This window comes from Erythrolamprus reginae, chromosome 2, assembly GCF_031021105.1.
Source record: "Erythrolamprus reginae isolate rEryReg1 chromosome 2, rEryReg1.hap1, whole genome shotgun sequence".
NCBI lineage: Eukaryota > Metazoa > Chordata > Lepidosauria > Squamata > Dipsadidae > Erythrolamprus > Erythrolamprus reginae.
The window spans coordinates 122,138,984-122,348,351 of NC_091951.1; the positions used below are offsets into that span (position 1 = coordinate 122,138,984).

General features: G+C 40.0%; 2 protein-coding genes and 1 long non-coding RNA gene across 4 annotated transcripts; 2 read left to right on the forward strand and 1 right to left on the reverse strand.

Moving 5' to 3' along the window:
* Window positions 1-6,385: 6,385 nt before the first annotated feature.
* STK32A (serine/threonine kinase 32A) lies at window positions 6,386-99,524 on the forward strand. The gene is made up of 13 exons (XM_070735874.1): window positions 6,386-6,772; window positions 17,342-17,507; window positions 42,629-42,684; window positions 46,416-46,567; window positions 60,390-60,563; window positions 79,327-79,364; window positions 87,354-87,443; window positions 89,899-89,996; window positions 93,038-93,154; window positions 93,783-93,908; window positions 94,633-94,761; window positions 96,051-96,115; window positions 97,916-99,524. Exons 2-13 carry the CDS (start codon window positions 17,456-17,458, stop codon window positions 98,178-98,180), a joined length of 1,362 nt encoding a protein of 453 aa, XP_070591975.1. The 5' UTR covers window positions 6,386-6,772; window positions 17,342-17,455; the 3' UTR covers window positions 98,181-99,524.
* A 2,669-nt stretch (window positions 99,525-102,193) lies between these two features.
* Window positions 102,194-172,358, reverse strand: DPYSL3 (dihydropyrimidinase like 3). Of its 2 annotated transcripts, none has more exons than XM_070739390.1 (14): window positions 171,636-172,358; window positions 140,962-141,050; window positions 133,668-133,852; window positions 127,014-127,178; window positions 126,177-126,238; window positions 125,965-126,045; window positions 124,575-124,643; window positions 120,269-120,389; window positions 119,467-119,623; window positions 107,788-107,929; window positions 106,953-107,123; window positions 105,933-106,112; window positions 103,422-103,584; window positions 102,194-102,948 (listed from the first exon to the last, which is right to left on the reverse strand). In XM_070739390.1, exons 1-14 carry the CDS (start codon window positions 171,990-171,992, stop codon window positions 102,860-102,862), a joined length of 2,031 nt encoding a protein of 676 aa, XP_070595491.1. In that variant the 5' UTR covers window positions 171,993-172,358; the 3' UTR covers window positions 102,194-102,859. The 2 variants fall into 2 exon arrangements, with proteins under 2 accessions (XP_070595491.1, XP_070595492.1); XM_070739391.1 differs by lacking the exon at window positions 171,636-172,358 and adding an exon at window positions 154,761-155,086.
* LOC139160916 (uncharacterized) lies at window positions 171,448-180,639 on the forward strand. The gene is made up of 5 exons (XR_011558035.1): window positions 171,448-172,009; window positions 172,605-172,692; window positions 174,939-174,979; window positions 175,889-175,929; window positions 180,318-180,639. It is a non-coding gene; the product is annotated as an uncharacterized lncRNA (long non-coding RNA).
* The last annotated feature ends 28,729 nt before the right edge of the window (window positions 180,640-209,368 follow it).

A 209,368-nucleotide genomic window follows, 5' to 3' on the forward strand; every position in this document is an offset into this window, starting at 1 on the left:
GCCCAGGCTTACCAACAGTTAACCGTCGATGAACAAACAGCAAAAGCGCAAACGATTGTAACCCACAGGGGTGCCTTTAAATGTACCAGACTACAGTTTGGAGTGAGCATAGCCCCAGGGATATTTCAAAGTATAATGGAACGCCTATTAGCAGGGATAAAAGGGGCCATTTCCTATTTTGATGACATTTTAATTGCAGGAGAAAACCAAGAACAGCTAAACAAAAGGATAAGGGAAGTACTTAAGAGACTGCAGGACAAAGGGCTAAGAATTAAACCAGACAAATGTGTGTGGGGGACAAACAGTGTAGAATTCCTAGGATATAAAATTGATGGAGAAGGTATCCACCCCACAACTGAGAAACTGAGAGCCATCAGAGAAGCCCCAGAGCCACAAAATAAGACAGAATTGCAAGCTTTCCTAGGCCTTCTTAACTTCTATTCCGTTTTCTTAAAACAGAAGGCAACAGTAGCAGAGCCTCTACACCGTTTGCTCCAGAAAGAAGCCCTTTGGACATGGGGGAAAACTGAACACGAAGCCTTTATTCAAATAAAACAGCTGTTGACTTCTAAGAGTGTGGTAGTCCAGTATAGCACCTCACTACCCATCAGGCTTACGTGCGACGCCTCCCCGTACGGCGTGGGAGGGGTGTTGGCTCACATCTTGCCAAATAATACAGAGGCTCCAATTGCTTTCTTCTCCAAAACAATGACGGATACCGAAAGGAACTATAGCCAGCTAGATAAGGAGGCTCTAGCTTTAGTGGCAGGGGTGAAGAAATTTCATAACTACCTTTTTGGGAGGAGTTTTGAACTGGTTACAGATCACAAGCCCTTACTGGGACTTTTAGCCCCCGACAAGCCTACCCCCCCATCTTTGTCCCCAAGACTAATAAGGTGGGCCCTTTTCCTCTCAGGATACCAATACGAGCTCATCCATAAAGGGGGTAAAACCATCAACCACGCAGATGGTCTCAGTAGGTGCCCTATGGCAGAGTTAGTAGTAGACCCTGCCCCATCTGCGGATGTCTTAATGATAGAACTCGATGACAAACCGCTAGTCACTGCAAAGGAGGTGGCTACACACTCACAGCAAGACCCCCTCCTAAAACAAGTGGTAAATTGTGTACTTAAAGGTTGGCAAAATGACTCGGTGAAACCTGAATTGTGTGACTTCAAGACTAAACGTTTAGAATTGTCATATGTAAAAGGGTGTCTGTTGTGGGGGGATAGAGTGATCATCCCTAAAACCCTAAGGGTAAAGGTACTCAAAATGTTACATGTGGGCCATCCTGGGATTGTCAGGATGAAAGGCCTAGCCAGAGGACATTTATGGTGGCCAGGGTTAGATGCAGATATTGAGAACTGGGTGGCCAAATGTGACCCATGCCAAGAGTCACGGCCAAACCCCCCCAAGACAACCCCAGCAGAGTGGGAGCAACCTGCAGGGCCATGGTCCAGGATCCATATCGACTTTGCAGGGCCAGTGGGGTCACAATACTTCTTAATAGTAGTCGATGCATTTTCAAAATGGGTAGAAATCATTGCAATGAACAACATAACCACGTGTGCCACCATCAAGGTATTGAGCAGACTGTTTGCTACCCATGGTTGCCCAGATATCCTAGTGTCTGACAATGGGCCACAACTAATGGCCAGACAGTTTGAATTGTTCTTAGACAACCTAGGAGTCAGACATGCACTCATCTCAGTTTACTCACCCTGGGCTAATGGATTGGCAGAACGCTACGTTCGAGTGGCTAAGGAAGCCTTACGCAGGTCAGGCCCTGGAGATGTACAACAAAATCTGGACCAATTTCTGCTAACCCAACACATCACCCCAAACTCTCACGCGCACATAAGCCCTGCTGAGTTGCTAATGGGGAGGAAACTAAGGTCACCACTAGATAGGTTTTGTGAAAATAACCAAATGTATGTAAACCCTGAAAGAGAAATGTATTTGGGACAAAATGTATTTGTTAAAAATTTTGATGGGGGTGTAAACTGGAAAAAGGGAATTATTGTTAAACAAACTGCTCCAAAGACATATTTTGTAAAAATGGAGGATGGTCGAATGTGGAAGCGGCACATTGACCACATACGTAAGCGCGCAGAGAATTCTCTACAACAAACCGCTAACACGGCCTCTCCCAACTCAACAGACTGTAACACGCTACCCGAATTAAATAACACGCAATTGGACTTATCGGGACGAGGGGAGTCCTCCAGCGACGCCGAGCCATCGTCCTCCTCCGAAATCAGCAGTCAGCAGGCCGGAGCACAAGCGAGGCCCCAGCCGCGCCGGGAGAGCAACAGCGAGCCAACATCCACCGTCGAGAGTGAGGACATAACTGAACTGCGCAGGTCCGAGCGATCCTCGCGAAGACCAAGCAGATTGGACGATTTTGTCACATGGCTTTCCTAATGGATGTATCCAAACTAAGGAGGGAGGGGTGTTGTGTCCGTAATGGCTACCTTGTTTCAATTGTAAATAGTTTCTTCCTGTTTAAAGCGCTGTCTGAGCCTGATTCAGGAAGTCGCTCCTGATTGGCTCAGACGCGGCTGCTCCTTGCTTTGGCGGGAACCGCAAAAGTATAAAAGAAGCGGTTTCTCCCAGGCAAAGCAGATCGGTACTCGCTAAAGTCACTTGCCTTGCTGAGCTGTCACTTCTCTCTCTCTGAGCTGAATAAAAGTACCGTTCTGAGTTACCTGTGTCTGGATTCACTTCACTTATCTTGCTTTCCTTGCTGCTAGCCTAAGAAAAGTGCAACATTATATATCATGAGGTGGGCTGATGGGGCACTTCTATCGCTCTTGCTTTCTTTTTCTCATGAATCAGCACTTTGAAATGTAGCACAAGTTGTGTCATTTTTATTGGCTATATTTTGTACGCTTAATACGTTATAAGTTTGAATTGATGTAACAGACCCATGTGAAATGTAGCATCATAGAAGCCTGCCTTTCTTTGTTTGCTTTCAATAAAAGGGTCATCCTGGATTTAATCTAGGTTGCCTCACCAAAGAGAAAATCCAGGTTGCCTCACCAAAGAGAAAAAAGTTGTTTTCAAGTTTCTTGTCTGAGGTTTTTTCTCTCAATTGGATTTGTGAGTAACCCGCAGTCAGTTGCCAGCTGCGAGCTTCCATAACATGTAATCTATCAATGAGGACAGAGAGCTATCCATCTCTGAAAGTTTACAAGTGGCTGGGCAGCCACTTCTTCTAGGTCTTAGGATAGGGTACTTGCGGAGTCCTGTAGGTGATGCTTTTGTTACAAGAGGTTGATTTGTCCAAACACACAGGATTTTCTTTGTATTTTCCACTGTTTTTAAAAAAAATCTTATTTATTTAACAATATTGAGTCCCTCAAGATTGGGCAGCATAGCAGTTGAATAAATAAATAAATAAATATATTTATGACTGCCTGGCCCATGTGACTTTCTTATTAAAGAGATGAGGAATGACAGCTTTTCAGAATATGTAAGATTATACACATACATAGAAATAGACAGTCTTTCCTTAGAAGTTTTTTTTTCACTCAAATCTTAAGAGTTGTCAAGGATTACATGGTTTTCTCTACTTCGATCAATATAGAGCTCAGAAGGGTTATGAGCATCTTGACAGCTCAGCCTTTCAGCTATAAGAACTGGATGTGCTGAAGAGAAGAATGAAATGCCCAAAATCTGTCATTTCAGCAGGTCAAGCATGGATGCCTAAACACAATCAATCCTGGTTCATAATTATATAGTAAAACTTTTTTGCAATGAACTACAGTGACAAAAATCATAGCCCAAAGAATGACTAGAATTTGATAACGTATCGTTTTAAATTCTTGGATTTCTTTCTTTCTTGGCAGCCATTCCCTCATGGTCGGAGAGGTTGGTGATATCAATTACTGAATAAAAATGAATCCAAATACAGTGGTACCTCGGTTCTCGAACGCTTTGGTTTTCGTACATTTCGGATACCGTATCCGAACAAAAATTCGGATACTGAACAGAAAATGTTGTTTACTGTCCGAAATGTAAGATCTGAGAGGACAGGATGAGCGACAATGGGAGTCGGAATCTCGACACGCCCCTCTTGGCCACCCTCTTAACAGTCTCTACCTTGTAACTGCTCCAAGCTGCAGGAAGGGTAGGGCTGGCTGCAATACCGGCAGCTTCGGGGGGCTCCTTTCCACAGCGGTTCAGTTCGTTACCTCCAGGCAGCTGCACCAACTTTTTCTTTCCCGGCTCCGGCGGCTCCGGCGGCTTCCCTTCATTGCGTGACGTTCCTGACGCTGCTGCTGCTCCTCAAAGGGAAGCCGCCAGAACCACCGATTCTGTGGGCATGGCTTGGTGGGCGTGGTGTGGCTTGATGGGCGTGGTATGGCTTGGTGGGCATGGCTTGGTGGGTGTGGCAAGGGAAGGATATTACAAAATCTCCATTCCCACTCCACCCTGGGGCCAGCCAGAGGTGGTATTTGCTGGTTCTCTGAACTACTCAAAATTTCCACTATTGGTTCTCCAGAACCTGTTGGAACCTCCTGGATTTCACCTCTGATTGAAATCTTAATTCCAGTTCTTTTTTGGAGTTCATGAAGAAGAAAAAAAGTGAGCTAACCAAACCACATGCTGGGCTTATAACTGAGTGGCACACATATAGTACAAGACATATTGACATTGTATTTCTGTGATTAAGAACTATCAATTTTTCTGACAAGTAGTTCTTAACATCAGAGGTTATTGGAACATTCTGAACTGCAGTTCTAGTCCACTCACTAATACTTAGTCCACAATTCTTCCCTTCCAACTTTTAAAATATCAGGACTGGACTGATTGCCAAGACTGGAATGAGCCAAAATGCATCTGGTTCAAGTGGGTGGTTTTTGTCTTGCATCTCAGAAAAAATAGGAAGGGTAAATAGCATACAAAGTTCTCACATAGTAATCCCCACTTCTCACAGTGTCTATGTTACTATGAGGGTCGCCCAGAAAACAATGCAGCACTTTTTTTTTTCTTAGCCTACAGTAATGGTACAAATGCAAAACTTTAGATATACATTATTTGAATTGTCAGGAGTGCATGTGTAAATTTTGCATTTCTTCAGATAGCGTAGCTGCAGCAGAATTCAGAGTCCTCGGAGAGGGGCGGCATACAAATCTAATTTATTATTATTATTATTATTATTATTATTATTATTATTATTTATTGTTATTTCGAAATGGCATCTGTAAATGATGTACAAGTAACATTTCATCATTGAATTTCTCACTTTGGAGAAAGAAACTGGGAACATTCACAAACATTCGCTTGTGAACAGTTTATGGAGAATCTGCAGTTGACAGAAGTACGGTTAGTCGCTGGGCAGAGGGTGAGGCCATTAGAAGACAGTTCAGTGCAGAAAGGGCTTCTTGACTAGAACAAGGAGTGGCACTGACAAGGCATACACGCCCTTGTGTCTCGTTGGGGGAAGGCCATAGAATGGGATGGAAATGGAAAAATAGGGAATGTAGAAGAAACAGCATGCTTTCTTGTGTGTAAGTTTCATTGTGTTCAATAAACAATTGTTGAAAAAAAAATGTGGTGCATTACTTTCTGGGCGACCTTCGTAGATTAACCTTCCCCATCTTTTATGTCCTTCAAATGTGCAGGATATTGTCATACTACTCAGACAGGATAACCTTTGCTCATGCTAGCTGGGAATTTGGGGGAAGGATACCCGGGTAAGAAAGGCTTTTCCAGACACACTTATTTAAATCGGTATTTCTGAGCAGTGGCATCTTTAAGATGTGGGGACTTCAACTCCCAGAATTCCCCATAAAGAATTCTGAAAGTTGAAGTTCGCACCTCTTGAAAAAGTTGCCAAGGTTGAAAAAAACACTGATTTGAAAACATGGGAGAGCGTTTCCTGAAACAGCTGAAATCCCACCAGAAGGTTGAAATGCCTTTTGCTGGATTCGGGCCAAAGAATTGAGCGGAACTCCTTCCCCGGATCAGAGTCACCGAAGAGGGGAACAAATCAGCGCTGCACGGTACCGTCCACCCACATCGTTTTAATGCAGATAATCTGGGCATGGAGGACGGAGGATCCTCGTTCCAATCTCTGGACTCTATGCAGCATCATTTGCATTTGTTTCAGACTATTACAATGTGGGAAGGAGGGGGACACCCGGTCCAGTGTATAAATAATAATAATAATAATTTTAAAAAAAAAACCGGACTGAAGGCGCCAGTCCTGGTTCAGGGCGCGAGAAGCAACTTCTGAGGGGATTTCTGAAAAGTGCTGATCTGCATAAAGCGCTGAGGCGACGCGACGTTTAAGTGGCAGCCAGCGCGCTTCTGATTCGTCCGCAGAAAAGTTGCCGCTCCGACCGGCGTTAATCCCAATTGCGGGGGGCTCCTCGCTGCTTTTCGCTCGTCTTCTTCTCTTCTTCCCTCTTCTTTACGACTTGCCCGTCTTGTCCTCTGCGCGCGGGGCCCCTACGCCTTCTCGCTGCCGTTTTCTGTTTGGCGTCTTTCACCCCCTAGTGACTGCTGCAAGGCTCCTCCTGCGCTCTGCAAAAGGAAAAAAAAAAGGGAGACCTTCCCTGCAATCGAGGCTCTGCTCCCCAGCGTCCTTGCCGGCAACCGGGAATTCAGCAAAAAGGGAAACCTTGGCCGAGAGTCAAACCACACGAGGTGAGCGACGTCTCTCTTTCTCCTCCGCCTCTCCTGCCAGTACCTGCAGCTTCGGGTTATCGAGGTTGATGCGGGTCCGTGGCTCCGTCCAGCGCTGGGGCTGATTTCAAATAAGGTAAGAAAAGGCGCTTCTCTCTCTTTCCTTCTCCCTCCCTTTCTCTCTCTCTCTCTCCCTCTCCCCCTCCCTCCATCTCTCTCTCTCTCTCTCTTTTTCTCTCCCTTTCACCCTGAAAGAGGTTTTCCACCACTTAAGCAAGCGCCTTCTGTCTCAGGACGATCCGCTGGTGACTTTAGAAAAACTCTCTTGGAGCTTCACTTAAAAAAAACAACAAACGAACAAACACACACACACCTCCCGGTTTGCAACTTTGCAGGCTATCTCTGGTGGCAGCAGAATGGATCGAACCAAGAGGATAGTTACAAAATGCTTTTGCAGGCTCTTAGAAGCACTGGTTCCGGCTCCAGTTGGGGTCAGATCCAAGAGATTAGGCTGCCCTGAGCAGTGTTTTTAGAAGAGCGAAAGCCTTAACCTTTAAAATTGTGTTTTTGCAACTTTTTAATAGTTGTGCTTCCCGAGCTAAATGACTTCGGTATAACTTATAAAACAAAACCACATTTTTTGCACCAATCTGTTTATAGATTCTATTCAAGATTCTTGACTTTTCTCTTTATTAAGACAATAAATGGCTTAATTTTTTAAAACAACAACAAGTCTACGGAGAGGGGCGGCATACAAATCTAATAAATAATAATAATAATAATAATAATAATAACAACAACAACAACAACAATCACCCCGCCTTGAGTTCTGTTGGATCTTTTGACATGCCTGTGGCCTGAAACTGGCACTTTCTTTAAAATATATGATCTTGAAATCAACTACTTTTTATGTACTGTATTCCCTTTTCTTCATTCCAGCTTTTTCCTCCAATTATTAATCCATTCACAGCTTTGTTATTGGTTATTGCAATCAATAAAAGATTACATCACATCATTCATAAAGAAAGGACTATTGAATGAGTAATACAGATCAACAATGTATAAAATGTAATAAAGACCTTCATAATAAAGCTTCAAGGTTTGGTGCTTCCTGCTTTTCATTTATCTAAACCATCTAGAGATATATTTTTATATACATATGAAATAATATGTTGTTTAAAGTTATTTGTCACATTTATCTATTTTGAGGTTAAATAATGAATGATTTCTTGTCAAGTTAGGACTGGATAGAACTTTACATTAAGGAACAAACTAATGTTGTAAGAGATGTGCCAATTATTTAAGGTACTTTCTATTTTCCTGGGAGCAACTCATATTGTGTAAACATATTGAGAATGAACCTTTAAATAACTATGAATAGGAAGAAGGTGAGTAAACATACCTAAAAGTAGGATAATTCAGGTTTTAACTACAGATTTGTAATAGGTTGAACAGTATTCTTGAAATTCACTAAACCTGGCAACACCAAACTTCATATGCAATTGTAAAATATAAAAAATTTAAAACATAACAAGACAATGATTTGCATCCCATTCAGTGATCTTTCCGTTCCAATTCTTAGATATCCTTATGTAACAAGTTCATATAAAAAGAAATAGGAACTAACTTCACATGTTCCCACTTGTGGTGGGATAAAGATTTGGCATCTTAAATGTCATCACTATATCAGGTTATGGTCTTTCGATTTTCACTACAAGTCAACTGAACAAAAGAAATAAGAAGGCTTTTGTATTTCCTACTGTCTACATTTTTTTGTTCTTAGAAAGTGTTTTTCTCTCCAGATTTTCTTTTCCAGTGAACTTTTTAACAAATGTAAAAGTGTGTGCTTTCAGTTAGACTTAAAAATTAAACAGTGGTTTCTATTTACTGACTCTGGTGAAACCAGTTTTCTATTAATCACCCCAGAGATGTATTCACATAAAAAGTTATATTATGCTATTCCAACATATTCAGATAGGTGTTTGTTTTTTTTTAAAAAAACCCTTGTAACTTTCTATTGAAAGAAAAAAAAATGTACTGAAATTTTCCAACAAGAACTGAGCAGGAGAAGTTGCTTGATTTGAGTTTTGCTATTCAGAGCAAACATGGGAGGAAATATTACTCTTTACTTTTTAACTCATCCTTTGACTTGAAGATAATTCAGAGCTGAATCTGAGTCCATTGATACTATATGTACCATTAGAGTTGTTGGGGATTCTTCATTTTTTGATACCTTTAGTGAAAACCCAAGCCTTACACTTTCCAGTACAAATAATTTTAAATTGTGATTGTGGAATCATTTTATTATTAGATAAATAGAGAGCAAAATCTCCAATAGTCTCTATTCCAACAAAGTTATATTTATAAATATGGTTTAATGCAATATTTTCACAGCCTGTTTCATTCCCAGTACATATGTTTATCGACACATGAGTAGTTCCAGTTTTCTTAATTTATATGTGCAAACTTGGGAATATATAATTTACTAGAACTAACTAATAGGAATAAGACAGGTGGGATAAAAGAAATATAATTGAAGGTTAATAACTTTGAGTCTGATAACTGTGATTGTTCAGTGAATTATGGCAAAGCTTACAATGGGGAAAAGTTTAATTCTAATTTCACCAAGAACACACACACACACACACACGTGTGTGTATTTGTGAATAGAATATTTTCTTCTGTGAACTCTACCAAGATTTTGACTTAGATGTATTTCTGCCTAACTTCCTTCTACTAGAGAGAATACATTGTAAAAAGCTTTGCACTGAATCAAACTTTTATTAGTTCATCAGATTTACTTTTATCTACTTAAACTGGAAATTGCACTCCGAAATTTCAACCCAAGATTTTCCCCAACCCTCCTCCAGGATGCCATTTCAGAGTGCAGAGAGATGCTATGTCTGTTATTTCCTTTCTCATTATGTCCCAGCTTTTTACTAGATACCCAGTCTCCATCTATCCTTCTTCTAGCTTTCATTTATCTATCTATCTATCTATCTATCTATCTATCTATCTATCTATCTATCTATCTATCTATCTATCTATTTGATTTTTATTCCGCCCTTCTCCTTAGACTCAGGGCGGCTTACAACATGTTAGCAATAGCACTTTTTAACAGAGCTAGGCTATTGCCCCCACAATCTGGGTCCTCATTTTACCCACCTCGGAAGGATGGAAGCCTGAGTCATTGCTATGCCTTGTGAAGACAAGTCTGTTGGAAGGCATCTCCTATTAGGAAAAGCACGCTAGACAGATTGTTATCCTTTCCAGCCTTTACAAAATATCAACTTATTCTACAGTGATTCATATAGAGCGTTTCCCCCCAAATAAGACCCTGTCTTATATTTTTTTTGAACCCTGAAATAAGCGCTTGGCCTTACTGTCATGCACTCAAAAGCCTGATTGGGCTTATTTTCAGGGGATATCTTAGTTTGGGTGAAAACAGGGTGCTTATTGCTGAAGTATAACTGTGCACTTGTGATTTATTGAGCCAAGTAGAATTACATATTTAAGAATATATTCTTGAACTTGGTTCAGAGCTCAAGATACTCTGCAGCTGAAGATGAGATTGTGTCTGTACAGAATGGGACTGAACCTGTAGATGAATTTCGCTTCAGTGCTGGAGATCTGTCAGTATCTTCCATTGTGTAGCCCAGGGCAGTATTCTAGTTTAGAGTGTGTATGATGACAGAGTTCCCACTTTGAACTTTGAACAAAAGGAGAAAGGCTCAGCATGTACAGAGTAAGACTATTGTCTGAGGAACTTGCCTCCTTCTGTGGATAGGTAGTCCTTAACCTAGGACTATAATTGAGCCCCAGATATATGTTGTTAAGTGAAAAATGTATTGAAATGAATTTGTACACATTTTACAAACTTTTCTTTTTTGGGGTGGTGGTGGTGGTGGTAAATTTTTTTATTTTTCTCCATACAAACTTCTTCAATACATTTTAAAATATTTTCATGTTATAATAAAAACTGTATCAAGTTAGTACATTATTTATAATTAATCTTCCAAAAATTATTAGTTCCAAATTAATTACTTCCGGTGTCTCCTCTAAAAAAATATGAGTTTTTTTAGATGAGAAAACTAAAAGAAAGAAGAGTTTTGCCTCATTTTACAACTTTGCTTGCCACCTTTGTTAAGTGAATCGTTGCAGTTGTTAAATTAGTAACATGGTTAAGTGAATCTGGGTTCTCAATTGACTTTGCTTGTCAGAATGACTCCTGAACATCAAAACCATCATAAATATGAGTCAGTTGTCAAGCATCCGGCCATGTACATCACGTGACCATTGGGATGCTGCAGTGATCATAAGTGTGAAAAATGGTCATAAGTTACCATTTTCAGTGCTGCTGTATTTTCGAACTGTCAGTAAATGAACTGTTGTAAGTCAAGGATTCCCTGTACTTGTTGGAAGGCCAGCTTTGTATGGTTTGATATAGCAGCGCTTTTCAATGCATAATGCAACTTTGATGAATTAAAGTTGAAAGAGTTTGGAAAAGGAAAATGAATTAAAGCATACTGAGAATAAGTGGAATATGGTGACTATAGATGGACGAGAAAAGAATAAACTCTTTTTGGCAGAATTTATTACTTATCAGTTTATACTTCAGTTAAAAATAGTTTAACTAAGTTGATCAGATAATTAAATCATATAAAATAAAGCACTATGTAAGATCAAGACAGAAGCTACAACTCAAAAAGATCCCGAAAACCCCAAATTTTTAAAATGTTTAAAAAGCCAACTGAACAGCTGTCCATTTGCTTTCATTAAATGAGAAAATAAATCTGAAAATTTGATCAAAAATAAAAACCACTTTTGATACAGCTGGATGGCTAGGAACCTTCATCAATGTTTAAATCTGAGAACAGTAAATAAAGAATTGGGTATCTTTTGACATTTCTATTATTCAAACATACTTTGTTTGTTTGTAAATACATAACTTATATAGTTTTGTAAGTACTTTATCCAGATATGCAATTCAACATGATTTCTTCAGGCTGGCATATAAATTGTGTATATTTTAAATGACTTAGCTGAAGCAGATCCATGTTTAAGTTGAAGGCTGCCATGGAATATCTTCATTTTTTGCCCACCAAAATATGTTTGCTTACCAGTGAGTTCTGTAATCACAACAAGGATGTATTGTAATTCATGTTATATGAAATATATGTGTAAAGTTCATGCACAGAAATGGTCATGGAGTTGCGTGATTGATTAATAAAAGTTTGTACCACTTGCTGGTGGATTTATCTGTCGTTGGACAAATATATATATATATATATGTATATATATGTGTGTGTGTGTATATATATATATAGATCTATCCTGGTCTCCCTTAATTTTAAAATTCCAGCTATAAACATTTAACACATATATATATATATATATATATATATATATATATATATGAGAGATTTTTTATCGCTGGTGACAGCCAAAAAAAGAACAAGAGCTGCTACTATCATTTCTATATCATTTATTATTTATTAAATACATTTCTACCACACCACAATCAAAATGACTGTTGGCAGTATACACAGAATATAAATAGGACAATTTAAAACATTGATGGTCAATTTAAAACTATTCAGGAACTTTCCCTCTGGCACACAGGAGGTAGATTATATACCGTATATATATGAATATGCATATACACATACATATACTTGTGTGTGTTTGTGTGTGTAGGTATACACACACATACACACATTTTCAGGTTTTCTACAATATTAAACAACTTAGGTTTCCCTTTTAGCAACAATTGGTGGATATACACATTCTGCATTGGTTTTCTGATCACTGATAAGATAATTTTTATACAATTTACAGTACTGTATTTGCAAAGTTTTATTACTTAAAGTAGCATCAAGGCTTTGGAGGGGAGCCTGTCAAAAGGATTTCAGAGGGATTGCATGTGGATACTTATTTTTGTTCCTTTTTTTGCTTATCACCAGTGATAACATCTTTTGTCCCAAAAATGTATACCCAAAAGCAGAAAAACTCAAATAAGCAGATTGTGCAAATGTTGACTCTTTGTCTCCTCTCCCTTCTTTTTATCTCTTTCATTTGCTGGCTAAAGGCCATAAAATTGATCTAAATTGGAAACTGAACAAATTACAGCTATAATAAGAGCAATCAGCCCAAGGGAACACTAAAAAGTGATATAAATTAAAGATGGCATCATAATATATAAGCCAGGGGAAAGACCCCTGAAACATTTTCTATTAGCGCCAATTTCCAGTAGTAGAAGCAATTTCCGAAATATGGATTATTAGTAGAAGACAATTCAAGTTCTACCTGACTTATCACATCGCAGTCCATGACTGTGTCTTCATACATCACTAAACTATGATGTTCTTAATGAAGATATACTGGAAAAGTCACAGTTATGTACGTTCAACTAAGATATTTAGTCAGAAATCATGATTTTCACAATTAATCACAGTACATGTTAATATGATGCATGAAATAGCGATTTGTAAATACAATTTGTGGTTTAGCAGATTGTCTGAAGCAAGTGCATGCTTCTTGCATCACCACAGTAATTCTCCTTTCTATGAGAGAAGGTCATGTCTGGCAACAGAATAACAAAACTGCCAATTGCCAAATGAGGCTCGAAGTTTATATAATCTAAGTTTTTCATTTGAAGATAGCACTACATACCGGTATATAATTCAGGTTACAACATACTATAGAAGCCAAGAGCCAATATAAAAATATTAGGAGTGCAGAAGGTAGTTTTACACCTGACTAGTCATCCATCTTGTTTTTTGCAATGTGTCTGGCAATATCTTCCCAGAACTTGGGACAGAAGGTTGGTTTTATTTATTTTTGTTTTTACATTTACTACCTAAACTTTTTGAATAAAACCTTGTACTGTAGTATAGAGCAGTGTTTCCCAACCTTGGCAACTTGAAGATATTTGGACTTCAACTCCCAGAATTCCCCAGCCAGCGAATGCTGGCTGGGGAATTCTGGGAGTTGAAGTCCAAATATCTTCAAGTTGCCAAGGTTGGGAAACACTGGTATAGAGTGTATAAAGTCACTCTGCTTCACGGCTCAATTATTAAAAGAAGATTCAAATAATCGAGTTTCAGGCATCTAACTTTCTTCCAAGTTCCATTTCTAAGATCACATTTAAGTCTTTAATGCCTTTTCTTCATACTATGAATAATAAAATTTTCATGTTTATGTGTAGGTGTTACCTTTAATTCTTTAACGTAGGTGTCATTCAAAGTCACAGGGCTCCACATTACAATACTAGTAGAATAAGGCAATCTTTGTCTCCATCAGTAAATAAAAGCTCCTTTTTATTTAAGTAAATGTATGGATAGAAGGAACTTTTCCCCTCTTGAGCAAACAATTTATCATCTGCCATCATGTGCAAAGCTGAGACCATATTAAATTATATTTATACATAAAGTGCCCTAAAGTTCCAGTATTGCTTCCAAGTGCTGCAATAGACATTTCCACAGCCAAGATACTGTAGAAAGGACAATGAATCAAAACGTCATAGTGAAAAGCGTTTAGCTTGATTATGAAAAGATACCTCATGAAATAGGTACTGGCTTTTGAATAAGAAAAACAGGAGGCAAATATGAAATCTCTTTCCATTGTACCTTCTTATATCTGAGTTTTGTATTCTAACTTCATGTATTCCAGGAAGGTATCTATTTAGTGTACTTTCTTTTGAAAGTACAAATACATAATAAATAGGAAAGTTATTTATTTATTCATTCATTTATTCATTTATTTAGTCAAGTACGTATTTGTAATATTCATAGATATAACCTTGTTTATATACATAAGATAGGTACTGATAAGAGGGAACAATTGGACAGAGATGGCAGGCACGCTGGTGCACTTATGCACGCCCCTTACTGACCTCTTAGGAATCAGGTGAGGTCAACAGTGGACACTCTAAGGGTAAGGTTTTGAGGGTTTGATGCTGAAATCACAGTACCAGGTAGTGAGTTCCAGGCATTAACCACTCTGTTGCTAAAGTCGTATTTTCTACAGTCAAGTTTAGGCTGGTTCACTTTGAGTTTGTATCTGTTCTGTGCTCATGTATTGTTGTGGTTAAAGCTGACATAGTCATTGACAGGTAGGACGTTGTAGCAGATAATTTTATGGGCTATGCTTAGGTCACACCAAAGGTGACGTAGTTCTAAGCTCAGGATTTCAAATCTGGCTGCATAAGGTATTCTGTTGCAAGTAGAGGAGTGGAGGGATCTTCTAGTAAAGCATCTCTGGACACTTTCTAATGTATTATGTCCGATATGTGGTGTGGGTTCCAGACAGATCAACTGTATTCAGGGTTTGGTCTGGCAAATGTTTTGTATGTTCTGGTTAGTAGTGTGATAGAAGTAAGATTAGGTTAGCAATATTGAAGCCTTTTTGGCATTGCTTACATTGAAGCAATGCAGTTGCAGTGGGCTTTGGCACTTAGGTCATTTGATATGAGTATTCCAAGGTTTTTTACAGGGTGAGGGTCATCTTCAAGGTCTTGTTTACTCAGCTTGTATTGGGTGTTCTGATTCTTTTTGCCAATGTGCAGGACAGAGCATTTGTTGGTTGAGATTTGGTGTTGCCAGATGTTTGACCATTTTGACACAGAGTCAATATCTATTTGGAGGGTAGCTGTGTTATCTGTGGTGTCAAAGAGTTTTACAGCATTGGCAAAGAGAACACAGTTTCTTGTAATGTGATCATAAAGGTCATTTATATAGAGTATAAAGATGGTTGTTCCTAGTATGCTGACTTGGGGTACACCACTGTTAACAGGAATGGGATTAGATAGGGGACTCTCTATTTTGACCACTTGTTGTTTGTTTGACAGGAACGCAGTTATCCAATGTAGGAGGAGTCCAGAGATGCCGTAGAATTTCAGTTTTAGAAGTAGTTTCTCATGAACCACAGTCGAAGGCTTTATAGAAGTCTATATAAATTGCATCCATTGTTTTGCCCTGGTCATGTTTTGAAGTCCACATGTTTTTGCAGTGTAGTAGTTGTAGATTGCAAGTATAATTTTTTTCCTGAATTTTTTCCAGAGTAGTAGTTGTAGATTGCAAGTATAATTTTTTCTTGAAACCGAATTGTTTGTTTGAAAATAGATTGTTAGTTTCTAGGTGGAGGGTAATGGATTGGTTTATGATTGGTTATATGACTTTGCATGTGACGCAGCATAGAGAAATTGGTCTGTACTTTTCTACTTAGATTGGGATCTTCCTTTTTGAAGATGGGGATGATCATGACTAGTGACCATAGGATTGGTAGGGAACTGGTCCTGTAGGATTTTTCAAAGATTATGCTTAGTGGTTCAGGTATGGCTGTGGGAAGCTTTTGTTAGGAAGTATGCATATAGTCCATTAGGTCCAATTTACAGGGAAGGTTTTAGTCCATGTAATGCTTTTTCAACATTGTCTTAAGTGAAGTCTATTTCTATTAAATCATTGTGAGTATTGGTGGCATGATTAGGGAATTTGGGGTATGAGCCGTTGCTGTTTACAAAGACTGAGCCAAATAATGTGTTGAAGAGGTTAGCTTTGATTGTTTCATCATAGCATTTTTTGTTATTGGATCATTTTAGTGGTGGGAGGGGTCTCTAATCCTTGAGTTTGTTATTTATGAAGTTGTAGAAAACGTGGTCGGATTTTGTGCAAAAAAGGTTTTTCTCTTGTTTGCTGTGATAGTTGGAGCATTCCGTCTTTATTTGGTGGCATATATTCTTGTAGCGGTTTTTGAAATTAGCTACATAGCCTGCTTTGTTTTTTCATCAGAGGGATTTTTTTGGGGGGGGGTTTGTAGTTTCTTTATTGATATGGGTAGTTTTTTATTCAGTTCAGTTCTAGATAAAGCAGGTAATATTTATTTCAGTACTTATTTTTAGAATAGAATAGAAAAACAGAGTTGGAAGGTAACTTGGAGGTCTTCTAGTCCAACCCCTTGCTTAGACAGGAAACCCTACACCACTTCACACAAATGGTGTGAAAATCTTCTTTAAAACTTCCAGTGTTGGAGCATTCATAATTTCTGAAGGCAGGTTGTTCCATTGATTAATTGTTCTAACTGTCAGGAAATTTCTCCTTAGTTCTAAGTTGCTTCTCTCCTTGTTTAGGTTCCAACCATTGCTTCTTGTTCTACTCCCAGGTGCTTTGGAGAATAGTTTGACTCTCTCTTCTTTCTGGCAATCCCTGAGATATTGGAACACTGCTACCATGTCTCCCCTGGTCCTTCTTTCCATTAAACTAGACATACCCAGTTTCTGCAAACGTTCTTCATATGTTTTAGCCTCCAGTCTCATCATCTTTATTTATCTTCTCTGCACTCTTTCTAGAGTCTCAACATCTTTTGAAGTTGCACCTGCTAACTTTATCTCTAATGCTATAAAGCTATTCAAATGAAATAGAAAGGAATAATATTTAGTAGCTGAAATCCATTAGGATAGCTGTTTTGTCAATGGCAGAAGCATGTCAAGGGTTTCAGTCAAATGAATTCAGTTAAATAAATATGGTTAATATAAGAAAAAAAATGTTCATAGGAGTAAATCTGTGTTAGCTGTTCCCTTCTATCTTATTTAATAATGTCTCCTTCATTCATTTATATTATATTAATGATTATCAAGGTTAGTGTCAAATTTGTGATTTTCAAAAGCTAATTTCTGATAGCTATACTGTTATTCTTTTTTCTTTTCCAGGAACCACTGGACGCATGTTTACAGATCTGCCAAGTTTGAAGGAAGAAACAGCTGTGTTCTTACTCCATTCTTCTAAAGAATGATGTAAATGCAGAACTTGTAGCCAAGTACAAGATGGGCTCTAACATCTCTAGCAAGTCACCAATATATGATGAGAATGAAGATGGTAAGTTGAAGATTGCTGTGTCCACAGCCCATTGCCAACCTGTTATATAGGTTTATAGTAGGTGTCTGTGTCAGCCACTATAGCCTGTTGTAGGAGGTTAATGGAATCTATCCTCTAATATAAATGGCATCAGATTGAAAAAATATACATTTAGCTTTATGGAATTCTTTACTACAATTGCCATTGAGATAGTTATGGAGCAAAACCAGGTGTTTTGGTTTCATTGGGCTTACTCTTCTGTTTCTTTGTTGTTGCTAATTCCCTGTGTGTGGCAATCAGTTAAGGATTTGGGAAAGATCTCAAAGTGATAATTTGGTTTGCTATCTGATACATCACAACTACAGATTGGAATTGAATCTCTGGTGAACTGTTGTAGGGTCTTGGGATCAAAATTTTCTCACTTTATATATGAGAACTATTTTATTGTTAATGAATTGTGAATATAATCAATTATAAATTAATGCTATGTCTTCAATTTCTGCTTTTGAAATTTATGGACGTTCCTTTTTTTGCAAATGTTTTCAGAAACAGGGTAACAAAGTCATGGCTGACCATTTTTAAAATATTTCTTTCTTTCTTTCTTTCTTTCTTTCTTTCTTTCTTTCTTTCTTTCTTTCTTTCTTTCTTTCTTTCTTTATTTATTTATTTATTTATTTATTAAATATATAATATCACAGTTAAAAGATACAGTATATTGAGAAAGTTCTTGGAAGCAGTTTTGTCGGCCTCCCTCCCAACAATACTATTAGTTTATGACTGCTTCCTACAGAGCTTGATTACATTAGATAACATACTATAGGCATCTGACACAGGTAGCAGTTGTCATTATTATTCCTGCAATGAATGATCCAAAGACATCAAAGCTTTTGCCATTTTGGAATAATATTGGAAACACGCAACAGTGAACTGGAAATTTTAATTGCACATTTTATATAAAAACAGCATCCTAATATTTATTCATCATTCTGATTTATAGTGTACTGATATTCCTTATGGGTTACATCCAGATATCTCCTTATTTAGAGGAATTGCATGGAAATAAATTCAATTAAAGACCTCTGATTTCAGTGGACCTACTTGAGCTATGATTACATCTGGTTACATGTTAATATCTTCCTAGCCCATAGCCACTATGAAAAACAGCCAGACTTTATGAAATAATGCCAAGGATTTTCACATCACTCTGGGGCATTTCATAGGCACTGCTGTGCTGTGAAGTCCTTAGGGATATTAACAGGTGCCAATGTTAGTTTTTTCTAGTTACCAGCTGGTGACATTTTGTAACTGTAGTTTTTACATTTTTACATTTTACTTACCCTGGGCTTTTCTTTTAATCTTCTGCTTAATCAAAATGGTTTTTGATTAAGTTCTGTGAAATGTCATGTTTTGGGGTGTAGTGTAATGACATCAGTCATGGATGGAATAATTTGTTATTGTTATTGATTTGAGGATAAAAACTTTGATAGATTATTCACTTGGGAATAAACTAATGAGATATTAATTAGGGTGGGTGAGCAATAAAATTGGATTGAAGCAAAGGTAGGTAAGGCATCCAGTTCCTCTCTTTTGAAAAATCTTTTTTCTTTTAATAAAAGTATATTTTTCTTTGTTATCCATTCCCCTTTGGCTTGGCCCTCCTACCTATGCATATACAGTATATCCAGTGAAGGGCTACCAAAATTTTTACTACCACACTGTGGCCGTGGCCAGGGCCGCCATCAGGAATTTTGGGGCCCCATACAGCCTAAGTGTCCGGGGCCCACCCAGCCATTTTAAAACTACTGCCCCCCAAATCCCGTGCCATGCCACCATGGCCACACACCCTAGGCAAGCCCTCCCCCGGCCCTCTGAGGTCACACACAGCCCTGATGTGGCCCTCAATGAAATTGAGTTTGACACCCCTGGCCTAGAGGCTAAATCCTATGACCAAGAGCTAAGAGAATGAGTATGTTTAGCTCAATAAATAGAAAACTGAGGGGGAATATAATAGTAGTTTCCCAATCCTTAAAGGGCTGCCACAGAGTAGATGGCATCTATTTATTCTCCATGCCACCTGAAGGTAGTACAAGAAGCAATGGGCGGGACCTCACCAAGAAGAAATGCAATCTGGAAATAAGGAAAAACACGGGACTGGGCGGCATAGAAATAAATAAATAAATAAATAAAAATAAATACCTTCTTTTTTATTAAAAGAAATTAATAGAAACATAGAAGACTGATGGCAGAAAAAGACCTCATGGTCCATCTAGTCTGCCCTTATACTATTTCCTGTATTTTATCTTAGGATGGATATATGTTTATCCCAGGCATGTTTAAATTCAGTTACTGTGGATTTACCAACCACGTCTGCTGGAAGTTTGTTCCAAGGATCTACTACTCTTTCAGTGAAATAATGTTTTCCCAGGTTGCTTTTGATCTTTCCCCCAACTAACTTCAGATTGTGTCCCCTTGTTCTTGTGTTCACTTTCCTATTAAAAACACTTCCCTCCTGAACCCTATTTAACCCTTTAACATATTTAAATTTTTCGATCATGTCCCCCCTTTTCCTTCTGTCCTCCAGATTATACAGATTGAGTTCATGAAGTCTTTCCTGATACGTTTTATGCTTAAGACCTTCCACCATTCTTGTAGCCCGTCTTTGGACCCATTCAATTTTGTCAATAATAATTTAAAAAAACCAAAATCCATTACTATTAAAACTAAAACAACCAGCAAAACTATTAATAAAAACAGGTGAGGGCTGGGTTTTTTCTCTGTTATTATTTAAGTGCTTTTACCATATGCTTTGAATCAAGAATCACTTCTCTCTCTGTTTCTCTCTCTTTTCTGTCATTCTCTGCCTCAATCATTTTCTCATTTCTCTTTTTTTCTCCCCTTTTTTCTATCATTTCTCTCTCTCTTCCTTCCACTCTTCTCTCTCTCTCTTTCTTCCTCTCTTTCACTCTCTTCCTTCCTCTCTCATCTCTTTCTTTCTTTCTTTCTCTTTCTCTCTCTTGCTTTCTTTCTCTTTCTCTCACTCTCTTCCTTACTCTCTCATCTCTTTCTTTCTTTCTTTCTTTCTCTATCTTGCTTTCTTCCTCTCTCTTCCTCTCTTCCTCCCTCTCTCATCTCTTTCTTTCTTTCTCTTTCTCTCTCTTGCTTTCTTTCTCTTTCTCTCACTCTCTTCCTTCCACTCTCATCTCTTTCTTTCTCTTTCTCTCTCTTGCTTTCTTTCTCTTTCTCTCACTCTCTTCCTTCCTCTCTCATCTCTTTCTTTCCTTCTCTTTCTCTCTCTTGCTTTCTTTCTCTTTCTCTCACTCTTCCTTCCTCTCTCATCTCTTTCTTTCTTTCCTTCTCTCTCTCTCTCTTTCTCTATCTTGCTTTCTTCCTCTCTCTCACTCTTCCTTCCTCTCTCATCTCTCTGTTTTCTTTCTCTCTCTTTCTCTATCTCTCCCCCTCTTTCTCTCTTTTTCTCACTTTCCCTGTCTTGTTTTCTCTCTCTCTCTCTTGCTTTCTCTCTCACACTCTCTCTCTCTCGTTCTATTTCTCTTGCTATCTCTTTCTCTCCCCCTATTTCTCTCTCTCTCTCTCTCTCACTTTCTCTCTATCTTGTTCTGTCGTCGCTCTCACTCTCTCTCATTCTCCGGAGGCTGGCGAAAGTGAAAAAACTTCGCTCTTACTTTGAATGTTCGGGCGGGCTGGCAGGGAGATGGAGAGAGCGCGCGTCAGCCCGCACACCTGACATTCAAAATTGCCTTCGCCGGCCGGTGGCCCCCACTGTGAGAATGCCTGCCCCCTGCCCACCACCCCCAGCTACGTGCTCCTCGTTCTGCTCAGCGCCATCGAGCGCCCGAGAGAGTTCCCAAAGGGCGTCCGAGCCTGCCGGCCGGCCGACTTCTTCCTCCGCCTGCCAGGGGATTCAGGCACCACCCCCTAACCCGCGGGGGAACGCTGCCGGGAAGCGCCCGGTTTTCCGGCCTCCCCCGTCCAGCCCTCCCCCATCGAGCAGCTCCTTCGTGCCACCGGAGCCCCCCTGCACTGCCCCCCTTCCTCTCCTCCTCCTCCTCGGGGCTCCCCGCTCCGCCCTACCTGCGCCCCGAGCCCGCTCCGTCCCTCGCAGCTGGATCCGCCGAGTGCACCACCTAGGAGCGCCCGCCACGTGCGCGGGAGTGGAGAGCCGGGCAGGGGGGGGGGCGGCGGGTGAAACAAATCCGGGACTGAATTAGGCAGCCGCGGTGTGTGTGCAGGACTGCCGCCTCCCCCTCGCCCCAGGATCTTGCGCTTGCAGCTTCGGGCAGGGGGCTTGCGGGGGGGGGGGCGGCAAACGGTTGCTTGGAAGCGGAACCTCGGAGCAACTCAACCGCCTTGCTTCCGCCGGAGAAATACCAAAGTGAGAGCTGGCAAGCGGGGGGGGGAACGGGGGCTGCGGGCCCCGGGCCCCCCCAATTTTCCAATTTGCCCGGGCCCGGGACAGCAGTCCCAGTAATACCCGTCTATCGGCGGCCCTGGCTGTGGCTTATGCAGGACACCCTGCATTTTCTTTCAACATCTTTCAGTGCAAATTTGGTGCTCTGGGGTGGAGCTCCAGAGACTATACTAGATTGAGACTATACCAAATCAGGCTGAGAGTTGACAGACAATAATTTGCCTTGAGCAAGTTGAGTAGCTATTTGAAAAGGAGCTGGTTCTGTTTAACAATCCCCTCCTCGTTGGTTATAGGGGTTAAGTCAAATATGATAAATGGAAGTGTTTAAGATCTTCTCAGGGGAAAAAATGGCTGAACTAATATTTTTCTAAGATAGTCAAAGAATATAGGATGTATCTTTGCCATCCCCATGAAGTTCAGAAAAAAATATGCTGTAGGATTGAAATTGAGAAGTGGAACCAAAATCCTTGTAAGGATAATCTGCCTTTGACACACTCATCTCACCTTGTAAACTAGCTCTATAGGTTTTCTCTCCACTCCTAAGGTGGTTTAATTACATTTTGCTAATATTACAGTAGTTTTTTTAAAAAAAAATTAAAATTATTTTCAAAAGCAAGACAAAACATACATACATAGAAAAACGACAAAACATATAACAAAAAGGAGGAGCTCTACTCGCTCCGCTCTTGATGGAAGTTTCTGATGAGAACCTTTTGTTAATCAGATCATATCAAAGGAAAAAGAACATATCTCATATCTCTATTATATACAATTTTAAAATAATATACAGTATTATATAATCTTAAATTAATAACATGTAATAGTAGTTATGATGGTAGGTACTTTGATATTCATTTCTAAGCCCGTCTTCCAAATACTAGATATAAACAGATTAGAACATTGAAGCCCATAATGATGAACGTGCTTTTATACACCTGCAATAACCAAATCGACTCACAGACAAGTATATCTGATTAAAGATGGAGATAGGCACCAATTTTGTTAGATACAAACCAGGGCTATCACTAGACAAATCCCAGGATAAAATAGGGTTAGGATTAATACTTTATGCTCTTGGAATGTCTTCTGTTCACATAATTTTTCTACAGGGAATATTTTTCTATATAAATTATTGAGAATAGTTTATTTTACTTAGAAAAGTATTGATTTTGTATGAGATAGTTACAGAACTCCAACCTTTAACTAATGTTTAATCCTTTTGTTCATATTATGAACTCTCTGCTTATGGAACTTTTCCTCTCTTCCCTCTTTCTCAGGAGTTTTCCATATAACTTTCAAAAATAATCATTTAAAATTTTTCTGTTGAGCAGTTTTAATCTCAGTACAAGTTCTGGCTCAGCAGGATCCTCCTTTCTGCCAATAATGATGCAACCATAGACCTAACCAATCTTCACACCTGCACTGCAGCTTTGCCCTTTTTATCTTTTAAAAGGAATAATGCTTAGGGAAAGGCCACAAAGCTGTGTTTACTTGTGAGCTGGAACATAATTTTGTGGTAGCAGCACAGGGAGTCTGAGGGTTGACGTGTATGAATGTTATTGGAACAGTCTTTGTTACAACTCTCTTTTTCTAAACTTACTTGTTCTGTTCTTTCCAGCTTATACTCTGCTGTCATGTGTTTTAATTATTGCATGTCCTTCATGATACCCATATCAGAGGTTCTTTCTTGGTTCCTTAATATCCTCTTTTGCTGCATAATTAAGCTGTATTCTTATCAAAACATGGATCAAATTGAAGCACACAAGTATAAGATATCTCACAGCTTAGATTCTTTTCAAATGTCAGGATTTAATTTGCAATGCATCTATTCCAGTTTTCATAAAGATGTTTCAACCTTCTATGGTAATAATTGGATTGTTCCCAAAATATTATTAACTGAAACCTGGGACTTGGGGGAGGAAGTTGTTAGCGTGTTATTAGAAAATTAAAATGGTTTCAAGTTTTGAGTCAGGTTTACGTTTTAACCACTTCTATCAAATTAATTGTGGCATGGGAACACTTAATCTAAGTCAATGCATGCACTTTGCATTCTCAGTTCAAGAAAAAAGATAGATGATTTCATTTCATGCCATTACCAGTGCTGAGTTGGGTTTGACAATTAGCTATAATGGAATTTCTCTGTTGGCAAGGAGTTGATAAGATGACCTCTAAAATTCAATGATTCAAGCTGTGAGGGATTTGAGGAAAATTATTCTGCCAGAAATCTGAGGGTTATTACATGTATGATGAATATCCTTTCTTGATTTGATTCAAGTATAACATCAGCGATATACTTATACAAGCTAATGATCAAAACCCCTCACTGGTGATTAAATCTCACTAAATATCTGGAAGACCAAATATACATAGCCAAATGTGTAGAAGTATTTACTATTTTGAAAGTAATAGCTATGGATAAAACCTGCCACACAATCTAGGAATATTAATCCAAGAAAGTCTTACTCGTGGAGTTGCCTATGGGAATAGGATGAAGCTACTGAATTATCTCAATCTTCCAATTATGGACTATTTATTTATTTATGCAACTTCTATGCCGCCCAATCCCAAAGAACTCAGGACTATGGCCAGGGATGTGTTGCTACTGGTGCGGTAGATGACTACGCACCGGTAGCAGCAGCCAGATTGCACAATTTGCACGCGACCACTCCGGCGCCAATCCTTTGGGTGCTGCCATCTTTTTCTTTAACTTTTTGTATTTTTTGCTTCCTACACATGCGCAGAAGCAAAATCTCATGAGAGGACAATCATGCGCATGCAATTTTAGTGATTTTTTTGCTTCCGCACATGTGTGGAAGCAAAAAAATCACCAAAGTCTCATGCATGAACACACTGCAAAAACACACTGAAATTTCATGTGTTTTTACTTCCTGCACATGGGTGGAAGCAAAAAGGGACCGGGGACATGCGCGTGCATGCGAGATTCCTCATGCTGCGCGTGCAGTGCACCAGTAGCAGGAAGTAGGAACAATCCACCTTTGACTATGGCACATCAATTGTCATTTCTACATCACCTTTGAAATCAATCTTAGTTCATTGCAATAGTTCAACCTTCAGGTGATAAAACATACATTTTCATAATTAAGTCCTCCAAGTCCAACACGACCACAGCTGGCGAATGGACTATCTTAACCAAAATGGAGTGATAACTTGACTTCTACTTCTCATTGCCTCTACCTGCTAATCAAACAATAGTAATGAGTCCAGTTTGGACTGTCAAAAGAAGAGAAATAATTCATTCAACAGCTTCTCCCTAGCACAACTGGACATAAACTTTTAAAGGAAGGAAGAAACAGTAAAGCCTACCCCCAGCAGATATGAGTGATAGACAAATATCTTATGGATTGTCATGGTATTAAACGCTGCTAAAAGTTCCAGCAAAACCAGAAAGTCTGAATTCCTTGGATTCACAACCTGATGTAAGTAATCTGATACTGTGACCCATGTAATTTCCATCTCATGCCCAGGCCTAAATTTTAAATGAAAGGGATCCATAATATTTTGTTTGAATGTTCAATAATATGCACTACATTCTTTAATTTCATTCATAATCCAGTTTGAGACCTACCAATTGCCATCTCTTGAATCTAGCGCCAATTTCCTTACATTTGATGATGCTTTGATCCTTGTTTCAGGGGGTATACCTGCTGGCACACATTCTTTGATGATTAGGTTGTTTGTGTACTTAGTAGATTTATAGTGATGCCCTTTGAATGTCACCATTTCCGTTATTGCACATCATGGCACTAAACCCTGTAATAAATGCTGAGCAAGTGCATGGATAACAATTACTCCATATTTGGCTAGAATAACTATTGGCTACATTTCAAAATTAATAATGCTATTGTTTAGAAGATTTTTTTTGTGTGTGTCTGCATTTAAGTAATTGAAAAATATAATGGGGCAAAGCTACCATGAAATTTTCCTGGTTACTAACAAATTATACTCTTATAGATACAATCCTTTCACATTGACATCACCTATAAATAATCTCTGATGGTGTGTCACCAGTACAGAATTTGGAATACTTTTTTCTCAGTGGAGAATTTGAGGAGGAAACTCTGCAATTTCTGGTGTATCATCTGCTGCCTCAGTCATCTGTTAAAGCAGTGGTTCTCATCCTTTCTAATGTCGTGGCCCCTTAATACAGTTCCTCATTTTGTGGTGACCCCAACAATAAGTCTAGCACCAATTCTCCAACAGAGCTTTAAGCTGATTGGCAGGAAGGTCAGAGGGACATCCCCACCGTAAACGCCTGATTGGTCAGATTGTAAAAATATGTTCCATGGCGCCAGAATAGAAGCTTTAGTTCCTAACACCATGGGAAATTTGTCTTAGGTAACCTCTGTGAAACGGTTGTTCGACCCCCAAAGGGGTCCCGACCCCCAGGTTGAGAACCACTGTGCTAAAGGAAATTGAAATTGGTAATCACCAATCTGATGCATGATTTATGGGAATTAAATTCCCAACTTCTTTGGATAGTGCTCGGTTGGGGAAAGCTAATTTAAAAATCTGTTTTGTACATAAACACTGGAGAAATAACCATCCCCATGGAGAAAACAAAACACCTGCAATAAACAGCTGGATATATTCAAAATATTTAAAACAACAACTGAAAGGTAATTGAAAGCCCAAATGATTCTCTTGGCAAACGGTTATTTCTTTTAACTTGCTGACCCAATAGACATTAGTAGTTTTTGAAATAATACAATTCTTTTCCCCATCAAAACTATATAAGAGAATTTATATAATTTATTTATACTGTATCTTTATTCTATTTATAAATAACTTCAAGGTAACACACCTTCCTCTTCCTGTTTCCTCAAAACAGTGCTATGAGTTGGTTGGGCTGGGACAGAGTGCCTAGCTCAAGGTCACCCAGCTGGCCTTTCATGGCTCATGGTCTCCTGGTTTCTAATGTTGTGCCTTATCCACTAGACCAAACTGGTTCTAGACTTGCATAGAGGTTGAGCATGATGATCAGTAATGGGTTCCTACCGGTACGCCTAATTGTGTGCAGCTCTGTGGGTTTGGCATGTGAGCACGTGTTTGAGAAAATGTTTGCTTCCTGCACCTGTGCAGGTAGCAAAATCTCACATGGGGATACACGTTTGTGTGTGTTTTGGTGAGTTTTTTGCTTCTGTGCATGCTTCCACACAAAAGAAATTCGCCAAAACACAGGTGCAGGAAGCAAAATTGCACTCAAACATGCACTCGCGCCAGAGCCATAGAGCTGTGTGCAATAAGGCGTACTGGTAGGAACCCACTATTGACGATGATGATGATGTTCGTCCATCACTTTCATTATTGCTCTTTCAGAACCTCTTTGGAAAACATTTTGGTCCATTTCAAAAGACTGATAGATTAATTTCAGCGTAGTCAGATAGGAGGATACAATCTTATTGCATGCGGAACTGAACCTGATGAAGGAGATTAGAATCAGCTGAATTCTATCTGGCTGCTTAATTTGATGGCTTGTCACCTGATCACCACAGAGCTGAAAGCTCTATTTAGTCAACCTAAGTATTAGCTGCCACTGCACAACACTTCAGATCTGAAGGCGAAAAGGAACCAAGAACATAGCCTCCATTTGCAACTCCTGAAAGCAAATGTGCCTTTTCTGGAATGGTGGGTATAGCTGTAGGCTCCAAAGTATCTTTGAACCCCAACCATTGCACAACCTTCCAATAATGTGGATAGAAGGCCAACAGGTGCTTTTGTCTGAAACTACTATGATGTTGCAGGAACTAAGATGTTCTGACCAAGAAGTTTCCATGGAGTGGTTTGATCAAGAAGTTTCCATGGACTCTTTGAGTGAAAAAAGAAACACAATCTCTTCAGATGTGTGCAAGGCTTCTAAGTCTCTTCAGGCTTGTGGAATCATTTTAACATGAGAAAAATGTTACCATAAGATAAATCCATATGGTTGGATGCAGTAGTAATGAAGAGGAAAAAGAACAGTTTAAATGTTTCATATGTAACCAACACTTATCTGTTACCCTCTAGAACAACAATATTCAAGAATAACCTCCTGTTTATAACAGAACAGACCTTTTCCAATGGAAATAGCCAACTTTTAAAAATAGATGAAGGTTCTTCCTAAGAACAGATCCACTGTTAACAGTTCTGCTGATAAGTAGCACTCTTATGATGCTGGCAAGTGATTGTTTACTGATCAGTGAAGCAGGTGTTGGGTACTTAACTATGGAAAAAAGTGGAGAAATAGTTGCCAGTTGTGGTTTCACAAATTCCAAGCCCTAAGACCGTGATGGCGAACCTATGGCATGTGCCAAAAGTCGTGTACAGTGTCCTCTCCGATGGCATGCGAGCAGTCACCCCAGTTCAGGTCTGATGTGCATGCACGTGTACCTACTGCCAGCCAACTGTTCTTCGGGTCTCTGCCATGCATGCATGGAGGCAGGGGGCATGCGGAGTGCTGCATGTACATGCATGGGGCAAGGTACTTGCAGGGTGCGCACACATACACAGGTGGGATGCATGCGTGGGTACGTGCATACATTGCATTTAGGGGGTTGGGCGCATGTGCATATGTATTCTTTGGGCACTCGGTCCTGAAAAGGTTAGCCATCACTGCCCTAAGACATTCTTGATTCTTAACCCTGCTCTTCACTTTTCAGAATTCTTGGTACAGATTATTTTACAACAGTCATTCTTTCTTAATTTGATAGATCTTGCCTCACATTTGTATTCAGTTCAGTCTTTCCTGTTTTTAAAAATCGATATCATGATCCCTTGTAACCTCTGCAAATTTCCCTCATTGGATCATCTGCCTGAGCGTGACTGCTGTTCTGGTTTCTGGTAGAACTTTAGCTATTACAAATAACTCTTACTAAATGCAGTATTTTATAAACAAAGAAACTCCATCTTTATTTCTCTTCCCTTCCATCTTCAAAATACAGTTCATACTAGCACATTCCTCTTCCTCCCTTTATCTTTTTTAATTGCATTCCTCATACATTCCTCCAAGTCTTCTCCGTTTAACAAGATTTATGTACTCACAGCATGATTCAAAAACAGCAGAAATGACTGTAAAATAACACAGAATGCATTTTCTTGCTTGGGAGCTGAACAGAATACCTTTTCATTTTAGCCCTACAACATTGGAACTCTACCCTTCTTCCCCACTGGCCCCCTGACGTACCAAATACATCACTCCAGTATTTAACCCATTCCTCCCCTTAATATCTTCTTCCAAACACCTGTTTCTTACGTTCTTGGACCCTTCTGAATTTAGGATTGACGCAGCGAATGTCTGATTCTTCCTCGCTAGATTCTGGATTCATAGCCACATCCTGTGGCTGGCCTCCCACCTGTAACCCCGGGCCCACCACTAATTCATAAACACTATCTGTATCAGAGTCCTCAATTTCTTCATCATCCTCCAACTTACCAGGAGTATGTACAACAACTGTTAGTCCAGAGATTGGTGGCATAGTCTTCATTCATTTAACTTATGGAATTCTGGCCTTTTCCAAAAATGGCTCATAATAGGTAGCTAGCCACCATGATTGTCGAGCATCATTAATTTATTATGCAATGTTTCTTTTCAAAAAGCAAGCAACTGAACCCAATTGTAATGTGTAAAGGTGATCTCGGGTGAATTTGATAATACTGGACCTTGCCACCTACAGAAAATTCCTAATGTTATTTATTACTCAAAGGAATAGGTTGCAGAATTCCTCTTTTTGAATGCTATAGAATTTTTCATTGATGGCAAGTAATGTGCAAATTCTTTAAAAGAAAGAGACGCTTCATACATGTCCTTGTTCATCACAAATTAGCTACTTGGAAAGCTTGCATAGCCACCATAGCTTGATTCTCTTATAAGTACAATCTAAATAAAAAAATATTGCCGAGCCCCAATAATCAGATGCACACAAATTGTCTAACAAATAAAAGGATTTAATATTTGCAAAATCCCAGTAATGTAAGAGTCTTTTAAAAGACTTTTCAAAGGGAGAAGCAAATCTAGCAAAGTCTTATCAGTTGGCCAAAATCCCAGAGCGAAGATAAACATGGCAATAATTACCAGCTGCAGCAAGAGTTCCAAGGTGTAGTTCTCAGAAAGTAACCAGAAGATCGAAGGTCATTAGCAAAGCTAAAAATGTGCTCTTCTGAAACACAAACTGAATTCAAGAGTCAAGACGAGATGATTCCAAAATAAATGACATTGTTTTCTGCAACAAGACAGTGCAGGCCTCACCCTTAAATAGTGTGAGGGCATGACCCAATAGCCAGCAACACTACTCGTGGGTCAATCTCCTCTTAGCCAACCATTCATGTCTCCTAATTGCCCTCCGAACTGTGGCATCCAGAAAAGAGGCTCCTCCTCTCCCCCTCTTCACTCAGTACAGGAAATGCTATATCATTCCTGAGATGAAGTGCTGACTCAGTCATGTCAGGAAGTGCAGAAGGCCCTGGTTGTTCTGACCCTGACCGCTCATCAATTTCACTGTCATTCTCAGGTGCCGGGAATACAGGACACCTTCCTCACCCCTCCACAATCTCTACGTCCTCTGAGTCCATAATTATTTGCACAGGATGCAAGCAAACCATTACATCTTCTTTTTGCCATAAGTCTACAATAAGAAATGTGTCCATTGCTGAGCCTTAGGCAGAGAGCACCAAATGAGAAGGCAAGTACAAATATCTCACCTCTAGATGAGATGGACAGCACATAAAATAAACAAATAACTCACATTCATTTCCTTAAGACCTGTAGCTTTTGCCCCAAACAGCTTCAGACTTGATTCATGCTAGGATGATCATCTAATTTGGTCATTTTACTTAGGAAATCCCTTTTTTGGTTAGTAATATTGATAGCAATATGTGGCTCTCCCCCGCCCCCCCCGTCCTTTTAAAACATATTCTTTTTGTCCTCGTTTATGCAGCAGTTAGAAAACCGGAAAACCTTCTTTATATATAATATTGACAAGCCCTGCTTCTTTTCATTACTATTAGTTCAACCAATGTACACTTTGTCAGCCTCTAGTAGCCAAAAATATAGTAATTATGGATGTTTATGTTCAAGTTTCCTATGGGATTTTTCCAACACCTTTCTTCAGTGTTTTGGCATTGCAAGTGTCTTTCAGAAAGCATTTATCCTTTATGTCATTCCTGGTAATAAGGTTACAGCATTAAGAGATCCATTATTTATGTCACGTAGAGCAGTGTTATCAGAGGTACATCTTTTCTGGAGACGCAAACTGACAAAAGAAAAGCTTACTCAGAGATTCTAGAATTTAATGATGGAACTTTGTGAGCTATAACTTTATGTTTTGGTTCTACGGTAACCTACTTTAACAGCTTTTCAGGAATATGCTTGCCTCTATGCTAGGAGATATCTGAAGTTATTTTGCCAAGTCTTGGAGGCAGTGTTCAATTATGAGCTCATTAAGCAATTTAGATTCATCCCCATCATAATTGTTATACCAAACAAAATAATGTGTTTGTCTTATAATCACTCAAATGGCATGTAAGACACCATTTTAAAAATTATTTATTTATTTATTTATTTATTTATTCATTCATTCATCCATCCATTCATTATTTATTTATTTATTCATTCATTCATTCATTCATTCATTTATTTATTAGATTTGTATGTCACCCCTCTCTGTAGCCTCGGGGCGGCTAACAACAGTAAAAAGACAATATGAACAAATCTAATATTAAAAGTAATGTAAAAACCCCAATTTAAGAAACCAATCATACATACTGACATACCATGCATAAATTTTATAAGCCTAGGGGGAAGGGAATATCTCAATTCCCCCATGCGTGACGACAGAGGTGGGTTTTAAGGAGCTTACGAAAGGCAAGGAGGGTGGGGGCAACTCTGATATCTGGGAGGAGCTGGTTCCAGAGGGTTGGGGCTGCCACAGAGAAGGCTCTTCCCCTGGGTCCCGCCAAACAACATTGTTTAGTTGACGGGACCCAGAGAAGGCCAACTCTGTGGGACCTAACTGGTCGCTGGGATTCGTGCGGCAGAAGACAGTCCCGGAGATATTCTGGTCCGATGCCATGCAATTTATTTCGACAGCTTACGTTCTTCTTCTTCACTTTAATTTTTATAAATTGGGAGAATAAATGGTTATCTGAAGACCATTCAAAAATGGATTGCCCAAGATGGATTGAGAATAGTCACTCCAGGTATCTACTGAAGACATTTAGTTTCAATGTCCCACTAAGTGAAGTTCACTGATGGGTTCAGTTGAATTGCTTTCTACCGGTTTTTACACAGAACAAATGGAATGCTGCCATGGGCTCTCAATTCTAAACTTTTAGACAAAGTGTGAGTGATCATGCAGTGATTGAATATTACTTTTTCAACCTTGCCAATTTCTCAAGGAGAAGTGAAAAGTGTTCTGGGTATCCTCCAAAAAAGTAGACTTCCGCTTTCAATGAGCTTCTGGCTTCACATTTGGGAAGTTGAAATCACTGTATTTGCAGGATTTCTAGCTTTTAGGAAAGATACTCACAATTTTTGGAGGTAAACTGATACATATATCAAGATTATTTTTGAGAACGTAATGGAAAGCTCTAAAAAAATTGCTGGAAAAGAGAATTTGTTGTCATTCTTAAATCTAAATAACGAGGAAAAATTGATTAAAAGTAAATGGTTTTAGGTCATCTCTATACTAATGAAATAAGAAATACTTAATGGATTAAATTATTTCCACGCCAGCTGCTTTTCTCTAAGTATTTCTGCACAGTTTCAGCACAGCATAAAGAGATAGGTGGAATGACCTACTGGCAAGATGGGGGATATAATATACTGTAGTTGATATTCAGTTTTAGAGGTCTGGACTGTTCCACCTTATCAGGAGCCCTCAAAGTACTTCAGATTTTTGTCTCCATGGTTAATAGTGATTATACACTGCGCTCATATTGCCAATTTTTACAAGGCTAAAAGTGGTAAAATATTATTTGGAATGTGGCACACATTCCATTCATTGGCCTTTTTAATCACGGAATGGCAATTAAGATGGAAGTCTGTGAATTGTCAAAAGTGATTTATTTCAATATTGGCAAGTCAAGCTCCACCCCCAGTGTAAATATTTTTGTTTTCTTCTTAATTGAACTCAGTAGCAATTAGAGTGATGATATACTTAAGAAATTACCTGATTCCAAGATTAATTCAATTTTCACTTCAGTAAAACATTGAACATTTTCTTTACCAGAGTTATTTTCACCATCTGCATAGCATTTTGGAATATGGTAAGAGGTTGAGGCTGGGTTACAGTTGCGCCTGAAAAATCAATTCTGTTCTGGATCTAAGATCTAGGTTTTGGATCTAGGAACAAACAGGTTCTAGATCTAGGAACAAACAGCTGTTGAGATAAAGTGAGCTCTGGACTGTATAGAATGAGGGTATCTAGGGGTCTAAAATAGAAGGAAGAATAAATTAGGGCACCAGATAAAGGGAAAGAATATGCTTCTGTATGTTTCAAGCCTCTGAATTAGGGACTGTCATGGGATAAGTGAACCAGTGATGGCTTCTGGTTTTAATCGCTGCCAGTTTTCTCAGTGGGTCTTTGCATGACTGCGTGTGTGCATTTTGTGTGCTTCCCACCTTCACAGTACAGTACTAAAACAAAATTCTGCGCACATGCAGAAGCAAAAAACAAGATGGTGGAGCCTATGGCACTGCTGAGAGAGCCTGTTCGGGGGGGTGGCAGGCCTGAGTTGTTCCTAACTGCATGGCCGAGAGCGGAAAAGAGCTGAGTTCCGTGACTTCTCCTTCCTAACTGCATCTCTTCCCTCCCACCCGGTCTGTGTGGAAGCCAGGCTGAGGGGAAACACCACTGGCAACAGAGCTTGGTGCGGGACCAGAGCTCGGAGCGTTCCTGACCCGTGTCAGTCACTAGAAGGACGCCTGTGGGGCAGGGTGGGAAGAACCGGGTGGAGGAGGAGGAGGGTGCCTCTTCCTGGTCTCAGCTGCCAGCATTCATTCTGCCCCCTTCTTCTCCCTCTGAAGCCAAGGGAGGGAAAGAGATGCAGTTAGGAAGGGGGGGTCGCGGAACCCGGCTCTTTCCGCTCTCGGCCATGCAGTTAGGAAGGGGATGTTGCACTGAAGAATTGGGTCTGGAGGACAGTGCCGTGGTCTCAGCTGCCAGCGTTCATTCTGCCTCCTTCTTCTTCCCGCCCTTGTGCAAGCACCCTCATTCCCGGCAGCTTCGCTCCCTCTCGCTGATCAAGAAGCTTTTTCACTTTTTTTGGCCTCTTGTTTGTTCCGTGCGGAGCAGGATCAATAGGAGAAGGAGGAGGAGGGCATGCGTCTCTCCTCCTCACTTCTGCTTCTCCTTCCACTGCTCCTTCCAATTAAAACAGTTTGTGAGCCTGCGGGGGGAGTGAGGAGTTAAAGCCAGTTGCTTTGGGCACCTTGAAGGGACTCCCCTGGAGGAAGCGGTTGCCAGGGATGGAGTGAGAGCCAGGTAGCCTTGTCTGAGGCCGAAGCGCCGGTCCTTGCCACTGCCGGAATTCCCCTTTGCCTGCCGCTGCTACCGAGATTCCCCGCCTCCAGACTGCCAACGCCGACTGTTGCCAGTGGAAGTGCCTGTCTGCTGGCAGCGGCAAGCAAAGGGGAATCCCGGCGGCGGCAGCAGGCAAAGAGGAATCCCGGTGGTGGCAGTCACGAGGCAGGGAAATCCCTGTGGCAATAAGCGAGCGCACACACCCAGGCTTGGGTTCGTAAGTGGAAAATGATTCAAAAGAGACAAAAAAATCTTGAACACCTGGTTCGTATCTCGAAAAGTTCATTAGTAAAGGCGTTTGTAAGTAGAGGTACCACTGTATAATTATATTCTCCATTCATGAGTAGCCACACAAATCCTTAATGCTGGTCACCTTGAAATCTTCGTTCTTGGATGATTTAGAAATTTGAGACAGTGTTCGATGGTGATATTGAGGTTATGCTACATTGCTTCATATGGTTTTTGGCAAACCACTAATTATATTTTTCCCCATTTATAATTCACTTCCCCCACGTTCAGATATCTGGCAAAAAATTCTGAGCAACTGGAAAAACAAAGGATTCAAGGCCAAAGGGAAGAGGGTTGAGAAAAGATGCTGGAGATTTTCCAATCTTGATAGAGTGACTTGTAATTAGATGCACAGTTGGAGCCAGAATAGTTATTCCTGTATTTTAGATAAGATTGAAAGAGTTTATGAAAGATCACCAAAGGTTTGTGGATGATATGTTTATAACCTTGTATTTCACCTTATTAAAAAATTCATTTGTGTGTTTGTGTGTGTGTGGGGGGGCGTTATTTCCCTCTTCTCTTGTTTTGTGCAACCTCCTAGATGAAGGGTTTTTTACATAGGTTTTTATTTATTTATTTTATTAACTTACTGTATTAGCAGTGTTGTTATATGAAATATGTGCTGGAAAATCCTGCATGTTAGTATTCACATTTAAATAAAATATTACATTTCAGGAACTTTGCTCAAAACCTATTTGATTTGTAATAATATTCCAATTGTCATAACAATAAAGGCTACCAAAACATTAAATCTATATCCTATGGGTCAAACTTATTATATTCCTTTCCAGCTTAGGTTTTCACAAAACTGAGAAGCAGCATGTTTTGTTCAGAAAGGATGTAATGATAATTAGATTCAAATTTGAATTGCATACTTCCCTCCTCTCCGTATATATTTTTCAAGAAGGCCAAACACCCTACAGCTGGCATGGAATTTATTTATTGTATTAATGAGTTGAGCCTATAAGGAAACCTAAGTAAAATATTTCCCAAAGTACAAATTTTATATACAAACAAATATTCCCAAAGAAATATTTAGGATGATTGTATATGAAGGCTGTGCAGATCACTTTATTTCTCCATACATGAAAATGTGAAACTGAAATTGGCCAGAAATTTCTAATGACTTTTCTCTGAACAAGCAGAATCCCTAACCTGGAGCACAAAGTTATGGTGTATCTATGCCCTTCCAGACTCCATTATCCGTTTGACTATTTTGTTGTGTGACTGACAGTGCTACCATGACTACACTAGGAAAGGCAACTACTTACTACCTAGTAGTCATATTATTCATGAAATTCCAAAATGTGCCTGCTTTTCAAAAAGATGTAAAAGAGTTAGCAAATCTCTTGATCAATCTTCTCCTCGAAATACCTGGATTTCAAAATGTAATTTTTTAATATACATTTCCTTCTGTTCCTCAATCTCAGAGGTTTGGAGTTTGAGGATTCTGGCACAGTATCTTAGCTGTTCCTGGCACTGTATTCTTCTGGATTGCTCTGATATTGTTCCTGGGATCTATTGGGCCATTCTCCTGGCTAAAGAGTTACAGTCCTAAGTGCTCCTACCATCACTGGGACCACTTTGGCCTTTAGTTTCTCCATCCTCTCTAGTTCCTCCTTCAGGACCTGGTACTTCTCCATTTTTTCATACTACATCTTTCTGATGTTGCTACCACTTGGTACTGCTATGTCTCTTACCATCTATCTTCTGGTCCTTGTCTACTACCAAAACGTCTGGTTGATTGGCCAATACCTGCCTGTCAGTGTGGATCTGGAAAATCCCACAGGATCTTAGCCCTTTTATTCTCTCTAGATGGGAGACTCTTCTGTGGAGTCTCCCATCTAGACTTGAGAAAGTCTAGCTTTTGCACAGCTACAAGCACATATGCTGTACAAATGTTCTTGTACATATACCATGCCAGCTACTTTGTTGTGCCAGTCAGTGTACTCTGTTCCTGCTTGAATCCTACAAACTATCCTTATCTGTTGGATCGTCTCTGAGGACTTCTGTCTAATGTAGTAGAATGCTCTACTCTCTCTCTCTTTCTTTTAATGTATAAGAGCATTGCTATTTATCTAGAAATTTGTGTCTTTCTTCCTATAGTAAACCTCGAGCTTAATGTATAGTTTGTATTCCAGAATATACAATGCCGCCCACAACTCTTGAAAATGACAATTGTTTTCCTTGAAACAGTCTCTAGAGATTTTGTGTACAGTTAGGAAAACAATGATGGCATTATTTTTTTCACAGTATCGACTCAGAGAAAGCACAGCTGCTGATTATGGAAAGTTTCAAAACAAAAGTTGTTTGCTGGAACATACTATCGTAGTTACATCCCCTAATTATGCAAGGTTCTCTTTTACCCAGGTCTTTTCTTGATGGAATTTGTTAGAATTGCTACAAAATATAATATGTTATATAATCCTCTGGGGGGATGGGGAGGGTGTTTTTACCCTCCCCCAGTTCCAAGGAAGTCTTTGGAGCCTGGGGGGGGGGGACACAAACCTACTGGACCCATGAGAAGTTGGGAAACAGGCCGTTTCTGGCCTCCAGAGGCCGGGGGAAGCCGTTTTCGCCCTCCCCAGGTATTGAAATATGGGAGTGGGCACTCATGCATGCGCGCTCACACTCTTTCGGCACCTGAGAAAAAAAGGTTCGCCATCAGATTGCTCTGGCCTCCAGAGGCCGGGGGAAGCCGTTTTCGCCCTCCCCAGGTATTGAAATATGGGAGTGGGCACTCATGCATGCGCGCTCACACTCTTTCGGCACCTGAGAAAAAAAGGTTCGCCATCAGATTGGTCTAACACCTGGCAACTTCAAATATCAACCAACAAATGCTCTACCCTCCACATCGGCAAAAAGAATCCAAACCTCGCATATGAACTGAATAAACAAATTCTCGCAGCCAACCCACACTCAGTAAAAGACCTTGGAATACTAATATCAAACGACCTAAGTGCTAAAGCCCACTGCAACAATATCGCCAAAAAGGCTTCCAGAGTTGTTAACCTGATCCTACGTAGCTTCTGCTCTGGCAATCTCACACTACTGACTAGAGCCTACAAAACCTATGCCAGACCCATTCTCGAATACAGCTCATCTGTCTGGAACCCACACCACATTTCAGACATCAACACTATCGAAAACGTCCAAAGATATTTCACCAGAAGAGCCCTTCACTCCTCCACTCGAAACAGAATACCCTACGAAAATAGACTATCTATCCTGGGTCTTGAAAGCTTAGAACTGTGGCGCCTAAAACACGACTTAAGTATTGCCCACAAGATCATATGCTGCAACGTCCTTCCGGTCAACGACTACTTCAGCTTCAACCACAACAACACAAGAGCACACAACAGATTCAAACTTAATATTAACCGCTCCAAACTTGACTGTAAAAAATATGACTTTAACAATCGAGTTGTCGAAGCGTGGAACTCATTACCGGACTCAATAGTGTCAACTCCCAACCCCCAACATTTCTCCCTTAGACTCTCCACGATTGACCTCTCCAGGTTCCTAAGAGGCCAGTAAGGGGCGTATATAAGTGCACTGATGTGCCTATCGTCCCCTGTCCAATTGTCTTTCCTTATCTCATATATCATATATATTCTCTCCTTATCTCTTATATCATATATATTCTCTCCCTCCCATCTACTTCTTTTTACTTTCTATCGTTATATATATTACTTAATGTCTATTCTCTTCCATATATATTGTATATTGGACAAAGAATAAATAAATAAAATAAAAATCACTGGTATAGTCTAAGGACCAGTATTTCAAAGGATAGCTAGTCTGACAGGCTATTCATCAGAACTAGGTTCCCTTGATTTATAGTTTCTGATTCCTTGAAGATGAAGGATCTGCCTTTCTCTCCATGCCAGAATCCTGGTTATTTGGCTCTGTTTGAGGCATTGAGACCACAGAGAAAGAAACGGAGGGGGGGGGGGGTTTCTCCACATTGTTAAGTTGATTTTTGTTTGTAGTGTGGAATGGTTGCAAGACATCAGTGTCTTTGAATTAGAGTTCTCTTACGACTTGCAACTTGCTTCTCAAAACCTATTTCCCAGTTTTACCCAACCCACAGGTGGTTTTATTCACCCACATGTGGTGTGACTACAGTTTCCAGAATAGTCAGCCAGCATGGCAGTTTGCAATTCTGGGAAGATTGCTCTGTACAAATCGTAATTGATTTTGTACAATTCCCCTGCAGTCATCTTGTTTATGATCTGATAAAGACTTTAAACTGCATTGTACAATTGGCATTATTATGCCACGTTCAGTGTTACTTTAACCCTTAGCTCGCTGTCATTTTGGGAGCTGTTTACAGACCTCTTCACAATTTTTCCTGTTGCCATCCTAGGAAAAAAACAGGTTAGATGCATGAGCTTCTTAATTGGTGGGATGAATGGGACGTGAAGTGCTGCATTTTCAGGCTGTCACTTGGGCAATGCCTGACAATTCTGAGGTCATGTTAATTAAGGCCAGCATGTTGATTTAGTCTTTTTAATCAGCCTGAAATTTAAATGCTGTTTAGTATATGCCTACTATGAGGAGTGGTCTGCTTTTCTTTCTTTCTTTCTTTCTTTCTTTCTTTCTTTCTTTCTTTCTTTCTTTCTTTCTTTCCTCCCTCCCTCCCTCCCTTCCTTCCTTCTCTCCTCCCTCCCCTCCCCTCCCCTCTCCTCCCCTGAGACAGGAGGAGAACCTGTGGCCTAGAGTTAAAGCTATTGTCCTACAGGCAGACTGCCCAGGTTCAAATCCTTGAAATAGATCTAGTCTCCCTTCATTTACATTATCAGCAAAAATGTGTTATACATATAGAATATAGTTTGTCGGTTATAAAAATTAACCGCCTTTGATGGCCCCAAAAGGGGCCAAGAGGCAAAAGGGAAGCAGTTTGCTCCCTCTCATATTTGGGTGTACCAGGGTGATTCGACAGAAAAAAACCCCATAACTCTTCCCTGGTACAAGCTGAGACAGAAGGAGAACCTGTGGCCCCAGGGGTTAAAGCTACTGCCTTATCCAAGCAGACTGCCCAGGTTAAAATCCCGGTAAGCGTATGGCTAGCTAGCTAATGAGAGTTAAATAGTTTGAAATAGATCTATACTAGTAGACTAATATTCATTTTCATTATCAGCAAAAATATATTACACACATACACACACACACACTAAATACCCGTGCTCCACTACGGAACTATATGATCGGGCTTGATAAATTGACATTTAGAGTTTGAAAATTAATGAGTAGTTACGATTGGCCTCTCTTTTCCCCTTCTCTCCTCAGCCTTTCCCCACAGAGGCCTCTCCTATGCTATCCCATTCTCTGCAGTTATTTTCAGTTTGGGAGGGGAGTAGAATGTCTAACTAATTAGCATCAGAGCATGTTAATAATACTTTTTTACAGTCTGTCTGCTGACTTGGGGATGAGTTTGATGATACTTGTGTGCAACTTCCCTTACTTATGTTTTCCTGATTGCATGACCTACAGATCTTTACAAAAGAGCTGTAAATGTTTTTCTCCACTTTTTGCCTCTTTTCCTTTTAACTGGGGTTAGGGTAGAAGGAATAGATTCGTCTGAACTGAGGAGAAAAATAAGGGTGGGGAAATCTGTCTCTGCCTATCAGCATCCATTGGTATTCATCTGGCTAGTGTCCTGTTAATGTGTGAGAGAGTTGTGGGGTGTTCGGAACCTCAAGCAGTATTTGCTGTGTGAGCAAGAAGGAGACAGGAAGGAGTCTGTGTGTGGCTTAGCTCAACTGTTCTATAGTAAATCTGCTTGCTGCTGTGAAAACAAAAGCAAAACTGAAATCCCTTTGCTTGTGTTTTGCATTTGGATCAGATTTCTTTTCAGGTTGAGAGGGGGAGTAGAACTGCTTGGCATCAGAGCTTGTTAATAATAATATAAGAAATACTCATACTCTGATGGTCATTTTGAAAAATCCTTTCTTAGTGAGCATCTAAAAGCCAAGAGGAACATACGTGGCAAATTTCAAGTTTGTAGATAGTGTTGGGCGAATCTGTTGAAGTTCAGGTTCGGCAGGTTCAGCTGAACTTGCCGTTGGAGTTCAGGTTCAGGCCTTGAACCCGAATCCCAACACCTCTGGCCTGGCGGGAGGTGAAGTTCTGGGGGGGAGGTCAGGCTCCAGGTCTGGAGTCACCCCTCCTGCCCCGCCCCCAAGTCAAATCGGTGGCTTGAGCCTCAGAGCCCTCCCATTTCCCATTTCCCATTTGCTCCCCCTCCCACCTCCCACCCGCTTGAAGCTGCCGACTGGGATCCTGAATAGCCGGCCGGCAGAACCTGCCTCCCCACCCCTCTGGCCCAGCGTGAGGCAAAGCGTTGGGGGGGAGGTCAGGCTCCGATCCCCAGGAGCTCAGTGGGGAGAAAGGTCTACCTGTCCCACACCTCCCTGTCTTTGCAGCTGGCAGGAGAGCCACGGTGGAACAAGCGAGAGGCTTCTAAGCGGGCTCCAGGGTCATGCGTGGCTCTTCCCCCCCTTGTGGGGGGGCAAGCAAATGGGAAATGGGATTCCCTGCCTCCTTTTGCTTACACCCCCCCTGTCTGTGGGAAATCCATGCCTCCCCTCCCTCTTTGTGCTCCAAAGGTCTGGATTCCCTCTGCCCTTTTAAAGCCCTTCAGGGGCGGAGCCCTCCCCATCTCTCCCTCCTGCCCACTGCCCACTTGAAGCTGCCGGCCGGGATCCTGAATAGCCGGCATATGCAGAGCGCCTCACACACACACATACACGCTGCTTCAATAGTATTGCGGTGTTCGATCAAATGCCGAACCTGAACACGGACTTCTAAAAAAAATCCGGGATCGGGTTTGGTATACTGAACACGGCCAAATTCGGCACAGATCCAAACTATGCAAGTTCAGTTCGCTCAACACTATTTGTAGACTTTATGGTTCTGGAGATTTTGTGATTAATAAGTGAGTTCTTTTATATATATAAACTTTCTCCAGAAGTTGTAAGTGCTCCAACACTGGAAATTTTTAAGAAGAGGCTGGATAACAATTTATCTGAAGTGGTGTAGTGCATCCTACCTAAGCAGGAGGTTGGACTAGAAGACCTCCAAGGTCTCTTTCAATATTCTATGCCACAGGTGGCACGCAGAGCCATATCTGCTGGCACGCGAGTCATTGCTCTAGCTCAGCTCCAACATGCATATGTGTGCTGGCCAGATCATTTTTGGCTCACACAGAGGCTCAGGCAGGGTGATTTTGGCTTCCAGAGAACCTCTGGATGATAGAGGAGGGCGTTTTTACCCTCTCACAGCCCCAGGGAAACCTTTGGATCCTGGGGAGGACAAAACGTGAGCCTACTGATCCCACCAGAAGTTGGGAAACAGGACATTTCTGGCCTCCAGAGGGCCTCTGTAAGGGGGGGGGGAGCTATTTTTGCCCTCCTCAGGTATTGAATTATGGGTGTGGACACTCTCGCATGTGCAATAGCACCTGCCCACACTTTTTCGGCAGCCGAGAAAAAAAAAGGTTCACCATCACTGGTCTATTCTTTGCATAATTTCATCTTATTAAGCCTAGTTTCAGAGAAAATAAAAAAGATGTATCTGCTTAATATCTCATACTTTTTGAGGTGGATGGAAAAAGTTAAACATAAGAAACGTTTTTATTATTAATAGGGCCATAATTTAACTATTAATGAGAAAAGATTAAATGAGCACTTCACGATAAAGCTATTATTATGAAACAACATAGGGAAACAATATTGTTTCCAGCAAATTATAGGAGCAAATAGTTAAGTTTTAACCATGATGATCCATAAGTGTATCTATGTTTCTATGATCCATAAGTGTATCTTCGAAATAATAATTTGAAAGTTATTGATTTTAATGTTAAATTACTGAGCTTTTATTTATTATTAATATTTTATTCCTTTTTATAGTTACCTTTGATCATTTTGAAATTCTCAGAGCCATTGGAAAAGGCAGCTTTGGAAAGGTATGTTTTTGCAAACTGTATGCTTTGTTAATTACCTAAAGAAATACAGAAGGTAGTTCCTTCTTACCAAATAAGAATAAAATATTGTCTAGAGCTACATGCTAAATCTTATTTTCTTGCAACCGGAGCCTTGTTCCTTGTATGCATAAAATCTTCAAATAATATTACAAAATATCAAATTGTTCATATTGATAACTTCAAGCTTCTGAGTGTGTGTGTGTGTGTAGTTCTAGTAAATGCAAACCTTCTCATAGAGCAAATTTGGGCATGCTGCATTTTGCTTCATTTTCCTCTTCCAATTCCCATCATGTTGTTTTCGTAGAGGATTTATAAGAAAAATTATTTTCACTCTAAGTTTGTTTTTAGACATTGTATTAGAGGTTAGCATTCATGAATTTCTTGGTCTGTATTGTTTTGAGAGAATGTATCAGATACTATCTGCAGGACACATCTAACTCAGTAATGTGACCTCCTGTGGATTCCATCACAGAATGGATCCCTTATCATATCTCCTACATAGTCCCAGGTTGCAAAACAAAGAAAGAAGATGAATACATATCAGTGTTGCTAAAGGCATCAGAAATTCAACAGTTTATTTTTCCTCCATGGGAAAAGGAAGCCTTATTCTAGCCTGCAAGCCAAGGGTTGTTGTGACAACTAACAAAAAACATTGTCCAGCCCTTCTCTATAGTTTTACCAGAGCATAACTTGTTTATTTATTTTAACAAATTTATATACGGTAATCAAGTCACAATTAATAATTCACAACTTAACCTCTCCTCCAACCCACTCTGTAGCGGCAACAAAAGAATCATACAAATATTTAATGGGCTCTAAATGGGAACCCTAAGCCCGCCGACAAAACTATGTCTTCAAAATTTTGCAGAAAAACAAGAAGATGGAACCAATCATACCTCTGGGGGAATGATATTCCAAAGGAAAGGAGTCTTCTAGGTCCCATCAAATATACTTTCTTGATAGTTGGGGCTTGCAACATGCCCCAACATCTGGTGGGCTGTGTAGATATAATCAGAGAGAGACAGTCTATAGTCCTGTGTTTTCATTTATTTATTTGCTCTCCATTTCATGTCAGAATTGACTCACGAAAAATGATAGCGATCTTGCCCCCAGTAATAAAAAGCACTGTATGTCACCTCAAAACAAAAAAAAACAATAGCAGTAGCATTTAGACATATATACTGCTTCATAGTGTTTTTACACTCTCTAAGCGGTTTACAGAATCAGCATATTGCCCCCAACAATCTGGGTCCTCCTTGTACCCACCTCGGAAGGATGGAAGGTTGAGTCAACCTTGAGCTGGTGGTGAGATTTGAACTGCTGAACTACAGTTTACAGTTAGCTAAAGTAGCCTGCAGTTCTGCACTCTAACCACCTGGCCACCCTGGCTCTAGTGGTGAGGCCTAAAAAATAGAGGCTCTGACTCCTCTGGGTTAATGAAAGGGACATCTTTTAAACAATTGAATATTTTCACCTTATTCCTATGCATCATATTTCAAAATACGAAGTTTGCTATTGGCAGTTTAGCAGTCTTGGTGGAAATATTAATGTAGGAAAACATAAGGTAAAGGTTCCTCTCGCACATACGTGCTAGTGGTACCCAATTCTAGGAGGTGGTACTCATCTCCGTTTCTAAGCAAAGAGTCTTATGACGATTCCGTAGTCATGTGGTTGGCATAACTAAATTTCAAAGGCGCAAAGAACGCTGTTACCTTCCCGCCAAAGGTGCTCCTTATTTTTCTACTTGCATGCTTTCGAACTGCTAGGTTGGCAGAAGCTGGAGCAAGTAACAACAGCTCACTCGGTTATGCGGTGCTAGGGATTCAAACCATTGAACTGCCATCCTTTCTGATTGACAAGCTCAGTGTTTTAGCCACTGAGCCACTGCATCCCCCTTCCCCCCCAAATAAGATTAGCCCCATCCCAAAAGCCCCCTGTGTTATCACAGGGGAACTGGAGGTGTGCTCAGATGGCTCCTTTGTTGAGGTGACTATTTTTATCCTCTCTTTACCTAGGGATTTGTATATTTCTTTTTTATACTGTTTATTTCTTAATATAGACATGTTACATATGCCATTTTTAAAAAATTGATTGTTGTGTACCTTCCAGAGTCACTGTGGTGAGATGGCTCCTCATATTTGATCAATAAATAAAGAATAAATCAGCAGTGCCCTGCTGGATTGAACCTCTGATCCATCTAGTCCAGCCTTCCAGTTCTCACGATGGCCAACCAGCTGCATAAGAAAGCCTACTAATTTCACTGAAGATAGTGTTCATAGGCAAATCATATGTCTTACACCTAAGAATGTAAACTAGGGAAACAGAATAGAATAGAATTCTTTATTGCCCAAGTGTGATTGGACACACAACGAATTTGTCTTTCGTTCATATTTTTATTTTTATTTTATTTATTTTTTATTTATTCATTTGTCCAATACAGAAATACATAGGAAGAAAAATAGACATGTATGTCTCTCAGTGTACATTAAAAAAAAAGACAAGATATATTTATTTATTTATTTATTTGTTTGTTTGTTTGTTTGTTTATTTATTTTGTCCAATGCAAATTGAAAGTTAAAGAGAATAAAAACATGTAGTAGTAAATATTAAGGAAAGGATAGAAGAAAAGATATGAGAATAGAATACGTCAATTAAGAGTAGAGGAAAGGATGTATGAATGGGAGAAAAGATATATATGGGAGAAAAGATATATATTTGGACCGGGAGTCAGTACTCACAGTCACTCATGCCCTCATCACCTCGAGGCTTGACTACTGTAACGCTCTCTACATGGGGCTACCTCTGAAAAGTGTTCGGAAACTTCAGATCGTGCAGAATGCAGCTGCGAGAGCAATCATGGGCTTTCCTAAGTATGCCCATGTTACATCAACACTCCACAGTCTGCATTGGTTGCCGATCAGTTTCCGGTCACAATTCAAAGTGTTAGTTATGACCTATAAAGCCCTTCATGGCATCGAACCAGAATATCTCCGGGACTGCCTTCTGCCGCACGAATCCCAGTGACCAGTTAGGTCCCACAGAGTTGGCCTTCTCTGGGTCCCGTCGACTAAACAATGTCATTTGGCGGGACCCAGGGGAAGAGCCTTCTCTGTGGCGGCCCTGACCAACTCTCCCCAGAGATCAGAATTGCCCCCACCCTCCTCGCCTTTCGTAAGCTCCTTAAAACCCATCTCTGTCGTCAGGGGGAATTGAGATATTCCTTCCCCCTAGGCCTCTACAATTTATGCATGGAATGTTTGTGTGTATGTTTGGTTTATTAAATTAGGGTTTTTAAAATTATTTTAAATATTAGATTTGTTATATGTTGTTTCACTATTGTTGTTAGCCGCCCCGAGTCTACGGAGAGGGGCGGCATACAAATCTAATAAATAAATAAATAAATAATAAATATAAAATATAGGAGAGACAATTGGACAGGGGATGGAAGGCACACTAGTGCACTTATGCTCGCCCCTTATTTATCAAGAATCGTAAGGTACAACATTTAATGATAGTCATAGGGTACAAATAAGCTATCAGAAAACAATAAATATTGATATGAATCATAAAGATACAAGTCATTTTGTAAGGAAGTGAAGTTGCAGCATTGAAATGTTAGCTTTTACTGGAGACGGGTTATAGAAGAATCTGCATTTCTGCTACATTTGTTCTATACATTTTATGGAACACGATCCTTTGCCTTATTCCTTTAGGTATGCATTGTTCAGAAGAAAGATACCAAGAAAATGTATGCAATGAAATACATGAATAAACTAAAATGTGTGGAACGGAATGAAGTTCGAAATGTCTTCAAAGAGTTACAGATCATGCAGGGACTGGAACATCCTTTCCTTGTGAACTTATGGTAAGTAACACACATTCCTTATGAGCATCTACCTATCAGAGTACTGAAGCTTCCATTATTTTTCTGGGATTATGTTGCCTTGGCTTCTCTGTAAAGTGGTTTTGTTTGTTTTTTTCTAACTCCATGGCTATTATTCATCCCTGCTGTTCTTCAGTGTTTATTGGTTTCCTCTTTTTTTTGTTGTTGTTGTTGTTGTTAAAATAATCCAGTTTTCTGAGCAGGCTCTGAGAGCAACAAAAGATTCTTTCCAAAGCTACCTGTGGTTCAAACTAATACTTTAAACAGGACCTTGATAAAAGAGCCCCCTCCTCCCCCCCCTGCTTTCATCTACTTCTATTATTAAGTTATTGCTAACCTCAGGGTGCAAAATGCTGTATGTTTGATTTGTTGTTCTTCTTATTGTTCAAAAGAATGAATTGTAATGTTTTCTTCAATTTTACTGTATCTAGCAAAGGATCTTTTTGGACAGATTAATGTTGTAAAAGGCGGCTGTGATTAGGCAAATAAATGATATTGAAATTTAGCCAAAATTCACATATTTCAGCAGAAGGCTGAATTAGAATCTTAGTTCAGCTCGTTGGTTTTCTATGCTGATATGGGTAGACTAGCAAGCTAACATTTTTATGAACTAATATATTGTCACAGAGACTTACAATGATATTGAACTTATTAATAATTCAATATAGGTAATGATTATCCGGATTGTTATCAATACCTTCAAATCAATTTATGATTAATACTGGATATTCTATGCAAGCAGGATAATATTTGGCATATTTTGTTCCTTGGAGGACTCCAGGCTTCAAAGTAACAGAAATGTTTAAAATTAAATTAACAAAACACTTTAAAAGACATTAACTGTTTTAATATTTTCAAATATGGACCTTGCAATTCTTTAAAATTTAAAATAGAAAGAAGAAGAAGAAAAATCACTCTGTTGAATATTGCAGAAAATAAGTCATGATGTTAATCAGTTGTAGGCTTCTTTCCTTCTCTGGCCAACTGTCCATCTTTTGTGATTGGACCCAGCATCCTTGTTTCAGATCCTTCGAAGTCACTTCTAGAGAATGTCACAGGGAAAACCATTGTCTGCACAATTCTGATCTTTGTAGATACAGACAAATCCTGCCATATGGATATTTTATTCCAAAGTTTTCATTGCTGCTCTATCAAATGGTTGGCAATGTATTTTTACTACTTCAGTATCTTCATTGTCAATTCTAAGACTGGTCACTGTAACTGTTAGTATTAGTTTTGCCTCTTTAATTTTAATCACATTTTTTTCACTCTGTGCTTGGCCTTCATTTGAATTTTCAACTGAGGATAGAAACTATGTGTATCTACCCCAAAATATCCGCACATTGAATACCTCTCTCTCATACGTCAAAACCTTTTTTATTGAACTCCAGCTCCAAGAAGCCCATGAAGTGGTTGCATTTGAAGAACCAATTACGGCATTGGCATTATCTTTGAAGAAGAAAAAAATCTTTGTTAGCACAGAGTGTACATTAAATCAATTGTGCTTTGCCAGGAAAAATAGAAATAGAAGAAAATTGGTTGGCTAGAACACCAGACTCTACCAGTACCATCTAAACACACAGTCTATTCTTGCAATTGGTGGAGGATTTTCTTTTGATTCGCAGCATTTGAATCTCATTGTTGATCAGTGCATTAAAGGATCAGGAAGAAGTATGCAGACAACAGCTATACATTCCAAATGGCCATTAAGAATATTTTGTAGGAATAGCATAGTTTATGCCAGCATGGTTTATCCTAGCTTCAGGAATTCATGGAAAACTGGACGTATAGATCAACCCTTAGAAAGTTCTTCATTATTCAACCACCACCCTCTCTCTTCATTTGTTCTTTAAGTCCCTATCCTATATTGTGTCTGAAATCCTTTAGGACAAAGCATGCATTGAGATCAGCCTCACATTCTATTTACTTTCAGTGGGGCGATCAGAACACTAATAATACATCTTAGAATATATTAGTGTTCTTTGGCTCTAGGAGTCCTGAAACATAAATAATGAGCAATGACATTGCTGGCAAAGTATTGATAAATTAGATGTCACAAAACCTTTTAGATGGGGGGGGGATGATAGTGAAACATATTTCAGTGAATTTCAGCAAAGGTTTTGTATCCAAACTGACACGTGAAACGAGAAAGCAAAAGTTAAAGAATCAGATATTTTTAAAAAGCATGCTTGCTTTGTTTTAACACATGTGCACATATCATTTGTCTTTTTGAATGCAACATTTTTTCTGACTATTGGGAAGGCTGTTTAAGTTTGTACAGTCATATTCTGTAAGCTTCTCTTTGGGGAGTTGAGTGATCTTAACAGTTCTAATCATTTAGGCTAGTTAACTAATATGCTGCATAACAAGAATAAAGCCCTTGATTAAAAAGAGCAAGAACCATAGCATTTTACAATGAAATGTGATGGAAAGCATCATTAGGAGTCACTGAGTTTGGTTTGAATCCTGGTGACAACATGGCTTCAGCAATAACTTGTAGCCCTTCTAAGGGCACTCCTTCATTTCTTTAATCTTGTCTATCCATCTTATACATTGTTTTCTCTGTCTTCTACTTTTCTCTGCCTTGCCAGGCATAATATTTTCTTCTGGCCACATTAAAATTATTTCTTCTGATCCTTGAAGGTGAAGAAATGTAGCCAGGATACTTTGCTCTGTTTTGCCGGGATGTTGTTGTCTTTATTGCTTTAATGTGGGTTACATTAAAGGAAAAGGTATTGGTGATTTCCTCTGGTTTCATTTACCTTCTCAACACCACCAGCTGATAGAAAAAAACCTCCTGACAAATGATCTCCTTATCATGAGCAGGGATGGAGGGGGAAAGTTTTGGATTGATGTCTGGATTAGTGGGTTTAGCAATGTCTCAAACTTTACTTAATTTTGTGCAATCATTTGGGTGCTTACATTCAAAAGGCATAATATCATATTGCAGCTATGGAATGGTATTAAGGTTATGTCCAAAAGGAATTGTCAGGTGTTTTTTTTACTGCAACAATGCAAAAGCTTTGGGCCTTTTGTTCAGATGGCTTAAATTGTGTTAGTCTCTGCAAGAGGATCACAAATAAATTTCCTGTGTTCTGCACAGGAAAAGTTCCTTTTCGAAACTGGCGGTGACAAAAGGATCAGAGTCACTCTGTAGAGCCTGAGAACATTAAAGTCCAAATGAATTCAATGATCCATAAGAGCCTCCGTGATGCAGTGGTTAGAGTGCAGCACTGCAAGCTACTTCTGCTGACCACCGGCTGCCAGCAGTTTGGCGAATCTCAGTAAGCTCAAGGTTGACTCAGCCTTCCATCTCTTCAAAGTTGGTAAAATGAGGAGCCAGATTGTTGGGGGCAATATGCTTCTCTCTGTAAACTGCTTACAGAGGGCTGTAAAGCATTGTGAAGCGGTATATAAGTCTAAATGCTATTGCTACTATTGCTATCCTGCTTCCCGGAAGGGACAAAAATCTTGCTCCAATTGAGCATCCTTATAGCTACTGATAATAAATTGCTTTGCTATAATTACAAAAGCAATAGTCAGCAATCACAGCAGGCTTGCTTGGCCCCAATACTACTATCCAAATAAATGTTATAGTTGGGAGTGTGATTGTTTGAAATCTGGGGAGACTGGGCTTTGGAAATAGCTGCTATATTTCACTATGGACAACCAAATGCTATTTAACATAGGAATCTAGCAGCCCTTTGGACACCTACTCAGGAATAAACTGGAGTTTTAATCTCAGTTATGCTCTTCTGAGGCTGTTCTGAAGATAGCATTAAAATGCTCTAAATAAGTAAGAACGACAACTTGGTACTTTTATATTTTTGGTTAAAGCTTTAGCTGAGAGCCATTTCATACAATGTGCCAGTCAAATCTTAGACAACCTCAGGAATGTCTTCATTTTTTGTTTTTAATCTGAATTAAAAGCAGAGAGGAATGATGGAATATTGACTATTCTGATTTAGAACCCAATTCTCTTATCTCCCATTTGCTTTGGAAAAAAGTTTTCCATCCACTCCCCCAAAGGAAGAAGGCAAACAGCATCTCTGGAAGGTTCATCCAAAGTGGGGAGGGGAATTAATGCCTATAATAGTTGTTTACATTTTAAAAGGCATACACATATTTACTCATTAAACCCAACTGAGTTTGTTTCTATTTGACATTAGGAATAGGTAACCTAAAACAAAACTGTAACATCAAAGAGTCCAAAATACATTGCAAATCTCAAAATTTAGCAACCAAACCAGTGTGTCAAATCTGGGTTGCTGCCTAGTTCATATTTAAAACATGGAAGTGGTTAATTTAAATCTTTTCCCTACCTTTGATCTTTCCTCCCACCCTCCATCTTTAAACTTGTTTTTCCTTAGTACATACAGAAAATTGAGATGGGTGAGCCCTAAGGAGCTCTTCCCTGTCAGTTTTTCTGCTGTTGAATTGCCCACATGCACTGCTTGAGAAGAAATTGGTACATGGTAAATGATGCTATCATTTCATTTAGTTTGATTCCCCAGGTGCCTCTGTTCCTTTTCATGAGTCTTCCCGGCAAGTAAAAGATTTCAACTATTTGTCTCCTCTGGTATTAATTTTCTTAGTGCTTATTTTTCTGTTTATCCCATCTAGTCTGTATAAAGTAGAAAGCAGTAGCCTGTCACTAGAGAGACCCTGTCTACAAGCCCTCATGGAATGCTCAGTGAAGAAAACAGACAGCATGATAAATGAGGGCATCTTATGATGCTCTTTTAGCTGGAGCAATAAATAACACCTGCCATCTTCTCTGAGCTGTTGGCCATTGACTATAAATAATATGTTTTTGGCAGTTAATACCAAAAAGAAGGTAAATTAATTTCCCTGAGAAGGTAGCTTCAAACACATGGATGTTGAATGGATACTGTGGCACAGATCACCTTAAAACACAAGCAATCTTAGTCATTGATGTGTTAGAATTTAAACCGGGATTCAGTGTTCCCTCTAATTTTTTGGGGGGGTGGGCGGAAAAGTACAGTGTCTGAGCGGCAGTCCCTTCGGGACTGGGCGGCACAGAAATAATAAATAAACAAACAAACAAATAAACAAAAAACCCACCCTGTTTTGCCTCAGAGAATTTCAAAATAAAATACTGTACTGTGTGTCTATAACAGTGAGCTCATAATAGGGCAACTCTATCAATATCAAAATGCCACTTAAATAGTTGAGCTAGTTTCAAACTAGATTTTGATTTTCTTTCTCTCTTCCTTACTCCCATTCTTTTTCTTTCTCTTTTCCTTCCTCTCTTTTTTCTATCTGTTTCTCTCTCTTCCTCTCTTCCTCTCTCTCTCCTTCCCTCTCACTCTTTCCCTCTTGGCTTCTGGGCAGGTTTGGAAAACTCTGAGTTGATGATGATTTTTAAGTGAGCGATTGCTCACTGCTCAGCTTACAGGGAACTATGCCGGGATTTTCTCTCATTATGGCTAGGCCAGCCTCTTTAAGCAGAAGTTACACAGTTAAACTTTTATTCAAACTGGATTGTCTTTTGTCATAGATGTGAAAAATATTGAATCATGGATCTTCTTAGGTCTATGCTTTTATGTCTGCCTTGGTGAGAATTTATTGTCTTTCCCTTTAGGCCGGAGTTACTTAACTAGCAGGTCAAGGCTGTAAATCCATCAGACTGTGGCACTGTTGTAAATGCACTCTGAATTCAAAAGGAATTGGGTTCCTGTGGGTAGCAAACGCTGTTTTCATTGAGCAAGTCAGGGTTCATTGTCAGAGTCAAGTAAGGATTGATATTTCTAAGAAACCATCACAGTGAGAGCCAGTTACAAAAGATACTCAGCTTAAAGCAACATACCAAAACTGCAAAGTTGGGTCATAGAGAAATTATTCCAGGAGAACTGCAGTTGGTGGAACTTTATGAAGAAGGGAGTTTTAGTCTCTCCCGCAAGCAGCTAGCACTGATGAATCTGGATTGCCATCTCTCAGTTGCTTCTATACAGGCTTGCCAATTGCATCCCTGAATAGGTGAATACTTTTGCACTCTTCCTGATTCTTCGCATAGAAGTGGTGTGGGAAGATGAGAGAATAGAAGGGGAATTTATCAAATTTGCAGATGATAGTAAGTTGGCAGGAATAGCTAACACTCTTAAATGATAGGCTCAAGATGGATCTTGACAGACTTGAACATTGGGCCCTATCTAATAAAATGAAATTCGACATAGAGAAAAGTAAAGTCTTACACTTAGGCAAGAAAAAACAAAAGTACAGATATGAATTTATTTATTTATTGATTGATTGATTGATTGATTGATTGAGTTGAAAGGGACCATGAAGGCCATCGAGTTCAACCCCCTGCCCAAGCAGGAATCCTATAATACACCAAGTGGCAGTTCAATCTTCTCTTAAAAATGTCCAGAGTGTTGGAGTTCACAACGTCCACTGGTAGGTTGTTCCATTGGTTGATCGCTCTGATCGTCAGGAGGTTCCTCCTTATCTCCATGTTGAATCTCTCCTTGGTCAGCTTCCAGTCGTTGTTCCTCGTCCGGCCCTCTGGTGCCCTGAAAAATAAAGTGATCCCTTCCTCTCTGTGACATTCTCATGCCCAGTTCCCTCAGTCTCTCTTCGTAAGTCTTGGTTTCCAATCCCTTAATCATCTTGGTTGCTCTTTTTTGCACCTTCTCCAGAGTTTCAATGTCTCTTTTGAAGTGTGGTGACCAGAACTGAATACAGTACTCCAGGTGAGGTCGGAACAGGGCGTAGTAGAGTGGTATTAAGACTTCCCTGGTCTTCGAGTGTATTGCCCGGTTGATGCAGCTTAGGATTGTGTTGGCTTTTTTAGCTGCTGCTGCACATTGTTGGCTCATGTTTAGTTGGTTGTCCACCAAGACTCCGAGGTCTCTTTCACAGTCGCTACTGCTAAGAGGGGTTTCTCCCAGGTTGTATGTGTGTCCAGGGTTTTTTCTGCCTAGGTGAAGGACTTTGCTCTTGTCAATGTTAAACATCATCTTGTTGGTGTGGGCCCACTGTGTTAGTCTGTCTAGGTCTTTCTGTAATTTGAGCCTGTCTTCTAGGTCAGTGTTTCCCAACCTTGGCAACTTGAAGATATTTGGACTTCAACTTCCAGAATTCCCTAGCCAGTGAACGCAGATAACACAGATAAAATCACTCAGATTCAGACGGACCTGGACTCCAATTGGGCAATTCAGACAGAGGTGACTGGGGCAGGTCTCAGTTCTGTTGTCTGGGAGGAGTTTGACCTAGTGACTCCTGATGAAGTGGACAAGGCCATGGGAGCTGTGAGTTCCTCCACCTATTTGCCGGACCCGTGCCACACCTGGCTGGTTTTGGCCAGCAGAGAAATGTCACGTGGCTGGATCCAGGTGTTGATTAATACTTCCTTGAGTGAGGGATCCTTTCCTGAAAGAAGCGATTGTGAGACCCCTCCTCAAGAAACCGTCCTTGGATCCAGCTGAGTTGAAGAACTTTAGGCAAGTCTCCAACCTGCCCTGCTTGGCTAAGGTTGTTGATAAGGTGGTGGTGCACCAGCTCCTGCGGCCCTTGGATTATCTAGACCCTTTTCAGTCTGGTTTCAGGCCCAGTTAGAGCATAGAAACTGCTTTGGTCACACTGATGGATGGTCTTTGGTGGTCAAGTGCTTCTTGATCTCTCAAAGGCCTTTGATACCATTGACCATGGTATTCTTCTGTGGTGGCTGAAGGGTTTGGGAGTGGGACGCACCATTTTACAGTGGTTCTCCTCCTACCTCTCCGGTTGTTCGCAGCCAGTGTTAATGGAGGGACAGAAGTCCACTCCTAAGCACCTACTTTGTGTGGTGCCACAAGATTCAGTCCTCTCCCTCCTACTATTTAACATTTACATGAAGCCACTGGATGAGATCATCCACCGACATGTGGTGATACCCAGTTGTCAACCCCGACGAGACCGAGTGGCTATCTGTCCATCCATTGTTATGGAGGGGGGGGACCTTAACCCCTCAGATAGGGTCTGTAATCTGGGTGTCCTCCTGGATCCACAGTTGAAGCTTGATCCTCTCTTGGCTGGGGCCAAGAGGACCTTTGCCCAGGTTCGCCTGGTTTACCAGTTACGACCCTATCTGGATCAGGAGACTCTACTCAAGGTCATTCATGCTCTCATCACCTCACGTCTCAATTATTGCAATGTGCTCTACATGGGGTTACCCTTGAAGAGTGTTCGGAGACCACAACTAATCCAGAATGCAGCTGTGCGAACTGTTGTGGATGTACACCCACATAACACCAATATTCCGCGTGCTGCATTGGTAACCAATTGGTTTCCGGTCACAATTCAAGATATTGGTTATCACCTATAAAGCCCTACATGGCTTAGAACCTGACAATTTACGGGGCTATTTCCTGCCACATGCCTCCCAGAGACCAATTATATCCCACAGAGTTGGCCTTCTCTGAGTCCCATTGATTAAGCAATGATAGTTGGCAGGCCCGTGGGGGGAGCCTCCTCTGTGACAGCCCCGGCTCTTTGGAACCAACTCCCTCCCCCCCCGAGGTCCGTACTTGAAGACCTGGCTCTACCGATAGGTCTGTGGGCCGTGAGAATTAACTTCTAGCCAATACATCTTTTGACTAATATGTGTGATGGTATGATTGTATTGTCTGGCTTAGGGGTTTTTACTATTATTAATTATTAGGGGTTTTTATTGTTTATAGTGGAGTTATATTAATGGGATTTTTGCTGTTTTAACATTTGAATTTGACTTTTTTATTGCACTGTTTCATTGTTGTGAGCCGCCCTAAGTCTCGTATTGTTATCAATATTGTTATTGCTATTGGTGCTGTTGTTAAATCTTCCAAGAAAATTTAAAGTATCACATGGGTTATATTTATAAGAACACACATGTTTTTTTTTTCTTAGACAATAGTATATTGATAACTTGTACAACTGTTGACTGTCTACATAAGCTGATCACAAAGTATAAAAGAACTCTATTTTCCAGAATAAAGCCACATAAATATGCCACAGACTTGTTTTGCTCTCGGAGTGAGATGCGTGGCATATATATTTATTAAACAAACAAACAAACAAATAAATAAATTAGATATTCAGGAAGTTACTTTTATCTGTGTGATATTGATGAATATAAAGAGACAACCTGGGGAGAAACCATCTACTGTGATTATGCACTAGTAAAATATCTGATTTTCTGGCCTTAGAACATTTGATGCTCAGCAGTCTTTCACTCCTGCATGTAATGGAAAGAATTATTTTGGAGTTGGCAGTCTGCACTTTAAAGAATTGTTTGGTCTTTCTCTCTTTCCTGTTTTAAAAGACAAACAACCTAAAACTTCTAGGTTGATGGAGATTCCCGTAGAGAACATTATGACCATGTAACAACTCAATTGAGCCCCAGATTGATTTCTTATACCCTTCTCTGTTGAACAGGATATTAAAACCACACTACCAATCTACCGTAATACCAATTCCAAGGGTTGGAATAATGCCCCACCAGTTGTTTGGAAACACTTATATTGTAGCATTACCACCCAAATAGTTCATTCAGATGTTTAATCTTGACACAGCAAAGCAAAAATACAAAATCCCTAATACTTTTTTGAGACAGTTTTTATAACAACTCTCTCGATCTAAGAAGTAAGCAAATATGTTTCTTTGTTTTTACTTTCACAGTCTAGGTTTTCTACAGTGGAAAACTGTACAGTGGAACCATATTTATTTACAAAACAAGTACAATGAGCTATGCTTTGAAAAGGTTCCCACACATTGCAATCCTATACTCACTGCCGATACAGTCGGGAAATACTTTAATGTTTCTCATACCTTTTGCCATGAATCTAGAAGTTCATTGAGTTGCAAATATTTTTTAATGTAAACATGTACTTCAACTATGTGTGATTACTGTTTTGCTATTGAAAGTTGCTTTACTCTGAGCCCAACATCTGGTTGATCTATTTCTAGGGATGCAGAAAAAAAAGTATATGTTGTGATTTGCAGTGAGAATGAATTAATTTGATCCACTAGAACTGATCTTGTCATGGAGTAGAAGGGCAGCAATGACTGGAATTTACTAATATCTGTTCTGTTATAAAATTACATAATGCATTATATGGGAAGGATGTCTAAGAAACAACATGTAGGAATGGGATAAATTTTTAAAAAGGATCTATTGATGTTTTTTAAAATTCATTTGTGTTTTCAGAAACCATATATTTCAAGAAATTATGTACATCATCATAAGCAGATTTTCCAGTAGCAAGTTGCAGAAAATTGACAATATCTATAACATTAACACTAAAATATACCAGATATAGACTGATCAGCTTATCACAATCTAGAGATAAGTTAAAATTGCTCCATGTTTTACAATTCTTCCAGCCAGGGCTGAATCTGATATTATCTGATATCACATATAAAACATGTGATACATACATACATATACATACATATATGCTGAATTTGAAAATTAAGGGAGATTAGGATAGATCTATTTTGGCTTTATTTTGGCCTCATCAGCTAGCCATACCCACTGGGACTTGAACCTGCAACCTTTGCCTTGTAAGGCAGAGAATTATCCTCTAGGCTATAGTATCCAATCCCTTCAGCTCTGCACCAGGGAAGGGTTACATATTTTTGTGTCGAATCACCCGAGTGTATTGAAGGAACATCACAGCTCCTTATTTATTTATTTATTTATTATTTATTATTTGGATTTGTATGCCAACCCAGGGCCATTTCCAAGGCAATTAATTTTATTGATAGCTGACAATTCTATCTGTATGTGTCACTTTTTTTTTTTTGGCTGAATTTGAAAATTAAGGGAGACTAGGATAGATCTATTTCGGCCTTATTTTGGCCTCATCAGCTAGCCATACCCAATGGGACTTGAACTTGCAACCTTTGCCTTGTAAGGCAGAGAATTATCCTCTAGGCTACAGTATCCAATCCCTTCAGCTCTGCACCAGGGAAGGGTTACATATTTTTGTGTCGAATCACCCGAGTGTATTGAAGGAACATCACAGCTCCTTATTTGCCTCTCGGCCCAACCCAGTGCCATTTCCAAGGCAATTAATTTTATTGATAGCTGACAATTCTATCTGTATGTGTCACTTTTTTTTTTTGCTGAATTTGAAAATTAAGGGAGACTAGGATAGATCTATTTCAGCCTTATTTTGGCCTCATCAGCTAGCCATACCCAGTGGGACTTGAACTTGCAACCTTTGCCTTGTAAGGCAGAGAATTATCCTCTAGGCTACAGTATCCAATCCCTTCAGCTCTGCACCAGGGAAGGGTTACATATTTTTGTGTCGAATCACCCGAGTATATTGAAGGAACATCACAGCTCCTTATTTGCCTCTCGGCCCAACCCAGGGCCATTTCTAAGGCAATTAATTTTATTGATAGCTGACAATTCTATCTGTATGTGTCACTTTTCTTTCTTTTTGCTGAATTTGAAAATTAAGGGAGACTAGGATAGATCTATTTCGGCCTTATTTTGGCCTCATCAGCTAGCCATACCCAATGGGACTTAAACCTGCAACCTTTGCCTTGTAAGGCAGAGAATTATCCTCTAGGCTACAGTATCCAATCCCTTCAGCTCTGCACCAGGGAAGGGTTACATATTTTTGTGTCGAATCATATATATATTTTATATATATAATAATTTATATATATAAATTATATATATATATTATATATTATAATTTATATATATAAATTATTGAGTTGCAGTTTTTGAAATTGTGGATCATGACTCTGTGAGGGTTATGAGCAATGTGTAAGAGTGGAGGTTATGGGTTTTGTTAAAATACACTAAAGATGTGTGCAGCCAGACTAAAAGCGATTTTAAGATTCATTCCCAGCTTTGCTGCTTGCTTTGTCTGTATAAGCTGGCCATTGGCTTGCTCAGAAAACAAGATTAAATTTTGACAGCATTGTTACTTTGCCTCCAGAAATAACCACCGTGTGACTTTGGTCCTGCAAAGCTTGAGAAACATGATATACTTTAATTATTAAAATTATTTATCATATTTATTTCTAGCCCAACCTTAACTTCAATGAGCTGATCAGTTTTATTCATAGGAGGAGATATATAAACCCGTTTATCATTTCGCGGTGTTCTGAAAATTTTGAAACTCTGTTCTGAAGGAGCAATATAAGTCCAACATACTAGGCTAGTTTTTGTGTACTTTCTGATTCTGAAAAGGTGATTTTCTAGAGCAGTTCTTCACCATCTTCTGCTAACAGGATGTTTTGGATGACTATGCCCAGAGTTTTCAGATAGCATGCCAAATCCACTGTAGCATAGACTTTTGCTTTGCTTTTTATTCTCTTGCTTCATTCATTGACTTAGAGATGATGTAGTTACCTTGTATTTAATTATGTGGCTCCTTAGGGAATCTCTTGGCTTGGCAGCAGCTAACTTTCCCCCTCTGTGTTCAAAAACAGTGACTGTTCCAAGACTAAATGTATTGATTCTTTTTTTTTAGCACATGTAATTTGCTGGCTTGTATATCTTGAGAGGAAGTTTTGGGAGAATATATAAAAAGGACTATGAGAAATTAGCAGCAGGACTGAATTTATATAACAAGACTCAGTTCTACAATCTTTCTGTCTAGTGACAAAGCTTACTATGGAAATATACAAAATATGTACTCTTATGTGGCACTAATTTTCCCCTCCTATGTTATCACAAAAACTTAGTTATCAAATAAGGCAAAACTATTTCCAACAACAATTCATAATAGCCTTCAAAATGAGAAATGCCATACTAATTATTAGTCAGGACATAGCAACACATCTTTTTACAAAAGTATCATTTCAAAAAACATTAAGAGCCAGATGAATCCTAACAATATAATGTGAGGTCATACTATCTTTCAGCTGTTTCGAGGAGGGCATTTGCCCAGGTTCGCCTGGTGCAGCAGTTGCGGCCCTATTTGGACAGGGAGTCTCTGCTCACAGTCACTCATGCTCTCGTCACCTCGAGGTTCGACTACTGCAATGCTCTCTACATGGGGCTACCTTTGAAAAGTGTTCGGAAACTTCAGATCATGCAGAATGTGGCCGCGAGAGCAATTGTGGGGCTTCCTAGATTCGCCCACATCTCGTCAACACTCCGCGTCCTGCACTGGCTGCCGATCAGTTTCCGGTTACAATTCAAAGTGTTGGCAATGACGTATAAATCCCTACATGACATCGGACCAGAATACCTCCGGGACTGTCTTCTGCCGCACAAATCCCAGTGGCCGATTAGGTCCCACAGAGTTGGCCTTCTCCGGGTCCCATTGACTAAGCAATGTCGTCTGGCGGGGCCCAGGGGAAGAGCCTTCTCTGTGGCAGCTCCGGCCCTCTGGAACCAACTCCCCCCGGAGATGAGAACCGCCCCTGCCCTCCTTGCCTTTCGTAAGTTGTTGAAAACTCACTTGTGCCGCCAGGCATGGGGAAATTGACACCTCCCCTAACTACTTGGTTTATGTATGGTTTGATTGGGTTGGGTGATTATTTTATTATAAGGGTTTTTAATTTGTGTTTTAAACATTGGATTTGTACATTGTTTATGATTGTTGTGAGCTGCCCCGAGTTTTCGGAGAGGGGCGGCATACAAATCTAATAAATTAAATTAAATTAAATTATTTTAGATTACAGATTCCTGTCTGCTCTTCTTTGCCTTTTTTGCTTTGAAACTGTTCCTTTTCTTATGATTTATTATGCTGTGCATCCGCAAAGTAATGTCCTGAAGCAGAATCCTGGGAATCCAACATCCCAACCAATGGACTGTTTTAGGAGTTTCTCTTACGTATTGTGTATCCTTTTCCAGGTACTCATTCCAGGATGAAGAAGACATGTTTATGGTGGTGGATCTGCTTCTTGGAGGAGATTTACGTTACCACCTGCAGCAAGATGTCCGTTTTGAAGAGGCAACTGTGAAAATATTCATTTGTGAGCTAGCACTGGCATTGGATTATCTCCAAAGCAAGAACATCATCCACAGGTGAGTCTTTGGCTGGGAGTTACATGAATGTTTTCAATGAATATCAGACTATGGCTTCTCGGGCCATTGAAACTGAGATAAGATTGAATTTCACTAGTAAGATGCAAGCCTATATGTCTCCCCTTTAGGTAATATTTGTGACTGTGTAGTATTCACAGTACCCTCTGAAACAAACAGATTTGAACCAACAATATACACCGCTCAAAAAATAAAGGGAACACTTAAACAACACAACATAACTCCAAGTAAATCAAACTTCTGTGAAATCCATTTTGGAAGCAACACTGATTAACAATCAATTTCACATGCTGTTGTGCACATTCAACTTTGTACAGAACAAAGTATTCAATGAGAATATTTCATTCATTCAGATCTAGGATATGTTATTGAGTCCATATTTTAAAAGAAATATTCATATTTTTCAAATTGAATACCTTAATACAGTACAATACTTAATTTCTTCTTTTACTGACCATCCTATTCTGCAATATATACACAAATCTTACATAAACTACCTGTCCTGTAAACCAGCGTTTCCCAACCGGTGTGCCGCAGCTCCTGCCCGATGCCGCGGTTTCTGGCGCTCTCCTGCTGGGCCCCAAAGAAGGAAGGCAGGAAGAAGGAGAGCTTCATTCTTCGCACCTTTTTCCCGCCTTCCTTCTTTGGGGCCCAGCAGGAGAGCGCCAGAAACCGCGGCATCGAGCAGGAACCGGGAGGTCGGAGGCACCGGCACGGTAGTGCCCCGCCCAGCTGGAGTTTCCCTGTCGTCATTGGCACACCTGGCCGTGTCGGCGGCGGCAAGTGTCCTTTGGGGCCCGGCGGGAGGCACTAGCGGTGGGAGTGGGGGGGGCTCTGCAGCGGTGCAGGCAGTCGCGGGGAGATGGCGGGGGGCGGGGGGGGCGGCTGCAGCGGCCCTGGGCACCGTTCCCTGTAGGCTTTTCCAGGGGCGCGCAGGGAGCCGCGGCCACCCGCCCGCCTGCCAGATTTTCCTCCGCGCGGCTGGGGAGGTGGATTCGCCGCCCCCGCCAGCCCGATCTCCCTCCAGTGGCTGGTGATGCAGATCTACCGCCCTCGCCAGCCTGATCTCCCTCCGTGGGGGGATGGGGGGCGACGAACTGACAACCGGGGGCTGTCCGTCCGTGTTGGGTGGTGCAGGGCAGGCACAGGCAGCCCCAGGGGAGAACAAGGGAGGGAGAGAAAGGAAAGAGAGAGAAAGGGAGGGAGAGAAAATTGAATGAAGGAGGGAGAGAAAGAAAGAGTAAGAAGTGGAAAGGATAGAGAAAAAGGAAGAGAAAGGGAGGGAGAGAAAGGAAAGAGAGAGAAAGGGAGGGAGAGAAAATTGAATGAAGGAGGGAGAGAAAGAAAGAGTAAGAAGTAGAAAGGATAGAGAAAAAGGAAGAGAAAGGGAGGGGGAGAAAGGAAAGAGAAAGGAAGGGGGGAGAGAAAGAAGATATGAAGGAGGGAGAAAAAGAAAGAGAGATAGGAAGGAAAGAGGGAGAGAAAGGAATGAGAGAGAAAGGGAGGGAGAGAAAGGGAATGAAAGAGGGAGAAGGGTGAGAGATAGAAAGAATAGACAGAAAGGGAGAGAAAGGAAAGAGAGAAAGGGAGGGAGGGGAAGGAAAGAGATGAGAGAGGAAGGAGGAGACAGAAAGAGAGGAAGGAAGGAAGAGAGAAAGAAATAGGGATGGAGAGAGAAAGGAAGGAAGAGAGAGAAAGAGGGAGGGAGAGAGAAATAGAGCGAAAGGGAGGAAGAGAGATTTTTTTTGTCCAAACTTTTTTTAGCGCCCCCCCCTCCATGTTCCCCAGGATTTTGAAAATATGAAAAATGTGCCGCGGCTCCAAAAAGGTTGGGAAACACTGCTGTAAACTGATGGTAGATAAACATACAGAGTATTTCTTTTTCTAAGGATTTTGAAAGACAAACTGATAAATATTATAAAAGTGGATATATTCATGTATAAGCTCTTCTGCTAACTTGGCTGGTGTGTGTGTACTATGTTTATGATGTGTGTGTGTGTATTTATATTTTATACATATTAAAACTATGAGAAACTATGTGATTGAGAATGAATAGTGTAGCCTGGCTTTAAGAGCTTTCTATGAATCTCTGTATACCAACCATGTTATCCCTAAATTTGGAATACTTTGTTCAAGTGATTTAGAGATACAAATTCATTAAAATCAACGTATTTAAGCCTGCTACTCCATATACACCCGGGTAAAAATGTACACATATCAATCTTGTCTAACATGTAAGTAAAATAGTAAAGGAATTTTAACATGAGAAATGTGGTGAAAAAGGCTAACTTTTTTTTAGTCTTTTAGTTGGAACTCCTGCCCTGTGAGCTTTTCCTTCTTTTGATTTTTTCAATTTTAAATAACAAGATTTAAGGTATAAATTGAATGATTAACATTTATTTTAAATGTCATGTAAATGTATTTTTCCTTTATTTAAAATATTTAAACAAATTTGTTTGCACATAAATCTTTTCCTTTCCTGTGTTATAAAGGAATATGAAAATGTAACTTGTTGAGTTGAGATACTGTTTTTAAAAGAATTTTGGAGAAAATAAATGAGTTTAATCTATTGGGCATGGATTAATTGAATAATTCCTGAATTTAGGGATTAAAGAAAGAGTGTTAAAAACTATTGAGATGATTTTGTTTGTACATCAGAAGGATCATCAATTGACCCATGATCAGTTCCAATTATTTGAACTTTGCTGTGTACTAAATTCTCATATATATTGTTCTAATGTGGAATGTATTTCATATTTAATTCAACATTTCAGTTAAATTTGCCTAGCACCTATTAGCGTTCCAGAAGTTCTAACTATTTCCAGATAAAATTATGCATTTTTATTTGAAATTATATTTCTTCAGTGAAGCTTTATATGTAAGCATGCAAACATAATATGTTTAGCTTATTTCCTAGCTATAGGAGAAGGTACAATTTTGTATGCATAGCCTTCTGTCCTATATTTTGCCAGTCTTCAACACTGACTAACTGGGATTAGCGTCAAACAAACCCCAGGAAGATACCCCAAATCTTTTTATGCAACCCCAGAATTCAGTGAATTCTAATAGCAAGGCAATATAAAATGGAGAAATCAAATGCAAACATACATATAATACATATATACAAATTACTTACTAACGTAATTTGTTCTGTGACCAGGTTCTTAAGTAGAAAGGTTTGTAAGAAGAAGCAATTTTTCCCATCGGAATCAAAGTAAAAGCAAATAATGTGTGTGATTGGGGAGACCACAGGGAGGGTGGAGGCCCTGTTTCCTCCCAGGAGATTCCTAGAGAGGCCCCACTTGCTTTTTCCAGCTCTGTTTCCTTCCAGGAGATTCCTAGAGAGGCCCCACAGAGGCTTCTCCCTGCCTTTTCCGGTTACAGTTTCGGAGGGTCGGTTTTGAGAAGAGGCAAAAAAATCTTGAACACCTGGTTCTTATCTAGAAAAGTTTGTAAGTAGAGGCGTTCTTAGGTAGAGGTACCAAAAGACAACCCAGAAATATTGTCCATTTGGATGACTTCACCATCATTGTTCTCTCTGCCTTAGTTCCTTAAACATGGTACAGAAATATATCCCTTTGAATATAGTAATAAATTGCTGATCAATATTGTCATGATATTCAGTATAATCTGCAAGTAGAATGCATAGAGTGATATTGAATCCAGGTTAATTCTCCATGCTGTGCATTTGTACATTGTTCTCCAAATTGTGATCCCCTAGATACATTCAATCACCATTCTCATCCTCCTCCCAAAGGATGGACATGCTGGTTGGGAAGAATGAAGAGAATCCTCAATGTCTGAACATCACCATTTTGAGAAATTTTCTAGACTGATGCAAGTGGTTAGAATGTTTGAAAGGCTTACATGAATTATCTATTTTTAGACAAAAGTTTTCTATGTACTTGTTTTTCCTTAATGTTGAGCATCTTCCGTTAAAGTAAGATGGGCATTGAAATTGTCCAAATAATTCAAATTGGTTTTACCAAAACTAGTGGTTTTAAGATGAAATACAGAAATGAAATATTTTATTAAAGGTTTGCTGAGAGTGTGTGGCCTCTCTTTATTGGGCAGGACTTGAACAACAAAAATCAAAAAGATTGTGTGTATTATTTAAAAGAGGTGTAACATTTCATATATGATCTTTCAAAATATATCATATTTACTCAAAGGAATTAGAAAGTGATCAGGTTCAACAGACAGTTTTAAGTTAATAGAATTTTAAAAATATAACCTATAAAGCATTCAAAGTGATGTCTTTGCAGCTTCCATACTGAAATGTCTTTCAGGTTTCCGGGCAGCTTAGAATTGTCTTGCTGCAATTTCTCAGGAGTTTTGTCTGTAGTTACACATTTTAAAACCAACACAGTTGAGTTTCATTCTGTGTTTAACAGTTGTACCTGGACAAATCCAATTGCTTGTGTGGTACCTTCAAAGTCAGAGGTGCTTCAAAGCCAAGTGGGCTGGTAATGAAGGTATAAGATTAAGTTTTTCTGCTGTGCACCTGTTCACCCCAGCCAACAAATAATAAATGAGGATAAATTACACTTGGCGAGACAGAAAGATTCCTGTTATTTAGCACAGGGTTTGAAATTGGAAACTAGCCAAAAGATGGATGGTTTCATTTAAAATACAAACAAGCTCGATAAATAAATAAATAATTCAGTTTGTGGCTTGCCTGTTTTTACTTTATTGTTATTAGCAAGAAGTGTCCTAGATTCAAAATGATGTTGATAGAAGAAAGATTTTTTTAAAAAAACATCTTTTACCATTTTGGTTTCCAGACCAATTAAGTTATCAGCAAGATGCTATGCTGAGGGGTTATGTGTTATAGTTCACTTGATAAGTTTGCTAGATGGTATTATCCAATGTGATGGAGAATATCAGATGATAAGGAGACAGAATTTGGTGCTAGACATATGCCGTCTTTTTTCATAAGGAATTACTGCACCATTTGCTTTATTTTAGGTTTTAGATTTTTCCTGACTGATAGGAATCTGATACCCCTATTTTGGCTATCATAAGCAAACTTCTGTATTTCATAAAAATGAAAATTGCCTGCAAATATATTGCACAGTAGTTTGTGTCATTTTAACACTGTAGCAACTGTTAAATCAATTTAACAATAAAATACTGCTTTGGAAAGAAAGACTCCACAGGCTGAAATAAGACTGGATTCTAACTAAATGAAAGGCTGTCAAGTGCATGTGACTGATTGCACAAATATTTTGCAATAAGTTGGAGTTTCATTGCTTCTGAATTACAAAAGGTACTGAATTCTCCTTTCAGGACATGCTCGTTATTCGGGATATGCTCGTTATTATTGTACAATCCAGGGTTTTTCTCTGTATCTCACGTACACACATACACTCATGCACACTTTATTCCCAGAGGACTAGACTCTTAATTTACTTAAAATAAATGCAGGGTTTTACTTTTCAGGATCCACTGAAATATTACAAAGTGAAGATCAAATTTCAAACACTTCTGACTTGTTGTCGGACTGAATATTATCCAATTTTTTTTAAAAAAATAAGATGGTTAGGGGGATGTTGTGAAATGTGATTGAGTATCTTTTCACTTTAGATTCAGTTTCTATGTGCACTCAAGAATTTAGGTGTTGTGGTTGGATCTAAGCCAGGTCCTTTGATAACAGACTTGGAGCCAGATGAACTGGGTCTGTCTGGGTCGGACTATGTGGCTGTCAGAGGAGTTGGCTAGAGTGTGAGGGTCCTACAGAGAAGAACCACCAACTGGTGCTTTGCCTGGACCTGATGAGGAGGAGATGAGGGACCCTATTCTGGACACAAGAATTAGAAGGATGCAGGGGAGGCAAGAGCATTTTGAGTACAGCTGTGCGCAGTCTATAATGTATCCCAGTGGCCGGTGAGGTCCCACAGAGTTGGCCTTCTCCAGGTCCTATCGGCCAGACAGTGTCGACTGGCAGGGCCTAGGGGAAGAGCCTTCTCTGTGGCAGTCCCGAATCTCTGGAACAAACTCCCTCCAGAGATACGTACCACCCCCTCCCTCCTGGTCTTTCGCAAATCTTTAAAAAGCTATCTTTGCTGGCAGGCATGGGGGCCGTGAGTGATGAGACTGTCTCCGGCCGATATGAGATATGATTGGATTGGATGAATGTATGCAAGTGTTTATGGCATCTTTTAAATGTTTTTTAGTAAATTTTTATATTGTAGAGATATTGGATTTCTTATATATTATATATATTGTTATATTAATGTTGTATGCCGCCTTGAGTCACCTCGAGAAGGGCAGCATAGAAATCAATCAAACAAACAAACAAACAAACAAACAAACAAACAATCCCAGAGTGTACAAAAGGGGAGGAGATTGGGCCGTTCCCTTTGCAGAAAATCAACATTTGACCCTTTGAAGGAAAAGAACACATTAAGGGTTTTTGCCTTTCATACAAACATATCTTTCTGCATTTCTGAACAATATAGTGTTAAGAAGTCTGTGAGTAATTTTGCTTTGGAAACTTTGTTTTGAAATCTTGCTGATCAGCTCCTCCATTCCCTTGAATTTTGGTAGCCGAAGGACATTCCTTTGTTCTAATTTGTGTTTTCAGTAAACCTGATTGTAGAATAGACCATTTCATTTCAAAACCCTGTGCCTGAGCCTTATTGGAAGTTAATTGCTGCTTGTTTGCCATATTAGACAGAACAATAGGAAAAGAGGGAAGAAGGGTTTGAAAATATAAGGCCAGAAGATAGTTGAAGGTAAAGATAACACAAACCTCAGACTGCTTGACATTTGAGAACAATCAGGGTTTGGGTTGGGTGCAACACAAGAGCAGCCACCTTCTCCTTCCCCCCATTTATTGTGGGATCAGGTCTTTTTATGCTTTTGGCCCTGCAAAACATTTCCATGGAAATATTTTAGAGCTGTGCTAGGAAACACCCAGTGAGTGCCACCACTACTGTTGTGTTGATCCAAGTACTCTGTAGACCCACCATGCTTTGAAGGAAACAGGCCAGGCTTGGTATCCTAAAGGAGCACTACAGCCTTGTCACATCAGCCGATGTTTGCTAATGTTTTTACCTCAGCGGTGAAAACAATAGTCATACTTCTTGATGTGCTGAGGCAGCTTTCCGTTTGCTCCGTATGTGATCTTTGCTAGACTTGATAAAATACTTCTGCTTTTGCTGATTTCCCCCCCCCCTCTTTTAGCTATTTTATTTGTTTCTCTTTTTTTGAGAATGTTTGATTAATATTGTAGAATACAAATACAGTGGTACCTCGACATATGAGTTTAATTCGTTCCAGACCCGAGCTCGTACGTCGATCAACTCGCATCTCGAAGGAATGCCTTTAGACTTTGTTTTTCGCGCCGAGATAACTAGAAGCAAGGAGATTCTTGCGCCACCTAGTGGAAGCTCGGCTCGTATCCCGAATTTGAGCTCGGGTGTCGAACAGAAATTTTGCTCGTGTCGCGGCTCGTAACTTGGAATACTCGCATGTGGAGCAGCTCATATCTAGAGGTACTACTGTAATAGCCACGTACAATGGTATTTATACAATAGGAAGTAGAAACTATGAAAGTATAATGATGAAAGTAAATTAAACCTTACAAAATGGAAAATTTATAACAATGCTAAATATGATTTCTGAGATGTTTCCTTTATGAAGATAGGATGTTACTAAAATGCTCTATTCAAATGCATAAAAGATGATTTATGGGGATTTATTTACATTATCATCAAGGTATTATTTCTTGAATGCCTTGAGGAAGGAAACATATTTTTTAATTAATTTAATGCACAGTTTTTATGTTGCATGGTATTTTATTTTAGGTCTGCTTGTTTAGGTATAAGTAGGCTATTTTATTTTCAAAGGTAGTTTATATAACAGTATTTCCTTTTCCTTCCTTTTCAAGTAGGTCAATAGTAAGTGGTGGATAAACTTTACTTATCCTTAACTTATCTGTAGTGTTGGGTGAACCGAACTTGTATAGTTCGGGTCCGTACAGAACTTTGCAGTGTTCAGCATACTGAACCCGAACCCGGACTTTTAAAAAAGTCTGGTTTCAGGTTTGGCGTTCGCTTGAACACCACGGTGGGTAGGAGTGGGAGGTGGGGAGGGCTCTGACTCAGTGAAGCTGGCTGAGGAAATCTGGGAGTTGAAGTCCACAAAGTCTTAAAGTGGCCAAGGTTGGCTGGCTGAGGAATTCTGGAAGTTGTAGTCCACAAGTCTTAAAACACAGAACCCGCCCCCTCCCCTTTCCAAAGAGTGCCGGGGTGAGCTAAGGCTGCCCTGGGCAATGGGTGCAACAGAGGGGGAGAGTCACGCCGCCTCCAAGCCCAAAATACCCGCCCCAGTGCACGCAACAGCTCCACCAGCTTGGATGCCCTCCGCTTGGACTTTGTTTCCCGACCTCCCGGCAAGAAGATGGGCTGCCCGGGGTTGATGGGATTTCCCCGCCTCAGGAGACCAGGAATCCCATTTGCTTGCCGCCCACGCTGGGATTCCCGGGGCAGGGTTTTGATGTCACAGAAACTTCTTCCTCGCTGGTGCCAAAACGGGGGAGTTGAGGAAATAAAGCCACAGGCAGATGGGGACAGCAGCCGGGCTGAGGTCACATGGAGGGGGCAATGGCGGAAGCATCATGGCCGTCTTGTGCGCTGAAGGGATAACCGGCCGGCCAGAGGCCTCCCCGCCTCCCCCTCCCAGCCGTGGCCTGATTGAAGCTGCCGGCCGGGATCCTGAAGTGCTGTGCCGTCAAAGCCCCGCCGCTGGAATCCCAGCGTGGGCGGCAAGCAAATGGGATTTCCCAAGCGGAGGGCATCCAAGGCGGGGGAGCTGCTGCGTGCATTGGGGCAGGTATTTTGGGCTCAGAGGTGGCGGCTGTCCCCCCCTGTTGTGCCCATTTCCCAGGGCAGCTTTAGCTCACCGTGGCGTTCTTTGGAAAGGGGAGGGGGCAGGTTCTGTGTTGACATAGGCCCCGCCCTCCCGTCTTCCGCCAAAGCAGCCCATGGCCGCCTGTCTCCTTTTATTTCTTATGGAAAAGGCTCAGCCACCACGGTCATTGGCCACCATGGTGGTGTGTTGCTTTAGCTGCTCCAGCGCCGACTCCATCTTCTGCTTTTTCACAGGGGAAACTGACATGATCGTGCGCGCTGTGGCGAAAGAAATTAAAGGAGGAAACGTGGCTGCAGCGTCCAAGCCTTTTCCGTAAGAAATAAAAGGAGAAAGGCAGCCGTGGGCTGCTTTGGCAGAAGATGGGAGGGCAGGGCTGGAAGTGTTCGGGTTTGGCGAACTTACCCGAACTCCCCCGCCAAGTTCGACCAAACCCGCCGAACCCCAACTTCGGTGGGTTTGCCCAACACTACTTACCTGCTAATAGTTTTGCAAATTAGATCACCAAATTGCCTTTTAAAGTTGAACTTGTCTGCCAGTTTCATTGATGATTGGTGACAGCAAATGACTTGAGTCTTTTTTCCCCTCCACATTTGTTGCTACCCTGTTTCCCCGATAGTAAGACACCCCCGATTGTAAGACATATCGGAGGTTTCAGGGGGGTCGGCTAATATAAGCCGTACCCCGAAAGTAAGACATATGTCTTACTTTCGGGGAAACACGGGGGTATTGCCGGGGGGGGGAGCCCGATGACATCGCTTCCAAGCTCCCCGCGCGTCCCTCACCTTTGCCTCGCCGCGGCGCCACCGCCTCTTCCCTGGCTTGGCAAAGCAAGGGATGGCGCTGGTCCGAAGCGAGCCGAGTGGGCGGCGGCTTGCAGCGAAGGCGCTCGTCCCAGCAACCGAGTCCTGCCGAGGCTCGGCTGCAAGCGGCCAGCGAGGCCGACCAGCTCCGAGGCGAGCGGCCGGAGCTGCGCCCTCCTTCGCCCGCCTCCTTTCCGGCAGGCAGGTGGGGCTGCCCAACTGCGCAGAGCGGCTCCTCCCCTCGAGACACACTCTTCCCCGACACGCGTCTGTGGCTCCACGCGTGCACGCTGCTTGGAGCCCTGAGGTTGAACTTGGAAAAGGGCTCACGAGGCTCCTGTCCCGCGGCTGTCCTTCTGGACTCTGGGGAGATGCCTTCGGGAACGCGACCCTTTCAATTTTTTTCCAATGTAAGACATACCCCGAAAGTAAGACGTAGTGGGGCTTTTGGGGGTAAAAAGAAAGTAAGACACTGTCTTACATTTGGGGAAACACGGTATTGTGATGTTCTATTTACTTTGTGTTTGCAAGAAGTGGTTGAGAAATTAAACATTGACAGCATTTTTGTGAAAGGTAAAGTTTAAATGTTTAAAGGATCGATTGTTTCGTGTGACTTCCAAGTAGGAAGTTTTTATTTCCTCTTTTCTTCCCTTCTCCGTGTTACCTTTTTCTTTCTTGTCTCAGGGGATTTGTTTTCCCTGTGGGTTGTGTGTGGGTGTACAAGTGCTTCCCTGCAGCTTAGTGTGTATTCAGTCACCCTGTTTGTTTAATGTTATGGCCTTTTGAGCATGCAGTTGTTATTGCAGTATATCTGTTATTTGGAGGACACCTGCTCCATTGCAAAAGATAATTTCCATTGTGCTAAATGTCATTTGAAGGCAGAATTTTCCCCTTATATCTGTAGATCGTTGCTACATTCAGATGCAACGACAAGGAAAATGATTAAGATCTATTTTCCTGGGCCACATAAACACATAAACCCGTATCTAGATTTAATTTAAATTCAAGGATAATATACCTGATCATAAGGAATAACAGTGAAACAGCTTACCAATGGAGGCTATGGGTTCTCATTCTAGAGTTGTTGTTTTTTCCTTTTTAGTAGCTGAGATTGGGTAGCAACCTGGTTTAATTGGTTTTCCTGGATAGTGCAGAAGATTGAACTAGTTTACCCTTGTTGCCATTTCCAATTCCAATAAAGATGATTAGGGGACTGGAGGTTGAAACATATAAAGAATGGTTTTGGGACTTTGGTATGTACAGTTTAATGGGAAAAAGGGACTGGAAGTGACATTGGTAGCCGTGTTCAAATATCTAAGAGGTTGTCACAAAGAAGAGTTATTCTCCAAAAACAGAACAAAGGCAGAACGAGAAGCAGTGGATGGAAACTAATCAAGGAAAGAATCAACCTAGAACTAAGGGGAAATATCCTGATAGTTAGAACAATTAATCAATAGGACAGCTTGCCTTCAGAAGTTGTAGATGCTCCAATACTGAAAATTTTAAGAAAAAACTACACAACCAATTGTCTAAAATGGTATGGGTATAGTGTTTCCTGCAGGAGGTTGGACTAGAAGACCTCCAATGTCTTTCTCAACTCTATTATTCTGTTAATTCTACATTTATGTGATTCTTTGATAGTCTTGGGCAGATAGCATATTCCCTGCATATGTTTCAAAACTTAGATCTAGTATAAAGTTTCCTGAATTCCATGATACTTTTATGATATTTTCCATCTGCTAGTTAAAATTATTCTTAATTGGTAGTGCCCATACCATAAAGGGGATTCAAAAGAGCCCCGAGGCAGCTTGTTGAAACTTTATTTAAGTTCTTAAAAGGTACTTTATATGATAAACAAGAGGACAAAATACCAGTAAACATTGGAAAAAGTAAACATTTTGTTCCTGTAATGCTGGATTTCAGGTTTGATGCCAGAATAATTGTTGGGAAATTTACAGAAGTTGTGAACTGCTTGAATATATTGTGTTTTATTTGGACAAGTCACAACCATTTGATAAGTCACATTTTTTTCTAATTATATATTTAACCAGTGGGATTAAAGCTATTACAAGAAGGCTAGTCAGCAGTCTCTGAGAATTCTCACTCTAGAACAATTTATTTGTCCCAATTCTACCTGTAGAATACTTGGGTGTTGATTAATGTTAAAAGCAATAAATATAAACATTCAAATTAATTATTCAATTCCCAATGCATGTATGTTACAGGATAGTAAATTATATCCCTGTCATTTAAGCCCCCTGCCTCCAATCATTTTGTAAATAGTATGTTGGCGTTTTAAGTGCACCAACGTGCCTTCCGTCCCCTGTCCTTAATGTTCTTCATTTTTACTAGTTGCATGTATTTGAATATTATTATTTCTATTACATTTTTTCAATTTTTTGACTTTTACTATCTTAATATTATCATATTTTCACTTGACAAAACAAATTAAATAAATAAAAATAATGAGATGGCTATTTGGATTGGCAAGCAATATGTCTCATGTCTTCAAGACACAAATGAATTCCGAATTTAAGCCTCTTGGATTCAAATTAACTCTTGGGCACCTGGTCAAAATGATGAAGTACAAAAGGGTTTGACAAACGTGAGAGGAAATGACAAGCCTTTTGAAAACTTTAACACAGTGTGGAAAACAGGTTATATAAATGAGATAAATGCAACATGATGAAATAGTTTTGGCCATCTGGAAGATTTTGCTAGTCATGTAATTAACCTTATTCCCAAACGAGGTGGCATTAAATTGATAAAAGAACCTCTTTTCTGTAGAATACAACATCTGTCTTTGAAATCCTCAAGAGATGGGTAGGTCAGTGTTTACTCTGCCTGTGGGGACTGCTGTAAGTCAGTCCATGTTTTTAAATTATCAAAGACCTGGTGAGGGGAAGATTGGGAGACAATAGCTAAATAAGCCGGAGTCATGATACAGACTTTTATTTAGCTGGCAAACATGCCTTGGTGAGAGAGAAACTAGCAGACTCCCTTTTTTCTCAGTGAAAGGAAATTTACCTGTTTGCATGTTCTCTGTATGGTGTGTATTAAATTACAAAGTGCTCGGCTAACTCCCATGGCAGGCGCTTGGAAGCAATGTAATTAGCCTATTAAGCTCAGGTAATTTCTTGTAAAGTCAATCAAGTGCACAGAGCAGACAGATCAGTTGTCACGTTAGTCCAGCAAAAAAAGGATGTTTGTCTTCCTCTACAATTTTGGAAATTATTCTTTCTCCCCTAGTTATAGGGAAGAAAATGGGGTCCTGGTTTAGAGATCACAAAACACCTGGAAAATGTCAGGTTTGGTTGATCTGGAGAATATTTTTGTGGCTTGACAAATATGTATCCCAGAGATACCAATGAACAATTTGGCTAGAACATTGGGGAGGGAGGAGCCTTGAAAACAAGCGCATGTTTTTTTAATGCTTGTAAGTGACTGGGTTTCGGTAAATAGACAGAGGCAAGAATTGACTAGGACAGCAGAAGAGGATGCTTGTGGAAAGAGAAGAAGTTGGTCACTGATGGTGAACCTTTTCGGCACTGAGTGCCCAAACTGGAATGTGCATGCGTACACAGAGCAGCTGGCTGGTTTGCATGTGCGTGATGGCTAGCTGGTCTTTGGGTTTTTTGCGCAGGCCAGCTGGTCTTTGCGCAGGCCAGAGCACCAGAAACCTGAAGACCAGCTGGTTGGTACGTGGATGCCTGGTTTTTTGCCTGTTTTTCTGGCCAGTTTTGGGGCCATTTTCTGTGCTGCAGCACCTGTGAAGACCAGCTGGAGATGGTGTGCAGAGAGGGTTCTGTGTGCCACAGAGAGGGTTCTGTGTGCCACCTCTGGCACACGTACCATAGGTTTGGGATCACGGATCTAGATAGTAAAATGCTCTCATGTGCTATATCTGGATGCTGCCTTTCTCTCTGCTGTAGGAAAAGCAGTGAGTCGATCTACATATGATAACACATGTGCAAACATATGTTCTCTTAAGCATTTTTTAAAAGGAAGCAGATGTAACAGAGACAGTGTTTTAGTAGAATGTGTTTGCTCATCATGGACTCTGAAACTCAAAACTGCTATTTGCATTTGGAGGGGATCTTCAAAACATGAAAGATGATTAGATTTTCATATAAAATATTTGTTTTAGGCATTCTTTCAGAGGGGGAAAAATCAGGAAAGTCCAGGATCACTTTAATTTACAAGTACAGTGATACCTCGTCTTACGAACCCCTCGTCATACGAACTTTTCGAGATACGAACCTGGGGTTTAAGATTTTTTTGCCTCTTCTTCAACTATTTTCACCTTACGAACCCACCGCCGCCGTTGGGATGCCCCGCCTCCGGACTTCCATTGCCAGGCAAAGGCTCCCCTCGTTGGGAAACCCCACCTCTGCACCTTCTGTTGCCAGCAAAGTGCCCGTTTTTGCACTGCTGGGATTCTCCTCAGGCTCCCCTCCATGGGAAACATCACTCCCGGACTTCCGCGTATTTGCGATGCTGCAAGGGAATCCCAGCATCATAAAAATGGGTGCTTTGCTGGCAACGGAAGTACGGAGGGGGGGTTTCCCAGCGAGGGGAGCCTCAGTGAAATTGCAGCATCGCAAAAACACTGAGGTCCAGAGGTGGGGTTTCAAGGACTTCGGTGTTTTGGCGATGCTGTGATTTTGCTGAGGCACCCTTAAGATTTTTATTAATATTGATTGTTTCTTCATTGCTTATTTGACCCCTATGACAATCATTAAGTGTTGTACCTCATGATTCTTTACAAATGTGTAATGTGTACACTGAAGGCATATGCACCAAAGACAAATTCCTTGTGTGTCCAATCTGACTAGGCCAATAAAGAATTATCTTCTATTCTGTTCTATTCTATTCTATTTTATTCTATTCTATTCTTTTCTATCTATTGGAACAAAAATAAAAGGCAAACAACCAAGTTATAGTGTATTTTTATTATTTAATTATATTCCACCTTTATTGTTTTGATAAATAATGCACTGGCATACATAATATTCTTTTGTCCTCCTATTTTCCCCATAATATCCCTGTGAGGTGGGTTGGGGCTGAGTGAGCATGACCGGCCCAAAGTCAACCACCTTTCATGCTTAAGGTGAGATTTGAAGTGATCATTTCCTGGTTTCTAGATTGGTGCCTTAACCACTAGATATTCTAGGTTTCATAGCAAAAATGAGTTCTGAAATAAACTAAGCTTTTTTGTAATTATTGTGTTTTCAGAGCTGGCCATTTTCTCCTCTAGTCAAAGTACCTGCTTCACTACATATGCCTTGGTTTTAAAGGGAAAAAAATAGCTTAAAAGCCCAACCCAGTAGAAAACCTATTTATCCAAATTTTAAACAAAATCAGTCCAGCTAAATTACAAATTTAACTATATACATGGATTCAGAGACACATATAAATATACACAAACACATAAAAGGGATTGGATACTGTAGCCTAGAGGATAATTCTCTGCCTTACAAGGCAAAGGTTGCAGGTTCAAGTCCCAGTGGGTATGGCTAGCTGATGAGGCCAAAATAAGGCTGAAATAGATCTATCCTAGTCTCCCTTAATTTTCAAATTCAGCAAAAAAAAAAAGTGACAAACACATAAAAACATACACTCATGCACAAGCAATCTATATGCAATAATTTAAGAACAATAATTTTTATACATCTGGAAGGATCCTAGCAACGCCATTCAAACTGCAGTCTGAGTTTCCTCTCTGACAGATTGTTGTGTGTGTTTTATGTGCATGGTTAGAAAGAGTTCATATAAAAACAGAACATCTTACCTGAAGCCATTTCCTCCACAGTAATTGCATCATGTAATTGGTGTCATTGATTTTTTTTTTTCTGGGAATGTTCTCACTTCTATCTTGAAAACTGGAAAAAATATCTAGGCACCAAACACAACTTACTAAATGTCCTTTCACAGATATAGTTTTCAGATATGATATATGAAATCAGAGAAAGCCCAAATACACTATTTTTCAATTCAGTCTGAAAACATCCTTAACTTTTCTTTAAAAATCTAAAGCTAATTCATGACACTTATGATTAGAGTTTCACTCTCATCTTCCCGTTAACATTTTAGTTGCAATTAGATCTGAAATAGTAAATACCTTAAATATTCCTAATACCATGTTAAAGAATATGGCAAAAAAAAAATTATTTCTTTACATTTGAAGTTTGCTGTATCTGAGAGAGAACTGAAAGCAAACTTTTTTCCAAAAGAAAAGGCAAAGAGATGTAATCTCAAATTTTAAATTTTTCTAAGTCTTTTCTTTAGTAAAAATATAGCTACAGAAAAATTCAGTGACATATTGTTTCAGTTTATTCATTTATTATTAACTAGTAGCTGGATACCCATGTTTCACTACGAAACATGGGTGCATTGCTTAAGACAATTACAAGTGTAGGTAGTTGCTTAATAATCGCAACTGATTACAGTAATCCCTCGCTACTTCGTGGTTCATCTTTCACGGATTCGCTACTTCACGGGTTTTTTCAAAGGGGGTTTAAATCCATTAAATCCATTAAAAGTTTTAAATCCATTAAAAATTCATAAAATTATTCTATAATACTGTACTCTATTAAAGAAACTGGTAGGATATCACATGTAGTTCCAGCTGAGAAACATTATAGAATGACTGTTTAATGCAAAGTATTAGTCCAAATACTCGTTAAAATATATAAAAAGTTATCTTTCCTCTACTTCATGAAAATTCGTTTGTCACAGGTGGTCTTGGAACACATCCCCTGCGAAAAACGAGGGATCACTGTATTGTCTTCTTGTAAAAATTAAGCTTTTTCCCCTCATCTTCCTCTGGATAAAGAGCATGTCACTGTCTATTTTGGTAATCAAGAATATAATATATGTGATAGTTTTATGATTAAATATATGTATGTATATGTATGGATGTATACATACATATCTATGAAATATTTTATTTAAAAACATTTTTTAATTTTTTCTTCCTCTTTCCTCCTCCTCCCTCCTCCGTTTTCCTGAAATATTTGTGTTATGCAATATCTGTTTGTATGATTAATATAACTAAACTTTCAATTGAATTTTCTGCTTATATTTACCTCAAAAATAAATGAAAATTTCTATCTTGCTCCTTTTATCACTCAGAATATAAAATTGAATTTTAATGTTGTTGGCATTTGTTTTCCTATTATAATCCTATAATAATTATTTTTGTATTTATATTTCACTTTTATGTTTTTACAACTCCAGATAGTATTGCCACAATACTTATATCCATGTAAATCCCATCTTGATAATATCTAATCGAAACAGAGAGGTTTGTTATATTTGTATATTTGTTTGTACCAAATGAATCGATTCATTTGTCTTAGTTCAGTATAATTTTTAGTGTCAGCCAATATTGAAATCTTCTATATTATTGATCTTACTTACTTAGGAAATAAAGATTTTTTTACTGAGGCTGTTGAGTGGAAGAGTTTTGCAATAGCTTTCTCATATAGCATTTTAGTTTCCCCGTTATAACCTGGATTTTGTTTTTTGCACAATTTTATATGGATTCTCTGAATTATCTCATAATTTTTGTTTAATATGATGAAATGTTGATGTCATACCTCTGAAAAATAGATAATCAGAATTAATGCTTTTGGTTTGTATATTTAAATCACATGTCCCAAAAGATTCATTTGGGAATTCATGAAGTATTTTTAAAAATGTATACTTGCAACTAAAATCTAACAGTGCATAATTCAGTAGACAAAATAATGGCTATAGCCAAAGTTTTATAACTTGTGATCCCCTGTAACGTTCGGGGTTTATTACAGATGTACTGTACTTTTCAGCCTACAGAATACTTTTTTCAAAAGCCAAATTAAATGTTTCATCAGATATTCAGTATAGTCGGGTTTTTTAAAGCAATCTGTCAAAGTTTTACCCTGTATTGGTATTGTTTCTTGAATGGTGACTCATATTTTATTGTATTGTAAATTTGATAAGAGTCTTCAGCAGGTTGTTATACGGCATATTTTAAAATCAAAACCAGAAATAAACCTAAAATAGTTCTGAATATATTACAATTTTATTTGCAGGTGAAAATCCTAAAATTATAGAGGTAACAACCAGTTGTTTAACTATGAATGTAAAAACATGGTACTTAGTGTAACATTAATTTAATTAAAGGATTTGATGTATTTTATGTAATATTTCAGAAATATTCTATTAGTTAAATTGTTTGCTCTAATACAAACTTTATACAGTATTTGTAACTTGCTGTTGGGGCTTTTTGTCTATAATAAATTGAAACTGAAACTAATTATGGATTCTCTCCTCACTCCTCCTCCTTCATATATTTTATTCTTACAATATCCATGACCCGAATCAAGCTGCCAGATTTTGACTGAGGATTTAGTAAACTAATGATCAAATGGCTTAAACTGAGCACTCCAACAAATGTAAAATATGATTGCAAAAAACAAAACTGATTTCAAGGGGGTCTGTATAAGTATGGAATTATTTTATATTAATTAACAGTAACGCTTTAAAAAATACCAGTTTTTTTTAATTTTGGGAGTACCTCCTTGTTTTAAAAACAGGCTTACAGTTTGTGAAATTTCATCAGTTATGTGGAATCAATTAGTAATAAAAGGAAGCACAATATATTTTAAAACAATACAACAATAAAACTGTGTTAACCTTACTAAAGAGAGAATTAGGCATAGGTTTCTTTTATGTAACAGCACTATAATCAGAACTGATGATTGTGGCAAGAGAAGACGAGAGGCAAGGAGAAAAAATATTGCTGCCAGAGTATGATAGAAAATCATTAAACATGGAAAGTATAAGAAATACAGTGCCTACAAATCAATGAAAGCCAAAACCAAAATTATGTTTCTAGTTTTAATTAACACTCATGATCCTAATAATTACTTAACTATTTACAACTGCATGTAGAATTGATAGCATTTGAAGAACACAGAGCAATTGGGGGATTCTTTATGAAGCTCTTATATCCTACCCTAGATTTTTATTGTCATAATTTTTGTTTTATTGATGTATTTTCTCTTTTAAAATTTCTGTCTTAGAGACATAAAGCCTGACAACGTGTTGCTGGATGAGCAGGGTAAGTGACAATTATATCTGGCTGTAGGAACATGTATATGCTTGCAACTGTACAGCAAAATATAATGTTTTCTGTAGGATCATGACAGAATTTATGAAGCCATCTTCTAGTGAGATGGATAACAAGTTGAGGCAAACCTTTACCCTAGCTCTGTTGTTTTTGCTGACTAAAGATACAAACGACAAATTTATACAGATTTCTTAGTGTATCATAGGTTTTATTTTTTTAAAAAAAAGATCAAATAAAGCTTTTGATCCAATTAAGAGAGCTATGCAATGTTCTATTATTATTTTTGTGAGGCATGCTGAGTCATATTTTAAATCAAAGGCAATGTAATATTATGCAATGAGAAATAGACATTATGTATTTTGCCTTTTGTTACTCTGTTTTTAGCTCCCACCGATGCTTAGAGGTTTAATAAGGCGAATCCAATATATATTTCTTAGTAATTTAATAAATTCAGTGGAACGTAGTTCCAGGTAAATATGTATTGGATGATGCACTTAATTCTACATACTATGGTGATTAAATTTGAAATTATTTTTCGTTTGAAAAATAATAACAACAACAGAGTTGGAAGGAACCTAAATATTTAGGTTCTTCTGAAAAAGTTTCAAAAATTGTTTTGTTTCATATCTTAGCATTATTTTCTTGCCATGAAATATAATGATATGCAGGAATAGTCTACTTTGTGGCAATTAGTATTTACATGAATGGTAAACTAGTGTTTATAACCAGTCAAAGAATAGGAACCAACAATTCCACTGAGATTTGCATGTCCCAATATTTTAAACAGTGCTATAGTGACAATATTGTGACCAGGGGTAGGCTGCTACAGGTTTGGCTGGACCCACACCTAACATTATGGCCGGTTTGGTGAACCACAAATCCTACCCTGGATGGCCCTGCCCCCCCCCCACTCCTCCCCGGAGTCTCCATGTGGCCCATTTGGATGTGAGGTAAGTGCAGGGCCCGTGAGGAGGCTCAAGGAAGGGAAAAAATGGTCCTTCTGAGGCCCGGGGGATGTAGTTTTTGACATCCCTGAGGCTTGAGAAAAGCCTCCAGAGCCTAGCCAAGGTGAAAAATGAGCTCCTGGAAGTTCTGGAAGTCCAAAAAAGGGGCCATTTCCAGCCTCCAGAAAGCCTCTGGTCCAGGGGAGGCAGTTTTCCCCCTCCCAGATGCTCAAGGAATACCTCTAGAATCTGGGCAAGGTGAAAATGCCCTCTCCCGTCATGGTGCAGAACGCCGACTAGGCCAGAGGTAGGCAAATTTGACTCTTCTATGGCAAGTGGACTTTAACTCCCAGAATTCCTGAGCTAGCATGATTGCCTCAGGAATTCTGGGAGGTGAAGTCCACAAGTCATAGGGGAACCAACCTTGTCTACCCCTGAACCAGGCCACGCCCACGCCCACCTAAAAACTGGTCAGAGAACCCTTTACTGAAATTTTTGAAGCCCATTCCTGGTTGTGACCAAGGCATGGATTTAAAGGGGACCATTGAAATCAGTATTTTTGCAAAGGCTTTCAATTTAATGCATTTTATTTGGTTATTTTAGAATATATTTGGAATTGTATTTTCTCCATTTGTCCTTGAAACTGAGGTCATTCTAACTATTTCCTCTTTGCAATTTCTCTGTGTTTCACCAACCATGGCAAGAGAGGTGTGTAATTCCATTCATGTGTGCAAGAAGCCTTTTACCTATTGTTCAATCCCCCCCCCCCGACATTGTTTTTGCAGCCTATGTACCTATATTTAGACTGTTAAAACTGCTTGTTTTCCAGTGGCTTTCCTTCCTTGGAGGATCATATTTCAAGTTCCAGCCCAATCTTCTGTAGTGCTGCTAAATTTCTCACTACCAAAGTCTTATTAGCTACAAAATTCAAGCATGTTGAGATTAAAATAAAACCATCATATTGCTATTTAAGATGTTTAAAAGAAAGTTAACATTTCAATTATGTTACGCACATTAGGCTGATTTAAAAAACTGTGCTCTTCTCAAAAGCCTGTGCACAGTGCAGCCTCAATAGTCCATTGAGAAGCCTCATCAGGAAGAAAACTTTAGGCCTCAGTTGCTATCAGAGATAGATATCCCCAAATAATTTGTTGTTGTTGTTTTAAAAAAAAATATAATTTATTAGTTTTATAAAAGGGAAGGGGGAGAAGGGAGTACAAAATCAAAAGGGGGGAGGGAAAAGGAGAGGACAAGTATAATGAGTTTAAAGGTAAAATTTACAGAGAGTTACAGAGGTCTATTATATTCCTTAATATACATATTGTTATTATGTATTAACTAATATTATTACAATAGTTCTATTCATATTTCGTTCTTAGTTTACATTCCAGTGACCATATTTATTATCTTTACCATATGCAGTGGTACCTCAAGATACGAACCCCTCGTCTTACGAACAACCCGAGATACGAACCCGGGGTTCAGAAAAATTTTGCCTCTTCTTACGAACTTTTTTCGTGTTACGAACGGCAAACCTGAACTTCCGGGTTTGGCGGTTCGGGAGGCTGCTGGGAAGCCCCGCAGCCCGGCTGTCACCTTTTAAAACAGCCAGGGGGCTTCCCAGTTGCCTCCCGGAGCCAAACCCGGAAGTTCGGGTTTGGCGTTCGGCTTGGAGAGGCTGCTGGGAAGCCACCCGGTTGTTTTAAAATGTGACAGCCGGGCTGCGGGGCTTCTCGGCGGCAGCGGCAGGTACATAAGACGAAAACGTTCAGGAGGCCGCTTTGGGTTTTTGGCTGGGAGGGAGGGCAGGAGGTCCGACGCTGGGGGAGGGAGTCAGGAAGGTCCTCTTGCTCCCACCCTCAGCGAAAAACACAAAGACGGTCTGCCATCGCATGACAGGCAGGGCGGAGCAGCGTGGAGCAAAGGGAGTCTGAAACCGCCAGCAGCTTCAGTTTCCCATTGCTCCGCGGGCGGCGGCAGACCGCCTTTGTATTTTTGGCTGGGGGGGAAAGCAGGAGGCGCAGGATCAGGCCGGCGGCGGGCACGGGAGAGGCAGCAGGTCTGCATCCTGGGCGGGTGGGCGGGCCGCGGGCGAGGAGGCGCAACCGAGCGGGCCGGCTCAGGCTCTGGCTAGGACGGGGCGGGCAGCGGCTGGGCGCGGCAGCGAGGGTGCGTCTGACTCGGGGCTGGCGGCGCCTGACGCAGCGGGGAACAACAGCGTGGGAGGCAGGAGAGGACCAGGCAACCGGAGCAGCGTTGCCGCTGCTCCCGGCTTGGCTTCCCTGGCCGCCTTGGCTTCCCTGGCCGCCTGGCGCTGCGATCTTCCAATCTTCCCTTGGCGATCTTCTGATCTTCCCTGGCTTCCCTGGCCGCCAGGGAAGCGGCCAGGGAAGCCAAGGGAACATCGGAAGATCGCAGCGCTAGGCGGCCAGGGAAGCCAAGGGAAGATCGCCAAGGAAAATGCCCAGCCCAGCCGCCCCCCCCCCCCAGGCGTTTTCCTGGAAAGAATGCCATCCACCACCGAGCTTTTCGTAATCTGTTTAAATTTCCTTCACTCCCCCCCCCAACATTCCCCGCCTTGCCTCGCTTGACTGGCCAGAGGACATGACATTCACCGCCTCCCGTGCCTCCTTTGGCTTTGCGATTGGACGCGCCTCCCGCCGCTCTGCCCAATCGCAAAGCCAAAGGAGGCACGGGAGGCGGTGAATGTCATGTCCTCTGGCCAGTCACAGGAGGCAAGGCGGGGAATGTTGGGGGAGTGAAGGAAATTTAAACAGATTACGAAAAGCTCGGTGGTGGTGATTGCACTCCTTTTAGAAAAACGCCTCCACGGGGGCTGGGCTGGGCATTTTCCTGGAAGGAATGCCATCCACCACCGAGCTTTTCGTAATCTGTTTAAATTTCCTTCACTCCCCCCCCCAACATTCCCCGCCTTGCCTCGCTTGACTGGCCAGAGGACATGACATTCATCGCCTCCCGTGCCTCCTTTGGCTTTGCGATTGGACGCGCCTCCCGCTGCTCTGCCCAATCGCAAAGCCAAAGGAGGCACGGGAGGCGGTGAATGTCATGTCCTCTGGCCAGTCACGGGAGGCAAGGCGGGGAATGTTGGGGGAGTGAAGGAAATTTAAACAGATTACGAAAAGCTCGGTGGTGGTGATTGCACTCCTTTTAGAAAAACGCCTCCACGGGGGCTGGGCTGGGCATTTTCCTGGAAGGAATGCCATCCACCACCGAGCTTTTCGTAATCTGTTTAAATTTCCTTCACTCCCCCAACATTCCCCGCCTTGCCTCCCGTGACTGGCCAGAGGACATGACATTCACCGCCTCCCGTGCCTCCTTTGGCTTTGCGATTGGACGCGCCTCCCGCCGCTCTGCCCAATCGCAAAGCCAAAGGAGGCACGGGAGGCGGTGAATGTCATGTCCTCTGGCCAGTCACGGGAGGCAAGGCGGGGAATGTTGGGGGAGTGAAGGAAATTTAAACAGATTACGAAAAGCTCGGTGGTGGTGATTGCACTCCTTTTAGAAAAACGCCTCCACGGGGGCTGGGCTGGGCATTTTCCTGGAAGGAATGCCATCCACCACCGAGCTTTTCGTAATCTGTTTAAATTTCCTTCACTCCCCCAACATTCCCCGCCTTGCCTCCCGTGACTGGCCAGAGGACATGACATTCACCGCCTCCCGTGCCTCCTTTGGCTTTGCGATTGGACGCGCCTCCCGCCGCTCTGCCCAATCGCAAAGCCAAAGGAGGCACGGGAGGCGGTGAATGTCATGTCCTCTGGCCAGTCACGGGAGGCAAGGCGGGGAATGTTGGGGGAGTGAAGGAAATTTAAACAGATTACGAAAAGCTCGGTGGTGGTGATTGCACTCCTTTTAGAAAAACGCCTCCACGGGGGCTGGGCTGGGCATTTTCCTGGAAGGAATGCCATCCACCACCGAGCTTTTCGTAATCTGTTTAAATTTCCTTCACTCCCCCCCCCCAACATTCCCCGCCTTGCCTCGCTTGACTGGCCAGAGGACATGACATTCATCGCCTCCCGTGCCTCCTTTGGCTTTGCGATTGGACGCGCCTCCCGCCGCTCTGCCCAATCGCAAAGCCAAAGGAGGCACGGGAGGCGGTGAATGTCATGTCCTCTGGCCAGTCACGGGAGGCAAGGCGGGGAATGTTGGGGGAGTGAAGGAAATTTAAACAGATTACGAAAAGCTCGGTGGTGGTGATTGCACTCCTTTTAGAAAAACGCCTCCACGGGGGCTGGGCTGGGCATTTTCCTGGAAGGAATGCCATCCACCACCGAGCTTTTCGTAATCTGTTTAAATTTCCTTCACTCCCCCAACATTCCCCGCCTTGCCTCCCGTGACTGGCCAGAGGACATGACATTCACCGCCTCCCGTGCCTCCTTTGGCTTTGCGATTGGGCAGAGCGGCGGGAGGCGCGTCCATAGGCTTGGTTGGGTCGCCGCAGCACCCTCCCTTCGCCAACCCTTTGGCGGTCACCGGTGGGCTTAGGGTGCCTCGGCACCGACTTCGCTGCCCCTTCCCGAGCCCAGCCCCGTGGCATTCGCTTTCCTCCCGCCCGCAGTTGACTGATCGTGGGCTCCTTCGCAACCTCGGAGAGCTTCCTGGTTTTCGTGAGCTTTCATGCCCTGGAAGCTCTCCGAAGTTGCGAAGGAGCCCACGATCAGTCGGCTGTGGGTGGGAGGAAGGCGAATCCCCCGTGGGCTCCGTTACATCTTCCGCTGCCAGCCAGGCCATGCTGGCGGCAGCGGAACAATCGCCTTCCTCCCGCCCGCAGCCGACTGACCGTGGGCTCCTTCCCGAGCTCCCTTCCTGAGCCTCCCGTTCTCTCTCCCCCCCCCCTCGCCCCTTCGCCTCCCTGTGTTCCTAGGAGAAGTGCTGGGGATTGAGGCAAGACAGACCTTCTGCTCCTCACCAGCACTTCTCCTAGGAACACAGGGGGGCGAAGGGGCGAGGGGGCGGAGAGAGAACGGGAAGCTCAGCATTCCGTCAGCCGCAGCGCTGGCTGTCAACTTTTCTTTTTAAAACTGGGCAGGAGCTGAGTTGCCTCCCCATTGCTAAAAAGAAAAGTTGACAGCCAGCGCTGCGACTGACGGAATGCTGAGCCTCCCGTTCTCCCCCCCCCCACCTTGCCCCTTCCGGTTTCGGCGTTCGGGAGACCGCTGGGTTCCCAGCTGTCTCCGAACGCCAAACACCAAAGCCGAACTTCCGCCTTCAGGAGACAGCTGGGAAGCGGCGCGGCTCTTTTAAAAGATGACAGCCGGCCTGGGGGGCTTCCCAGCACCCCCGAACCCTGTGCTGGCAAGCCCCCCAGGCCGGCTGTCACCTTTTAAAAGAGCCGCGCCGCTTCCCAGCAGTCGCGGAAAGCCGTTTTTTTGCGGGGGGTTTTTGGTTGCACGGATTAATTGACTTTACATTGTTTCCTATGGGAAACAATGTTTCGTCTTACGAACCTTTCGTCTTACGAACCTCCCCCCGGCACCAATTAAGTTCGTATCTTAAGGTACCACTGTATAACTTAACAAATCTAAGGAGTAGGTGGGGTAGGAAAGGGGTTATCTGCTTTGACAGCAGACATTGAATTTAATGACTTGACGTTCTTATTAAGCAGTGAGAATAGGAAATGAGAATAGTAAAGTATGTGAGAATTAGAGTTAAGATAGAGTTAGTTTTTTCCAATGATTGTATGGATATATCAGTAGGTTTGAACTCAGACAGCTTTTGGATTACTTCGTATAAATAATTTGAATAGTGGGAATTCTGCAGCTATAATATGAGATTTGATTGGGCTTAGTCCATCAGGCAAGTAGAAACAGTAGCAATGTTTTCCATCATATAAGGGCAGCCCTACTTGGAACACGTTACCAAAAAAATCAAGTATTTCATTAACAAATGGATGCCTGCTGTTACTTATGAAGAAAAGATGCTTTTGGCATACCAATTGAAATGAATTAGAAAGCGGTTTGGCCACAGACTTCACCCGAGATATTAACTACAGACCCATATTAAAAATAATTCTCATCAGGCAGGGGTTCCACTTACTGGCCGCTACCGGTAGGCTCGCTGGGATTGTTGTGGGGGCACATGCACCCGGGGGACGTGTGTAAATCTATCGATGCAATATTTGATTTCTGCGCATGCGTAGCAAGCGAAATCTCATGCCAGGATGCTATTGTGCGTGAGATTTTGCCGATTTGCATGCGCTTGCTCATGCGCAGAAGCAACCCCCCCCAAAATTGGCAAAATCTCACACATGGGAGCATCCTCGTGCGAGATTTTCCTTGCTGTGCAGAAGCCAAATCTCATGCGTGCACACACGTGCATGCATCCGGGGCGCAGAGATGTGTGCGTATCTCAATTTCCGCCACTGGAGCCCTGATCCCAGCCTTGCCGCCTGCGACCCATTATTGATTATTGAGCCAAGCAGAACAGATTCCCATGCTTTATAGCTTTCCTGACACTCTTTTTCATCATGCTCTTTTTATGTAAAACATATACTTAATGAATAAACTTTATGCTGAGGTTTAGATAGGAGCAGATAAATAGCTTCAAACTGTTCCATGTCGTTGTCAAAAATATGGCTTGGAATTATGATTAGATTAGATTAGATTTATTGGATTTATATGCCGCCCCTCTCCGCAGAGTTGGGGCGGGTCACAACAATGGTAAACAATACATAGTAAGAAACCTAATATTTAGAAATCTAAATTACAGTTTTAAGTTAAAAAATGCAAAAGAAACCCCAATATATAAAAAACAAGCACACAGTCGAATCATACACAGAAACTAAATAATTAATCATGACAGATAAGTATGAGTGTTGTGGTTGGATGAGGATTTCCTATGTCTATTTTTTTCTTAGATTTTCTCTAACGGTTTATTTTGTATATGCCAAATTTTGCATTATGGTTCCGTAATATTTTATGAACATTTTTTTAAAGAATGAAAAGGCAACACATTCATTGTATATGTGTGTGTGTGTGAAACTTTTGATAAACAATTTATCTTTTTATATCATTTTTAGGGCATGTTCATGTAACAGATTTCAATATTGCTACAGTGGTAACTAAAGATACACAGGTTGCCAACATTGCTGGCACGAAACCATATATGGGTGAGTAGTCAATGCATCCAAGCTATTTGCAAGGCGTTGTTTGATTTTTAATGGACATTTTCAGCTTCCTTTTTAGTAAATATTTTAAACAGTTTTAAGAAATAGAGCCTGATTCAGAAAATACTTCAAGGCTGACCTGGCCTTATATGTGCTAGATTTAGGGATGATTTCAGTTCTGCTAACCTTAAAGGTCCTTGCATGGATGCCTGAGCTGACCTCAGTTTACCTACATGAAATTGTACAAATCTAATCTAAAGCTACAGATAGAGTTCTTGGTTTGTCTTTGTCAGTCATAATTGGATCTCCCATCCTATATTGATGTTAAGATAGACAAGGGACCAAAATATTACTTTTGACAGGTTATAGTTATACCAAATTATACTAACATGACATTATAGTGACTTTAATTGGATTTATTGATGCTTCCTCTCTAACCACAGTTATTTTTCTATTCTGAAGATTATAACCAATTCACCACATATTCTTGGAATCAAAAAAGTATTAATTGTAGCTATTTCCTGCTTGATAAACTTGCCAGCAGTGTGGCTGGATGTGTTGGAATATTTCAGTGGGCTAGTAGAGGGTAGAGCTAGTATTTTCCTCAAAGTAATAATCATTTTAAAATATAAAGGAACATTTCAGATAACTTAAATTATGTTCAGGCTTCATCTTACAATGCGTGTACCTATTAAGTGCTCTTTTTCAGCAACCACAACATCATAGTAAAAGTGGCCATTTTCATGCTTTGTTTCTATATCAAATAGCTAATGAGTTAGTCAAAATGTAACCTTGAGGTTGTGAGAAAGGGGTGTGAAAAGCTTTATGCGAGAGTAAAAGCAGAGAGTTGAAAAGCACAAAGTACAGTACATTGTGCAGTGACCTTCTGAACAACTACGTTTTTTGAAGAACTTGGGAAAGTCTATTGGTTCTCAATGTTATTTTTCTAAAGTTTAATAATTTCCTCTTTTAATTAATGGGAGATGCAATTTTGCTCTAAGTCTGTCTGCCATTATTAGAATAGCATGATTCTGATTAAGGAGTTAGCGGTATGATGGTCCAGATTAAAATCAGCTGAAAAAAAGAGGCAAGTTGTTTCTCCTTACTTTCTAATACAGTGGTACCTCTTCTTACGAACTTAATTCGTTCCTTGACCAGGTTCGTAAGTAGAAACTTTTGTAACAAGTAGCAATTTTTCCCATAGGAATCAATTTAAAAGCGAATAATGCATGCAATCAGAAAACTCCCCCCTTTTACCTTATTACCACCGGCATTTGGATCTTTGTTCGGGGGCGGATGGAGAAGGGGGGGGAAGACAGTGGAAATTGCCTAGAGCGAGCCTTGTGGGTGGATTGACACGCGTGGGAAGCTGCCTGGCGGCTTGTCAGCCGGTGGGGCTTCCACCCTCCTTGAAAGTTTTCGGCGACAGTGGCAAATAAGAATCCTGGCATTTTGGCTTCACGCAAGGCCGGTTGAACTGCAACTGCTGCCCGCCAGGACCCTCCAAAGCCAGCCTGGCCGCACCTGCATCGCCCCCTTTTGCCCGGCGGGCGACAAAGTGCTTGGGGAGGATGTCCGGCTTGGGGTCCGGAGTCCCCTCCCCTCGGCGTCCCCAAGCCGAGTCGGCAGCTCCCCGCTTATCTGAACCTCCCCTTAGAAATCCCGAAGCCAGGATGCCGCCGCCGTAGCTCCATTCCCGGCCCGTAACTTCACCTCACAAATGCCTCACAAACTCTCCCTCTCCCGTGCCTGCAGGTGAGTGGAGATGTGCATCTCCCATTCTGTCTGTCATGCTACTCCCGGGTCCTCCTCACCATTCCATTCTCTAGCAAGCTCCGTTCTCTGGCAAGCTCTGTTCTCTAGCAAGCCTCTAGATCAATGTTTCTGAACCTTGGTAGTTGGAAGATGTGTGGACTTCAACTCCCAGAATAGAGGGATAGATGATTGATAGATGGATAGATGGATAGATGATTGATAGATGGATAGAGGGATAGATGGATAGAGTGATAGATGGATAGTTGGATAGATGGTAGATAGATAGATAGATAGATAGATAGATAGATAGATAGATAGATAGATAGATGATGGATGGTTGGATGGATGGATGGATGGAAGATTGATAGAGATATCTATCTATCTATCTATCTATCTATCTATCTATCTATCTATCTATCTATCTATCCATTTATCAATATACTATCCCTGTATCCATCTATCAATCATCTATCCCTCTAACCCTGTATCTATCTATCCCTCTATCCATCTATCCACCCAACCCACCCACCCAGTGCCCAGGATCCACTTTGATAGCAGGCAGATGGGTAATTTAACTACTAGTTGGCCTGAACCAGAACGAAACGGCTGAATCCCACCACTGATTAGACTACAGAAAGAAAAATCTGTCATCTTGTGGAATGTTCCATCCTAAGGCAAACCTCAAATTTCTCTCTTTTTGCAGCACCCGAGATGTTTACTGCTACAAAAACTGCAGGTTATTCCTATGCTGTTGATTGGTGGTCATTAGGAATTACAGCCTATGAACTCCTCAGAGGCCGGGTATGGTACACGAATATGTATCCATTTATCTCTCTATTCATGATTTCACCACATTTAGACTATTCAGAAACAATTACTTTCCAGATCTGCATCCACTGTATACAAATAGTGCTTGACTTATGACCACAATTGAAACTCAATATTTCTGTTGCTAAGGAAGACATTTGCTAAGTGAGTTTTGCCCCATTGTACAATCTTTCTTGCCACTGTTGCTAACCTAAATCACTGCACTTGTTAAGTTAAACAAAGTGGCTGTTGAATGAATCTGGCTTCCCGAATTACTTTGTGTGTCAGAACATCGCAAAAGGAATCACATGTCCCAGAACACTGCACCCGTCATAAATGTGAGTCGGTTGCCAAGCATCTGAATTTTGATTACATGGCCTAGGGGGATGCCACAATGATTATATGTGTGGAAAATGGTTTGAAGTCACTTTTTCTGGTGCTGTTGTAACTTTGAACGGTCACTAGATGAACTGTTGTAAATCAAGGACTGCCCGTAGTAGGATCATTAAAATTCTAAAGAGAAGCTGTTCTGCTTAAAGAGATTAATTTATTGATAAATATCAATGTGTGCTGTAAAGTTTATCATAAAATTCAAAAGCTATAAAGAAAAAAAAATGGAACTATACTTCAAAAGACCTTTCATAATTATGGATCACGGATACAATCTGAAGAAGTATACTGCTGTGTGTGAATTAGTAATCCAACACATTTCATGCTGCGACATGCCTTACTGCTTCGTTACATCATAACATATTTTAGAACTGTGCAGTGGATAGTATAGAAAGCAGTAGTAGGCATGTTATGAAACATATGACTAAAATAGGAAATTTATTATTTATTATTTAGATTTGTATGCCGTCCCTCTCCGCAGACTCGGGGCGGCTATTATAGTATAAATATGCAAGTTCTTATTTGTTCTGTTATTTATCCTAGGGATAGTATGTTATCACATTTATAACTTCTTATTCAAGGGTATTTGTGCCATTTAAAAAAATTTATCTAGGCATATATGATCCCATTATAAGCTATCTGAGAATGGGTGTAGGATGACTTTCTTGTGGGACAATTCCAAGTTAGTAATGTGTTGATTGTTTGAATATTGGAGATACACTGTAGTTCAAATTTTGAAAGCATAACATGTTTGTTTCCTTTTATTTTATGGTAATGCTTGTTTAAAAGGAATATTTATCAATTAATGCCAGTTACATCTTATGCAGAGGAGAAAAAAAATTCTTTTATAATCACTTCTTAAATCATTGGTTTTTCAAAAATGAAACTGAATAATTATGAATCAATCAAAAGGTTATATTGTTAAAAGAAAAGCTGTAAAAGCAAATGGTTTTCTCGAATACATGATGCCTTGTATTTTCTGTATTCTTTGCTGTTGTTCTGTGTACATGCAATGTGAATTACACCAAACTTCAGATAACAGTTGTTGTCTGAAATGTAAAATCTTGATTATTGTAAGAAAAATGCTATCAAAAAGCTTGCATATTTCAGGGACACAAATTCTAGGGGCACAAATTCCAACGTAGTCAGATGATTGAAGTGAGAACAATATTAATACCATATTAAAATTTAGAGAAAAGAGATTTTATTAATGTTTGCATTGAGGTTATGTAACTTTTTATAGTAAGATGGAAAAGAAGAATTTTTATTTAGACTTTGAAGAATTGAGAATGTTGTATAAAATTAATAGAAATTTTAAGATGAGGAGAGATAAGAGCCTCCATTGAGTGAGTTCAGAAGTTTATATATGATTGATTTTAAGCATTAAGTTGTTGTTTTATTTTATGCTGGAGAAAATAAAATTTTTTACACTCACAAAGATGATTGAACTGCTCCATAAAAAGACGATGTCAAACTGCATCCTGGAAATGTAGGGAGTGGAAGTTGCTAATGATTCTGAAATAATAACATATCTATTTCCCCCTACGTGCCTATGACACGTTTTCTTTCAGTCTGACTTGTCATTCTGCTTTACTGGTGGTAGCAGACAGCAAATTCAGACTAGAACTTGACAGGGTTGCTCTTTATAAAAGCTAAAGGTTTTGCTTTTCATTTCAGAGGTAGGCATAGGCAAAATGCCAGGTGAGCTTGCATCTCTCAGTATTGCAGTCTGTTCTGCAATTTTTGCAGAAATTCTAATGGCTGGCACCATTTGTGCTGCTCTTTAGTTCAATAGCATTAGCATTTAGACTTATATACTGCTTCACAGTGCTTTACAGCCCTCTCTCAGCAGTTTAAAGAGAGTAAGCCTATTGCCCGCAACAATCTGGGTCCTCATTTTACCCACGAGTAAATCTTGAACTTATGAGATTCAATCTTCCAAACTGCTGGCAGCCGGTGATCAGCAGAAGTAGTTTGCAGTACTGCACTATAACCATTGCGCCACCAAGTCTCTTCAATGCAAGAACACGCTGGAAATGCTCTTCTGTTGTTTAATTTTCTTTTCAAAGTTGAATGGATTAACCCCACTACTGCAGGCATGCTGGGAAAATACGCTCCTTAATTTAATTGATTGCATTTATGTCCTGAAGATTTATTACAAAACATTTTGAGAGCATGTTTAAAACTGTGTCATTTTGATTCTGTTTTGTCTTGTTTCAAAACAGAATATAATTCAGGAAAAAAATAACACAAATTTTTAAGTATTTCTAGGAATAACTCACACCTACCACTAAAATGATTTTCCTGGAACTCAATATGCATTGAGTGAAACATCAATTATGCAGTCTTTGATGTCTTGCTGTTGCTTACATGTTGCTTTTGAAGTGTAATTTTTCTGTTGTCCTCCTTTCCTGTGTTGATCTGTTCAAAAAATTACCCAGTGTCACAATGTCTCAAGTAAGAACATTAGTGGATTCTGAGGAAGGAGGATAGAAAGTGAAGTCTCTTGCAGAAGTTGTCAGCCCATCACAGTCTAGTGATACTTTTTTTCTTCTAAAAATGTATCTAACTTAAAAGAGAGAATTCGTTCATCTGTTGGATGATGAACTGGGTTTCAGTGTCCTTGCCTTTTTTTCTCCTTGCAGAGACCATATCACATTCGCTCGAGTAATTCTGCCAATGAAATTTTGCATATCTACAAGACAGCCAACATCATGTATCCTGCTGCTTGGTCACAGGACATGATCTCATTGATTAAAAAGGTGAGTGATCTTTTAGGGATCCAGTGTTGGTTAAGATGCTAAGCCTTTCAAGCCTTTTGACTCATTCTACCAGGAGTAGAACATTACTGGAAATTCAGAACTGCAGCTAAATATGGAAGCTGCGAGTCATCCTACATCCCCCCCCCCAATGGAATGTATTTTAACACCTAGTGTGATGTTAATTTAAAACATCAAACAGTTCCATGCACCCAGAGCACTTGATTGGCTCTGATTTTAGGAATGCAGGAAAGCCTAAAATGCAGGATCATTTTAGGAACATAGGAAATTGTTTTACTCTACATTGCGTTGGACATTTCTTACTTGATCCTCCTTCAGTTAGTTTATTGATAGGCATATTCCTGCTGAAACAACAATACTGGTGCTATAATCTTTTAAAGAGTTTTGAAGTGCTAGATAGGATCTTTGAGAAAAAGTCAGAGCGGGATATTCACAATAACTTATGGGCTGAATGGAAATTCTTGCATTGTAAACATTCATGGGCTAGAGGTTCCCTATTATGTCTGAGACAGATAAAGAGGCATGTATCATCCTCTTCTGTATTCAGTCTGCAATTGTGCTTGATTCTATTCTGATATACTTAATAAACTGTTTTAATTCTTATCTCTAGTTAGTGGAAATAAATGCAGAGGAAAGATTTTTTCAACTGAGTCATGTCCAAGAGTATCCATACTTGGCTGATATCAACTGGGATGCTGTTTTACAGAAGACAGTACCGACTGGCTTTCTTCCTAATGTAAGAATTTTAGTTTGAATATTTTTTTAATTTAGAAACTAGAGTAATGATGGTGATACTATGGCATGTTTCTTAACGTATAAAGCAATAAACTATCACTGTGCAGATTTCACACCTAAACATAAATTTCTTAAAATCAAAAATCAATAGTTTAATTTTTGAATTAAATTAAGTGGCACAACGATCAATCAATCAATCAATCAATGAATCAATCACATTTCTAGGGCTGCCCAAAACTCAGCAACAAGAACCTTCCCAAAGCAACACAATAGATTAAAAGACAACTAAAACAATAAAATGGCAACTACATTAAAATATCTAACAACTCTATCAATTGGGATTCCAAGCCTGCATGGGCCAGTCATATATTTGGGAGGGGGGAAACACTGATATTTTTTTTAAAAAAATCAAAAGATATGTCCCTGGGGGCCCATTAGGTGCTGTGGCTTGATGTGAGGACTTGAAGTGTGCTCTCTTTACTGCAACCTGAAGGACTTTTGTGTTTATGGAGTTAAAGGCTTTTATACTCTTACAATTATTGATCCTAGCTGTCCAATCCAATTCTCCTCCATATTATATTTCAAGTTTGAAATGTCAGAGAGTCCTAATAGTTTTAATTGGTGAATCTGTTTTGGTTCACCTTTATGGTGTTCAATCCCACCATAGAATGTCCATGCAAATGGGAAGGACAACAATTTCTCTCTGTATGTGTTTTCCTCCCTAGAAAGGGAAGTTAAACTGTGACCCAACCTTTGAACTTGAAGAAATGATCCTGGAGTCAAAGCCACTTCATAAAAAGAAAAAGCGCTTGGCTAAGAAGGAGAAGGAAAGCAACAAAGATGAATCCCCAGAGGTAAGGCACAGAGAGTGGGATGCCTGAATTGCCCCAAAAATATTTGGCTGATGCAAAGATGCCTGCATTTTAATGTCTTCCACTTTCATTGGGTATATTGATCTAAAAGACAGAGGTCTCAGATCTAAATCACACTGACTTTAATGGCAATGCCCCAAATGAGTAGGACAGCAGCCAAAATATGGAGTCTATAACCCTCTGTGCTTTTTTATTCTTGACATTTAAATGATGAATTGGTGTTACAGTATATTTATAATACTTTTTAAAATATAAGAGCATATTTGGAAACCTTTGCAAAATTGAGGAAAGGCCCATAGATATACCACTTTTAGATTTTTGGATTATTTTAAATTCTATGAGCAATATTTTACATCAGATTATGACAGCAAAGAATAAAAAGAAAAGCAAGAATAGAAGGATAGGATAGGATAGAACAGGACAGGATACCATAGGATAGCATAAAATAGCATAACATAACATAGCATAGAATAGAATAAAATAGAATAACAGGATAGAATATAAATTTCTATTATGTTTTTTTTTAACTACCTTTAGGTCTGGTGAGGGGAATAGAAAGAAAAGAAAACCCTGGGAAAGGCAGGGATAAGAAGAATAAGTGTACAGTGATCTTGGCAAAAAAAAAAATTGGTTCATTAGCTTTGGGCTGAAAAAATGTAGCAAAGCAAGTAAAACACATTATCCTTTTTTGTGAAAATGAAAGAAATCAAGAAATAAAGCTTTCTTGTTTCAAATTTGTATCTCATTTCTCCCCCTCTCTACGCCAATACTGGATACAAAGTCAGAAAATAATAGATATTAAGGAGAGAAAGAATAGAATCAGTGTCGATAGGTTGCGACAATAGCTACTCCCAAGATTAGCTTCATTATCGCTGCTACTAAGTCAATTACTTTCACAAAGCAAGATACATTGAGGAAGGGCATTGTATTTAGTCTGTTACAGAGGAAGGACATTATCCTTAGCCTACTACTACTACTAGAGCCTCTGTTCAGATAAACCAAGATCTAAAAAGACCAGGATGGATGCTAAAAATTGGACTGAAGAAAATAACCTACAAATAATACTTGATCAAATTTGATGCATTTGATCCAGGTTCTTAGATGAATTTAGTTTCTGTTAAGAAACAACAGAGCCAGCTAATAATTTAGTGCAGGGATCAATCATTTGAATTGCTCTGAAATGTCTTTCTTGATAAGTTTAGTGGCTTCTTGCATCAAATACTACAATGATGAATTATAATTAACTTCTCTTTTTTCTTTCTTAATATAAGGCCTGCCAGCTGCAGAAAAACCTGGAGTCAATACAAAGGGACTTTATGATTTTCAACAGAGAAAAGTAAGCATTGACCTAGAAATATAAATTTTAGCTTAGCACGTCAATAAGATTACTTAGAACTAAGGAAATCTGATTACTGTTCCTCAGATAATTAGGTAGCAATTTTGACACAAAATCCATAGAAAAGCACTGGAAGTCTGGCATTGCTATATACTCTCATATGGCTGTTGCTCAAACTATTTCACTAAACCCCACTAAATTTACATTTTTAATATCTTTCTGACAAAAATGTAGGATGACTGAAATGGCTTTATTTTACTTTTTTCTGCCTTGTTCTCCTTCCAGAAATAGAATAAAATAAAATAGAATTCTTTATTGGCCAAGTGTGATTGGACACACAAGGAATTTGTCTTTGGTGCATATGCACTCAGTGTACATAAAAGAAAAAGATACATTTGTTAAGAATCATGAGGTACAACACTTAATGGTTGTCATAGGGGTCAAATAAGCAATGAGGAAACAGTCAATATTAATAAAAATCTTAAGGATACAAGCAGCAACAAGTTTCAGTGGGAAGAAATGATGAGGAAATGATGAGGAAAAAACTAGTAGTAATAGTAGTGCAGACTTAGTAAATAGTTTGACAGTATTGAGGGAATTATTTGTTTAGCAGAGTGATGGCGTTTGGGGAAAAAACTGTTCTTGTGTTTTGTTGTCCTGGTATGTAGTGCTCTGTAGTGATGTTTTGAAGGTAGGCGTGGAAACACTTTATGTCCAGGATGATCTGATAAAATTAGAACTGACTATATCTTGGCTAATGCAGAAGGTGAGAACAAGATTGGTATCCTGGTTAAGTGTTCTGCCGGTGTGTCCCAACTGCCCGTAATTACAGGGTAATTGGTCCAGAAAGACACACACCACATGATAGAAGGAAAACCAAAAGTCTTTATCAACAGAAAAGCAGATAAATTTCCCTTTTTAAATGTCAAAGGGATTTTCTGGTACACACAAGGCACAGGTTAAATCCAATTTCTCACCCAGTAACTGGGAAATTGAGTCCAATTCCACAAGTCCAGAAAGTCCACACACAATCTTGAACAGGGAAACAGCAAAACCACGATATTGGCAAAACTATGAATCAGATAAACTTCCACAAGGCTAAATCAGCACGCTGCTTTTTATCTGTAGCACTAATTACAGCAGCCCCACCCAACCACAGGTGGCCTCACTTATCTCCTCTAATAATCCTTCAGTTGTTCTCTTCTGTGCATCACTCTCCGCATGCGTGGGTCTGTCATAAGTTCTTGTTTTGTTCAGAATCCAGGAATGATAAGGAAGATTGATCTCCTGGGCTGTCTGCCAAACTCCCCTCTTCCCTGTCACTCACGCTTCCTTGGTCAGAGGAAACTTCGTCGCCAGATTCTATTGGGAGCAAAACAGGCCTGTGGCATGTGGATGTTTCCCCCACATCCACATTCCTTGGGGCAGGAGTTGGGCCAGAGCTAACCACAACAATTACACTCTTAGTTTCCTCAGTAAACTTTCCATTTACTTCTCGTTGTATTGCTTTTGGGGGGGGGGGGGAGCACAATTCTGTATTTAGAAGTCTAACAGCAGTTAAGATACCAGGCTAGAAACCAGGAGACTGTAAATTCTAGTCCTGCCTTAGGCCTAAAGCCAGCCTGGGATTAGTAGGAAGGAGGCAAGGGCAAATCGTTTCTGAAGTTTTGCCAAGAAGCTGAAGGGGCTGTCCAGAGTAACTCAAGGCACCCCCTCTCCCAATGCAGATGGTAAGATTTTTGAGAAATGCTGGACTTGCTATCTGATCATGAACTTCTGTTTCTCTTCAATACATTTTAGGGCACGACAAGAACATAACAAAATGCAAGATAACTTGACAGTGACACAAACCGAAGACAACAAAGAAGATGAGAACTTAACGGTGACAGAAACCGAAGACAACAAAGAAGATGAGAACTTAACGGTGACACAAACCAAAGACAACGAAGAAGAAGATGAGAACTTAACAGTAACACAAACCAAAGACAATGAAGAAGATGAGAACTTAACGGTGACACAAACCAAAGACAATGAAGAAGATGATGACCAAAATAATAATCTTTGAGATCAATGTAATTTTTCCTCAGGTGCTGCTACTGAAAAGGGCAGGCTTTTACTTTAGCTCATGGAGCTTAGCAAATAAAATTGCACACTGCTTTCCAGACAAGGCAGATATATCTTGCTAAGGAACCTTGAGAGTAGATGCTGAGTCTCTCTTCCCACCCTAAGGACTTGTGGCTTACAATCCTACAGAACTCCTTAAGGCACAAATTACTGTCTTTATGCCTGGTTTTTTAAAAGCCACTTGATCATTAAAAGGGAAGAGTATGCTCCTTAAGTACAGTGCAAAAGGAACTCCAAATAGGGAAAGGTTAAGTTCACTTTATAGGTATAATTTCTGTTGGTAAATGTTAACGTTGCCGATAATTGGGTTAAATCCACTGCCTATGGGGAAATAGGTCTTTGCAGGGCTGCTAGAGAGGGTAACTCCACATTTTCTTAGAAGTTTAAAAGAAAAAATAGAGCTGAATTATAACTCTGCCTTAGAGTGCAATAGACTTCAAAATGAAAATCATTTTTAAAATACTTGTAACTGACTATATATAATATGTCAGACACAGAATAAGAGGAAATAATATTTTTGCTGTGCGGTTTTTTCCACTTATTGGTACTTTTAAATAAAGTAGTTCTTAAGAATCTAACCAGTATATCTTCAAATTGGGAGGTCTGTGTACACTGTGAATCAGGAAATGGAATTGATCAGGGCTATTTTATAAATAGAATTCATTAGTAAGTGCAAGGGGTCATTCCATTTCTTGCAAGGGAGGGATGGCAATAATTAAAAATGTTTAACTATCATAAAGAAATTAGCTATGATGATCATTTGGTAAACGGCTATTGATGACTTAGGATCAATAGATGTTTGGTACAGTTAATGACAAACTATTAACTTTGTACCCTGAAGCACCCTTTGTTATTATATGTAGTTGGGAAGAGATAGCAAAAATACAGGTTGTTGGAAATTGGCAAGAAAAGAGTACACCAATGTTATATGTACCCCAGGTTAAGCATAATTCTTTATGGGAAGCAATTTTATGTTTTGACTTAATTTTGCTCTGCGTTGCTTTATGGCTGTAGTCCTTAGTCCTCCTTTCCCTGTTTTTCCTTCCCCGGACACAACTTTGTTAGACAAAAGCGTGGCTAATACAATGGAAGTAGGAAATTTATTGACAATTATTGTACATTGTCAAGCTGAAATCTTTTTCTAAGCCTGTTTGTAGTTTGAGTCGAAATACCACTGTGAGGTCACTTGCTATCTAGTGACTTTCAATTCTGTGTTGCGTTCTCTGTATGTACAAAATGTAAAAGCGCTCTCAACCAATACAGTCTCTTTGATTTCCAAAGAAAAGTGAATGGATTATGTCCAACCGGTGTGCATTGTCATTAAGAAAACATAGATTGATTCTATGTCTACTGGGATGGCCCAATAGGCAATTGGATGAGTGGATACTTTCTACATTCTTCTAATCCTAAAAGTTCAAAGAAATTTTCCTCTATAACAAAGTAGTTTATCTGATTGCAAAGGGTACCAAAAGGTGATCGAAGACCCTCTTTTCTCCGGATTGCTTAAAACAGGTAAACATGCTACCCTGCAAATGCGGGGTGGGAGTGTTCAGTAGTTCATTTAGGTTTTTAATTTAATAAGCCCAATAACTAAATTCTTACTGCATTTGTAGCTTTTCTCATCCCATATGGACAGGATAGCTAAGTTACGATTCTCAGGTTCCATCTTGCCACTATCATTTTGTTTGGCCTGCTGAACCAAACTGATAGCTGCTTACTTCAGATACCCCTTCCTTCCTGAAACAGATGGGTAGTTATGGCTCCAGAATATCTAGCCTGGGATTGGGCAAATGAAATGGAATGAAATTTTAATGAAAATCAATGGAGTTCTCACCATTAAGTGGCACAAAACACCAAAACTTTAGTGCACACCCTAAAATTGATGCAACAACATTTTTGTTGGGTGAGTCAAACAAAAAATCTTGACCCTTCCTATGTACATGTTGTGGTTCCATCTATTTCACACAATTGTTCTGCCCATTGTGGTTCCGTGTCCTCCCCAGATGTAAAAGGTAATCTTCAATCACCCAAAGTTTATCTTTATTTCATCTGGTCCCCTCACTCAGCCATAGAAAAGACTCAAGGGCAGATTTAGAGAGCGTTTTATTGGAAACTTTTTATAACTTTCATTATAAATGTTTTGTTTCATAAAAGAAATATAGCTTGCATGTTAAGCCTCATCATGTATTTTGAATAGTAGCTTCCACTAAAAACATGAGCATTATTTATGTTGTGCAATTTTCCTTAGTAAAACATTCTTTTCAGTAAAAATTCATTGCTGGGCACAGAAAACAATATCTCTTCCAGATAACAGAAAAGCAATTTATCTTTGTCATATAATTGCTCCAAACGCACAGCTGTTTGAGATGAGAAAATCCGGTATTTGCTATCGGAATTTCAAAGAATATAAATACATATTTTCACCTTAGTTGTACCTATCCCCATATTTTAGCTTTTTGGTTGCTTTTATTTGTTGTTTGGCACCACCATGTGGCAATTTGAAAAATACACAAAAACATTCCTAAATGATACAGAAACAAAAATAGAAATCTGAATAATCTTAAAATTGTAATTTTCTCTGAAAGAAATGCATCTTTCTATTGAAAAAATAACATTTACATTAAGTGCATTTATGATTCTACAATACTTAAGATAACGAAAGGCTTATATCAGTGATGGCGAACCTTTTTTGGTTTGTGTGCCAAAAAGGTGGGTGCATGTGCTAGCGCATGCCCACACCCATTTTCTCCCCCCGCACATGTGCACACATACACACACCCTGCACTGCCCCCTGCGCATGCACACAACTGAAGCAGAGAATGCGCACTGGATCTAACAGGGCAACATGTCACACGCCTTCCTATATGGCCACATGTGGCACGTGTGCCATAGATTCACCATCATGTGCTTATATTATTATCTGTAAAAACAAAACAAAATTGGAAATTTGCTAGCATTAACTTTACAGAATTGCAATTTTAATTGTATACAAGTGTCCTGCAACTAATTAGATTGAGTGGCAATTAAACATTTTTAACTCTTTTGTTGAACATTATTTCTAAAACAATCCACAAGAGTAATATACCTGTATACCATTCACAATATAGGTATCAAAAGGAAAAAAGTTCTCTTGCTGTGAAAGTAGTGGTAATTGATTATAAAGTTACCTTGCAGAAATAGCAAGAATGAAACAGGCAAGATTGGGAACACAAGCTTTTCTGTTTTGACATCTGACCTTTGTATATAGGTCAGATATATTAAAAAGATTTTGAAGAGAGGTATTTGATAATATATAGGACAATATCCAGGTGTAAACAGTCCTAAGTGATAGAGTGTTTTATTGTAATAGCATGCTTTCAAGCTTTTGAAGGGAACTCTTCCCTTCAAAGTGTTACTCTGCTAATGGCAGAAAGAAATGGCGAGAAACTGGAAAGATTAGTAAAGTTGTTTTCACTTTGTTTGGTACTTGCTTACTTAAATGAAAGCAAGCGCTTTCCAAAATAAACACAATCTCTCAGAGAAAATTAAAGTGTGTATTCCATTACTACCAAAATGATTATCAACAATTGATGGACAATGAAGTTATACAAAGGAGGAAGGTAAGACTTGTTCCGCATCAGACAATCTTTTCAAACTTCAAAACTGGAGTGGTAATTCTACTAAGAGCTGTGCAAAATCAGACACCCAGGTTTTTAACTCTTCCACAGTTGGAAGGAGAAATGAAAATACTGACAATATCGCCATCAAATCCTGAGGAAAGAAGATGCTACTACTTCCTTGGCGAGTCACTAATAACTTCATGTGATGTGAAAATATAAAACATGAATGGGCATTAAGTTAATATGAATATCAATCCTAAATTAATTGGATGTCTTTTCCTGCAATCCAGAATCGCATCCTTTCCCCCCATCTGCTTTGTCTCAAAGGAACGGAAATGAAAAAGACACACATTACTTTGTTGAAGCAAGTCAATTAGAAAGAAAATGTCTTTCAATTTTTTATTCAATAAAATGTACAAAGTAATAAAATTTCTAACAGGAAAATGTGATATAACAGAGCCATTACAAAGATGATTTGAGTTTTCAAACAGCCTCATAATTGCTTTGAGGCATCTTTGTCTCTTCAGCACTGAGTAGAAACAGAAGAACATGGACACAATACAAAGATCTACTGCCCTCCCTCCCCCAATCCACCCCCTACTACCTTGGCCCACCGTCTTCTTCCCCCCTCCCCATACTAAACTCCTGGGTTGATTCTGGCTAAAGAGCTCGCTCATGCCATTCCCTCTTTTCTCCAGCCCCTTTCTTATGAGTTCCTTGCACAAGCACTCACTGTGTACAATTACATATTTTTAACTTAATCACCTGTCAGGTTTGCATGCATGTAAAAAAAAATGGGGAAAATATTAAGGCTATGAATAAACAAAAAAGGAAACCCGCAATATTTTTTTAAAGCTAGGTAGCGAGTAGCATTTTATGAAACATAAGGCTTGAGGCTTATTGATTCTTCAAAATCTGAATTCTCCATTGCTCTTTTTTTCTCTTAAATATCAAGGTACCATTGCTCTGTTCCCCTAAATGATGGTTTTCCATTTTCTTTCTTTTCCCAATGACTGGAAGTTTAACTTAGAGATGTTATATTGGAACGTCCCCCAGGAGGGGCTACTATGCGCTTGCTGGCCGAGCGAATACCTTCATCAATTTGAGTACCTGTGGAGCATATATAACGGAGAGAGGGGGAAAATATGCAGGTTAGAAGATTATTAATATACTGCTGTTCCATTTTGAAAATCTTCCTGAGAAATAATCCTTAGTTTATTAATATGCATTCAAGCAAACTTTCTGGTCAGGTTTGGATAATCTGATCACCATGTAGAAAGAACCAGAGATGGATTACACATGTAGAAGTGAGTCACCTCCTGCTGTTGTTATGAATTGGCTTTCCCACATATCATTTATTATGTAGGAATGAAATAGAAGGGATGTGATCTGTGAGTAGTCTTCACAATATGCTCCAGAAAGCCATAGCATGCATATACTCCTCTTTTGCCAGTGTAACATTTGAAGCTACCAACATAGCAATGAGGCAAAGATTTTGAAGTAACTAGGGGAAAATATACTAAATATTACTGGGACTTCTCTTCCTGATTGGGTTGCAATCAGTGCAGTCTTGTCTTACTTACCTGATAAACTAAATCCAGACTGGTGAAGATTCCTTACTGGTGCTGTCTGCCTAGTAGGAGAACCCCGAGTAGAGCCTGCAGGGGTACCTCCTTTAGGTGTGGTAGTCAAATCAAACACAGGGCCATCATACATGCCCCTTGGCACAGCATGCATTTCAGCCATCTGTCAGAAGGAATGAAAGAAAGCAAATTTTGCAATTGTATAATGATCCCGGACTTCCTCTTATGAGCAACAGAAGATGTTCAACATCCTGGATAGATTTTTCATACAAAAACCTCTTATCATCTTATACCAGTAACATGTTTGGAAATGGTAGAAAATAATATGTATGCAATTAAATATGCACAAGACTATTTGATGTGCTTAGATGCCTACGTTGTTGTGATACCAACATGTGATTAAGGGGGGGGGGGGAAGAGCAGGCTTATTGACACAGCTTGCTTGAGGAGTTTCATCCTTATTTATTAAAACAGATAATATAATCCAGAAGCTGATGGACTTCTAAATACAGAATTGTGCTCTCCCCCCCCCCCCCAAAAGCAATACAACGAGAAGAAGTACAGTGGTACTCGGTTCTCGAACGCCTTGGTTTTCGTACATTTCGGATACCGAACAAAATTTTCGGCAAAAATATGCTTTGGTATCCGAACAAAAATTCGGATACCGAACAGCCACAGAAAATTTTGTTTATTATCAGAAATGGCCGATGTCTATGCCTCCTGCATGTTACACGCCCTCTCTGCAACATAGGGTGGGGGCTGAGTCCAATGAGTCCCAGGGCGACTTGGCAAAGCAGCTGCCACAAGATCTGAATGGACAGGATGAGACGGAATGGGAGTCAGAATCCGACACGCCCATTCTGGCCGCCCGCTTAACAGCCTCCCAGTCTCTTTAGTCTAACCGTTCCAAGCTGCAGGAAGGGTGCGGGTGGATGCAATACTGGCAGCTTCAGGGGGCTCCTTTCCTCAGTGCTTCGTCTTCTTACCTGCAGGCAGCTGCACCAACTTTCTCCTTCCCGGCGGCAGCAGCGGCGACGGCTTCCCTTCAAGGAGCAGCAGTGCTGGGAACGTCACGTGATGAAGGGAAACCGCTGGAGCCATCTCAGCAGTTGCCGCCGCTCCAGAGGCTTCCCTTCATTATGTGACGTTCCCAGCGCTGCTGCTCCTCGAAGGGAAGCCGCTGCCACTGCCGCCGGGAAGGAGAAAGTTGGTGCAGCTGCCCACAGGTAACAAGACCAAGCACTGAGGAAAGGAACCCCCCGAAGCTGCCGGTATTGCAGCCATCCCCACCTTTCCTACAGCTTGGAGCGGTAGAGCTCCTCAGATTTTTATCCCATAGGAAATAAAGAAAATAGATTTAATTGGTTCCCAGCGAGTCAACAGGGGCTGGGAACCAATTAAATCCATTTCCATTATTTCCTATGGGGTACTCGACCAAATCGGTTCTCGACCACACTTCTGGAACGAATTGTGGTCGAGAACCGAGGTACCACTGTATATGGAAAGTTTACTGAGGAAACTAAGAGTGTAATTGTTGTGGTTAGCTCTGGCCCAGCTCCTGCCCCAAGGAATGTGGAAGTTGATGTGGGGGAACATCCACATGCCACAGGCCTGTTTTGCTCCCGACAGAATTTGCCAGCGAATTATCCTCTGACAAAGGAAGTATGAGTGACATGGAAGAGGCGGGTTTGGCAGACAACTCAGGAGATCAATCATCTTTATCTTCGCTGGATTCAGATCAGGAATGTATGACAGACCCACGCATGCGTAGAGTTATGCATAGGAGAGAACAACTTAAGAAATATTACAGGAGATAAGAGAGGCCACCTGTGTTTGGGTGGGGCTCCAGTAATTAGAGCTGCTGATAAAAGAGCAACGTGCTGGTTTGGCCGTTGTGGGAGATTATCTGATCGTAGTTTCGTCAAAACCGTGAATTGTTGTTTCCTGTTTGTATTCAAGACTGTGTGTGGAATTCCTGGACTCTGGATTATACTTCATTGTGAGTGTTTATCACTGTTTGGAGAACATTAGTGGACTCAATTTCCCAGTTACTGGGTTAGAAATTGGATTGCATTTAAATTGTGCCTTGTTTGTACAAGAAATCCCTTTGAAGTTTAAAAGGAAGTTTTTTCTTCTCTTCTGATGATAAATAATATTTATTTTGCATTCAATTGTGTGTGTGTCTGCTTGGACTAATTATCCTGTAATTAAGGGTGGTTGGCACACGCCGGCAGAACAGTAATTAGCTTACGTCTTTCACTAATGATTTTTTTCTTCTCTTCCATTCAAACGGGTCTAATGATAAGATTTTTTTGAAGTGAGTCATGCAAAAAACAACTTAAAAGTAATCAAATAGGGATTTATTAGTGGAGTCCCACTGCAATTTAGGGATTTCCCAAATGCTTTCATATGAAATGATGAAATACTGCAATGGTCTGAATATTTTTCTTGTCCCTTTCCTTAACATTTTTTCAGGCAGTAATTTCATATTACAATCCAGGTTTGTCTTACCTTCCTCCTTGCTTTGATGCGCTTGTAGACATAATCTGAAAATGGGATGCCAGGAATGAATCGTCCTGTCCCTTGTGTTATATGAAGATTGCCATCTTCAAGCATGATCTTTCCCTGACATATGACAACCAGCGGGGCTCCACGGAGCTCCATTCCTTCAAATATGTTGTATTCAGCTGCCTACAAAATACAACCGTCAGTATCGTTATTATGCAGTTTATGAAAATCAGTGCCCAATCTTAATTTTATATTTAGGTAAGATGAAAATCTAAATAGATGGAGTAAAAAAGATGGACTTTATTAGGAATTTAAAAAATAATATTTAATAAATAAATAATAATAATAATAATAATAATAATAATAATAATAATAATATTTAAATAATATCACATCAAACTTTTGGGGAAAAAATCTAAGAAGGACTTTGCTTCTAAGAATTAAGAACACAAAGATTCAAGATCTTATTCTATCAGGTGAAGGGCATTTTGTCCCCATGAATTAAGCAAATGAGTCATACAAAAAAACTCAAATTAAAAGTAATCAAATTGTAAAATCAATGCAGATTTGAAACAGTAATTGTTTCCCAAACTGTAAACTTTTACCACTAACTTCACCCCCCAAGAGAACCCATGTGAAACAGATGTTCATTTACTCACAAATGTTTACTATTTAGCCCCTGAGTTGTTAACTGAAATTTATTTATTCATTTGTCCAATACACAAATACATAGGAAGAAAAATAGACATGTGATAATATAAAAGAGGGTGAAAGTGAACTTAGAGGAGAGGATATATGAAAGGAAGAGAATATATAAGATAGATGGAAGAAAGGAAAGATAATTGGACAGGGGACGAAAGGCACACCAGTGCACTTATTTACGCCCCTTACTGGCCTCTTAGGAACCTGGAGAGGTCAATCGTGGACAGTCTAAGGGAGAAGTGTTGGGTAATGAATTCATTACTTGTGGTAATGAATTAACTGATTTGACCATTTAGACAATTACTGTACAAAACAACTTACTGATTGGTGGCTTTTAGCAGATACAATTTTAACTGCATCAGGATCCCAAATGACGAGGTCACTGTCTGACCCAACAGCAATCCTGCCCTTCCTTGGATACATGTTGAAGATCTTAGCAGCATTGGTGCTTGTCACAGCCACAAATTGGTTTTCATCCATTTTCCCTGTAGCCTGTGAAAAATGACCCATAGAAAACAGATTGAAGCAGGCATATGTCAGGAAAGGGACAGAACTGAAGTTACATCCATCCAATGTTTCTCCTATTCACATAAAGCTCTACACACTAGTTCTCGCTTCTTTTATTTAATTCCTATTTTATGCGAGCGAGTCTCAGTGGTCCACAATTAAAATAATAACAACCAAAAATAATCAAAGCAATGAATAAACAGAACCATTAGCATGTAATTAAATATTCTTCCTTTTATTGATGTTTCTTCTCTTTTCTCTTAGTAATCTCTCTCCAACAATGAAAAATTATTTTAGTACAATTACACATAAGAAGTGGTGGAAGGGGATTAACATGGAAGACCCTGCTATAATAATGGAAGGGGGAATCAAGGCAAGGATTATAATGGCACAGGCACAAAAGCTATACTAGGTGCATCCATTCCTATATAAAGAAACCCTATCATAATTAAATATTTCAATTTTAAAGGAAGGGGGGGGGGAAGAAAACCCAGACAAATGCTCGCTGTTGTTGTATACAGCAGCTTCTTTTATTGTATCTTAATTTTTCATAGCTGAATTAGTCTGAGCCAGTTATCACAATTCACCTTTATTATGAAGGTCTCATGGGAATTTCCTGTGACATCATCCCATAGCTTTTTTTACTTACCACTGCTTTGTCCCATATAACAGACATCCGTTCTTCAATGCCATTGGTACCCTCTGGAATGACGGTGAAGTTGTCTTTCCCAATCGCTTTCTGTGCTGTACTGAATGTACAATGCGCACTTCCAGAGACTTGGAGGTCCCCACTGGCTCAGAGACAAACCAAAAGGTTACATATGCCCTTGATCGATTCAGGGTTTTTACTTTGCTCTACAATTATTTGTAACAAATCCAATAAATAAATAAATAAATAAATAAACCTGTTAAAAACTTTTAATAACCACAAACAGGAGAGGCAATAGATAGGGAGAACATATAATTAATGCTTTTTTTAAAAAAACAGATATTATTCCTTGTTACAAAATAATTACTATATTGAAATTTTACTGTTCATATAGCCACTTTGTGAAAGATATCCAATTAACTTACAAGGGTCACAATCAGGCAAGGGCAAACAAAAGCAAGAGATTCCTAGAAAAGTATCAAGGAAATAACATTGCTTTTTAAAAAGGAAAACAGTAGTAGTAATTTCTTTCTTATTTTAACACTCAAAAAGGTTAAAAAATTGCTACCGAACATCCCAGTGTCTGAAATGTTACAATATATTTTCTACTCATGGCACAATTCTTTTAAGGAAGTTTTTCTGATGTTTCATGAAATAAATCCTAATAGGTGGATTTAAAGCTTATTTTTGTTTGGATTTAATGACAAGAAATGTTAAGTTGTGTGAAGTTGGAAACAACCCTGTGCGCCCCCCCCCCCCGAACCCAGAATAAGTCCCTGCATTGTAAGGAAAAGGCAGAACTGAAATATTTTTGGTTGTTGTGTGTGAAAGAAAATCAGGGTACAGTGAACAGGGCCAGCTTGGTACATGCTGCCCACTCCCTCACCAGGTTCCAGGGAAACTTACTGTACCAAGTCACCACCCTCCCAACAATCTTCCCCTGCTTCCCTCACTGCGGCCAGAAGGCCAGGAACACACACACACACACACACACACACACCGGCTATTCTATTTTCCCAGGGCCTTCTCTACCTCCCCACAAGTGTTGCTCCTACTAATATCCCAGCACTGTATATTACACTATTTCACTCTTGACCTTCCTAATGCCTTCCCTTCCTTTCCCTCTACTAGTAATGCCTCTTCATCCTGCTACTTCCCTAACCATAACAATTGCTGCCCAAAATAGCGCATTTAGATCTGTGCTCAGCACAAGCCGCTGCATTTTATTTACAGATCAAAGATAAAAAACAGAGACTCGCTAAACTAGCTCTTCTAACCCAGAAGTGTTTCTCCACGCAACATGTTGCATAGCCTTAAGTCAAAAAGCTGCATTTAATTTGTCCTTTAGAGTAAATTTACTCTAATCACATGAGCAACATAACATGAAGTATTTGTGTTTCCATGAAAACAAACAGAAAATGATGGTTTTCATATTTAAAAAATAGGAGCTACAGTAGTTCTTTGTTAAACTAGTCCTGTATGTTGACTATGCTCAAGAGCAAATGCACTCATATTGAAACATTGGAGATCCTAAGATTTTGACTGTATCACACAGGTAGTTTGTAAGATGTATTTTATTCTCTTGAAAAGGAGTGAAGCTGTACTTCAAAGAGCTAATAAGCAGAACGTTACACCGACGTTTTACTGTTTTTGCCTTGACTTCAGAATGTTGTGAACTTTGTTTGAATCATAATCAAAAGCCTGATTGAGCTTATTATCAGGGCGGCATACAAATCTAATAAATATAAAAATATATATAATATATTTATGTAACATACATACATGTATTTTGCTGATAATGAAAAGGTAGGGAGACTAGTATAGATAATGAAAAGTAATATAATAATATATATCCTAAAATCTAGATGGTTGTTAAAAAATGCAACCACCAGAATTGCTTCAATGTTAACAAAAGCAGTGGTCAGTTCTAGAGATGATGCAGATTGAAAGCAAAACTTTCACAAACTTTTCAAACCATAAGTTCTTTCTTCTGCTTCTCAGTGAAGGACAGACACCACGTGCAGAAATCAATTTTGAGCAGTCAGTGTTGAAAAACCGCAAAGGAAGCCAAAACAAAGTACTCAAAAGGCTTAAGGCATAATGAATTCTAACAAGCTGCACATCACATGACCATAAATATATAAGGCAAGGAACTAATCCTAACATCCATGACCCAGTTCAAGACGCCAGATGAACCTGTAAGGCAAATTGATTTAATATATTTGCTCTTCACTCGCAGGAGCCAACCTGAATGAAGATCTAATAGAAGCAATCCCCAGGGAATTATTTTCTAAATCCCAGCGAGAGATGCTCTTGATATCTTATAGTGCAGCAGGATAGTGAATAATCCCTGCATGATCCTTTTCACAAAAGGTTTGCAAAAGTTTCTCACAGGAAATATGATCAAGTGGGAAGCAGAGCTGACATGACAAATACCATTCAATGCAGGCTATCCTACCTGCAAAGGACAACCATGATGGTTTCCTCATTTGATCTCTGCCAATTAGAATTGTGCTTAACCACTTGTGTCCCTATAAAGTGTGATATATAATATAAGTATAATAGCTTTCGCTATTAACTTGCAGGTAAAGAACCAGAGGCTTTTCTAATTTTATCTCTCCTACAATTCTCTATGTTGATTATTATCCCAAGCAATGACAAGTAAGATCTATTTGGAACCTGTTTATCAGAGTTGCTATTTAAGTCCCCAGTGGCAAAAGAATTTTTTTGTCTATTATTTGTGTGTTCCCTTTATTTTCCGACAGAAAAAAACATATAGCCCCTCCCTGGTACAAAGCTGGAGGGATCAGATCCTGTGGGCTAGAGGTTAATTCTCTGCCTTACAAGGCAGAAGCTGCAGGATCAAATCCCAGTAAGGGTATGGCTAGCTGATGAGGGCAGAACAAGGCTGAAATAGTGCTATCTTAGTCTCTCTTAATTTTAAAAATTCTTCTTTTATTTATTTATTTGTCAAACAAGTATAGTATTATAGTACATATTAACATAACATAACATAAGTAGAACGTAGTAATAGAAAGGATAATAAGACAGCAGGACAGGGACATTAGGCACAAAAGTGCACTTATGCACGCCTCTTACAGACCTCTTAGAAAAGGGGAGAGGTCAATTGTAGATACTGTAAGGTTGAAGATTTTGAGGTTGAGGGAAGCAACAACAGAGTCAGGTAATGAGTTCCAGGGGGTGACCACTCTATTGCTGAAATCGTATTTTCTGCAGTCAGCTTGGAGTGATTTACATTCAGTTTGTATCTATTATGTGCTCTTGTGTTGTTGTTGTTGTTAAAGGTGAAGTAGTCACTGACAGGGAGTACATTATGATGTATGATTTTATGAACAACAGTTAAATCAGTTCAGAGACGTAGTTGTAAATTTAGTATTTGAAGTCTGGAGGAGTAGGGTAATTTGTTAAGTGAGGAGGAGTGAAGGACTCTTCTTGTGAAGTATTTCTGGATTCCTTCAATTGTATTAATATCTGATATGCAGTGAGGATTCCACACAGGTGAGCTATATTCTAGAATAGGTCTGATGAATGTTTTGTATGCTCTGGTTAATAAATCAGTGTTTCTAGAGAAGAAGCTACGTAAGATTAGGTTTACAATTTTTAATGCTTTTTTGGCAATGCTGTTACAGTGGGCTTTGGCAACTAGGTCATTGGAAATGAGTACTCCAAGGTCTTTGACTGAGTGCAGGTCCTCTGTTAGTTCAGTTTTACCAAGTATGTATTTAATATTCGGATTCTTTTTACCAATGTGTAGGACAGAGCATTTGTTGGTAGAGATTTGGAAGTTGCCAGTTGTTAGACCATTCAGTTACATGGTCAAGGTCCTTTTGAAGGGTAGAAGTATTGTCAGTGGTATTTAAATAGTTTAACATCATCAGCAAAGAGAACACAATTGCTTGTCATGTTGTCACAGAGATCGTTTATGTAGAGTATAAAGAAAGTAGGTCCTAAAACACTGCCTTGTGGGACACCACTGTTAATTGGAGCAGGATTAGATATGGCATTACCTATTTTGACCACTTGTTGTCTGTTGGACAGGAACGCTGAAATCCAATCATGCAGAGATCCAGAGATGCCATACGATTTTAGTTTCAGAAGAAGTTTGTCATGAACTACTGAGTCAAAGGCTTTGCAAAAGTCTATATAGATTGCATCTATTGATCTACCCTGATCAAGTTGGGTTGTCCATATGTTTTTACAGTGTAAGAGTTGTAGATTGCAGGATAATTTTTTCCTGAAACCAAATTGTTTGTTGGAAAGTAGGTTATTAGTTTCAAGATGAAGTGTAATGGATTGGTTTATGATTGATTCCATGACTTTGCAAGTGACACAAGTCAGGGAGATTGGTCTGTAGTTTTCAACATTGCTTGGATCACCTTTTTTGAAGATAGGGATGACTGTGGCTATAGACCAGAGTTTAGGTAGGGAGCTAGTTGTAGAAAATATTTTGAAAATTATGCTTGGGGGTTCAGCCAGGGTTGAGGAGAGCTTTTTAAAGAACTATGTGCATAGTCTGTCTGGTCTGATAGAAAGGGAAGATTTTAGATTGTGTAATGATTTTTTAACATTTTCCTCTGTAAATTCAATTTGTGTTAGATCACTGAAGTTAGTTGAGTTATGACTAGGAAATGCTGGGATTGAGCCGTTGCTGTTAACAAAGACAGAGCTGAAGAAGGTGTTAAAGAGGTTGACTTTAATTGTTTCATCGTTATACTCTTTATCATTAGGTCCTTTAAGAGGTGGGATGGATCTAGAGCAGTGGTTCTCAACCTTTCTAATGCCGCGACCCCTTAATACAATTCCTAATGTTGTGGTGACCCCCAACCATAAGCCTAGCGCCAATTCTCCCAACAGAGTTTTAAGCTGATTGGCAGGAAGGTCAGAGGGACCCCCCCCCCCCACTGTAAACGCCTGATTGGTCGGATTGTAAAAATGTGTACCAAGGCACCAGAATAGAAGCTTCAGTTCCTAATACCATGGAGAATTTGTCTTTTCCCTTGGTCTTAGGTGACCCCTGTGAAATGATCATTTGACCCCCAAAGGGGTCCCGACCCCCAGGTTGAGAACCACTGATCTAGAGTATTTGAGTTTATTGTTTACAAAGTTATAGAAGGCACAAGTTGATTTTGTACGCAGGAGGTTTTCTTCTTGATTAATGTGATAGTTGGTACATTCAGTCTTTATTTGATGACATAAATTTTTATAGTGGTTTTTAAAGTTTGCAACATGGCCTGTTTTATTTTTAAGCCAGAGTAATCTTTTTTTGGATTGTAGCTTTCTTATTTTTATGGGTAATTTATTTTTCTTGGTTTTGGTGAATATTAGAGGTACAAATAATTTTATGACTCTTTGGATCTTGAGCAAAAATATATTGTAATAGTCATCTACAGTGATACAGCCAGAGAATATTGTGGTCCAGTCAAGAGATGAGAGATAAGATTCTATGTTTTCATAGTTGGCCTTTTTAAAGTTGAAATTGGTTGTCTTGTTCTTGGGGTTGTTTATTTGAGGAAGTACATTGAGGCAAAAGTCGATTCTTCTTCATTTTTTCTTAATCCTCCTCCCTGTTTCGGTTGCAACTTATCCGGTTGTGGAGTATGGTGGCTGTAATTGGGTCGTCTGACGATCCTTGTTGCAGCAGGGGACAGAAGAGGCCCAGTTCTCCTGCTGCCTGGCTTTCTGTATCCACACTGCAATGCCTTGCTGAATGGCCTGCTATTAAAGCCCTCATGTCATCAGGCAGCATGTAGTGTGTCTCCTGCACAGACTGGAAGTTGGGTGCATTATCTCTGGGGGGGTCCTTCAATTTGTATGTTGCGCTTTAGAGCTGGGCGCTGTCTCCTTCGCTAAGGGTAAAGAAATCTGCCTCACAAATCTGTGAATCAGATTTGGGAACAATAGATTTGTGAGGCAGCACTATCTGAGGCCTCTGATCTGGTAGGGGAGGCTGTGTGCTTGTGTTTGGCTGCTGCCTTTTTGCAGATTTTATCAAGTGCCTAGTGGCATCGTTTCTTAGATGCTTTCATTGAATTGGTAGTCTTGGCATTGAGCTTTCTGGAAGAAGTCTTGCGGGCTTGGTCAACCTGAGCTGAATTGCCTTTTTCGGAGTTACTGGGATTCTCCGTTTCATGTGTGAGAAGGGAGCCAGCTGATTCCATGGTTAAAATTGATATCAAGAGCTATCTGGCGGGAGCCACGGAGTTAGCCGTTCCAGGGGAACGAGGGATCGCTGTCTAATAACTATTCCTTGTTCCGGCTCCGTGAGCTCAACCCAGGGCACTGGTGATGAGTGTAACTCTGGCCCTGGGCTCAGGTTGCTGCTGCTTAATGCCAGGTCGGTGGTAAATAAAGCTCTCCTCATCCGGGATTTAATCCTGGATGAGGAGGCCGACCTGGCATGTGTAACTGAAACCTGGCTGGGCCCGGAGGGAGGAGTTCCTCTCTCGGAAATCTGCCCAGCTGGGTTTCAGATATGGCATCAACCTCGACCCCAGGGAAGGGGGGGAGGAGTGGCTATTATAGCCAGGGAGAGCCTTTGCCTGCGTGGGCTCGTTGCTCCGGAGATTGCGGGTTGCGAGTCCCTCCTTGTGAAGTTGGACTTAGGGGTTCAGGTGGGCTTGTTTCTCACATACCTGCCTCCCAGCTGCGTGTCAAAAGCCCTGCCTGTGCTGCTCGAGGAGGTAGCCGGGCTGGCGGTGGAGTTCCCCGGACTTATTGTCCTGGGGGACTTCAACCTGCCGTTGCTCGGCGAAACCTCTGGGTTGGCACAGGAGTTCATGGCCACCATGACAGCCATGGACCTGACTCAAGTAGTACAGAGTCCGACTCACGAGGGAGGGCACGCACCTGACATGGTATTCCTTTCCGAGCAACTGAGTAATTGTCTGAGACTAAGGGGCTTAGAAGCATTGCCTTTGTCATGGTCAGACCATTTCCTACTACGGCTTGACTTCCTGGCTCCAATCCTTCCCCGCAGGGAGGCGGAACCAATTAAGATGTTCCGCCCCAGACGCCTGATGGACCCAGAGGGCTTTCAGACGGCGCTTGGGGTTATTCCAGAGGCACTCGTCCACAGTTCGGCGGAGTCTCTTGCAGAGGCCTGGAACAAGGCTGCAGCGGAGGCTCTTGACCGGATTGCGCCTTTGCGACCTCTCCGTGGCGCTAGACCCCGTAGAGCTCCATGGTTCAACGAGGAGCTCCAGGAGTTGAAACGCCAGAAGAGACGTCTAGAGAAGCGATGGAGGAAGAGTAGGTCTGAATCTGATCGAACACTTGTAAGAGCTTTTATTAAGACTTACAAAGTGGCGCTCAAGGCGGCAAGATGCGCGTACCATGCCGCCTTGATTGCATCAGCGGAATCCCGCCCGGCCGCTCTGTTTAGGGTGATCCGCTCCCTTCTTAATCAGGGGGGAGTTGGGGAGCCCTTGCAGAGCAGTGCCGAGGATTTTAACACGTTTTTCGCTGATAAAATCGCTCAGATCCGGGCCGATCTCGACTCCAATTGGGAAACAGAGTCAACTGACAACGAGTCAGTCGAGGTGACTGGGGCACGTACTTGTCCACCTGTCTGGGAAGAGTTTGATCTGGTGACACCTGATGAAGTGGACAAGGCCATTGGATCTGTGAGTTCCGCCACCTGTTTACTGGATCCGTGTCCCTCCTGGTTGGTCTCGGCCAGCAGGGAGGTGACACGGAGCTGGGTCCAGGAGATTACCAACGCTTCCTTGGGGAGGGGAGTTTTTCCAACTCTCTATAAAGAGGCGCTCGTGCGCCCCCTCCTCAAGAAGCCCTCCCTGGACCCAGCCGTACTTAATAACTATCGCCCAATCTCCAACCTTCCCTTTATGGGGAAGGTTGTTGAGAAGGTGGTGGCGCTCCAGCTCCAACGGTCCTTGGAAGAAGCCGATTATGTAGGTCCCCAGCAGTCAGGCTTCAGACCTGGTTACAGCACGGAAACTGCTTTGGTCGCGTTGATGGATGATCTCTGGCGGGCCCGGGACGGGTTTATCTTCTGTCCTGGTGCTCCTTGACCTCTCAGCGGCTTTCGATACCATTGACCATGGTATCCTTCTGTGTCGGCTGGAGGGGTTGGGAGTGGGGGGCACTGTTCTTCAGTGGTTCTCCTCCTACCTCTCCGGCCGGTTGCAGTCGGTGTTAGTGGGGGATCAGAGGTCGACTCCGAGGTCTCTCCCTTGTGGGGTGCCTCAGGGGTCGGTCCTCGCCCCCCTGCTATTTAATATCTACATGAAACCGCTGGGTGAGATCATCCGAGGGCATGGGGTGAGGTATCATCAGTACGCTGATGATACCCAGCTTTACATCTCCACCCCATGTCCAGTCAACGAAGCAGTGGAAGTGATGTGCCGGTGTCTGGAGGCTGTTGGGGCCTGGATGGGTGTCAACAGACTCAAACTCAACCCGGATAAGACGGAGTGGCTGTGGGTCCTGCCTCCCAAGGACAATTCCATCTGTCCGTCCATTACCCGGGGGGGGGGGGGGAATTATTGACCCCCTCGGAGAGGGTCCGCAACTTGGGCGTCCTCCTCAATCCACAGCTCACATTAGAAAACCATCTCTCAGCTGTGGCGAGGCGGGCGTTTGCCCAGGTTCGCCTGGTGCATCAGTTGCGGCCCTATCTGGACCGGGACTCATTGCTCACAGTCACTCATGCCCTCATCACCTCGAGGTTCGACTACTGTAACGCTCTCTACATGGGGCTACCTTTGAAAAGTGTTCGGAAAGTTCAGATCGTGCAGAATGCAGCTGCGAGAGCAGTCATGGGCTTACCTAGGTATGCCCATGTTTCGCCATCACTCCACAGTCTGCATTGGTTGCCGATCAATTTCCGGTCACAATTCAAAGTGTTGGTTATGACCTTTAAAGCCCTTCATGGCATTGGACCAGAATACCTCCGAGACCGCCTTCTGCCGCACAAATCCCAGCGACCCATTAGGTCCCACAGAGTGGGCCTTCTCCGGGTCCCGTCAACTAAACAATGTCGGTTGGCGGGCCCCAGGGGAAGAGCCTTCTCTGTGGCGGCCCCGACTCTCTGGAACCAACTCCCCCCCCGGAGATTAGAACTGCCCCTACCCTCCCTGCCTTCCGTAAAGTTCTAAAAACCCACCTTTGCCGTCAGGCATGGGGGAACTGAAACATCCCCCCCGGGCATGTACAATTTATGTATGGTATATTTGTGTGTGTGCTTGTAGTATATTGGGGTTCTTTTTAAACTTTTTAAATATTTAAATTTATTTGAATCTATTTGGATTTGTACGATTTGTTTATGCCTTGTTGTGAGCCGCCCCGAGTTCGCGGAGAGGGGCGGCATACAAATCTAAATAATAAATAAATAAATAAATAAATAAATATGCTGTGCCCTAGGGCCGTGGCTGATTTGCAGCCCTGGAGGTTTTGGCTCTGAAGGGGTTTCACTCTAGTTATTGTTCCCTAGGGGCATGGCTCTGTGAATTGTAATTGCTGTGCCACCCTAGGAACGTGAAATTGGGGTGGGTAGCAACTCATTCCAGGACTTATTATTATGCCCATAATTGATAAGGTTGACCTTTTGGTGCTTTTTAGAGAGCTTTAATATAGTTTGAGGCATGATTCCTGTATGACACGGATATTTTGTGATAAGTGCGATGTGGAATATTTTATGCTGAGGTCCTATGTCTTTTCTAGTGAGACGAGATCGATGAAGGACCTTGTGGGCCAATCAGAAAGAAAATGGTTGCCGGAGCCTCGTGGCTGATTGAGTTGGAGGGACGATGGACAGAGGAGGGTGATTTATGTCTTAGACAGTGAACATCCATCGAATTTGGGCTTTCTGTGCTAGCTAGAGTCAAAATTAAGGTGGCAGAATTGAAATGGTGGGCGTGATACCGCTTGCCAGCTGATACAACAAAGTGATGCTGGCGCTTTGCACCACCCGAGCAGCTGCCCATGTCTTGAATGCCTCTCCAGCTAGTTAAGCTGAAACAAACTCACATTAGCAATAACTTCTCACTTTACTATAAAAGCTAATAAATCTCTCATCTAGGAAGAGTTGTAGCACAATAATCCAAGCTGAACGACTGAAGAAATGAATTGGAGAAGGGAGGAGCAACAACACTAGAAGCTTTGGCAAGGCTCACTCAAATCACCGAGCAGACATGATTAACCCATGCATGGCTGCTATATCCATCATGGGGGAGAACTTCCTGTTTCCTGACATCTGTTAGCTGCCAGAGAATCAAGAACTGAAAGGATGTACTATAATTAAGAAAGGGAAAAAATCCTCAAAGTCTTGTCTAATCAACAGGAAAATATAGAAAATTTTTGGCTTCCAGATGGATTGTTTCTTATTTTTCTGAATCAAAAGGATGATTGAGTCTAAACTCTAAACCAAAATACTAACCCAACAATAAGCTTAATCTTCTCTTAATAATTTGGCACCAAATACATTTTCCTGCACAGAGAAATCTATGTCAGTTAGACTATTTTAGTAAATATAAACAAAAGCAAAGATTTCTGTCAGACAAACCTCCCGAGGGCTGTACCAAAACAGAGAACAACAGAGCACTTATCAGAAACAGATGTAGTTACTTCATATGCATTATCTAGATAAAATGTATTAGCAAAATTATGCATAGAACTCATCCACACACAGTATTACATAAAGTCCCACGGTTCCCAAGTAACCATGGCCAAGGTTCTATATGTAATTCCTATTAACAAAATGGCTATTTTTACTATGATAGTCAGTTTTAGCTCTGTTCAAAGAATGCAACATATTTTAGTTGCCCATTTAATCCTGTGCCAGAAAGCATTTCAGTTAAATATTATTCTTTCTAACTATTGGTTTATTTTACTTTTTGGTGATGTAGTGTTGGTAAGGTGTTGGACTGCAACTGGGGGAACACAGGATCAAATCCATTTTCAACAAAGGAACCTCACTGGATGACTTTGGGTTAGTCACTCTGTCTCAGTATAACATACATTACATAATAATTGTCAATGAGGTTGTTGCAAAGGAAAAATTGCTATCAATTCTTAATGACAGAATCTAAAATAATTCTTTCCGTTAATGGACCATTGTGGAGCTCACCACTGTCCTCCATTTTAGATGTATTATATTACACTTTCATATCCAAATATACAGCTTTGTAATCAGGGACTTCTGTGTATGCCAGTGATAGTGAATCTATGGCACGGGTGCCACAGGTGGCACACGGTGCCATATCTGCTGCCACGCGAACCGTTGTCCAATGTGCATGTGTGTGCTAGCCAGCTGATTTTTGGCTCGCACATAGCCTCTGGGAAAGTTTTTGGCTTTCAGAGAGCCTCCAGTGGGATGGGGGGGGGATTTTTACCCACCTCCGGCTCCAGGAAAGCCTTTGGAGGCTGGGGAGAGCGATACAAGGACGTTTCCAGCCTTCAGAGGGCCTCCGGGGGCCAGAGGAAGCTGTTTTCCCCCTCTCCAGGCATTGAATTATGGGTGTGGGCCCTCGGGCATGCATGATGGTGCACGCACATGCTCTTTCAGCACCCGAATAAAAAAAGGTTCACCATCACTGGTGTATGCTATTGTCAAACTCTAGGCAGCAATACTTTTTATTTTAATTTTTTTTAAAGAAAGGTAGCAAAAGGAGGACTTTCCCTTTCCTTGCCATTACCAACCTGGCCAATAAGGAGTTGATGTAATCTGGGGTTGTTGGATCTGGACTCAGAGGTGGGGAGGTCACAAATGCAGCAGCCTTTGCCCAGTTCTTACTCCAGTAATGGGTTCCATCTGTTCCAAGACTGGCTGTGATTGGCTCACCAAACACAACATTGCCTGGTGATTGTCATGGGGGAAAGGGGAAAAAAAGGACAAAGAAATGCATTAGAGAAGGGAGCAGGAAAGCAGATAACATATCTTTTTTTAAAGGCAATCACTTATTTCTAATGGCTTCTTTGATTCTGTTTATCCAAATCATGACAACCAGATTTCAAAGACAAAACATCTGGGCTTAAAAATTGATATGTCTTCCAGTTTGCTTTTAAACCCAGATCAGATAAACTTTCGCCTTTAAAGAGAATGAGTTACAGACTGCTTTAAAGTAAAAGGGAATACTCTTAGCATGAGACCTGCTAAGTCTGTATTAGGTAACCAGATACATCTGGGAACTTTACAAATAAAAATGTAACTGGAACTAAGACCTACAAAAGTGACTCTACCGTATTCTTTCTTACCCAACTTAATACTCCTCCAAATACACAATTTTTTCTGTTATTCTTATCAACCTTACTGCTTGGCAGCTTTTAAGATTATGAAAAGGTTTTGCATCCTTCAAACAATTTCTGAGATGTTCTTTCTCCCTTAGCTATTCTTTTGTTCTATAAAATTGGCAGGGTGCATTTTGGGCTATTAGGTTGAGTGCAAGTTCTGATGAGACAGAAAATAAGATATAGTTGAAGATACAAAGCTGAACCAACATACCTTTTTTCCGGGCTTGTGATATCAGATCTGCGGCACTCTTGCTCATCACTTTAGTCACATACAATGGGCAGTTGGTCTGGCTGGCAATGGTGATGGCACGGAAGACAGCTTCAGCCTCCAACTGAAAAAGAGGATAACGAGTTCATACACATTCATATAGGATAAATAATCTCATAAGACCCGATGAATTCATTTTACTGCATAAGGTTTTGTTTTCAAGAATATAAAAAAGACCTCCAAAATTACCCATAATGTATATAAAGCAGACATGATAAACACAGTTCCAAAGTTTTTCTAACACAATATCAATCTGTGTTTCGTTTTCTCCATAAATCTGGCACTATCTTGGATCTTGCTATATGGATCTTGAATGTGTTACGGAGTAATTAAATGAGTTTGTTGGAGAAAGCATGGGTCCATATCTGGGCAAGCAGTGAAATATTTATGAAGGTGAAAAAGTTTATTATGTTTAGAGAAATTGCACTAATAAAGCAAATGGGCCTGAATTATGGAACGATTTGTATAAATATGAAGTTGAAGGTTAGCTACTGTACGCAACAGAACAATCCACAATGGAAGCAAAGCACGGCTGAGAATAAATGTAATATTCAGTATATAGTTTTATACTGGGCAAGAAGCTTGGCAAGACAAATTAACTTCCTTGTGATTGTTTTGCAATTATATGGCAAAATATATCAGAATAAGGTTTTTTAACAAAGTGTTGTTAAGAGATATAAACATTTGAACCCTTCTGCAGAAAATGTCATGTCATCTATAAACCAACATTAATTGTTGTGTATTTTAGGCTGACTGTACGACATAACAACGAGAAAGTATTTAAACCTTACAATTATCACTAAAAATGGAGTACAACTTGTACATAAATTATGTATATTGGTGTGTAGACAAGGGGAAACATGGATGGAAATGTACAGACAAGTATAGTTAGTGAGGTTGGTGGATTTAGATTTCTCTTTCATATCCTCTTAACTTCTGCTTTTTAATTTATTTTGCTAAATAACCCCCCCCCCCCACAGCATTCTCCGTAAGGTTACTTATCTTTCAGAGATTAAATGATGGACATGAGTTTATATATGGAAAACAGTATGAAGAATAAAAGAAGCATCATAACTGTAAACCTTGACCAATTGGAATAATATTAATTAATCTTTAATGTAACAGAACAAATGGATGGTTGCTTTTCTTTTGGACATCTTTTTACTATGTTAATACTACCCTACTGGGCATACATTTCAATCTAACAAGTAATTATTTTTAAACAGCCTTTGCCAAGATGATGAAGACCAAAGTGCTAAACTCCCACTGCTATAATTGCTAATCTGGAAAAATCTGGATTAAAACACTTCTGCACTAATACATTATGTATCTTGATTATTGATCTGTCAGAGACCGGTGTAATATTTGCACCTGGATATTTATATCTATTGTGACTGTAAGGGTTTTTCTACCCTTCCTGTGAGCCTGTTGGCCACTTTGGCTTTCCATGACAGAGTTGGCCTGTACTACTAGAACTTTCAACACTTCATCAAGTAAGCTAACTTTGGAACATTACATCACTGACTAGTCAGCCTGACTTCAATGGAAATTGCCTTCTGGCTGTCCAAGTATTTAGCAGAATGGGCCAAATACTGTTACACGGGAAAGGGAAAAACAAACAAAGAGTATCCTGAAAGGACACTGTCCTAAATACACAAATTATTCAAGGCTTTATTATTAAAAGGTTTAGCTTATAGCTTAGGCAGCTGTATATGAAGACTATGTTTTTCTGTCTTGCAGTATGAACTCCAAAACTTGGTTTCCTTCCCTAACACAATCCATGTATCCAAGAAATATTTCAGATTGAATGTAAAAGGTTTTATTGAGAAAATCCTATTTATGTGTCCTATTTTGATTCTGAGTATATTGCACCTTGAAACTAAGAAACTGTGAATTCAGCATCTGTCTGTTTAGAAGTATTGGAAAATGCATTGCATAAACTCTTCAAAAGAATGGAGTTCCATTGATGAAGGCAACTTGAACATGCTGCTTAGTCAAGGATGGAATTTTATGATACATAGTATGTTTTTTCTGAATACTTTTATTGTAATTTATCACAACAACGTTAATTTCAACTTTAATATGTTTATATTGTGTATGTGTACATCAATGAGTTTCTGCATGTCATCTTCAAGCCAGTGTTGACTTCTGGCAATTGTCTGGACTAGTCTGTGAAGCTTTCTTGTCGATATTTCAGAAGTGGTTTGTCATTGTCTATTTCCTAGGCTAAGAAAGGTCTGGCCTCAAGGTCACTCAACTGGCTCTGTGCCTAAGGCACCAGTAGAACTCACAGTCTCCCAATTTCTAGCCTGATATCTTAGCCATTACATCCAACTGGCCTTTTCATTTTAAGTGGCCACATAGAAATGGGGGGAAATCATAAGCCCGAAAAAGTGGTCGAAAATGAGCAAGCAAAACTACTGTGGGACTTCCGACTTCAGACTGACCGAATCAGTGGACATTTGAAAACCATCAGTACTGACAAAATCTCCACCTGTCAATTGCAAAAGGCCGCTTTACTGGGATCGGCAAACATAATTCGCCTCTACATCACACAGTCCTAGATGCTTGGGAAGCGCCCGACTGGTGATGAAATACGAAATCCAGCATAGTGATCTCGTTTGCTGAGTTGTATTGATATAATAATAATAATAATAATAGAATGCTACAACTGCAATTGTTTTATTAAACATGTAGACCACATGTGTTAAACTTGCGGCGTCACATTGTCTTCACGTGATGTTTCGTGATGTTTTTTCTATTCGCAGGGCTGGGGCGGGCGTGGCCTGCACATGACACATCTGGCCCACAGGCCACCGTTTGACACTTCCTAATGTAGACATATTCATACACAACATGCACAGAAGTAAGCTGTGACATCACAATGTGGCTAGTTATTTAAATCAGTGAGATGTTTGTTAAAGAACTTGAGAACATATACAGTATTTAAATAAATATATCTATAAAAGTGACTGATGTCCTAATTAAGACCCTCAAGCCAAGCTTCAAAAGAAATCCACTTATTTATTATGAGCTTCATGTTGGCATGATCCAAGTGAAGCCATCTCTGACCTCAGCAAGTCAGGAATGCTTCGTGAGTTGACATGTTACAAAGCACTTGTGTTGAAATTTTTCTACCTTATGTTCTTTGTTTCCTTTCCTACTCTATGTTCTTTGTGTTTTAGTTAATATAGGAATCAGATGAAATGTTGAACTCTACTTTCCATTATTTATTACAATGTGTGATAGTCTTTCACCTAAAATCCTACAGTAACATTTTGTTTAGCATTTCTCACAAGTAAAAATGTGTATCTTCTACCTGACTGTTATTAGATGATGACTGAATTTCAAAACCACATCTCATATACTCTCAGTCTCTTTACTAACAAATACATTTGCTAACCAATATAATTATTTCACAGATAAGATCAGGCATAGTTAAACTAGTAAAGAGATTCAGCATCCCTAATATGGCAACATTACCACATAAACCTGGGGTGACTGGTATCTGAGCAAATAATATAAATTTCCATTCTTCCCCTTTCCTCTAAATCTTCAACGCTAGCTACAAATGTTTAATAAGAAGAGAAAATATATAACACTATACCAAGACAATTGGAGTAAAATTTATTTTAAGATCAATAGTAAAAGTATGGTATCATTTAACATACTAGATAAAACTATTGTTATGCATTGTTTATTGTTATACATTATTTCTTAGTGAAGCAGAATCAAGTGGCCAGCATAATAAAACAACATTAAGAGTATTAACTCAATTAAAAAAACACAGTATTGCCACAAAATAATGGTTACCCATAAATTAAAATGTACAGGAATTTACATACCAAAGAATAGTATATTAATAATAATTAATCTAATTGATACTTTTATTTCTGCTGCATTAATTTTGATTTAAATGATTTATGGATCTTAAACTGATTTGAGAATTTAGCAAATTTCTATCAACTGTTTTTGCAAATGTGCCCATGGAGGTTTTAAAAAAATAATTATCTTAATTTTTAATGCCTACTTCTCAAAACTAAGCTTTTTACTGCTCAGAAGTAAATGTAAAAAGTTAAAAGCTCTATGTGTAAATTATTTTGGATACTATTCTTATTATGTCTTTAATAGGAATTTGCACCATCTAGTTCTTCATATAATTGTAAATTTGCTTAAAAATTGATATATAGAGAGTTATAATTCCAACAATGTATAAATGATGCTTTTTCATTTATCAGTAATATATTACCTCTTCTGGTCTACTTAGCACATGACCTTCTGGGCCAGTTATTCCCATCTCCAACATCCTAGCTTGCTCCTAAAGAATAGAACATTGAGCACTGAATCAGAAACAAGTTTCATTATTTCTTGATTTAACTGTTAACTGCTAAATGTATTGTGAATAATTTAGAACAAATGTTTTACACCTACCTTTCTTTTTCTTAGTATTAGTTTTAATCATTTAAATAAGTAATTTGAAAACATGATTTACATGTATACATATAATTAAACTTGCAGTATCCCTCTGGTTATATGATCAAAATTTGGTACTTGGCAACTGGTTCGTAAGTGTGAAAAACGGTCATAAGTCATCTTTTTCAATCCATTGTAACTTTAAACAGTCACTAAATGAACTGGAAAGGATTACCTCTATTTGAAAAATCTGAAGATTATCAAGTTTATGTCTCTAGGAAGTGGACAGGCTTACAACATTAACTCAGAGACTGCTGCAGCTCTACTAGCTATTGGCAGTGAGAAAGCCCATATTTAAACAAGGATATTTGAAGCTGAATTGATACAAAATTAAGGCTAAGCATAATGTACAACTCAAGCATTCAGACGGCCCTCGATTTCTGATCACAATTTGCACTGCTAAGCAAGGTGGCTGTTAAGTGAGTTGCACCTGATTTTACAGCCTTGTTTGACATGGCGATTAAGTGAATCACTGCGGTTATTATTAAGTATAGCAATGCAGTCCGTTAAGCAAATCCGGCTTCCCTCTTTGACTCTGCCTTTTGGAAGCCTGCTGAGAAGATCACAAATAACAATCAAAGGGTTTCAGGATGCTATAACCACCATAAATACATGTCGGTTGCTAAGGGCCTGAATTTTTTTCATTTTATTTATTTATTGGATTGGTATGCCGCCCCTCTCCGTAGACTCATGTGACTGAGGGAAAGCTATGGTGATCGTTAAGTGTGAGGATTGGTCGTAAGTCACTTTTTCCAATGTTATAACTTTGAACGGTCACTAAACAAACAGTTAATTTGAGGGCTACCTATGAGATGTGTCTTAAGGGTATTCTTTTCACATAGTACTATATTTCCATATACAATGGTACCTCTATCTAAGAACGCCTTTACTTAATCACACACATTATTTGCTTTTACATTGATTCCTATGGGAAAAATTGCTTCTTCTTACAAACTTTTCTACTTAAGAACCTGGTCACGGAACGAATTAAGTTCGTAAGTAGAGGTACCACTATATATAGTTATAGTGTTGCTTGTATGTTTATTTATTTCATATGGTATAGCAAAATGTAGCATTACTGCATAAAATTCATAGAAACCACATACAATATCAATTGTGTACATGCTTAGTAGCTGTTATTTGGTCAAGAAAAGGCAGAACTTTACCTGTGCAATTATGTCCCCATTTTCAGCATGAACCTGAGCTACGGCACCAAGTTCTCCTAAGAAACTGAATATCTCATACAGCTGAAAAATAGAATGCAATAAGAAAAGTAGCATTAAGAGACTGAATATTTAACTCTGTACGGTAATGTCTCAAATGAACATATTTTGTCAAAATTAATTTTGTATGCATAGTACAATAATCCATTTCTTACCTCTGTGTTTGACATCTGGTACAAATCCTTATAGGCCATGTAAACCAGGAAAGAGTTAACTCCTAAAATAAGGAAATATTATGCAACACAAGTATTGGCAAAGAAGTAATACAAACATATTCTGTATAAAGAATGGAATGAATTTTTTTTGCAAAAATATCTTAAATGTAATGAAATATATTGCCCACACTCTGGAAAACAAAGAGGATGTTGTTGAATCTACTGGGCCTTAGTTTATTATTTCTCATAAGATTACAGAAATAATCCCCACATGATGAGGGATTTATGAAAAGATGATTTTATGTTTATGCAAAGGATCTGTTCCTTTGAGAAGTTTATAATGCTGGGAAAGGGGAAGAAAAGAGAAAAATCGACGATGATGGGTGTATTATTGGTAAAGAACCAGATTGGTGAAAGGACTATTAAGAGCCTCTTCTAACTCGATGGCAATAATTTAGCTTATTAAAAGTCCTCGGAGAGGGGTGGCATATAAATCCAACGAATTAATAAATTTACAAAGTTGCTTATGAAATGATACAGTAATTTGGAAGAAAGAATGACAAAAGTGATGGGGGGTGCATTTGCAGCACTAAACAATTGATATTATTCTTTGTAAATAATTTTTTACACTTCATATACCATGAAGCTAACTTTATGATGAAAAATAGCTGAAGAAATTACATTAGTGCAATTCAGATTTAATTGCAACTAAATCTGAATTGCAAACTTTTGGTCCCTAAGTGACACATCCTGAACAGTTTTTTAACTCTTCTTACAATGAACTGATGATATTTGAAGAATGCGAAAAGCCAAGAAGAGATCTTGGAATTAACAGACCTTTCTCTTTGATGAGTGTATGCACTTCCTGCTTGACGCTGTCATTCCAGTGGGTAATGTCCACATGCAAGGAGTAGTCACAGCAAGCCTTCCCATCACCCCATTCTCTCCATTTCTCATAAGCTTCTACCAGGCTTGATTCAGTTTCAGGTACAACATGGTCAACTGTGAAAAAGAGTAAGCTCTAGCAGAGAATCAAGAACAGAAGTCCTTCCCTCCTGAGTTTGTCTGCTAAACTATGTCCTCAATATCCTAAATAAAATGTACATTAATTGTGAAACATCATAACTCATAATGATTAAAATATTCTGTATAGCTGAAGGGTTAAAAAAACCCAAATACTTCAGAGATCAGCTAATTAAATTATTATGGCTTCAGTTTCTTATTTAGAATATTGCTTTTGGAGTCTGAAGAACAGAAGAACCGGTCTTCTCGATGCATGGAGAGTCCATATGTGGGTAATTCTTCAGCCTTATTGGCAGGGACTGAATTAAAAATTAACATATTTATTAGGTCTCGTCCATTAGTTGCCCTATTAGGTCAGTCAATAAAAACAAAGGAGTGTAAAGTATAAATCAACCAAACTTTATTAACCGTAAACAGAAACTAACAACAAGAAATGTGAAGTGCGCCCCTGGCCAAAAAGGTTTGGACTCTCCTTGCAGTGCATCGAGAAGACCGTTCGGGTAAGTTTAACCATTCTTCTCCACTGCACTGCCAAGGAGAGTCCAATGTGCGATATACCCAAGCACACTGAATCAGGGCGGGACAGGCTGGACCAGGGGCGCCAGAACACACACACCTGCCAAGGCATAGGAGTCCAAATGATAGTGTTGCGACCAAGTCGCAGCCCGGCAAATGTCTTCAATTGGAGCCTGTGTAGTCCAAACGGCCGTAGTAGCCGCGCTCCTGGTAGAATGAGCCGTCACCCTGTCCGGCAAAGGAGTCGATCTTACCTTATATGCCTCCATGATATAGGAGCAGATCCACCTGCTGATTGTCTTGGAAGATACCCTGGCTCCCATAGATGATGGGAGGAAGGATACGAATAAGGACTCAGTCTTTCTAAAGGGCTTAGTCCGGCAGACATAGATTTTCAAGGCCCTGCGGACATCCACCTTGTGCCACTGCAACTCAAACGGATGTGATCCATGTGTAAGAAGTCGGGAAGAACGATGTCTTGAGGTCGATGAAATCTTGAATTGACCTTGGTTAAGAAACAGGGGTCTAGCCGCAGGATCAACCTGTCAGGTTGAAAGATGCACAAATCTGGACGAACGGATAAAGCTGAGAATTCCGAGACTCTCCGTGCCGAAGTAATAGCCACCAGGAAGGCCACTTTAGCTGAGAGGATACGGAGGGAGACTTCACGTAATGGTTCGAACGGGGGTTCTGTGAGTGCCTGCAGAACCAAAGGAAGATCCCAGGACGGAAAACGATGGATGGTTGATGGAGATAGGTTTAATGCCCCCCGGAGGAAGTCTCCAATCCACGGATGGTGTGAAATTGGGCACAGGGGATCTGGTCGCAGTAGAGTGGCTATGGCCGCCACTTGTCTACGCAGAGTGTTAGGTGCCCACCCCCGTCTAGACCCTTCTGTAAGAATGCTAGTAACTGGACAACAGAAGACGACTGGGATTGTATCCCTTGAGCCCTACAAAATTGACAATAGGTTGCCCAGGAAGATGTTCTTTCCTCAAGCAGTCCCCCTCAACCACCACTTGGCAAGTTTCCACCACTGAGGATCTGGGTGGACTACTGACCCTTGAGTGAGGGAAACCTGGTGGTATGAAAGGATCCATGAAGGGGAAATTGACAGGTCCATAAGGTCCGCAAACCATGGTCATCTTGGCCAGTGAGGCGCAACTAATAAGACCTCGACTCGTTCCAGGAGTATCTTGGTGACTACTCTGGGGATCAGAGAAATCGGAGGGAAGGAGTATAGTAAGTCCCCCAGCCATGGAGAAAGCAGTGCGTTGACTCGTTCCGCTCCCAGGGATGGGAAATGGGAGAAGAACCATGGAACCTGATTGTTGCAGCTTGTCGTGAACAGGTCCACCTGTGGTCTGCTGTAACGGAAAATAATGTCCTGAAACAGGTCTGGATTCAGGGACCATTCCCCCGAGTTGAGTGTCTTTCGACTCAGCCAGTCTGCTTGGATGTTTGATATTCCAGAGATATGCTCTGCGCAAATTGAGGCCAGATGCGACTCCACCCAAGTAAAGAGTGTGTGGGCTCCTGCATTAGGCGGCCCAACCTCCTGCCGCCCTGATGGTTCACATGGGCGCAGGTGGCTACATTGTCCATCATAATGAGAATGTATTGGCCTTCAACAAGGTCCGCAAAGCTCAGAAGTGCTCGGAACACCGCCCAGAACTCTAGCAGGTTGATATTGAAGTCCGTGAGGTCCTCTGACATACAGAGGCCCTGTGCAACCTGGGAGTTGGAATGAGCTCCCTAACCAGAGAGGCTGGCGTCTGTGGTGATAGTCACCTCCCGATGGTAGAGGAAAGGTGATCTTCTGCTCAAAGTCGACAAGCTCCACCAAGGGAGGGAGCGGCGGACCTCCGTAGTTATTGATACCGGTTGTCTGGAATGGCTGGTCCGTGCTCTCTGAAAGGGGAGCAGGAACCACTGCAACAGCCTGGCATGGAGTCGCGCCCGGGGCACTATGTCTATGCAGGAAATGAACATTCCTAGTAGTTGGGACAGGAATGCCAAGGTTACTCTACCGTGGTGTTGTAGGTATGTCACCATGGTTCTGATCTTTTCTTGCCGTTCTGTTGAAAGGTATCTATCATGGTGCCCAGATGAGGCAGGCACCTGGTTGGCTCTTTTCGTAGTTGATCGTAAAACCTCGCATCTCCAAGGACCGTATGGTCTCATTCAGATCCCTCCGTGCCTGCTGCAGACTCATGAACAGAATGATGATAAACCAGGTACAACATGAGGCATAGATCCATTGTCGGATGGATGCCAGAATTGTGTGCAAGGAATGCATCTTGAACCTCTGATAGAGGATGTATATATTCTGCTGTCTGAGGTTCAAAATTAAATGGCATCCGCCCGAGGCCTTTGGCATCACAAAGACCACTGAGTAGAACCCCTGTCCCTGTTGTGCAGGTGGTAAAGGTTCAATTGTCCAATGTCTAGCAAATGGTGGACCTCTTGGGCCAGAAGGGCACGCTTCTGCAAGACGGCCAGCACGGGGCATTGTAAGAATCTGTTCAGTGGAGTTTGTTTGTTTGTTTGTTAATTAATTAATTAATTCATTCATTCGATTTTTAGGCTGCCCTTCTCCTTAGACTCAGGGCGGCTTACAACATGTTAGCAATAGCACTTTTTAACAGAGCCCCCACAATTCGGGTCCTCATTTTACCCGCGTTGGAAGGATGGAAGGCTGAGTCAACCTTGAGCCGGTGGTGAGATTTGAACCGCTGACCTATAGATCTTCAGTGAGCTTCAATGGCCTGCAGTTTAGCAAGCCATGAGCTACCGTGTCTAATGCCCAAGCATCGGTAGACATAGTCTCCCAAGGTGAAGGACTGTAGGCAACCGCCAATGGCAATACCCAGACGAAAGTCACTTGGGCTTATGGTAAACGCCTCAGTTGAGGGAACAGGCAGGCCTGACTGGGCAATACCCCGCAGGGCAGAGGCCCAGAAAGTGAATACAATGCCTTACCTTTGATCTTCTTCCTATGGAGAAAGAGTGGACAAGTTCATCTTTATATATTAATTTATACAGTAATTTATACAGAAAATTTAACCTATATCTTGGGGAAGGAAAAACTCATAGTCCCTACACTATGACTGAGTTTTTAAGACTGACCTAATAGGGCAGCTAATGGGCGGGACCTAATAAATATGTTAATTTTTAACTCAGTCCCTGCCAATAAGGCTGAAGAATTTCCAACATTGGACTCTCCCTGGCAGTGCAATGGAGAAGAAGTATTATTTTAGTCCATATTCTTGTAAAAAATTAAGAAAATTGTTTAGATCAATTCAGTGAACCAAAAGGGAAAATATTTGAAGTTAGAAACATTTTACAATTGTGCAGAAAAAAACTTGTAATTTTCATATTTATTAGCTTTTATGCAGCAAATGAGCCAAGAATATATTTTATTCCTTGTAATTTCTCACATAAAATGAATTTGGACAGTGATTTGAAAAATAAGATCCTAATTTAATATTACAAATATTCTAGATGCTCCCAATAGATTTTTGTTGAGATTCCAGCTTCTCTATTCTCCACAAATACCCATTTTAAAAATGGATGTGTAGCTTCCTAAGATGCAGTCTAAACACTTTTTGCTGCGATTGATGTAAACTCAATGTTCATTTCAGACTTTTCCTATGGCAAACACCTTCAACAATAATTAGAAATGCCAAACCAAGAACTATGCATTAACTGTTTATAATTGAAATTTATCCTGATTTAAAAAAAATAATAATTTAAAATGTGAGCCAAGAATTTCTCTTCCATTTTAGTTTGCTCTGTTTGTTCTGAGACATATTTGGCCAAGTGCCTATTTCTTTCTGCAGGCATTTACGATTTGTTAAGGACCACAGCAGCTGAAATCTAGGCACAGACAAAACATTTATTAGCTATTCTGAACTATTTAAGGTTTTCTTTACAGATTTTAATCAAAATATGCAAATATCTCACTTTTCAAGCACAGAATTCAAGTATTCCAAATCAGATTGGAAATTGAGGTCTTAAAATATATGGAGGACATGAGGACACCATACGTCTCAGAAAGACTAAGCATTTTATAGCATTTATTTTGGTTTCTCTTCATATCATATAAAAATTTCACCTTTATAGAATTTTGTAATATATATTCCACTTGTCTTCCATTTCTCTGAATGAAGAACTTGATATACTTGCAGATAAGGTGAAATTTTTAGGTATCAACAATTATTGTCACCTATTTACCAATAGGAGTACAGTGATCCCTCGGTTAGCGCGGGGGTTACGTTCCAAGACCTCCCGCGCTAACCGATTTCCGCGTTATACTGGATGCGGAAGTAAAAACACCATCTGCGCATGTGCGCCCTTTGTTCCATGGCCGCACATGCGCAGAAGGTGGAGCGACGCAAGTTCGGAGGCTGGCAATGCAATGGTGATTTTTCCGGGCTCCTCGCCGCTACCCACAGGGCAGCGCTGGCGGCAATGGCAATGGCAACCCTCCCTCCTTCCCTCCTTCCCTTCTCTCCCTCCCTCCTTCCCTCCTTCCTTCCTCTCACCGGCTTTCTTGGGGCAGCGCTGGCGGCAATGGCAATGGCAACCCTCCCTCCTTCCCTTCTCTCCCTCCCTCCTTCCTTCCTGATTTTGGCCAATCAGCAATCAGTATGACGTCATCGGGCGGGAAAAACCGTGGTGTAGGAAAAAAAACGCGGACTTATTTTTTAATTAATATTTTTTGAAAAACCGCGTTGCAGCGTTTCGCGCTAATCGGGAACGCGCAAATCGAGGGATCACTGTATCCTTGAATATATAGTATACAATAATACTTTTTTAAAGTATTTAATCAAAATAACATGAAAAACTGCAGCAATTTGCAAGTAAGCCAATTATAAAACTGCATATGAAAATTCTGAGAGCTTATACACAGATGTTGCATTTTGGTGAAAAATTTGCGGCTTCCTATTAAATGGTACTAAATCTAGTCATTATGTAATGTGCGTGCGCACACACACACACACAAACACACACATCATGCATATAAAGTATATATTACAACGTATTCTGTAAAATATATGGGAAAAACTGCAGTTTATTCTAAAGGATGGTCACATAGGTGACTGAATACTGTAACAAAGATAATGGCCAGTTCCTAGACTTCTAAAGTAGTTTTCAGAAAACTGCTTCCCATGGAGAAAGCGCATAAGATCCTAAAAAGGGTTACAAGTGAATATTATATATCAGAAATTTAGCTTGCATAATAATAATAATAATAATAACAACAACAACAACAACAACAACTGGACTACTATTTAACAACATTGAAAATGGATAGAAAAATCTTCCTTTCATCCTCCAATTCCATACCCTTTCCCAGTCATCAAAATCTATTATGTACAGATATGTGGTAACTACATTCTGAGCACACGTGACCATAACTTCTTTAACCCTTTCCTCTTCCATTTTGTAATTTAAAATGCAATTATAAAGTTTAGTAACCATTTTTTCCTCACGGCCCAATAAGATTTTATCTAATTCTTGATAATTTGTTTGAAAGCCAAATTGTACCAAATCTAATCTATATTTATTATGTAATTTGGACGTATGGCCACCAATCAATATTTAAGCTATATATAAAGCCAAATTCTCCCTCGTTTTAAGTTTGTTTTGCTCATCTAGTAATTGTTTGCATGTAATTCTTTTATTTAAGTTTGATAAGTTGGGATGGATCATAGCTTACAATGGAAGTAGCCATTTGGGGATTTGAGTATATTTTTTTTCCTAATATCTAGCCAATATCCTCCTAATATGGTGTTTACCAAAGTACATAAATGTGAATTTTACTTTCATCGCTCCAGAGATATTCGTTCCACCCAAATTGTAGATTGTGTCCTTCAATAGTTTGTTAATAAAATCCATTCTTTCAGCCAGGTTAAAAAGAAAAAGAAAAATCCTTCTTGCACTTACTGATCATGGTAGTCCCACCCGCCAGGGCTGCTTTTGTCCCCTGGAAAAAGTCATCCACAGCTGTCATTCCTTTGTATGGCATCTGCAAGTGAGTGTGGACATCAATTCCACCAGGGATAACCATCCTCCCATTGGCTTCTATAATCTTCACTCCTCCAGGAACTATTAAGTTGTCACCAATTTGCCTGATAGAAAACAAAATAAAAAATAGTGGTATCTGTACTTAAGAACTTAATTCATTCTGTGACCAGGTTCTTAAATAGAACAGTTTGTAAGTAGAAGCAATTTTTCCCATAGGAATAAATGTAAAAGCAAATAATGCATGCAAACCCATTAGGAAAGAAATAAAAGCTCGGAATTTGGGTGGGAGGAGGAGGAGGAAGAAGAGGAGGAGGAGAGTCACTGCCGAAGGAAGAAGGTGACGTGAGGGAAATCAAAAAATCCAAAACTTTAAGGCTTAAAAAAAAAAGAGAGGGACTCTGAGGCGGTGAGGAGCATGTGCTTCCAATACACCAGGCGCGAGGCTGCTTCCCATACACTGGCTGCTGCTGCTACCTCTTCCTTCCCATGCTGAAGGGCTCGCCCCTCCTCTCCCTCGTTTTGTAGCCGGTGCCTTTCCTTTGCTGTGGTGACTCCTTGGCTGCCCAGAGCAAAGAGAGCGTTTCTTTTCTCTGGGCGCTGGCAGAGGTTTATTCCCTCTCCAAGCGCCCAGAGAAAAAAGAAATGCTTCGTTCGCTCTGGACTGCCAAAGCCTCCTTAAGCGCCACCAAAAGGCTCCTCTGGCAGCCCAGAAAAGCCCGAGATGGCCTTGATTAAAGGGCGAATAGCAGGAAACTGTCCAGGCCTTCATGTCGCTCTCAAATTTCCTGGGACTCGGGTTCTTAAGTAGAAAATGATTCTTAAGAAGAAGCAAAAAAATTATTGAGTACCCAGTTCTTATCTAGAAAGGTTCTTAAGTAAAGGCACCACTGTAGTTGAGATAGGCACATCCATTTAAAATGAAAAAATGAAAATGTTCCATAGGATTTAAGAATCATTTTCTCATGTATTTGTTATTTGCCTCATTTTGTATCATTCAAATATCTATTTTTAATTTATTATTAAATGCACACTCCAACTGTTTGTGTAAAGTGACAAGGCAGATTATAAAAACCTAAACATTCAAAATATAAAACATATCCATGACCCTAAAAGGACAGAAATAAAAATATACTGATATCATTAAAACAATGAACGTTTAAAAGTTTCTTGATAGAGATTCAGTTTTGGCAACAGGTTATCTCTCCCTGATTATGTCACCCCACCTCATTAGGGGTCCTTGGTGCACTCTTCAACTCTTCCACAAATATTCCCCTTTACTGGCACCCTATTAGTACTGGCAGAGAAGGAGGGCTGTGGACACTATCTACAAGGGACCTACATTAGAGAGGGTGGGCCTTCTCTCCCCTGTGCTCATCCTTTTAAACATCCTCCCTACTCCCCACAAAATTAAATTAGCTTCATCCCTCTTAGATGGCCTTGGAAGTCTGTCAACATCTGATTATGTCATCAGGCCTGGGAGCCCCAGGAAACCAGTGACTTGTCTAGATGGTGCCATAAATGAGGGAATATATTCATTTTCTGTTTGCTGTTCTGTTGTTGTATACAGTGGTACCTCGTGATACGAACCCCTTGTGATACGAACCCCTCATGATATGAACCTGGGATTCGGAAATTTTTTGCCTCTTCTTACAAATTTTTTCCGGCTTACGAACCCACCGCAGATCGCAAAATGGTGCTCCGCTGGGCGCTGCTGCCCGGCTATCACCTTTTAAAACAGCTGGGGGGCTTCTTGGCATTCTCCCAAACCTGAACTTTTCGGGTTCGGGAGGCCGCCGAGAAGCACCGCCACCTGGCTATGACCTTCTGAAACAGCCGGGGGGCTCCTCACGTTTTGGCCTCCAGGAAGGACGTCTTCGTGACGTCAAAACTCCGCCCATGGAATTCCCTATTGGGATTCCCCACCTCCTTTCCAGCCTCCAGATCGGCCGAAAACGCCGCCGTCGATCGCAAAAACGGCGCTCCGACAGGCACCGCCGCCCGGCTGTAAGCTTCTGAAACAGCTGGGCGCTTCTTGGCGGCTTCCGGAACCCTAACCCGAACTTCTGGGTTCAGTGTTCAGGAGAATGCCGAGAAGTCCCCTGGCTATTTCAGAAGGTGACAGCCGGGCGGCGGCGCTTCTCGGCAGCCTCCCGAACCCGAACCTAAAAAGTTCAGGTTCGGGAGAACACCGAGAAGCCCCCCGGCTGTTTTAAAAGGTGACAGCCGGGCAGCGGCACCCAGCGGAGCGCCATTTTGCAATCCCCCCCCTTTGCATGGATTAATCGCTTTTACATTGTTTCCTATGGGAAACAATGTTTCATCTTATGAACTTTTCGCCTTACGAACCTACTTCCGGAACCAATTAAGTTCGTAAGACGAGGTATTACTGTATATTATTCCTTTAATTAACTTTTTATTTTTTAATGTTAACTTTATTTTTAAATGCCGATCTCTATGTTAGGATTTTATTTAATTATCATACAATCACCCAGAATCCCTGATCTGAGATGGAAAGCTTTACATTTGTTTGATAAAGCAATGGCTGAATAAATTTAAAAAATACATAAAATTATTACTTTGCAGAAGCTCAAAGTTATTTCATTCATGCTTTATTCTGCAAACAAAGTGTGACTCTTCAAGAAAAAAAGTACTTTATTAAATAAATAAACATTTTTTTTAACAAGAGGCATTCTGTCTATTGCAACAATAAGGTTACACATTAGGTTGAGAACCAACAAAATCAGAAGATACAAAACTTTTCTTCTGTTTCTTATGTCTCAAGGAAACGCATCAAGGAAAAATGTTATGGAATATAGTGATCCCTTGTTTTTCGCGGGGGATGCGTTCCAAGACCACCTGTGAAAAATGAATTTCCGTGAAGTAGAGGAAAGATATTTTTTTATGTATTTAACGAGTATTTGGACTTTTATAATCCACCCTTTGCATTAAACAGTCATTCTATAATGTTTCTCAGCTGGAACTACATGTGATATCCTACCAGTTTCTTTAATAGAGTACAGTAGTACTGTAGAAGAATTTTATGAATTTCTAATGGCTTTAAAATTTTCAATGGATTTAATGGATTTAAGCCCCCTTTGAAAACCCGTGAAGTAGCGAATTCGCAAAAGATGAACCACAAAGTAGCGAGGAATTACTGTAGTTTGCTTTGGATTTCTCAAAATTGCAAAGTTGTGGAAGCAGGTAAAGGTTCAAGTAAGAATGTTAGAAGGACCAAGTCATTATAAAAGCAATACAAATGCTAACTGTTCTTCCCTTTGAGAAGCAACTAGTTGTCAGTCTGTTTCAGCACACAAGTGTGGGGGGGGGGAGAATTGAAATATGGAACTGATATGAATTCAAGTCTGTTGGCAGTTGCTGTTTTTCTGATTTAATTCCAGTTTCTCGAGGTGACCCGGCCACAAAGTGATACTAGGGGTTGGAGCTGTCCTATGTGTTCCGCAGCAGCTCACCTCAAGGCCCCCAGAACCAGACTATCCACGCCCCGACACTTGCTTCACACAATACACTGTTTTCTACAACAGCACTACAGTAGTCCCTCGCTATATCACGCTTCACCTACTGCGGCTTCACTCCATCGTGGGTTTTCAAGAAATATTAATGAGAAAAATCATTCGCGGATCTTCGCTAGTTTGCGGGTTTCTGAGGAAGTCGATCAGCAGATTTAAACAGCCCGCGGAACTCGATCGGCAGGTTTTTCAAAAAATATATATATAAAATTGTAAATCCTGTATTTAAATACTGTATCTAAAATAAATACTGTGTGGGAAGGGTTTATAAACACTTAAAACAATGAAAACTTACCAAACAATTACAATATAAATACTTAAATAAGTACTATCAGTCGATAAATTCCCCATCGTGGATTTCACCTATTGCGGCCGGGTCTGGAACGTAACACCAGCGATAGGTGAGGTCTTACTGTATACTATATTGCAATAAGAATACTTTTTTTCTTTTTGAAATTTGTTTTTCTTTGAAATAAATTTTTTTGCTGAAAATATATCAAAACTGAACTATATTTTTAATGTTCTATGTGAAAGAATTTTAGAAAATCTTTCTTTATATGGACTCATATTCTACATGAGGCTACTTTTAAAGGGCTTTTTAAAATAATTCAATTAGTGTAAGAATCCTGTGTTATAATAGCCAATTTTTGGAGATACAGTTTAGATGAAATTGCTTCTAATGAAGTTCTATGACCATTCTGGGTTTTTTAAAATGATCCAATACATTATGCCATTAGCAACTTTGATTTTCAATTCACAATGTCCTCCTCTTTCAAATGCTAATTCTTACTTCCAAGGTAATATTTAAGAATGTTTTAAATACTAGATAGCAAATATGCCAATATTTGAAGCACTGAAAAAGTATTTGTTAATAACAAAGTATATTGCTAAAACTTTTGAGACATTTAAATTAACCTCATTTACAATTTACAATATAGTACATGATTTACAGTATACAGTACATGATTTTTTAAAACAAACCAGCAGTTAATATGTTATACAGTGGAACCCCGACATAAGAGCTGCTCTACTTAAGAGCAACTCGAGATAAGAGCTGGGAGGGGAGAGATATTTTTGTTCTACTTACAAGCCCAAATTCGAGATACAAGCGCCAAGGAGCTGTCTCCTGAAGCCAAACGCTAACTTCCGCGTTCGGCTTCAGGAGACAGCTGCGAAGCGGCGCACGTGTTTTAAAAGGTTGCAGCCGGCCTGGGGGGCTCGGGGGGGTGCTTGCAGCTTTCTTTCTTGCTCTTTTTCTTTCTCTCTTTTACCTTCCCTTCCTCTATTTCTTCTTTTCTTTCTCCTTCCCACCTTCTTCCCTCCCTCCCTCCCTTCACTCATTCCTCTCTTACTCTCCCCTTTCATAAGTTTCCTTGCTTCCTTCCTCTGTTCCTGTCCCTTCCCCCTTTCTTTCTTTCTTTCTTTCTTGCTCTTTTTCTTTCTTTTACCTTCCCTTCCTCTATTTCTTCTTTTCTTTCTCCTTCCCACCTTCTTCCCTCCCTCCCTCCCTTCACTCATTCCTCTCTTACTCTCCCCTTTCATAAGTTTCCTTGCTTCCTTCCTCTGTTCCTGTCCCTTCCCCCTTTCTTTCTTTCTTTCTTGCTCTTTTTCTTTCTCTCTTTTACCTTCCCTTCCTCTATTTCTTCTTTTCTTTCTCCTTCCCACCTTCTTCCCTCCCTCCCTCCCTTCACTCATTCCTCTCTTACTCTCCCCTTTCATAAGTTTCCTTGCTTCCTTCCTCTGTTCCTGTCCCTTCCCCCTTTCTTTCTTTCTTTCTTGCTCTTTTTCTTTCTCTCTTTTACCTTCCCTTCCTCTATTTTTTCTTTTCTTTCTCCTTCCCACCTTCTTCCCTCCCTCCCTCCCTTCACTCATTCCTCTCTTACTCTCCCCTTTCATAAGTTTCCTTGCTTCCTTCCTCTGTTCCTGTCCCTTCCCTCTTTCCTTCCTTCCTTCCCACCCTCCGTCCATTCATTCACCCATTCCTCTCTTGATCGCTTAAAGCCGGTCCCTGGTGCAAAAAGGGTTGGGGTCCTCTGTCCTACAGGATTGGGTGGCAGAGAAGTTGAACATATGTAAATTTAAAAGTTTAAGAAAGTTTACAAGTTAAGTGAAAGAAACTTCATTATTCATTTATATGTACATGTACATTTCTTCATTAAAAACATGTCTTTCTGCATAATTTAGACTAACTTTGTGAGTTTTTTGAGGGCTGGAACCAATTAAAATTATTTACATTAATTCCTATGGGGAAAAGTCGTTCGAGATAAGAGCTGCTCGACTTAAGAGCCCAGGTCCGGAACGAATTAAACTCGTATCTCGAGGTACCACTGTACTGAACACTGAACAAACCAGCAGTTAATAAATTACGTAAGAAACATGATAAACCTTAGATGTAAAACAATCCATAATGATATTGGGCTTTAATCCCAAGTACTTAGAGCTTTTAATCAGTATAAGTGATTATTATGACTTAGCAAACACAGACAGCAGTCAGATAAAAAATATCAGGTATTGTAGCTTGCTTAAAAATTCCCCTTCAATTTATAATGAAATGGCAAGTCCTAATCCTGACATAAATTAATCTTGTCTCCTCTTTTCTTCACCAAAAATACTTCAATACTATCAGGGTTTAAACCCAGGAAGCATGAAGTAACAGTAGATGATCTAGGACCAAGATGACGAACCTACGGCATGGGTGCTAGAAGTGGTACGCAGTGGTACCATATGTCCGAGCACATGAACTGCCACTTGTTCTTCTTCCGGGTTCCAGCCAGTTGGCCAGAACAGCAACCCCCACATGTGTTAGTACTGTGTGACTGCAATTCCAGTTTCCAGCATGTGCACAGCCACCTGGTCTTCTTGTTCTTGCTGTGCATGTACCTGTGAAGACCAGCTGGATGGTGCACATGCATGTGCCATAAACCAGTGACAGATTTAGTAGATAAATTATAGCCCACGTGGACCACAATAAATCAAATCTGAGAGTCGATGGATTAAAGTAGAGAATCGGCTTTCAAACGAAGTTACTTTTATTATGAAAATAAGAAAATATAGCTAATGCCTATCAGAGGCATCTTCTATGCGTGCTACATCGTTGAAGACAAAAGAGAAAGAGAAAGGGCAAAATGGAGATTTTCAAGAAGGAGGAAATGATGCATGTATTACATGGCAGGATTTTACATCATAATGGGTGGAGCTTATACAATACACACTGTTAACTATTTAATTACTGAATGACTTAGAATGTCTCTGGGGCTGTCAATATTCAGCGTGACAACCAGGAGATTATCTTCACGGTACATGGATGCGCAAGGGGCAACTGCTATTCCAGTTTTTGGCATACTCCTTGGAGAGGGGCAGCATACAAGCCCAATAAATAAATAAATAATAAATAAATAAATAAATACTCGTGAACATTGGCCACCTGGTCTTTGCCACTCAGAAACTGGAATAGCAGATGGCTGGTGTACATGTGCACACCAGAATCGGAAGAGAAGCCGCCCCATGCACACATCAGGCAGCTGCTCTTCCGGTTTCCGGCATACTCGGTGCTGAAAAGTTTGCCAACACTGATCTAGGATTTTCAGTCAAAACCCAAACAGAAGCTGGTAACAAATTTCTTTTGCTGAATTTCTCTCTTTGGTTTTTTTTTTTTTTAAAACAAGCTTTGGAAACTTTATACTTACTTTATAAGACCATCCTCCATGTAAATGTCAGCATGGAATGACTGGTCATCATTGACTATTCTTCCCCCTTTAATAAGAAGACGGTCACTCTGTGTGAAAGAAAAACAAATAATATCTGTGTAGTAATTATACAATTAAAGTGCATGTCGTTTTCTATCAATCCACCCCTCTCCAGAAGAAATAGATAGAGCAATAAAAAATTCAAATATTGAGCTGAATTAAATCATGCCAAACTTACAGTATAATTTTCTACATTTTCTGAAAGGATATTTTAAAAAGATAGGAACTTCAGTTCTCCACAATGGTAGTTTTGGGAGGACAAATGTAGCAAAAGTCAATCATAGTGCCCTTAGAAATTCCAGCCACTAGAACAATTTCCTATAAGAGGTTTTCCATTTTGCATTGCTAAAAGTCAAAACCAAACTTTTGAGACATTTAAATTACAGTTTACACATGGCATTGAGAGGTTTAAACGTAACATGAAACTCTGAGGAAAAAGATTAACAATAGAACAATTTGTAGAAAAGAAAAATGACTTATTTTATGGACAGAAGACATCCATCAACATAACATATTCCCTGAAAAATATGCATAAAGAGTGCTCACACAGGGTGTCCATGGGGAAAGCATTTCCCTGATATTTCCCTGAAATCTGCGATCTAGTTAAGGCATAGTTGTAGATGTTATGCCAAATGGCTAAGCCATGGAGAAATATCAGTAGCTGTGGAAGCATGTTGTTGCCACAGTTATGTTCATTTTTGCTTGATTCTGACATGCAGTGTAATCCGTTTTTTAAACTTAATTTTCCCCTGACTTTTAAACATTTTAATACAGTTTGTTTTCCCCCGATTTATTCATTTTGTTTTCACAAATTCCCTGATAATTCCTGAACCACTGATTTCCCTGTTTTCTAGGCTTGGACACCCTGATAATAAGATTTATTATTCTGATAAATTATGTGTTTTGGTATGCATATTTTAATACATTATTTTAATTAAGAAATTAATGATAAATGTACTTTGAAAAATCCTCCCATATTCTTTCCATACTTGGTATGGGACATTGGGTTACAAGCTGCCCTTTCACTTTCTTTGTCTGTCTGAAGTACTGTATTCTCACTGCTGTTTATGAACAATGTGTCTCATTGTGTTCTGACTGAAAATTCCTGTTAATTATTTTCTAACAACATTCTTTTTGAATGATGTGTCATTATTATATTAGTACCACATTTTAAAAAGTTAATCAGCTTCAGAGAATGTGTTACAGAAGCAAAAATCTGAACAACTGATAGACATTAAATCCTTTGCAACCGTTATTGGTATTTATTTGGCAATAATCTCACCACTGAGTCACAATCTTATCTAATGCCGCAACAGCAGCACTATATTTAGCAAAGAATATATTGTACCGATTCCCAAATGCATACTTGGATTGGACGGGGAGCTCAGATTTGAGAAGTTAAAAAGATGATTGCCACAGAACAACCAGGATAAGCCTCTGCATGTCAAACTATTGGTAGGCTTATGACAGAACAATGGCAAAGTAATGATCTGCTTATTCAGAAAAGTTTTGATTTGTCTTTAATTGACAAAATGATGGAAGAATGTTCTATCTTTACCAAACATGCATCCTATATTGAAGTATGGAGATATATTTTGGAGGTTCAAAGTAAGTTTTCTCAGCTTAACACCAAAAACAAATCTCAACAGCTCTATTCAGCCTGGCACAAGTATTTTTATAGTATATTTTCTTAAATGCTTCACTTACTAATCAGTTTGCTGCAGGGGTGGGTTCTGACTTACCTCGCTGCCAGTTTGCTCTCTGACGCGCCGCCTGGACATGCACATGCTGCGCACACATACATGCACAGTGCTAAAAACCCATAGAAGCAAAAATCAGCTTTTGCGTATGTGCAGAAGTGAAAAGCAAGATGGTGCCGCCTATGGTGCTGCCAACAGAGCTGGTTCGGAGGAGTGTCCAACCGGCCATCACTGCGTTTCAGCGAGATGGGGAAAATTTCCGCTACTGATTCTATAGAACTGCCCTGAACTGGCAGGAACCCACTTCTGGTTTGCTGATTAATATAAATGCAGCTTATTTCTGAATAAACATGCATGATTTTGAGTTTGACATACATAAGGCCCCAAGTATGTAAAACAGTAAAGTTGAATGAAATTCTTGTCAGAAAGATATGCTATAAGACGGGGGCTCATGATCTTTTGGGTGCCAGGGACAAGTTCTGTGGAGGGTGTATATTCCACAGAGCAGGCAAGCATGGTTTTGCGCACTGCCTGGATCTTGTGCATGTGCAGATGGGGTTTCATTCCCTTGCATGGCCCGATTACTGGCAATCCAGAGTCCAGTACTAATCTGTGGTCCAGAGGTTGGGGGCCCCTGCTATAAGACATTGGTTTGTATCTATAACAGTAGTACAGGATTTGACCACTGTGTCTATAAATCTACCAATCATGAATATTTTATGAATATTTTGAAAAGATATATAAGACATCATTTGTAATTAATAACATAACTAAATGATGACAAACCACTGTTTCTCTGAAATGTACCTATTTGCAAGAATCAATTCAACTGTCCCTTACTTTTTTTCTTTAGCAAAGTATTCACTTGGGAAGATTACATTTGGTTTTGTATCTCTTAACATTACATCTCAAAATGATACTATGAGATTTTTCACAAAAATCTAAGGCAATTTTGCAAGAAGTAAAAAAAATCATTGCTTTATTACATAGCACAAAAAAATGAGACAACATCAATCAATTTCCATTTCTTGGAAATGCTATTTTATTTCTATGTAACTCAAAGATTCCTTCTTCATGTCAATTTTGTGCAATTTTCTGGATATGTTTTAATAGCAAAGTAAATAATGTAGGATCTCCTTACAAGGAATGCTTTATTAGAAAGCAATTAAGGTTGTTAACTGTAATTTTCAAACAATTTAAGATGTAAAGCCTTCTCCTAATCTATCATTTATATGCTACTGTGAACTCAGGGTTGAATTATTGGGTAATGAATCAGAGCTTTATTATGCTTTGATTTGTACATAGAAGGGGAAAAAATCTCAAGCAGGGAAAAAATGTTCCCTCTCACCTATCCAAAAAAGATTTGAAATGAATGTCCTGTTGGGTCATTGGGCTGTTTTTCACCCTCCCAAGGCTTCAGGAAATTTTCCTGAACCCTGGGGATGACAAAAACCATGGAAAAGAAACCCCAAAATCAGTTGGCCAGCACACACAAGCACTGGAGCTGACATAGGGCAACACCTTGTGTATCCTCAGATATGGCTCCACATGCTACCTGTGGCACATGTGATATAGGTTTGCCATCACTGTGCTATAGGCTGGTTTTTAATTTATGGAAATTATAGTCAAGAAAGCTCTGAAAATTTATTTATTTATTATTTATTAATAGGTCTTTTATGCCGCCCCTCTCCAAGGACTCGGAGTTCTGAAGTTTGGATCTGGTGGGTGTGGATAGGTAAGAAAAAGCTCATTCCTAAGAAAGTTCAGTAGTGAGATCTTCCAATAATATTTCAGTGGGATTGAACTATCCCAGATGGAACAAGTGTGAATTTGTGGGGGGAGGGGGGGCTCCTGGATTTCTGGTTTTTGATCAATCAGCAAATAGCAGCTACAGATACATTTCATGTGCCAATTAGATCCATTTTCACAGTCACTCAATCCTGAGTCACCTCTTGTATGTGCTCTATATGTGTTCTTGAAGACCTCTCAAGAACTTCAGTTTATCCATAATGCAGTCATGCAAAAACTTTCATGTGTATCTTGTTTTGTCCATTTGGGCTTCACAAGTGATGCTAGTTACTAATGCAATCCAACGTGCTAGTTCTCATATATTCAAGCCCTCTTTAAGACCTAGATACAACTTTATTTCTTGGATGTTTCTGCACATCTAATGAGATTTGGAAAGTATGCGCTGGATCCCATCAGTGAAGTAATTCCAACTTGAAGGACCCAGAGAAGTCCCTTGCCAGTAGTCGCACCAGCCTTTGGAATACTGAGTCTGCATTGTCCTGGCACTATTGCCTTATTGATTGACACGGCATATAGAAGTGATTTCACTTAGTCCTTGCTGTTTTATATTATTGTTTTCTTGATATCAATGTATTAAAGTTTTATTATTGATGGCTATGTTTATGCCTCTTTTACTACATTATTCCAAAGGCTGACACAGCTACAGACAAGAAACCTCTCTGGGCTCCTTCAAGAGGGAGTTACTTCACTGATGGGATTCCAGAGCACAACGAACTTGCCAAATTTCACCAGATGTGCAGAAAGTCTCCAAGAAAAGAAGTTATATAGGTATCTAGGTTTTAAAGAGGGCTTGAATATAGATGAGAACCAGTACGTTGAACTGCATTGGTAACCAGTGACACTTGTGAAGCCCAAATGGCACATGGACAAAGCAAGATGCGCCCCCGCACTGTTTTGGGCCTGGAAGATCTCCTGCACCAATTTGGAAACCAAAAATCACTATGGGGGAAAAACAGTGCATGCATGGGGGAGTGCGAGAGTGTCGCACATGCATGTGCAAGGCACACACGGGGGGTCACGTGCACATGCATAGAAGAGAGGTGGGGAGCACAGGGGGGGGTGCGCGCATTGCGTTATGGTGTGGGTGTATGCTTTCGGCATGTGACAACAAAAAGATTAGCCATCACTGAGCTAAGTGGAGGCAAGAAAGGTATGAAAGTAAATGCAGGAAAGTCATTCATAGTTAGTACACACCAACTATTGTTGTGATCGTTGATAGGAGAAGGAAGGGAATGTGTTGAGAGATTAGGGCTGGATAGACTGATGGGATACACCAAGCTGGAAGCTTCTGAGGAAAAGTGGATGGTATGCACCACCTTTTCCCTATTCTCTGTTTAAAATCATTCCAATACAGTACTTAACTTATCAATGTTCATTCAGTGACCATTTGAAATTAAAATGGCATTAAACAAAGGGACTTACAATCCTTGCCCAAAGTTCCAACTTCTTGAAGTTGTAGCACCCAAGCGAACAAAATTTGGTGCTTGATAGAGCATCGATTCTTACAGCACAGGAGTGTTGCAATTTCCCCTTTCCGACTGTGGGCCAGGAGACCTTGGCCAGCTAAGGTGCACCAGTGATTATAAAGCTTATAAAGCTAATACATTCAAATTCAATTCAATGCAGTGTGTGGAAACTTCCCAGGGCTGGAAGTTTGGCTAGTTAGAACCAGTGGTATGTGGGCTTCTTCTCTTTTCTCCATCATGGCTTTCTCTTTACTTTGCCATTCCTGGAAATCTCAGCAGGCCTCTCGGGATTTTTTTTAGGGGGGGGCAAGGAGGAGGTCCACACACTCCTGGGCTAGCTGGAGGAGGCCTTCTGAGCAATAGCAAGTTTCCATATGCCGGTAGGCATGGGCCTCCTAAAAATCCCTTACCCTGAGGCACCACTTCAGTTACTTAGCAACCTTAATGTGGAGAGTTGGGTGGTAAATGAGTGAGGCAGCTATGAGGGTGTGTCGCTTAATGACCATAGTAACTTATAATCAAAATCCTGGGCTCAATTGTTGTCGTAAGTTGAGGACTACCTTTATTTGTGAGCTTCATTTCAGTCAAAACCTAGGAAATGTAAGCTAAAAAAAAAGCTCATGTGGTTGTTTTGGCTAAAACCCACTGTATTATTTGTTTTATAAACGAAATGTAAGTTTTGGGTATGTCAGATTTATGTACAATCTCTGAATTGTTCTCAAAACTAGATTTTTAACAATTTTTTTTGAATTATTATATTTAATCAATGGTGAGGTGTGCTCCTCTTAGTGGTGCCACTGGATACTGCCCGCTGAGCTGAACATAGACCAAACTGATATCAGGCTCCAGCAACAAGCCAGTCAGGTTTTATTTTCGTTGCAACCAAATTGATCAAGTGTCTCATACATCAAACTTGATTGTTAGGTGTTTTTCTCCCTGATCATGTCAGTAATCACACAATTCAGAAGAAATTTGCATGAGAAACGCCTACAGTGGTACGGTCATATTCTAAAAGCATCACTCCATATCTTTGCCTACATTACCTTCCACTTTAATATACAGTGGTACCTCAGTTTTCGAACAATTTACAATTCGAACAAATCGGTATTCGACCAAGAAATTTGAGAAAATTTTGCCTTAAAATCCGAACAAACATTTGAAACTCGAACACCCGAGAGAGCTGAGGACAGAAGCCAGCAAGCTAGAAAGAGAGAGACGGGGACAGAAGCGGGTGTGAGAGAGAGAGAGAGAGAGAGAGAGAGAGAGACAGGGACAGAAGCAGGCGAGTGAGCGAGCAAGAGAGAGAGCTGAGGACAGAAGCCGGCAAGCTAGAGAGAGAGTGATGGGGACAGAAGCGGGCAAGCTAAAGGGAGAGACAGCTGAGGAGGGGAATTTATCTTATGGGATAAATTGTTTCGGTTCTCGACCAAATTGGTTCTCGACCACACTTCCGGAACGAATTGTGGTCAAGAACCGAGGTACCACTATATATGGCAAGTGCCCACATGGAAGGCCAAAGCAAGGCTGGCAAGATTCAATGAATGTGGGCATGAAAAATGCCGATTTGGACCAGAATCCTGTATTTGATCATGCAGGATAGTACTTGTTGACCTGAAAAGCGGACCACACACCTGAAGAAAAAAAAAGCTAGGATGATCGTGATGATGACTGACAGCACTCAATCATGAACAAACCCAGAGGGCTCAATGCAGCCTGAATTGTTTCCTATTGTTGCTTGTACCAAAACAAAGAAGATCCATCTTCCTCTTTTGTATCATAAGCTTTGTTTCTTCCTTGAGGAAAGCTATCTGAACTTTTTTTCCTTTTCAAGAAAGGAATAAATGATAATAATATGAAGAAGCAATAAAAGCTATAGAGTACATTTCTTCTGTATTAAAATATGTAAGAATTTTTCAGGTTTCTTTTTCTAAAAAGTGAATATGAGTTTATCACTCTTAATAATTTCAAAAGCATAGTATGTACCAGATCAGGAACAAAGCATTCCTGTTTTAGAAATGTTGTACCATAAAGAGCTTGACTGTGAAATCAGACATATTTATCCATTGAATAAGCCAAAAACAAAAAACCTAGCATCAAACTCATCCCAAACATGAACTGAAGCAGAGATGATATGTACAATGACATCATATCTATTTTAAAATGGAACATCCTAGATACATTCATATACAAAAGGAACTGAAAAGGAAACCAAATCATTTAGAGGAAAAGGATTGAATAAAGCAAGACTTCAACTTGCTTACTGAGAATCTCTGGACTATTACAATAAATACACTGTTCATTTGCCAAAACTCATTTAGGCTTCCCCACACCCAACCATGTTTTACTGCCAACCCTATGTCAGCTTGGATCATTAGACATTATTAGCCTGAGACAAATACTATCTACAGAGTACAGATAATAATCTCATTCATGAAGTCTACATAACTAAAGCACAGCCTCCCCCATGTCTTCTTGAGTTTTCCACTGACTTAAATAGGACTTAAACCTTCTAAATCCCCAGTATAAAATGGGATATTCTTTACTGTTACACAGAATTTTATTGCTTGTGAATTCCCACACAAAAGTAACAATACAGTCAGGTTTTTTTTGTAGAGAAAGGGAGACTACCTTCAATACCATGATTTAGCATTGTAAGGTTCTACAATATTAGTGTTACTATAGTGTTTTCAAATATCTTGATTCTAAAACCATACAGACCAACAACAGTTTAATGTCATTACTTCTAAATCATCCTAATATGAAGGTTTGTTGGTTATTTATTTATTTGCTTATACAAATAACTCAAGATAGTGAATATATGTAACATGCCTTCTTTCTTTTATTTTCTTCACAAGAAGTGCTGTGAGGTTTGTTGGTGTGAAAGGGAGAGAGACTGGCCCAAAGTCATCCAAGACAGCTTTCGTGACTAAATCAGGACTTAAACTCAGTCTCCTTGCTTTCTAGCCTGATGCATTGGTCACTGCTAAACAAAATATAGACAGCTTTCCAGGTTTGTTAGAAATGGTTCAAATAAATTATTTATTTTGTACATAATGGCAAACCATGAAGCTACTTTCAAAAACAAGATTGAATTTATGCGGGCAGGTACAAGACCGGCATACTAATCTGTCATCTGCAGTGTTCTGTTCAGTAGAATCTCCCTTTAGCCAAAAATAAGCTACTTTAGTGCAGAAGTATGAGTAACAAAGATCTTGTTATAGTTAGTATTTAGCATTTCAAGAGATAGCCAAAGTCATGCCTCATGGACTACTGCTGCTGCTATACTGGCATGTAAATTGATTGAATGAACCTATGTAAACTGTACCGTATGGGTTCAATAAAAATGCATCTCCTTGCACACTGTCACATCTCTGTAATTACTTTTCTTCTGATTTGAATTAAAAAAGGGAAGTTCTGATGCACGGCATATTTGACCTCTTATAACTGTAATAAATAAACAAACCAATAAATAAAGTTGAACATATCTTCCTATCCATATTCAATATTTAGCATGTCCTGACACTCAAAAATACATATCTATACTGAGGTTGAGAAAACAGCTGAGTTATCCTTGTCAAAGCTCCTCAGTGCTTTCCATGTTTGTAATACTCAAGGCACATTTGTTGGAAGAAAGTCAACATTTTGCGCCAACTCAGAAAGCTCATACTGCCCAAGGAGCTGCTAATATAGTTCCACAGAGGAATTATTGAATCCGTCATCTGAATTTCTGTAACTGTCTGGTTTAGTTCTTCAACCCAACAAGCCAGGCAACAAACAGAAAAAACAATTACTGCCAACCTGCCTTCCATTTGAGAACCTGTACGCTGCACCAGTAAAATAGGGCCATGAAAATATTTACTGACCCCTCACATCCTGGACATAAATTGTTTCAACTCCTACCCAAAATGACATTATAGAGCCCAAATGCCATCACTCTACTAAACAAATAATTCCCTCATCAGTGTCGAACTATTCACCAAGGCTGCATTACTATTACTATTAGTCTTGTCATCATTCCTATCACCCAACTCCTCTCATTTATGACTGGATGACTGTAACTTCTTGCTTGTATCGTTATAATTTATATTAATATTGATTGTTTCCTGATTATTTGTATCCTATGACAATTATTAAGTATTGTACCTCATGATTCTTGACAATTGTATCTTTTATGTTCACTGAGAGCATATGCACCAAAGACAAATTCCTTTTGTGTCCAATCATACTTGGTCACTAAAGAATTCTATTCTATTCTATGCTATTTTAAAAGTCATTCCTCTTATTGAAAAAGCATCAGAAAGATAATGCATGATAACAGTACTTCTCTTTTGAGTTGTTGCATTTCCTCTACTCATAAGAATCACCACAGCTGACAACTATAGGGGCAAAAACTGCTGCTGTACACAGTACACAAGGTGGTTTAGCCTCATGCTCTATAGTCTGGCAGGTGTGTACACTCCCAAAATGCTGCTCATAGTCTAAACGAAGGAGTGTTTTTCCAATGTTTTCCTATCTATTATAAATATAGTTCCCTTAAAACAGGATTAGACAATGCCCTTGCCTATCCCAAAATACATACCTTAGCCATTTTGATTGCCGGGGGGGGGGGGGGCATTTAGTGCCAGACTTACCTTAGGGTAACTACAAAGACACGCCCAGGCAATTTTATAGGCAACATTTCCAAAAGAGGTTTGCCATTCTCTTCTTCCATGGGTTAATTGTCTTTAAGTCCATTACCTGACTTCCATGCCTAAGGCAGGACTATAACACAGATTCCCTAATTCTTTATCCAACATCTTAACCGCTGGAGTTAATGAGAATTAATTTTGCAACAATTAAAGGGAATTGGGTTGCCTCTCCTGGTCTAAAGCTGCAGTAAGATGATGCTTCTGAGGGCCTCCCCTAGCAGGATCTCTGTATGTTCCCTTCCTGTTCACCCTGAAAATGAAGTAAGCTCAGCCTTGAAATATAGGTAAAGATGAGATGAACTGTCAATGAAAAGTAAGTGTTACTATCAGGTGCAATAAAACAGGAACCAGGATTGTTTAAATGCGTACAAGTTTATCCACGCTGCTCTAAAAAAGAATCTGAACTACTAATAGTCAAGGTAAATTTGCGGTAGATAAGAATCAATGGAATTCAAAGAAGGCCAGGAGTAGGTATCTTGTGGGCACTAAGGACCTTTAACTGATAATGCACCTGACCCTTCCTCTGGCTTAGTCTGGTTATCTCCTACAACCACCCTCTTTCCCAGCTAGAGATGACCATCAAAGTAGATAAGTAGTAAACAATTATCAGAGAGTAAAAGCATCCTCCAAAACTATTTTGATAATTAGATAATTCAAAGAAAGCGTGTTTATAAGGCAGACAAACTAAGGAGACAAAGCAGTGCAATGGAAAATAGAAAACAAAGAGTAGGGTGTGCCTGTATTTTTTTATCTATAAGTCTAGGTCAACTGCCCTTCTTTCTCTGGATTTGTTCTTCTATTAAGACTATATTTAGATTTCATCTCTCACATTCTAGATCTGGACCTGAAGATAAAGTGGGGGAGGAAGATATAAATCCCTCCAAAAAAGGCAAACCTTTTTGCTTTCTGTGAACTAGGCCTTTGCTTGGTTTAAAGTAGAGATTTGTGGTTCAAACCATGATTGCAACATGTCTTTAGGTTTCCATAATTCAGTTTCACCAATTTCTGAATTAACTATTTTATGAATTATCATGTCAAAGGCAGCCATTTTGAGACAACACCCATAACAGTTTCAAAAATTCAAATATAAACTATGTTCTAAAAGGAATTAAAAAATGTAGAATAAAGTTACATTAGAAAGATTAATGCATGTTACATATTTTTCCAATTTCCTAAAAACATTTAAGCCAAAAGCAGTAACTAAGTGAGCCAACTGCCACAGAGATGCACTGTGGTACTAATTTGATTAACAGTCCCAAACACAATTTAGAAAAAATATATGCTTTTAGGGAGGCATTATTTCATCTAAGAAATTAATTCTTATTAATTTCTATAACTTAAAGAATACACAATGAGTTCACAGATAATGTGTTGACTTAAAATCCCAAGTTCCTTTCTTACACTTTTTGGAGACTTTTAACAGAATCGACTGTTTTTAACATTTGTTCTCTTGAACAAATTTAACATTAAAATAATTTCCATCAATATTTTGATTATGTTCTAGCCTGTTAAGAACTCATGATCTTAAGAATACATTACTATATTTATCTGATCCGAAATCAAGCTGAAATTTGACATTGTTTTATGCAAAACAATTTACATCCTTGATGGTCAGCCTATTTAATAATGTGGATAATATGAATTTCTTTCAACTTGCAATCCGCATGTACCTATATATAATACTGATCCACAGCATTTCTTCTTCTTCTTTGTAAAATAGATTTCTTTATGGCAATAGGTGCAGAGGGATTTGAGAACTTTACTCAGAAGACACACCATTTGGTCTGTAGGGAATAGACTTCTTTAAGGTGGTCCCAGTGTTTCTAAAGAAACAACTACTGAGCACTTCCCAGGATAATTATAGATCCTCGTATTTTGAGCAAGGAATATTGACGCAATAGTGTAACCTTTGTACATACCTATCACCAATTGTGCATAAATGCATACGTATGTTTGATCTAGAAAATTTCTTTCTTCTTTGCCACCTCAAAATCTTTTTTCAAAAGTCCTAATTTAACCCATCACACCCACAAAATCATAAGATTACTTTCTCAGCAAGAATTATTTCTCTTTGGTTCTTCTAGAAAGATAGTCAAGCATTAAAAATTACACAAAGCTATACATACATAGCTGCACTTAGAAATCCTTAGGCCAAATTCACAAAACATTTGTTTTGAAGAAAAGGACACTTAATGGCAATATGGACCCTGACAGAGGGGTTCTAGAATATGATTTCTAGGTACTAGATGGGTGACCAAACCCTAGGGAAAGTGGATTTCCCAGCATTTCAAAGAAAGTGTTGGCTATGCCAAATACCAAAGTAGGTGTGGCAACTCTGCACAGATTATCAAAGAAGCAGAAGTGCTGCAGTCAGGTGCAGCAGCACAAAAGAAAACAACATCATGGAATTTAGCTATAATGGATGTGGATCACACCTTGAAGACCTAAGGAGAAAGAAAATGCATCAGTTTCCCAAGGCTGGTCCTTTGTATTACGTTTGTTACATGTCTCGTTTCTGGATTGCCCAAACTGAAAAACAGCAGATAAGACTAATTTAAATAGCAAAAATATTGATCCATAGTGGTAATAAATCAATTATGTTCAAGATGATTCTTCAAAGAACTATAAATGAAGGTGTTATGTTACTTGAAATAAGCAGGGACTGGCATCCTCGATATTACTGCATGTTAAAATAAACAAACAAAATCCATCCCAAGTCTGACCCAATAAATTCTAGAAGAATCCCACAAACAAGGTAAAACAGCATATTTTATTCAGTAACTCAGTTATTTAAGCTCACACAAGAAAAACATGCTTCTCTCACTACAAAATAAATATGAAACTGGTATAATCATGTTTTTCAAACTAAAAAAAAAGGCACCCGATTAACAGAAAATTGGTGACTTTTAAGCAAAAACATTTTTTTCAGGGAATTTATATATATAGATGTTAAGCTTTCAGTCAAGTGTATGTTTTGTGTGTGTCTTTCATTGTGCTTCCTTTGTTTGCTACAAAGATGGAGTAGCCATCCATTCCCCCAATGCATATCCCATCCCACAAAAGATTTCATTAAAATGCATTAGAGACAAAGTACAGCTCCACTCCTTGTATCAGAAGCCAGTAACAAAAAAGCCCAGGCCTATTAAAAATCAAGGGGGTAGCCCCAGTGCAAGGCGTTTCATTGCATCAACAATAAGTCAGGGTGGAGTATGAATCTACTGGAAAGGCATCTGCAGAGCACACGCCAAGAAAGATGCAAAATACTGCAATATTTCAGCTTTCTCTCTCTCTCTCTCTCTCTTCTATGCTTTACTGCAAATATGCTTTCCTTCAGGTTAGCAAACATTGTATTATAAATTAACATTCCTTATATTAGTTCATAAATGTGACTTCTCTTTTTATACAGGAACCAATTCCTTTTTTCCCTCTTTGGTAGTCAAAGAACATGACGCACCCAAATTTGCAAGAAATAAAAAAAACATGTGCTAGACAGCCTGCATCTTTTTTTAAAAAAAGAGAAGAAACAAAAAAATAAAATGGCATAAGACAAAGTGAGGAAGGATCAAGCATTTGGCTTAACCTCCAGCTCGACTCCTCCCAAAAAAACATAGGATCTTAAACTGAACATCCTCTTCTTCCCCTGTGTAAGTTTGTAAATAGAATGTCTTCACTATGCTATAGACACTTTGGACAACAGGAAGTGTGTGTGTGTGTGGGGGGGGGGGTGTTTAGCTGATCAGAACAGTTTTAAGTCTGTATTGCAAATAAAGAATAGTGCTTTTCATAAGCACCCTGCATTTTAATAAACTATAATGTCAGAACATAAAATGAAATCCTTACAATCATCACTTGCGCAGATTAAGAGAAACCCCCCATTTGTTTACTTGGGGGCCATTCTGGCAAACACTCCCTTCCTTTTCTGCAGGCTGACCAACTACCTCCTATTCCTACTGAAACACATTCTAGCACCTCTGAAGCAATGCAGCTGGCCATATTGCTGATATAAACCGTAGCAAATATAAAAAGAATGCATAGCAAAACCACGAACGGAAGACGGGAGAGGTTAAGTCACTTACAGTTATCCTGGGGATATTCTTCTTGCCCTGGTAACCCGACATGATGTGTGGCTGTTGTTGCAGCAGCAGCAGTGCCGGGTCCTACTTTCCAATTCAGAAGCAGCACTAGCTTGCAAAAAAGCTCGAGCTCAGGTAGAACAAATGCAGCTTCTCACTTTTCTCTTTTTCCTCCCTCTGTTCTGCCCCCTCACTCTTGATTCACACAATAGTAAAATTCTCTTTCTCCCTCCCTCCGCCTTTCCCAGTGACAGCTGGGTCCCTGTAAGACAAGAATGGCTGATGAAGCGACTCCTCCCTTCTTCTTTCCAGTCTCGCTTTCTCTGTGCATTGATTTCTCTCGGCTTGCCTCCTTTGCCTCACCCACTCTTTTATTGCTGCGACTGTAATAAGGCATTACGGCCACTAGAGGGTAGCAATGCAAAGACTCCAAAGAGAATACAGTACAGTACTGTATGTAGAAGATGATTGCAGGACTAAATGTCTGTGGAGATTTTCATGGTTGTCCGAAAGGTGCTTTTTCAAGAGGCAAATTAACTTTCTGTTTTTTCTTTGAAAACGTTTCTCATCGAAAAAGCTTCTTCAGCTTTTACAGAATGTTACTGGTTTCCAGGACAAATGCAAAAAACAGCTAGGAACATACTTCCAACAATACAGTACTGTATATGCAACTAGAAAATGGACCCAGGATTAGGGATTACTCATCATAATCCCACAGTGGGAAGTCCTTCAAGTAAATTCCAACTCTATGCAACAGAATTCTAAAGCAGAATGAGTCCTGCTGGATGAGCCCATAAACCTATCTACTTTGCCTTTGGTATAAAAATTCTTTATTTAAAAGAAAGTGCATGTAATTTGAAGAAAACTACTGAGCTAGCACTTAAAAGGCTAAAGCCAGAAGTCTGTAAATATACGGTAGTTTAGCAATTCTGAAATATATCAATGATATATTATCCCTTTTTCTATTTTGCATTAGTCTTACTAAAAGTAATATTGCTAATATTGCACTGCTATTTTTTCTAAGTACATTTTCATAGAATAGAATAGAATTTTATTGGCCAAGTGTGATTGGACACACAAGGAATTTGTCTTGGTGCATATGCTCTCAGCTTACACAAAATAAAATATACATTTGTCAAGAATCATATGGTACAATACTTAATGAGAGCCTACAATTTTAATATATTTCAGAAAGAGGTAAATTCCAAGGAATTCATCCATATAGTTTTAAAAATCACGAACTATGAAATAATGCCACTAGGAGACAATATGAACACAATCTCAAGATTATGTTTTTTAGGCTGTAAACCATTCAGTTTCTTCAAAATGAGATGGGTCACAAATAAATTTAATAATAAATAAAAATTTAATTTTTTTTTACTGTTTCAGTGAAATACAAAGATATATATTTCAATACATACTTTATGAAGGCTTTATTTGGAAATCCATACCTAAAAACTTTACTCAGAAATTCCATTTAATTTTTCTATAAAAATATTATTTTCATTTGATGTATAATGTATAAACATAAAACTGAAAAGATACAAAACAAGTAAAAGCCAAACTTTCTAGATATATTTTATTTATTCTATGAAATTTTATTCTATGATTAGCTTGTCTACAGTTACTGATATTCACTATGGACCATACTGTAGTTAACACTTGACAGTAATTTCTTCCATTTGCAAAGCTATTGTACTCATATATCGAGGTAAAAATATTTTGTATTCAGCCAAAATACATGAAAAAAAGCAAAAATTTTAATTGAATTCTAAAATTATGTATATAAACATACATTCTATTAACTACTGCTCTCATAATCTTGGGCATTATGTGGCAAAACATTTGTGACTATAGGTACAAAAAAGTACCACAAAGCTAGTTACATATATTAATTTTTTTGATTTTTGATTTTAATTGGATTTGTATGCCGCCCCTCTCCGAGGACTCGGGGCGGCTCACAGCATGTACAGGGGGGGAAAAAACCAGGAAACAATAATAACAATCCAATTATACATTAAAAAACAATCTTAAAATTCTAATTAAAAATTCTAATTAAAAACTATCAATATCATTCATTCAGCAGTCAAACTAAGCAGTCATCGGTCAGGGGGGAAGGTCTAAAGAACCCCAGGCCTGGCGGCAAAGATGAGTTTTTCAGAAGGCAAGGAGGGTGGGGGCAGTACAAATCTCTGGGGGGAGCTGATTCCAGAGGGCCAGGGCCCCCACAAAGAAGGCTCTTCCCCTAGGTCCCGCCAGCCGACATTGTTTGGTCGACGGGACCCTAAGGAGACCCACTCTGTGGGACCTCATCGGTCGCTGGGATTTGTGCAGCAGAAGGCGGTCTTGGAGATAATCTGGTCCTATGCCATGTAGGGCTTTATAAGTTATAATCAACACTTTGAATTGTGTCCGGAAACAAATTGGTAGCCAATGCAGTCCGCGGAGTGATGGTGAGATATGGGCATTTCTTGGAAGGCCCAATACTGCTCGCATGGCTGCATTTTGGACGAGCTGAAGTTTCCGAACACTCTTCAACGGTAGCCCCATGTAGAGAGCATTGCAGTAGTTGAACCTTGAGGCGATAAGGGCATGAGTGACCGTGAGCAGTGACTCCCAGTCCAGATAGTGCCGCAACTGGTGCACCAGGCAGACCCGGGCAAACGTCCCTCTCGCCACAGCCGAAAGATGATGTTCTAATGTCAGCTGTGGATCGAGGAGGACGCCCAAGTTGCAAACCCTCTCCGAGGGGGTCAATAATTCCCCACACCACCGGACAGATGGAAGTGTCCTTGGGAGGCAGTACCCACAGCCACTACATCTTGTCTGGATAGAGTCTGAGTCTGTTGGCACCCATCCAGACCTTGACAGCCTCCAGACACTGGCACATCACTTCCACTGCTTCGCTGAGTGGACATGGGGTGGAGATGTACAGCTGAGTATCATCAGCATACTGATGGTAACTCACCCCATGCCCTTGGATGATCTCACCCAACGGTTTCATGTAGATATTGAACAGCAGAGGGGAGAGGACTGACCCCTGAAGAACCCCACAAAGGTAGGGACCTAGGAGTCGACCTCTGACCCCCGCTAACACCAACTGCGACCGACCAGAGAGGTAGGAGAACCACCGTAAAATGGTGCCTCCCACTCCCAGCCCCTCCAGTCGGCGCAGAAGGATACCATGATTAATACAGCTTTGGCCCCTTGTGAATTCTTCACAACAGATACAGAAATAGTTTCCGTATTAGTAATAGTTGTCAATTTGTTCATTTTGGATTATTTTACTAATAATCTTTACATTTTATGGTCTGTTTCCAGTACTCTGCTAAGATAATTCTAGCGGCTGTCAGTATATTGAATTTCCTTAAGCATTTTCACCTCTAGGATACCAAGAAGGAATAATTCAAGTTTAAATTGTATTTTTTGGTCTGTTATTTCTTCCATCCAGTTCTTTATTTTGCACTAATACTTCTTTGATTTTGGACAGGTCCACCACAAATGATAATTGATACCCTGCTTATACCTACATGTCCAACATTGTGCTGAACAATGGATACATTATGGCCAATCTCGCTGGTGGTACATACCAACTATAAAACAAATTCTATCTATTTCTAATCTATTTCTAATCATACAGAGTAAAACAGACAAAAATGAATAAATTAGCAGTAAAATTGGAAATAACACTATCTATGGAGATTCTCAGTCATTCAGGTCATGGTTGTTCCAAAGGTGCTTTTTCAGGAGGCAGCTGGACTGTCTTGTTTTTTCTTTGAAGACATAGGGGATATTCCTCTATCCTGATGCTCCTCGACCCCTCCGCGGCCTTTGATACCATCGACCATGATATCATTCTGAAACAACTAGAGGGACGGGGAGTGGGAAGCACCACTCGGTGTTAGTGGGGGAAGTGGTACACCCCTCAGCCTCTCCTTTGTGGGGTGCCACAGTAGGGGGTCCATACTCTCCCCCCTACTATTTAACATCTACATGAAACCGCTGGGTGAGATAATTCGATGGCATGGGGTGAGGTATCACCAGTACGCTGATGATACTCAATTATACATCTCCACCCTATGCCAATTCAGTGAAGCTCTGAATGGGATGTGCTGGTGCCTGGAGGCTGTAAGAGTCTGGATGGGGGCCAACAGGCTCAAGCTCACCCCAGACAAGACCGAGCGTCTGCAGGCATTTCCTCCTAAGGACTATTCGATCTGTCCAACCATCATTCTGGGGGGAGAAACCTTAACCCACTCAGATATGGTCCGCAACTTGGGTGTCCTCCTGAATCCTGAACCTTGAACACTATTATCTCGGCTGTGGCCAGGGGGACCTTTGCCCAGGGTCGCCTGGTGTACCAGTTGCCACCCTATTTAGACCCAGAGGCTCCACAAATGGGAAAACATCAAGAAATGTCATGTGATGGCAATGTGACAGGGTGAGTTTGACACCCATGATTTAGAGGTAGGGCAAATAACTCCTGACAACAGTAATATGTCATTGAAACCGCATGCCAGGCAAGCAGGCAGGCACTATGAAGTAAGGGTGGGCGGGTACATGTTACAGAGTATGAAGTCTCCATGCCATCTAGGGGCTCTTTGGAGAAAAGCAGGATGAAATTGTTTTGCAACATCCTGCATTGACTGCTTGTGGGAAGCTAATAGGTGATAAAATTACCTGCAAATGGCAATGAAATAAAAGTGGGATCGTAAATCCATTGTAATTCTTAGCTGGCTTGACAAGCACCCAAAATCATGATCACATGTCCACAGGGGCACTGTGACAGCTGCAACTATGAAGATGGTTTAAATCTCTCTCAATCAGTGTTGTCATAACTTTGAGCAATTACTGAACAAGTCATCACTAAGTGAGCATTGCCATCTGATAAAACAATATGCATGTAATCATGGGAAGTAGAGTCTGACAAATATCCAGAAAGGGAACACCCTATATAAAGTTTGTGAGCAGATTATATATTATCATTGTAACTAAAAGTTTATCAATTTTGCAGCTTGGCTGGGTCTATGGATGGATGATTTGGATAAATTTTTCAGCTGCCAATATTTTACTGCAATGTTTAAAGTGAGCAAAAAATGGGTTTAGAAGGGAAAGTCAAGTAGAGGTATGGTTTGCTTATTCATCAGAAGAAAAAGAAGACGCAAAGTATTACTCTCATAATATGCAGGGATATTTTTTCTTTCTGAAGACAACAAGAATATGCTGTAAATGTCGACTGATTCCTCTCCTGGAAAAGAATGAGGAATGAGGAAAAATTGTTCAGAATTCCTGAACTAAATACAGGAAATCCTTTCTAAAACAAAGCCAAGCGAAAGGAACCATAAGTTAGATAACCTAACCCAAAAATCCTAGTCTGTCAATAAGAGCTCATTCTCTAAGAGCTTGAAAGATTTGAGGGCCTTCACAATGGTGATGTCTCTGGACTCTGGATTCGTGGGTGAAAAGAACCGTTGAACTTACCTGAACGGTCTTCTCGATGTACCGCAAGGAGAGTCCAATGTGGGTAATTCTCTAGTCTGATTGGTAGGGACTGAGTTTAATTTAAATATTAAGAAGGTATTGCCCTCTGGCCCCTCAGTCAAAAAAGAAAACGAAGGAGCAGTAAACCATAAACCCTTTTTATTGAATAACAAGAAAGCCAAGATAACGTTAAACTCATCAACCATATAAAGGTCCAGTGATCCTGGTCCAAAGTTGGGTATATCCAACATTGGACTCTCCTTGCGAGTGCATTCGAGAAGAACCATTGAACTTACCTGAACGGTCTTCTCGATGCACTGCAAGGAGAGTCCAAACCCACCCAAGTACCAATTAGAGGGAGGGAGTAAGCATTGGCTATGAGATCTTGCAATGCTGGGGGCATATTCTGCCATGTGTCTTGTGTATCACGAAACCCTACAGAAGGCGTGAATGTTGCAGCTGGCAATTCTCCATACTGTGATGGTTAGGCCATCTGAGTAGTTGGTGGATAGGAGGGCCAAACTGGTGTCTGTTTAAGTGGCTCAGCTTCGAAGACTGTAGGTTGTTGTATAGTCCTCTCAGGGGACCAGTCCCTCTCCGTTGCCGAGCCTACTACCCCTAAATTGATAAAGGGGGAGGCCGGTGGGATAATGGTTCCTTCATTTGTGACAACCATAGGCAGTAACTGTCTTTGGGTTGCTTCCAATTGCTTTTCTAGTGCTTTTACTCTCTTCTCAGCTTCTCTGAGGGAGGAAGTCTGAGAGGATTTGGCTTTTCCCTTCTCTGATTGGGTCTTCTCTTTTGGGGTACTGGGTATAGGTGTAGCAGACCCATCTACCCTGAAGACTGTTCGCTCTGCCATAATTATCCACCTTTTAACTCACGTTTGGAGATCAACCATAAATTTATCGCCTCACACTCTGTGTCTTTGCTTGAGCAGGCAAAATGACAGGCAAGGGCTTACTGGGCATGCGTGTTGCTAAGGCCCAACCAGCAACTCATTGGTTAAATAAAACTCCTTAGTTGCCCAAAACCATCGCCATGGTAACCCTGGTATCTCCGCCCCATTTCAAAATGGCGGCCGTTGTGCCTTGCCCCGGTTTCCATAGCAACCATGACTGGCTGAGGCGCTGCTCAGGCTTCCTGCCCAATCTGAGGCCCCACTAAATACGAAGTTTCTTCCTTTTTGTTTTTGGAATTAATGCCGTGATATTTCTCCTCGTGAATGGCCAGCAATTTCCACACGTAGCTGTTGAATACGGCTTGAGTCCTCGCCAGCCAACAGATCGGGTATGTTCCTTGGAGGGGGCAGACCCCTCCAAAGTCAACCGCTCTTTTAAACAACCAGGGAGACTGCGGAGGTCAGCAACCCGGTGGTTCACTCCCTTTTCAGATAAATTCTTTATATAATAGAAGTAATGTTATGGCTGAATGAGGGTCTATAGGGGGAGGAGCTGCAGCTGAGAGGGCGAGACCCCCGGAGAGTGTCCCCCCTATGCTGCTCTAAAGTAAGTTAATATGAAGACTCTTCTTACCTGTAAATAAGGAGAAAAAACAAAAAAGCTATTTAACACATTAAAATTTCATTTAAGACCATAGAATACTTAAGAGGAAAAAAGTCTCAGTCCCTCTACTGCGACTGAGTTTTTTTGACTGAGGGGGCAGGGGGCGGTACCTTCTTAATATTTAAATTAAACTAAGTCCCTACCAATCAGACTAGAGAATTACCCACATTGGACTCTCCTTGCGAGTGCATTGGAGAAGCAGCTGCTTCAAGGTCAAAGAAGTAGCTGCAGAAGGCCTCTATAGCTCTGCAAAGAGAAGGATTGTTGGTTTGCAATTAGCAAAGGAAGGAACTGATAGCTCTTAAATGAGAACTGGGCAGTTTATGGTCCCAAGCAACATCCTGCTTTTTGGCTTTTCCTGTCCAGCCCATGTGAAGTCAATTGGAAATTAGAAATAAAATATAATCTGTAAAACTAAGCTGAAGCTGCCATGCCTAAAGATGAAGCAGGCACTTAAGCTGGTGGACAAAAGCCAGGAAAAGATCCTTAGGGAGAGTAGTTAAGAAGGAACCAATTTGTTAAGGAAACAAAGGAAAAATGTCACCTGAACCAGACAAAATAATTGGGCCTGAACATTTGGAAAACCCTTCCCCAAAATCCATCAACAGCTCCCAGTCTTGAGAATCAACGAAGTAAAGACTTTGGAGATAGAAAGGGTCCTGAAGCCCACCCACTCTGAATTGTCTTTGGATCCAGACTTGGTGGTTTCCCTCCATGTGGCTAGTGTCTACCAGCCTACCTGAAAAGCACATGAGGATGAGCTTGTCAGTGTGCCTGTGAAAAAGAACAAATATCTATGTTGTAACCAGTCAGGTTTTGCTGTTATTTTAAATTCACTGGATTTCTAAAGAACCAATTGTGTTTCAGTGTTTGGTTGAACTGATTCCAATGTGCCTATTTCCAGGTTTGAGTGTATGAATGACTATAAGCCAAAACTAAGCATGTGTGTAATGCCATGCACATCATATAACTGCATTACTTTTATTTTGAAGGCAACTGCTAGTCCCCGCCCCCTCCAATTTTCAATTCATTTATGTGCTTACATGCATCCCTACTCAACTTCCCAGCTCTATTGGTTCGGCCATCCACAACAATCCCAGTTCTCATGTGGCCCCTTGGAAAAGTTAATTACCCACTTCTGTAAGAGCCATTTTTTATCTTCTATACAGAATAACTCTGCCTAGATTAAAATTACCTAAAAGCTAATTAGCTCTAATAGCTGTCCCTGACATGTCAGTTGAGCTTTAGACTGAGTTGAAACTAGGGACTGTTGGCAGAAGGTGTGTCTTCAGTATGAACTCCGTCTAGAGAGCTAGGAGACAAGAGTCATCCCATGCCTGGAGTTTATCCTCATCACACTGAAGAAGGCTTCCCTCCTAGGTCCTGTCACATGAAACTCTTTTGGAGATAGGACCTATAGCATGTGTCTTTTGCAAGACCGTATGAAACGGGTAGATGTAATCAGGAAGAGACAGTTTCTCAGATAACTTAAGATAACTTTAATTAAGATTCAGCAAGTGCTGAAGTGAAATTTAGCTTCTAAAAATTAAAAGTTAAGTTTTCTTCCAGGCTATCCCCCTGGCAAGACTCCACAACCCTATTAAATGTATAACCAATGCAAGCAAATTATTTACTTATTACAAGGTAATAGAAAAAGCAATATTTTAATGCATTTTAGAGAAAAAGGTAAATTAAAAAATTATTGAATACTAAAATTGAGTATGGCAACAAAGGTGCTAACAGTGTAATAGCTGGGGGGAAGGGAATTCTGTGGTGGCTCTCTTGCCTTGTTTAATGGTTAATCCAGGATTGGGTGAATGTGAGCCAATGGAGTGATGCAGCTAGCAAAATATAAGAAGTACATGAAGTAAAATAGTAAATCAGCAGAAGAATAGAATTATTATTGGGGGAAATTAATATCCCTCTCTATTTTGTGCTGGTCAGACTATGGCTACATACAATGAAAACTCAATTTAATGCCCTGTAGATTCTGCCAAAAAAGAGCATTTTTCATTACCCTGTGAAAACAGAAAGGACTGCATTCTGAATGAGCAAGGGCATCTGAGGATTTTGTGAATTGAGCCAACTCAAGGGAACCCCTCCCTCGTTGCCTCATAAAGTTATTGCTCAAATAATGCAGTGAGTAGTTTTTGAATTCTTGTCTGAATTACTGCAATGCACTCTTCATGGAGCTGTTCTGAAAGAGCATTGAAAGCTTCAGCTGTGCAGAATGCAGTTGTACAGATATTTCATGCATATAACATCCCTACTGTGGTGAGCTGCATTGGTTCCCTATGTGTTGCTAGGTGCAATTGAATGTGCTCGTTTTGTCTTTAAAACTGTTCATGGCTTGGTACCAGATTACCTGATGGACCATCTCCTCCCTAAGTGTCCCACATTTTCAATTTTATCTGGCAAGCTGGGCATGCTATGAATCCTATCAGTGGCAAGGATTAGGACTGTGATGGCAAACCTGTGGCACACAGAGCCATTTCCCCTGGCATACTGAACCATTGCTTGTTGCTCTTCCAGGTTCCTGTGTGCCGGCCAGCTGGTTTTCATGCGTATGGACGTGCTGGAAATCGAAAGAGCAGTCGCCCATTGCACATTTGCACTCCAGGAAGATGATATTCCTGTTTCCAGAGTGCGCATGCACAGGGGCCAGCTGGTCTGATTTGGTGATCTCAGCCTTCACTTCCTCAGGAAGGATTCTTCCGTAGCCCCAGGTGGTCCAGAGAACCGGTGGACCAGCAGTTGGTGAGGGCAGGTTAGGGGTGGTGGGCTGCCTGTGCAGATAATCCTGGGCTCTTCTCCGCTAGGAGCCGCTGTTCCCTGGCCGACAGCAGAACTCTCGGTGCTGCCACCTTGAGCAGAGCCTCTTGGCTTGCTCCACCAGCCATACGGATCTCCAGGCTGTGGCCTTCATCGCATACCTGTGGCCATTGTTTCCCTCCCTCCATGCGCCTTTTTTCCGTTCCAAGCAAGCAGTGAACAAACTTTAACAGCTCTTGCGCTGTCGCCTGTATCGCTTTTGCTTAGAGCTGATCTGGAAAGGAAAACGCACAGCTAAATTTGGTGGGACTCGCCCCATCCACGTGCCTCCAAATAGGTTTCCCTATAGGTTTCAGCCTCCGTGCTGAACTAAGGGCCCTGACAGTGAACACCTACTGAAAAGAAGCCTATTTATTTGTTAGATTTATAGGTTACCCTTCTCCTTGCGGACTCAGGGCAGCTTACAGAAATGAAATACAATATAAGAATAAAATAGTTAATTATGAGCAATTTTTAAAAAGTTAAGAACAATAAAAACCCAATATAAAACAGTCAATCATCTCTCATTCGCACTACTGGGCGGAGTGGAACTATTGCTCACAGCCCCAGGCCTGCTGGCACAGGTGTGCTTTCAGCAACTTTCAAAAGGCAAGGAGAGTGGGGGCAGTACGAATCTCCAGGGAGAGTTGGTTCCAGAGGACTGGGGCCACAACAGAGAAGGCCCTTCTCCATAGACCTTCCAGTCAGCACTGTTTGGCTGACAGGACTTGGATAAGGATGACTCTGTGTGACCTAACTGGTCGCTGGGATATATGAGGCAGAAGATGGTCCCATAAATAATCTGGTCCAATGCCATGTAGGGCTTTATGGGTGATAACCAACACCTTGAATTGCGCTCAGAGACCTATTGGCAATCAGTGCAGTGCTGGACTAATGTGTGTATACCTGGGTATGCCCAACAGGACTTACATGACTGCGTGCTGGATTAATTGAAGTCTCCAAATGTTCTTCAAGGGTATCCCCAAGTAGAGGGCATTGTAGTAATCGAGCTTCAAGGTGATGAGGGCATGAGTGACTGTGAGAAGAGATTCCCTGTCCAAATAGGCACACAACTGGTGCACCGGGTGGATCTGGGCGAAAATCCCCTTTACCACAGCTGAGAGATGTTGCTCTAACCTCAGCTGTGGAGCTAGGAGGACTCCAAAGGTGCGGCCCCACTCTGAGGGGGGGGGTGTCAAAATTTCCCCACCCCCAGAGTGATGGACAGACAGATGGGATTATCCTTGAGAGGCAAAACCCATAGCCAGTCTTGTCAGACCAGTTCCAAGCAAGCGTACACAAACTTTAATAGCTTGAGGCTGCTGATGCCCATCCAGGCCCTCACAGCCTCCAGACACCAGCACACATCACTTCAACTGGTTCACTAAATTAGTACAGGGTGGAGACGAACAGCTGAATATCTTCAGCATACTGATGGAAACTCACCCCATACCGGCGGATAATTTTTACCCAGCGAGATGAGAAAACGGTTCTAGCTTCTCTTCTATCTGTATACTAAATCCCGGCTGCAATTAGGTGGGACTCACCCCACCCAAGTCTCTCCAAATGGGACTCCCCGTTGAACTACACTACTTGACATTGATCCCCACCGAAATGGAGCTTGTTCTTCTGAGCACCTGCTTTTTCCTGCAGCAAACAAGCGCAAAAAGCACCTCCCACTTCTCCTCTACTTGCATGCTGTTATTGGCCCCGCACCTCCAAAATACCAACAAGACACCGCTATCTGAGTCCACCCTGCTGCAGGGTGGGGAGTGGCAGCAGGCTTGGCTGGCCAGCCACAGCCAACGCCACCATTGCAGTGCCGTGTTGTCCAGGATCCACCCAGGTAGCAGCCAGATCCACCCAGGTAGAGCTGGTAACAGCATGCAGGTAGAGAAGCAGGAAGCACTTTCGGGTGGCCCAGCTCATTCACTGAGGGAAAGAGAGGGCACTCGGAAGAGGTCAGAGGGCAGGCTCTGTTTTGGTGGACAATCACTGTTGAGTAGCTTAGTTCAACGGGAGGCTACCATAGAGAGATCCATTTGGAGGGACCTGGGTGGGGCGAGTCTTGCCTAATTCACCTGGGATCGGGATTCTGGAGGAGTAGAAAAGGTGGTAGAAAAGAACAGGAAGCGTTTTTCGTGCCCCCCAGCTTGTTCACCGCGGGAAAAAGGTGCTCGGGTCGTGTAGTTGAGCACGAAGGTTACCGTAGGGAGACCTGGACCCCCCATTTGGAGGAATCTGGATGGGGTGAGTCCCACCTAATTCGGCTGGTTTTTCCTTTCCAGATCAGCAACAAAGAAGCTGGGGGCGCGAAAGCACTTCCCACTTCGCGTCTACTTGCATGCTGTAAACATTAAAACATTACTTAAAGACTAAATGTTTGGAATCTTTTTAGGTCATTCTTCTTTCCACCTATCTATAGCAATTGTACTGTCTTCTCCATCCATATGTACAGGTTTTTGAAGTGTATTTTAACAAAATATATTTATACCATTTTAATCACTGGTAGTAAATTTCCCTGAGTTTGAAAATGCTGTAGTGACAACTTGAATTAGCAACACTTACCTTAATCAACTTAGAAATTATCTAATGTGCACAGGCTAATTATCATTAAAATCCAATTAATTTTTTTTTAAAAAAAACACCACAGAATCATCACATATGAAGAGCAAGGCACATGAGGCACCAAAACCATGTCACTACTTGGTAAATAAGCAGTTTCTGACAGTCTATAAAAAAGCTAACCTTTTTGTCATTGCGTGGCAAAAGTGCCTGCGCACACCCATAATGCAATGCATGCACAATCCCCCACCTTTCCCCTATGCATGCGTATGTGACCTCCCACTCTTGCACATGTGACTCCCTCACTTCCCTGCTTGCGCAGATGACCCCCTCCCACATGTGCCCCAGCTCTGTGCAATCAGATGGCTGGCAGGAAGCATGTGTGGTGGAGCTGGGCTCAGGAGAGTGCCCTCGGAGAGAGTTCTGCATGCCACCTGCAGCATGCCACCTGCGGGCCGTAGGTTCATCATCATGGATTGATAGCACAAAGCTTTTCTATGAGAATAGTTAGGTAGTCAAATATGACCATTTACTGTATAATTTTCACTGTCAGTGAAAATCTCACCAGAGAAAGAATTTGAATAGTATATGAGATGTAAATCTTAAAATAGTGTTTATTAGCAGCCTCATCCTTCATCCCATAATTATGATAGTCATAACTCTCTTTTCTGCCTAGGCAATGAACTGAGTCCAGCCCAGGCAGTATACAAGGGTGGAGGATTTTGTTTATTCAGGCACCATAAGGGTGATGCAGTAGGTGATCTCTATGAAGGCTTCTCTTTTGTGACACTTTGGCATTCATACTCTGAACAAGCCCTGATGAAACAACATAGAGGGATTTGAAGGGGAATACAAAATCTAATTGTATAGTTCTGAAACTGCATTGGATGGGGAAAGATACCTATGTAAGATATACAGGGTCCTGGGGTGTTTTTATCCACTTACTGTAACAAATTTAATAAAAACAAGTAAATTTGTATAAAAGTCAGCACTCAATATTTATCAGTAGCAAAGATTGAAAAAAACTCACTCTTGATGGAAATCTAAAATATTCATAATCAAAAGCAAAATCTTAGTCTAATTAAGTACCGTAACAAAGTTTAAATGATTAAAATATCAACATACAAACATTCCCTTCCGTTCTGTACTTCTGTTATTACTTTGACACTATCTTTGCTTATTTGCACTGATTCGGCATTGCATGTTGACATTTTTTTTAAAAAACAATATTGAGAAAAGACTGACTTCTGCACTCTAATTTGCCCAAGCATAATCCATCTGGCAGTTTTCATCCTATATACTAATGAAGTCTAGACTGCAAAATCTTGCTTTGGTAAAGTTTTATCTTTTCCAGTCCCTGCTGCTTACAAATCACATATATCACTCTAAATGCATAATATGGTAAAAATTTAAATAGTTTATCAACTACTCCAACTTCATTAGCAGTGTTTTTATAATGCCATTATAACATCACATGTCCTATTCTGGTTCAGTGATCAAACTTGTGACAATTTTTTTCTTTTTTCTTCTTTTCTTCAGTTTTTTATTCAATGTTATCATCAGATAGCCACTACATTTTACATTCCATATATTTTTAATCATGATACAAATTGCAGCCCAGAGTTTTTTCAGTTATCCATTCAAAATATTAATTTCCCCATGTAATCACACAGAGTAATATTGAGATTCCAGCTAGTTTGCATAATATGTTTTTATTTTACAGGAAGTTTACAGTTTGAACCACAATCAATCTTGGCTTTGTTGAATGACTAGAGAGTTTCTCCATCTTTATAAGAGTATCAAAGAATACACATCTTACATATCACTGTAAAATATTATATTCATGATAATCAGTTACCAGGAACTTGAACTGATCTAGCAGAGAAACAATTTAAAGGCCAATAAAGCACCGTAATACTATATCTTATCATTTAGTAAAGAACTACCATAATGGCTGGCAGCTTGTTTTCAAACACAATTCAAAGTGCTGAAACAAGAACAGAGGCAGAATCAAGTCTTATCTCTACTAAAGAAACTCACTTCATGACTTCTGACAACATTTTTTACCGATCCATGTATTTCATGATATATTTGTGACAGATAATAATTATTTTTTCATCATGGTACAATCATCTTGTAACTCTTGTTAGTTCTATATTTACCTCCTTGAGCTTATGAAAAAGTTATGATTTTCAAATCAAATATTTTTCCCATAATGCTACAGTATAATTACAATTTTTAATGTGATGAAATGATAAAATACTTGCATTCTATTTAAATAAATTAAATGTTAATTGGATATTTCCATGTAGGGAAAGCAAATAGAAATATAATAACCTGGAGGTGAGGTTAAGAGATGCAGTTGACAAAATAAGAAAAATAAAAGCAAATAATTTATAAACAAACACATAAATAAAACAGACAAACCCATTGATTGCCTTTATAATTGTTCTGCTGGGAACCACTCAGGGTTTTTCACTGACTCACATCTAAATAGAAGCAACTTATATACTACCTGTTCATCCTTTTATTGTTAAAGTTTTAACTGTTCATAATCAACTGGTTGTATAAGTAAATAAAAAACAAAATCTAATACCCTATCTCAATGTAAAGCATAGTAACACTGATAGAAGAATCAGCAAAAAAGAGATAACCTCAATATAAGAAATGTGGGAATGCTGGCTGTTTAAAGTTTTAAAAAGGCATTCATCTCCAAATTAAAAATTGTGCCATTTCTGACTAAATAGATGTAATTTGACTATAGTATCCCTGAGCAATTTCATCCAATATCTTTGTCTTCCAGCTGGATGACTTTTACTCCTCTGTTGCAGTGATCTGAGCTTTTATTTCCTGTTTTTTAAACCCACAATCCAGAAACCATAGAATGCTTTTAATTTTCCACTCTAAGATCTGAGAGAAAGTTCCAGATTTAGATGAGAAAATTCTTTTTCCAGTCTTCCTGCTTTTTTCCCCTGATGTCAAAAAGTTGAGAAAGAGGAGGGTCTGAGCAAAAGGCATTCAGGGAGACCCTTGAGCCTACTGTTTCTAAGGCCACTGGCCTCTCTGTAGTCCACCTGAATAGTATGGCTGTGCATAGCTTCAGTCTTTGTGATAGCTTTAAGAATACTTTTCAGTTTATTGTTTATTGACAGTTTATTGACAGCCAAAGTTAATATAGCTATTTTTTTTTTAAAAAGTGAACTGCAAACCCTTGTATACCTAGCCATACATTTCAGCCAGAATCAACACCTGGAAAAGTATTGCAGAGTATTCAGTCAGATCTTATGGTATCATTAGTATTCATTATGATCTTATGGCACAATATTTAAACCAAAACTATTTTAATTATATCACACCAAGGTCAAGAGTTCAGATTTGATTTTCAGGCTTGTGATTATAGGAAGCCTATTTCCATTATGGGAGCTGGGGAGGGGGGGACGGATTGACTTTAAAATAACCAAACCTAGCCAAGTTTATGCTACTGCTTTCTGGCAGTTAGTAATGTGACCATTCTTGGAAAACTCAGCATACAGCTTTTCAGTTAATCACTTGAAAAACCGCTGACACACTTTGTTACAGGCTGACAGGAGGGGGGGGGGGAGGAAGAGCCTTCTTCGTCTCTTGAAAAGAAACAGAAAAAAAGTTAACAGAGCCTCTCTCCGGTTATTAATTCTGTCGGTTAACCCCATTCCTAGGGTAGGTAGTAAGCGAGGAAGGCGCAGCATTAAGCCCGGCTAGTATTAAGTAACGGATTTTTATTCACAAGGGGTGAAATAATTAGACCGGGGTCACGTGACCCCCGTACACCATTAAAAACCTGGGCCGCAGGAAACTTCCAATTCAAGGCGCTGCAAAACACACGCGAGGGGCGAATCGGGGAAACTGCCAGGAGAAAACTCAAGCCCTGTAAACCACAAGATTCCTCGAACTTTTATTTTTTTTTAAATGCCGCCCGCCTCAGAGTAAACGCCCCGCGCGTATAATTAAGTGACTGGGGTTTTTTTCATGCGTCAAGAGGAAAGAATTAAAAACCTCGGGAAATAGAGCGCCCTGCTTGTAACCGCCACTAAAGCACACAACCTCCACCCACCCCCACTTCGCCAGCCGCCACACCTTCGGTGCAGTCCGGATAGAAGTGCGGGGCCACATCTTCTCTCCACCCCACCCACCCCCGCCCAATATCCAAACTCTGTAGTGTTCAGGAGGACGGAAAGATGCTTTTTGGGGCGGAGCACGCCAGTCTCTCTCCGCGCTCCCGTCTAGTGCACATCACCCCCGGGGAGGGCGGGATTGACTCTCCGGCAAACGGTCCGAGCATCCCCCTCCACACCCGTGCATCTGGAGTAAGGCGGCGTCTTTTAACATTCCCCCCCCCCTTCAGCCATGCTCGCAAAGCCACCCATCCTCCTCCATCCCTCGCCGGGGGGAGACTCCCCTCCTCCGCCCCTTCTCTGACCTTGTAATCCTCGTGGCCGAGGTTTTGCAGGCGCTGTTTGCCTGAGGGGGGCCGGATTTCCACGCCGCCGGCCGGGGGCTCCTTCGGGGTTGTCTCCGCCGGAGAGTGCTGTTGCTGGGGCTCCTGGTGGTCCCGAGATGGGGCGCGGCGGGCTCCGCGCTGCCCCACGCTGAGCGCCGCGAAGTCCAACGTCTTGCTCTCGAAGGCGCCCTCCACGTTGCAGAACATCCCGCCATACTTCTGGCGGGGCACTTGGTCGGCGGTGCCCGGGCGCGCCAGGTAGACGGGCAGATCTTCCTCCCCCGCCGCCGCGGGATCCGGCCGCTCCCGGCCTCTCCGCCCGCTGTGAGAAGACATGGCCGGGAGTCACTGGGGTAAGTCAAGCCGGCGACTCCGTCTGTGAGGCAGAGAAAGAAGGGCGGGCGGGAGGGAGACTTCCCGGGCGCCGCTGGCTCGGCTCAGGCGCGGAGTGACTGATGACTGAGAGAGAGAGAAAAGGAGCGCCTGCTGGGAGGGAGGGAGAGAGGGGGGAGGGAGGGAGGCGGCGGTGGCCACGAGGACTTTTCACACCCGCGCCGGCTCTGGCCGCAGATTTGGCTGAGGGAAAGCTGCGCTCATGCACGCGCTTGCACCGCGTTGCGCTGGGCGAGCGGCGAGTGTCTTTCCCTTCGAAATCCCGGGCGGGATAGGCTTGCTAGTACTGTACTTTCGTTTTCCGCCCCTAGCGGATTCCTGAGGCCGACTCTCTTATCCCATCATCCCCGGGCCTCCTGGCAACAGTCTCTCAGTCCCTCACACCGTCTGGAAGGGGTGCTTGCTTGGGCGGAGGAGCAGCTATGGGGACAGTGGGAGTAATTCCACCTCAGGAAAGCAATCTTTTTTGCTGCGGGGGTATCAAATGAGAAGTAAAATGGCCTCTTTTTTTAAAAAAAAGGAAAAACTTTGCCTGTATGCTTGAATATTTAACAGGAGCTGTATTCCCAGAAGAAACGTTATTTTCCTCGTCTTACCTCTGGCTTTGGTTCACTGGCAAAATCTACATTAAAAGAATAAGCAGGTAAAAAAGGTGAAGTAGCCAAGTTCCCACCGGAATTTAAAGTTTTCTACAAGTTGAATTTTATTCCTATGACTGTGGGAAGAGATTCCTGTATTTCTTTGGCAGCCAGTGGAAGTGATTGTCTTCGTGGTTTTTATTTTAACTTTCCAGTCTTCAATCTGAACATGGGACCACAAGGAAGGCCTGAGGTCAAACAAAAGATGATCTCAAAGTCCCACACAGTTTTTAAGCCCCCCCCCCTTTTTTTTTAATAACACAGGAAGGAATAAGTGAATCAAACCTGTCTCTGACATCAGCAAATTTAATGGACAAAAAACCTTTGGATTATTAATTATGGTTCTCATATAAGATTCACATTGTGCTGGTTTGGAGTCTAAATGTAAATCATGATAATAGTTTCATGATTCATAATAAAGTATGTAGTTATGTGGTTCAAATAAAAATGTTTGTTTGTTTAGTTGCTAAATGTATACAGTATACAGTAGTTGCCAATCTCATCTAGGTGAACTTGGACATTGTACACTTAAAAAAGAACAGTGCTACTAATATAACCACCATAACAAAAAGCATTGTAAATATTAAAAGCATTAAAACCACAAAATATAATTTGTGGATGAGTGCAATCAGTTTCTTTAATAATATAACCAACTTAAGAGATTCCATATCCACATTACTAGATACCTAGGCCAGATGGCATAGCCATATTAATAACAGTTCAAATGAAATGCCTACAAGTATATCCAAGATTATTAACATTTTAAGGTACAATCATTTCTAATGTAAAATGTTAATATAAACAGTAATCATATGTTAGTAGATTCACATTCAAATGAGCATAACCTAAAATATGTTGATTCTTCTAGACCAGGGGTTTCCAAATTCTTCAGCTCATCAATACCTTCATAAAGCTTCAGATTGTTCACTGACCTGCCCCAAACATTTATCATACGTTATAATTTAATAAATACTGTTTTAACTAATAGTATTAAGAATCATAATAGTAGCAACCCCAATGGCAGTCCTATCAATTCCTGTGCATTGATATTGACTTGTAGAGGCGGCATACAAATCTAATAAATAAATAAATATTTTGGGGGGGCTTGTACTAAAACAGGGGTGTCAAACTTAAGGCCAGATTTGGTCCACGGGGTGGTTAGAGCTGGCCCTCAGGGGCACATTGGAAACAGCGAAGGACCAACCCATGGTGCCTCTGCCAGTAAAAATGGAGATTGAGAGGGTCATGTGCAGTCCCAAATTCTGTTTGCGCTGGCAGAGGGTTGCAGGAAGCTGTTGCAGTCAAAAATGGAGCTCAGGCTGACAGAGCGTTTGGGGCCCCTGCGCCCCAACATGAGTGATGATCTGGCTATGCCCATCCTGGCAACACCTATCCCATTCCCCCCCCCCCCATGTCAAACATAACTGATGTGGCCGTCAGTGAAATCAAGTTTGACTTCCCTATTCTAAAGCCCAGCAGCAGTTCACTTTCAATTCTAAAAAGATCATTTGAGGTGCACAGAAAGGTAATGGTACCACAGGTTTGCCATTGTTTAAAGCAGTTCTATTTTTCTAATGATTTCACAGTTGTCACATGATCCCAAAAAACTATGTGGCTGCTTTGAAGAGTGGCACACTAATGCTGCATTCAAACTCTCACATATTGCAAAGAATCTTTAGGGCCTGAAATCCATGGCATACCAGAGCCGTAGACAGTTCTAGTAACTTTCTATAATTTAAAAGCTACTATTTGGCAGATTCCCATGAAACATGATGATGCATAATTTAGGACTTGTATATTAGAAATTACAATATATGCAATAACAGCAAGATATTGGAGCGAATAAGGATGATGATTTTTTGCACAATTTTCTCCTTGATTCCTATTTGGAAATGAGAAAAGCAGACTTTATTGTTGTGAGCCAGATACTTAATAAAATTAAATGTAGTAGCACACTATGTATTCTAAGTACATAAAGAAATTAGGACAATTTCAGAGCAAAATAATCCAGTTCATTTTTTTTTTCAAGTCAATGGAAGAATGTTAAGAGCATGTGCTTCAATCTTCATTGTATGGTTCAGTCATGCTCAACATGGTTAGAATAAAATTTTATTTTGTGCCCTACATTTCAAAGATGACCCTGTTACTTAGAGAGTGTTTGAAGTTTTGAAAATATGTACATAATCTTGCCATATGTTGTTAAAAAGACATAATTCATCCACAGAATTATTGAGTTTATTTTTCCTCTTAGCAAAGATTACTGTCAACTTTGGAGAAATCTGCTGAGACAAGGTAACTTCAAGGGAAAATATATTTTGAGGCTGGATATACAGTAGTACTTTTCCTAATTTTAAATTGTGCTCACTAATTTTATAGAAATTGAAAGCAATTCAGTTTTGATATAAGTTGCACTATTAGAAGGCTTTCTATATGCTTAATACTAATACTGATCCCCCCACATCCAAAAATCAAATAGGTTTGGAAATCATGGAAGAAGCTTGGTAGAAAAAGTATCTGAGCCCCAAACCAGATGAACATTAGCCATGTTTTTAGTATCAATTATTTCTTTTTCTGTCTCCTGTCCCATATTTTTACAAACATAATATAAAGGGTTTTTAATGGGAACAACCTGAGGAAGGGTACATGCATAGCCTTTGGAACTGGCTCAGTATTTTACAGCTGATTTTTGAAAGGGAAGGGGAGAGGGAAAATTAAGATTGATTTATAAGGCTTTGGGAGAAGGAGAAAGAATTCTTTAGTAAATTAATTTCATGGAGGATGGAAATGAAAGCAATGATTTGCAAAGCTGTAAGAAATTAGAAAATGAAGGAAAGACCTGCCTCTGAATTTAAATAAAAGTGACCTATTTGGACCATAATTCGTAGAATATACTATCTCCAGGAAAGATCATTCAATAGTTTCCTAGACAAACTAGACACACAAATCAAAATAGAAAAGCTGTGAACAATGTCACGTGGATAGTATGAAAATATCATAATAATGAAATTCTGTAGTACTATTTAATACAATCATGCAGAATGTGCTTCTACCAAGTAAAGGCACCATAGTTTTCAGATGAGACATTTTATATATATTCAAAAATTGGATTTTAATTGTGTCTATTTCCTGGCAGACATATTGGAAGAGGAAAGTTACAAAAGGTGTTTGTTTTTGTTCACTTTTTTATTTTTCCCTATGTAGTACCAACCTGCAGTCTATTCTTCAGTCTCTAACAGCTAAAGGTAAAAAAACACAATCTTCAATAGAAAAAAGTAGCCCTGATACTGCACCTAATATTATAGATTTTGTTTATTTATTTGTTGGATTTATATCTTGCCTTTCTTTCAGGCACTCAAGTAGTAGCACAGTTGCCTATTGTTCCTTTCTCAATTTCCCTCATCCTCTAACACATAACCTGAAAGAAAGTGACTAGCTTAAAATCATCCAATTTCTGTATCTGAGGGTAATGTCAGTCCAAAACTCAACCATATCTTATGTGACTCAACATTTTAATACAATAAGTGTCTAAAATCCCTGTCTATAAGTTTATCAAAAATATGCCTGAATACAGAAATATAGCTGCCTGGAGTCCTCGGAGGGGGGCGGCATATAAATCCAATTAATAAATAATAATAAATAAAATACTTATGGTAATAGTTACAGTAAGGGGTAATATATTTATATTGTTACAAATTCTGTAATTATGTTAACATCTTTCCTATTTAAGTTCTTTTTATGTCATTGTAAATTTCCACTATTGTCATGCTGCTTCTTTGATTGTTAATAATACAACACATGAATGCCAAAAGTGCAGTCATCATTGTTCACTAATAATGGTACAGTGGAACCTCGGCTAACGACCACAATCCATTCTGGAAAGTTGGTTGTTACCCAAAATGTTCAGTATCTGAAACAATTTTCGCTATTTTCTTTATTTCTTATGGGGAAAATTGATCCCTCGTTTATCACTGGTGTTCCGTTCCAGGACCACCCGCAATAGAGGATTTTTTTCTCTCCCCCCACACACACATTGCCCCTCACTCCCACCCCTCTCCTTACCACTTGTCTCCCTGCCTTCGTCTCTCACTCTTGGGAATCCTCGACAGGGGATCCCAGAGGCTCTGCTATGGACCCAGCAGCAAAGCATCGCTTTGGCTATGACGAGGCAGGCGCTGAGTTAGCTGGTCCCGGTGGCGGGGCAAGTGCTGAGATGGCTCCGGTGGCTTCTCTTCGAGGACAGTGGCGGGGGCCTGGGGCATGATGTTCCTGGTGCTGCTTCTCCTCGAAGGGAAGCCGCCGGAGCCGCCTCAGCAGTTTTTTTAAAAAATTAACTTAAATATTAGATTTGTTTTACATTGTATTGTTATTGCTGTGAGCCGCCCCGAGTCTGCGGAGAGGGGCGGCATACAAATCTGATTAAACTTAAACTTAAACTGCCGCCGCCACCGGGACCAGCTAACTCAGCGCCTGCCTTGTCATAGCCAGAGACCTTTACTGCTGGGTGTGGACAGGAGCCTCCAGGAGCCACTGGCGAGGATCCCCAAGAGAGAGACGAAGGCAGAGAGACAAGAGGTAAAGAGATAAGGAGGGGGGAGGGGCGACAATGGGTGTAATATTTCGAATAACAACCAAAAATTTATTGTGGCTGTTCGGTATCCAAATTTTTGTTCAGTATCCGGTGTAAATTTTTAACGAAATTTTTGTTCATTATCTGAAATGTTCGCTATCCAAGGCGTTTGCTAACCGAGGTTCCACTTTATATGATTTACTGAACTAAAGTCACTCTAATTTGTGATTAAAATTCTTAACCATGAATGCTGATAGAGCAGGATAAGGCTTCAGTAGGTAGAAAGAATAAGGTTTCAGACATACATTTAGATTCAACAGATACTTGGATTGAACAGGCATACCCTTCAGTGAATGGTCTATCTCAGGTTTTGCTGAACATTTCTGTGAATTTGTGACTTGCACTTTTATGGAGTATTCATCTATGCCAACCAAAAGCTTCCCCATCAATAAATTCAGCAATAAAACTCTCTTAGATTCCTAGACCAACTACTCAGTCTCTGACTTATCAGTTTATTGATTATGTATGAACATCTGCTTACTTTGCTCCATGATATAAAAGAATAGTCCATATTAGCTGCTAATGCAATTTTTTATAATCAGACAGTGCCCATATACAGTAGCTTGTTTGGTTTTTCTTTTCAATTCCACTTGCTACTAAAATGTCTGACTCATTTTTATAAGTGAATCCTACCTGCAATAGAGACGTCCAAACCCATAGTGAATTTGGGGTTAAAAATTAGTTCTTTGGGGGTGCTGAAGAAAGCTCACTGCAATAAAAGATTGCCCATCACTCTGAAATTATGCACACATACACATTAATTTATGTGACTAAATAAATCATAGCTTTGAATGATTTTCATTTTTAACTATAAACTCCTTGTCAGCCAACTTGTACTTTTTATGAGTTTTTCAACCGCATTTTTGAAAAATGCTTAAACTAGCAAAAGTTAACATTAGCCTGAAGTATTTACTTTCTGAAAAAAAGTAATAGTTTCAGTCTGTCTTGTCATTAGGCCATTAGATTCCCTCTCATCTTCAACATATCTTGAACTATGCTTCAGGAAGCGTTTGGAAGACAAACTCTGCATTCTTACTTTTTGCAGGACACTCAGAGATGTTAAAAGAGAGTGTCATGGATCACTTCAGTTTTGACTGGTCCTCTAACATAAAAAGTATGATTTTTCTGTTGTTCAGCCTCATCTGCTGATCAAGTACACACTTCTACAGACAGAAGGAAGGGAGAATTATACAGGATATGGAGTGGAATTAAGTAGTGAATATTCCATATGGGTTGTTGAGTGGAATTAAGCAGTGAATATCCAGAACTAGCCATGATAAAGAAGACAAAGAACAGCATTTTAATTGAACAGACATGCTGAAGTTCCTAATGGCATTGCTTCAATGCTACATTATTTATTTACACTGCTGAGTAATGATAAATCTCAAATTGACTGGACAATAATTATTCCTGGTATACTAATAACATCCAAACTATATTACTCAATAGTGTATGATTCAATTGAGAGAAGCAAATGTTTTTCAAAATTAGCCTCATTGTCAAATGGCTGAACATTGGAGGTTGTTATAAAATAATGCAAGAATAGAAATCTGCTAGGCTAATATTAACCAACAAAATAAAAATGGTGTAGTCATGTCCTAACATTCCCATTCTATTAATTTAAAAAATTAATAGAAATAATTAATAAATTATTACTTTTAAAATGGATTAATCTTCTAACTAGTGATATTGAAAATGGAAATGAAACGCTAGTAAATTATTACTTTTAAAATGGATTAATCTTCTAACTAGTGATATTGAAAATGGAAATGAAACGTTAGTAGCGTAAAATAATGATAATAATAGGTCGAAGAAACAGTACCTTATATATTGATCTTGTGCAAGAAAATTTCCCAAACAAATAATAAACAGTGAGGTAATAGTGAAAGACCTGTAACAATTATGTACAAGTAATTTAAAAATTGGTGGAAACATAGAGTAGAAAATGTAGTTGACAATAAGCAGGTTACAGAATTGTGGGATTTCTGCATATAAACTGATAAATACTTGACTCATAGATTTACCCCAGATTTAACTGTGATTGAAAAGAAGAAAGTGTGGATAATTGATGTGAATAGCAGAAGGTAGTAGAATAAAAGACAAAGAACTGCAGAAGATTACGAAGTCCCAAAATCTGGAAAATGAAATTGAAAGATTATGGCACAGTCTAGCCATGGTCATCCCAATGGTTGTTAGTACGCAGGATGTCATTCCAAAAACTCTTGTACAGCACTTAGAAAATATGTCTGTTGATAACATTTCTGTTAACTTATAAAATACACTACTGTTTGGATCCACACATACACTATGCCAAAATATTAAGACATCCTAGGTTCTTGGGAAAAACGTGATGTATGTGAAGGGTGATGCAAGCTAAAGACCTGGCAGCTGTAATTTCATATTTTTGTGTTAAATAGTACTCATAGTAATACATTATAAATGGATAAGTCCTCGGAGAGGGGTGGCATACAAATCTAATTAATAATAATAGTAATAATAATAATAATAATAATAATTTATTATTATTATTATTATTATTATTATTATTATTATTATTATATACAGTACATCATTTTTTCAGCCATATATGATTAACATTTGGAAAGTCAATTTATACAATGGTGAATGAAGTACATAACATTGCTCTCAATTTACATACTACATAGAACCTGCCACTAACATATATATATGGATAACAATAACTTGAAAGAAAAGAGAAAATAAAATAGTCCTATATGGATATAATGGAAGAGTTGGCAGGAACTTGGAACTCATATAGTCCAACCCCAAAGCTTCATTTCTGGTACTTTTAAGTTCCTTTGGCTTCTTGTGGCTGTCCTTTGGACATGCTTAAAGGCCTTTTTAACTGTTGTGCTTTGTATTGTACACTGTATTCTAGATGTGGTCCAACTAATTCAGAACTGAGAAAAATGATGGCTTCTCTTCATCTTGACATAACAGTTCTGATAATACAACCTAGGGTTGACTCTTTTTTTTTTGCAGCTCAGTATTGGCTTGTATCCAACCAGTGATCTGACAAGAATCCAGACTTTTCCAGATGTACTGCTGCCCAATATAGTTACCCCTGCTCCCCCCCCACAACAGCATATATTCATGCCTTTGATTTTTTTCCCCCTTACAGATATGTTTATACTGAGAGGATATGCAGTGATATCTCTACTATAGTTCGGTATTGTTTAAATCACCTGCAGCAATTTTCAGAGTTTCAGGCAGAAGTTATTGCGAGGGAAAAAATAAGTCTTTTTGCAATGTGAAGTAATATTTTGGGCCTTTGGATAATAGGATTTTCCCAGCAAAGACTAATGATAATGACTTTGTCAAAGATTTAAAAATAAACAACTTCATCTCATTTTTGTGTTAATATTTACTGCATAAAGTTGTGAATAATCGATTTGCAGTTCTGCAAATCACAGAAATTAAGTCACTAGGGTAATTACAATGTCAGATACCTTAATTGTAGATTAGCTTGTTGCCAAGATAGGATAAAGGCCACAGAATATTTTCTATTGTTTAGTTTAATTTCATTATCTTTCCCAAACATTTGGTTGGATGACTCATTCAAACATGTGCTGTCAAATACCTTTTTATTTTTAGTATGACTCTTTTTCCAAGCTCTCAGTGGAAAGAAAACTATGATAAGAATTGAATGAACAATGGGAGGAAGTGGAAACACTGCAATCATCAGCCTTCATTTATTAAGCTTTCCTAACAACTGATGCATCTAATGGAGTCCAGTCTTCTGCAACATTAAGCAATTAGAAAAGACATGAACCCCTCCCTCCCTCTCCTCTCTCAGAAATACACACAAAAATGCTTGCTTGGCCCTATTAGTTTCCAATTTCATGAAAAGCCTTCAAATTTGAGGTTGCTAGTAATAAGTAAGTTATAGTAAATATAACTAGTAAAAAAACTTACAAATAGTAAGTTTTTTTCAACCAAAGTTTGTGATTAAGGGAAATCAAGTTTTGTTTAATTGATTGCTATTTCAGTTCTCACCTTTTATTAGCTTTTTTCTCCTCATTCTCTTTTTATTTCATATACATTAGCTGATGTACATGGATAAAATACTTTATGTTTTTATATTTCATTTAATTTATATGATATGGGAGACACAATTTAGTGATTAAGGCACTAGGCTAGATGTATGATTTCTAGTCCCACCTAAAAGTGTAAATCACTCTAGGAACTTGTAGATTATTAATTTTTAAATGAATTATTCCATTGTATGGTTATCTTATCTACATGAACCTTAGAATGATGTATGATTCTTGCTATGCATATCAAGTAATACACTACCAGCAAAGACCAGCTTTTTAAATACGGTACTAGTAATGTATTATTTACTTCAAAATATGATAGTTAGTTAGTCCTGCTTCATATTCTGCAGCCCTGAAATTTTTCAGCACTACTTGCTTATTTTGTTTGTTTATTTTATGCTTACAGCTGTCTTCTAAGATGTTTTGTAGAAGAGACTTCCTTTGCTGAGCAAAGATTGTGATTTGACCATAGTCCAATATTTTGACCACTATAGTGTATGTTACGTAAAGTATATTTTACAATTCTGTAAAATGATACATGTTTTATCATTTTCATCAGCCTTTCTCAACCATGGCAATTTTAAGATGTTTAGACTTCAGATCTCAGAGTTCTATGCTGCCTGGAGAATTCTGGGAGTTGAATCCCACACATCTTAAAGTTGCCAAAATTGAAAAATGCTACTCTAATATAAATTGTTTAAATAAATGAATGAAAAATAAATAAATGAATAAATTTCTCCATCCTTGAGGAGAAATGAGCCAAAACTAAAATCCTTTCCCTTCGCCTTCTCTTTTACAGAAGGCATCGGGGAAAACAATTGTCTGCACACAGCTTATTTCTCTCAAACCAAGAAAATAAAGACCTCGGGGAATAAGTCTTCTTTTCCCTGGAACTATATTGATGAGAAATGATATTAAAATGGCTTTTTGGTAGACTTGGAAACCACATGTTTCTGTAATTATACACAAAATGTTTATAATGAGGGACTAACTAAATTGGCAAAACAGATATATAGTTAATTGTCCAGATAATCCATTGAAAATGCAATAAAGGAAACCACAACAGGAAAGATATTTCAATTACATTTGTCTTCCAAAATGGCAAAAGTGAAGCGCTCTTTTTATGATTTCTAATAAAGATAAATGTTGAAAATAATAAATGAAAGTTAGTAGATTCCCTTGACATTGCTGTATGCTTGAGATGCTGCAGCTTATTGCTTAAATTATTGTCTGAAAACAATAATTATTTTAGAGCGAGATTTCTTAAGTATCAGAAATCCATTTTTCCAAGAGGATGTTATTCTGAAAATTTAGTTGCTTCTATTTGTACCAAAAGGCAAGATTGTATTAATCCTTAGAGTGGGACATAAAATGCCCTGGCCATTTTACTGCCTAGCTTCCATGGATATTGCTTTATGGAATTCCTTTCTCTCTTTCTTTACATCAGTGTTGCACCTCATGATTCTTGACAAATATATATTTTATGTACACTGAGAGCATATGCACCAAAGACAAATTACTTGTGTGTCCAACCATACTTGGCCAATAAACTCTTCTATTCTGTTAGTTCTATTCCTCTTCAAGTATAGATGAATGATTTTATTGGGACTGCCATGAGTAGATGCTTCTTTGAGAAGTTTACTTAGCATTAAAAACTGATGTGCTTGCACAATGCTGGAACATACCCCCACCTAGAAAGCCAAGACCTAAAATTCCATTAAAGATTAAAAAAACTGCCAGTTATAAACAGGACTGTCTGTCCTGCTATCGCTGCTCCAACCATAATGAACTGTAAGAGATGTCACACCACAAGCACTCTTATTGTTCCTCAGAGGCACGGTTCTTATAGTTGTATGTGTCTTGTCAGGCAGCACACACCCTGAACTTTATATAGCCCTGACAAGGGGTGGGCAGCAGGCAGGACAGGGTGGAACACAGTTCCACTGGCGGAAATGAAGATTCGTACGCAGCTCCAGCTGATCGGTGGCTGTCACTTCCTGGATTACTGATCTCGGCTGAACTCTCCTTTTTTCCCCTGCTGCTGCTCCTTGCTTTTTTTCTCTTTCCTCCTTCCTGAAAAAAATTGTCACCCCAGCGGGTGACACTGGTAAGGTTGTAAGTCAAGGACTTAACAGTTCACTTGAACAATGATGATTGTTCAAGCCACTCCCACCTGGTCACATGGCTGGCAGGCCACTCCTACCCAGTCACATGACCATTAAGCCACATCCACAAAATAAGCCACACCTGCAATGTGACAGTAAAAAATTTGGCTGCCCATTACTGGCCCTGACTGTTGAACACTATTGAACAGTAACTTGCTGTCTGGTTTATTTTGTTATAATCCTCACAACCATTTGTTTAGCAACTACTCAAAGCTACAACTGTACTGAAAAGTGTCTTACAACTGATCCTCACACCTGATCAGAATTTGGCTGCTTGATATCTGGTATTTATAGCAGTTGTAGTGTCCTGGGGTCATCTAATTATCTGCAATTTTCCTAGCTGAGTTTTGACAAACAGTCTGAGAGAAGCTGGATTCACTTAATGACCACAAGATACATTGAACAACAACAATTCACTTAACTCTGGCAAAAGTCATAAAATTGGACACAACTTATTTGACAAGTGGCTTTCTTAGTCATAGAAATTCTGGTCCCAATTAAAGCCATAAGTTTAGGATTACCTGCAATTAAGTTTATGTTTAAGTTTATTGGATTTATATGCCACCCCTCTCCGAGGACTCAGGGCGGCTTACAACATATAAAAAGACAATATATACAATATATCGAAATCCAAATAATTAAAATTCAGTTACAACTAAAAAACTAAAGAACCGATTAAAATACATACATAACCATTCAATCAACAAACACTATACATTCATCGGTCAGGGGGGAGAATCTAATAACCCCAAGCTTGATGGCAATTGTTAGATTCTGTCATCAACAACACACTACACTTGTCTGTATTACAGCCAGTTTCATGTTTCTTGCTAATATTATTTGTATGGTTTTTAACAGTGAGGACAATTTGCCTTCAGAATTTGTAGAGATCATGGGGGTTTTTAAAGAAGAGACTGGATAATCACTTGTCTGAAATGGTATCTCCTGTTTGAATAGAGGGCTGAACTATGAGACCTCCAAGGTCCCTTACAGTTCTATTCTGATTGTGTTAAAAGGAAACCCATTTACAAAGGACACAAATATTTATTACAGGGGATAGCAGTACAGGAAGGCAAATATTATTTAGTAGCAATAGTAGAGTCTTGGTGGGAAAACTCTTGTGATCGGAATATTATTACAAGATATTTTACTCATCTGCTATGTGTATGCATTTCTGGTTGTAATTGCTTTTAATTTCAACATTTGCCATCCAAAATCACTAGTTGAAATGAACAGCTGCTATATATATAAATAATTAAATAAATAAAAGATAACTTGTTTTAATACTTGTGACGAACGGAATCACACCACCAAAATTGGTATGTTTGTGTGTATGTTTGGTTTTATTATAAGGGTTTTTAGTTGTTTTATTAATTGGATTTCTACATGCTGTTTTTGTCATTGTTGTTAGCCCCCCGAGTCTGCGGAGAGGGGCGGCATACAAATCCAATAAATAAAATAAAATAAAATTTTATTTCCCATCAAATTTATACATTAAGGTAAGTAAGGTCATATGAAATATGCAGATCATGCTTTTAAATAAATAAATAAATAATAAATAAAATAAACAAACAAACCACCTCTCTATTCAAAGCAGCTCTGGGAAGCTTACCAAAATAAAATAATAAATATGAAAACATTAAAGTTAACAAGAATTAAACAAAACTAAGATTCAAGGCCACAATAGGTTGCAAGATAGGATCTCTATTACTCCATCAGCTACCTCCAGGATAAAGTGCCCCCATTGGGAAGTTTTAAGACTTTTTGCATGCTAACACACTCACAGACAACTTTTGGCATGCGAACCAAAAAAGGTTCACCATCACTGGCCTAGGCCTTTGAGTAAAGCTATGTTTTTAGTGATGTCTGGAAGAACACTTTGAATTGCACCCAGAAGCCAATTGGCAACCACAAACTGGAGGTTCTACATGGCATAATACTACTGTCCCCTCAACCACACACTAGGCCAGCTGTAGCTTCCAAGTGACCTTCAAGGGCAATTTCATTTAGGGCCTGTGGCAGTAATTTAATTGAGAGGTGACAAAGTGAATGATCCACTAAAAAGAGTTGTGCTATAGGAAAGGGCACAATTGGTGCAGTTGTCAGCCCTTCAAGATAAACTAATGGCATGTAGGTCAGCACTACTTTTATGAGCTTTAAAAAGCTATAATAAAAGAATCTGGCAAGTCTGAATGTGTCTTCCCCTTTAACATTATGAGTACTAGGAAGCAGCTTGCCTGAGATATTTACCCACATTCTTGCCTAGAAACCTGTTTTATGTGACTGTTGCCTTTGTAGTGGGTCTTCCTCCTGGCTTTAAGGCCATTTCCTGTTTCTACTAAATTCACAGATGAAACCTGCACAAAGATCTTCCTGTGTGCAATTCTCCCCTTATTCTTGGGCAAAGCGTGTGGTCCATGAGGACTTCAGATTGCACATCAGTCTTGAAAATACGTCCCCCTCCATAACCAAAGATAAGAAATCCTCAACTTGAGGGGGTCTTAGTAAGCACAATTGCACAGTCTTGTCAGGATTTTACTATTTATGTATTTAAAACATTGGCATAGATGCTCATCTTTTAATCATCCCTGAGTGGCTTCCAATTATAAACCGAAAGTCATATAGCAGTGATGGCGAACCTTTTTTTCCTTGGATGCTAAAAGAGCGTATGCCTGCGTATCGCACATGTGCGAGTGCCCATACTCATAATTCAGTGCCTGGGAGGGCGAAAACAGCTTCCCTCACCACCACCCCCTCTGGACGCCAGAAATGGCCTGTTTCCCAACTTCTGGGGGACCCAGTAGGCTCGTGTTTTGCCCTCTCCAAGCTCCAAAAGTTTCCCTGGAGCCAGGGGAGGGTAAAAATGCCCTCCCCACCCCACTGGAGGCTCTCTGGAAGTCATAAAACACCTTCCCAGAGTCTGTGCAAGCCAAAAATCAGCTGGCCGTCACACACATGCACGTTGGAGCTGAGCTAGGGCAACGCCTTGCATGCCAGCAGATATGGCTCCGCTTGCCACCTGTGGCACCTCTGCTATAGGTTTGCCATCACTGACATATAGGATTCAGCCTGAGTTTGTTCCTCCGCAGCCAGACTTTAGCAGTTTCCAGTCCCTGTGTCAGAATTTTGACAGCCTAAGGTCAAGATATACAATTCTAGTGTTTAGATGATGCCAGAACCAAACCAATAGATGACCTCCCTCTGCAGTTCGATGCAAATATTAAATAGAAGGGCCAAGAGTATAGAGCCTTAAGGCACTTTAAATGAGGAGCTGGAAAACTTTTCTTCATTGAACTACCCTATTGTAAATCAGTATTTTTCCTCCTTGTACTAAAGACACATAAATATTTATATTGGAAATAATTTAGTTGCAGATGAAATAATGAAAGGCATGAACTCTATGGAAGATTAGATGATCTTGTTTTTAGGGAAGTTCACAGTCAAGTTCCCTACCATCCAGGATTTCTGCTCTTGGATGCTGGTGTTTCTTTGCAAATTTCTCCTTTGCAAATAAATGCTATTTTTAATCTCTCGTGTTGAAAATATGCATAATATTAAAACGTGTGTGTGCATATGGTTGGGTGGAGAGGTGTGTGTGTGTGTGTGTGTGTGTGTGTGTGTGTAAGATCAGATAGTAAATTTAAGAGCTTTTAAGGAGGAATATATATATATATATATCTTATTTCTACCAAAGACATGGATAAAAAAACCCTAATTCTACTTTTGTTGTTTAATAGTTTGACTCAAAGAACAAAATTCAAAGTACAGTAGTGCCTGGAATGAAACAGAACTGTCTATAAAACATTTGGTTTTGGTTTTTTCTTTAATGCCAGCCATATGAAAGAAGAAATGTCCAAAGGAAAGCCTACAGAGACATACTTTTGGCCAAAATATGAGGCTAGATATTGGCAGAAGATTGTTTTGAGAAACAGTTGCTGCTGGACAAAGTAATAACAGATGAAAATCTGTTTTAGTCTTACTGTTTTAAAATAGAACATGCTGCATCTCCAAAAAACCCAGATGCTTTAAATTTTGGGCAACATTTTTAAAATGTTTTTTTAAAATCCTGTTGCTTTGTTTTAGCTGCTGAAAATATTTATTTTTAAAATAGTTTTTATTAAGTAGTTTTTTAAAAATTACATAGATAACTTAAATAAAAATAGATGCTCTAAATTTTGGGGACTGAATTTCATTTTTTAATTTTTTTAAAATTCTTTTATATATGTTATATATACTGAAGATATTTATTGACACAATGCTATGCCATTTTTTCTTGTTTAAAAGACTACTGATCCAAACTGACAATATTTCCATTATATATCCCAACTTTTCTATATGGATAATCCAGATTGCAGATTACTATTTATATGATACTGACCTAGCCTGTTATCTGCATTATTTGCTGGCATAAATAATATGAAATAATAAGATTTCCGGGAATAATACAGAGATTATAAATAAAACACCATGTAATCTGAAGAAATATGGTTTCTTATGTAATGCTGTGTTCTTGATTTATTTTGTGTAAAAATGAAAAAAAAAGTTTATCATCTGGAAACAGAACAACAAATATTAAATAGAATTTAAAAATGCCTTTAAATGTCCTGCAAAAACCAACTGGTCCAATTCATTGTTTTTATGGAAAAGTAAGGTCGTAACTCCAGTTCATGAATGAAAATACAGCAAAATTAAAATGATGGAGCATTAATCTTAAGGGAGATGTTTGCTTGTGGAGTATTCAATACCATCTTATTATACTAGCCAGAGAAAGCTGTCCACCTTCATCAATCAAGAAAGACAGTTAGGCTCCAGGATTTAGCAAGGGAAGCTGAAAGCATGAAATGAATGAGTTCAAAGCCTTTGAACTTTTGAAGAAGCTGTTATGTGGTATTGTGCTGATGTAAAGCACAAAAGCTTCCTAGCAGAAAGGAAAAAAGACAAGCAACTTGGCAAAAGCAAAAGAGCTCCCACAGATGCTCCATTCACAGCCAGCAATGACTTACTTAGAGTAATGCATACTTAAGTACTTGGTATATTTAAGGTTATCATTCATGTCAATTTTGCATTCATTTGAACTTGTCCTCTTCCTTTGTAGTGGTTGCCAAATAACATTATGGGAGAGAATGTAAAGGAAAACATTGTCAGCAGATATAACCACATCAGGAGGACAGTCAAAACTCCTTAAATTAACCAAAGCAGTGATAAACAGAGCACCGTGTTTAGCATCATTCTCAGATCCATACTACCTGGCACTGTAAGGTTTTGCAAATTCAGGCTAATATTATGCACATCAACATCAAAGATCTTAGAGAAGATTTATTTATTTTATTTATTTTATTTATTTTATTTATTTTATTTATTTTATTTATTTATTTGTCAAACAAGTATAGTATTATAGTACATATTAACATAACATAAGTAGAACGTAGTAATAGAAAGGATAATAAGACAGTAGGACAAGGACATTAGGCACAAAAGTGCACTTATGCACGCCCCTTACAGATCTCTTAGAAAAGGGGAGAGGTCAATTGTAGATAATGTAAGGTTGAAGATTTCTGTGACTTTTACCGTAGTTTGAAAAGTGATAGCACTCCCTTGGAAAACATATCAAGAGGAAATCTCCTCAATAAAGCTGATTTAGAATGGATTTTCCCTTTGGAAAATTCATGACTGCTGCGGAGGCTCTCGACCGGATTGCGCCTTTGCGACCTCTCCGTGGCGCTAGACCCCGTAGAGCTCCATGGTTCAACGAGGAGCTCCGGGAGTTGAAACGCCAAAAGAGACGTCTAGAGAAGCGATGGAGGAAGAGTAGGTCTGAATCTGATCGAACACTTGTAAGAGCTTTTATTAAGACTTACAAAGTGGCGCTCAAGGCGGCAAGATGCGCGTACCATGCCGCCTTGATTGCATCAGCGGAATCCCGCCCGGCCGCTCTGTTTAGGGTGACCCGCTCCCTTCTTAATCAGGAGGGAGTTGGGGAGCCCTTGCAGAGTAGCGCCGAGGAGTTTAACACGTTTTTAGCTGATAAAGTCGCTCAGATCCGGGCCGACCTCGACTCCAATTGTAAAACAGAGTCGACTGACAATGAGTCAGTCGAGGTGACTGGGGCACGTACTTGTCCACCTGTCTGGGAAGAGTTTGATCTGGTGACACCTGATGAAGTGGACAAGGTCATTGGAGCTGTGAGTTCCGCCACCTGTCTACTGGATCCGTGTCCCTCCTGGTTGGTCTCGGCCAGCAGGGAGGTGACACGGAGCTGGGCCCAGGAGATCACCAACGCTTCCTTGGGGAGGGGAGTTTTTCCAACACTCTATAAAGAAGCGCTTGTGCGCCCCCTCCTCAAGAAGCCTTCCCTGGACCCAGCCGTACTTAACAACTATCGTCCAGTCTCCAACCTTCCCTTTATGGGGAAGGTTGTTGAGAAGGTGGTGGCACTCCAGCTCCAGCGGTCCTTGGAAGAAGCCGATTATCTAGGTCCCCAGCAGTTGGGTTTCAGGCCCGGTTACAGCACGGAAACCGCTTTGGTCGCGTTGATGGATGATCTCTGGCGGGCCCGGGACAGGGGTTTATCCTCTGTCCTGGTGCTCCTCGATCTCTCAGCAGCTTTCGATACCATCGACCATGGTATCCTTCTGCACCGGTTGGAGGGGTTGGGGGTGGGAGGCACTGTGCTTCAGTGGTTCTCCTCCTACCTCTCTGGCCGGTCGCAGTCGGTGTTAGTGGGGGGTCAGAGGTCGGCTCCGAGGTCTCTCCCTTGTGGAGTGCCTCAGGGGTCGGTCCTCTCCCCCTTGCTATTTAACATCTACATGAAACCGCTGGGTGAGATCATCCAAGGACATGGGGTGAGGTATCATCAATATGCCGATGATACCCAGCTTTACATCTCCACCCCATGCCCAGTCAACGAAGCGGTGGAAGTGATGTGCCGGTGCCTGGAGGCTGTTGGGGCCTGGATGGGTGTCAACAGACTCAAACTCAACCCGGATAAGACGGAGTGGCTGTGGGTTCTGCCTCCCAAGGACAATCCCATCTGTCCGTCCATTACCCTGGGGGGGGAAATACTGACCCCCTCAGAGAGGGTCCGCAACTTGGGTGTCCTCCTCGATCCACAGCTCACATTAGAAAACCATCTCTCAGCTGTGGCGAGGGGGGCGTTTGCCCAGGTTCGCCTGGTGCACCAGTTGCGGCCCTATCTGGACCGGGACTCATTGCTCACAGTCACTCATGCCCTCATCACCTCGAGGTTCGACTACTGTAATGCTCTCTACATGGGGCTACCTTTGAAAAGTGTTCGGAAACTTCAGATCGTGCAGAATGCAGCTGCGAGAGCAGTCATGGGCTTACCCAGGTATGCCCATGTTTCACCATCACTCCGCAGTCTGCATTGGCTGCCGATCAGTTTCCGGTCACAATTCAAAGTGTTGGTTATGACCTTTAAAGCCCTTCATGGCATCGGACCAGAATACCTCCGAGACCGCCTTCTGCCGCACGAATCCCAGCGACCGATTAGGTCCCACAGAGTGGGCCTCCTCCGGGTCCCGTCAACTAAACAATGTCGGTTGGCGGGCCCCAGGGGGAGAGCCTTCTCTGTGGTGGCACCGACTCTCTGGAACCAACTCCCCCCGGAGATCAGAACTGCCCCTACTCTTCCTGCCTTCCGTAAACTCCTCAAAACCCACCTTTGCCGTCAGGCATGGGGGAACTAAACATCTCCCCCTGGGCACATTTAATTTATACATGGTATGCCTGTGTGTGAGTCTGTTAGTATATGGGTTTTTTTAAATCTTTAAATATTTTAATTAATTGAATTATTTATGATTTGTTTTACACTTGTTGTGAGCCGCCCCGAGTCTTCGGAAAGGGGCGGCATACAAATCCAAATAATAAAATAAAATAAATAAAATAATGACTGTCAAAACCAGGCAGGTGTATATCTGCACCTGGGAGGTGGATCCTCATCTCTGTCTTCACGGAAAGATTACTGGAGCTATGGTAAGGATAAGATGCCATTCCATTAACAAAGAAAAGAAGTTTGGATCCTAATCTTTAGACCAGGAATAGCCAAGGCTTCAAAAGGAGTGCCAATTTGCAAATTATAGGTTATGACCTTTGTTTGTTTGTTTTTAATCTCAGAGTTGCCTTTTTTGCAATAATGATTGCTTCAACATAATACATTGAACATATAAAATGGTTATTTGGAACTTTCCCTGTCATTAATGAAGAAAGGACTGTGTGCTCATTTTCATCAGGACAAATTGAGACTTTTGAAATAAAAGTATTAGACGTGGCCATTCCCAAAGACATAAATAATTTTGGAAGTTCCATTGAATTCTTCTGTACATTAATCAGTGCAGGACAGTGGATTTATATTTATTAATCAATCAGGCTACAGAGAAGATCTGACACATGTCTGTGTGTATGTTTGTAATTAGACAAGGTAACATCATCCCTTTTTACAAATGTGCAATGTCAGTATATGTCCAACAGAGATGGGGCTTAAACCCCAATGCTGTGTCTACCTTCCTGCTTTTTTGTCCTCTCTTTCAAATGCCATTGATGGGGTGACTTTATATATTCCTTTCCATGTTCTCAAAAATACCTTGCTCCATTTAGCAAACCATCATAGACTTATTGTTCACAGACTGCTCATGTATTTTTTGTCAGCTTGTATCTAGCAATACAATTTTTAGTGGTATAAATTTTAATATTGAGTTTAAGTCAAGTGGTAAAGAATGTTTGTTTGAATTAAATTTCAAACAAAGAAAAATCAAGGAGTAGCCATATGTTTATGATTAAAAACTCTCTTTGTTGAATCGAATTAGTTTCATGACTAAACTTTCATATTTTCTACTAAAAAACCAATATCCCTGAGAATTTGGGCAACAAAAAGAGGAATCCACCTGAATTAGAATATGCATTTTGCTCATCATCCATTTTCCATGGTAGTCAGTTAAACAGGGAGTTGTCAAAAGGATATTAGGACAATTGTACTTAAGGATGCTGGAAATTGTAGTTCAACATCCACTAAGATGTCAAAGGTTGCTCATCCATGGCCTGAAGAACAGAGTGGAATGTAATTTAAGTAATCATTTATATCGAATGGATTCATTTTTCCTAGCCTGCAACTAGAGATTAACAACTTTCAATACTATCAAAAGTTTCTCAAACTGCCTGTCTTTTCCAGTTATTAAGTAAATATGAGAAATTAACCATAAGTGTCCAGAGACTCAAAGCTTCTGCTGGAATATATCTCCAAAAAGGATGCCTGGATCCCAATGATGGGAGACAGGTTGTTTCTTCAAATGTTAAGAGTCTAGCGTGCAATTAACTGAGAAGAATAAGATCTATTTAGCAAAAGAATGCATTATATAGAAGCTGCCTCATTAGCCTCTTATAACAGAGAAAGCACTTTGAGACAGAGACTTCTTGCTAATTGTTCCCAGGCTGCCTTGGAGTTGTAAAGACATAGTAGAAAGGTTAGGTCATCGCCTTGTGATTCTGAGATTGGGAAGAAACCTGAACTGAACAAGGTGGTGGTGAACTGGTGGTGTGTGTGTGTGTGTGTGTGTGTGTGTGTTTGTGTGTGTGTGTGTGTGAGAGAGAGAGAGAGAGAGAGTTTTGCACAATAAAAGACAGCTTGGCATAGTGATTAAAGACACCAAGCTAGAAACCAGTCATCAGTGAGTTCAAGTCCCATTTTAGGAAGGAAGTGAGCTGGGTGACTAGGGCCAGTCACACACCCTCAGCCCTAGAAAGCAGATAAGGGCAAAGCACTTCTGAAAAACCTTTCCAAGAAGATTGCAGTATTTGTCCAGGCAGTCACCAAAAGTCAACACTCTAGAAACTGTGGTATAGGGAAAAAAAACAGCAAAGTATTTTTAATTAATATTTTTTTAAAACCGTGGTATAGCCGTTTCGCGAAGTTCGAACCCGCGAAAATCGAGGGACCACTGTATATAGTATAGTACACAGTTGGGATCAGAATTCCAGTCAGAAATTATAGTGGTCATACATTGTGGCACCACATGAACAAGTATATACAGACCACATAAGCATGACCTTATTTTAAATAAATTATATATATATTTTTTTAAAAGTAAATTAAACTAAGAACACACAAATTAAATATATCCAAACCTACTGCATTTAGGTTAAACTTCCTTTAAAACCGTGATCAAAATGGTTAACAAACTATTTTCCTTTTTAAATTTTATTCTCAGTCATTCTGATCAATCAGAAATGGATTTTTTTAGGCCTGGAAGAACAGGAAGAAGCATTTATCATTTGGCCTTATTGAAAAAGCAGTTTTAGTGTGGGGGATGGGCCTTGCCACTTGAAGGATTCAGGGTCCTTTGCAGGTTTTATAATTTTATCTGTAAATTTCTCTAAGAGTAACAACCTAGCCATTGATTGGAGCACAGGATTTCTAATAAGGAAATGTTGTTCCAAAGGGACAGAAGGCCCTTCAGGTTAAAGGCCATTTGGTACTCCTTTAAAATAGGTATGATAATATCTGCCCTCACAATAAAGCTGTAATCAGCATGTAATTAGGGAATCCTTAATCCCACAGATTAGGAAGTCTTTTCTCTCAGGACTCCATCTGTTGTGGTACAACTCATAAAAGAAGCTTAAACTCTCTGGAACTACTAACCTTGACTTGAGCTGTGCTGCAGTTTTGGTGCAAAATGACTTTTGGTACGTAGTTTGCTATTGGAAATCTTCTAAAGCCGTTTGTTATTTATTTGTTTATTACATCCTTATCCCCACTTTATTACTTTGCTTTCTGCAATGCTGTAGGAATTTTTGAGAGTATTAGAAAAACAAGGTATAGAATTCCACTTAAGAAAAAGAATGTGTGGGTGTTTCTTCAGAGGGATGGTTTTTCTCTTTGCAGGCCAGATTATCCTTTCAGTGTATTTGATTGCAACACAGGGAACACCTTTAAGAACACAATCTTTAATTTCACTTCTTTTGAGACCCTTTCTTCGCTTGCATGGCGCTAAACAGTTTCTTTAAAATAGCCAGTCCTTCGGATTTTAATTTTATTCTGCACAGTTCAACATGCACAATGGAGGAAGCGAAGCTGGAAAAAACCACTTTCTCTTGCCAAAAAACCCACCAAAAACAAAACCCTTTTGTGAATTTGATCCTGATATATATGCATTTAAATATAAATTTATTTCAAATTTTAATGATTAAGCAGAATGTTTCACTTGGTAATGTTATGTTTTAAGTTAAAATCTAGATCCTGTCAAAATTGCCTTTATTTATGAATATGTACCTTTTTCCCTATAAACATCTTTTTGGAATTGACAATAGTAAAAAAGAAATGTTGTATGGTAGTCTTGGAAAACATTGGTTTGAATTGGTAAATCTCAAAAACCCATATTATGTGTTCTAAGTGTTCTCACTAATATCCAGTATTCAAGAATGTCTTATGAGGCCTTACACATTAGTTTAAGAATGTTTTACCGTAAAGGCCAACAGCACACTTCCAAACATTTAAGTTTAGATCAGCTCCAGATCCTGTGTTATGTATTTTATTGCCTTAGCAACCTACACAGCAATATGTTCTTGTTCTAACTCTTAATAAAGTCAGAATATTTGCATCCATTTAATTGTTTTAAGTGCATTAGAGTTCCTTCTGATTTATATTGAAGCAAATTTTTGGAGTGAACTTTCCCATTGTTTAGAGAGTCATAGAGAACAATATTACAATATTTTTAAAAAATCTTGAAGATACAGCTCTTTAAAATAAAAATAAAAAGTTTTAACAAATATTTATACGATTTGTGAACTGAATTTGAACTACGAGAAAGCAAGACTGTGGGCTAGAGCTTTTAATTAACCAAGACTTTAGAGTTATAAAATGTATATTCTGTTTCTCTGCTGAGCCTTTCTGCCTTTTACCCTCCTCAAGAGGCCTCTATTGTGGAATAGCCTGTCTATAGCCCTGTATAATAACTCTTCTACCTACGAGATTACACACTTCGCCAAAAAAGTCATAATATTTTGTCTCTTTGACAACAGATGTAATAACTCAGGAAGAAATGTGAAAAGGACCTTTTTGTTTTCTCAGCAAGGATGAAAATTTCAACAAAAACATTTAACTCTTCATTAGAAGAAGATGAAGTTTTCATCATCTTTTTTTCTTCAATGACCATTTATCTTAGTTGGCAGTTTTCATCCAAGCAGGAATCAAGAGAACTCTATCTACCAGTGAAGGCAAGGGGCACAACTAAAATTCACATCTAGACCCTTGTATGAGGCAACTATGGGCTAGAATTCTGTGACATTACAGAATAACAGAGTTGTAAGGGATCTTGGAAGTTTTCTAATCCAACAACCAGCTGTATCATTTCAGAAAAAATGGTTATCTCTTCTTAAAACTTTCTTTGTTGGATCATTTACATTTTCTGGAGCAAGTTGTTCCTCTGAATAATAATAATAATAATAATAATAATGTAGTAATAATAATAGTAATAATAATAATAATAATAATAATAATAATAATAATAATAATATTTGTATGCCACCCTTCTCCGAAGACTCGGGCGGCTGCATCTAATTGTTCAAACTCTCCTTAGTTCTAGGTTGCTTCTCTCTTTGATTAGTTTCCATCCATTGCTTTTTGTCTTGCCTTCTGGTGCTTTGGAAAATAGGTTGACCCCTTCTTGCCGGCAGCCCTTTAGATATTGGAACACTGCCATCAGGTCATCCCTAATCCTCTTTTCATTAAACTAGGCATACCCAATTCCATAAACAATTCTTTATATGTTTTAGCCTCCAGTCCCCTAATCATCTTTATTGTTTTTCTCTGTACTTTTTCTTGGGTCTCAAGTCTCAACATCTTTTTTTACGTTGTGGCAACTGAATCTGGATGCAGTAGTCCAAGTATGGTCTTACCAAGGCACTATAAAATGATATCACTTGCTTCAGACCGTGGTGGATTCACAAAGATATTTCATTGATGGGTGTGTTAAGTTTTCTGAAAACTACCATTAATTCTTTACATCCCCGAGCTCTTCTTAAACTGCTTGGAGTGACATATTCAATTAGTCTGCTACACTGGTAAAAGGGTTGTTTGTATTATCCAGATGGTTTGGAACAACCTCTTCTAGACTTAACCTCATGTCTGCTTAAACCCCATTACAGCCAAAATCAACATTTGACCCCCGGACATCAATAGGGCATTCTTGGCGTGCCTTCCTTAAAATAGTTAATGGATGCATTTCTAAGCATGCTGGAATACCAAGATGTTAGCATAGATTCATGTAGAGCAGGACTGTAAAACTCCTGGTCCACGGGCCAGAAGTGTCATGCACTGGCCATGCCCGGTTTAGCAAAGGGGGGGAAAGTCCCAATACGTCACATGACACTGCCATGACAATGTGAATTTGACACCTTTGATCAGTAGTGAATTGCTACCAGAATGGTAAAGGACACTGAACCAATAGCAAAAATTGAGCTGTGTGCAGCTTTGCTTCTTCTATGTGCGTTCGCGTGTGTACCAGTGTGTTTTTGCTTCTGTGCGTGCGCAAGATGCAAAATATTGTGAGGGGACACGCACAAGATGTCGGTGATTATTTTACTTTTGCGCATGCACAGAATTAAAAAAATCACTGAAATCTTGCGCGTGTGCTCATCCCCTTGCGAGATTTTGCTTCCTGCGCATGCACAGAAGAAAAAACACGCTAGGACATGGGCATGCGCACGCAGAAGAAGTGAAGCTGAACACGCAGCGCACTGGTAGCAGTGGGAATTGGAATCGGTCCCTGCCCCGATGTAGAGGGTTTTACCACCTGTGCCTTCCACCAGCTCTCCCCCCATCATGAATTCCCCATGCCAGTGGATTACATGAAGTATAGGGTCATTGATATGGCTGGTCAATTTTGCAAGAGTGAAAGGGGTGTGTGGAAACCCATCACTAAGAATATGGGATTAAAAGGCTTTGTTCCATGGCAGTACACTCCACAAAGTGAAGGATAGCGGGAGGCTTTGTACTTGGCTAGAAGGGCTCTTCTCAGGCTTATTTATCTATACTGGGAGGATTGAATTCACAGTAGTAGAGCCGCTTCACTGAGGTCCAGATGAAAGGAGTATGTCTCTATCAGGTTTAACACAGCAAATTTCATGTGTCTTTTCATGAACATCTGTCCAGTTGGCAAGGCATAGAGCTGCTCGTAGACTTTGCTCTGCTCAGATGTTTTGATCACCCACCCTCTTTCCTTAGTAGCTGCATCTCATATTCCCTAGGGATTGTCCATGGCCTGGAACTCCTCTAATTTCCCTCACTCCCTCTCTCATTTTCCTTCTGCCTAATCTACAAAGTATGTGATGCACAGACACTCTTGCAAATACATAATGGTGTTGCTGGGATGAAAGCTTCTTGGCTAGCAATGCCTGTGAATTATTTAGGGGGAGATATTTAGGGGGAGGCTTTTCCTGTTTGATTATTGCATCTCTTTTATCTTTCATTCTTTGAACCTTTAAATTGTGACATTACTTTTCTGCCGGCACTCATGGAAAGGGTTGGATGAGACTAAGGTTGGGTTGTACGTTCGCTCCATTGACAAAAGCATTGCCAGATGGCATATGGAGCAGAAGGATCATGTGGATCAGACAGACAGCATATTGTCCCTCCTATGGCTTTGAGCATTCACATCCTCTAATCTTACAAATGTAGTTTGTTAATAAATATAGTAGAAGTCCCCAGGTTAAGAATAAAATTAGTCCCTAAGTTGGTCTTTAAGTCTAATTTGTATGCAAATCGGAACTTGAACTTACAAACAGGTTGTCTGATGAAGTAGCATTCTGATTGTTCAAGCCAAAAAAACTGTTGAAAGATTTCATTCATTCATTCATTCATTCATTCATTCATTCATTCATTCATTCATTCAATTTTTATGCCGCCCTTCTCCTTAGACTCAGGGCGGCTTACAACAAGTTAGCAATAGCACTTTCTAACAGAGCCAGCATATTGCCTCCACAATCTGGGTCCTCATTTTACCCACCTCGGAAGGATGGAAGGCTGAGTCAACCTTGAGATGTATACAATATTTTCACGAATCACTGAAAACTACTGAAAATAGCCTGCGCATTAAAATGCATGGCTTCACCTCTGTCCACCTTTTTTTTAAAAAAAATAGGCAGCTATTTGTAAGTACAAGTACCGGTAGTCCATTAAGTCAGATGGTCTTAACTGGAGATCTGCTGTAAATAAATACAGGAATAAATAAATAGCTTTATAGTTTCTTATGGATCTTTGTTGCCTTCGCATCCATTAAGTACTAGAGATAGCATGAGGATATTTCTTGACTCCCCCAGTGGGATTCAAAAGGTCAATCAAAACTTTTCCCATACAATTAACAGCATAAATTTGTTTAATCATGAGTATCATGATGAGTCAGTTCAGTTTTGAACCAAATGAATCCCTTTTGGAGTCGCTTTTCTTTGTTTAGTTGTGTTCCTAGCCCCCGTTAGTGCATATAAGCACTTATATGCAATAAGTTTGGCAACATGCTTATATGGATGTGTGAGTCTCTTTTTCTGGCTAGATCATGGGTTTTTTTTCATGGCTTAAGTGCATCATTATGTCAGCATGAAAAAAACCATCCAGACCAGTGGTGAAATCCATTCTGTTCTGTGGGCATGGCTTGGTGGGCATAGCAGGGGAAGGATCCTGCAAAATCTCCATTCCCTCCCCACTCCTGGGGACAGGATATTGAAAAATGTCCATTCCCACCCCACTCTGGGGCCAGCTAGAGGTGCTATTTGCCAGTTCTCCAAATTATTCAAACTTTCCGCTACCGGTTCTCCAGAACCTGTGAGAACCTGCTGGATTTCACCTCTGATCTAGACTATCCTTCAAAGGGAAATTGGACTTCTATCTGTCTCAAATAGTGTAGGAACTCCTGTGTGAATAGGGGGTTGGACAAGATGACTTATGAAGTCCCTTCCAAACTCAAGCAAGCAAGCAAGCAAGCAAGCAAGCAAGCAAGCAAGCAAGCAAGCAAGCAAGCAAGCAAGCAAGCAAGCAAGCAAGCAAGCAAGCAAGCAAGCAAGCAAGCAAGCAAGCAAGCAAGCAAGCAAGCAAGCAAACAAATTATTCCTACATATATGTGACAAATCCTGTGATAGTAGAGTTTATCTAGACCTTTTTGAAGCAGCTTCATTGTGAGGGCCAATAAGGGAACTTGACTTATTAATTAATTTATTTATTTATTTATTGGATTTCTATGGCGTCCCTCTCCGAGGACTCCAAGGACATTATTTATTTTTATCTCTAGACTTATCTAGAGATGAAAATAAATAATGTGTATTTTTAAAGGATATGACATAGGAAATTCTGCTTAATGTGGGATGTTTCCTTAATCCCGTGTGAAATAAACTAGAACTGGTATGTGTGTGTTGGATAAACAAGAGCTATTCTTTCATTTAATGTTCGGTTTGACCCAGTTCCGAGGGTCTTTTTCTTTCTGCAACGTATTGCATTGTTTCACTGTCCTTTTGCTGTCTCTTCACCCCTCCTTCCCTGCCCCATTTCTAAACTGAGTAGAAGAAGAACAATGGAAGCTGTTCACGGGCAGATTAAAAGGAGATGCATTTTTACTGAGCTAAATGGCTAATTCCTGCCTTGGAAAACACTTCACACATTTTCATTAAAAAAAAAAGAGAAGCCCTTTAGCAGCCAAAGGATCATAACTAGTTCAAGGAGAAATATGTCTATGCGTGCGTGCTGTAGCAAACACAGCCCTTCTCTAAGAGTGTAACTAAAGGCTGTAAGATGAGATAAGGTGAAACATTTTTTTAATGTTTTCCTTTTGGTCAGTAGTAGATAATAAAAGGAAGACCAAGAAGGGACCAAGAAAGCATCAAAGTAACTGTATTGTGTGGGTTATATTTTTGCAATCAAGATTGGCATTATACCAAGTGAGATGTTTTTCTTCTTATCTATCCCACTTCAGTCTACCTGACCTCCTGCCAACTCATTCCCTTTGCCTTAGGAAGTAAACTGTTGGCATATCTGCATTATGCTTTACAAGATTGATAACTCTGAAGGGTCCAGCATCTTTGGAAAAGCACATACAGTCTTCCGTGGCAATAAGTTTGGCAATAAGTCTGGGACTGTAGAGGTAAAAAAAAAAAAGGAGAATTGACCGCAAGGTAACCATGTTGTATGTTAAAGGACCAAGCTAGAAACTCGGAGGCCGTGAGTTCTAGGCCAACTGGTTGACTTTGGCCCAGCCACTGCTTCAGTCCTAGCAAACAGGCAATGGCAAACCACTTCTGAAAAAACTTTCTCAAAAACCTGCAGGAACCAGTCCAGCCAATTGCCAAGAGTCAAGAATGATTCAAAAAGAAGGGCTCTGCAAATATGTAGTTATTTTTCAGATTATACTTTTACACATCTTTAAAACTGATGTGGCTTTCTGGAAATATTCTCTGCTATTTAAAAGAGGATACAATAGCACTGGGCCTCTTCAAATCAAGCATTTATTTTAAAAAGCTGTTTAATTTTGTTAAGTTAATAGTAAAGCAGTCTTTAAAAAATAAGTCTAATAATTTGAGCGTTCTATAGGCATTTATAGTTATTGACTTACTCCTTGTAGAAAAAAACCAAATAGCCAGTTTCAGCACAGTTTGATCCCTCCAGCAATTTGCCTCTGTGCAGCTTTAGTTTCACTTTCCTTTTAGGACGTGGGCTTGCTGGCAACTTCAATCAATCAGCAGAGTGTGGGGAGGCAGATAATCAGTGGCATGTGCTAAGCAGGCTCTGCTGCTGTTTGCTGCGAGGAAGTAAATTGCTGGCAGGCAAAGACCAAAGAGTGGGGGTGGCTGGGCGGGGCTACATTCGGTGTATAAGACGCACCCAAGTTTTCACTCTCTTTTGGGGGGGTAATAAGGTGCGTCAATACGGTAAGTTTGTATCACAAGATTATATCAATGATTTTGGGGGGAAATTAAAAAGAAATCTTTTTGGACACTAATTTCTTCAACTACATAGATATGTGTTAGAGCAGTGTTTCCCAACCTTGGCAACTTGAAGATATTTGGACTTCAACTCCCAGAATTCCCCAGCCAGCAAATGCTGGCTGGGGAATTCTGGGAGTTGAAGTCCAGATATCTTTAAGTTGCCAAGGTTGGGAAACTCTGTGTTTGAGGTATGTACATCAGGCATGCACACCTGTGTGTGTGAGAGACATCATTTTGAATAAGGGAAAATAGATCCACAGTCCTTTCTGTCCTACCTGACTACATTATTATATATCTGCGCTATCATTGTAGCTCTCAGTTACTTTTTTTGTTTTCTGTTGGGCTTTGTTTACACGTGGCTCCTAGTCCCTGAACATTGTCTGCCTCTGTTTTGAATACACCCACCCTCACATGCGCACTGCTGTGAAGAACTGGTCCTTTTCTTTTTTGACCAGCCTGGCTATGAAAGGAGTGCACCACATTGTATCCCCAAGCACGCAGGCACTCACTCACTCACTCACCCACCCACACATGAGGTCATTGTTCCTGCCCATGATTTAAGTTACTGCTGATTCATGTTATTTATTAAAGTTCACCAATCACAACAGGATGGAGGAACAGAAGCAGAAGGCATATGGACACAATAAGATCCTTTATTCCACCTTAAAACAGAAGCAAATGCCTCTAAAGGTTAGAAGTTAGAAAACAATTCAGATGGAACTTTATCCTTCTTGTGATTGCTGAACTTCTGAGAGTGCAGTTAATTAATTCCAAGGTTTTGTATTCTGAAAGATGAACCACTAGGATATGGAAATTAAACTAGTGTGTCTGTCACACAGCAGGATTAAGTATTAGGCAGAGAGGTTCTTGCAAAGGAATATGTTGAATAAGAGTTTTTCCACACTCTTGGGACATCACAAAGATGCTGGCACTAATAATTTAGGATTTCGGGTTAACTTAGACACAGAAGAAAACACATAATATCTAGATGAAGAAAATTATAAGAATAAAACACTAGTTGCAGGAAAATCGCTTGATTTTTTTGCACCCAAATCTATGCATGTTTGAATGACAGCAAATGGCTGCCACCTTGTGGATAGAATCAGAATTAAGGCAAGGATTACAGTATTCGTGGATGCTGAACTACTATTCTTTTAACTATCTGAGTTATCATTTTGTTTTTTAAAAATCTTTAAATGTTATATGATAGGCAAATGTGGGAATGTCTATATTTGTAAAACAAGCCATCAGGATATGTGGAAAGGAGAACACACGGTTTGCTAAACCATTTTAGTCTAAGGTATATGTAACACACTGAGCGAAACCATTGAGCTAAGCACTTTTATCATGTGAGAGCAGCCATTAATGAATAATATGCATGTGCATTTATGCTTACGAATACACACACACACACAGAGCCCTATTTTCTCTCTCTGTGTGTGTTTTTATGTATGTGTGTCTAGTGTGTATGTATATATCCGTGTGTGTGGTTAGACATATACAGTACATAAACACACCCAGGGTAGTGACCGCAGTTGATAAAATGGCGAGTTTTAGCAGATGAGCCGGGGTGGCGCAGCAGGTAGAGTGCTGTACTGCAGGCCACTTAAGCTGACTTGTAGATCTGAATGTCAGCGGTTCAAATCTCATCACCGGCTCAAGGTTGACTCAGCCTTCTATCCTTCCAAGGTGGGTAAAATGAGGACCCGGATTGTGGGGGCAATAGTCTAGCTCTGTTAAAAAAAGTGCTATTGCTAACATGTTGTAAGCTGCCCTGAGTCTAAGGAGAAGGGCGGCATAAAAAAAAATCAAATCAATCAATCAATAAATGATAGATAGATAGATAGATAGATAGATAGATAGATGGTTTTGCTGCTTAATCCCAAATGCACTAAAATGTTTGTTTGCTAATGCTAACGACTTTCTTATATAAACACTCAACACTCACTAAAATTCCCCTTGAATCAAGAATGCAAAATTCTACCATTCAAGCATCAGAAACGGTTTTATATTGAATTGGAGTACTGATCCTCTAGTTTATAATGGCTTATACTTCAAAGTTTCCAATTGTGGTTTCTTCCGTCTTTTAAGCATTTGGGTTCTTTTGTGTTTGGCTTCATCAAGTTATTTTACTTAATTGAAGCATTCTTGGTTTTTAACACCATGTACTATACTTAGAAAGCTGCATCAATTTTAACAGTATAATCTGAAATGTAACAGTGTCCTCTTTTAGTATTAACATCAGGCAGCTGAGTTAAACTCTGACTTAGTCCTGTTTGGAGTAGATCTATTTAAGTAATTGGGAGGAGTTAATGTGACTACATTTAAGAAAACCTTCTGGATTAATATATTGCCATAATGTACACTTCTCAAATTATTTGCTATTTCTATGGGTCAGGCACACAAGCAAAGAAATACACAGCAAACGGTATCATCTGTACTGTTTGCTGTTTGCTGGGAGGTATATTGTTGGAAGGCACAGGCAGAATTCACCCCCCCCCCCCCTTGTTTTCCTTCTCCAAAACTAACGTGAGTTATACTCCAGTGTGTCTTATACACATAAAATTACGGCAGTTGGTTTACAAGCAGTGAAGGGCTACCAAAAATTTTACTACCACACCATGGCTGTGACTTATGCAGGACGCCCTGCATTTTCTTCTCAATATCTTACAGTGCAAATTGGGTGCTCTGGGGTTGAGCTCCATTTATGCTATCCCACTGTGTCTCTCCCCCCCCCTTTAGAAGCCATTGTGTTTTGTCTTCCAGTCAGAAAAAGCCAGCTGGGGCAGGAAGATGCCATTGCTTAATTCAGGGGTCGACAAAGTTGTTCAGAATCTAGGAGCCAGCCAAAAAATTTAGGAGCCAGAATTTTTTTTAAGCAAACTTGGTTTTTTGCCGAGTCTCCACCTGACATCGCTTTCACCCCCTCCCCCCCGGCGCAGGCCTGGCTCCGCCGAGCCGGCTCTGCTGTACTCCCGTCGGGATCCGAGGGGAGACCGTTAGTCAGAAACCGAAACAGAGAAGAAGGAAAGGGAGACCGGGCCGGGGACGCGGGTGAGGGGGGGAGGGGGGAGGAGGGGTTACTGGTCGGAAGTCACCGCGCACGCGGCCGGAGGAGGAATGAACAAAACCTCACGCCGGGAGGGGAGGGGCTTCCGCTTCTCTCCGAAGGCGGGTGAGCGGCCAAGATCGGAGCGTCTGTGTGCGGTGGGGGGGAGTGAAGGGGTTCGAGTAGGAGGCGGAATGGAGGCAAGGGGGGGAGGGAGAGACGCACGCAAGCGCAGGGGACGCTGGGAAAGCAGCTCGCTCCGAGGTTGATGGGCGGAGCTACGGAAGCCAAGATGTACCATTTCTGGGCGTAAACACAAGGCGGGAAAAATATACTGTATACATACAGTACAGCAGGCAACATTTTCTAGGCGCCAGACAACATTTTCTAGGCGCCACTGGCGACCAGGCGCCTGGGTTTGTCGATCCTTGGCTTAATTCACTGACTTCAGCTCCTAGACTTCCTCAGCCAGCAGTTGGGAGCCAAAGTCCACAGATCTTAAAGTTGCAAAAGTTGAAAAATATTGGCTTAATTTCTGAAAAGGAACTTCAACGGGCTCAAGTGCACTGCTCTCCTTCTCCTAAATTTTAAAGGTAGTGACTTAATGGTGAATAAAATTAACTTAGCACATATTCAGAAGTACACAACTTTATTATTACTTCATATATACCAGGATGTTGCCCTGATCATTCCTGGCAAGAATACAGCCCCAAGCTGAAAATCTGCTTATTTTGTGATTATAATTTGCATGTGACAGGAAGCAGATGGGATTTTATTGCTCTCTTGCTCTCTGTGTATATTGTTCTAGAATCAGATTTTAAACAAGCTGTGGATAATTCATCCATTAAAGTGAAGTTTTAAAAAATGCTGCAGTTTTATTATTATTTTTTTATACAAACTAAAACACCAGTGGTCATTGAACCCTATATTAAATACATAAATTAAAAAATAACCATCCATAAAACTTTACATACAGTAAGGATTCTCATCTACACGTTAATACATACAGTACATATACATGGGTCCCAGTGTTTATCAAAGAGTCGTTCTGCCAAATAATTTACAATTCTCTTCTGGAGATATAGACACAAAAAAAGGAAGGAAGTTTATATACAAGGAGATGCAGTAGAGAAAGTAGAATTGCAGTCAAATAGATTAGCACTTTCCTGAATTTCAATTCAGAGAGATAAAAAGGGGTCCGTTAGTGGAGTCCAAATAGAAAATAACAGAGGAAAATACTATGTTGATTCACCAGAACAATCGGTTTATAGGTGGCTCACTGCGCTTGAAAAATTGGAAATGTTACCACACTTGCAAAAAACCTGTGCTGCATTACCTTTTCCCTATGTCAAAAAGGGGGAAACTTGGTATGGTGAGTGTTGAGAAAACTAATACTGCTGATTTGCTGGGTATCTGCCATTCCAATGTATCCCCCTCTCTTTCCTTTCAAAAAGGCTAATTTGAGACATCTTCTTCAATAGTGATGTCAATGGAAGCCACATGGTGTTGATGCTGAAAAGAAAATACTGTGGGGTTGTCAGTGAAATGTCAAATTGAAAACACAAGGAGCCAGTTGTGATGGCTTAATCCATCTGGCTTTATTTTAGGGGGAAAAAATCAGCAGGGAGGTCCTTCCAGTGGGCCTGACCAGCGGGGTCTGGTGGGTTACAAATGCTTGTAGGGTTAACTATACATACACACAAAGGCTTCCTGTGCTGGCTGGCGCTATAGGTCCACTTTCATTAGGATAAAATGGCAAATTCACCATCACCTTTCCCAAAAGCTTCTTGCCTCTGAAATACCCTCTTCATCCCACAAACTCCTTCTTGGAAATGGAAGTAGAGTTTTATAAGAGGTAAAAGCATCCTACTATATACACAGAACTATATACAGTATATATATGTATATATGTACACAAAAAATATGAATGTATTGACATACATATGTATATAAGGGAACTAATTTTGACTTATGGAGAGTTTGAAAGTCAGTGTCAAGAGGTGGATATTAGGCACAGATTGGGTTTCACTGAGCAGAGGGGGAGAGTAAGCCCCTCCAGGGTCCAAGAAGACCACTGAATGTTCTCCATAGTAAACCTTCATGTATGGAGCTGGGGTTTAACTGTCCTCCTCCACAGCTTTAATCAAAAATCTGGTTATACATACCAGAGAAAGTGGGCTGAACATGCATTTACAAAGAACATATTGCAATACTAAAGGCAGAGCTGAGAAGAATTTAGTTCCTTTAGCATGCTAAGATTGCTCCTTAGCATTTCCTTAAGCCATATCAACTTTTCATACTTTTCAAAGGATGGAGGAGAAATTGAAATTAAATCCCATGGGAATAGAAAAACACAACAAGGGTCATGTGTGACAAAAGACAACAAGCCACATGCTACTATCAAAGCAACCCTCTTGCCCAAAAGGAACAACCTATTTTTCTGAAATGTTAAAAGGATGGAATCTCATACAGAGCAAGTCAAATGACAAAGGCAAGTTACATACTGCATTGGATGCTGATGCTGATATTTGCAGAATAGAGGATTTAAAGGGGTGGGCATATACAAGAGCAAATATATCAATAATACCAGCTGTTATTACCTAATAGGTTTTTATGTATATATTTGGATGCAGTTGCATTTTGACAAAGTCCTTTTAAGAATAATCATTTCCATCCAGTTAGTGGTCACAAGCAAAGGTTCATGTTGAAAACACAACTGAAATATAAAGCTGGGTATTTATTTATGATTCAATTGTATAAGAAAACCAAGACATCTGAGAAATGGTAGCTGTTGCTCAAAGTCCAAGTAGTATAAAGAAACCATATTGCTATATTCTAAGTTTCATGGAAGGTGTTATGTGGGTCCTGAATATTTCTTCTCTTAAATATCACATTGTATATGTCTTTGCCTATGTCTGTGTGTATGTGTATGTGTGTATACATCTGCATGTTTTATTTCAGTTTTATACTGCACTATATAGAGGGAAAATTCTAAACCAGTGTTTCCCAAACTAGGCAACTTTAAGTTGTATGGACTTTAACTCCCAGAATTCCCAGCCAGCAAGTTTAAGAAGCACTGTTTTAGACTGTCATAAAAATTCAGTGTGCGTATCTTGTTTTAGTCTGTTGTGGTTGCCAGTATCTGGACTGATGCAATCTATAACACTCTTACAAAACAGGAAATAGTCTGAATATTTCTTCCCAAGTTATTTTAGAACCACAAAGGACTTGAACATGTTAATACACAGTGTAAGAACAGTCTCTGTTCCATTACTGTATCTGATAAGAAAATGAAAAGAATAGTGTAGGATTATTTTTATCAGCTGGATTCTTTTCCTCTTCCATTTACTAAAAAAACCTCAATTTAAAGCAATTTAGCAACTGTCTCATGTACAGATTTGTACAGATTGCAGGAAACGTTCTGCCAATAATGCTAGTCTCTTTGATAGAGCCATGATGATGCAGTGGTTAGAATGCAATATTGCAGGCTAATTCTGCCCACTGCCAGGAATTTGATCCTGACTGGCTCAAGGTTGACTCAGCCTACCATCCTTCCAAGGTTGGTAAAATGAGGACCCAGATTGTTGGGGGCAATATGCTGACTCTGTATAGCACTTAGGAAGTGATGTAAAGCACTATGTAAAGTGGTATATAGGTCTATGCGCTATTGTTATTGCTACATAGATAAGTTTATTTGGTTAACTTTCCTGTATTTCCTGGTAGATGGACCAGAGCAACAAACAATATATCAAGTGCTTACGGTCTCTTCAGGCTTTAGCAGGCAGTTTCACCAATTTGCTGTCCTCTACCTTGGCAGCAAAAATACAGCAATAATATGTTAACTAGCAATTAGGATCCGAAATCATATAATAAGTGGTAAAGGTGGTAAATAGCATATTTCCATAAACTCTGTTTGGTCTACATATCAGTCATCATGAATTTTATCTGTAACTTCTGGGATTTTCCTGACAAAGACTAGGGAATTATAAAAAAGAAATGAAAATAAGTATTTAAATATTAGCAGTCTTTTGTAAAGATAAAATTATTAAGTATAAATCTCCTTAAAAGCGTTCTAGTGATGATGATATAAATTAGTTTTGTTAATCACAGCACAACTGTGTTGTTGAGAAGCTTCGTATGCTTTTTCTTAATCTTGTGCTGAGTGACAAAATTTATGCATTTTGCGGGAAGACAAAAAACTATATTTGAGTCAGCATATTTTCCTATATGCTCATATGTTACAAAGGATTACAGTGGTCAGGCCTTTGAGACTGACTATATTTGACCCAAAAAAAATCATCCTAATTTTTTTTACTGGAACCATGTGACAATGGAGAACAAAAGACAAGTGAAAAATGTCTGTTATTGGATATAATTGTTTTTGAATATTTTGCTGAGTAAGTTATATAAATAAGTTATATAAATAGATCATCTTAAATTCATTCATATAGAGTTGCTCTTTGGAAACCTAATCATATTCTGTAAGGTTATTATAATAAACACAGAATGTATAAATAGATAATATTAGGGAATCCTCAAGGAACAAAATCCAAAAAGAAAGATATTTTACTTTTCAATACTACTGTACACTTGTGTGCTGTGTGTAACCTACAATGTATTCTCAACCAACAAGGACAATTTCATACTTGGACATATCCCAGCCAGCTCTGGTTGCATGCTTAGGTTCAGAGCAGACTGGTAAATGTGGTAGAATTTTCTTGAAGTGGGAACCCAAAAAGTACCGTAGTTTATCATGAAGCAATTCAAATTTGGCATGTACAGTACTTCTTTTCTCTTTATTGTGTT

Coding starts and splice junctions, on each gene's coding strand:
- STK32A (XM_070735874.1), top strand. CDS start 17,456: ATGGGCTCTAACATCTCTAGCAAGTCACCAATATATGATGAGAATGAA. Junction 42,685..46,415: donor GAAAAGGCAGCTTTGGAAAG/GTATGTTTTTGC, acceptor TTATTCCTTTAG/GTATGCATTGTTCAGAAGAA. Junction 93,909..94,632: donor CGACTGGCTTTCTTCCTAAT/GTAAGAATTTTA, acceptor TTTCCTCCCTAG/AAAGGGAAGTTAAACTGTGA.
- DPYSL3 (XM_070739390.1), bottom strand. CDS start 171,992: ATGTCTTCTCACAGCGGGCGGAGAGGCCGGGAGCGGCCGGATCCCGCG. Junction 141,051..171,635: donor TCGGCCACGAGGATTACAAG/GTCAGAGAAGGG, acceptor TCTTTCACACAG/AGTGACCGTCTTCTTATTAA. Junction 127,179..133,667: donor GGGTGGGACTACCATGATCA/GTAAGTGCAAGA, acceptor TCTTTTTCACAG/TTGACCATGTTGTACCTGAA.